At 42.6% G+C, this 288,358-nt stretch overlaps 4 protein-coding genes across 11 annotated transcripts; 2 read left to right on the forward strand and 2 right to left on the reverse strand.

Moving 5' to 3' along the window:
• Window positions 1–9,681: 9,681 nt before the first annotated feature.
• TNFAIP1 (TNF alpha induced protein 1) lies at window positions 9,682–28,448 on the reverse strand. Its single transcript, XM_033921624.1, has 7 exons — window positions 28,174–28,448; window positions 25,420–25,757; window positions 23,462–23,631; window positions 21,713–21,802; window positions 21,556–21,608; window positions 13,569–13,764; window positions 9,682–11,339 (listed from the first exon to the last, which is right to left on the reverse strand). Exons 2-7 carry the CDS (start codon window positions 25,631–25,633, stop codon window positions 11,103–11,105), a joined length of 960 nt encoding a protein of 319 aa, XP_033777515.1. The 5' UTR covers window positions 25,634–25,757; window positions 28,174–28,448; the 3' UTR covers window positions 9,682–11,102.
• A 117-nt stretch (window positions 28,449–28,565) lies between these two features.
• On the forward strand, window positions 28,566–58,004 carry IFT20 (intraflagellar transport 20). Of its 2 annotated transcripts, none has more exons than XM_033921629.1 (5): window positions 28,566–28,695; window positions 40,604–40,736; window positions 46,276–46,361; window positions 52,418–52,521; window positions 57,739–58,004. In XM_033921629.1, the coding sequence occupies exons 2-5, from the start codon at window positions 40,610–40,612 to the stop codon at window positions 57,818–57,820; spliced, it is 399 nt and encodes a 132-aa protein (XP_033777520.1). In that variant the 5' UTR covers window positions 28,566–28,695; window positions 40,604–40,609; the 3' UTR covers window positions 57,821–58,004. The 2 variants fall into 2 exon arrangements, with proteins under 2 accessions (XP_033777520.1, XP_033777519.1); XM_033921628.1 differs by lacking the exon at window positions 28,566–28,695 and adding an exon at window positions 34,883–35,021 and having other exon boundaries at window positions 57,739–58,001.
• Window positions 58,005–66,504: 8,500 nt separating this feature from the next.
• TMEM97 (transmembrane protein 97) lies at window positions 66,505–81,276 on the forward strand. 3 transcript variants are annotated; one of them, XM_033921625.1, is made up of 4 exons: window positions 66,505–66,726; window positions 68,015–68,159; window positions 72,435–72,780; window positions 79,894–81,276. In XM_033921625.1, the coding sequence occupies exons 1-4, from the start codon at window positions 66,607–66,609 to the stop codon at window positions 80,000–80,002; spliced, it is 720 nt and encodes a 239-aa protein (XP_033777516.1). In that variant the 5' UTR covers window positions 66,505–66,606; the 3' UTR covers window positions 80,003–81,276. The 3 variants fall into 3 exon arrangements, with proteins under 3 accessions (XP_033777516.1, XP_033777517.1, XP_033777518.1); XM_033921626.1 differs by having other exon boundaries at window positions 66,506–66,726; window positions 79,927–81,276; XM_033921627.1 differs by lacking the exon at window positions 66,505–66,726 and adding an exon at window positions 66,902–67,014.
• NLK (nemo like kinase) lies at window positions 75,865–233,372 on the reverse strand. 5 transcript variants are annotated; one of them, XM_033921619.1, is made up of 12 exons: window positions 231,692–233,365; window positions 197,717–197,846; window positions 190,886–190,973; window positions 183,252–183,344; window positions 161,410–161,495; window positions 133,768–133,977; window positions 129,119–129,220; window positions 103,448–103,534; window positions 90,685–90,883; window positions 81,933–82,026; window positions 79,305–79,424; window positions 75,865–78,164 (listed from the first exon to the last, which is right to left on the reverse strand). In XM_033921619.1, the coding sequence occupies exons 1-11, from the start codon at window positions 232,105–232,107 to the stop codon at window positions 79,370–79,372; spliced, it is 1,560 nt and encodes a 519-aa protein (XP_033777510.1). In that variant the 5' UTR covers window positions 232,108–233,365; the 3' UTR covers window positions 75,865–78,164; window positions 79,305–79,369. The 5 variants fall into 5 exon arrangements, with proteins under 5 accessions (XP_033777510.1, XP_033777513.1, XP_033777509.1 ...); XM_033921622.1 differs by having other exon boundaries at window positions 183,252–183,358; window positions 190,918–190,973; window positions 231,692–233,359; XM_033921618.1 differs by lacking the exons at window positions 75,865–78,164; window positions 79,305–79,424 and having other exon boundaries at window positions 81,762–82,026; window positions 231,692–233,369.
• Between the last annotated feature and the right edge of the window lie 54,986 nt (window positions 233,373–288,358).

A 288,358-nucleotide genomic window follows, 5' to 3' on the forward strand; every position in this document is an offset into this window, starting at 1 on the left:
GAAGGCAGTGCATGCAAATCCATCTCATACATATTCATTGTGGATATCCTGAAAACCTGACCTGGCTCTGGCTCTCGAGGACTGGAATTGCCTACCCCTGATCCACGCGGTTTACAATTTATAAAATAAGTTTAAAAGCAAATATTAAAAAAAAAAGGAAGAAAAGAAAAATCCATCACCAAATTTAGTGTGGGGGTGGATTACATAATTTAAGAAGACTAACATCACTGGGAAGCTAAGTATATAAGGTTTCAAGAAAATACATTGAGATTAAAAAAAATATAAGTGCAAGGAAGGGGGAGGGTAGAACAAGAAGGGTTGGTTCGCCTCTAAGGAGGCATTTGGATTTAAAAACCTGCAGAGAGAATTATTCCAGGGAAAGCATGAGGTGGGGGAGATATAATCTTATGATGGGGTGGAGAGAAGAGAAAAAGAGGAAGAGATGGACACAGGAAAGGGAGAGAAAGAAACATGACAAAGGCCAAATGGCCCATCCACTCTGCCCATCTACAGCATCCACTATCTCCTCCTCACCTACACCTTCTTGAATGCAGGCACAGTCTTTGTCTCTACCAGAAGCCTATTCCATGCATCTACCATCCTTTCTGTAAAAAAAAATATTTCCTTAGATTACTCCGACTTCTTGACTTCATCCTATGCCCTCTCATTCCGGAGCTTCCTTTCAAATGAAAGCGATTCGCCTCATGAAAATTTATGCCACATAGGTACTTAAACATCTCTATCATTTCGCCCCTCTCCTACCTTTCCTGCAAAAGATATATATTGAGATCTTTAAGTCTGTCCCCATAATATGCCTTATGATGAAGACCACTGACATTTTAGTAGCCTTCCTCTGAACCAACTTCATCCTGTTTATATCTTTTTGAAGGTGTGGTCGCCAGACCAGTCTTATATATAAGCATCAATACCTCCTTTTTCCTACTGACCATACCTCTCCTTATGCACTTTAGTATCGTAGCTTTCACTGTCACCTTTTCAATCTGTTTGGTCACCTTAAGATTATCACATAAGTTTCAAGTTTATTAAATATAAACACAATATCAAATATTTTCAATGCGTATAACAATAAAAAAAATTTGGGGGGAGGACAAAATAAAACAATTTAAACAGGTAAACATACAATCGATGTATAACAATAAAAAATTTTGGGGGAGGACATACTCTCACTCCCAAGTCCCTCTCCTCTTTTGTGCACAAAAGTTCTTCATCCCCTAAACTATACAGTTCCCTTGGGATTTTGTAGCTCATGTGCATGACCTTACATTTCTTAGCATTAAATTTTAGCTGCCAAATTTCAGACCATTCTTCAAGCTTTGCTATGTCCTTCCTCATGTTATTCACACCATCAGGGGTATCAGCACCTCTTCAGGACACATTTATACCATGTAGGTATTTAAATATCTCTATCATATCTCCCCTCACCCACCTTTCGTCTCTAAAGTATACATATTGAGATCTTTAAGACTATCTCCATACACATCATGACATAGACCTCTGACCATTTTAGTAACCTTCCTCTGGATCGACTCCAGTGTTCCCTCAAAGTTGAGCAGTTGCACACTGCTTTTGAAGACCCTACGCAGCAATTTAGAACTGCCGTACACCAGGAGCAACACTTTTCCACCTCCCACTGCCAACCTGACTGCTGCTGCTTCTCTAAATGAGCAACAGCAGTGGCAAAACGTCTTGCCTTACTCTCCTGTAGGGATGCACTCGCAGCCTCAGTATGATCAGCAATTGGCTTTGCCCCAGAACCAGAAGAGGACATCTGAGAGGCGTGACCACCAGCCATGTAGACTAATGTGCGAGTGCAGACCCAGGAGAATGAGGTGAATTGTTTTGCTGCTGAAGAGACAGGAGGTAGATGTGACAAAAGGGGTAGGAGATTAGAGAGGAAAAGGAGGGCCAGATGCTTTATAGAAGAAAGAGAAAGAGGACAGAGGTGGAAGTAAAAAGGAGACACTGTATGGAAGTAGGAGGGGGGAGAGAAAGAGGTGGCTGATGCTGGATGGAAGGGGAGACAGGAGGAAGATATGGATGGGAGAAAGAGGGGGGGCAGATGCTGTAGAGAAGTGGGGAAGACAGATTCTAGATAGAACAGGGGAAAGAGGGCAGTTGTCGGGGAGATAGGGAGGAGGGATATGATGGAAGGGAGAAGCAAAAGGGGAGATTTTAGATGGAAAGATGAGGAGGAGAGGGGAGGCGGATATATGGAAGGAAAGATATAGAGGAAGTGAATATTGATGGCAGGGGAGAGAGAGGGGGAAGAAACTGTATAGAAGGAGGAAAATAGTCCTGGATAGAAGATGGGAGATAAAAGGGGGAGGAGGTGAGAGAGAGGAAGACACTGAATGGAGAGGGGGCTGATGCTGTATGGAAGGGGGAGAAGTTCACTATACAGCCTGGTACTGTTGGTTTTTTTCCACAGATAACGAAAGAGCAGATGTAGTAGTAGTAGATCTGTTTTAATTTGCACAAGAGGATTGTATTTCATAATTATGAGTGACCATTACTTTTTGCATAAAAAAGGAGTGTTTTGGGTTTTTTTTTAAGATTGTTTAAAGTTTAATGATACTTTGTGTAAGTCATATATGTATGAGACAATCAAAGCTCATTAAATAAAGTACATTATATTCATTGCATGCAAAGTTGTGTTTATGTGAATTTTTCCATAGCTTTCATCAGATTCTTAAAGTTGTCCGTGACTCAAAAAAGGTTAAGAATCACTGCTCTAAAAGGTTTCCAATTATTCCTGTTGTATTCAGGATGATTTGTGGAAGCCCTGCTCATTTGATTCTGCAATGTGATTTAAAAGCATATGCCGATACTCCTTATTCCCCCTTTCCTCCAGGTGATCAGAGTTCAATACATACCCACCAACCTCAAAGTATCACACACACATGTAAAGATTACAAATTTTTATTATTACAACAGGAAAACAGTATTGTGTTTCCAAACAAAGCCTGGATAAAACATATGGAAATGTTTGCATTTAAAATTTAACTTAAAAACCAAAGATCACTTACTACAGTTTAAAATGTTCTTGATCTCTTAATTATTGTGTACAAACTCTAAAAAGCAAACACAGCTCATCAGAACTAAATGTGTTTCCTAGACCCCTCAACATCCTTCCTGCAGCAAAGGCTATGCAACTTTAATAATGTCTGTCTTCGGCTGCACAGATCAACTGCAGTGTGGCATGATCCAGGTTAAGCCTCTCGCTTTACATTACATCAGGAAGAACAGAGTACAAGCTCCACAATAAATTAGAGCAAAGGAGGTATATCTGAAATATGGAATGGAAGAGAACAGACTAGAACTAGGCTTGAAGGTCACTTTACATAATTAGTCAAAGGGGCATTAAATTGCAGAAATTTGAATTAAATATTGAAGAAGTTGGGGAGGGGCTGGCCCTATCCATAGCATTGGACCTATATGACCAACTTGTATTATGTTGCCTGAACCCATAATTAATTCCAATAGAAACACATTGTGGAAGGATATTGAACTAAACATGAGATACTGGGGAACAAGGCTTGATTGTGATGCTCCTGGAATCCAGTGGATTACAGACTTGCAACAACATGAATTCACTAGAGGCAGGTTTTGTCTGACAAATCTGATCAAGTTCTCTGACTGGGTGACCAGAGAATTGGATAGAGGGAGTGCACTAGATGTGGTGTATTTAGATTTCAGCAAAGCCTTTGATAGTGTTTCACACAGACATCTAATAAATAAACTGAGTGCCCTCTGGATGAGCCCCAAAGTGAGAGACTGGGTCGGGAACTAGTTGAGTTTTTAAACTAGCCAGTATGTGTTGGATAGGATGTTCTATGAAAGGGAACAGAAGGCTGATTATGCTGGAGGATCCTGATAGCTTCAGCATAATTTCTTGTCTCTAGTTAATTTTAATCACAGGAAAAATTCTCTTATTTGCCATTTCATCTTCCTTGAAGGCAGAAGGAATCAACAAGTACTGGAAAAAGCTTCTGGACAGAGAGATGTCCTTTTTTATATCTATGGGCCATAAAGGGCCCCTTAAATTGTCGCTATAGTTGGCATTTATTTTGGTTGTGGGATTTTTAAAAAAAGCAGTCCATCTCATGAGTGATTGGACATGATTTCAATAAGCACAATTCAAATATTGTTTGAATGTTGTCAGCTGTTTTTAATGTAGCAATAGCCCTGGCAGGTTAAGTAATGATATTTATTTTATATATATATTGTTTACTGTCTTGTTTTTTTAGGTCTCATCTCTCTGTGTATTTTTACATTTCATGAAGTAAAATCTATAGCCCCTTTTATTACCCCCCCCCTCATTTTAAATGTCATCTTCCTTGTTTCCATTGCTGCTGTTCCTGCTCCTTTTTCTATGTGTGTGTCACCAAAGTTTTTCAGACAGATAGATCATATTTTTAACCAGGGTCCGCATACCATGTCCCTACCTTGTATAGAGTAGTAAAAAGATGCTGAAATGCTGTCTTTGGACTCTTCATCACTCCCACAGATAATCTAAAGCATATTTTTTCTTCTGTAAAAAATATTTCAGGAGGAGGAGTGGAAGAAGTACTAGAGGTGAATCTAACTACTTTGCTAGAAACATCTATTCTAGAGGCTACATTAAGAGGCACCTTGATGGTTACTTTTTTTTTGTAGTGAAGATAAAGATTAGTTTTTTCAGGAAAAGGTTAGCTCACTTTCATGGTTTCCCTATAAATGTTTTCCTGATGTCTCTTGGAGAACTCAAGTGATCCGTAGAGAGTCTTTTTTTTGTTGAGACCTAAGGCATTGTCCTTGAGTATGACTCTTTTTCAAGACCCTAAATACTTAGAAAGCTTAGTTCAAACTCAAGAATCAGTTAAATCTGCATCTTCAGGTGAGATGAAAGAATGACTAACATTGGTGATTATATTAGTGTTGATCTATATATCTATATACAGTATATAAGTTAGATAAGACCAATTGTAGGGTCTTTTATGATTTCTTTAAGGATTTCTTACTGTGACTGACAGTACTCTCCTTCAATGGAGCTGTTTCTGTCTGAATCCTCAGACGCCTGGCATGGCTCCTCTGAAGCGTGCAACCCCTCCAGGTCCTGAACCCTGGCCTGCAATCTTGCGACCTCATACTTCAGGCCTTCCAGCTCCCGGCACCGACCGCATATGTACTCCCGCCTTCCCGAGGGGAGGTAGTCGTACATATGGCACCCCATGCAGTATACTGGAAAGCTCTGGTGTATTCCGGCTGCCTCCATTTCTATCTTATCCGCTCCGTTCTCCGGTCTCCCTCAGCTCTCCGCTCTGCTCCTTTGGTCCGTCTATTTGCTCTCCGCTCTCTCGTCTGCCTGTTCTGCTTTCTCCTCTCTCTCCTCTGGCTCTCACCACTCTGGTCTCCTCTGATCTGTTGGTGTCCTCACTCCCTCGCTCTCCCTCCGCCTGCTGCTGCTGTGTCCTCTCTCCCTCTGCCTGGTGCTGCTGTGTCCCTTCTCCCACTCTCACTCTCCGCCTGCTGCTGCTGTGTCCTCTCTCCCTCTGCCTGCTGCTGCTGTGACCTCTCACCCACACTCACTCTCTGCCTCCGGTTGTGTGCTGACCTTGGTGTAGTGCCCTGGCACTTCTCAAAGACGCTTTTGCTAAGACGAGCGCCTTTGCCGCTCGCCTTTGCAGCGCGCCGAACAGCCGCGCGCCGTTGGCTCTGCCCCTTTTAAAGCGGAGGTCCGACGTCGGAGGGGTGGGCGGAGCTACCTCTCGCCGCTACCCCTCGCTCTGCACTCTCCCTGTGCCCTCCTGGCTCTCCTCCTCTCCTGACCCCTGCTTTCCAAGTCTCTCTCTTGCCTCTCTCACTCTGTGGCTGCTTGCAGGCAAGCTGGACTCGTTCGGTGTTGGCTCCGCCCCTTTTAAGGTGGAGGTCCGACGTCGGAGGGGGTGGGCGGAGCTACCTCTCGCCACTACCCCTCGCTCTGCACTCTCCCTGTGCCCTCCTGGCTCTCCTCCTCTCCTGACCCCTGCTTTCCAAGTCTCATATTGTATACTTGTTAATTGAAGTGAAAATGAATAAAGAATTAAAAAAAAAAAAAACAAAAAAAAAAATAGGGTAAAACAATTACAGGATCTATTATGCAGTATTGCTGAACTGTTTGAAAGATGAGTTGAAGGAAAAACAGCCAAGATTAGCGCACAAAAAAGTGCTCTTTCACCAAGACAATGCGTTGTTTCACACATCAACCATCACAATGGCAAAACTGCATGAATTGGGCTTCAAATTGATCCCTCATCTTCCCTATATCCCAGACTTGGCCCTGTTTGACTTTTTCTTGTTCCTGAACTTAAAAGTTTAGCTCAATGGGAAGAAATTTTCTTCGAATGAGGATGTCATCAATACTGTCAATGAGTATTTTGAAGAGGCTTGTTTGTTTTTTTTTTTTGGGGGGGGAGGGTTTATAAATGTGCAGCTTTTTTGGCTGCTTCACCTCTTTCTTATTTTGTGTAATGTGGTCAATAAGAGAATTCATTGGGGTTGTTTCTTGCCTTGCATTGTCTTTCTTTACTCCTGTTTTAAGTAGGAGAGTGGAGTGGTGTGGCCCATCTTGGACACAAGTTCCAGCTCCTTTGGCAGTACTATCATTGACCATCTTTAGGTAGTTGATGGTAAGGAGAAAAAACATTTCTGGTGCCTTCAATGTTTATGATGGTTTTGTATTTTGAGAGCAAATGTTTTAAACTCTCTTCTGTGCCATTCAAGCAAGACATCAACTTTTTGGCCACTTTTCAACTTCCCATAAAGCTTTGAGGAAGGTGGCAGTGTCCCCGGTAATGTCTACTAGAGTTTACAATTAGATTTCAGAAAAAAAGAACCATTAAACTCATTGATACTGTTACCTAAAAAACGATGGCACAATGTAGTTTTCAGAATTTTGCAAAAAAAAACTGGAGAGATAAACAAGATCTTATCTGAATAGAAATAGAAAGGAATGGGAAATTTAGCTAGCAGACTATTCATTTTATAGAAGGAAAAGAGAACTTATTCATATGAATTGTTCTACTGCCTGAAGATCTCATGGGGTTTAGAGGTAAAGAAATCAAGGGAGCAAAGAGTCCGTGTCCCACACTTTCTTGACTTCAGACACAGTCTCTGTCTCCACCACCTCTATCAGGAGCCTACTCCATGCATCTACTACACTTTCTGTAAAACAAAAACAAATAAATATTTCCTTAGATTACTCCTGAGCCTATCACCTCTTAACTTCATCCTCTGCCCTCTCATTCCAGTGCTTCAAATAAGAGTCTCGACTCATGCGCATTTACATCACATAGGTATTTAAACGTCTCTGTTGTATCTCCCCCCTCTCCCGCCTTTCCTCCAAAGTATACAGATTGAGATCTTTAAGTCTGTCTACATACGCCTTATGATGAAGACCACATACCATTCTAGTAATCTTCCTCTGGACCGACTCCATCCTTTTTATATCTTTTTGAAGGTGTGGCCTCCAGAATTGTACACAATATTCTAAATGAGGTCTCACCAAAGTCTTATGCAGGACATCAATACCTCCTTTTTCCTACTGGCCATACCTCTCCCTATGCACCCTAGCATCCTTCTAGCTTTCGCCGTCACCTTCTCAACCTGTTTGGCCACCTTAAGATCATCACATACAATCACACCCAAGTCCTGCTCTTCTGTCGTGCACAGAACTTAAAGCACGACGAAAAGCAACGATTCTGAGTAAAATAACCCAAAATCGCGGACTTTAAGAAGGTGCAAGTTAACTAACTTCACGCAGAGAGTCGAAGACGGACTTCTCGGCTCCGCGGAAAAGTAAGAACTGAGGAGACGCGCCCTACGCTGGGCGGGAAGGCACTCGCGCATGCGCAGTATGGGTGACTCGAAACTTCGAGTTTCTTCAAGCAAGACTGCTTGTGAGGCGTCCGCATCGGGGCTCCGTTGGATCATGTCACCCATTAGTGAGAATACCTGCCTGCTTGTCCTAGGATAAGTTCTATAGCTATAGTGCTACTCATAAGTGAGCACTGAAGTCATAAAAGAATGGGGCTGCGCTATCTTTAAATCTAAGTGAGACTCAGTGATTACCACTAAGAGCACTGAGGGCTTAAAAAGCCTACACACTGTCATGTCCTCTCCGAGATCTAGGGCCACAACCTGGTCGAACTTTGGTATCTCTAAGCTTGAGACCTTATCGCCTGCTAATGAGGACCCTGACTAGGAGAGTAACAGCATAGAAACCAAATTCTCCTCTTCCTAGTCTTCATCAGGCTGGCCCCCCCTGTATCTTAAGCATGGCTTTGCTGTGAGGCACATGATCTCTGAGCGAGATAAATCCCTGGCACTATAGCTGCCAAGACACCTGGAGAGGTTAATGTGGCTGTTGTAATTCAAGTACACTTCATACATAATGTTAATCAATTCCGGAGCAAAGCCCTGACTAGGATATTCAGATGAACGCTGTAGGTGTTCCTGTGTCTTCCTGGTAATGATGCGGCTATGCTTCACTGGGGCTGCACTGTCGGCATTTCCCAGCTCTGAACAGAATTTCTGACCTGGTACCGAACTATCTAGGATCCCAAACCACCAGAGTGACTAGGGGAGGCTAAGCCCCCCTCCCCCAATGTGCTGTGCTACACATGGAACCAGGTCTGTGGAGTTGGTAGATAAATCCTTCAACTCAGACTCCTCAGTTTCTGGTACCCTCGACTCCCATCATGACTCCGACACAGAAATACAACTCTGCACTGGGCTTTATTCTTACATCAGAGAAGTACTTAACACATTGTTGGCGGGAAATGAGCAAACACGTTTTTCACATACTATCACTAGAGAGCGGGAGCTGACAAAACTCAGTTTCTACAAATTAGTGTTGGATTGAGGCAAAAGTGTAAAACGGCTTTTTGGCAAATTAAAAATTATGCATTATCTTCACGTTAGGTGGTGAAGAGATACCTCACAATACGTGGAATTAGGGTCGGAAGGGAGATCAAAATCGTAAATAAAATAGCAGTAAATTCAGTTGTCTTTCCTTAAATTTCTTCAGTATAGGAGAGTAGTTTTTTTTTAATTACAAAGACTAGGGGACATATATGTTATATTTTCATTAATATATGAAAGTTGATCAAGTGTATATTTGTAAGTTCGCATGATTTTTCTGACACACTTGTTGAAATATGTAAAAATGAATAAAGAATTTGAAAAAAAAAAATAAAAAAAAGACACGGGGACACTCGATGAAGTTACACAGAAATACTTTTAAAACCAATAGGAGGAAATTTTTTTTCACTCAGAATAGTTAAGCTCTGGAACATGTTGCCAGAGATTGTGGTAAGAGCAGATAGCATAGCTGGTTTTAAGAAAGGTTTGGACAAGTTCCTGGAGGAAAAGTCCATAGTCTGTTATTGAGAAAGACACAGAGGAAGACACTGCTTGCCCTGTATTGGTAGCATGGAATATTGCTAGACTTTGGGGTTTGGCCAGGTACTAGTGACCTGGATTGGCCACTGTGAGAACGGGCTACTGGGCTTGATGGACCATTAGTCTGACCCAGTAATGCTATTCTTATGTTTTTAAATTTTGAAATTAACCTTGAATGTTGTAATTGTTTAAAACAAAATAATTAAAAAATGTGTTCAAATTATAATAAAGAATTCAATATAAGAAAAGAAACTGAAAGTTTTATTCAAAAATAAGCAATGATTCAGAAGTTACAGCTATTTTATGCGAAATGTAATTTCCCTTGCAACATTTTAAAAATTTGCCTGCTTTTCAGTGTAAATCGGCAAAAAATGTCCACAAACAATGTGTTAATTTTGACTATTGTTTATGAAATGGGACATTTGAACTTGCTATATTTTTTTTATTATAATTTAAATTTATCAGGAGTCGGTACATTTTTATCGACTCCAGGTACCCAAAATTGTCTCAGACTCCATAGCCCTACATGGCATATGGACGATCCTTGACCAGCCATCCATCGCAAATCTGGCATGAATCCTGGCCTGAGGAGTCCATCTAACCTGATTTTGAGCAAGACAAAGGCTTTTATTAAAAAAAAAATCAGGAAATCCAAATGGCCGCCACAGCAGCAATTTTGGCACTAAAAATGGTCCATGGGAGCTACACTAGGGGGTAAAAACCCCCCCAGCAATTTTAGAGGTAGGGAACCCTGGTTCTTGCCCCAGACCTCCCCAAAGAAACACTTTTGGAGACCCCCCCAATTTTGTTTTATGGACTGAAAACATGGATGGTTTGGCATACTGTTGAGAAGCACTGGTATAAGCTTCTGTCTCCAGTCCTGCTGGAGGTAAAACCCATCTCGCCAGTTCCTCTGACACCCATGTCCCATGCTCTTTGGAAAACCACACTCAATGTGGCAGTAAAGCAAGACTGCACCGAGTCTTGGGAAGACTTTCAAGAGGTGACATCTAATACCCAACCAATGACTTAGGATGTCTACCACAGGAGAAGACTTCCCTGTCTGTATGACTTTTCATTTTAAGCACCGTTTTAACACCGACACTCAACGACTCAGCTCCTCTCTGACCAGCAAAAAAATCAAACAAACCCCACCACATTCTGTAAATCCATACCATAAATTGAAGGGGGGGGGGGAGACAGGTCTAGGGAACTTAGCTCTCAAGAACAAATCATTAGAGAGATGGATCTCATCAGATCACAATGATTAAGCCACCAAAACTCATCTCACATGTAGGAAATGTCACAAGTTCTACCTAAAAGTAGTCCACTTAGCAATCAATCACTTCCTACACAAAAAAATCACAACTAGGACCTGGAGGATCAAAGCTGAAGCAGACTAGCTTTTTCATGACTTCTTCTGAAACTGCTGAAGATTTCACATGCCATCAACTTCCCTATTCGGTGTCATTTTGCAATAGTATTAGATGGCCATCTGGCACTGTCTTTATACAAGATTTTGTACAACTGTTTTCAGTTTATCTAGAGAAACTGGTCAGTGTTAAGAGTATTCTTCTGTAGATGTGCTTTTATAAAATGCAGATATAGTAGTTAAAAAATATATAATATATATGGAAGGAGGAAATCCCCCATAACCTTTGTCAGTCCCTGAAAGCTGAATGGTGCCCAAGCTGGCGGTCATCATATGTGCTGTATCTTTTCACATGGATCCGACGCACACGATCACGCAGTTCAAAGCCCTCGTCATCCTCACTGTGGGATGCTTGGCTGCGGCTACGACTGGTGGCTTCCAGCAAAGAGTTATCGGGAATCCGGGGGGTTTCATAAAGCAATACGTTCAGCGTTTCTTCATAGATGCGAGCCTCTGGAAACTCAACCTAAGGATTATAGAAGAATTACCATTACTGGAGAGAATGGACAAGACTTCATCAATGTTACCGAGGAAACTAGCCAATGATCTGCTAGATAAGGTCATGGAAAACCCATCCTGCCCTGGTTACCATAGGTACTATGCTGTGGTAGTAACCCAAAATGGAGACAGGAGAAGAAAGTTCGTGGACAGCATGTCCCAGGTTCAGGTAAACAGGCTGCTCTCTTCTCTCACAGAAGAGGCAATAAAGGAGGGAGTGAGAGACAAACCCCCTGCCCAAAAAATAGGCGAGAAGGAAAATGACTTTACTCTGGAAGCCAAATATTGAGTTAGCACAGCAAGTACATTAAATGCCAGAATCACACCTAACAGCGCCTAACTTGACTTAGGTGTTGCTAGGCGCTGTTACATTAGGCCATTATTATCCTAGCCTAATTTACTGGTACCTACCATGGAGGCCTGATCTCGTCTACATCATATCATGCCTAATATCTGCCTAAACCAAATGTGTATCTTATTCAGACAGCAGCTGAACAGTGCTGCTATTCAGATAATTTCTCAGGCTAACCTCGTTCCAGTCCTCTCTTCTATGGATAGGGTTAGGCCCTGCACAGGCTGGCTACGGCTGCCTTGTGTCTGGAGCACAATGAGCACTTTCTCCCAGTGAAAGTGCTCATTGAGCAATATGCGACCTAGCTGAAATACAAATGCCGGTTAACAATTAAAAAAAGCAATAAGACAAGGGAAGGCTCCCTTCAGACCAGCACTGCCTCAAGATTTTTTTTTTTTCAGAACAGACTCCACTGGCACCTCTACAAAATTTTGGGGAGGTGGATGAAGGGGGTGGGGGGAGGGACTCAACATGTGACCTGTCGAGTGCGACACCCCCCGCGATCGGATGAACCCCCCAAAAAGACCCCTCCAAGCTCAGTCTGGCACCAGAACGGGGACAAGGATCCCTAAACAAATTTCAACAGCCCTACCAAGGAGAGACTGGCACAGCTCACCTACCACCTGCTGGAGACTGAGAGAAGACTGTTAGATAGTGGGAGGGACAGCTATTAAGTGCTATAGCCAAAAGTTTGGTCTCAGTCTCCATCTGCTGGCCATAGTGAGCTATTACCCATCAGTGAAGCCTGTACCAGTCTGGAGAGGTGACAAAGAATGACCCTACTCTGTTTTCTATCTTTTAACCAGCTCTTCATCCACAAAAGGACATTACCTCCTATCCCATGATTTTTAATTTCCTCAGGAGCTGTTCATCAGGTAGATTGTCAAATGCCTTCTGAAAATCCAGATATACAATATCAACTAGCTCACCTTTATCCACACGTTTATTCACCCTTTCAAAAGAAATGCAGTAGATTTATGAGACAAGATTTGACTAAATCCATGTTAGCTTTGTCTCATTAATCTATGCTTATGTATATGTTCTGTAATATTGTTCTTTGTAATGGTAGACTATTTTGCACAGCACCGAAATCAGATTCAACAGTCTATAATTTCCTGGATCACCTTTTAAAAAATTGGCATTATGTTGGCCACCCTCCAGTCTTCTTGTACCATGCTGAATTTTAAACATAGAAACTTGATGGCAGATAAAGGCCAAATGGCCCATCTAGTCTGCCCATCCGCAGTAACCATTCTCTCTCTCTCTCTGAGAGATCCCATGTGCCTATTCCAGGCCCTTTTGGTAGTCTGGGATGTATACCATTCAATCTAGGCAATTTGCTAGTCTTAAATTTGTCAATTACAGCTTCCAAGTTTAAAGATTTGTTTGTTTCTCTAACTCATCAGCACTGAATACTATTTCTGGCACTGGTATCTTCCTCAATGAAGACTGAAGCAAAGAATTCATTTAATCTCTATGCTATGGCCCTATCTTCTCCCGAGTATCCCTTTGTCATCTAGCATCCTGTAGAATTTTTAGTCTATTCGATTCAAGGCCCTCCTTAACATATAGTCTCCACCAATTCAATCCACCCTATCACTGCAATATAATTTATACCCTAGATTATCTTCCTTCCACCAGGCATTAGAGTAATACATTCTAACTCTCTCATCTTGTTTCTTAGGTAGGGAATAATTGCAAATGATGAGCTATCTAGTAACCCAGTTGGTTTTACAGAAAGGTTTCATGCTTAGCACAGACACAGACACAGACATACAGCATATCAAGATGTTCACACACATATGCAGAGAAACAAAAGGAGTGCCTCAGGTTTTCCCCTCCTACCTTGGTTTGCTTTTTTTCTGTGGCATACACTATGGAGGTGCAGCAGACTTCAGCCAGTTTACAGCCTTGCCCATAGAAAGACCAGCAACAGATCTCATCGCCAATCACATCCTTGATGAAGAGCACTCGGCCATTAAAACGCAGGGAGAGTTTATCAAACAGTTCAATGTTCTTCAGCAAATTATCATCCGAGTTGCTAGAAAACAGCCACAAACTACATCAGAAATAGATCCTTAAACTAAATAATTAAAGCGGTTTATGCTGCCTGGTGTTAAATTAAGAACAATTTGATAGCATCTTACAGAGAATGTGGCAAATCATGTCCTATGTTACCATATCACGCTGCCTCCCATCCCCCTGAGCAGCATGTTTCCATGGAAACCCCCCCCCCGATGCCATCCTGCCTGCCTGCCTTCCATTAACCCCCCCACCCCCCCTCCGATGCTAGTCTGCCTGCCTCCCATCCCCCTTCCACTGAAACCCCCCCAACCCCCAATGCCATCCTGCCTGCCATTGAACCCCCCCACCCCCCTCCGATGCCAGCCTGCCTGCCACCCATCCCCCTTCCACTGAAACCCCCCCACCTCACCCGATGCCAGTCTGGGCCGCCCTGTCCTGCCGGACCCATGTTTTGCCTCTCTACTCGCGGGGCTGGGCTTTGCCCAGCTGTTTCCGGACTGATGTCTTTCCCTCCCCGATCCTCCTCCCAGGGCGAGAAAAAGAAAGGGAGAAGCCGAGATGGCGCCCCGTTGCATCCGGAGCCGGTTCCGATCCCGAAGCGGAACCGGGGAGCGGCTAAAACCTGAACCGGAGGCAGGATCAGACTGGGGATCGGCGCGCCCCCACCTGGGGCTGAGACCGATTCCCCTCTGGAGCCGGGAAAGGGGTGGGGGGGGGGGGGGAGAGAGGAGCAGCAGGATCCGATCCGGAGCACTCCTGGCTAATTTTCATTGGCTCCCAGTGATTTCCAGAGTCCAATTCAAATGCTCTTGCCTGGCTTTTAAGATTATTCACGACATCCTTCCTTCCCTAATCCCACTTTCTTTCAACTCCTCGTGCCCTGACTCCACCAGGACCGCCCATAAATTAAAACTATCCTTCCCCTCCCTACATGGTATTCTCCACGCAGGTAAACTGGGAAAAATCACTTCTTTTCAAAATCACAGGTCTCTGGAATGACCTTACTATCCCGCTGCGGAACCTGAGCTCCCTCCATTTATTCCGCAAGCAACTAAAAACCTGGCTCTTCTCTAACATGTAATTTCTTTTCCCTTAATTTTCCACTCGATTTATAAACTTATGTAAACCTTTTTCTACCCTTTCTCATTTTTAAGTTCTTGTAAACCGTGCCGAGCTCTACTTCCATAGAGATGATGCGGTAAATAAACTTAAGGTTTAGTTTAGTATGTGTGCAATTCGGATTCCCCACCCCTGGCTGAATTTTGAGGAGTCGCTGGCACACGCGCCTCCAGCTAGCGCAGACGCCGTGAGGAGTGACACAGAAGCACACTTCACGCCACCAGGACTCACGCTATTTCAACAGCGCATGCGTGCTCTAGGGTTTTATTATTATAGATTGTATCCTTATCCTTTCTCCCCTCGTTTCAATTTTTGTCTCAATAGTTACTTTTAGTTTTGTTTGTCATTCCCCTGATTTTTAAGTCACACTCACAGCTCTCAGCATCTGCCACATAGCAGTGGAGTATAGTGCCCCCTTCAGTTTAGTCCTAATGCAATAGATCATCACTGGAACAAAGCACACACAGAAGTTCTGTTATGTAACTTATAAGAGAACAATTAGTAATAAACATGAAAAACATGCAAGGACAAAGCAATAATAATAACCAACCCGCTGTGTGCAACAAGCATGAACTTCAAGGAAGTCATAGGCTCAAGAGAGCTTTTACATATGCAGGAGAGTCTCATACTTGGTCATCATGCTGGCAGGAGAAGAGATCCAGGCCAGTAAGGAGAAACATCCGAGACAGAAAGACAGGCGATACAGAATAGACAGAGGGCGGGGCACACAGAATCCGTAGTGGATTAACAGAAAGAAGATTACCAAAGGTAAGAACATATCTTCCATTCTGTTACATCCACTCCAGATTCTGGAAGAATGGTGACATACCAGAACAATGGCATCGTCTAGGGTGGGACAGCAGAGTCCCAAAGGTGGAGTCCTTTCAATCCACCATAATCACCTCTGCAAAACCTTGTAAAGGAATGAAGAGAAGACATAGTAGGCTCCTTACAAATGTCAGTTGGAGGGACTGCCCAAGACTCAGCCCATGATGCTGCGACACTCCTAGTCAAGTGTGCTTTGATAAAAACAGGTGGCTGATTTCCACCAGCGATGTGTGTCGACGAAATGGCCATGTGAATCCATCTGGCAATAGATGCCTTGGAAGCTGGCATACCACGCCTGTACTGACTAGTCAGCAGAAGCAGATGTTCAGAAAGATGAAAATCATTGGTCCTCTCCAAGTAGTGGAGCAAGACCCTTTGAACATTTTATTTATCTATTTCATTCATTTTATATCCTGTCCTCCTCAAAGAGCTCAGAATGGGTTAGAAGATCCAGTTTCCATAATATTTTGTCTTGCTTATCCAATACCATGGGCTGAAAAGCAGGCATACAAACTACCTGGTTGACGTGAAAATCAGAAACAAAGTTCGGAAGGAACAGCATGGAGGGTCACGCCTGCTTCCGTGATCCTAAGAAAAGAGTTCTCTACAAGAGCTCCTGAAGCTCTGAAATGCGTCTTGCCGAGACGATCGTCACTAGAACACTGCATTGATGGAAGGTCCAAAAAGCAATGTTACTTACCGTAACAGTTGTTATCCAGGGACAGCAGGCAGCTATTCTCACTAATGGGTGATGTGATCCAACAGAGCCCCGATGCGGACGCTTCTTTGAAGAAAAACTCAAAGTTTTGAGTTGCCCGCACCGCGCATGCGCGAGTGCCTTCCCGCCCAGATCAGGGCGCGTCTCCTCAGTTCAGATAGCTAGCAGAGAAGCCAACCCAGGGGAGGTGGGAGGGATGTGAGAATAGCTGCCTGCTGTCCCTGGATAACAACTGTTACGGTAAGTAACATTGCTTTATCCCAGGACAAGCAGGCAGGTATTCTCACTAATGGGTGACCTCCAAGCTAACCATAGTGGGATGGTAGAAGAGTTGGCAACTTAGGAGAATAAATTTTGTAATACTGTTTGGCCAAACTGTTCATCCCGTCTGGAGAAAGTATCCAGGCAATAGTGAGAAGTGAAGGTATGAACAGAGGACCAAGTGGCAGCTTTACAAATCTCTTCAATCGGTGTCGATCTGAGGAAAGCTACAGAAGCTGCCATAGCTCTGACCTTATGGGCTGTGATTTTTTTGTCAAGGGGTAATCCAGCCTGGACATAGCAGAATGAGATGCAAGCCGCCATCTAGTAACAAAGAAAATTAAAAAAAAAAAAAAAACAATAAAGCACGACGAAAATCAGCGATTAAGATCAAATAAAATCAAAACCGCGGACTTAGAAGGCACAAGTGAAGAAAACTTTGCGCAGAGAGTCGGATTTCTCGGCTCTGCAGAAAAGTAAGAACTGAGGAGACGCGCCCTGGTGCATGCGCAGTGCGGGTGACTCGAAACTTCAAGTTTTTCTTCAAAGAAGCGTCTGCATCGGGGTTCCGTTGGATCACGTCACCCTTTAGTGAGAATACCTGCCTGCTTGTCCTGGGATAAGGGATGCGTCCTTGAATGGCTCAAAAGGGGTTGCCGTAAGGCCCTTCAAAATAAATGTTAAAGTTAAGGTTCGTCAAAAATAAATGGAAAAATAAGACAGACTAAACAGAGCAGATCGGAACACCTCTGCACAGTTCGCTTGCAGAAGGGAAACACTGAAGGGGGCATTGAAAGCTGCAAGTGTGACTTCTGCAAGACCCGGTTCACAGGTAGGGATGAACACCATTCGTACAGAATCCAGAGTAGTAAGAGAGTACGATAATCAAGCATTAGTACTAGAAAAAGAATCGTTACTGTTTTAATCATCTCCCTCTGGGTTTTTAATCATTTTGTTAAAATCTGTCAAGTTTCTGGAGAAAGTTATACCTTTGGTAACCATATCTTGTATTCAACACCCCCCTCCCTCAAGACATAACATGGAAATCTACTGAAGCCTACTTTGCAAAATGCACCTAAAAAAGGCAGGGAGAGGAAATACCCTGTCAGGCTTCCATTCCCTTTGATCCCCGGCATATCCTGAACACTTGGTGTGAATTGTACACAAGTTATTAGAGACACATGGACACACAGATATGCAAACTTACAAGCCTTCTCCCCTTTTCAAAGCAAGCAAACATTGAACTCAAGTTATTAGTAACTAGACCCCACCAAATATGCTAATTGTTTATTGGAAGCTTTTATACCGCTACTAATCACAATTCTGAGCGGTTTGCATGAGCTAAATATATGTGAATCATACCTATTTCTACTATCTATGTACATATACTATAATTATAGTTTCTGTATTATCATATACTCATTTTTCTTTGTAGTATTTGTGAGTTCACCCTTTTGTGTTCCTGCTGTTTCCTCCATGTTGTTATTCTCCTTAAATGTTTCTTTATTTGTTACAGTGGGATGTAAAGAGTATTATCTTTATTTCTTTCTTGAATTTTTGGTGTCCTTTTCTAGTTTTAATTCCTTTGGTAGGGAGTTCCACCACATTGGGGCCATCACTGAGAACATTCTGTTCCTGACGCTTTTGTATTTGATATCTCTGAAGGTATTCTTGGCTCGAGCGTAGGGCACGTGCTGGTGTATGGTTGTCTAGTCTAATTGCTAGATATTGCAATTGTGACAGATGAATGATTTTGTGTGTCAGCAACATGATCTTGAATTGCACCCTGCTTTTAAACAGGAGCCAGTGTAACTCTTTCAGTAGTAGGGTGGCCCTTATCTGCTTTGATTTTCCCATCAGAAATCTAGCTGCTGCATTTTGTACTATTTGGATCTGTCTGATCATCTACTTTGGAATGTCCAGCAGGATTGCATTGCAGTAGTCGAAGATTGAAAGTAGCCAGGGATATTACTGCGTTGGACTTTGCTTGATGGGCTAGGTAGGGTTTTAGTCCTGTGACCCAATAGAGTTTGCCATAAGCGTTTTTCACGATGTGTTGTATGTGTATTGTCATATCCAGGTTTGGGTCTAGCCATACTCCTAGGTTTCTCGCTCCCTCCATGGATGATTTTATGGTGCTACCGTTAGAGTTAGTTGGTAACTTGGGCTGTTTACCCCCCCCCATTTGTTAATTAGAAGTAGTTCAGTTTTTCCCTGTTGGCTACTAGTCCGTTTATTTGGAACCAACTGAAGATTTTCTCTAGGCCTGTCTTGACATGCATTATTGTAATTTGGTGGTGGGGAGGTTGTTACTAACTTGTGTTAAGGGAAATAGCAAATTTAAGTTTAGATTACATATTACTACAGCAGGAAAAAAAAACCTTGCAGAGAAATTTAGACAATATTTTTCTAGGCATTTAAACTAGAAGGTGGGGGTGGTGTATGTACGAAGGACAATTATAGAGACCACCCCCAGCAAACGAAAAGACGTGATAGTAGTAAAGGCTGCAACATAAGCAATATCAGCAACTCATTTCTTAGTATTGCAACGGAAAGTGAAATCCATACGAAAAAGATTATCGCTGAAAAATAGCTGGAAAGCAATGACCACAAATGCTCGCAGTCTAAGCAACAAAGTTCATGATCTGCAAGCCCTGATGTTAGAGGCAGATCTAGATATTGTTGCTATCACAGAGACATGGTTCAGTGAATCACATGGATGGGATGCAAACATACCGGGATATAATCTTTTTAGGAAGGACAGAGATGGTCATAAAGGTGGAGGAGTAGCTCTCTATGTAAAGATCAATATCCAAGCGACCGAAATGCAAGGGACCTGGGGAGAGGAAGAAGCGATATGGATTGCTCTGAAAAGAGAAGATGGAACTTCTATCTACGTGGGTGTAGTCTACAGACCTCCGACTCAATCGCAGCAAATTGATAAGGATCTGATTGTGGATATCCAAAAGTTTGGAAGGAAAGAGGAGGTTCTGCTGTTGAGAGATTTCAACCTGCCAGATGCAGACTGGAATGTTCCGTCTGCGGAATCGGAAAGAAGTAGGGAGATTGTGGATGCTTTCAAGAGGCTTTGCTCAGACAAATGGTGACGGAACCCACAAGGGAAAAAGCGATATTGGATCTGGTCCTCACAAATGGAGAGAGTATCTCTAATGTTCGAGTGGGTGCTCACCTGGGAAGTAGCGATCATCAAACGGTTTGGTTTGAAATAACGGCTAAAGTGGAGAGTGGCCGCACGATACTTAAAGTCCTAGATTTCAAACGTACGGACTTTAATGCAATGGGAAAGTACCTGAAGAAAGAGCTGTTAGGATGGGAGGACATAAGAGAAGTGGAAAGACAGTGGTCTAAGCTGAAAGGAGCGATAAAAATGGCTACGGACCTTTATGTGAAGAAAATCAATAAAAACAAGAGAAAAAGGAAGCCGATATGGTTCTCCAACCTAGTGGCTGAGAAAATAAAGGCGAAAGAGTTGGCGTTCATGAAATATAAAAAAACCCAAGAAGAGGAGAGCAGAAAGGACTACAGGGTGAAACTGAAAGAAGCCAAGAGAGAGATACGTTTGGCGAAGGCACAGGAGGAAGAACAAATGGCTAAAAATGTAAAAAAGGGAGATAAAAATGTTTTCAGATATATTAGTGAAAGGAGGAAGATAAAAAATGGAATTGCTAGGCTAAAAGATGCCCGGAACAAATATGTGGAGAGTGATGAGGAGAAAGCAAATATGCTAAACAAATACTTCTGTTCTGTGTTCACAGAAGAAAATCCTGGAGAAGGACCGAGATTGTCTGGCAAAGTTACACGAGAAAATGGAGTAGATTCTGCGCTGTTCACGGAGGAGGGTGTTTATGAGCAACTTGAAAAACTGAAGGTGGACAAAGCGATTGAATCAGGTTGGGCAGACTGGATGGACCATCTGGGTCTTTATCTGCCGTCATCTACTATGTTACTATGGGCTATATAATGAGTTGCAAAACATAGTAACACAGCAAAAGACGGCAGATAAAGACCTGAACAGTCTGCCCATGATTAAATTGTCTCTCTTTGATATTTCTGGGGCGTAGACTGTAGAAGTCTGCCCAGTACTGTCTTTAGGTTCCAAATACTGGAGATGCTGTCAAAGCCCACTCCAAACTATCCACACCATCTTTTCATTTGTGGGACATAGACCATAAAAGTCTGCTCGGCACTGTCCTCAAGTTACAAATTTCTGGAGTTTTCGTCAAAGCCCAGTCCAGCCTATCCTAAACTGAATTGCCATATACAGGACACAGACCATACAAATCTGTCCAATAATAGTCTTAGTTCTTCACAGCCAGAGTTGTCATCAAAGCACCATTTGTAACAAACACATATGCAATGTAAACCAATTAACAGTCTGAGGTGGACTTTGCAAGCTGCGTTTTATTTTTCCTGCCCAGATGCATCATGCTGCTAATACACAGCCCGATTTTCCCAGGGACCATCTTTAAAGGAGCCAATGAAGGAAAAATTGAAGCAGTTCTTCATCCCTCAGCAACAGTCTCATGGCCATTTTGAACCTGGTGCCTTCATGGACAGGAGTGACTGAGGATTGCTCCTGCCTGGCTTAGACTTCCAAGGATGACTTAAGGTAGCTTGTGGAATTTAATTGTAAGTTGTGTTATTCCTGTATCATGGGAGTCACTAACCTGCAGTACTGTGTTACTGCAGGTTAGCGCCTTGCATGGTAAAATTAAGCTATCATAGCTTAGTAACTTAGTCCTTAATCTTCTACAAATTCTAACCACAAGCATCATAGCTACTCCCATGACATCACGTAGAAAGCCCTCACACCACAAGGCTGGTTCCACAATACTGCTTATTTGTGATGTTCAGACATACCTGGTATAGGAATACTTGTTATTACTTCTGTTATACAGCAACTTAACCACGGGCTGTTAAGAAAGAGAAAACCAAAAATGAATGAGAGAGCAGCAAGGGGAGTTTTTTTCCTTTCAAATTTCATATTTATTCAGAAAACATGTGCTGATGATGTTACTTTGGCAGACGATTCAATGAGTTTCTCCTCTTCTTTCAGAGAGGTTACAATGGGGATGCTGCAGACTGGCTCAAAGGATTCCTTCTTGTCCTGAAGAAATGAAATCAAAATTAGACAATCTTTTGGAGGAATAAATTTAAGAGCCTCAGTCCAGTAATATTTTTACGAGCAGTAAATCCTTCCACCCCCCAACATCCAGTCTTCAGGCGCAGAAGAGCAAGATGTCATTATAGCAACCAGACCATCTTTATCAGAACTGCAGCATAAAAATACTACAGAAGTTTTACTTCAAGAGCACATTTAAATCAGACAGACAAAGGCATATAGTACTGCTTGCCGATTTAGCGCGTCCATAGAATATAAGGACGCGTTAACATTTAAAGCACGCTAAACCCCATCCCTATATTAATAGTACTAATTGTAATGCAATTTCTTCCAACCATTTTTCAATTGAGCGACTCATCAAATTAAATAAAATAAACTTGATATATACACAATATAATCTTAATACATAATGGCCACTACAAAATTTAAAAAACCACACAAATCACACTGTAAGCAGAGAAAATATCATTTATAGTCAGGTTTTTTTCCAAGAGGTCAAGGCAGATGACTTTAAAATATACAATGTCACCTCAGTAACAACTAAAGATAAAACAGAGGCCTCAGGACAACTTTATGCTGCACTTATTTCTTGTGTCTTTTTTTTTTTTTTTAAACTCACAGCTCACCAATTGTCTCAAGTTTCAGCAGACCCCACATGGCACTTTAAACTGTAGTCAGTGCCGGTATAGGTGGCAAGGCTTACAGTTGAGGCTCCCCTAAACACAGGAAACTTGGGAAGGTGGGGGGGGGAGGGGCTCGACCCTTTCGAGTGTGGTACCCTGAGGTTGGTAGGACCCCCTCAAGAGTCTCCAAGCTCTATCTGGACAGTAAAAGGGACCAGAAAAATTCTATAACCAGATCCAACAGGCCCTAAACAAACCACAACACAGACTGAACAATCTTACCACTCCACCTGCTGGAGACTGAGAAAAGACTTAGTTTAATAGGGACTGCACAGCCTACTTGTACTGTAGCCAAAAGTCAACATCTCAGTCGCCACCTGCTGGCAGAGAAGCGTAAACCCATCCGTTTCTGTGCTGGTCTGGAGGGACCTAAAGAATCACTTTTGGAGAGTGAGAAAGATTAAATTAGGAAGGGGGGAAGCTTGTAGGGACTTATGAGGGAAGGCTTAGAACCCAGATGGCAGCCCTAGTTCCGAAAAACATAAAGGAAGATTTGGATCTGCACCTATTAGCCATATAAACTAATTTTGAAAGAACACCAACACAGTTACTTGCATTAAGAGGGGGCAGGTTCATTTAACCAGAGACTAGCCAGCAACAAAAACCTGTATGTAAAAAGTAAACACACAAAATTTAGAACATAAAAATTGCCATCTCCGGATCAGACCCTGGGTCCATCAAGTCTGGTGATCCGCACACGCTGAGGCCCCACCAGGTGTACCCTGGCCTAGTTTTAGTCCCCATATCATTGTATGCTTCTCAAGGGAGATGTGCATCTAGTTTACCCTTAAAGCCTAGAACGGTGGATTCTGCAATTACTTCCTCTGGGAGAGCATTCCAGGTGTCCACCACTCGCTGCATGATAAGAAACCTTACAAATATAAGAATACCTTTTAGCCAGAGCTGATCATATCATTCAAACAGTGGTTTAAGTGCTCTGTGAATTTCTGCATCTTCTCACCTGTAAAGCTGCATGACACATATCAACTAGGCCCTGGATGAGGTAATACTTGGCTTCTGCCATCATTTCTTTAATCTCTTGTTGGCTTTTTGGCAGTGCAATAGTACCATCTCGGAGATAATTCAAAATGCTCCCAAAATGTTTTCCACAACGATCAATGAGGATCCAGCCTATAAATACAAGCCAGAAATCAACAAAAAGCTAAAACTGGACTAACTAAGGAAGGATATTCTACCTCAAAGAGGCCAGTCCCATATAAGTTTTCCTGGCTCCTGAGGAGAGAATGACACAAGGACAAAGTTTGTCCCTGCAAGCTCGGTTCCCATCCTCGCAGGCTCCATCTATCCCCACCCTGTCCTCGTTCTCATTTGCACTTCTGATTTTATATTTAAATCTTTATATTAAAAGTATTAAAAGGGACAATATTCTGTACAACTGTTTATAGAGTCTTCCATTTCTATCTGTTTTGGTACAACCTTCCCAAAGATTCAGTTGCCTCTGTTTTTACATCATCTGAGAAGGTAATTGGATTGTCTTTCAGACCTGGTGTAGAAGAGAACCTAAGCTGTGTAGTGGATGAACAGGAAAATAAGTGTTTATTAAATGTTAGACATGTTCCTTGATGCCAGCAACAATGAATCTGTTGCAGAAACAGTAAGATACTTAAGCAGCTGGGCACATGATGGAAGGACTTTCCAGATGCTGACAACACACAAAAGATATCATTTAACAGTAGTTCATTTAAATCCAAAAGCATCTTCTGCAGGTTTTGGTTGTTTTTTTTTAAATCATTGAATTCAGTTGCCAGTTGTCTAAGAATTGTTACATCTTTACATATTGATACTAGTCTCATGTTTTTAGAGTATGACACAGGAAGAAAGTTTGTCCCCCATCTCCACGGGCTCTGTCTCCATCCCCATTCCCGCCTCATGGGTACCCATCCCCGTGCCATTCTCTAATTCCTGAGCCAGATCCTTTATGTCAAACAGGTTTCCATAATGGACAATGTATCCCCTTTACTCCCAATCCAATGTACAGGGGCTTATCATCACTGCATAACTGAATACCACTGGGACCAAATGCAGCGGTCATAGCTTGACTTAAAGAGAGATGTTACATGTCAAGTCACAAAGAACTTTTTGAATTTGACCAATAGTTTGGGTTCATAAAAATTATCCACAACATGTCACCAAATCTAGTCAAGCTAAACCTCATTCATCCCTCTTCTGCATTAAAGAATGGGAGGCAGAGACAAAATGCTCTCTCTTCACATGCATTCTGAAGCAGATGACTTAAGAACATAAGGTAGTTTCAAGTTTCAAGTCACCATCAATCTAAAATCAGGAAATTAAAGATAAATCTTCAATCTACCCATGGTTTGTAATTTAAAGAAAATGGTCCTAACCACCTCTGTGATAGGAGGGTGCAAAGCAGACTGGCCAGCTCTCAATTACGACATTAGAAGTTGTGGTAGAATGTGCATCAGCAGAGGGCCACCAACTATAATGGAGCCGGTCAGAGAGGCTACATAGGCAATTTACAATTTGGGGGGAGAGGAAGTCATGACTACTCACTCTCTCAGATCAGGCTGCAGAGACTATCGCACCAACTCACTCGTAGCTCTCAAAGCAATCCACGCACCAAAAAAGGTTTTACCCACCCCTGCTCTACACCTCCCCTAAACCAGCCAGAAGACAGCTGTTGAGTAGAGGATATGTACAAAATAGATTAGCTTTTTTTTTAATCAAGTTCACTTCCAACTTATGCAGGAGCTCTTTATATCCCTTAATCGCTTGTAATTCTGCTTCTAACACATTGAACACTGTAGACATCTGGTAGAACTATAGAAATGATAACACTTTAGACATATTCCCAGCCTGTGATCTATTATAGGACAACATGCATCCAGTGCCCCATGGCATAGTAAAAAAAGATCAAGGCATCACAGCTCATCTCACCTTCTTTATCTGTGAGCACCTCCATTCTTCCACTGAACATGGCTTTCAGCATGGTATCAAGCCTTGTCAGCACCTGGACGGTGGTGTAGTACAAAGATCCACCCACATTTAGACGCACATACTTATTGCCTAAACTGCTCCCTTTGAAGGGACAGGTCTGGGGTTTGGCTCCCTGAGTAGGACACATGGCTGTGAGGCAAGTATCCCCAGACATCTCTCGCTGCAGATAAATCACAACTCTGCACACTGTGGGCCTGATGTCTGCCGCCGTGATGGAAAATGTCAAGAGTAGTCACCAGCTGATTGACGACCTCATAATTTCCAATGCAAAGAACAGCCTGAAAGAAAGCAAACAGAAGAAGTGACAGGGATCTATAAATTAATTCTGTCCATGTCACAATGAAATTGAGGATGAAAACATTAGACCTTGTGGCATAAAGTACTGCTGCACAAGCTCGTTGTCCTTCCATTGAATTTTATTGCTCAGGCTGGGATATCCATACCATGATTTAAACCTAGGGCAGGGGTGGGCAACCTCAGTCCTCAATCCCAGTCAGGTTTTCCCCAATGAATATGCATGAGATTATTTGCATAGAATGGAGGCAATGCATGCAAATAAATCTCATATATATCCATTGGAAAAAAAATCCTGATAACCTGACTTGGTTGTGGCCCTTAAGGACCAAGTCTGTCCACTCCTGTTTTGGGGAGGGCGGGGGCGAAAATATGAATGAGTTAAATAGAAAATGATAGCAGATGAAAGCTATGTTTCTAAGGCACTTTTTTTTCTTAAAATTACATTGTGAAAGGTTATATTCCCTTAAACATTCAACATAAGTTATATAGCATTTGTATCCCAACTAACCATCTATGCGGGCGATAATGAAGACATCCTCAAAGTATGGGAAGTAGCTAAAATACAGTTTCTGTTCTTTCACAAACTAACCAAGCCTTTTTTGTCCATGGTCGTCGATTTAATCACAACTTCCTAAGGCTGAACTGAAGGCAGTGCTGCACATTACCGTAAAACAACCCATTCCCCAGGACACACCCAGCCAGCTGGGTTTTCAGGATAACCACAATTAATATGCATGAAATAAATTTGAATACACTACCTTCTCTGTACACAACTCTCTCTCATGCACTCCTTATCTTTCTGCCTAAACTCGCCTCCCCCCCTCCCGCCGTTCTCTATTTTGGTGGATAACACTATCCTCATCCCTGTCTCGTCGGCTCGCAACCTTGGAGTGATCTTTGACTCCTTCTCTGCTCAGATCCAACAGACCGCCAAATCCTGTCGCTTCCTCCTCTATATTACTAAAATCCGTCCTCTTCTCGCTGAACACACGACTAAAACCCTTGTCACCTTGCGCTTAGACCACTGCAACATACTTCTCTTGGGCCTCCCAGGTAGCTCTCGCCTCTTCAATCCATTCAAAATGCTGCTGTGTGACTCATAGTCCGTGAGAGCTGCTATTCTCACATTATCCCTCTCCTCAAGTCGTGCTTCATTGGCTCCCCATCCACCTCCAAATATAGTTTAAATTCCTCTTGCTGACTTACAAGTGTGTTCGCTCTGAAGCCCCCCCCATATCTCTCTTCGCTTATCTCCCCCTATGTTCCTCCCCATGATCTCCGTTTGTCGGGCAAGCCCCTCTTATCTGTACCCTTCTCTTCCACTGCCAACTCCAGACTCCGTCTCTTCTTTCTTGCGGCGCCGTATGCCTGGAAGAGGCTACCTGAATCAATATGTCATGCTCCCTCCCTAGCAGTGTTCAAATCCAAGCTAAAAGCCCACTTTTTAAAATCTGTTTTAAGTTCCTAACTCCCACTCACTGCTGTCTGATACCTAGACCCACTGTATCATTTCCTCTACCATAATCTTCCCAACCTCGAAACGTCCTGTCTAAATTAGATTGTAAACTCTTCTGAGCAGGAACCGTCTATACAGCGCTGCGTACGGCTTTCAGCGCTTTAGAAATAATAGCAGTACATTTGAGAGACTGAACAGGATGGTCTTTGTGTGTTTTGGTTTTTTACTGCCATCATTACCTGCTACATTACCAAAACACTCAGATGATCTGAGGTCCCCCGAAAAGGGATCCATAGCACCAATCAGAAGACATTATGGGTTAGTTTCGAGTATATTTAACATCTTATACTGCCTAATTAAACCTTCTAGGCGGTGTACAAAAACATTAAAACCATTTATTGGTCTCAAACTCGCAGCCCGCCAGGTACTATTTTGAGGCCTTCGGTATGTTTTATCATAATCACAAAAGTAAAATAAAAGAGTTTCTTGATCATGTGTCTCTTTACCTATAAATTACAATAGTATTATTAAGACTTTGCCAAAAAGAAAGATTTATAAACTATAAAGAGTTTTACCTCATGCAAAACTGTCATTTCTTTAATAAGACCAGAACAAGCAACACTGTGGAGAGAGGCTTTATTAAAAATACAATCCAATAATCCACATGAATAAACATCTGGGACCCAAAACGCGCAGTTTCGCTTATCATTTGCTTCAGGGACCCTAGAGGAAAACAATTTCTGACGTGTTGGGTCCCAGATGTTTATTCGTCTGGATTATTGGGATTGTCCTTGTTCTGGTTGCATTTCTTTAATAATGAAAGGTCACTCAGACACAATAATCAGAGCCTTGAAGAAAGCAACTCCCGAGCCCAAGTTGGCAGCTTCAAGTTCCAGAGATATTGATTCATTTTTCTGAATTGGAGAAAGAACTTTTCTTACCAATCATTGGTCCTGAGCTAAGCTAAAACGCCTAATTCAGCATCTGATGAAAGATTAAACTTCGTCCCAGCCTCCTTTCCTCGGCGGCCTTCAAGTCCCTCCAAATCCCAAATGTCACGCGCTGTCGCTAAACAACCGCCCCAACCCGAGCACAGCTCGGCGGCCTCCTTCTCCTATTGGCGGGAGCCGACCGACCGGAAACGGTTCCCCTGTCCGCGAGCTACTTCGCTCCTGCTCCAGGCGCTCCAACTGCCGCCATTTCCCACTGACGTCGTAGAGCCGCAAAGCATTGTGGGACACGAACCCCTTAACCCTCCGCGCGCTGAGCCTTTGGTTGCCATGGCAGCGACATAGGCGGGCCAACGGGGGGCAGCGTAAGCCTAACGTGCAGGTACGAAAGAGCTCCTCAGCGCGCGCAAGACGGGGGTGGGCGGGAATCGGGGTAAACTTCAGGTGGACAAATACAAACTGTTGCCCGTTGCTGGGAAGAATAACTAAAACGGGACATCGACTAATTTTGAGGTAATAACGTTGTAGACATCTGTCTTTCTTTCTCTCTCTCCCTGTCCCCTTTCTTTCTTTCCTTCTCTCTCCTTGCCCCCACTTTCTCTCTTTCTTTCTTTCTATCTTCCTGTCCCCCCCCCCCCCGTCGATTTCTTTCTGCTTCCCTGACGTCGACGCAGCGACAGGCCAGATGTGTGCAGCGACTTTACAAGTGACAGGCCCACAAGCCCCCCCCCCCCCCACGTCAATTCTGATGTGGGAGAGAAAGGTCCAACCTCTCTGACGTCAGAATTGATGGGGGGGGGGGGAAGGCTTGTGAGCCCGCCACTTGTAAAGTCATTTCCCGTTGTCCCCAATTTCGGCATCCTGAAGCTGTGCTTGGGGACAGCGGGATAAGGTACCTAAAAACGAGATGGAACCGTTCAAAACAGGACATTCAGAATAACCCAAATCACAGTTACCGGATGCAAGGGTCCGTCTTCAGGGTCAGCACCCAAGAAAAAAATCTGGGTGTCATTTTAGACAATATGATGAAATCTTCTGCCGAATGTGCAGCAGCCAAAACTACACAGGAGGAAAATAACTTCAAAAATCAAACAGTGTGAAAAAATTCAAGAAAATAAACAAAAAACACACTAGTGTAATTGCTGTAACTTCTTAAAAGTCCTCAGCGGCAAAAAAAAAAAACCCCAAACAGGATGCTAGGAATTATTTAAAAAAAGGATAAACAACACTAAGAATGATATAATGCCTCCGTTTTGCTCCTTAGTGCGACCTCACCTTTCAGTATTGCATTCAATTCTGGTCACCTTATCTTAAAAAAGATAAAGTGGAACTAGAAAATGTTCAAAGAAGAGCGACCAAAATGATAAAGGGCATAGAATTCCCCTCGTAGGGCTCTTCAGCTTGGAAAAGAGATGACTGAGGGGCAGTGGTGTTCGCGGGACGGACAGACCACCCCGGGTGCACGCCCTAGAGGGGTGCACAGCCGGCCAGGTCTGTAACCTCCCACTCTACTCTTTAATGGGACCTGCACCTCAGCACAGCTGCTGTATTTATTCTGGAGCAGAGTCAGAAGCCACACTGAAGTGCAGGAAGGTCCCAGATGACTGCTTCTGCCAGCTCTGCTCTGTAAGAAGTACGTGATGTCAGAAGGGGCGGACCGGCAGCCGCAGTCATCGTGGGACCTTGCCGCAACTCCCTGCGTCTGCCGGTCCAACCTCTCTGACGTCACGTACTTCTTCTGAAGCAGAGCCAGCAGATGCAGTCATTGTGGGACCTTGCTGGTTTGGAGGAAGAAAGAAAGGAGCATAGAAGGATGGTGAAGGTTGAGAGAAGCATAGAAGGGTGGTGGAGGGAGAGAAAGGGGGTCAGGATGGTATGGAAGGGTAGTGGAGAGAAAGGGACAGGGTGTTATGGAAGGGTGGTAGAGGGAGAGAAAAGGGGCAGAGTGGTGGAGTGAAAGGGGGTCAGAGTGGTATGGAAGGGTGGTGAAGGGAGAGAAAGGGGGCAGATGCTGATGGAAGTGGGGGAAAGGGGAGAAAGACATAAGGGGGGATACTGGATGGAATTGGGTTGGAGGGAAAGAAAGGGGGCAGATGCTGATGGAAGTGGGGGGAAGGGAGAGGAGAGAGTGAAATGCCAAACCATGGAGGTGTGGGAGAGGAAAGGGAAGAAGAGGAGAGAAGGGAAGAGAAAAAGATGGACGCCATATAGAAGGGGCAGAGAGTGACAAGAAGATGGGGAAAGCAGGAACCAGAGAAGACAAGGTAGAAAAAAAATTTCTATTTATTAATTTTTTTGCTTTGGGGACATGCATCACTGTTTCTGTGGTGTTGCACTGCATGCAGAGTCCAGCTTCTTGGTGGTTCAATTTAACTTTTGTCTACGTATTTCTATTTTATCCCCCCTTTTACAAAACTGTAGAGCGTTTTTTAGCACTGGCCGTGGTGGTAACAGCTCTGATGCTCAGAATTCTATGAGAGTCTGAGCTGTTACCACCATGGCTAAAAAACACACTACAGGTTTGTAAAAAGGGGACGGATTAATTTGTGATTGCATATTCCATATTAGGCGAAGGTGTTTTCTGTGTTCTGTGTGTTCGAAAGACATGGTTTTGTGTTAGGATTGGCTGTACAGGATTGATCTGTACTAGTCCCTTAGTTTTACAATGGGTGTATTGATGTTGTATTACTCACTGCAATGTGTAAGATGCTGCCTTTTCCTAGGTACTCGTGTGACGTGTGGCTTGTTACTAAAAATAATGTTTTTCATACAGATGGGGGGGGTGTCACATATACTAGGTATTAGCAGTAACCAACTCAGATATATTGAAAACCAATGTATGTAAATTATACACTTTCAATTGGAGACTGTTGAGATAAAATGATGTTACAGTGATGCAGAGATAATGAGAAGCCAGTGAAGCTCAGTGTTAAGCTCAAAAAGAAGGAAAAAGCCTCAGAACGGGCCCTCCCACCACCACAAAGGTGGATATAATAGGTGGTTGAGCGGTAACCTCACAGGCAAAACCTTCGTTAAAAAAGAGCACTGCAACACTTGAGCATAAACCATTGGTGTGCCGATCAGCATTAAGATAAGTGGAATTAGTTCCTCTGTCTGGATACTTTTTATGTGAAGCACGGTTTATGCTCAAGTGTTGCAGTGCTCTTTTTTAACGAAGGTTTTGCCTGTGAGGTTACCGCTCAACCACCTATTATATCCACCTTTGTGGTGGTGGGAGGGCCCGTTCTGAGGCTTTTTCCTTCTTTTTGAACTTAACACTGAGCTTCACTGGCTTCTCATTATCTCTGCATCACTGTAACATCATTTTATCTCAACAGTCTCCAATTGAAAGTGTATAATTTACATATACTAGCTATGCCACTGCTGAGGGGAGATATGATTGAAGTCTACAAGATCCTGAGTGCTGTAGAACAGGTACAAGTGGATTAATTTAGGGTTACCATGTGGCTCCAGAAAAAGGAGGACATATTTAGGCATCAGAGTTTTGCTTCTATTGAAAGCAATGGAAGTAAGGAGGAAAGATTGAGACATCTACGTGTTACTTCCATTGAAAAAGTAATGGAAGTAAACCCGGATGTCTCAATCCATCCTCCTTTTTCTGAAGCCATATGGTAACTCTAGATTTTTTACTCCGTCAAAAATTGCAAAGACTAGAGGACACTCATAAGAAAGGTTCATAGTCTGTTGTTGAGACTGATATGGGGGTAAGCCACTGCTTGCCCTGGATAGGTAGCATGGAATGTTGCCACTGTTTGGTGTGGGTTTTTTTTTTTTACCAGATACTAGTGACCTGGATTCGCCATCATGAAGACAGGCTATCGGTCTAGATGGAGCATTGGTCTGACCCACCAAGACTATTTTTATGTTCCTCCAGGAAATTGTCTAAACCTTTCTGAAAACCAGCTACATTAACCACAACCTCTGGCAATTGCCAGAGGTTGTGGTTAATGTAGCTGGTTTTCAGAAAGGTTTAGACAATTTCCTGGAGGAACATAAAAATAGTCTTGGTGGGTCAGACCAATGCTCCATCTATTCTCTCTGAAAAAAAAATATTTCCTCCCATTGGTTTTAAAAGTAATTCCATTTAACTTCATTGAATGCCCCCTAATCTTAGTAATTTTTGATACAGTAAAAAAAAAAGATTCACTGCTACCCGTTCTACACCACTCAAGATTTTGTAGCCCTCAATCATTTCTCCCCTCACCCTCCTCCATTCTACCATCTCTTTTCTGTCCAATTCCAAACCTACAACAGAATATTGCCTCCTATATACTTGCCAAAGTACACTTGGCTTATACTGCAGAAATTTGAACTCAGCTTATGAAAAGTTGTACATAAAGAGGCCCCTTTATTCATATGCTAGACTAAAGGTATGCAAATTCAAAGCATGCGTGATAACACTAGGGTTATGGCAAATATCTGTCCTGCATTTACTGCACATGGCAGATATTAAGACATGTTAAATGCAAGTGTGTTGCCATTATTTGCTAATGCAAGAATTGCAGCCCCATAAATAAGAGATAAATCACATGCTCGCCCCCAGCAGTACTTCCCTTCCATGATGCACAAGATTACAACCTTTCCACCCATACTTGGGGAATTCCCTGCTGTCTAGGGTCGAAGGACAGACATGATCTCCTCTCTGGCACTGCTTTCAAAATGGTGACTGACCCTTACCAATTGCCAATCAGGAGTAAATTTGGCAGATTGATCTCTACTGGTATTTATTGAATTTTCTATACTGTGCTCCCAGGGGAGCTCAGAATTTATTCAGGTATTTAAGCATTTATTCCTGTCTGTCCTCACAATTTATTTAATGTACCTGGAGCAACGGGGGATTGATTGGCTTTACCCAGGGTCACAAGGAGTAGGAAGGGTTTGAACCTCAGGGTGCTGAGGCTGTAGCTTTTACCACTACGCCACAGGGGTTATAGCCACTATTTTGGACCTAGCACTAGAGAGGGTAGGTGCAAGTGGGAAGCATTTCAGTCTTTAGACCAGAGATTTGCATACCTGTCACTTCCATTATATGAAAATCTTTCTCATGCATATTCATTAGGGATATCTTGAAAACCTGACTGGCTAAGGGTCACCACTGCTTTAGACCCTAGACGAGAGATTTCCCACCACTAGGTTGACAATTCTATTCACACGTCACAAATCATTGCAACAAAGCAGATTACAATGATAAAATCAACATGGAAGTGAATAGAGAAAAAAAAGTAAAGATAAAAGAGGGCCTATGCTATAAATTAATAATAGAATAACATATAGGTAGGGTGTTAAAAAAGCATATGATCTTTAAAAATTTAATCCACAGGAAAAGGGGAGGAGGTGCTGATTGAACACATGAGCCTCATTATTTAGGTGATGGCATTAAGTATTTTGGCTGGCGTTAAATCTGGAAATTCAATGCGGGGCCACATCCAGACTTCAGCCTTGAATTTCTGGGTATAACAAGTTAAATGTGATATAGGGTTACCATAGGGCTTCAGGGAAAGGAGAATGGATTGAGACATCCGGGTTTTACTTCCATTGCTTTCAGTAGAAATATACCCTCGGTGTCTCTGTCCTCCTTTTCCTGGAGCCCTATGGTAACCCTAGAGCAGGGGTGTCAAAGTCCCTCCTCGAGGGCCGCAGTCCAGTCAGGATTTCCCCAATGAATAAGCATGAGATCTATGTGCATGCACTGCTTTCAATGCATATTCATTGGGGAAATCCTGAAAACCCAACTAGATTGCGGCCCTCAAGGAGGGACTTTGAGATATGAGGAGAACTGATAGATCGGGGTAGGGAACTCCGGTCCTCCAGAGTCATATTCTAGTTGGGTTTTCAGGATTTCCCCAATGAATATGTATGAGATCTATGTGCATGCAGTGCTTTCAATGCCTATTCATTGGGGAAATCCTGAAAACCCAACTGGAATATGGCTCTTGAAGACCGGAGTTCCCTACCCCTGCAATAGATGATGATCCCAAAAATAAAGGACAGAAGATGTCAGGCCAATTAAAGAGTGTTCAGTCAAATGATGTTGTCAAAAGCCTGTTTGATGTGGATCAGGTCTCAAAGTCCCTCCTTGAGGGCCACAATCCAGCTGGGTTTTCAGGATTTCCCCACTGAATATGCATGAGATCTATTTGCATGCACTGCTTTCAATGCATATTCATTGGGGGAAATCCTGAAAACCCGACTGGATTGCAGCCCTGGAGGAGGGACTTTGACACCCCTGCCTTAGAGAGTGGTAGAAAACTGGAACACACTTCGGAGTCTGTCATAGGGATTCAAGACAAAGTTAGCCAAGTTCCTGGTGACCAAGAGCTAGGCAGGTAGGGCTAGTCTTGGCAATTCTTCTGTTGCCAGCATGCACTGGGATCCGAAGGCTGGAAGTTGTGCTGTGGCTTTGCTCTCTCCTAGAAATCATTTGGATTAGAAGAATAAAGCGATGTCTGGCTCCTTTTCTGACGTCCAGGGCACTAGAGTGCATCTGTGTTTGCAAAGCCCTTAATGCATCGATGCTTTTGCTATGGCGCAATCTTTCCAGACTTTTTAACTACACAAACGCACCTCAAAGAAACGCGGTTGGTGCAAGATTCCAAAACTCGCCTCTACTGCAGCAGCTTTGAAGAAACCCGGAAAGCGGAACGTGCGTCAGACGGGGAGGCGGGGCGTAAGGCGTCACCGGGGAGGGGAGGGGGGGGGGGTGACCCAGCGGATGACAGCCGGCTGCATCGGTAGTGCGGGTGGGGAGGAGAGAGCCTGGACGGACACGTATTCCTTCTCCAAAGAGGCCAAAGGAAGATGATCAAGACAGAACTGTGGTGAGGCCATCATGTCCTTCTTGTCCAGCTTCCATCTGGTCTCATTAGTGGAGGGACCTGGGGATAGTTGAGTTACAAGCAGTGGAAGGGAGGGGGGCGACATGCTGTCAAATCAAGATGCTGGATCATGGGTGGGAGAAATAGCTTGCAGGGACAGAGATGCCACACCTCAAGGGTTGGGGGGGGGGATGAAGGAGAGTGCTAAAGAAGTGGAAACACACAGGTGAGATGCCAGGCCGCTGGTGGCATGCTGTAGGCAATGTGTGTGGCATGGGAAGCCTGTGAGGGCAGCACAATGCATGCATGTGACTTGATATCTCTGATCAACCGAAGACGATCACAGTGAAGTAAATGGCTCACTATCACAAAAATGTGGTACCAGATCTGACCCCATCATCTGATGGGCTCTTTGGATTACACAGAGCCTAACACTTTAATTTCTGTAAGGAATGTGCCCAGGCTGGCCTGCTGGTGCTTCGATTTGGGCCCCCTCTCCAGTGGCCATTTTTCAGTTGCTTCCAGCCAGTCACTCTGCTATTACTAAGAATCTGGATTGTCTGTCCTTAGTAACACACATATATGTGTCATAATTCAAGAAAAGGGGCCAAGTCTTAGAAACGGAGTTATTCAGCTGGCTAAGAAATCAAGAAGATGCCAATTCAAATGCAACAAACCACCTAAGTGCATTGGCATTTATTAGAACAAGATGAACGTGCTGTTGAGATTAATTTAAAAAATCTTTCTTAATGAAATTAAGCACACAGGCCAATTTAATTTAAATTGGGGGGGGGGGGTCGGCCAACCTTTTGGCCTGGGGAGGATCCTTATTCTCAGCTTGCATTGTAATATGTATTATTTTGTGTGCCCATTCGTGATGTATGCTCTAATGCTGTTAACTAGAGAGAACTTTTGGCATTCGTCTCACTGAGTGGTACAGATTGAAGATTGCCGATACAGAAAATATGAGGATCCATGGCAGGAACGAAGACTCTCAGAAGCTACCAAAATGTGCCACATACTCAAAACTTTGCATTTAACAGTGCCTGTGGCTGAGGGAAGAAGTGTTTGTTCTAGTGACAGCGTTCAGTTATACTTGGAAGCAGGAACATCTGGACTGTGTTAGCTCAATAAGCCACGTGGACAGCCTGTTGCATAAGATTCCTTTCATTTTTATGTTTTATGTTGATGCATGTTACCATTAGCAACCTTTGCTAATTACTATGTTTCTACATAGTACCATAGTAAATGACAGCAGATAAAGGCCTGAATGGTCCATCCAGTCTGCCCAATAGTCACGCTTATTATACAGTATATTCATGGTTAAATTGTCTTTTCTTTAATATTTCTGGGCAATAGACCTTAGAAGTCCACCTGGTACTGTCTTTAGGTTCCCACTACTAGAGTTGCCTTTGAAGCCCACTCCAGCGTTTCCTAACCATCCTGTCACTGGAGCTTCTAGCAGTACCGGCCGTAGTTTGTTTTAGACCATTCATTTTCTAATTAGAAATCCTCTGTGTTCATCCCATGCTTTTTTGAAGTCTGTCATTGTTTTCATCTCCACCACCTCCCTTGGGATCTACCTCCCTCTCTGTGAAAGAGAATTTCCTAACATTATTCCTAAGTCTGCCACCCCACAACCTGAATTCATGCCCTCTAGTTTTACCATTTTCCTTTCTCTGGAAAAGATTTGGTCCTATATTAATACCTTTCAAGTATTTAAATGTCTGTATCCCAAGGGAGGTGGTGGAGAGGAAAACGGTGACCCTCCGGTGGAGGAATTCTAGAGGTGCGGGGAAAGGAGGAGAGACACCAGCCAGGAGGACAGTCATCTGCGCTGGCTGACTTCCTACAGGATGTGCCTCTCGCTGTGAGCGGAACGTTCTGTAGGCAGGCAGTCGGTGTGGATGACTCTCCTCCTCACCAGTGTTTTGCGGCACACCAGAATTCTCAGAAGGCACACAGTTTGTGATACACTGCTCTAGATGGTGTGCCTTGGAACTAAAGCACCACAGGGGAGATCCGGGAAATTACAGACCGGTAAGCCTCACTTCAAGGCAGGGCAAAATGGTAGGCCACGTAGACAAATATGATTTAATGAGACAGTCAGCATGTGTTCAGCCGAGGGAGATCTTGCCTCACCAATTTGCTTGACTTCTTTGAAGGTGTGAATAAACATGTGGTTAAAGGTGAGCCGGCTGATATGGTTTTGGTCTAGATATGGTCTAGATATGGTCTAGATTTTCAGAAAGCTTTTGATAAAGTTCCTCACAAGAGGCTCCTGAGAAAATTAAAAAGTCGTGGGATAGGTGGCAAAGTTCAGTTGTGGATTAGGAATTGGTTATCGGATAGAAAACAGAGGGTAGGTTAAATGGTAATTTTTCTCAATGGAGGAGAGTAAACAGTAGAGTGCCACAGGGCTCTATACTGGGACCGGTGCTATTTAACTTATTTATAAATGATCTAGAAATTGGAACGACGAGCGAGGTGATTAAATTTGCAGATGACAAACTGTTCAAATTTGTTAAAATGCATGCGGATTGTGAAAACTTGCAGGCAGACCTTAGGAAATTGGAAGACTGGGCATCCAAGTGGCAGATGAAATTTAATGTGGACAAATGTAAAGTGATACACATTGGGAAGAATAACTCAAATCACAGTTACTGGATGCTAGGGTCCACCTTGGGGATTAGCGCCCAAGAAAATGATCTTGCTGAAACCTTTCGCTCACTGCTTGCCCTGTATCAGTAGCATGGAATATTACTACCCCTTGGGTTTTGACCAGGTACTACTGACCTGGATTGGCCACCGTGAGAACAGGCTACTGGGCTTGATGGACCGTTGGTCTGACCCAGTAAGACTATTCATATATTCTTAATGATTGCACTAAATAAAAGTCATCCTGATTGATTGGTAGGAGAATTGACTGAGAAGTATTCTTGGTTATTGGGTTGTCTATATAACAGTAGCAAAGCGAGGGGTATGTGAGACTAAAATCCTTCATTCAGATGAGAACAAACTTTCCCAAAAAGTAAAGGAAAAGGTTTTTTTTTTTTTTTTTACTAGCTGACAGTAGAGTAGAAGCTTGAAGGGAAAATATTAGATTCTATGCTTAAAGCAAAATCAGGGCTATACTGTACAATCAGTGGTGTAGTGGGGGTGGGAGGTGCTTCTGCTCCTTCCGCACCCCCACACCACACTCGCGCCATCCCTTCCCCCTCCCATCCCTCTAAATCTTCACCAGTGGGTGAACAGCTTCTCCACCTGCTGCTTGTGCTGGCTTCCCGTCTGATGTCATTTTCTGGCCCCGCAACCCGGAAGTGATTTCAGAGGGAACCAGGCCTGCGTGAGCAACAGGCTAGAGTAGCTTCTCACGCTGACGACAATTGGAGAAAGCTACAGGGGCGGGGAATGGAGGGCGCAAGCGTAGCGTGGGGTGGGGGAGTCGAGAGGTGCCGGCTCCCCTCTTTACAACACCACTTGGCTCTTAGAGTTGCTGTGTTACTAGTTAGTCTTAGTTTGTAACATTTTATTGAAGGAATTAAACAAATATACAGAAATATAATGCATAATATTCTCATAACAATTAAATTCACCAAAATAATTTCATACATATTTCTAATATTCCTCCAAAATATATTTCCATATTATCCATCTCAAACCTTAAAACGTTCCCAATCCTACATTCCCTTCTCCCCTCTTCCCTACCCTCATTATTATGTTCAAACATTTTATTAAAAGAAATAAAGTAACCCATAAACTAATCCCCCCAACCCAGATGAAAGTTGACAAAAATAAAGAATAATAAGAATAAAGAACTGGAATGTTATTTAATTAACCCTAGCTTCAATTTAAATCATTGAAAATTAAACTACTTGCTTTAGGTAAAAGATTTTGAATATATGGATCCCAAATTTCCATAAAAAATAAGTTTTCCTAGACGAACGCCTAACCTCCCAAGTCTCAAACAGTAAACGATAAAACTGGTTAGTATTGAGATATGTGCGCAAGTTCAGATTAAGACAAAGTTTGAAATGTTTGTTTTGGTTTTCTTTTTTGAGAAAGCACAAATTCAAAGCAATATAACAGATAATCTGAAATCTCAACGCCAGCTACAAAAATGAGAGAATGCAATATTTCACTTAGCTATAGGGTTTGCATATAGCATATTGCTTTCAATGGATGTAAAACCCGGTTGTCTCAATCCATCCTCTTTTTTTTCCTGGAGCCATATGGTAATCCTCCTTAGCTCAAACAGTGAGGTCACAGAACAAGTCCAAGCATATGTTTGAAAGAGCAATATTGTGTAAACAATCAAATTAATAATTTTTTTTGCAAAATATTTATTCATTTTTCATCTTACATCAAGTGCACAATATTATAACATTTAAATTTATACACATCACTTGAATGTCTTTCAGTTATTATCTTAAAAACATAAATTTATTCCCTCCCCACTCACCAATATTTTAATCATAAATTTCATATGATATTACATTCTTATCTAAAATAAAACTTAAATACCACTCCCCCCATATTAAAAATGTTCTTTCAATGAAAAATGGCATCTACCGGTAATCATTGCAATAAGTTGTTAATGACCCCCAGATCTTTTTAAAATTATTATAATTTCCTTGTTGTATGGCAATTGTTCTTTCCATTTTGTAAATATGGCACAATGAGTTCCACCAGAATGTATAATTAAGTCTACTATAATTTTTCAAATTTTTGGTGATATGTTGTATGGCGACTCCTGTCATAATCAATAAAAGTTTATTATTGCTTGCTGAAATTTGACTTTTTATTCTCATTGATGTACCAAATAGAATTGTATCATATGATAAATGCTATATGGTTCTCTAATAAACAATTAATGAATAATTTGAGTCTACCAGTCGGGTTATATCTAGACGGCATTTAGGAGTGGAACATAAGAATAGCCTTACTGGGTGAGACCAATGGAAGCCCGTCTTCACGGTGGTCAATCCAGGTCACAATTCCCAGTAAAACCCCAAAATAGTAGCAGCTTTCCATGCCACCAATCCAGGCAAGTAGTGGCTTCCCTCATGTCAGTCTCAATAGACTGAGCATTTTCCCCCCGAGATAAACAAGGGGAAACTTCAGTGCGTTGACACGGAGAGAGCATTGCTGGCTGTGTGATGAGCATAACATAAAGTTTTATTTACATATCGCAAAAGCCTTTTGGTTCTATGCAGTTTACAAAAGAGATGGGCTGAAGTTAACAATAGTTCATATCAATAAGTTACTTTGGAGGGATTGCAGGAATTTTGAGAACAGATGGGGGTTTTAATAGCTTTCTAAAATACATATAAGAGTTTGACATTCTAACCATTTGGCCCAGTTCAGCATCCCTGGAAACAGCTTGGTATAATTTAGAACTTTTCCATGGTGTTATATCTGACATGTAAAATGAATTTTAGGCGATTGGTTTCACTTCAGTCTAAAAACCTATAAAAATATTGATCGTTACTGCTTAGTTAGAAAATATGGGAATCAAACAGTAATAAAGGGTTTCATGGATTTGTATGTCACCTAATTTGCTTTCTCTTCTGCCCTGATGTCAGATAACTATGGCCAAAGACATTCTGGGAGATGCGGGTCTACACTTCGATGAGTTGAACAAATTGCGGATTTTGGATCCAGATGTTGCACAGCAAACAACAGAACTCAAAGAAGAATGCAGGGAGTTTGTGGACAGTAAGCTCTTAGATGTTCTCTATTGACCTTCTTTCAGATGTTTTTAAGGGATGATATAAACCCCACAGAGGGCAGCAGTGTGGGAATGAAGCTCAGGAAATGCCTAGAGATGTATCTGTGTTAATTTCTTGGAGCACTTTTTTGGCACAAGGATGGCGTGTCAGTGGCTTCACATCGAATCCTTTAAAACAAAAAAAACAATTATATTCTACAATTCTTTGCAGATTACAAATTATTCAGGTACTCAAGCATTTTTCCCATTAAGTGACTTGCCCAGGGTAACAAGGAGCAGTGCGGGATTTGAACTCACAACCTCAGGGTGCCGAGGCTGGAGCACTAACAACTGCACCACACACTCCCACAAATCTTCCTTTCTTGGTGTACTGAAGGGCTTTCCTTTCAAAATTCAGTGGCCAGCTCATGCTGTAGGTAGAGGGGGTTCAAGGCTTGCAGACCTTTCCCCGCCCCTGTCCCTTTGTGGCATGAATAAAAGCCTATATGCTAGTTCAGTGTGTATACCAGCAGAAGATGGGGCAATTTTAAATGGTTGATTTGATCCAACCCGAGTAAAATAATTTGAAACCTGTACTTCAGTTGCATTTTCCAATCTTATGGAAGGACAATTCTGAGCTGTGCCAGTTGGAAAAAAGTATTGTGAAATATAGGTAAAATTTGTCACTCCAGATCTAATTATCAGTAGTAGTTCTGGATGAAAAAAACCCATTAATTTCTGTATTTATTTATGCAAAATGTTTAACTCACCATCTCTAATGATTCTAGATAATCAGATCTACATAAAATCTACAAAACTACCATAGCAGCTCTAACAATTTGAAGTTTATCAAACTATGACCTTTTTTTACTCAGTAATTCGGGAAAATAAGGCCAGTGCCGAGTGGTTTATATGGGAGAAGGAAGGGAGAAAGTTCTGCAGACACAGCATGGAAAATTGGGAGCAATCTCTTCTCAAATTATACTTAAAACCACATTCTTTAAGGTTTATCACCACAAACTACGAGGGTTCTTCAAAATGTAGACGCTGGGAAAAATGTATTGCAAAACAGGGCGATTTTGTGGAAAAGTGATGTCATTTGCTTTTGAGATATTTAATAAATAGTGTTTAAAAACCCCCCACTAAAATTGCAGAAACATTTAGAAGATCCCTCATATTTGTAGGCCTCATAAAAGCTTCAAGGCATTTCTATAGCACTACTAGACATACGTGGCTGTACATCAAAACACAGACGATACAGTCCCTGCTCAAAAGAGCTTACAATCTAGTCAAGACAGACAAATGGGACAAGAAGGTGCATTAATACACAGTGTTCAGGTGGGGAAATTACAGAGGGAATGATAAAGACAGATTTTGGTGCTTAGCAGTTGGGTTAGAGTTTGGAATTGAAAGGGGGCTTTGAATCTGGATTTAAATACTGCCTTGTAACTATTATGCTACATATTGCAGTTATTAAACTATAAATGCAAAAGAAACCCCAAAATGTAGCTGGCCCCAGGAATTTTAATGGACAGGAGAAAATGTTATAGAAACACCCTACATGGGCCTGTTTTGGTTAATTGTCTGCATCTGAGGTCATTCACAGACTAAGTACCAATTTCTTTTTAAATTTTCACATGTTAACAAGTACAGTAACCAGGTTCAAGGATTACAGTATACAAAAAACATAGTAATTCTTTAGCATGTGGCTGTGTTTACAATGAAAGTACCCTTGACCCCCCTTCAGACCTCGATTCCCCCTGCTCTCAATACTAGTCTTGACTAATTACAGAACTGAACCTGCTCCAGATGTGATATTATATATTCTTCAGTACATGCAGTAGTCACACTGGCAATGTTAAAGGTGATTATAGTTTTGAGTATTGTAGCTATAGAGAAAAAGAGCCACTGGTGATCCCATAAACTTCTTCAAGTACTATGTCATGGCAACAGAAAAACACTCTTTTCATAGCATCAGCATTTGTCTTTCACTATTTAATCGTACTTCTCTTCTTTCCCCCCCTATCTCAGCTCTCCCTTACTAAGTTGCTCTTTCATCAATCTCCTACGTTATGGCTCATTTCCTCCCCAGCATTCCCCCTATTCCTAACACTCCCACTACTCCTGATGATCCTTATAACCTCACTCATTTCCACTTCCTGTCCTTTCCCCATCTCAGCCATATAATTTCATATGCCTTGTATATTGTCTGCTCTGAACTGACTTACCCCAATTAGCCTCTTTCATGCCCCCTCCCTTCACCCATTCTCATTCAGCTTGGTGGGCTAGACCACCACCAGATGGCAGCCCTGGACTCGATGGTGCACAAGCTGTTCAAGCCATCCATTCTGCAGGAAATCATTGCAGAATCCCTCGAATTAAAACTGGAGTCGCCCCAGACCTCTGCTAGGCAGTGATCTCTCATGAGCAGCACAGGTAACATGCTTTCCCTTGAATCCAGACATTACCAATATGACCCCTGAGGGCAGCCAAGTCTATGACTAAGCTATACCTGATGAATACCAAGATCCAGCAGCTGTTTAATACACCAAAGGTGAATTCCCTAATGATGCAAGTTATTAAATGTACCTCCCTCCCCAGTAAAGGTGGAGTGGTTTTGAAGGGCAGACTGAACTTTGTCATTAAGATACAATTGAGGCAGCAACAGCATCATTTGTCGCCCGAGGATGCCATTCAAAGCTCAGAGGGGTGGGAGACCCAGATGAGGGGATTGATCCCCAGTTCCTTCTGGTGGGGGACCGCTTCAAGTCTTTTTATGTCATTTGCCAGATACGGTCTCCAAAATTGAACACAATAGTCCAAGTGGGGCCTCGCCATCAACCTGTACAGGGGTATCAACACTTTTTCTTGTACTGGTCACGCCTCTCTCCTTTAGATCTTCAGACATTATCACCACAAGGTCCCTCTCTCCATCCGTGCATATCAGCCTCTCGCCTCCCAGCACATACAGCTCCTGCCAATTTCTAATCCCCAAATGCATTACTCTGCACTTCTTTGTATTGAATTTTAGTTGCCAGATATTAGACCATTCCTCTAACTTTTGCAGATTCTCTTTCATGTTTTCCACTCCCTCCTCGGTGTCTACTCTGTTACAAATCTTGGTATCATCTGCAAAAAGGCAAACTTTTCCTTCTAACCCTTTGGCAATGTCGCTCACAAACATATTGAACAGACTGAAGAAATCCAGCCCAGAGTGAAAGGAGGAAGAGCAGAAGAATGTATAAATTAGGCTTTCTACAGACTTTGCAGTAAAGGAGGGTAAATACTAATTGGTCAAGACTGATATTCCTCATTACAATAAAGAAAATTAGTAAAGGTGAGAACCTAATCTCCCATTTCAACTTTGCCTTCTTGTGTCACTGGGCAGTGCCTCAACACCTCAGTTTTTTTTCCTTCTGCAAAGGCAGCCCAAAGAGGCAAGCGGCTGAAGACTCCTATATGCTTGTCTGAGGCAGAAATCTTTTCCATTATCCAGCTGCAGTGTGAGCTGATATAGGTACAACACCAAACAGGTCTGTGAGTATAGTCTATGCGAGACTTTGGGGTGGTTGAAGAACTGGACTTTTGAGAGTCTCTGGGGCTTCTTATAGGGTCCCCTCTTCCAAATACCCCTTTGCTGAATTTTTGAAAGTTTTATATAGCTCTCCCAGGCCATTTTCTGGCACCAAAACGCTGCTGTGGTTGCCATTTTGGATTTTCCAATTTTATTTTAAGCCTCTAGCTATCAAAAACACCTCATTTTTTATAATAAACAATTTCTGTGGGCTCCTCAGGCCTTTCTACCCTTGTATCATGCCTGTTTTGTGTTGGATGGCCAGCTGAGGAGCGTCAAGTGCCACGGGGGCACGTGAGAAATGGCTGGGCTTAGCCCCTTCTGGTCCCACTACTACTAGTATTTATTATTTCTATAACACTACTAGAAGCATGCAGTGCTGTACGAACACACAAGAGACAGTCCCTGCTCAAAAGAGCTTACAGTCTAATTATGAAAGACACATTTGCTGGACAAAAATGGTGAATCAATATATGACTTTTCAGCACTAGTGTGCTGATCAGTAAGTGGCGCTGTACATGGCTCCCATATCGGTAATCTTGTTATTCCTTCAGGAGGTGGCGAACCTCCCTTGCTTTAGAGCTCGAGTGGTGAAAGGGTCCTTAGCTTTCCATCCTGATATAACTAGATTCCTATAGGGAGCATTGCAGCTGCATCCTCCCATGTGACAACCATTCTCTACATGGAATCTTAATATTGTTTTATGGGCCTCACTGATGGATCTTACAGTCAAGACAGTTTTCCTAGTGCTGAGCGCCTCAGTGAGAAGGGTTTAGGAGTTCCTAACTATCATATAGGGAGCCTTTCCTCGGATTTACAGAGGTGAGTATGTACCTACGCACTGTGCCTTTTCTACTAAATTTGGTCTTGGCTTTCCATGTAAATCAGGAAACCTGACTTCTGGTGTTCCATGAAAACAAGCATAAAGAAAAAAGACAAAGTCTTAGTGTTCCTGGATGTGAGAAGATTTCTTCTCTGTTATCTCAAGGTGATGAATGAATTTTGTCTCTCAAATCAGCTTTTTGGGTTAACCAACCTTTACAGATGGGGAAAGCCTGACTTGAAGGCGTCCATTTCCAGATGGATTCACATGGCTATTTTGTCTGCATACATTGGCTGTGATACACAGCCGCCAATTTCTTTGAAAGCGCATTTCAGCAGAGGTGTGGCCTCTTCAGGGGCACAATATCGGGTAGTTCCACCCAAGGAGATTTGTAAGACATCTACATGGTCCACTCTCAATAATTTTACAAAGTTTTACAGAGTGGACATGGCAGCACAAATGGATACCGCTTTTGGGTTCTCAGTGCTTACAACAGGCTCATCTGCCCCACCCTAGACTCAGGGGACTGCTTTCGTATGTCCCATTTGTCAAGACTACTATACCCTTTGCACTAGAAGGGAAGATTAAGTTCTTACCTCAATAATCTTCTTTCTAATAGAAAGCTATAGTAGTCTCGATGGCCAACTCTGTCAGATTTTAAGTTAGTCTGCTTTCTTTCTCAGACCTATATGGGTGTCTTCAGATGTTTGTCTGTGAACAACTAAGGGAGAATGAAAATGCTTAATGTTCTCTTAAACAAGTAAGAAGAATTATCTGATAGGTTATTAGTGAAATCTTTGGGAGAGGCTATAGGATCTGCATAAATGTTAGTGCTGGTGGCTTGTTTGGTTCCACCTTGTTTATGCTGCGTGTCCATTGCTGTGATTAATCTTGTGGCAGAGTAGAAAAGACTTGAATTGTGTGAGAGTTCCCTGTGCCCTCCTTGTTATTTCTCATTGCTTTGGTATGAACTGAGGAGCTGAGGCACTGCCCAGTGACACAAGGCGGTGGAGTTGAAAAGTGTAGATGATGCCTTCTGCAGTACTCACAGGTGAAGGGAAGAAATCCACTTGTCAAGACTCATGTCTCTTTATACTGGAAAGAAGATTAAGGCAAGAACCTAATCTTCCCTTTTCTTTTATATTTCCAGAAATAGGGCAGTTTCAAAAAATAGTCGGGGGCTTAATTGAACTTGTTGATCAACTAGCAAAACAAGCTGAAAATGAGAAAATGAAGGTAATATGTGAAATGTTTCTAGTTGAATAAATGTTCAGCTATAGAGCACTATTCCAAGTGGATGATATTTCTGTAGGTGGGCAATTTTTCTAAGGTTCAAAGTGTCAGATGATAGGATCTTGGCTCCCACGCCCTCCATTTTAACCAGGTTTTCACTTCTAGCAAATAAGGAGCCTGACTTGGAAATTTATACTTGTTGATTAGCCAGAAAACAAGTCAGCTCTTTTAAAAAAAAAAAAAAAAAAAATTTTAATTCATTTTTGAATTCTTACAACAAGTGAATTAAACATAATACAAACAATTTTCACATATCACTTGTATTTACAAACAAATAGTCTTGTAAGATAAAATAAATACCTCCCTTTTTATCAATATTCCTAATTCCATATGATATACAAGTCAGCTCTTGATGGTGGAAGGTGAAAGATATGCCATGAGAGGAAAAACAAGTACAGTATCAATTCTCTGGAAGTTTCTAGGCTTTCAAGCTCAACCACTTCAACACAGTTTTAAATGTTTTATAGTGCAAAGTTCTAGGAGCTGAATCGGTGCTAGAAAGAGTAATTTCTTCTTGGTTGTGGTACTTTTCACTGGATCAGTATAATTTATATTAAAGACTAGCGTTACTTGCCCATCAAAAGTGATGGGAAAGACAGGCATTAATATATCTTGATTTGTTCCTTGTGCTCTTATTTTGGTGGCACAGAGGCTGGGTAGTGCTCAGAAGATTATTCTTAGGTGTGTAAACACATTTTAGCAACAAGAAATGTAAGAATCTTGCCATCATTATGTTCATTTTTCTTGCATTTTGTGTTCAATTAAGATTCTTAAGAAATAATTTTGGTGGAATATGGTGAGTACCCCATAAAGCAGTGTGTCTCAAACTTTTTTTTTATCTCTGGCACTCTAAATAGAGCAAATGTTTTTCGTAGCACATTATAAAATTTCAAAACCAACAAAAAATTAAATTTGAGCGCTATTTATTTAAAGTTCTTTAAGTTATTTATAGGTAATTGTAACCGGTGAAACTAAAGTAGATTGAATACAATTGCTAATCAATGCGATAGATGTGCTTGTTTTTGAGTGCAAATTAACTCAAAACACAGCTCAATAAAAAAATCGACAAGCAAACATGCATTTCATCATCCACCATCTACAGTCATTCTCTTTTTTTAAAAAATTTAATTTGTCAGAGCTGAAAATCCAAGTTTGCAAAGATAGAAACAGAAACATAGAAACATAGAAAATGATGGCAGGAAAGGGCTATAGCCCACCAAGTCTGCCCGTTCCAATTAGCCTCCCCCCAGAGTTCACTCCATAGAAACATAGAAAGTTCACTCCATAGAAACATAGATAAGAAGATCCAAAGGGTTACAAAGCCTTGATTGCTTTGTTGCTCAAGTTAGGATAATTACTGCATAAAAAATAAAATTACTTGCCGTAATTTTAGTTTTCAAGGACCAATCATGTCAAAGAATGATGCTTGTCTGGACGGTTGCATCATTACACGCACAGATGCTCATAACATTGACAGACTCTTGCGTACGCAACATACATGTCATCTAGTGCAGTGTTTCCCAACCTTGTCCTGGAGGACCACCAGCCATTTGGTTTTCAGGATAGTCCTAATGAATAAGCAGGGGACAGATTTGCATGCCTGGTCACCTTCATTCTATGCAAAGACAGCTCACATACAGCAGCAAAGATATAAAAATAGAATATACAGATAAAGCAAACCTGAAATCAGATAAGAAGACTCCACCTACCTAAAACCATCGCCTCAACTGTCAGCCAAGCTTTCAATCACACCTCTAATTACACCAGCACCCAAGATGACCTTGGCTGTTCACCAGTCACCTACGATGATATGAAAAAGTCCCGTCCCCACCACCTGATTTCCCTTGTTGGATATACGTTACACTGATTGGTTTCTGATCTTTAAACAAAATTTAATATTAGATAAATGGAACTTGAGTAAATACATAATTTTTTTAAATTATGTCATTTATCTAAGGAACAAACTTTTTCACATGGGCGATAGATAACTAACAGCTCCCTAGACCAAATTTAATTAATTAAGATTCAACTGACTGAACACTGCCAGGCTTGACTGCAGCCAGCCATGTTGAATTTAAACCTTACTACATTTTATATTATACCTTAGCATGAAAGTGAAGTAGTCACCACAAAGTTTAAAAGGGAATTCCCGAAGAGATGAGAAACAAAGTTGTTGAAATTTATCTATTTGGAAAGGATTACAAAGCCACTTCTAAAGCTCTACGACTCCAACAAACCACATGGAGAAGACTTAGGGCTCGTTTTACGAAGCTGCGTTAAGGCATCAACGTGCAGAATAGCCACACGCGCTAGATGCTGGCATTAGTTCTAGCCACGTAGCGCATAGTAATATCCTGTGTGCACTAAAAAATGCTAGCGCACCGTTCCCACCAAAATGACTGCAAGGGTGTAGCAACAACTCATCCAGGAAGTCATAAAGCACCCAAACAATTGTAGACCTCTCTAACTTCCACCAAGGTCAAAGTTCATGCTGTTGGGCAAAAATAAGATTTACGGGAGAGTGGCAAGGCAGAAACCGCTGCTATCTAAGAGTAACATTGGTGCTCATCTCAGATTTGCAAAAATTGATGATCCCTAAGCCTTTTGGGATAATATTCAATGGACAGATGTAACGGTCAAACATGTGGTAGTGTGATGATGTAGGGACGTTTTGCTGACTCAGGACCTGGAGAACTTGCCATTATTGAAGGAACCATGAATTCCATACTATGCCAAGAAATTCTTAAGGAGAATGATTGGTCATCTCTCTATGCTCCCTCTAAGCGAAGTGCGGGCAATCACTCATACTTTTTACATGGTTGCTCACAAAAATACTAACCTGACCTGACTTTCAAATAAAATTTAAACAATAAAAAAATTAAATGAATTAGCATGTATGTGATGGGGTTTCTGCTATATACAGAAATGCATTGCTAATACTGGAATCAAAAATTGTTAGTTTGTAACAGATTTGTAACAGAGTAGGCACCGAAGAGGGAGTGGAAAATATGAAAAAGGATCTGCAAAAGTTAGAGGAATGGTCTAATGCCTGGCAACTAAAATTCAATGCAAAGAAATGCAGAGTAATGCATTTGGGGATTAATAATAGGAAGGAACCGTATATGCTGGGAGGAGAGAAGCTGATATGCACGGACGGGGAGAGGGACCTTGGGGTGATAGTGTCCGAAGATCTAAAGGCGAAAAAACAGTGTGACAAGGCAGTGGCTGCTGCCAGAAGGATTCTGGGCTGTATAAAGAGAGGCGTAGTCAGTAGAAGAAAGAAGGTGTTGATGCCCCTGTACAGGTCATTGGTGAGGCCCCACTTGGAGTATTGTGTTCAGTTTTGGAGACCGTATCTGGCGAAAGACGTAAGACTTGAGGCGGTCCAGAGGAGGGCGACGAAAATGATAGGAGGCTTGCACCAGAAGACATATGAGGAGAGACTGGAAGCCCTGAATATGTATACCCTAGAGGAAAGGAGAGACAGGGGAGATATGATTCAGACGTTCAAATACTTAAAGGGTATTAACGTAGAACAAAATCTTTTCCAGAGAAAGGAAAATGGTAAAACCAGAGGACATAATTTGAGGTTGAGGGGTGGTAGATTCAGGGGCAATGTTAGGAAATTCTACTTTACGGAGAGGGTGGTGGATGCCTGGAATGCGCTCCCGAGAGAGGTGGTGGAGAGTAAAACTGTGACTGAGTTCAAAGAAGCGTGGGATGAACACAGAAGATTTAGAATCAGAAAATAATATTAAAGATTGAACTAGGCCAGTTACTGGGCAGACTTGTACGGTCTGTGTCTGTGTATGGCCGTTTGGAGGAGGATGGGCAGGGGAGGGCTTCAATGGCTGGGAGGGTGTAGATGGGCTGGAGTAAGTCTTAACAGAGATTTCGGCAGTTGGAACCCAAGCACAGTACCGGGTAAAGCTTTGGATTCTCGCCCAGAAATAGCTAAGAAGAAAAAATTTAAAAAAAAAATAAAAAATTTAAATTGAATCAGGTTGGGCAGACTGGATGGACCATTCGGGTCTTTATCTGCCGTCATCTGCTATGTTACTATGTTAGAACTTGTTGCCCACACGAAAAAAAAAAAAGTGCATGTACCAGGTCATTCTCTAGAGGGAAAATTGGATCTCTCTGTGGACCGAAGCTGAAGAGTAATTGTCTTGCTACATAATCCAATGATCCAGAACACAAAAGCAAGTCTACATTTAAATGGTTGAGGAGAAACGAACCTGACTTGAACTCAAGAGATACTGTGGCAGAGCACAAAAACCTACGAATATGTCTGGATTAAAGCAGTTCTGCGAAGAAGTGTGGGCTACGATTCCTCCACAGCAACGTGAAAGTCATATCAAATCATAGGAAGCATGCGATTGCAACTATTGCTCCTAAAAGTGGTGCAACAAATTACCGGTATTAAGCTTAGGGGGAAGTTACTTTTTCATATGGGTGTTGGATAACTTTATTCATTAAATAAATGGCATAATAATGTAAAAACTGTGTTATGTGTTTGCTCAAGTTCACTTTGCCTAATACTGTGTTTCCCCGAAAATAAGACAGTGTCTTATATTAATTTTGGGTCCAAAAAACACACTAGAGCTTATTTTTGGGGATAGATTCCGTACAAATGTAAGGAAGTTCTTTTTCACCCAGAGAGTGGTGGAAAACTGGAACGTTCTTCCGGAGGCTGTTATAGGGAAAAACACCCTCCAGGGATTCATAAGAACATAAGCAGTGCCTCTGCTGGGTCAGACCAGAGGTCCATCATGCCCAGCAGTCCACTCATGCGGCGGCCCATCAGGTCCAGGACCTGTATAGTAATCCTCTATCTATACCTTTCTATCCCCTTTTCCTTCAGGAAATTATCTAGTCCCTTTTTGAACCCCAAAACCGTACTCTGTCCTATCACGCCCTCTGGAAGCGCATTCCAGGTGTCCACCACCCTTTGGGTGAAGAAGAACTTCCTAGCATTGGTTCTGAATCTGTCCCCTCTTAATTTTTCGGAATGCCCTCTTGTTCTTGTAGTTTTTGAACATACGCAGGTAGGGCTGGTCTCAGTTAGGGCACTGGTCTTTGACCTGGGGGCTTCCGCGGGAGCAGACTGCTGGGCACAATGGACCACTAGTCTGATCCAGCAGCGGCAATTCTTATGTCTTATGTACAGCAATCATCTCTCTCTCCCTTCCTCTCCTCTACCCCAATTCTTCCTCTTTCCTTCCCCCCTCCCATGTGCAGCATCATTCCTCCCCTCTCACCCATCCCCTTGTGCAGCAGAACCCCACCGACCCTCCCACCATGAGATTGACATACCTTTGCTCTAAGGCCTCCTAAGCAGCAGGAATGGGGGTTGCTGAATTGACGAATCAGATTTTTTCAGCGAATCAGGCAACACTATTGTCAGGGATGGAGTCGGGGAGTGTTGGGGACATTAGGAGGGGGGCTTCAGGGGTCAATCTTAACTAGGGCTTATTTTCGGGATAGGTCTTATTTTTGGGGAAACAGGGTATATTTTGTTTAAGGATCAGAAACCATTCAGTGTGACATATATGTAATAATGGGGGAAAGGGGGAACATTTTCACCTCACTGTAGCAAAAGCCTGTCTCTCAGTGTACTGCTTTCCAAGAAGAATATCAGGACCTGCCTTGAGACTAGTGTTTAAAGGGGGTCGTTCTTTCTTTGCATGCTCTCCATTTCCTTTCCTTCCCTAGTAATTTCCTTATTGTATACTGCCTAGATGAGTTCTTGATGGTTGGTATATCCAGCACTAATGAAAACTTGAATTTGGAGCAGGAGCAGCCAAACTGATTATTCAGGCTAAATCTCACATACCAAAGAAGTTTTAAGGATGTACAGAACAGATAGAAAGTGAAGCTAAAGTGCATTATAGAAAAACTAAAAAGGAACGTCATTGGTGAAGAGAGTTTAATTTGCCTCAATGAGTAACAACAACAAGAAGTTGTGTTTATCTGTGTTGGAAATTTTGTCTCCACAGGCGATTGGTGCCAGAAATTTGCTCAAATCAATAGCAAAGCAAAGAGAAGCACAACAGCAACAGCTGCACGCATTAATAGCAGAGAAAAAGATGCAACTGGAAAGGTAAGGGGACAAACATGAGTCATCGGAGACTGGAGAATGACATGGGGACAAGTTTTTCTCCATCTCTGCGGGAACTCATTTTCCCTTCCTGTCCCTGCCCCATTCCTGCAAGCTCCATCCTCATCTGCAAAAGCCTCAAACACTTTAAAATCATAAGTGTTCAAGGTTTGTGCGGCTAAGACAGAGCTTGCAGGGACGGAGAAATTGAGTTCCTGCGGGGACGGGGACAGGGACAAATTTGTCCTTGTGTCATTCTCTATCAGAGACCTAACTGCCTACTTCAGCATCCTAGATTTAAAGTTCAAATGAAGTCTCTAGACCAGCTGTAAGTAAGTAGTTATTACTGTGAACTAGAGAATGATGCTGGGAAAATATTTGTCCCCGTCCACGCAAACAGTCTGATCCCATCCACACAAGCCTTGAATAGTTATGATTTTACATTGAACTTATTTTATTAAAGTATAAAACAAAACATTATTCTGTACAATTGTCATTTTATAAATCAAAATAATACAGAGCAAGGATCAACAAAATCTCTCTCTCCCTTTCACAAATATACCCTTCAATATCAAGAAAACTGAAGCAGCAAAATTACTACAGAGTGCTATATAGAAAAATCAAGCTAACGGAATACCGCACTCACATGACAGGAATAGTGTTAGGGGAGTGCAACTGCCCCTTGGTCAGAGAGAGACCTAAGCCAACTGGAAGCTAAAGAAGCAAGGCCTAGACTTGGCAGTCCCCACTTATCTCTAATATCAGCTCTAGCAGGATACATATGTCAAATCTGATAAATTGTAATCACAAAATAGAAAATAAAATTATTTTTTTTTGTTGTCTCATCATTTTATTCTTTTTGTTGTCTCTTCATTTTATTGGTCTCGGGCTCTTGTTTCTGTTTCCTTCTCGAAAGGGGCTCCTGACCATTTGACATGTCTTCTTTCTCCATGCTCACCATTCATTTTCCATCTCTGTATTTTTATTCCCCATATTCAGCATTTTCCTTCTCTGTCTCCTATACTTCCCTTTCTAGTATTTCCCCTGTGCCCATTTCTCTGCCTTCCTCATCAACACTATTCTGTGTCCCTATCCCTGCCCATTATCAATCCTCTGTGTCCCTATGTCCTTATCCCAAGTCCATAGAAAAATCACAAAACCCAAAAATAGCTGGGAGGTGAAGAAATCACAAGAAAAGCAAAAACCTCCCAAACCCCAAGAACTGGAACCAGACAAGGGGGAGAAACAAGAGCGGGAGTGGTCAAGCTACACAACACAATCTGCAAATGGTTTTTATATATACACGGGAGAGCCCTCAGTCACACAGCCACCCACTGGAAACTCCCAGCGGTACAGGCTGTCACTTGGCTTACACCCAGAAGAGTGTTAACTGTGAAACATCCTCGGGCTCTACTCCGTGTTTTTTAGTGATAAAGTGCACCCAACAGTGCTAAGTGTGAAAAAAGATATAAATAAATAAAAAACACACTCTACCATTCACAGCAAATGTGAATGGTAGAGTGTGTCCAGGGGGCCAAAGTATCAAACGTCCATATCCAGCAAAGCAAAAAATACCAACTGGAAGTACTTAGCTTCTCTGTGGAAACAAACAGCCAGCAGATGTCTTAGTTCGTCCGACGGGACTCCGTTTCGGGGGTGCACACCCCCTTCCTCAGGAATGGCTGGACTGCGCTGTGACCCTCCAAATCATCCGGCACAGTTTAGATTGACAAAGCGGGAAATGGCCAAGTCCAACATCTCTCTTCTGCGGTCCTCTTTTCCCTCATGTCTAGCCATCTTCTCTCTGTGTCCATATGCCCTACTAACTGTGTCCACATATCCTTCTATGTTTGGCATTGCCCCACCAACTGTGTCCATAAACCACCCCATTCAGCTTTCCCCTTTGTGTCCCTGTTCTTATGCTCCCATCCATGCCCACCATCTCCCCTCTTTTCGTATATCTGCCTGTGTCCAGCTTCTCCCCTCCAATGTATTTCTCATCTTCTCTATCCTCCCTCCACCGTTAAATATTTCACGCCCTTCATCCCCTTGGTTCAGCATCTCTTTCCCTTCCCTTATACACACTCTTGTAACCTCACGCTTAGATTTCTGCAATCTACTTCTAACTGATCTCCAGCAGTGCCGCCTCTCCCCCTTCAATCTGTGCAAAACTCATCTTCTACCAACCTCGCTACACTCTTGTCACCCCTCTCCTTAAATGGCTTCACTGGCTCCCTATCTGCCTTCGCATACAGTTCAAGCTCCTATTGCTGTCACTCAATATCTCTCCTCTCTTCTTATACACCTCCCAGAGAACTCAGTTCCTCAGATAAGCCGCTCTGAACTGTACCCTTCTCCTCCACTACCAATTCCAGATGTCATTCCTTTCATCTACCGTGTTTCCCTGAAAATAAGACAGTGTCTTATATTAATTTTGTGTCCAAAAAAACACACCAGGTTTTGTTTTCGGGGATGTCTTATTTTTTTCATGTACAACAATCATCTCTCCCTTCCTCTCTTCCATCCTAATTTTTTCCACCACTTCTTTCCTTTTTGCCCCCCCCATGTGCAGCATCTTTCTATCCCCTGTGCAGCAAAACCCCACTAACCCTCCACTGTGACACGGCAGAGGAAGGCCCCAGCGGGGAAGGCCACAAAGCAGCCCGTTCAGAGCGCTGCTGCTACTGCTGTTTATGGAGGCCTCGGAACAGTTATATCAGGTCTCACCAGAGTGAGGGTTGCTGAATTGACGAGTCCGATTTTTTTGGCAAATCATGCAGCAGTAGTGTCAGGGATGCAGTTGGGGAGTATCAGGGATATTCGGGGGGGGGGGGGCTTCAGGGGGTCAATCTTAACTAGGGCTTATTTTTGGGGTAGGGCTTATATTAGGAGCATCTTTAAAAATCATGCTAGGGTTTATTTTTGGGCTAGGGCTTATTTTCGGGGAAACAGGGTAGCTGTCCCCTCCGCTTGGAATAAATTACCCAAGTTTGTCTGCCAAGCCCCTTCCTTTACTTTGCTTAAAAGCAGACTGAAACCCCACATTTTTTATATAGTCTTCAATCCATAACCCTACCCCCCACTGCCCTCCAACCCAGCCAGCAGATTAACCGTATCCATGTCATCCTGTCTGTCTTGGCTGTTTATATTGTAAGCTCTTCTTTCTGACTCTGTACAGCACTGCGTATGTCTGGTAGTGCTATAGATATAATTCATAGTAGTAGTGTGAAGAGCTAAGCTTATGATGTCATAAAGCCTCATTCCACCAATAAGATCTAACCTCATCATGATGTCACAATGGCTTGATTGTCCTGTACTCCCCTCTGCCTTCCAATCCAGCCAGCAGATTAACCGTTCCCCTTAACTGCATCCATGACATCCTGTTTGTCCGACTTGTCCATTTAAATTGTAAGCTCTTTTGAGCAGGGACTGTCTTCTCTGTGCCTCTACAGCGCTGCATACTGTCACCGTGCGTCACCAGGCCGGGCCGGGCCCAAGTGGGAATGGCCGAGAGAGCCCAGAGCACACGGTGCTGACCGAGCGGATTATCAGTTCTTATTTGGAGTTGGAGGATCAAGTAAAATAAAACACCCCAGTTTGCTTCCAACTCAAAATATTTTATTCCATTCGGAACTTCAGTTTCCAAAACCCCAAATTGCATTCATAGTTCAAAAGAAAAACTTCCAAGATACAGTCCAAAAATGACTCTAAAGTCAATGGGTTTCAAAATACTTTCATGCAATTTGATTCAGTCTCTTGCTCACAATGATTTCTGGCAGCTTTAGATTGGATCTTGCCTCTGAGCTCCTTGGATGCAGAGCTCAGGGCAGAAGGGACCTCCTCCCATAATGACCGCTGGCTGTGGTCCCTCCCAACATAGGACCCTCAATCCAGTCTTATGAGAAAACCCCAAAAAGGAAAAATCTCTCCAAAACTACTGCCACAGCCCAAGAAAACTCTAGTTCCTGCTCAAGAAGGATGCAAGGAACCTTCACAAGCTTAACAGTAAACTTTCTTTAACCTTAACTAGCAGAACAAATTAGCAAGTCCAGTTTTGCTCTTTGTCAAAGACCCAGCATAGCCTTTATTAAACCTCATCTGTTTCCATGTCCCACTGGTCAGCCTCACTATTTCCCTCAGGGTCTAAATAGTTTCCATTATCTGAAGTTTCACTCATGAAATCTTCTAACATTTCAGATTCCATATAACTAGGTCTGACCTGACCTGGGTGTTAGGCTGAGGTCTGCTGCTGTGTGTCCTTGGAACTGGTCTCCTTTCACCATTCTGTTTCCTCTCCAGTGCGGGTTAGTTCAGTGGCTGCCTCCCCTCTGAGCACTGCTGCTGGTCCTTATAAGCCTCAGGATAATGAGCTACAGGTGTGGCTTGTTCCTGGCTCAAGTGAGGGCTAGAATGTTCCTGGTGTTGCCTGGAATTGTGTCCCCCATGAATGCTATGAGATGTGTGGTGCACCTTCCCCTTAGGAACAATATCCTGAGTACTTTTAGTTTCCCCTGCCCATTGTTCTCCCTTCTCTAATTCAGGCGAAAACAAATAGGTATTTTCTTGCTCCACACTAAACCTTCCCTGTCTGGCTTTAGTTCTGGGTTGAGGTGTTGGTATAGGTAGTGTTCTTTCCTTTTGGGATAGTATTTTCCCCTGCCTAGCCCTAGGCATCGGCATCTTTTCACTACCCAGCTCAGTCAAAGGGCCTACCCTGATAGCGCTATAGAAATAATGGTAGTAATTTTATAACCAGTCATCTATCCAGAAATATCCCCCATTAACAAATTTATACCTACTTTGAAGCAGGACCAATGACATCTATTACTCTTGCATTTACATGGCTGTCTTTTAAAATACCTCACAATGCTCTGCTGAGCTTTGTCCCTGGGCATGGACTGTGCAAAAGGCTGCATGTATGTATTTGCCTGTGCAATTTCATAAAAACCACTTTTTCATATGTAACATATGCTTTATAAAGTTAACTGCCTCATCCCCCACTGTGAATATTCTTAAAAATATTCATGAAGGGACAAGCAGCACACACTAAGGACTGAACATGCAAATTCATGTCTGGAAAGTTATACTAACTAGACTGCACATGCAGTAAAATCAGTTGTGTCATGGTTGGATAACAGAATTACTTTGGTGGTTAGATTAGTGAGGTCTGCCGTACCCTTTTGAACCTGGAGCACACCTACCTGTATGTCTGTTTTTCAGGTATCGAATTGAGCACGAAGCCCTATCTAAAGTGGAAGTGGAACAAAATGAATTTATTGACCAGTTTATTCTTCAGAAGTAAAGCACTCAAAAGACTAAGGAGATAAAATATTTATTTTCAAGGCAGTGGTATGGAAAACTTGCATCATTTCAACAAACCAGTACATTTTTTTTATCTGATGAATAAATAGTTTTACATCGAGTGAAACAAAAGAGCAAAATGAAGGGAATAGAACATTTCAAATTGCTTGAAACCTCTGTAAACTCAGCTGCAGAAATAAATAAGATGATTTCAAACTGTGCTGTCCTTTTCTTCCATCCCTTTTGCATAGTCATTTATTTAAATTAATATAATATGTGTTAAAACAATTCCTATGGACTGCGTTGTATTTTCTGCTCTGGAACTCACTGGTGCTGCTTTGTAAAAAGAGGCCCTTTTGGGTATTATTTGCACCTTTTTGTCAACATCAAACTGTATCATATAATTCAAAACCTAATGACTAAAAATTATTTGACAATATAACAAGTGGTATTTTAAAATATCAATTTAAAACAAAATAACCACTTAAATGTTGAGATTTTGAGGTAGGTTTTACACCCATATCTTTAAGAAAAGGAGTATTTTCATAAAGTGCTTTCTCTGGGTAAATTAGCTTCAGGGTTGATCCGGTCCAGTTTTTACCCCACTGTGTAATCTTGCTTTTCTTACAGAATCCAGTTTGGAAATCAGAACCATAAGTCCATTCATGGAGTGGGATAAAACCTGGACTGAGCAATCCTATCAGGTGAATCTGGCAACCATAGTGTAAAGCAGGGGTCTCAAAGTCCCTCCTGGAGGGCTGCAATCCAGTCGGGTTTTCAGGATTTCCCCAATGAATATGCATGAGACCTGTAAAACTGTGACTGAGTTCAAAGAAGCGTGGGATGAACACAGAGGATTTAGAATCAGAAAATAATATTAAATATTGAACTAAGGCCAGTACTGGGCAGACTTGCATGATCTGTGTCTGTACATGGCCGTTTGGTGGAGGATGGGCTGGGGGGGCTTCAATGGCTGGGAGGGTGTAGAAGGGCTGGAGTAAGCCTTAACAGAGATTTCGGCAGTTGGAACCCAAGCACAGTACCGGGTAAAGCTTTGGATTCTTGCCCAGAAATAGCTAAGAAGAAAAAATTAAAAAATTAAAATTGAATCAGGTTGGGCAGACTGGATGGATCATTCGGGTCTTTATCTGACGTCATCTACTATGCTACTATGTGCATGCACTGCTTTTAATGCACATTCATTGGGGAAATCTTGAAAACCCGACTGGATTGCGGCCCTCAAGGAGGGACTTTGAGATCCCTGGTGTAAAGCATGTTTTGCATACAAAAAATAGCTCCTGTAAAATTGTGTGGCATGTGTACATGTGCTGACAAGATCGTACATATTTCTCCATGCACATTCTGTGGGCATTCAAGTTTATTAGGTTTGATATATCTCCCAGGGGGTATATCATTCTTAGGGAGTGTACTTTATGTGGAGCAGAGGCAAAGTTGTGACATACCTGTATATTTCTATAAAATATGCATGTACACACAGAGTATATAAGGAAACAGCAAAGCAAATGATCTACTATATCCAACGAACAGAGGACCACAAGCAGTTCATATGAAGAAAAAAACTTGTGTTTAATTGAATGCTCCCAGGAATAATCCCCAATGTAGCTGTGTTTCATCTATAAAGCTGCATCAATGGGGTTCAAAGTTACTAGCTGGTGTCAAAAACAGCTTCTACCTTTTCATATCCTACTGTTTTTATCTGATTATATGTTTTCTTTCTTCACAAATTGTAGTTCTCCTTTTTTCCTCTTGTTTTCTCGTCCTCTCCCTATTCAAGTTTGTCTGTCTTGTAAGGTTTATGTTTATTATTTATAGTCTGTTCCCTAATCAATTTTCAATGTACAACACTGAATTTTATGTTAAGCGTTTAATCAAATTTTAATAAACTATATGAAACTATGAAGAAATAGACTTGGGTCTTTATCAATTGACAATTTGATTAAACACAAGTTTTATTTTTCTTCATATGATCTGCTTGTTGTCGTCTATTCCACACCGAGTACATATACCCATTTTCACTTTCAGAGCAAGTGTAAATTTCTATGCTGAGAGGATCAGCTAACGGGAAGAAAAATTCCATTGCAATATCTTACCTGCAGGCATTCAAACTTGGGAAAAGGCAAAACTTAGGCTTAAAATACAGCTGGCAAAAAAGTAGCCCTAAAGAGCATATTTTTTGCAAAGGTTTTTCAGTTAGGCAGTTAGAAATTGCTCTTTTGTTTTGTTGCCTTTCAGTTAAAACAATGCAGGAGGTGTAGCTGGCATCATTTTCACTTTAAAAGCACAGCTAACAAAAAGGTAACCCAGACCTGAACTGCTCCTGGTGCTGAGTGAGGATCTAGTAAGGGGAAGAAAAATTCCATTGGAATATCTTATCTGCTGGCATTCAAATATGGGAAAAGGTAAAACTTGGGCTTCACTGTCCTCTTTTACTTTTTATTTCAGTACTCTGCTTTTTCCACAAAGTCAGTTTAGGCAATAGTGCTTCCAGTGCAGGTGATCGAGGCAGACAGCGTGCCAGACTTTAAGAATAAATGGGATACCCATGTGGGATCCCTACGAGGGTCAAGATAAGGAAATTGGGTCATTAGGGCATAGACAGGGGGTGGGTAAGCAGAGTGGGCAGACTTGATGGGCTGTAGCCCTTTTCTGCCGTCATCTTCTATGTTTCTAGTGTAACCTTTAGAATCTCTTGTTAGAGTTTTTATATAAAAAGTGTTTAGATTAGTATATTAGGTTGCATTTCAGAGCATAAGGTAAAATCAGATTACGGCATAGATAGCAGCTGAGGAAAGTCTTTGTTTAGTGTTTAATTCCCACCCACCCCTGGCCTGATCTCAGATTTGTAGGCCTTTGAACTAATTAAAGAAGTAATTAGCTAATCATTAGCTCTTAAGAAATAGTCCAAGAAATCCATCAACATTAATAATAATAATAAATATTAAACATTACCATACCCTGACATAAAACCAGAGGTGATCTGAGAAATTATAGACCAGGGAGTCTGACGTCAATGCCAGGCAAAATGGTACAGACTATTATAAAGAACAAAATGACAGAACATTTGTGTCATGGTTGGATAACGGAATTACTTTGTTGGTTGGATTAGTGAAGTCTGCCGTACCATTTTTATATTTATCAGTGATCTAGAGCTGGGAATAACTAGTGAGATAATTACATTTGCTGATGACACAAAGTTGTTAAATCACAAGAGGATTGTGGAAAATTGCAAGAGGACCTTGTGAGACTGGGTGTCAAAATGGCAGATGACATTTAATGTGAGCAAGTGCAAAATAATGCATGTGGGAAAGAGGAACCCAAACTATAGCTACGTAATATAGGGTTCCACGTTAGGAGTCACTGCCCATGAAAAGGATCTAGGTGTCATCGTTAAGGATACGTTGAAACCCTTGGCTCAATGTGCAGCGGGGCTAAGAAACCAAATAGAATGTTAGGAATTATCAGGAAAGGAATGGAAAACAAAGATGAAAATGTTATAATGCCCTTGTATTGTGCGCCTCGAACACTTGTGCAATTCTGGTCGTCGTATCTCAACAAAGATGTAGCAGAATTAGAATGGTACAGAGAAAGGTGATGAAAATTATAAAAAGGATGGGATGACATCCCTTTAGTGACTAGTGCTCTTCAGCTTGGAGAAGAGACAGCTCAAATTCTATAAAATACTGAGTGGAGTGGAAAGGGTAGATGTGAATCCCTTCTTTATTATTTCCAAAAACACTAGGACTGGGGGGGGGGGCAAGCAATGAAGCTACTAAATAGTATATTTAAAACAAACCAGAGAAAATATTTCTCCACACAACATGTAGTTAAACTCTGGAATTCATTGCCAGAGAATGTGGTGAAATCAGTTAGCTTAGCAGGGTTTAAAAAGGTTTGGATAATTTCCTAAAAGGGAAATCCATAGGCCATTATTGAGATGGCTTGGGGAAAGCCACTGCTTTTTCCTCAGATAATCAACACAAAATCTGTTTTATTACTTGAGATCTAGCTAGGTACTTGGGACCTGGGTTGGCCACTGTTGGAAACAGGTTGAGGGGCTTGATGGACCTTCAGTCTGTCTCAGTATAGATGTTACATAGGAGTTCTGTTAGGCTGCTATAGTCTTGGCCAAGTGTTCAAGGTGATGAACTAGAAATCTATTGGGCTCTCTCCCTAGTTCATCTTACGAGTAGCATGGTTTTTAAGGAGTGAAGGAGTAGACTAGTGGTTAGAGCAGGGGAGCTCAGTTCAAATCCCACTGTTGCTGTTGTGATCTTGGGCTAGTGACACTAGTATAAATACATCACGGGACGCATCGAGTCAGAAGATGATATCTTCTGGCCCATGGGTCCCTCGACCACCAGAGGACATCCGCTGAAAGTCAGGGGAGGGAAGTTTCACGGCGACTCCAGGAAATACTTCTTCACCGAAAGAGTGGTGGATCATTGGAACAGACTACCACTCCAGGTGGTAAAGGCCAGCAGCGTGACGGATTTTAAGAATAAATGGGATACTCTTGTGGGATCTTTAAGGAAGTAAATTCAGGGGGGGGATACTTGGAATGGGCAGACTTGGTGGGCTGTAGCCCTTTTCTGCCGCTTTTTCTATGTTTCTAGTCACTTAACCCTCCATTGCCACTTATCTGAAGAGATGTTCCTCGGCTTCTTTTACAGTCTGTGTTTCGCTATGGCTATATCAGGAAGCTGGGTTCAAGAACTTTTTAAAGTATTTTCTTGAAGCCAAGGAACATCTCTTCAGATAAGTGATCTACTATAATACTCTAACACAGGAATGCTCTGTGTAAATGTGATATGATTACAATCTGAGCATTGCCGTTGTGGCACCCTGAAGAACTTATGAGCACATTGAAATCATTAGAAAAGTTTATTACATGATTGATATATGCTTCTCACTAATAGCCCGATATGTTAACAGGAATTGGGGGTTTGTCAGTGTGTTCTATATTGAATTTTTGCCCTTCCTAGTATTCAGATTTCACTTAAAATCCCGTCTGCCTGGATATATAAAGATGGATGTATGGCAGAAAGTGTTGGAGAGAAAAACAGCAAATGGATAAGGTGGCCCTGGATACACAGTTAAGAGCAGACAGAAGGAAGTGCAGCCAGAGACTGGGAAAGATAGTTTGAAAGGTAGGGGAAAATGATTTAATTTTCAATTTAGTGATTGAATTGTGCCAATTTGGGGAATTTACATCTGCTGTCTATATTTTGCACTGTTAAGGAAGAAATGCAGTCTTGAATCTTTGGATTTCATTTATATATATTAGTACTTTTAGTTTGTAGTCCCATATTTGCATAGGGATTTTCTGTGTTTTGGTAGGAATGAATGTTGAGAAACACGTACAGTGTGCTTTGTGTAGTTTAATTTTGTGGTTAACCATTATGTATTGTTAATAAGATTATATTGTGTGTATATATGAAAAATGAATGGAAAAATGGTATTATGATTAGTACTATTATAGGGGTGAGGGTGGAGCTTGCCCCCAAACAAAAAAGTGTTCCGCTATCTATGAATACATATACTGTTTTTATATAATGCCAGATGTTTTTGGTGTTTTAGAAATTTTATTGTAAAACTGCTTAGAAATTTGATAAGCGGGATAACAAATTTTAATAAAACTTGGAAAATTTTGAAGTGATTTATCTAATAAATAAAAAGTTTTACGGATGCATTTTGTATATTTCTTTTTTGCTAATGAGGATATAGATTTTTCACGTCTCCATCATCTTTTGGCTGTTTGCAACTGTCTTTTGAGTAGTTTGAATTCTGCAGTGTACCAGGGATTACACTTTGCATTGTGTGTGAATATGATATGGTTGATTGGGGCAAGTTTGTCTAGTAAAGTCTGTGCTGTTAGTTCCCATTTGTTCATTTTGGGTTAGATTCACTAAGCCCACCTTACCTTACCTTTGCAGCCCAATTCTATCCAATCACTGGCTGGCCGACTGATTCACCATTAATCTCCATGCAAATGGGCCCGATCGGAGGCACACCAGAGCGATCAGCGACAGCGATTCTGATGCACACGCAGACCATCTTCTTTGCCTGTAGATGGTCTGTGCATGCGTTGGCCCGCTGTAGGACTGCTCGTTGGCTGATCTTCCCACACCTCCTGAGGCAGAATTTTCAGGCTAAAAAGTAGACTAAAATGAAGTCTGTGCTGCCCCGACTCTCCTGCTTTGTGCTGCCCTTCCCCCCCAGTGCAGCCCCGTTTTAAACCCGCAGGTTAAAACCAAGGGCTCGCATTGCGGGGAAGGGTGGCAGAGAGTAGGGTTTTTGCTGCAGGGCAGGGATTTTAGGGAGGCAGAGAGCAGGAAAAGACGTGAGCGACTGGTCCTCAGCAGTCGCTTCTTTTTTTTTATCGGCCAACCCAGTCGGTGATCCTTAAATTGTTTAGTGAATCGCTGCCTTCCTACATTTGCATGCCATTTCCCTCATTTGCATAATCGGATCGGGTGCGGCCAGGATTTGCCAGAAGGTTTGTGAATTGGGTTGGGGTTGGGACACGATCGGTGTCCTTAGTGAATCTAGTCCTTAGTGAGAGAGTATTGAAATGATCTGGATTTAAATTGAAGGTTGTTAGTATGTTAGCTGCCTTGATTTTGCTTAGATGGCTGTAGCTGTAAGTTTTGTCTTTTTGATGGTTAGTTGTTTGTGTAGAGAATGATCGGTATTGCAGGGTTGGGTCATGAATAAGGTGACCATACGTCCCGTTATTGGACCGACCGTCCCGTTGTCCCGAGCCACCACTTTGGGACGCCGAAATGTCCCATTTTCAGGGACAGCGTCCTGAAGTTGTGCACAGGGACAAGGGGACGGCCGGTCCAGCGCCAAACCCCTGCAGTGTTGTCCGCGCCGGCTAATCCTGCTGCTGCCGCCGATGCTCCTTCCTGGGCTGACTTCCACATGCAAACTGAACCCACGCTCTGGGCTCTAACGTGTGCGTGCAGGCTTCCCTTCTCTTCCCTCCGAAACCGGAAGTTACGTCCCGGGGGGGAGGAGAAGAGAAGGGAAGCCGTTACGCACACGTTAGAGCTTCGGAGCAGGAGTTCACTACGGGCAGCGACGGAGGGAAGCTAAGTGAGACACAGAGCAGAAGGAAGCTTACAACTTGCTTTGGCCCTTTCTCGCTGCCGGGTCTGACTCCTGCCTACTTTCTGTTTCCGCGAAGGCAGGACCCGGCAACGAGGAAGGCCCGAAGCAAGTTGTAAGCTTCCCTCCATCGCTGACCTATGGAAGATAGGTCAGCGATGGAGGGAAACTTGTGACTCTGCCGATGGGAGGGATGGGAAGAGAAATGATGTTGCTGCACCCAAGGGGGGGAGGGGGAAATAGAAAAGCTGCTACTGCACCCAAGGGGTGGGGGAGAGGGTTAGAGAAAAGCTGCTGCTGCTGTACCCAAGGGGGGAAGGGGGAAATAGAAAAGCTGCTGCTGTTGCACCCAAGGGGGAGGGGGGAAGAGAAAAGCTGCTGCACCCGAGGGGGGAAGAGAAAAGCTGCTGCACCCAAGGGGGTAGGGGAGAGGGGAAGAGAAAAGCTGCTACTGCACCCAATTGGGGAGGGGATAGGGGAAGAGAAGTGCTGCTGCTGCACCCAACTGGGAAGAGAGAGGGGAAAAGGAAGACCAGGGAAGGGAGAGGAAAGAGATGCCAAGACCATGGAAGGGAGGGAAAGGAAAGGAGCTACCAGACCATGGAGGGGGGAGAGATGTCAGGGTATATGGGAGGATTGGGGAGGAGACAGATGCCAGACTAGGAGGAAGGAAGGAGAGAAAGGAAGAAGAAATGCCAGATAATGGAGTGGGAGGGGGAGATGGAAGGAGAGGAGAGAGATCGGAAGGAGATAGAGATGCCAGACCATGGGGTGGAGTGGGAAGTAAAGAAGGAAAGGAGAAGAGAGAGATGCCAGAGCATAGGGGAGGAGGTAGAGACAAAGACTGGAAGGAAGTGATGGGGACATAGGAAGGAGGAACCGAGGACACTAAGGACATAGGAAGGAAGGAGGGAGGGAATAGAAAGGGACAATTGTTGGGTCTGAGTGCAGAAAGAAAGAAATGAAAGAAAGGATGCACAGTCAGAAGGAAATGCAACAAGAGACTCATGAAATCACCAGACAGCAAAGGTAGGAAAAATGATTTTATTTTCAATTTAGTTATCAAAATGTGTCCGTTTTGAGAATTGATATCTGCTGTCTATATTTTGCACTATATTTATCTATTTTTCTATAGTTACTGAGGTGACATTGCATATTTTAAAGTCATCTGCCTTGACATCTTTGAAACCCCCCAAATATAAATGATAATTAACATTTTCTCTGGGTATAGTGTGCTTTGTAGTTTTTTTTAAATTTTAAGGTTACCATTATGAATTAATATGAAAATATTATGTGTACATGAAAAATGAATGGAAGAAATTGGGGGCGGGGCTAGGGCGGGATGGGGGGCGGGGCTGATAATTAATAGCTATCACCTTAGTCATGAACAAGGGCTGTTAGGTTGAGATCTGCATTGTAACATTTCAAAGGAACGGTTGCTAGATTCCTGCTAAGCCTCCGCCTTGTCTCCCCTTACGATGAACGAAAGGGTTGAAACAAGGCCGCCTGCCCCGCCTTCCTCAAGCGCCCTAGAGTGGGTTCACTGAGAGCCTGTCGACCCGATTGGCTGCGGGAGGAACGTGGGCGGGACCGTCCGCTGAACGTACAAACGGGTTGGCTGCGGGAGTAGCTGGCGATCGGCTGACTGACAGCATCATGGCTTCTTTCACTCGGGTCCTGGAGTGGGTTTTTCTCCTCTTTTTTGCCTTTCACGTTCCCATCACGGTGCTCTTCGACCTGCAGATCGCCCTTCCCGCGAGCTTCTCCCCCCAGGCCGTGAGTATTGCGCCCAGCTGAGTTTGCAACTGGCACGTGGTCAGAGGGTGGAAAGACGATGAAGCGCGAGCCGGGCATCTCCCTCCTTCCCAGCGGGGCGTCAGCGCAACGGCCGTTTTTCGAAGTGGCGCGCGGCTGCACGAAACTTCCTATTTCCGCCTGGGCGGATTGCGTCAGAGGGAAAGCTCGAGCCGGGCAGCCGCTTCGGAAAACGGCTGTTGCGCTGATGCCCCACTGGAAACGGAAAGTGTGATTTGGAAAGGCTGGAGCTGTACTATGTTCCCTCAGGTGCGTGTGGGAAAGGGGGCAGGAGACTCGCTGGAGTTGGGGTGGAGGGAGAGAGAGAAGAAGAGACACTCAATGGAATTAGGGTGGAGGGAGAGAGAGGGGGAAGAGACACTCGATGGAATTAGGGTGGAGGGAGAGAGAGGGGGAAGAGACACTCAATGGAATTGGGATGGAGGGGGAAGAGACACTTGATGGAATTAGGGTGGAGGGAGAGAGAGGGGGAAGAAACACTCAATGGAATTGGGATGGAGGGGGAAGAGACACTCGATGGAATTAGGGTGGAGGAAGAGACACTCAATGGAATTGGGGTAGAGGGGGAAGAGACACTCGATGGAATTGGTGTGAAGGGAGAAAGAGGGGGCCCTTTTCATCTTCCAGTGTTATAGAGATGTGTTTTGAGTTTCTCTGACATCAGAATTGAAGACCATTTTGAGGACTGGTAACTCTCCCACCTCTTCCTCAGTGAAGACCGAAGCAAAGAATTAATTTAATCTCTCTGCTGTGGCCTTGTCTTCCCTGAGAGCCCCTTTTATCCCTTGGTTGTTTAGTGGTCCAACCAATTCTCTTCCCAGCTTCTTGCTTTTAATATACCATTTCTCCACCAGAGCAGGCAGGGACAGGAGCAATTGAGGTTTGCTTCTGCCCAACTCCCCGCTAGACCACCATGGATATAAAGGTGGGCTCAGCAGGCGGTTGGGGAAGTAGGATCAGAGTGTTTGGAAGTGTACAGATTGAGGCCTGCCCTGCAGAGAACTAGGAAAAAGACATATTCCCTTATGATATTCAGCACATGCTCAGTGAGACCTAGATATTCAATGCCAGTGTCTGGACATGGCCCAATTTTATTGAATATTGGGTATAATTTAGTTTGCAGTAGTTTTAACAAAACGTTGGCCACTGCCAGCTGAATATTGACTGGGCAATGTATAATTAAAATTACTGCTTAGTTATCTCCTGTGAATTTACTATTGAAGTTTTGTAAATGTGTTCTCTATTTCAGGTGAAAGATTTAAGTAAATGGTACATGAATACATTCAAAGATCCATTCATGATAGAGACACCTCTTTGGTTTCTGACATTTGTATACTGTGAAGCTTTTCTGCACCTGCCCTTCTTTCCTGTCGCTGTATATGCATTCTATCAAGGTGAGTCTAGAAAGAGAGAATGTGGGCTTAATCACTATAACATAACAAATTTTTATTTGTGTACCGTAAAATGCCTTACGGTTCGATGCGGTTACAAAATGAATATACAGCAGGAAGAATAACAGGTTAACAATAGAAATTAATAGAACAGTTTGGGTAAAATACTAAACTGGCTATTCACGTCTGCTATGGTTAAACCTAATTGTGGATTTGGTCAAATCGAGAGAGGTCAGCAGCTAACTGGTGAAATCTGTGTGACTGCTGCCCCAAGAGAATTTATCTTCACCGCCATACCGACCTGTTGCCTCGCTGGGGGGCCCGATCTCGGTAACCCAGGGCCCCTGCTGCCAAGACGGACGCAGAATAGGCAGCCAACAGCCATCTTGCAGACATTGGAGGCCCGGCCGTTGAGGTTTTGGAGGAGAGCTGTGCTGCAGACGGGTCACAGTCTATGCCCTGGAACCTGCCGTCTTGGAACGTACCCATCCATGGAGGAGCACCAACCTTACCAGGCCCAACACTACTGTTTCTACCGGTCCTCGCAGCCCAGGCCTCAGCAGCATGGAGCCCAGAGTGACAGAAGCACCACCAGAGCCCAGCCCAAGCCGCAGAAACATGAGCAGTCACACGGCCTCCAGCATCAAGAAGTGCACCCGAATAATGGGGGAAGTTAAGGAGAAAGGGAGCGCCATGACAAAAACAGAAAGGAGTGGGAATTTGAATTAACATTGGGGAGAAGGCAAAGGGTAAAAATCCAGGAAATCCGAAAGGCTGGGGTAGGAGAGAAAGAAGGAAGGAGAGGGTCAGGTTAGTTCCTCGGCCAGCAGGAGGGAAGTAGATAATAAGTGGAGTTGTATTGGGATTGGGAAGGGAAGGAGGAAGGCCTGTTTTGAAAATTGTGGAGGTGAAGGGAAAGGTGCTGCTGGACAGGGGGAGGTAAAAGAAAGTGAGACAGAAGGGCTACTGCTGGACAGGGGGATCAGGAAGGGGTGCTACTGGACAGGGGGGAGGTAAAAGGAAGGGAGGAGGGAAGACAGACAGGGGGGAAAGAGACAGAAATAAAAAAAGACAGACAGACATACAGGGGGGAAGAGAGAGACATAAAAAAGCAAGACAGACAGGAGGCCAGGGAGTGAGGCAGAAAGAGAGAAAGACATACATACATACAGAAAGACATGCCCAACTCTACATATATATTCTAGCACCCGTTAATGTAACGGGCTAAAAAACTAGTGATAACATAAGTTCTGTATTGGGAAGTATACTGCATGTTCCTAGATGGTTCATTTACTTCAATATGGAATAGCTTACCTGTTTAGTTACATATTCAAACTTTTATTCAGGTTTTGGTTTGGTGTTTTTTTTTACATTGATTGAAAAGTTTCCTATTTCAAAATTTGTTTTTAAAATGTTTCTATTTTATTATAATGTATTTCTAAGTGATATTTGTGATTTCCCGTTGTATTTAGTGGTTATATTATTGTAATCCTGGTTTAGGCTTTAACAAGAATCTGGTGCACTATGGAAACGTGTACATTGCATTAGAGGTTAGGTATTATGTATGTACTTGAACTGCTCAGAATCCAAGATGATTCAGGATATAAATTAAAAACATATATATATTCAGTGCTCGCCACTGTCTAGCTACTGGTGCTGAATGTACAAATTTAGGGCTGCTTCTACAAAGCTGCGTTAGGCTTTTTTATAACTGGCCGCGGCGGTATTAGCACCGATGCTTATAGAATTCCTATGAGTGTTGGAGCTTATATTGCCGATGATAAAAAGTAACAGCGTCATAAAAGAGGAGAGTTAATTCAGGCATGGTGCCTGGCATTAACGCCCTCTTCTACGACACCGCACTAGTGGTTTTTAGTGCAGAGAGCCACGCTGAATGGCCCACGCTATTCGATGCTGATTGAGTTCCTATGAGCGTCGGGAGCAGCGCGGGCCATTCAGCGTGGCTCTTTGGCTAAAAACCACTAGCAGTTTCAAAGAAGAGGGAGTAAAATGCTGACCACCCTGGCTGAATATTAACCCCAACCATTGTTTAATACCAAACTTTAACTGTAGCTATTTCAAAAAAAGTCCCGGCCTGGGTTTTATAGCAAGGGAAATCATAATGACATACAGAAGCCAAGAAGTTACAGCTCTGGAGCTTTTTCTAATTGTATATAAATTTTAAAAGACATTTAAAAGCACACTTCTTTCAACTGGCTTTTTTTTTTTTTTAACTTAAAGCATTGAGTTTGGGATTGCAGTTTGTATAATGCTGTTATCTATTTTTAATAACATTTTTAGTTGTATTAACTTAATTTAATATCGATAAATTGATTGTCATAAGATTAGGTTGTGTTTTTTTTTCTCTTTCTGTCCTTTTCAATGTGAATGGAGTTCTTTTTGAAATTGTTTGGATTTATAAATTGTAAACCGCTTTGATCCTTTTTTAGGCTGTGTAAGCGGTATATAGTTTTTAATAAACCTATTTTCAAAGTGCTACCAGTTGCACGCAGCACTGTACATTAAACACACAAGAGATCTAGGGGCCATTGACAAGTTATTGTAATGAATAGATACAATTTTTCCATTATAAATACAATAAAAAGTTAGGGGTGGGGGAGGAATTTTATTAAATATTTAGATCAATAATAAAGAATATTGTATATGAGGTTTGTGAATGCATAGGTTATGGTTGGTTTGGGAGGGATTGGATTAAAATTTTAATGTTTTAACTGATGTAATATTGTGTATTTGATGTAAGATGGAAAAATGAATAAAGAATTGGAAATTTTTTTTTTTAATGTTGAATATGATAGAGATTCAAGTGATGTATTCAATTTCAAATGTTATTTATTGTTACACTTGTAAGATGTAAAATGAATAAACCAAGTAGCCAGCAATAGAAATTACTCCAACTCATGGAAAAACCCATCAGGGGTACCCCAAGGCTCCCCACTATCTCCCACACTGTTCAACATCTACATCGCATCCTTAGGTCACCTACTACAAAAATTAGACTTAAAGCATTACATATACGCAGAAAATATATCAATCCTAATCCCCTTAAATGATATCTCAACTGAAATTATAGATAACCTCACTCAGACAATGATAGAAATCGAAAAATGGACTACCAACTTCAAACTGAAACTAAACACAGAAAAGACAAGTCTTTTTGGCAAGACCCAATGACAAAATAACCAGAACATCATGAAAAATAAACGACCACGAATACCCAATCTCCAAAACCATAAAAATACTGGGTATCACACTAGACACTCACTTAACCATGGCTGACCACACAAACTTACTGGTGAAGAAATGTTTTTACACGCTGTGGAAACTAAGGACTATTAAAAAATTCTTCGACACAACATCCTTTAGACTACTGGTGCAGTCGCTAATCCTATCTATCCTGGATTACTGCAACATCGTCTACAAAAATTAAGAATAGTGCAAAACACTGAGTTCGCTTAATCTTTGGTCTGAAGAAAAAAGACCTTATTAGCCCCTACTACAAAAAATTACACTGGTTGCCAGTGGAGGCGCGAATACTGTTCAAGTTTGCATGTATCTGTTTCAAACAGGTCTGGGGACTAGCACCGTCCTACCTACTACCACACTTCACGCTACACAACCCCACACGAACAACCAGAAACAGAAACATCTTTACATATCCAAAGATCACAGGCTGCAAATACAAATCCTTTCTGGACAGAACCTTCATGTTCCAAGCAAGCAGACAGCAATCCTGGCTGGGAAACTACCTAAATAGAGCCAGGCAGATCTATGGCACATTCTGAAAATCAATTAAAACCGTTCTATTTTACAACAAGGGATTATTTTATACTTTAATGTTTATAAGTAAGATTGTAAAGTGATTTGTTTAAAAATTTTTCTGATTGATTATTATACACTTGTAAGATATGAAAATGAATAAAGATTTACAAAAAACAACAACAACAAAAAACCGTTCTATTTGACAAATTAATCGCCAAACAATTTCTTATGCAACTCTTCTCTCCTTCGCTGATTGTCCAGTCTTCTTCCAATGTAAACCGCCTAGAAGTCATTTTGACTATGGCGGTATAGAAAAATAAAGTTATTATTATTATTAAAGATTTACAAAAAAACAACAACCCCAAAACACGCAAGAGATGGTCCTTTCTCAAAAGAGCTTACAATCTAAATTATGACAAGACACACAGGACACAGGGTGGCTCAATATATGGTGGTAATTCTGTTGTTTACAGTCTCCTACAAATTCTCTCTGTACAGGTGGCTGCAAGTGGATACGCATTCCTGCTATTATATATTCTACTCATGTATCAACTTGTGTTCTCCCCATCATTGTGGAGCTCCTCTTCGCCGACTTCTCCTCATTCAAACTAGGACCTCTGAACCTCCAAGAACGTCTCGCACTAGTAGCACTCTACGCACCTTATTTACTGATCCCACTGCTGCTGCTCAACACTATGTTATACAATCCGCATTACCAAAGCGAGGAGAAATGGGATGTAATGTCTTTGATCAACTGCTTGATTTCGAAGATAGACATAAGAGGTTACTTCAATTTCAATCTGGTTGAAGGTAGAACCACAGAAGAGAAACATTGCAAATCTCTGTAAGTGAAGATGAATTTGTCAATGGCTATCAGGGGTATGATGCTTTATAACAACTTCTTCAAGCTAAGTAACCTGAGATTGAAACATTTTCAACCGAGTATCCCTGAGCAGCAGAGATTTTGAAATGGACATCTTATTGTTAAATGGTAAATAACTAGGCAACATACATAACAAATACAGGTCACTGAAACTAGCACCCAAATCAAGGCATACTTGGCATGATGTGTTATGTTTCATTCTCATATAAACTCGCCCCTTGCCAGGTGGTGTCATTCTTACAAACTGAGTGAAAAAGAATGTCACTTAGGGCCTATTTATAAGAACAGGAGATCTCAACAAAAGTTGCCATTATTGACCAAGATAGCTTCATCTTTTTGCTGGGAAAATGAAACATGAAATCTGATTGGTCACTGTGGGCACCTTCTCATACACACACCCATGTGCCCTCTATCCTCTGAGACATGCAACCCCCCCCCCCCCCCCCCCGGTGTGCCTCTGCTCTTCTCTCTCTCTGAGACACACACCCATGTGCCCTCTGCTCTTCTCTCTGAGACACACACACCCAGGTGCCCTGTATCCTTCTCTCTCCAAGACAACCACATACACCCTTGTGCCCTCTGCACTTCTCTCTCCAAGACCCCCTCTGCCCTTCTCTTTGTCTCTGAGACACACACACACACCCTACTCAGGTGCCCTCTGCACTTCTCTGAGACCCCCCACCCAGGTGCCCTCTGCCCTTCTCTCTGTCTCAGACACACACACACCCTACTCAGGTGCTCTCTGCCCTTCTCTCTCTGAGACACACACATACACCCAGGTGCCCTCTGCCCTTCTCTCTAAGCCCTGATCTTAATTACATTACATTAGTGATTTTTATTCCGCCATTACCTTGTGGTTCCCATTGAGATGCTGTGGGGTGATTTGAAACAGGCTGTACATGCTTCCTAATGAGCATCCAATTGCCTAAGGTTTTTCTGCAATTTTTTTTTCCAATTCTTTATTTTTTCATCTTACATCAAGTGTATAATATTACATCAATTAAATCATGCACATCACTTGAAATTCTTTTCTATTATCATTATATTTTCTGCAATTTTTAAAGTCCGCATGTGTTTTAATGACTTTGAATAATTATTGTCAGCTGCAAATTTAATCACCTCACTTATTCTGATCTCTAGCTCATTTATAAATGTGTTAAATAGTACAGGTCACAGTACAGATCCCTGCGGCACTCCACCATTTACCCTCCTCCCTTAAGAAAAAATGGCCATTTAACCCTACCCTGTTTTCTGTCCAATAACCAATTCCTAATCTAGAACAGAATATTGCCTCCAATCCCATTACTCTAATTTTCTCAGAAGTCTGTCAGCTTTCTGAAAATCTATGTCAACCGGCTCACCTTTATCCACATTTAATCACAACTTCAAAGAAATGAAGCAGGTTGATGAGACAAGACTTCCCTTGGCTGAGTCCATCCTGACTCTGACCATGAAACCATGTTTGTCTGTGTTCCCTAACTTTATCCTTTATAATAGTTTTCACTGTCATGTCTGGAACTGAAGTCAGATTTAGCAGATTTCATTTTCTGGATCACCCTGGAACCTTTTAAAAAACTGTTGTTCATTGGCCACCCTCCAAACTTCAGATATATTTTAACCACAGGTTACAGATCACTAACTGCAAATCAGCAATTTCATGTTTGAGTTCTTTCAGTAACCTGGGATGTATACCATCTGGATCAGGTAATTTATCACTTTAATTTGTCAATTTATCAGTATCCGGGATAATTTGAAAACCTGACACATTTACCAATCCTAGTAGAATAGCCTTTCCAATATATATTCTCTCTTTAGAGCTGTTTAAGACCTATCGGCAACCTTTACTCCTTCCCTGAACTTTTCAGCATGTGTCATCTGCAGTCTCTTAAAGAGAAGGCACCAGAGTTCTCTAATTAGATACAAATGTGTATCTAGCAAATCTCTTTGCTTGCTGGTGTATGTATCATTTTAAGCTAGAGTGACAGTGGCTCTGTCACATTCAGTATGGATAAAAGTTTCCCATAACTTGATTTCTTTTATTCCCATATTTTGGTTTCATTTTCCATCCAGGCAAGAAAAGAAAGCAATTTTAATCCCTTATCAATTGTCAAGTGCCCCTTTTTATGCAGTCAAATAGCATATTTCTCAACCACAATAGTGTAATCACTTCAGTAAACATTTACATTACATTAGTGATTTCTGTTCCATCATTACCTAGCCGTTTAAGGTGGATATAAAGTAAAGTTGGATAATAGGAAAGTGTTACTAATGAGTATTCAGGTTCATTGGATAACAGGATATTGTTATTAATGAGTATTCAGGTTATGATCTAGTAAGATGCCAATTCAATGATTTGCTCTGGTCACCCTAAAGCAGGAATTTCCTTTTTGACAAAATTAATTATTGCAGGCTCTGCACACTACCCCCCCTCCGTCGTACCTCCTCTGCCGATCCCTGGTGGTCCAAAGGCGCAGTGGGCAGGAGTGAGCTTTCCGTGCTCCTGTCCCCCCTGCTAACCCGGTCGGTCGGTGGCTGCTGCAAGGAGTTGTTTCTTCAGCCACTGAGCGGCACCAAGCAGGAGCGCGCTTTGGCACTGCTGCTTGATGCTGAGCAGCTTCCTGACTGGCTCTCGCAAATTCGCAGAGCCAATCAGGAAGCTGCTCAGTGCTGAGCAGCAGTGCCAAAACGTGCTCCTGCTCAGTACCACTAAGGGGCTGAAGGAAACACAACTCATGGCAGACACCAACCAACCGGGTTAGCAGCGGGGCAGGAGCGTGCCCGCTGCACCTCTGGACCACCAGGGATCGGCAAAGAAGGTACGACGGGCAGGGAGGGAGGACATGGTGCAGAGCCTGACAGGACAGGGCACAGCTGCCTGACTTATATTCAAGTATATACGGTACATAATTTATGCTTATCTAGCATGTTGTCTACAAAAATCTTTGCAATCATTTTTCAAAATTATCACTATCCAGCTAAATTATTCTTCTCTATACCTAACATTTGTTTTCTGAAATAAAACCCCCAAAGATGAGGAAAAGTATGCCTTTTTTAAAAAATGTCACATTTAATGTTTTTTTCATCACTGTACTTCAAATCTACATTTTACAAAAGTGACCAGCCAGTGTGCTGCATGAATCTTCCAGCTTCTGAGACTTTTTACACTTTTAGGTGCTTTCTTTCCCCTTGAACAAAACAGAACACTTTTTTTTCTCATCCAAGAGAACTGAAATGCTTCAGTTGATTTTATTCTCAGGAGCCACATAAACAACAATAAAAATAAAAACAAACAAAAAGACACAAACCATCTTGTTTTGGCGATTCAAACATCCATCTCATTCACAGCAAATAATTACTTCATTGAAGTTAAAACTTCTAAAATGCAACTTATTTCTAGTCATTTCCACTTTGAGATCTGTTTCCTCAGGATGAAAATACTCTGCTAAATACAGATAAGTTACAGTAACTTCAACAGTTAATTGTCCATTACAAACATCAAAGCTTTATTCCTCCAGAACAATGCTTAAAACTTTGTTTTTAATGATGATCTATTAAGATTTCTTTGTACAGGTGAAAAACATCTTCAGGTTTTGTAAGGTCTTCTTTTTTCTTTTTTTTATATAAAAGTTGAAAAGGGACATTCAAGTTTCAAGTCTCCACACTGAACTTAAAAAAAAAAAAAAAAAGTCATGTGGAGGTAAACAAACCAAGTTGTATACTCCAGGAGGTAGAGGACTTCTTTGTGTTCATATATACATATGCACAGAATAACTCAGTGTTGCAACAGAAAAGAAAAATAGAATAGCCAGAAAATTACTTCGGTGACATTTGATGACTTCCATAGCTTTGCCTAGAAACAAACACAATTAACAGAACCTATGTGCTGAATTTTTTTCTTCTTTTGTTTTAAATTGTCCAGTGCAAGAAAAAGTATTCTCAAAATTGTTAAAGACTTTAACTGTGCAAGCTAGCTGGATCTCTACAGAGCTCTCATGGCGAGGCAGATACTTTTGAAATTTGCCCGCTGACAGAATTATTCACAAAGAGGGATAATGCATGCTTTAGGAATCATTACAAGAAAGCTGAAAAAGAAAACTTCTAATAAAAATAGATTATATATGTATATATATGTATATATTTATATTGGGCAAGGAACAGATGTTTTGTCTCTCCTACTCATAAATTAAGGGGCCCTTTTACTAAAGATTTGCACTTAATACATGGCAAGAACCCAAATTACTTTTCAGTTAGTGCAAAAGCAGTGCAGTAACTATTCTGGGATAACAATGAACGTGCCCTTGTGCTAATACACATGCTGCTTAGCACACAGTAGTAAAAGGGCACCCACATCTTTTTATATTGGTTTTGTGATTTTTAAAGTTACTCTTCAGAATTTTTAACAGCACACATCAGTAGCATGGCTCTTGTGAAAGTTCATTTAATTTAAAGCAAAAGTGCTACCTCGATTGCTGATATCAATTGTCATACATACATATTTGGAGACCATCTGAAGAAGGGACCAAACTCATTTATGATAGCATTCTTTTTGGTTGATTTGATAAAAGGAACTATGGCTTTAACTTTTGGCCTTGTCCCTATGCAGTCAACACAAATGTTTTGTACCCATTTTTGAGTCCGTTCTCCAGGTGGTGTTCTGTTCATATCTGACAAATTTTGCAGTACAATATCTGGTATTCTGGTGAACAGCAGCATCCTGATTTATGTGGACTCTTGAATGGTTCATATCCTTAGGAAATGAAATACAAATTCTAACCAACCAGGAGTACTTGAACAATTTTGTTTTAATTGCTAACTGAATTATCAGACAAATTGTATGTGATACCTTTTGAAAATATGCTGAATTACCTATAATACACATTGCTAGTACTGCTGCTTTAAGGGATAGTATCCAATTCACGGGCTGCATGATGCCTGCTGACATGACATCATGATTGATCAATGTCAGACTAATTTCTTTAGGTTTTTTTTTAGTTTTTTTTTTAATAAAAACTCTTTAGGAATGGCTCAGTATAAAAAATTCCATTTTTCCTTTTATACAATCTCACCTTTTGATTAAAAAATAAAGCAAAAACACAAATTCCCCAGTCTTTCCCTACATTTTCAGAAGTTTGGTTCAGTTTGCCATTTGTTCTGAGCCGAGCCATAAAACTGCGCTAGGATTCATAAAATGTGTGCAACTCTGGATAAAACATTTTTTTTCTAAAAGTAAAACCACTCTATAAGATTAGACCTCTAAAACATCTTTCTTCCTAAATATTATTCATATTATACAAGTAGTGGTTGTTAATTTAAAACTTCATTAGTAAAATTACAGTACAAGCATGATTAACAAGAGTTTGAGCTCCACCTCCCCCTGCAGTACACTAGGAAGATCAACTGTTTTTTACACCTAAGCAGCAACAGGACCAGCCACCACTACCGAGAGCCCTTTGCCCTGATCCAGCCAGACAAGTAAGCTCTTCCCCAGCATTCCGTTGGAAAAATCAATATGCTTGCTTTTAAATATCATCAGAAGTAGGAGATCAACTGCTTTTACACCTAAGCAGCACCAAGACCAGCTGCCACTATCGAGAGCCTTTGTCCCAATCCAGCCAGACGTGTGTGCTCTTCACCATACAATTTGTTGGAGAGATCAATCTACCTGCTTTTAAATATCAGCAGCATTGGGAAAACAACTGCTTTTACACCTAAGCAGCAGCGGGTACATCCGCAACCACCAAGAGCCCACAGACCCGATCCTGCCAGGAGCGTGAACTCCTCCCCCTGCAGTCCATTGGAGAGATCAATCTGCCTGCTTTTAAATATCAGCAGCAGTGGAGATCAACTGCTTTTACATCTAAGCAGCAATGAGACCAGCCACAACCACCGAGAGCACTCAGACCCGATCCTACCAAGAGTGTGAACTCTTCCCCCCCTGCAATCCGCTAAGAAGATCGACTGTCGGCTCCGGGCGGCTTTCCCGCAGAGGAGAGAATCCTGCATTCACCGTGGACCTCATCTGGGGCAGCCTCCTTGGAGCGGCTGGGGCACGGGCAGTGTGTCTGGGAGGGAATGCATGGATGGGAGAACATCGCAGGGGAGGAGACTTAGGCATCCTGGGACTGTCGGCCAGAAGAAGTCCTTTCTGGATACGTCAATCGCTCCTCCTAAACTTACTTGCTCCACTTCATCACTGACGCTGACCCATTCTGCTTCTATTCCTTTCTCTCCTCTCTTCTACCTTCCAAAGTATTTAGATCAATGCTGTCTTTTTAAAATGTTTATTTTATTTTTATTTTTCCTCTAACTCTACTTTTCACTTCACTATTACCCTCCAGGTACTTTAGTTAGATTGTGAGCCTTCGGGACAGTAAGGGAATTTTCCAAGTACCTTTCTTATTTCTAATCTTAATGTATATTTTCTGTAAACCGCTTAGAACCTAACGGATGTAGCGGTATATAAGAAATAAATTACATTACATTACATTAACTTCCAGAATTGCAAATCCCAGATCCAGTGAAGCGCTACATTGTTATCTTCAGTAGTATTTCACTCCCAAACCAGAGGAGATGGTGGCATCTCAGATGGTTGAGCAACAGTGGAACTAGAGAGTCATAAAAAAAACAGAAACAAACCTTTAGAGGAACAATAAAATGCATGTTTCAACAAACAAAATTGTCCCCTTAATAAAGACTAGTTCACTCATTTTGATGCTATGTCCTCAAGTCTTCCTATTGCCTTGAACTTCACTCTCAGTCTTCAAAAAGGGCCAATGGGTCAGATTTTCAGAATATCCCTAATGAATATGCATTAAGGAGATTTCCATTCTTTACTAGCTGCACTGCATGCAAATCTCTCTCTTGCATATTTATTAGGAGATATCCTGAAAACCTGACCCATTGGTGGTTCTCAAGGATTGGGCCAAGGTCCTGTTGGATTCATTGTGTAAGTAGGGCATAGACCAAGCCAGCAATATCGTTTTTGTGTTCTATTTCACAGATTCTGCTCTATTTTTACAGTACAAAGACTGTTTTTGCTATTAGTGGAAGGTGTGCATTTATTTCCTTTTACAGAGAAGAGAAACAAGATCTTTTGGATTTTTATAGCTGTTGTCTGAGGAGGACCCAACGTGTTGCACTGTGTGGGAAATGCATCTGGATGACATCATATGCCTGTATATAGGCGGTGTTGGACAGAAGGACACAGCACACTCAGCCCCCTTTCAAGCAACTTCACATATAACATTGGATGTTATTTTCTAGGACCATTTGGAAAGTTACCTCAAGCTGATAATTTGTTTAAAATGTAATGTACTCTGTAGCTAACCTGTACTATCTTAGTATGGATTGGTTGCTAAATTGGGTGGCATAAATGCAAATGATTTTAATTATATTCCTGTGGTCCATTTTAGCTTTAGACAACCTAAAGTGATATATAATGTGGTAAGACTGCAAATTTTAATAGACTGCTCAAGAGTATTCTCTAATCTCATTGATGTCCAGATATGACACTGTCCTTGTTGATCTAGCAAAAATGCCCCTTTCCCTCAGAAGAGATCTTTCAAAGGGTCCTCTGACTTAAAATATCTTATACGCATATGTTCCAGTTTCTTATGCCTACACCAATATCAGATTTGTTAATGATAAAGCTCGGATTGTCAGGGGCTGGATAGAAAATAATCAGCCAGGATGTTTCTTTTTAACTGAAACATGGCTGACCTTGGAGGATGATCCTATGGTTAAACAACTCTATCCATTGGGCTATAAAGTTCTATGTAGAGAGCGGGAAAGGAGTTTTAGAATGTTACTATTATTTTAAAAGCTTTTTTATAGAGAAATTAGAGATTCTCTCTTTACTCAGGGCCTGGAAATTATAATATGCAGAATCAGGAATACTACTTTGGTTGACCCGTTAACTGGTATGCTATTTTACATTTTGCCAGGTGCTTGGCCTAGAGTTATGGACACGTTTTATAATTTGTTTTTCAGAATTCCATTCATTTGAAATATAAAGAGAGATTATGTCCTTACCTTGACAATATCTTTTCCAGTAGATAGGTGAGACATTCTAGACTCTCACCCTGTCCTGTGCCTGCCTACTGTCTCATTTTGTTTATGCTTATCCAAGTATGTTTCTTAGATGCCAGCCAGCCCTTTTGGGCCTTGAAGAATTCTGTAAATATGTTCACAGCAGGGGTACTTCCTGAGCTCCTTTGATGTTGTGGTTGGCTGTTATTCTAATGTTCCTTTTTGAGCAGAAAGTTGATTCTTGGGAATGTTCCCATTGGTGACCCTACTTGATGTTCTGTGTTGGAGCTCTTGGTGCTTGGGTACTAACTACAGGTGGTGCTAGAGCTCCCAGAGAAAAAAATCCAGAGTAGAGTCCTTCTTCATATGGCACACAGCCATTGGGAGATAACCCACATATCTAGAATGTCTCACCTATCTACTGGAAAAGATATTATGAAGGTAAGGACATAATCTCTTTTTATATTTCAAATGAATGGAATTCTGAAAACCAAAATTATAAAATGTGTCCATAACTCTAGGCCAGTAACGCGGCAGAGTGAATTTACGGGTGGACAAGGTCAAGGCAGTCTGTTTAGAGTGCTGCTGGCCCGACAATGCTTAGGGAGGTATGTAGGGCTTGCGGTCGGTGGGGTTCGGATGGGAGCGAGGGAAGGATGGGGGTTTGGCTGTGTGGCAGGGGCAGATGCTTGGGGGGGTGCTCGCTCAAGGGTTCTGCTGCACAAGGGATGGGAGGGAGAGGAGGAAAGATGCTGCACATGTGAGGGAGAGACAGGAAAGAGGAAGAATTGTGGTAAAGGGGAGCAAGGGAGAGATGATCATGTACATACCCCGAAAATAAGACCTAGTGAGTTTTTTGGGCCTAAAATTAATTTTATTTTTGGGGAAACACGGTAGGAGCGATTCTTTGTGAAGGATATACAAACTAAAGCATTTATAATTATTACTCAGAAATCAAGTTATATAAAAAAAACACTTTAAATAACATTTAGTTGTAAATTTTATCACAGTTTATTCACATGGCTGAAATACTCCCTATACATATAACAATAATGTGTGACACAGGGTAAGATAAAATGACATACCTAATAAAGCTTTTAAAAGCAGCAGACTGAGGATTAATGCAGAGTGGTACTCTGTTTCCTTTCTGCTGTTCCAAAATAAACTGATGAATGATTTCTGCAGGGAAGAATCATGATCACAGAATCAGATTTACACACTGAGCTACTCCCTCCCCACAAAATGCTTCCCCTCAATTACCGTATTTTCACGTACATAACGCGCACCCGTGTAAAACGCGCACATCGTCAGAGAGAAAGGGCGGGACCGCCGGAAGACGAAGCAGCGCAGACGCAGGGCTCACAGAAGGGCCGGGACCGCCAAGAGGAAGCAGCAGGACACCGGTAGGAGCTTCTACATGATGAGCGGGGGGGGGGGGGTCGGGAGGCTGTGGGGGTGCGAGCAGTCCTTCAGGGTGGGGGTGCGGGTGCGTGCGAGCGGTCCTGCCGGGGGGGGGGGGGGGGGTGAATCGGATGTCGGGGAGGGAACTATGTAAAAAAAATTTTGTAAAACGCGCTCACGCGTATAACGCGCAAGGTTATGCACGGTTTGTAAAAACCGTGTATAATGCACACGTTATATGCGTGAAAATACAGTAGATTGGGAAAAAACTAAAGATAGGAAACCATTTACTCTAATGAAAACAGCTGCAATCATTTGTCAAACAATATAAAACTATGATTTGCCACTTTTTTCTTATGTTCTTCAAAGTCTTTGTGGGATAAAATGTTTCCCACTATATAACATGCTGTGCTTTGGATATGTCATGGTAGATTAAAGTTTCAACAGCAACACAGTTAATTTAAAATAAAGATATTAATTTTAATGATTTCATTCAGAGTATTTATTTTCGAGGCATCTATTACATCAGCAGAGAAGCTCTTTCATGAAACTGATTATACCAATTATGCTTCAGGGCACTCAGAGAAATTGAAAGGGGAAAGGTTTAGAACAAACGCCAGGAAGTTCTTTTTCACTCAGAGGGTGGTGGATACATGGAACGCGCTACCGGAGGATGTGATAAGCAGGAGCACGCTACAGGGCTTCAAAGAGGGTCTGGACAGGTACCTGGAGGACAAAGGGATTGAGGGGTACAGATAGGAGTAGAGGTAGGTATTAGGGATAGGATTAGAGCAGTTACAAAATTAGTCAGGGACACTGTTCAAGCAATTAGGCCTGATGGGCCGCCATGAGAGCGGACCGCTGGGCAGGATGGACCTCTGGTCTGCCCCAGCGGAGGCAACTTCTTATGTTGTCCTACTGTGATGACTCTCTCAAGAACAGTCTAGGGCATTGGTTCCTAAACCTGTCTTGGGGGACCCTCTGCCACTTGGGTTTTCAAGATATCCCTAATGCATATGTATGAGGCAGATTTGCATGCCTGTCACTTCTATTATATGCAGATCTGCCTCATGCATATTTATTAGGGATATCTTGAAAACCCGACCAGCTGGGGTCCTCAAGGACAGGTCTATAGGATAGAAACATAGAAAAAGACGGCAGAAAAGGGCTATAGCCCACCAAGTCTGCCCATTCCAGATACCCGCCCCCCCTGATTTCACTCCCTTAGGGATCCCATGTGAATATCCCATTTTCTCTTAAAATCTGACACGCTGCTGGCCTCAATCACCTGCAGTGGGAGTTTATTCCAATGAACTACCACTCTTTCGGTGAAGAAGAATTTTCTGGAGTCGCTATGGAACTTCCCTCCCCTGATTTTCAGCGGATGCCCTCTGGTGGTCGAGGGTCCCATGAGATAGAAGATATCTTCTTCCGACTCAATACGGCCCGTGATGTACTTAAACGTTTCAATCATGTCTCCCCTTTCTCTTCGTTCCTCAAGTGAGTACAGCCGCAGTTTATTAAGTCTTTCTTCATACGTGAGATCCTTGAGCCCCAAGACCATCCTAGTGGCCATTCGTTGAACCGACTCGATTCTCAGCACATCCTTCTGGTAGTGTGGTCTCCAGAATTGAACACAATATTCCAAATGAGGCCTCACCATGGACCTGTATAGCGGCATCATGACTTCAGGTCTCCTGCTGACAAAACCTCTACGGATACAACCCATCATTTGCCTTGCCCTGGAGGAAGCCTTCTCCACTTGATTTGCAGCCTTCATGTCATCACTAATGATCACCCCTAGATCACGTTCCGTCGTGATCCTGGCCAAGGTCTCACCATTTAGTATGTAAGTTCTGTGCGGGTTTCTCTTACCCAGGTGCATTACCTTACACTTTTTAGCACTGAAGTCTAGCTTCCATGTTGCTGACCACCGTTCCAGCAGCAGTAGATCCTGCGTCATATTATCAGGCAAAATGCTTTTACCTACTATGTTGCAAAGTTTGGCGTCGTTGGCAAACAGTGATACCCTTCCTCTAAGCCCTTGGGTCATATCTCTTATGAATAAGTTGAATAGAATCGGGCCCATGACCGAGCCCTGCAGCACTCCACTGATCACGCCTGACGTTTTGGATGGGGTACCGTTTACCACCACCCTCTGAAGTCTACCACTCAGCCAATCCTCAACCCATGTAGTTAGAGTGTCCCCTAATCCTATGGATATGGTAGCCTAATAACTTTTGCAACCTCCCATCTCTTAAACTGCATAGTATTGATATTAGGTGTGAAAAACAACTAGATACGTAAACACTGTAGCAAACAAAATAATCTAATTTGTAATTTTAATTTAATTTCACCTGTTGCAGTCTTGGACCATAAAACATGCGATACTGCAAAGTATCCACAATTACAATGGTCAGAACCAAAAATGGGAAATCCTATTAGTAAAATGGCATTTCTGGAAATCTAACTAATAATAACTTTATTTTTTTCTATACCGCCACAATCTTGCGACTTCTAAGTGGTTTACAGTGAAGAGAGCTGTACAATCAGTGAATTACAGTGATTACAGAGTACAATTAGTGAGAAACATAATATTAGCTTGTTACAGTGAATAGGGCTGGACAGCCAGCGAATTTAGAATACAATAGGCAAAAAATGTCACTGAAGAGTCAGTGAAAAAAACAGAATTCAATTTGTGAGAATACGCAATTATCAATATGTTGGATAATAATTTTTTTTAAAAAAAAAGGAGGGGAGGGGGTATCTGTCTAGGAGATAAATCTGTCGAACAGAGCTGTCTTAATTTCTTTCCGAAAAGCAACATAGGTCAACCGGGCTCCGTTGATGAAACCGTTCAACCAGGTTTGCTGTTTGCTAGCTTGAAACTTAAAGGTTCTGTCCATAAAGGATCTGTATTTGCAATCAGTGATCTTTGGATAGGCAAAGAGATTGCGATTTCTGGTTGTCCTTGTGGGGATGTATTGTTCGAAGTGAGGTAAGAGATAGATGGGGGCCATTCTCCACATCAGTTTATAGCAAAAGATTTGCAGCAGACTGAGATGCACAAGACGTGGCCTTCAAGGATCTAATGGATGATTAAGATCTTACCTTTGGTAATCTGTTAGTAACCAACGGATTCTATACACAAGGTGTTTCATCTCAACCTGCTAAGCAGGTCTTGCAGAAAACCACACATTTTTTTCTTCTGCTCCTCCACTTGGCTAAGGAATACAGAGCCCCCTGCAGTTACTTCCAAAAGCAACCTAATAACACTGGAGCACTAGGGGAGACAAGATGGCGGCAGCGGGAACTGTTAGAGACTGAGCTCTGTCTACTCTCGCTTTACCTCTTGGAAAATTACTTCTTGGTATGGTTTCACAGCCATGCCTCATACAAAACGTAAGAGCGTTGTCCGGGGAGACCCCTCCATACCCGGTCAATCGTTGATGGAGCGCTTTTTAACGAATAACACTGGAACGCAACATGGAAATAAAGGGGGCACGGGGAATTTCCCTGTTACACAACAGCATTCTGGTCTGCTCTGCAAAAAAACAGTACAATTTATTAAGAGGCAACATGAAAAACTGGCAAGAACATGGTAGCAACATGGAACCAACCTACCACATGCAATGAGCACAAAATGGAAACATGTCTTGGAAGAGAAATGTACCTGCATATACAGAACAATTCCCCACAGGAACTGTCTGTTGGCTGTAATGTACTGAGGCCTGAAAGGAGGAAGGCAGACACAGAATAGACAAGAGGGTGGGCCATACAGAATCTGTCGGGGACTAATAGAAAGAAGATTACCAAAGGTAAGAACATAATCTTCCATTCTGTTATGTCCCCTCTGGATTCTGTATGCAAGGTGACATACCAAAGCAATGGCAACGTTTAGGGTGGAACAGAAGAGCCTGCCCCCCCCAACACTGATGCCCTAAAAGCGTCATCATAGTGATGCACCACATTAACTCTGTAAAACCAGGTAAAGGTATGAAGAAATGACCAAGTGGCTGCTCTACAAATTTTGGACATACTACTCTCTCGAGACTCCGTCCTTGAAGCGACAGCACCTCTTGTCAAGTGAGAACATAAGAATAGCCTTACTGGGTCAGACCAATGGTCCATAAAGCCCAGTAGCCCGTTCTCATAGTGGCCAATCAGGTCACTAGTACCTGGCCAAAACTCAAAGAGTAGATGCTTGCCACTTACGATGTACGTTGATGAAATGGCATGTAGACCCATTTTTCAATAGAAGCTTTGGACGCTGTCCTACTTCATCTGGACTGGCTGGTCAGAAAGATGACAATCATTAATCCTTTCTAAGTAGTGGAGCAAAACCGTGCACATCCAGTTTCTTCAAAATATTATTCTTTTGCTCCGACCCTGTGGTAGCCGAACTTCCTGGTTGACATGAAAATCCGAAACCACCTTTGGAAGAAATGAGGCAGGTGTGCAGAGGGAAACCCCACCTCTGTGAACCTGCAGCTCTGAAATCCACCTTGCTGAAACAATCACCAAGAGGAAAACTGTCTTGACCGTAAGGTCCAGAAGGGATGCATCCTTGAGCACGTCAAAAGAGGCTTCCACAAGCCCTTTCAGCACAACATTAAACTTCCACATAGGAAAAGGCTGTGGCAAGGGTTGCAACAAGCAAATAGCTGCCACCCCAAAAAATAAAAAAAATTCTGGTCATATCTAGATTAGATGTAAGTGAAGTGGAACCGCTGTGTGCTCTAAAACAGGAAAGATAGAGACATGAAGATAAGCCTCAGTCATTGCAGCAGTGACTCTGGGGAAATTCCTTACGTCTCTGGATTTGACAAACTGCACCATCTCTATTTGAATGTGAGGAATCCGCAGAAAAGCATTGACCAACTTGAGATCCAGGATGGGCCTCTAGACCTCTGAGCTTTTCTTTGGCATGATGAAGTATAAAGAGTATCTGCTGGAGCCCAATTCGTTTATGGGACCCGGCTCCATGGCTCAAATGACTAAGAGATGCTATAGTGTTGCCTGGACTCTCAGTGCCTTTTCTGGTCTTCCTGCCGGAGAATCCAGAGGGAGATGAAAGAAATCTTCTCTTGTGTCTGTACCATATGATGTCCAGCACTCACTGGTCCAAGGAAATCTGTTCCCATTCCTGGAGGAACTCCAACAACTGGCCTCCAATATGAGGAGGCATGGTTAAGGATCTGGCATTATTGGGACTTCTTCAAAGTGGGGCTAGTGTGAGAACCTGAAGCCTACTGGCGTCTGGGGTTGCTATAGCATTGTTTGTAGCTTTTGGAATTACTAAAGTACCAGGGGCAAATTACTGCGACCCCCCCCCGTGAGTACACCGAGGCCTAGAATTTGGGAGGGGCTTAGGGCAGCGGTCCACCACACTAGCCATAAGGTCATCCAACCCCTTTCCAAAAAGCATTTGACCCTTAAAAGGAAGACTGCTTAGGGTTGCCTTGGAGGCTGAATCATCAACCCAGTGGCTAATCTGAAGCATTCTGTGAGCTGAGATAGCATATGCCGAAACTTTATCCAGAACCCTGATAAGGTCATATAAGGCACCTGCTACATAATCTACCCCCTCAAGTACGAGCTGGAGGCAGGCATCCTCTTCCATCAAAGGATCCTGGCTTAGTCTTGTTGACAGGCTTGTGCCGCAAACGAGGCAGCTGTTGCAGCCTTAATGCCAGAAGAAGCCACTTCCCCTGCGGTCTTGAGAATCTTTCAGCATCACCCCTCCTTCACTAATGTGATTGGTGATCTAAGCCACCGCTGAATCCACCTTCAGCTACTCATATAGCTGCTGAAATTCCAGTGCCATAGGATAAAGTTTAGCCATAGTCTTAGAGAACCTGAAGAAGCCCTCTAGAATCTCCCAATGCTCAGTAACCAGAGCCATGAGATCTGGATGTGCCGACAAAAAAGCCATCATAGCATTAGAACGGCTCATGGACATGGAGGGCTGAGCCTCTAACTTCAGTTACTTCATGGCGTCTGCTATGAAATGGGGAACAGAGGCTGATTTAAACAGCCGGCAGATAGAGGGGTCATCACCCATATCAGGTCTCGCAGCATCCAGCATAGTGTCTGTGTGCCAACTAAGTCAATCTTGGTCTTTAGTGACAGTGGTGCTGGGGACCTGAGCAGAGACCCCCATAAAGGAAGATGCTGGCACAGAAGTCTGCAATACATACATCGGCTGCTCTGCATGAGCCGGGGCCATAAGGAATGACGCCCACATGAGCTGAACAAATTCTGGGGAAAAACCATACTTCAGGGCTATTATCAGCTCCCTCTGGGCTCAAAAGGAGGCCTGTGAGGCATCTTCAGACTCGGTATTTCTGCGTTGCTGCCAAAAACCCGCACAGGGCAGGATTTCTTGCCCATTTCATGGACCCATACAGGCTCTCCCCTTGCATGCTGTGGTACATGGACGCTCCTCCACCAGTAAGCCGACGCAATACACATATGAATTCAACTGATTAGATGTGGAGGAGTCCATCCCCGACGATTGTTTTCAAAATCAAGGGTTATGAAAGCAGGAAAAAAAGTAAAATAAATAAATAATAATTTGATAAAATTAAATATAGCCACTGCCATAAAATTTGCACCAAAATGGCTTGTAGAGACAATATAAAAACACAAAAAAATGGCAATTTAGGGAGTTTCGAGGTAGGAGACCTGAACCCTACCCCTAGAAAGACATCCCCCCTCCCTGTCGATTCTCCCATAGGAAGCAATGGGGCTATACTCACTGTCTCCAAAGTGCCTTGTCTGTCTATGCAGCTGAAATAAAGGGAAAGGAATTTCTGCCTCATATTTTCATTGAACAGTCCAATCTTCAGGATCTTCGGGTTGCCAGTTGGACGGACTCTGACTAAAACCTCTGCCCCCTTGGAACCTCCTCATGCAATTGGGGGTGGGAAAACATAGCTTGTGTCCTGATACCCTGAGTACTCTTACACAGGGTGCTTAAACCTCTGACAGGGTCAGAAGGTAATCTAATCTTTGATTTTTTTGTACCGATTCATCCCAATAGGAGGGCTCGACTCGGTTAACAAAACATTAATAAAATTATACATGAGATTAGAACAGAAACTATATCTTTTAGGCCAGAATTTTATCTTTTATGATTGATTATTTGAAAAAGAAGGATCATTGGTAAATTTCTGAAATAAATATGTCTTCAGTACTTTACGAAAAGTGGGTAGATGAGAGAACCCGAGCTCTAAAGGCAGCACTCAGCAGGCTAGTCCATAAGCCCACCCAAAGCTTGCCCTGTGAAATGCAGTCCGGCTCCGCGTATACTGCTGCCTTTCCCAGGCAGAGAACCCATCTACAGAGGTCTCAAGGCACCAAAGCCAACGAGAAAAAGACAAAACTTAAATGCAAAAATAAGAAAAAGAAGTAGAGCAGATCAGAAGCACTTCTGCATGTTTGCCAGCAGAAATGTAAACTGAAGGGGGCTCTGCATTCCTCAGCCAAGTGGGAGGAGCAGAAAAAAAAAGTGTGTGGTTTTCTGCAAGACCCAGTTTGCAGGTTGAGATGAAACACACTGTGTACAGAATCCAGAGGGGACATAACAGAATAGAGATTTAAAGTATATTACGTTAGACAAGTTCCTGCTGAACCAGAATGTACGCAGGTAAGGCTAGACTCAAATAGGGCACTGCTGCGTGAGCGTACTTGCTGGGCACGATGCACCACTGTGCACGACCCAGCTGTGGCAATTCTTATGTTCTTATATATACTGCCTTCTATCTAAAACAGCAAAGTGGGGTTAAATGCAAACCGGCCTAGTGGGTGTGGTTTCTTAAATGGGGCAGCCTATCTTAAAATCATCATCCCCCCATCAGATAGGTTCCTGATGAGGACTGCTTGACACAGCATCACCCTGCTCCCAGCACACAAACCCACTTGGACTGCTGCAGTCAGATGGGACATTACCTACTAGACGGCTGCCTCCTCTAATCTCATGGCCAGCAGGGCAGGAACGATCTTTTCGACCTCCAGCCTAGCCCTGCGCCGCTTCCTTAATAGCTACCATCAGTTCTCGTGGAAATTGCGAGAACTGACAGCAGCCATTCAGGAAGTGGCCGCGAGATTGGAGGAGGCAGCCGTCCAGCAGGTAATGCCCCATCTGACTGCAGCAGATGGGGCATTACCTCTGTGTGCTGGGAGATCGAGGCGATCGCTCCTGCCCTGCACAGCTGGCTGCGAGATTGGAGGAGGCAGCCATCCAGCGAGGGAGGTATTTAAGGGGGAGATGACTTAAAAAGGTACCGGTAAGATAAGCCGCGGCTAATACCATGGGGCGGATTATCTACCAGTTTTAAAACATTAATCAGCATTTGCTGCGGCACATGGGGAAATATGGTAAAGAGAATTGTAGCATAGATTATGCAACTAGGATAATTCAGTGAAACTTACCTTTAACCTGACGAACAGAACTAAGGTTTTTTTCAAAGGTGTCATCAAACTTAGGATTCGTGATGGGCTCAAAGTCACTGGTGTACACTCTTCCAGTAGAGGTGGAAAAGCAACATTTGCACATACATGTGTGATACCTCAGTCGTCCTTCATCCAGATATGGGTGCGCTAAGGCATCTTTTGCCGTTATTCTTTTCAACTAAAATATTAAATGAGAACAGAACATTCTATGTATATTAAAGATGTAACTGTATATTAAACTGAAAGATGTATATGTAAAAAAAATATCAAATAGTGAATTTAACCCTCGTACAAGGCAGTAATAGGCAGATTGTTACACCGGAACGAGAGACATTTGTGAAATGCAAACTACACCATCTTACTTTAAGGTGATGCAAAATTTGTGACAAAAATGGACCATTGAAGCTACAAGGATACGATGTACAAGGAGTAAAAGTCTTATCTTTATTGTTGAAAATTCAATGTAGCATTCCAGGGAAAAAAAAAATGGTTCTCTTGTGTGAGTACATAGGATCCAACAGGACACCGTGATGTGTGTCATCTAAAAAAGGAAGCCGTGACACACGTATCACCAGCGATGACACTTAGATCCTTTTCCTGGACAGTGCAACTCCTAATGTGGAACCTTGCATCGAGTAGCTATAGTTTGGGTTTCTCTTTTCCACATGCATCCCTTTGCACTTGTTCACATTAAATGTCATCTACCATTTTAATGCCTAGTCTCCCAAGGTCCTCTTGCAATCAGCCACCATCAAACGAGAAACAAAGGTCATTCACAGGAAACTGGAAGGTAGTCCCCCATTTTGCAGCAAGTGGATATACGGGCAAAAAGCGGGCGCATCAAACCCACATATCCAAAGTCAAGTCCAGAAAATCAAGGTTTTAGCAGAGTGCAGAAAAGAACTTGCCATCACCACATTCTCAAAGAAGTGAAAAGCTCCTCCATGCATGATTTTCAGGCGAGCAGGGTACATGAGATTGAAGCGGACTTTATCCTGGAACATTTGGGAACACAATGATAAAACAACTCCAGACCATACAAAACACCGCCCTCAGATTGATCTACTCACTCAAAAAATATGATCACATAACAACTGCCTTCTTAGACTCTCACTGGCTACCCATACAAGCACGAATCCAATTCAAATTCTACTGCCTGATATTCAAAGCATTACACGGCTCTTCCCCCTCCTATCTAAATAACCGCTTAAACCAAATCTCCACCTCAAGACACAGAAGAACCTCGAACCCTTTCGCCTTCCCCCCACTCAAAGGCACACAACGCAAGAAAATGTTTGACAACCTTCTAGCAACACAAGCAGCAAAAATCAACCATTCCATCTCCAATCTTATGACAATATCAGACAACTTCAAAACATTCAGAAAAGAAATCAAAACCCTGCTTTTCAAAAAATTCATCCAAATATCTTAACCCCTCCTCTTTTACCTCCAGAAGATTCACCTACCTTCAGATAACCTTCCCCCAAATTACCCACCTTAACACCTTCCAATTAAACAAATACCATAAATAGATTGTAACCTACCCTCTCTAACTGAATTCCATATGTATTTTTCATACAGTTCTTCACTGTCAGTTTAATTTCCATCCTATAAATTCACATAGAATTTTTCTTTTTTCAACCATCTTTATTTTCTCTTCTTTATTAATTTCCAGGTACTTTAGTTAGATTGTGAGCCTTCGGGACAGCAAGGGAATTTTTTAAGTACCTTCTTACTTCTCATTTATAATCTTAATGTATATTTTCTTCAAACCGCTTAGAACCTAACGGATGTAGCGGTATATAAGAAATAAATTACATTACATTACATTACAATGGCGAGAAGGCTCTCCAAGCTTTTTACACTTTCATCGAGTAATCCAGAAAATATAACACAGGCCTATTCTTGTATTGTAGAGAGTTTCCCACTCTAAAGGCTCCTTTTACTAAAGTGTGCTAGCGTTTTTAGCACGCGCTGAAGATTAGCGCGCGCAAAACCATGCGATAAATGAAAATATTAATCCAAGCTCTATGGAGGCATTAGCATCTAGCGCGCGTGGAATTGTAGCACGCGCTAAGCATGCGCTAAAACCGCTAGCGCACCTTAGTAAAAGGAGCCCTAAGTGTCCGCAAGATCGCCATTTTATGCGCATAGTTTAGTACTTTAAAGATCACAATCCTGGGCCGCCCTGATACATTGTGCTGCTGACCCAGTCTGCACTGTTTCTATGCGGAGTGGAACCAGCAAAGAGGTAAGTTGTAAAGCATCCACTATCCAAGTCTCCAGGAAAGTAGACAGTGTTTGAGCAGGTATGGATTCCGGGAGACCCACCAGCCTCAAATTATTTCAGTGTGACCGGTTTTCCAGGTTTTCTACTTTGGCTTCCAGCTCAACGAGACGTAAGGCCGTAGTCTGGGAATCTGTTGTGAGCATGTGGACTGTGTCTTCCACTGAGCCAACTCGTTGCTGCACTTCCTGCAGATCTTTAGTAGTAAACCGCTGGTCCATGGCATCCAGTTTATCTAGGATTTGTTGAAGTTGTTTGCCCACCGTGTGTTCCAGCGTCGCCTGAACCTTTGTAGTGACCTCCACTACCCATGCGGAACTAGGCAAACTTGGAGAGAGAGAGAGAGAGAGAGACTGGTGCTGCTACATCCGCCATCTTAGGATCCAAGGCCTTCCCCTTCTCCTGATCTTTGTGCGTTAATTTGGTCACCATTCAGCCACAGGTATTGAATGTAAGAAAGCATACTTCCCGGAGCCTCAGCAAACTCGCATGGCCAAAATAATAGGGATGATGCTATACATGCAGGTTATTCACTGCGGGGTCTTCTGGAGCCGATGCGACTCACATCTTCACAGCTTCATAGCTCAACCGGAAGTCCCCCAAGGTCCTCTTGCAATTTCTCACAATCTTCTTGTGATTAAACAACTCTGAACAACTTTGAGTCATCAGCAAATTTAATTAACTCACTAGTTATTCTCATCTCTAGATCATTTATAAATGTTAAAAAGCAGCAGTTCCAGCACAGACCCTTGGGGAGCCCCACTATCTACTCTTCTGAAGAAAGTAAACTGCTCCAACCCCCAAACTGACTCCTAAATTTAGGTTCTCTTTTTATTTCTTGTAATTTACCCCCTTCCTTGACAAAGCCACGCTAGCATTTTTAGCGCCGACCGCTTTAGAAACAGCTCCAATGCTCATAGAATTCCAACGAGCATCTGAGCTGTTACAACTGCGGCCAGTGCTAAAAATGCTAGTGTGGCTTTGTAAAGGACGGGGTTAATTAGGTACTTAAAATGAGGTCTAGTTTGGGGCAACAAATTAAAACACTGCACTTAGGTGCTAATGGAAGATTAGGTTTATATCTTCTTTCTGTTAGTACCTGTAGGATTCCATACTCTAGGTGTTTAATCCCAACCCGCAATCTGGAGTTGCAGAAATCCACAAACTTTTCTGAGCACATGCTTCACTGAGAGCTAGTAAACATATCCAGTTAAATCCCAAAGTCAAGCAACATACGTGGACAAATCCGTGATGAGGGGGTACGGGGGAGGATCCCCAGTAACATAAGTAATTCTTGAACTGGTTTGCTCTGCAAAATATTAACAAGCGATGAATAGGCACAAAGGCAACTCAGAAACATTGAGGAACAATGTAGAACTAACCTGCTATTTGCAATAAGTATTCCAAGAAAGGCCTTCGGTAATGCATACTCACAGAAAACTCCCCAAAGGATCTCTCAACTGGTTGGAAAGCCTGTAAGGAGAATCATCAAGGTAGAAAGAAGCAAACTATTCCAAACAGCTGAGTGTACACATAGAGGGTAAGTCGTAGGGAATCCTACAGGGACTAACAGAAAGAAGATTATCGAAGATATAAACTTAATCTTCCATTCTGTTACGACCCTTCCGGATTCCATAAGTTAGGTGACGTACCGAAGCAATGGTAAAATCTAAGGAGGGACAGAAGAGCCTGCCCTCATAATCAAGGTCCAAAAAGCAGCATCAGAACTAGCAGCCACATCCACTCGGTAAAAATCAGGTAAAAGTATGAAGAGAAGATCAAATAGCCATCCTAAAAAGTTCATCAGGTTGAATCGAGTGAGACACCACCCACAACACTGCCAAACTTCCAGTCAAGTGGGCGTCAAGCAAAATTGGCGGCTGCTTATCATGGACGATGGAAGTCATGAAAATGGCCATTCGAATCCATCAAACGGTCGAAGCCTTGGCCGCAGGATGACCACAGCGAGGCACAGCAGTCAGGAAAGGCGATTAGACAGCCAGAAAATATTAGTCCTCTCTAAACAGTGGAGCAAGACTCCCCTGACAGCCAACTTGTGCAAGATCTGATCCTTTTGCTCCGAGCCTACGGAAGAAAAGGCAGACAAACGAACTTCTTGTTTAACAAGGAAGGTAGAAACTGTATGACAAGGAAGGTAGAAACCACTTTCGGTTGGAAGGAAGGTACAGTACAAAGACATGATCAACTACTAAATGCTGAAAAGCTCTGAAAGCATAGTAAATCGTTCTGAGTTCCAGAAGATTTATGTGAAAGCATTGTTGTCTGAGGGACCAGTGACCTTGAATGCAAAGGCCATCCCAATGAGCTCCCCTAGTATAGGTTGACAAATCCGTGGTCAGAACTTTTTGATGAGGCGTGTGAAACAAAAGACCTCTGGAAAGATTGGAAGAGTTCATCCGCCACTGAAGCGACAGTCGAAAAGATGAGGTGACAGAAATGTGTTGTGAGAGTGGGTCTGAGACCACTGTGAAACCAGGGACTATTGAGGCATCTGGAAATGAAGCCTCACATTGGACTGGAAGCAATGTGGCCCAGAAGAACCATCATGTGCCTGGCTGAAATTGACTGAAGCTGGGCAATCTGATGACAAAGTTGGACTAAAGTATCCTGACATTGTTGAGGAAGAAACACCCTGAGTGGTGTTGAGCAGAATGCCGATGAACAGGAGCTTCTAAGATAGTTGAAGTTATGACTTGGGGAAGCTGATCTCGAACCCCAAGTTCTAAAGAAATAGTATGGTCTGATTTGTTGCTAAGAGTACACCTTGAGACGAAGGATCCTTGATGAGCCAATCGTCTAGGTAGGGGAAGACTTGAAGGCCCTGAGACCTCAAGGCCACTGCCACCACTACCAGGCACTTGGTGAAGACTCTGGGAATCACTTAATCCCCCATTGCCCCAGGTACATTAGATAGACTATGAGCCCACCAGGACAAACAGGGAAAAATGCTTGAATACCTGAATAAATTCATGTAAACTGTTCTGAGCTCCCCTGGGAAAACGATATAGAAAATTGAATAAGTAAATAAATAAAAGGATGCCAGGTCGAAAGGTAGTACCTTGTATTGATAGTGGCGGTGGACCACTTGAAATCTGAGGTACTTCCTTTTTTTTTTAAAATTCTTTATTCATTTTAAAATTGACAAACAAGTGATTAATATTATAACAATACATTAATAATAAAATATACATCACTTGACATTCTTATACATATAATCCATTCCTGTAAGCTGGATGAATGGGGATATGAGTATAGGCTTCCTTGAGATCTAGAGAGCATAACCAATCGTTATGAGCCAAGAGGGGATACAGAGTGGCTAGGAACATCATCCGATACTTTTCCTTAAGAAACATAGAATATGACGGCAGAATAGGGCTATAGCCCATCAAGTCTGCCCGCTCTAATGACCCACCTCCCTGACTTTACTCCCTTAGAGATCCCACGTGAATGTCCCATTTTCTCTTAAAATCTGACACGCTGTTGGCCTCAATCACCTGCAGAGATAGACTGTTCCAATGATCGACCACCCTTTCTGTGAAGAAGTATTTCCTGGAATCACCTCGAAATTTCCCTCCCCTGATTTTCAGCGGATGCCCTCTGGTGGTCGAAGGACCTATAGGACAGAAGATATCATCTTCCACCTCGATATGGCCCGTGACATATTTGAACGTCTCAATCATGTCCCCCCTTTCTCTTCGTTCCTCTAGTGAGTACAGCTGCAATTTATTTAGCCTTTCTTCATACGTGAGATCCCTGAGCCCCGAGACCATCCTGGTGGCCATTCGCTGAACCGACTCAATTCGCCGCACATCTTTCCGGTAGTGTGGCCTCCAGAATTGAACACAATACTCCAAATGAGGTCTCACCATGGATCTGTACAGTGGCATTATCACTTCAGGTCTTCTGCTGACAAAACCCCTACGGATACAACCCATCATTTGCCTTGCCTTGGAGGAAGCCTTTTCCACTTGATTGGCAGCCTTCATGTCATCACTAATGATCACCCCTAAATCACGTTCCGCCGTGGTCCTAGCCAAGGTCTCACCATTTAGTGTGTAAGTTCTGCATGGATTTCCCTTACCCAGGTGCATTACTTTACACTTTTTAGCATTAAAGCATAGCTGCCAAGTCGATGACCACTGTTCCAGTAGTAGTAGGTCCTGCATCATACTGTCAGGCAAAATGCTTTTGCCTACTATGTTGCATAGTTTGGCGTCGTCGGCAAACAAAGATACTTTTCCTCTAAGCCCTTGGGTCATATCACCTATGAATAAGTTGAATAGAATCGGGCCCAAGACCGAGCCCTGTGGTACTCCACTGGTCACGTTTGACGTTTTGGAGGGGGTACCGTTAACCACTACCTTTTGAAGTCTACCATGTAGCCAGTCCCTAACCCATGCAGTTAGTGTGTCCCCTAATCCCAGCGATTTCAGCTTGTTCAATAACCTGCGGTGTGGGACGCTATCAAAAGCTTTGCTGAAGTCCAAATATATCACGTCCAGAGACTCCCCGGCATCCAGTTGTCTAGTTACCCAGTCAAAGAAGCCAAGAAACTTGTTGAGGGCTCTGAGATTTAAACTAGGTCAGAGACCTCTGGTCTTCTTTGGGACTAGAAAATAGTGGGAGTAAAACCCCTGGTTCAGCTGATCCACAGGAACTTTCTCGATGGCATTGAGGAGAAGAGAATCAATTTCCTGAAGAAGGGAGGACTGGTGAGGATTTAAAGAAGACTCTCTTGGAGGATGATCTGGAGGGATGGTGACAAAATGAAGAGAGTAACCCCCTCGAATGATGTGTAGAACCCAGAGGTCTGAGGTGATCAACTCCCAAAGATGAAAATAAAGTTGGAGATGACCTCCGATTGGCTGAGGGAGAGACTGGAATTGCAACTATGCTCTCGAGTTTTTTTTTTAGGATTCATAACAACACATATTGGGCAGACTGGATGGACCATTCAGGTCTTTATCTGCTGTCATCTACTATCCTATATAATAAAACCCTAGCTGAGCATGCGCACTCCTACTTGTGTGTTCCATTTTCTCTGATCTGTGAGATGTAGGTCCGTGGCCGCAGGAGTGCGCATGCGCGAGTCCCCAGCCCCTACCTACACTCGCAGGACTGGCCGTCAGCACTGGACTCCCTGCTCTCCACACGATTGGTAAGGCTCACTTACTCCCTTGCCGCCCCCCCTTCCCTTCCCGCGATCCGACCGGCTCACTTAGTCCCTTCCCACGGTCCCGACTCCAAACCTGCGACTCCAGCAGCATCTGCAGCACTCTACACACGCTGCTTCGGGGCCTTCTACTGCCCTGATTTACTCTGGCACGTCCCTGATGACATCATCAGAGACTCGGCAGAGCAAATCAGGGCAGTAGAAGGCCCTGAAGCAGCATGTGTAGAGAGCTGCTGACGCTGCTGGAGTCGCAGGTTTGTAGGGACCGCGGGAAGGGGGGGGGGGCGGAAAGGGACTAAGGGAGCCGGCCAGACCGCGGGAAGGGAAAAGGGGGGTAGGGGAAATGCTGCTGCTGCACAGGGAAATAGTGGGGGGGGAGGGAAATGGAGGGGGTGGGAATGCTGCTGTGGCTGCTGCACAGGGAAGTGGGGGGAGAGAAATGCTGCTGCTTAGGAGGCAGGGAGAGAGACAGATAGATAGAAAGAGAGACAGTGGGAGGAAGGGAGACAGAAAGTAAAGAAGACAGACACAGGGGCAGGGAGAGATAAAGAAAGACAGACAGACAAAGTGGGCCAGGGAGAGAGACAGACAGAAAGAAAGACAGCGGGAGGGAGAGAGAGACAGAAATAAGGAACGATAGACAGACATATATTCTATCACCCGTTAAGGTAATGGGCTAAAATACTAGTGTTACTATATTCTGCTATTAGTTGTGCAATCTGATGCCCGTATACTACCGTCTGTCTGAATGCTAGCCCACTTTGTTAAGGTCTGTTGAAGGCTATTCATTGCCAAAACACGGACCGTGTCTGTTTACCTCAAACACAGTACAATTTTTATGTTTTTATCCTGTTGGCATCTATCGGAATTTATAGCTTTGTGATATTGATTTGTTTTGAACACCAATAAACTTTAACATTTTAACTCCTGTGGTCCAGGGTCTGGTTCCACCGTTTTGTTCCATATCCAACTCCCAACGATGAAAATAAAGTTGGAGATGTCCTTCGATTGGCTGAGGGAGAGACTGATGTAAAGGAATTGCAACTATGCTCTTGAGTAGCCTGTCAAAAAGACTGGATCGATTTAGTAGGAGCAGCCGCTTAAGGTTTCTGAGGGCATTGTTGCTTCAGTTTCTTCTATTGTGGCCTGGAAGGAGCAGAAGATCCGGCTGAAAAACGCCTCTGATATGAAGAGGAGAGTTTGAATAGTCTTGTTGTGGAAGGCTTGGGTTTAGGTTTAACTAAAGCATCCCACTGTTTTTCATGATCATTGAGCTTTTGAGTGGCATTTTACATCGAGTACCCAAAAAGCTTATCCCCCAAACAGGGGATATTTGACAATCTGTCTTAGAGGTTAACATCCATATCAGCAACCCTGAGCCAGGCGAATCTTCTCATAGCCACAAACATAAAAGCCCTGGATGTCAGCTTAAAGACATCATAAGCCGATCGAACCAAGTACTTCCTCAACTGGGTGAGAGTGCTGACAATGTGCTGAAAATCTTTTATTCAATGAGATGGAAGATATTTCTGAAAAGCAGGCAATTGCTTGACGAGATGTTTCATATAACAAGAAAAATAGAAGTTGTAATTGATGACTTGATTTGCCAACATGGAGATTTGGTAAAGCTATCAGCCAAATCTGTCCACAGTACGTCCCTCTCAACCTGGTGGGACCGAGGCGTAGACTTTGGATGAAGTAGGCTACTTCAAAGGGGTCGCCACCACTAAAGATTGATGGGACAGTTGAGGTTTGTCAAAGATTGGACAGGAAATAATCTTATAGAGAGAGTCCAATTTCCTAGGCGCAACAGGAACAGAAAGAGGAGATTCCCAATTTTTTGGAAGGGTAAAGTAAGTTTGAGAAGCTCCTTAGGAGGCTCGTCAAAGTCCAAAGTTTCCAAAAATTCAGCACTATATTTGGAATCTGCCTCCAGTTTGATGGACAGATCCTTTCCCAACTGTCTAATAAAGTGAGTGAAAGAAAGTCTCTCAGTGGGAAAAGTTGCTCTAGGAGGAGTCTGTCATGGAGATTGTGCCTCAGGAGAGTCATACACCTCCATAGTCGAATGAAAAATGTCTGCACTGGTGTCATACTGTAGGACAGAATCAATAAGGGCAGAAGGAAAGCGATGCTTAGAATGGTGTGGATCCGATGAAGAGAACGAAGGTTCTTCAGGATGTTTACGCTTCTCAGGACGTGGATGAGAAACATGCTTAGATTTGCAGGAACACTCACTAGACTGCCTCAAAGAAGAATGATGCTTCGAGGAACTGGAACGGTGTCTGGAGGAATGATGCTTTGATGCATGACTGGATGGACGAGATGAATGGTGTTGAGATCTATGATGTTGAATCAATGGTACCGGAAGGCCTCGTGGTGTCATGCTCAGGCTGGGCTGGTACCAGAGGAGTCATGGTCAAGAGATGGAACATATCCCTGTACTCCTCACGAAACAGAGCATCAAGCCTCTGTTGAAAAGTAAGCACCGGATATAGTAGGCCAAATCTCGCTCCGATTTCCTTTAGATCTTGTCATTGTTATGCATACTATATACGGTAATACATACATTTTCAGATATCATTGTATATGAATTTAGAATGATATATTGTATTTACAATGATACATGTAAGAAAATCAAGTGTATATTTTATGAGATCGTATAATTTTTTATGATACACTTGCTGTAGTATGAAAAAAGGAATAAAAAATTAAAAAAAAGATCTTGTCATTGTTGCAGAAATATTTTCCTTCGGGCTGCTGTCGACTTCGCCAGGTCCGGTACAAAGATAATTTTCTGATCTTAGTATAAGAGGTGGTTTTTAGTTTTCATTGTAGTCAGGATCACCAGCGTGTATTGGTATCGCATTATTTTTGCGACAATGGACCTTGGTAATTTCTGGTTAGGTGAGAGACCTAGATGGAACTCGGTACGCCATTTCAATCTCGAGCGGTGTGGTAAATGATAGACTGAGCAGAGACGGGATGAGGTCAGTTAAGAAGGCAATAACATCGGGCCCTTCTGAATTTTCCGGTATGCTGATACAGACGTTGTTACTGTGGTTTCTATTGGCAAGGTCTTCGAAATCCGTTTGCTGCTGGTGTATGGTCTGCTCTTGACTAAGAGCATGTGAAATATTATGAGATTGATTTTTAATTAAATCTTCAAGTGCATCTATACGATGTTTGGCGTCTGTGAACTGTGAGCTTAGTGTTTCAATCTTGGTTCGTATCAAATGGATTTCTTGTCCTATTAATCCTCTTTCTTCCTCCCCTCTTAAAGTCAATCAATTTGTACCTTTGCTTAATCTTTGTAAACTGCATAGAACTTCACGGTATTGCGGTATATAAGCTGTTGTTATTATTATTATTAATTGTGTCTCTTCGACCTGCTTGTTCATTATCCCTTTAAATTCTCTTATTTCTAAGATTAGCAGTTCGATTTGAGAGTCAAGAGTTTTTGGCGCCTTTTTGTCGGGTGATCCTGGGTCATGTTTGGTAAAGGAGAGGAGAACGGCTCAGGTTTGCCAGGTTTGGATAATGACATCTGTGCAATCCGCAGCTATCACTAGATGATAGAAGTCCGTAAATCAGAGAAAAAATGGCAATATGATTATCTGTAGAGAAGCCGTTGGAGAGAGCTCACAAAATGCATCTGTTCACCATGCTCGTCAAGCTACACCCTATAGACTTAATTACTCCTTCTGGTGGAATTCTGTCTGTTTATACAAACGATTTGAAAAATACACTGTTGAGAAACGTTTCCCGTTACTTCAACATTCCCAGACCCAATTATGGACTCCCATTGATAATTTTGTGAACGATCAAAAATTATAATTTATCAACACATATGCATATTTGATTTGTATGAAACATCCGACTGTGATTTTTCTCTAGTTCACATTTCCTGATTGCTCTTTTGCTTGTTTATTTACATGTTCATAAACCTCAATAAAAAGATTGAACTTAAAAAAAAAAAAAAAAAAAAGTAAGCACCGGTAACTTTGTCTTAGTTACCAGTACCAATGGTGTTGCAAGTCGTTCTGAAGAGGATGACTTGGATGATGATGTACCCCTCGATTTGGAAACGAGTTGCATAAGGAGTCTTCGCTTGGTCGGCATGACTGGACTCAATGCCTTAGTGACCTACGACACTGTCTGGGAAGCTGTTGGCTTTTTAGCTGGCTTACCAGATGGAGCGATGACCTGTGACACCTGAGTTTATGTTGGTGCATCAGACAGCGTCGGTGCCTTCGACATCGATGGTTGCGATGCCAAATCCCCCTCCATGCTGACACCAAACAACTTTTCTTGTTGAAGAATGCGATTTTTAATGGTGCGCTTTTGGAGTGGAACACACACAGGACTGAACTCGATGCTTTGGACCAAAGCACTATAAACGCCAGTTGTGGGGATCTGTGATGGAAATGGTTCTTTGGCACTGGCCTCACTTTTTAAAATCTGTTAACGGGCGGGACATTGATGGAAACACCGTCTCAGCCAATTTAACTCAATGGCTGAGGCGAGAAAAGAGGCTCTGTCGGTCAAGCCACCGAAAGGCAACGAATGGGGAAAAAAACTACTCCAGAGTTGTTGGGTTTTTTAAAAGAAAAAGAATTAAAAGAACATGCAAGTGGGAAGGCAAGGACAAAAAACGAAGGAATGTTTGAAAACACAACTTTTTAGCTCTGCGGAAAACTAAGAACTAAGTAGCTGTGTGCCTATGTTGGGTGAGAAAGCACTCGCGCATGCTTGGTTCGGGTCAGTTACAAACTTTCTAAAGTTCTTAAAGTGCTGATGCACTTTTCCAGCTGTCCGTACCATGGCTCCGTGGATGATGTCACCCACATGTGAGAATATGCTGCCTGCTTGTCCTGGGATAATAAAAGTTAGAAAAAAAAGATCGATTTTAAAATCCAAGATGGCCACCATCACAAATTCTGCTCATACTTTCCTTTATATTTAGGTGCAAGCATAGCTCCAGAAGGAAACTCTTTAGCATTTCCTCAGAAAATGCAGGAGCTAGCTATATTAGACTTTTCACCTATTTTGTTTACAACATTTTCATCCCTTTTTAGAATGTAGCCATATGTCAAATGGCATGAGGGAGGACAAATTTTGCACCCTATTTTATCTGGGTCAAATCATTTGAAAATTGTCCTCTTAGACTAAGCTCTTCAGTAAAACTATACCTGTGAAACTGTACTATGTATTCTTTGTTTCAAGAAAAATACTACCCTAAGAAATAAACTGGAACTTACTGGATCAAAGACCAACATCCTGCAAAGCAGATGAACAGCTTCATGTGTAGCTTGGCTGGACAACGTATAAAGAACAGGAAGAGATGGCTAGAAGAGAAAACAGCATAAAAGGATTAAGATCACTACAAGACCTTAGACCCTCAGCTCCGACTGCGTATAATTAATTACTAATTTCATTAAGTTTATATTAAAAGACATACTTCAGACTGTGCCACATTTTTTTTACATTTGTTTTATGTCCCAAAATTTAAACTCATAGCTGATCTCTCCAAATATTGTTTTTGTTGCTCAAAATGTAAGTACTTAAAAGTTCACAGTAACTAATGAAACCCAACTCTTTAGCACTACTTGAATCTGTTATATGATGGTTTACAAATAGCAGTATGAACAATTTGAGGGGGGGGACACTTCTGCACTACTGAACACCTTGGTCAAGAAGTTCACATCAAGTTATTGGTACCTCTAACTCAGTGTTTCTGAACTTCTTCAAGCCAAGTACCCCCCTAAGCCTAGAAAATACCAACCGAGTACCCCTGCCCAAGTTCTGCCTAAGACCCACCCAAACTCCACCCCCATAATAATAGTACTAAATGAAAAGCACAGTTACTTACTGTAACAGGTGTTATCTAGGGACAGCAGGCAGATATTCTCACATGTGGGGTGACATCATCCACGGAGTCCTGGTACAGAAGGTCCCAAGTGTATCGCCACTTTAAGAACTTTAGAAAGTTCATGACCGACTACACCGCGCATGCTCGAGTGCCTTTCCGCCTGATGTAGGCACGTGGCTCCTTAGTTCAGGTAGCCAGCTAAGAAGCCAACCAAGGGAGGTGGGTGGGTTCAGACAATACCTGCCTGCTGTCAATGGATAACACCTGTCACATTAGAAACATAGAAATTGACGGCAGAAAAGGGCCATAGCCCATCGAGTCTGCCCATACCAATGACCCACTCCCTGACTTTTACTCCCCTATAGATCCCACTGAATATCCCATTTTCTCTTAAAATCTGACACGCTGTTGGCCTCAATCACCTGCTGAGGCAGTTCGTTCCAATGATCTACCACCCTTTCGGTGAAGAAGTACTTCCTAGCATCACCTTGAAATTTCCCTCCCCTGATTTTCAGCGAGTGTCCTCTGGTTACCGAGGGCCCTGTAAGACTAAAGATATCCTCTTTCACCTCTATACGTCCCGTGATATACTTAAAGGTCTCAATCATGTCCCCCCTCTCTCTTCGCTCCTCCAGTGAGTACATCCACAGTTTTTTTAGCCTTTCTTCATACGTGAGATCCCTGAGCCCCAAGACCATCCTAGTAGCCATTCGCTGAACTGACTCATTATGTTAAGTAACTATCCCAGGACAAGCAGACAGCATATTCTCATATGTGGTGACCTCCAAGCTAACCAGAATGGGATGGTGGGAGTGTTAGCCATTTAGGAAAATAAAGTTTGTAATACTGTTTGGCTGAAGTGACCATCCCATCTGGAAAAAGATTCCAGACAGTAATGCGAGGTGAGGGTATAGAACCGATGGACCATGCAGCAGCTTTGCAAATTTCATCAATAGGAGTAGAGCGGAGAAAAAGCTACTGCAGCTGCCATAGCTCGAACTTTGTGGGCTGTGACCCAAGTCTCCAGTTGCACAACCTTGTCATGTAGAACACTGTAAAAGGTGGATCCGCTACTAATGCTTGAAGTTCACTTGCTCTTCTGGCAGAAGTGAGAGAGATGAGGAAGACAACTTCCAAGTAAGGTATTTGAGATGAGCCATAGACATTGGTTCAAATGGAAGCGTCATCAACTTAGCAAGAACCACATTGAGATCCCATACCACTGGAGGTGGCTCGAGAGGTGGTTTTTTACATTGAAAGGTCCTTTTATAAATCTGGAAATGAGAGGATGAGCAGTAAGAGGTTTACCATCCACTGGCTCTAGAAGTGGATTTGAAACCAGAGTCAAACAAATGGAGGAGATAATCCAAAATCAAAGATGGATTTAGGGTCCTCATGATGAAGAAGACACCAAGCAGAAAAACGTGTCCACTTTTGCTGATAATACTGCTGAGTGGCTGGTTTTCTAGAAGTTTCTAATATTAGCCTAATAGGCTGAGAGAGATGAAGATCAGTTGAACTCAGCTCGAGAGGTACCAAGCTGTCAGGTGTAAAAACTGAATGTTGGGATGTAGAAGAGAACCTTGACTCTATGTGAGAAGAGATGGGAAAATTTGCAAAGGTATTGATTCCTTGAAACTAAGTTGAAGTAGAAAGGAGAACCATGGTTGTCTGGGCCACCAAGATCAGAATCCTGGTAGCAGACTCCTGCTTGAGTTTGACAAGTGTCTTGAGAAGAGGAAAGGGTGGAAACGCATAAAGAAACTTGTTTGTCTAATCCAGGAGAAAAGCGTCCGCTTCCAGGCGATGAGGCGAGTACAGTCTGGAGCAAAATTAGAGTAGCTTTTGATTGTGAGGAGATGCAAACAAATCTACTTGAGGAGAAAATAGATCTAAATTATGAGAAAACAGAATGGAGAACTTCTGAGTTCAGAGTCCATTCGTGTGGTTGAAGAATGCGGCTGAGCTTGTCCGCCAGAGAATTCTGTTCCCCTTGAATATAAACAGCTTTGAGAAAGATGTTACGAGGAATTGCCCAATTCCAAATCTTTTGAGCCTCCTAACAAAGGAGAGACCTTGTGCCACTTTGCTTGTTTACATAGTACATTGCCACTTGATTGTCTGTCTGGAAAAGGAGAACTTGATCTTGCTGAAAAGCTATGAGAGCGTTGTAGCTCCGAGTTCCAACAGATTTATATGATGGTAGTGATCCCTAATGATCCAAAAACCTTGAGTGCGCAGGCCATCCAGATGAGCCCCCAAGCATAGGTTGATGAATCTGTAGTCAGGACTTTCTGATGAGGAAAAACAACCCTCTGGAGAGATTGGAAGACTGCATCCACCATTGTAGTGATTGTTAAAGAGACAAGGTCACTGCAATATGCTGCAAAAGTGGGTCGAGAGCCTGTAACCACTGTGAGGCTAGGGTCCATTGAGGAATCTCTAGGTGCAGTCTCCCAAAGAGAGTAACATGAACAGTGGATGCCATGTGTCCTAGAAGAACATGTGCCTTGCTGAGAGAAATTTGATCTAGGCAACCTGATAGCAAAGTTGAATAAGTGTGTTCTGACGCAGCTGAGGAAGAAATGCTCTGAATTGAGTCGTATCTAGCAGGGCTCCGATGAACTGGAGCTTCTGACATTAAACATAAGAATATAAGAGTTGCCTCCGCCGGGTCAGACCAGAGGTCCATCGTGCCCAGCAGCCCGCACCTGCGGTGGCCCATCAGGTCCATGACCTGTTAAGTGTCCCTGCCTTTCCTATCTCTATGTCTATCTGTACCCCTCAATCCCCTTATCCTGTAGGTATATATCGAAACCTTCTTTGAACCCCTTTAGCGTGCCCTGCCCTACCACAGCCTCCGGGAGCGCGTTCCATGTGTCCACCACCCTCTGAGTAAAGAAGAACTTCCTAGCATTTGTTCTAAACTTGTCCCCTTTCAATTTCTCTGAGTGCCCCCTTGTACTCGTGGCTTCCCACAGTCTGAAGAATCTGTCCCTGTCTACCTTCTCTATGCCTTTCAGGATTTTGAAGGTTTCTATCATGTCTCCTCTAAGTCTCCGCTTTTCCAGGGAGAAGAGCCCCAGCTTTTCTAACCTGTCAGCATATGAAAGGTTTTCCATACCTCTTACCAATTTAGTTGCTCTTCTCTGGACTCCCTCAAGTATTGCCATGTCTTTCTTGAGGTACGGTGACCAGTACTGGACACAGTACTCTAGATGCGGGCGCACCATTGCACGATACAGCGGCATGATGACTTCCTTCGTCCTGGTCGTGATACCCTTTTTGATGATACCCAACATCCTGTTTGCTTTCTTTGAGGCTGTCGCACATGTGCCGATGCTTTCAATGTTGTATCCACCAACACACCTAGGTCTCTTTCAAGGTTACTTACCCCTAGCAATGATCCCCCCATTTTGTAGCTGAACATCGGGTTCTTTTTCCCTACGTGCATGACCTTGCATTTCTCCACATTAAAGCTCATTTGCCACTTTTTTGCCCATTCTTCCAGTTTCATTAGGTCTCTTTGCAGGTCCTCACAGTCTTCCGTGGTTCTAACCCTGCTGCAGTTTGGTGTCATCTGCAAATTTAATAACCTGAAGTTGAGATTTGGGAAAGTTGATTACAAATCCCAAATTCTGGAGAAATAACACAGTTTGCTGTGTCGCTGAGAGCACATTGTGATATTAAAGATCCTTGATGAGCCAGTCGTCCAGATAGGGAAAAACTTAACATAGTAACATAGTAGATGACAGCAGATAAAGACCTGAATGGTCCATCCAGTCTGCCCAACCCTACCCATTCTTTAAATTACTGACTTAATTTAAATTTTCCCACTGCCACTACTACCAGGCACTTGGTAAACACTCTGGGAGAGGATGCCAGTCCGAAGGTAGAACTTTGTATTGGTAATGGTGTTGCGCCACTCAAAATCTGAGATATTTCCTAGAATATGAGTGTAGGCTTCTTTGAGGTCCAGAGAGCATACCCAATCGTTGCAATTGAGAAGGGGATACAAAGTTGCTAGAGATAACAATCTGAATTTCTCCTTGACAAGAAATTTGTTGAGGGCTCTGAGATCCAATATCGGTCGAAGACCTCCGGTCTTCTTTGTTACAAGAAAATAATGAGAGTAAAACCCCATGTTCTCTTGTTCTGGAGGAACCTTCTCTATGACATTGAGAAGAAGTAGGTTCTCGATATCCTGAAGGAAGGAGGGCTGAAGGAGATTGGAAACACTCTCTTGGAGGATGGCCTGGAGGTATGGTGAGAAAATGAAGAGAGTAACCTTCTCGTATGATGTTGAGAACCCAGAGGTTGGATGTAATCAACTCCCAACGATGAACATAAAGTGGAAAACAACCTCCAATTGGTTGAGGGAGAGGCAGAGGTAATTGGATGGAAACCATGCTCTCGAGTAACTAGTCAAAAAGACTGAGTAGACTTAGCAGGAGCAGACTGAAGGTTTCTGAGAATGCTGTTTCTGCTGAGGACATTAAGCAGTAGATGATTTAGCTGAATAACGTCTCTGATAGGATGTAGAAGGTTTTGGTCATGAAGTGGATGGCCTGGGTTTAGGTTTTACTAAGGAGTCCCAAGACTTTTCATGAGCACAAAGCTTTTGAGTGGCATGTTCACTGAAAAGTTCACTCCCAAACAGGGAATATTAGCCAATCGATCTTGAAGATTGACATCCATGTCAGCAATCCTAAGCCATGCCAGTCTTCACATGGCCACTGACATAGAAGAAGCTCTTGAAGATTGGACTAAGTGCTGATGTAATTAGAGAAGGGTGGAGACCAATTGTTGAAAACCCTTAGCACGATGAGAAGGCAGATACTTCTGATACACGGGCAATTGCTTCAGTAAATGTTTGAGAACATGTAAAGTGAAAAGTGTAATTATTTACACGACTGGACAACATGGAATTCTGATACAAACATCTTAACAAATTTGTCCATGGTGTGACCCTCCCGCCTAGGTGGAACAGGAGGAGGTAGATTTTTTGAGAGTAGACTCCACCACTAAGGATCGGTGAGATAGTCGAGGCTTGTCAAATCCTGGGGTGGGAGCAATCTTATAAAGAGAGTCCAGTTTCCTGGGAGCAACTGGTACTGATAAAGGAGATTCTCAATTTTTATGAAGAGCATCCTTCAAAATTGCATAGAGAGGAAGTTTAATCCTCTCCTTAGGAGGATGCTTGATATCCATAGTCTCCATAAATTCAGGAGTATATTTGGAGCTTAAGAGGCATGTCCTTCCCAAGTTGTCTTATAAAATAGGTAAAGGAAAGGGTCTCTGGTGGAGATGATTCTTTGGTAGGAGTCTGTGGAGAGTGCTGTTCCGGAGAATCATAAGCTTCTGTTGCAGATGGAAAAGCATCAATAGAAGACTCGATGTGAAAGTCAGACTCTATGACCAGAAACTGAGATCTATGTCTTCTCTTGCGTCGGTACCAGTCTGGCAGTGGGGAAGGTGTATGTCGTTTACGCTTCTCTGAATGCTTAGAAGAAATATGTTTGGACTTACGAGAAGACTTACTGGATTGAGAGTGTCAAGGTGAAGAGGAATGATGCCTTGATGAGCTAGATCAGTGCTGGAAGCTGGAGTCTGATGCATGCCTGGATGATGGGCGGTGTCGGGAACCAGGAGATGGCATCGAAGGCTGAGGACTCCACATGAAAGAACGTTTCAAACAGTTATTTCAGAGAAGGCTTGTGGCTTTCAGAGAAGTACCTGTGGCTTTGTCGCCGGTTCCATTGGTATTGCGACCTGCTCTGAAGAGGTCAGAAGGAGAAATCCCTGGATTTTGGAGCAAGTTGCATGAGGGGTCATTGCTTGGCTGGCATGACTGGACTCAATGCCATAGTGGCCTGCAACCCTACCTGGGAAGCTGTTGACTTCTTCGCTGGCTTACTGGAAGGAGCAAGAGGCTGCGATGCCGGGGTTGAAAGTGGTGCCAATGAAGACCTCGGTGCTTTTGAGGATGGTGTTTTTGCTGAAAAAGGTGGCTTATTAAGGTGTGTTTTTTCAAAGTGGATCACTGCATACAGGAATCAATGCGGTGGTCCAGCCCGAGACACTTTACACAAGTGTGGATCTGTCATGGAAATTTCTGCTGGCACCTGCTGCACTTCTTGAACCCTGTTAACAGCTGGGACATTAAGTTTGGAAAAACTGCCTCAGCCAAATCAAACGAGAGGCTAAGGCGAAAATGTAGGCCCCACCGTTAAAGCCCGAAGGCGAACGAGGAAAAAAGAAAAAAATGTTTTACCTTTTTTTTTTTTTTTACAAGAAAAAAGACGAAAAAAAGAATAACTGAATAAAAAAAGACAGAAAATATATGCGCAAATGGGAAGGCAAGGCAGAAAAAAGAACGAACATTCAATGATGCGACTCGCTCCAAAATTTCTGCTCCGCGGAAAACATTGAACTGAGGAGCTACTTGGGCGAGAAAGCACCCGCGCATGTGCGGTGCAGTGGGTTACGAACTTTCTAAAGTTCTTAAAGTGGCGATGCACTTGGGACCTTCCTTACCAGGGCTCCGTGTATGACATCACCCACATGTGAGAATACGCTTGTCCTGGGATAATCCCTGCTATTAGAACTCACCCCTAAGGTAAAACAATCTAAGTAAAGATATCCAGACTATTCTACTCCAATTCGACATATCTGCAGCATTTGATGTAGTAGACCACTCACTACTATTAATGAGGCTAAATAAACTGGGAGTTCAAGGAAAAGTATTGCAATGGTTCTCCCAACTCCTGAAAAATAGATTTTACAAAGTATGAAAGGATGAAAAAGAAAATCACAAAGTTGGAGGGCTACCTATGGGATCCATATCACCTCCACTCTCACCCTCTCTTTTCAATCTAAACATATGCATTCTAGGCAAAAGTTTCACCATTCCACATCTTCTCATATACATACGACATCTTTCTCCTTTGGGACTCCAGAAATACATTGGATAATAAGCTACAACATATAAAAAATACAATAGAATACCTACCTCAAACTAAAATCCAAGACTAAGATTCTCTGGTTCAAATATTTCAACTCATTACCTTGCACAGATATGGAACTAAGTTTAGGAGAGAAGCTAAAAAATAGAGAGAACGTCCAAAGTACTAGGAGTCATTCTTGTTTGAATGACATTCTGGTAACAGAGTATATATCCTTAGTTCACCCAAGTCAAACTAATCAGTGTTAGTGATATAGGGTGAGGGAGCCTCCAACGGATGTAGATGGAGGTTGTATGGCATTGATTAGGCATTGTAGAGTGTGCCAAGAAGTGGAGTGAACTTTTACTAAGTAGGAGTTTGAAAGCATTGGTTATCTAGGGCACTTTGGAGCCAGAGTTGTGAAAGACGTTAATGGTATAGTACAGTGCCTTTTCAACGATATATTGACTGTTTTGGATCATGCAACTTGGGAGGTTGAGGAAGAGGTTATACAGCGATCTTGCTTAGTGATCTGCATAGTTTTTTTCCAATGTGATCACTAAAAAGTTTGTCTCCCATGCAAGGGGAATTAGCAAGGTGGTCCTGAAGAGCGAGTTCCAAGCCTGATTCATAACAGCCACAGTTGTTGTCTCATTGCAATGGACAAGGCTGATTCCCTGCAAGTTACATCAAAAGCATCAAAGATTGATCATGACATGAATGTCCTGGTTTCAAGGAGATCATGTGAAGTTTGCTGAAAGTCAGGAAGCTGATCTACAGAAATGGAATGGTTCAAAATGAGACAGGAGTTGAACTAAGTGCTTAAAATAGAATGTCATATAGAAAGCATAGTTGAAGATGTGGCTAATAAGCATTGTATTTTAAAATAGTTTATGATCAACTTCTCCAAAGTATGACTTCCCATACTTGGAGGTGCAATAGCATATGATCTAGAGCTGGACGACCTCTTCAGAACAGATTCAACCAGAAGAGACTGAAGTTGCAATTATGGCCTACTAAGTCCAGGACTTGACTGTACCCTGTAAAAGGAATCCAATTTGGATGGAGTCACTAGTATATGCAGGGGAGTCTCCCAGTTTTTCAACATTAAGTCCCTTATGAAGTCATGGATTGGGAGTTTTAAACATTCCCTTGGGTTCAAAGGCAAAATTAATGAATTAATTGAATGTGCATATTTTCATGCTCTATTTACAATATTTGAAAAGCATGTCTAATAACATATTGCATAAAATCCGATGTGGGCACGTTTTGCCCTCAGGCTACCTCAGGGGTAAAAAGGTAAAGTTAAATTAAAAACAATCATGAGCTTTAAAAAATATACAAACAATAAAATCCAATTTCAAACAAATAATATAGCATCCAAAATGGATAAAACAATAAAAATACTTAAAATGAAAAAAACATGCAAATGTATAACAGAACGTAAAAGAAAGCGTCTGGTGCACATATGATAAAACCAATTCAAAAATACAGTGATGAAAAAATGAATCCATATTTATCAGTAGTGTGATGCCAACATACCAAATGTATCCTGTGTAATAATAAGCATAAGTTCAAGTTTCAAGTTTATTAAGTCTTGATGAATCGCCTATATAATTTGCTAGGCGATGTACAATAAAAATAACATGTATTAATAAATGAAACTAGTACAATGTTAAAAATGACATAAAAACAAATATGTTGTATAGAAAAGAAACATACTTATACAAACTAATAATAATAATATTATTGGCGTTACAAATTGTGTCCAACATGCCCAATAAGTGTCTGTATAGGTAAGTCATAAAACAGATAAGAACACACTCCCCCTTAACAGCAAAAATCTCTCACATAACCTATATTTTAGAAAAGTAGAGTGAAACAGAACATTTAGTACAATTAGAATTCTAATTGCTCTACTGAATAATTTAGAAATTTGTGGGAGGGGGAAGTAAAACTACTTAGAAAATCTTGATAGGCGATATATAAAAACCTAATAAACTTAAACTTAAGACGGAAAGAACTTGCTATTTGGGACTCAAAAGGATTCTCTCACCTATAAATTTGTTATGCTGGAGTAGATGTAGGGTCTGTATAATCTGTTTAAGAGGGCTGACAAAACTAAAACTGAAATCGACCCGTCCTGTCCCAGCCCCAGCAGAGCTTCCCTCCCCCCTTCATGACCAGACAGAGCCCCCACTTCCAGATCTCTCCTCCCTGCCTATGCTGACTCTGGGGAGACCTCATTTAGAATACTGTGCACAATTCTGGAGACTGAACCTTCAAAAAGATATAAACAGGAGGGAGAGTCGGTCCAGAAGGAGGCTACTATAATGGTCGGTGGGTCTACATCATAAGACATATGGAGAGAGACTCAAATATCTCAATATGTATACTTTAGAAGAAAGGCGGGAGAGGGGAGATATGATAGGTTTAAATGACTACAAGGCATAAATATGCATAAGGCCAGTCTCTTTCAATTGAAAGGAAACTCTGGAATGAGAGGGCATAGGATGAAGTTAAGAGGTTATAGGCTCAGGAGCAATCTAAGGAAATACTTTTTTACAGAGAGGGTGATAGATGCATGGAATAGTCTCCTGGTAGAGGTGGTAGAGAAAAAGACTGTCTGAATTCAGAAAAGCGTGGGACAGGCACTTGGGATCTTTTAGGGTTCTTACCTTGATAATAATCTTTCTTGTAGATGTGTCTAGTGGTCCTGAATACTAATTATGCATCTGAACCCGCAGGTTGCTTGCAGAATGCTGTCAATCATCTGGTCAGATCATCACCTCCTAAACTACTCCCTCAAAATACCGAAAACATGCCTGCAAAAAAAAAAAAAAAAGTAACATTCTCAACTACAAAACGAAGCAAAATCCCTGTAGAACGATTTTGATTAAAGATCACAAAACAACTCCAAACAGTAAATGATGATGTTGACAAAACCATCAATAGCTAGCAGGACCTTGCAAAAACTCTACTAGACAAGATTGCACCAATTAGAACCCGAAAACAGAGAAACAACCCCTAGTTCTCAGAATCACTAGGAACCTTGTAAACAAAAATTACAGAGACACTGGAGAAAAAAAAATCAGAATCAGGACGTTTACATCCCGTGGAGAAGAGAAGACAAACAATACAAAGGGACAGTTGACCTAGCCAAACAACAATACTATGAAAACCAATCGCCAAATCTAATAACTCATCTAAATGTTTTTTCAAAAGCATCAACATGCTAATAAGCATAACGGCCATATCAGGAGACCAAGCACATTACTTCTTCCAAAAAATTTAAAGATTGACAAACATTCAAGCGTTCTCTAGAGGAAAGTATAACCTTTCCTAAAGCTCCAGTCATGGTACATGGGCTTGACATGCCACTGAGGCTTGTGCACATTTGAAGAAGATGAAAGCTATGCCATTGGTAGTATCACTACCAGCAGGGCCTCCCAAGTTGGGGTTTCAGCGGAGAAGACAGACTAATGATGTACCACCTATCTGGGCATATGTTGGAGGCAGAGGATCACATTTGATGTGACAATGGTGACATCAAATTTATACTGTGCAGAAGAAAGGCCCGGCAATCTACTTCTGTATGCTGTCACATAAAACCTGATGAGACAAAGAATCGACATATAGTGCTGGAAGATGGTCCCTTCGGTCAGAAGGAACTCACCATACTACTAGGGAAGAGCATGACCGTCTCCCAGATTATGCCCAGTGTTTAAGAAGCTGCAGATCCAACAGCCATCAGGCTGTCCTGATGCTGATGTTGCTGGACAGAAAAGGGAGATTAGAAGCTGTAAAGATATTCTCACCATTGGAACATGGAATGTATGAAGTATGAATCAAGGAAAACTGGAAATTGTTAAAGATCAAATGGAAAAAAAAACAAAATTGATTTCATAGGGATCAGTGAGCTCAAATGGACAGGACAGGGCCATTTTTAAGCAGACGAGCATTGGATCTGCTACTCTGGTCATGAAACACAGGAAACATGGCGTGGCATTCATCCTCAATAATAAGCTTTCAAAGACGGTACTAAAGTACAATGTTATCAGTGATAGAGTTATGTCAATCCGTCTGCATGAAAAGTCATATGCACCAACAACAGACATAGAAGATGAGGATGTAGAATTATTCTATGAACAACTTCAAAATGTAATAGATCAAACACCAAAACAAGATCTATTGATCATTATGGGGGGACTTCAATACAAAAGTAGAAGTATCTGAAGATGCAGTGGTTGGAAAGCATGGCATAGGAGAAGGAAATGAAGCTGGTGATAACTTAGTACAGTTTTGCAAAACAAACCAACTATCAATCATGAATATGCATGTCCAACACCACAAATGTCACCAGTACACATGAACCTCTCCAAATGATATGTATCAAAATCAAATTGACTACATCTGCATAGGACAGAGATGGAAATCTGCAGTTTTGACTGCAAGGACTAAACCAGGAGCTGATTGTGGAAGTGACCATGAGCTTTTGATGTGTAAGATCAAGGTGATGATCATTAGAGACCTCCCAAAATATGACATTGAAAACATTCCATCAGACTATTGGATAAACTAAACAGGTTTGTCTTGCTTGATATAGGAGATAGAGAGCCTATAGAGTTATGGAATGACATAAAAACTGTAATTAGTGATGAAGCTAAAAAAACCAAAAACAAAAAAAACCCACATTCCAGAAGAAAAAGAAAGCCAAGAAATCACTTTGGATCTCAGAAGAAATCAGAAAAATAGCAGAAGAAAGAAAAAAAGCAAAATTATCCGGTGATTAAAAAAAAAAGTATCACAAATGACTGAGTGTTTCAATATCAAGTTTCGGCAAGACAAAGAGCAATTATCTCAAGGATATTGTCAGAAAATTGAAATCAGAACATGTAAATGGAAAAATCAGATTTCGCTTTTCAGCAGATTAAGAGATTGAGGCAGAAATTCCAACCTTGACTGAGGATGCTTAAAGATGCCAATGGAATGATATTGAATGATCCATTAAAGAGATGGAAAAAAATATATGGAAAATGTATACAAACAAGGCAATGAGGATAACATTGGGAAGAAAATTGAACTAGAATCTGAAGCCGAGGAAGAATCAGATATATTAAAAGAAGTCATAGCAGTGATTAAAAAGTTTTATCGAAAAACAAGTCACTGGTATTGATGGTATTCCAAATGCTCAGAAGGTGCTATCATGGCCCTCGCGCAACTAGTGTCAACAGATTTGGAAGTAAAAAAACATGGCCAACCAATTGGAGATCACTGTTCATACCTGTACCAAAGAAAAGTGACGCCAAGGACTGTAACAACTACAGAATTGCATTAATTCCACACGTCAGCAAAATATTGCTGAAAGTAATACAACAAAGGCTCCAATCATACTTTGAGCAAAAACTACCAGAAGTTCAGGCTGGTTTCAGAAAAGGTCAAAGAACAAGAGACATTATTGCCAATATTAGAGAAGATGGTCACACCATCAGAAGAGAGAGATCACTGGAGTAGGATATCATGTTTGGGAAGATTGAAAGAACCAGGCAAAGCGGGCAACTTGCAATCAGATGGCTGGACACGCTGAAAACAACCATGGGGAAGACGCTGAGGACCTTTCCAGACTAGCACAAAACTGATTTCTTTTTAGATCTGCAATTCATCAAGTCGCTAGGACTTGAGTACGAGTCGATGGCACCTAACAACAACAGTGCTCACAATTAGACTCTACCCCTTCATCCCTCCTTATATGTACTTTCCAAACGTATCTGTCATGTCTGTGAACTTATTTTGTGACTGTCTTCTTGTTACCCATTCTGAGCTTTCTGGGAGGATAGGATAAAAATCAAAATAAATAAATAAATAAATGTTTCAAATGATGGAACCTGCTGATAGAAGCTGGAAAGAATTCAAAACTGTCACACAAAAAGAAGCCCAAACCTGGATAAAAATTTGGCTATTCAAAAAACACTGTCATCTAGATGTCTGCCCAGCAAAATTTCTAAACACACCCCCCTTCTGACTTTATTACAATGGATAACAAAATTTATAAACACTTGCTTAGAACAAGGCATATATCCCAGATCACTTTCAAAAATTGCTCTAACCCCATATCCAAAGCCTCAAATCTCAACCTAACTAAAGTAGAAAATTTTAGACTGGTTGCAGGAATACCATGGTCTGCAAAACTATTGGAATTCTGCATCGGCACACAACTAATTCAATACATAGAAGTAGTGGATGCATAACACGACTCACAATATGGATTTAAGACCGATGCACAGCACAGAATCCCTGCTACTGGAACTAGCATCAAAGGTGGAACACTATCACAGTAAAGGAATACAATCAATTCTCTTTCAATTTGACATTTCAGCAGCGTTCAGTGCAGTAGACCATTCCCTTCTACTAAATTTGCAGGTTTGAAGCAGCAGGGAGTTTTAGAAAATAAATTGCTAAAAATCCAAGATGGGCACTGTCACAAAATTTGTGCAAAAATCGTGATATTTTTCACATTTCTCAAACATTAAAAATGGTGAAATTTTAGGATTTTTCAGGAGGGGAACACTCAGAAACTCAAAAACCCAGTTTTCAAACCTCCCCTGAGGTCTTTCACAGGCTGTCAGCCTGATTGTACTCACTGTGGCCTGAGAGGATCAGTTAGAAGTGCTGCAAACCTGCATTCAGCTCTCTCACAATAACTGGATGAGAATAATCATTGCCACAATGCTGAGAAAGCTGCTAAAAAGCTGATCTTTGGGCTGCCAGTCGGACCATACTTCCACCCTTGTGGATCATTGGATGTACACCAGAACGGGCGGAGGTGCAACTACGCAGCTGGCACCCTGTGAGATACCGCTGAGTCTTCTAAGGGTGCCTAACAGCCTGCGCTCGACCCCTGATTAACAGAAAATGAGACTACCTCAGGGACAGCCCTGAGCTTCGGAGAAAACTATGCAGGCTGGTCAACAGGTACCCAGAGGGATTGGCCTGTCAGCCACAGACCGAAGTCTGTGAATTCTCAAGCAGGCAGAGCTTTAAAATCACTCCAAGCACTAAATTCCCTGAAAAGGGGACAAAATAACATTGAATTAAAACAATAAAATGGGGAGAGCAGAACACACACAACTGCATCCATGCGTGCAGAAGAAAAAAACTGTAGAGGGCGCTAAATTGAATAGTGAAGTACTATAGAAGCAGAGTGAAAAATCCAGAATGGATTCCTTCTGCAGCTATGCAACTAAAGGGAAATAACACTACTGTCTAGAACAGGGCTGCCCAAGTCTGGTCCTCGAGATCTACTGGCAGGCCAGGTTTTCAGGATATCCACAATGAATATGCATGAGAGATTTGCCTGCACTACCTTCTTGGTATGCAAATCTCTCTCATGCATGTTCATTGTGGATATCCTGAAAACATGGCCTGCCAGTAGATACTCGAGGACCGGACTTGGGCAGCCCTGGTCTAGAATGTCTCATCTATTGCAATGGAAAAGAGTTTTAGACAGCAGAAACCTTCAACTCCCCCCACCTGATTTTACCCATAGGCTATATTAGCCTTACCCACTTCACTGTGCCATGCTTACCTGCTTGCTTCAGCTTAGGAATGCAGCTGGAACAAATAGAGAACTTTGCCTCATAGGTTCACTGGATGAACTTGGTCTTTGGGCTGCCAGTCAGACTAAGGTCGGACTGAGTTTCAACTCCAAGAAAGCCTTGTGCTGCAATGTGGGAAAGAAGCAAGCTGGGATGGAGCCAAATTGCCTGTGCTTAAGCTCCTGATAAATCAGAGTTGCGAGCAGCTATGCAGGGGATGGACCCTGAGTTCAAAAAATCCAAAAGCAGGCTGGCTAGCTAGGTGTTTCTGAGGGCTGATCCTGCTAGTAGCAGACTTCCACAGAGCAAGTCTGCATCTTATTCCATGCAACTACAGATCAGAGTAGAAACACTTCTTAGCAATTTGCTTGCAGAAAAAAACTGAGGGGGCAGAAACAGCTCCCTGGGAAGAAGAGATGGAGTTCAAAAGATAATTGACAGCAGTCTACAAGCAACTTGAAGATTCAGATGCATAACCCTAGCGTTCAAGACCACTAGACACGTTGCACTAGAATGGATGCTGTGGATGGACAGACTGGATGAGCCATTTGTCTTTCATCTGCCGTCATGTTTCTATGCTACTAGACATACGCAGTGCTGTACACTAAACATGTAAGAAACTGTTTCTGCTCGTCAAAACTTACAATCTAATCAAAACAAACATGGGATTATGGATCTGCTTATGGTGAGAATAAATAAAACAGACAGGGATTCTCTACAAGTGAATGAAAGATTAGGTTTTTACCTGAATAATCTTTTTAATGATAATCTTCTCAGGAGTCATTCCCACAAACCGGGTTTTGCAGAAGTGTGTTACTACAAATTTCAGCACCTCCCATATTGCCAGTGGAGTGGAGTGCCTCCTTCAGTTTGTTCCAAAGCAAACAATCTCCACTGGAATAAAATACAAAAATAGAGGGTTATGGGGCACTTCACCGCAGACATCACAAAATTCTGTTCTGCTTTGTAACTTAGAAAAAAAGAACAATTATCAACAGGAATTTATAACATAGTAGCAACAGTAAACCAACCTGCTGTGTGCTACAAGCACTAACATCAAAGGAGCCATGTTTGTCATATGGCTGACAGAAGAACTCCAAGCCTGGAATCTAGAAATGTCAGAGGCAGAAAGCAGACAAAACAGGATATACTGAGGGCAGGCTGTATGGACTCCTGAGATGAACAGAAAAAAAGATTGTCCAGGTAAGAAGCTAATCTTTCATTCAGGAGTTCATACGTTAAGTGACATACCAAAGCAATGGCTGATGTCTAGGGTGGGACAGAACAGCCTGTTCGCAAGACTGAGGACCCATAGGTGGTGTCTCAAGCTCCCATGTCCACTCTGTAAAACTTTGTAAAGTATGAAGATTAGACCAAGTATCTGTGCTACAAATCTCTGCAGAAGGAACAACCCGAGACCCCACCCACAAAGATGCAACACTCTTTGTTGAGTGCGCCTTGAGAGAAACCTGCGGCTGCTTACCAAAGGTGATGAATGCCAACAAAATGGCCATGTGAATCCATCTTGCTATAGGGGCCTTGAATACTGGTCTGCCACACCTGGACTGGCTGGTTAGCATAAACAGATGGTCGGAAAGACAAAAGTCATTGGTCTTTTCCAAGTAGTTAAGTAAAACTCTTCACACATTCAGTTTCTTCAATATCCTATCCTGCTTGTCCAAACCTGTTGAAAAGCAGGCAGATAAACCTCCTGGTTGATATGAAAATCAAATACAACTTTTAGAAGGAAGGAAGGAACAGCCCAGAGAGCTACACTCGCCTCCATGATCTAGAGAAAGGGCTTTTTACAAGAGAAAACTTGCAATTCCGAGATGTCTTGCCGAGACGACCACCACCAGAAACACTGTCTTGACCAAGAGATCTATGAGGGATGAGTCTTTGTGTGGCTCAAATGGGGCTTTAGTGAATCCCTTTAGAATGGTGCTAAGATTCCATGATGGTAAAGGGTGCCTTAGCAAAGGCCTTAACTGGAGTGCACCTCTTGGGAATCTTGGTCACATCTAGGTGAGCTGTCAGCAAAACTTTACCGCAATTTGCCTGGAAGCATGAAAGGCCTGCTACTTGCACCTTGAGGGAAACTATTGCAAGACCTTTTTAAGACCAGCGTACAGAAAAGTAAGGAAAAGCTCAGAGTGGTTCCACCCAGTTTCTTTCACATCACTGTTGAAAAACCTTCAAAGCTTTGGCTTCCATAGTAGAAGGCTGCCATAGTAGAAGGCTTCTTAGCCTGGAGTAGAATGGCAATAACCACATCTGAATATCCCTTGAAGTTAGGGCTGTGCCATGCTGTATGACCAAAGCACTCTGGATTCTCCATGGGGACTAGCCCCTGACTGAGAAGCCCATGATTAAGAAGGAGCTTGAGGCTCCTGTCCTGCTAAAGACATACAAGATCTGCATACCATGGTGGGCAAGGCCAGTCATGAGTCTTGAATGAGTCACAATCATGCAAATGATCTATCCCACCATGGGCCAAGGTGGGAAGACATAAAGGAGTACTTGGCTGGGCCAGGTCTGAACAAACATGTCCAACCCTAAGCTGCCCTGGTTCTTCACTTCAACTGAAGAAATGCTTCACTTTTGAGGTTTTGGCAAAAGCTATCAAATCCATTACTGGGCTGCCTCAGTGACACATAATGAGATCAAACATCCTTTGGGATAGAGACTATTCCCCTGGGTCCAGGAACTGCTGACTGAGAAAGTCAGCCTGAATATTTTCCACTCCAGCCACGTGGGCAGCGGAGCCTGCAGATGGACTTCCACCCACCGGAAGAGTATATGAGCTTCCAGATGTAAGAGAGCGCTTCTAATGCCTCCTTGTCTGTTCACATATGCTACTGCTGTGGCATTGTTGGAGAACACTCTTAGTGTCTTTCTCTCTAGGACCTTTTATTATAATAATAATCAGTTTATATACCACAAGGCCGTAAAGTTCTATGCGGTTTACAATAGTTAAAAAAAAACCCCCAATGAAAGAAGTTGAATAGAACTAAAAAAGTTAAAAGCCAATAATTAGAGACACTAAAATGATCAAAATAGCGCATAATAAAATTTTTACGAATTAGCTGCCTATATACTTCGAAAACAGATATGTTTTTAGTCTCCTAAATTCCCCATAAGTGTCAGTAAGCAAAAGCAATTGTTCTAAATCCTTACCCCAGAACGCTGCTTGATATGAAAAAAGATTTTGATGATGTTTAAGTTTACATCCTCTAACAGGCGGAAAAACAAAATTCAGATGCGAGTTTCTCTTATGTCTGTTGGTTGCAAAAGAGAAAAGCTCAATTATATATTTGGGAGTTAAACCAAACAAAGCCTTAAAACAGAAGCAACCAAAGTTAAATTTCACCTGCGCCTCCATTGGCAGCCAATGCAGTACTCGATAGGAGGGTGTTAAGTGATCAGATTTCTTCAATCTAAAAATCAGCCTGACCTCCACATTTTGTACTATTCGCAATTGTTGCATATTCTTCTGGGAAATTGCCAAATAGGCAATATTGCAGTAATCAAGCTGGCTTAGTATAAGAGACTGCACCAAAACTCTAAATGATGAAATATCAAAATTCGCCCTAATGGACTGAAGCTTCCAAAGAGTAAAGAAACCCTTTCTCTGAGCTGTCAACGCAAGTTGAATGGCTTGGAGATCCAGACAGTTTATGGACCACCCCTTCTGATGGTGAGTCCACTGGCCTGAATCAAGCAGTCCCTGCAATAGGCTCCCCAGTTGAATAGGCTGGAATCAGTCATGAGAGTTGCTCACTCCATGATTCGAACAGGCATGCCCTTCAACAAGGAGTCAGTCTCCTTGAAGCCACCAGTGTAAGCAGTTCCTTGCTGTCCCTGTCCATGGGAGCTGCATCTGAAAAGGAAGATACTAAAGGGACCATCGATACAGAAGAGCATCCTGGAGAGGCCACATTTGTGCCCTGGTCCGGGCAGGCTGCCATGGAACGTAACACCAAGCAGTAGGGATTGGCATCGCTAAGAGATCCAAGATTTGTCGCTTAAGTTTCTGTTTTGTGTGGCTCGGGAAGAAAAACACAGCCCTGAGCTTTGTCAAAATGAATACCCAGATACTCTAAATGTTGGGTCGGTTCTAGATGGCTCTTCTTGAAGTTGACTATGACATTCATATATATATTCTTAATGGAAAACCAAGAACCCCCCCCCCCCCCACCCCAAATCCACATGTGTATTAAAATTGGGAAAAGTGTAACTTATTCATTACTATAATTTAATAATGGTCCCCACACATCCTTAAAATTTATTATAACCTTTTTGAACTGCCAACGCACTTTCCATTTTATACACATGACAAACTGAATTCCACCAAAAACAATAATTCAGTCTTCTACAGTCCTTCCAATTATATGTTATTTGTTGGATGGCAACTCCTGTCAATATCATCAAAAGCTTGTTTTTATTAGCAGGTATTTGACATTTAGTTCTCATAGACATGCCAAATAAAATTGTGTCATATGACAATGCTAAATGATTCTCTAACAGGCAATTTATTTGATTCCAAATAGACTCCCAAAAAGCCTTAATGAATGGACAATAAAACAATAAATGATCTAAAGTTCCAGATTATTTTTAGGTGGTATATATTAGTTATATATGAATTTGGGAGGGGTGGGGGTTAAATCTTATTGGTGTATGATATTGAAGATTTTTCAAGTGATGTTGTATTATAATTGTTTGATATTTACTGTACATAAGAACATAAGAAATGCCTCTGCTGGGTCAGACCCGAGGTCCATCATGCCCAGCAGTCCACTCACGCGGTGGCCCAACAGGTCCAGGGCCTGTGTACACTTGATGTAAGTTATAAAATGAAAAAAAGAAAAAAAAAAAAAAAAAAAAAGTTGACTAGCTAGCCTAACTGCTGAGGTAGATCCAATACCTGTCACACTGCTTGCTTGCACTCCAATTTGGGACTGAGCTCTGATGAGCCAGTCATCCTGATGGGGTGTATTTATGCGATTCTTTGCCCCTGCTTGAAAATTTATGTTGGGCATACTTTCCGTCAGTTTAAGACAAGGACTTATTGAACACAGATCATGTTTGAATACCCGGCGTTTGGAGGAACCGCTGGTGATGCATTGTTTAGAAGCACATCATGATTTTGGAGCCCTGCGATGTATTGTGATTGAACATATTGCGCTCCCGGTTCGACGGGGAGATTGGAGACGGCTCCTGTGGCAAAAGGAGCAAAGATGGATTTATCAGCTACAATCAGTCCATCCTGAGGATTTAAATGCCCGAATAGAATGGTCCGTCTTCTTTTGATTTTGAGTGTTTTTTGATTGGTGGCTGCATGTGGAGGGGCAGAGCTTTTGGCCTTTTTAAGAGCCGGGGTGAAGAGTCTCTCTGCGCCAGTTTTGATCGATGAAGTGGTAAGGATGTTTGAGGAGTATGGTGGGTCTGGAATATCTGGATGTGAAGCAAAGATATGAACACCCCTGACGCAGCGATTTGATGCGAAACGGAGGATTCCCTGATGGGTGTAAGGACTGCCTGGCCTGGATTTGGAGGCCATTAGCAGCTAAGTTATTTTTCTTGCTTTTGCTGAGGATGTTATGAGCTGGACTATACTGCCTTTTGTTACATTCACCCACTGACTTTCATCTGTATTAGGCGTGCTGTTTGATACCACCTGGCAGGCTACTTTAGTTGCCTTGTTTTCTTGGACTAATTTTTCAGCATTTACACATAAACAGCTTTTGTAGGAGTGGAGTTTTTTTGGCCAGATGAAGCTGAACTGAGGCCTTTTTCTCCAATTCTTTTCTTTTTCCCTTTCTCTTTGGGGAGTGTGAATGTTGTTGGTTGTAAGGCCTTGTAGTGTTGCTGGGTGTGTGTATCGTTTGTCCATGTGGGACTTGTTTTTGAGTGAATAAGGGGTGTATTTGGATCCCCATCTTTCAGAGTTAAGCCGCAACTACCACCATTACCTTGGTGAATGTGCATGGGGCTATTGCCAATCCAAATGGGAGAGCCACAAACTGGGAATATTCCTGAAGTACATGAAAACTCAGATATTTCCTGTGGCCCGGAAAGATGGGAATATGCAGATATGCTTCTGTCAGATCCAGAGAGGTGAGAAACTCCCCTGGGATCACTGCCACAATGACTGAACGGACTGTTTCCATGTAGAAATGTGGGATTCTTAGAAATGCACTGATGGCCTTGAGATCCAAGATGGGCCTCCAGTTTTCTGTGCCTTTCTTGGGCACAATGAAGTATCTGGAGCATCTGTCTGAGTCCGATTCGCTGTCAGGGACAGGTTCTATGGCCCAAATATCTAAGTCTTTGAAGTGTGGCTCAGACCTTGGCCTCTTTTGCTGGCTGGAGAATTGAGGAACAAATCTGCAGGATGATGATAAAACTCAAAATTGTGAACCACTCAGATGATGTCCAGCAACCCATTGGTCTGAGGGAAATTTTCTTCCACTCCCTCTGAAATGCTAAAGTGCGGAGATGTGCCTGCCAACTTGGTGTCACTGGGACTTTCTGGAGGGTGGATTGACATGAGACCCTGAAGACTGCTGGCATCTGGGGTTGCTAAATTGCTGTCTATAACCCTAGAAGGTTCTCTGGGCAGAGGAACTTGGGTTGTACTGGTGAGAATGGTGGAATGAAAATTATCTCTACTCCATCCTGGGGGTCAGTGCAGCTTGTTATCTGGCACAAACCTAGGGTGGCGATCCATCACACTGGCAACGAGATCATCTAGGCCCTTACTGAAAAGCATTTGCCCCTTAAAAGGCAGTCTGCTTATGTTTGCCTTGAATGCTGAGTCGCCCACTGTCTGCCCAGCCCACTGTCTGATCCACAGCATTCTGCAAGGAGAGACTGCATACGCCGATACCTTGTTCATGACCTTGATAAGGTCATATAGGGCGTCTGCCATATAATCCATCCCTGTTAGTACCAGCTGGGGGCAGACGTCCTCCTCTGCAGAGGGCTCCCATCCCAATCTGGTGTGACAGGCCCATGCAGCAAATGAAGTTGCCACTGCTGCTTTGATTCTCAGAGCTAGAGTTTCAAACTGTCTCTTCAAAACCATGTCCACCTTGCAATCTTGTGCATCTTTCAGCATCACACATCCCTCACTTGAGAGAGCCCTGTGCTTGGTGACCTGATCCACTGCAGAGTGCAGAAAGAAAAACTGAGGGGACATTACAACATTCCACTCCACTGGCAATGTGAGAGGTGTTGTGAGTAACAACACTTTTGCGAAACCTGGTTCGTGGGAATGAATTGATCACTCTAACATACAGGACTCCCAAATATATGAGCTTCCAGATGAAAGGGATGTGCTTCTAATGCATCCTTGTCTGTTCACATATGCTACTGCTGTGGCAGTGTCAGAGAACAACTCTTAGTGTATTCCGACAATGAGGATTCTTTAGTAGATGTAACTGAATAAGAGTTAGAGTTAGAGTGAAGATGTGGCCTAGTGGTTAGAACTGCTGCTTCAGCACCTGAGGTTGTGATTTTAATCCCATCCTGTTCCCTATAACTATGGGCAAGCCATTTAATCCCTCCTTTGTCCCAAGTACTACAGTTAGATTGAGAGTCTGCTAGGACAGCAAGGGAAAAATATTTAAGAGTATCCTATTACTATTCTGTATAGCATACATCTAGCAGCCATATAGAAATGATAAGTAGTAGTAGCAGTAGTAGGTTTAAAGGATCCTAAAAAAAGTGGGCTTTTTTAGCCTAAAGAACGAAGTCTATTCCAGGCATATAGGGCAGCAAATAGAAGGAATGGAGTCTGGAGTTGGCAGTAGAAGAGAAGGGTACAGATAAAGACTTACCCAATGAACAGAGTTCCTGCATTTTAGTGTGTATGTAGCAATATATAAAAGTAAAATGGCTTTAACAAAATTAGATTATGGGTAAAAGTACATGAGCATGTGTATTTTTGTTATATGCATTATTTTAGTTATTCAATTTTCTATATTGTTCTCCCAGGGGAGCTCATAACGATTTACATGGATTTATTCAGGTACTCAAGCATTTTTCCCCGTCTGTCCCAGTGGGTTCACAATCTGTCTAATGTACTTGAGGCAATGAGGGGATTAAGTGACTTGCCCAGAGTCACAAGGAGCAGTGTGAGTTTGAAGCCACATCCTCAGGGTGCTGAGGCTGGAGCTTTAACCACAGCGCCAAGGATATGATCAGTGCAGAATTTGCAAAGTTATGTACATGTGTTGATAAATGAAATATGTTAATTTATGTGTGGACATTTACATCTACTCAAGAGTAGGAGTACTGTCTGCATGCTAGTATTATATAATTACAAATCGGCATCCATGGGGCTCTTTTACTAAGCTGTGCTAGCAAATGGGCTTAGCACACCCTCATGTGGGACTCAATGTCGATGCGCTAACGGGCTACCATAGTAATGCCCACTTTCCACCCTCATCAGGGGGTTAGCTTGTGCAGATAGCAAACCTAATACAGGATGCTTTAGTGCATCAGGTTAGGCTATTAAAGCTGTGCCTAGTGTAGGTTAGTAAAAGGGTCCCTTTGTGTCCTTATAAAATAGGGTTAAATAGGTGTCTTACAGTCTAAAAAGCCCAGATGCACAAAGCTCCATCATCTCGGTAAAAAATACCAAGTTGGGAACAATTTACTTTTGCCGGGCTATGTTCAAACAAATAGAATGCAAATCATATGCAATGTTCAAAAAAGCATGGGATGAACACAGAGGATCTCTAATTCAGAAAATAATGATATATATTGAAGAACTAAGACCAAAAAACTGGGCAGACTTGCACAGTCTGTGTCCTGTATATGGCCATTCAGTTGAAAATGGCTAAGGAGGACTTTGACGACTCCAGTAGATGGAACCTAAGCTCAGTACTGGGCAGAGCCAGAAATATCTGGTTTCTGGCCCAGAAATATCTAAGCAAAGGGCAACTTAAATTAAATCATTAATTTATAGAGAGTGTATGGTTGGGCAGGCTGGATGGACCATTTGGGTATTTATCTGCTGTCCTTTACTATGTTATTTGTGAGGCGAAGTCCTGTAAAAGAGGGGAGGAAATATGCCTGGCACCTGCTCAAAAAAGCAAAGCACTAGGCACAGCTCATCTTCCTGCCTGCAGCTGCTGTTCTCCCCTTCTGCCCAAACTGGTTCAGCTGATTTGCAGCTTCCCCTGCCGGCTCCTGCTCCAGAACCACAATAAGCTAGACAGAGAGGGAGAACGGAAGCGGCAGGCTCTTTTTTTTTGGAGGGGAGGGCATAACTGTTGTGCAACTGTTACATGCTTGCAAAACACACGCACAACAGCTTTCAGAGCTCTAGAGCTGCCGGAAAATTTCCCCTGTAAAGAGGAAGGTAGGCATTCCATTTTGTGCATCACAAGAGATCATTAAAATACTAATGAGCTCTTTGTAATGTATTTGTATAGGGTTCTTGGCGGCTGCTGTGAGGATTGGTAACAATCCCCGAGAACCCTTCTGAACATAGGAAGGAGAGATTTTATGTCAGTGACTGCTTTAGTGAGTCTTACCAGAACGGAAAGCTTTTGAGCACTGGGGCCTAACTGGCTTAGGTACCCTGTTATTAAATTATCCTCCAAATGCGTCACAAAATATTTTAAATTATCTACACAAGAAAAGCTCTAAAAGTGAAAGAAATTCTGTGACCTGGACCACATACAACCTGGACCTGGACTATATACAACAAATACTCACATCTCTACAAGAAAAGGACGCCTTTCTCATTTGTCTTTTGAGCTCCTTCACTATACCTTAATGTTTTCCATTTAAAAAATGAAGATGCTCATTTTTACATCTATTTCTGTATACAAGGTTAGCCGTTTCCACTGTCCACACAATTAAAGGTTCTAACGATACCTCTGCTTAAAAGGTTCATGATATTTCTCAACAATGTCAAAATGCTGTAAATGCAAATTTATTTTTTTTTTAAATCTTTATTTGTTTTCATATCTTACAAGTGTGTAATATTCAATCAAAAATAAATTTTACAAATCACTTGACATTCTTACTTATAATCATCAAAGCATAAAAGAATCCCTCCCCACCCATTAATAATAAACCAGTTAAAACAAATATCATATATCCCAATCCCACCCTACTTATAACCATATGTAATAAAAAAAGGGGTGGTTAAGGTGTCTGATCATTAGAATATGTAATCAATGGCCCCCAAATCTATAAATGCAAATTAATGAAATGAATTTTTGACAACCTTAATGACCATAGATGTTTCTGTCTCAATTACAATCTACATGTACTGGGAATTTTTTGTGTTTTACAATTCATATTAGATAGCACTGATGGCACCCCAAGTAAGTAAAAGCATACTTTTTACAAAGAACTATCTGCTCTGTGAATGTCATAAAGATAAAAGCGTCCCAAAATACCATGTTTTCATATTCTGCTCCAATGGAGAAAATTTTGGCAAAATTTAAAAGGAAGGAATAACAATAGAGGACAACTAGATATCTGAATATAAAGAGTTACCTGTTTATGAGGACCCCTGAGTATGTGTGCCTTGGCCCCTTCACAAGCTGTCCTCATCGCTTCCAGCGAAGGTGTTCCCAACAGGTCTGTGATTAAATCCAGCTGCAGAAGGAAACAGAATGTACATACTGAAAAGACTATGTCAGCCTCACAATATAAGAAAACCCCCAAAACAAAACCATTTCTGAATATATGAATGAGGGTGCAATATGGAGGCTAGGAATGGAAATGAGGGAGGGATACAGGAAAGGAGGCAATGTTTCCCATCAAAAATTTGGAAGGAAAAAAATCAATCAAGAATTACAAACACAAATCAGGAAAACAATCAAGAGGAGCAAGATTAAGAGTAAACCCAAGCTCTGTGGCTAGAAGCAGAGCTAGGCTCTGAGTTTATGTTAGGTTGACTCCAGGCAAACAAAAAGAAACCTGGAGAAGGGAAAGTGGAATTAGGGGACAAACCGCAGCCTGAGAGAGGTTGGAACCGAAGTAGGGTAGAGAAGAAGTTGTAATCCCTTCATGGCACAGTTCTGACTCCAGGAGAGCCAGATGAATTGTTAATAGAACTGCAGAGTATTTAAAGGTCTAAAGCCCCATGAACCTAGGAGATGCCACTAAGGCAGGGTCACTCCTGCCCTATGGACTATCATGGAATGGCTGGTGGGCTCCTGGGGCAAGGGGATCCCCCTCAATTAGAATCTCCAGAACACTGGATGAGTTGGACATGATTGTTGGCAGTTCATCAGGAGCTTTGTAGCACATGTCAGTCTCTGCAGGGTGGATCTGATTTAGATCAAATTGATTAAATCACTAATCAGAAATACTTGATTTAAATCGTGGTTTTCCAACGAAAGACTCATTCTTGCTGGCATAATCTTAATATTTACAATCAGATGAAGGTTTCATTTTTTGAAAAATAACTTTTTAGATTAGTTTTACAGTTATATCAAAAATTTACTGATTTGGCTATACTATTTGAAATAGATAAATAATGATAAAATTATTGCAAGGTGATCTATCTCCAGTTTAATAGGTTAATGATTCATATTTAGACTAGAGGTGTCCAATTCGAATCAATTCACCAATTCACTTCAGGTGAATCATTCATAAGAATATAAGAATTGCCGCTGCTGGGTCAGACCAGTGGTCCATCGTGCCCAGCAGTCCGCTCAAGCGGCATCCCTCTGGTCAAAGACCAGCGCCCTAACTGAGATTAGCCCTACCAGCGCATGTTCTAGTTCAGGAGGAACTTGTTAACTTTGTCTTGAATTCAAATTGATTTGTTTCCAGAAAAAAATGGACTCACCAATTCCTGAGCGATGGCACCAGCCCCCTTGCTGCTGATCTATTTTGCAGATGCCTGTTAGGGATTTCCTTCTGCCGGAGTCATTCAATCTAATGTAACTTCCTGTTTTGCAAAACAGGAAGTTACATCAGAAGAAAGGACTTTGGTAAAGAGAATGCCTGAGTGAGTCCACATCTTCCTGGCTTCTTCTCTTTTGCCTTTTATTTTTTTTACTGGTTAGCTCTTTCAGCGCACTCCTTCACAGAATCGATCCTGTCACCCTTCTTCCCCCAACAGTGTTTATCTAATCCCCCCTCCCCAATCTACCTTTAATTTGATGCAAAAGTTGTTGCCGAGTGGCAGTAGTGAATGTGATTCACAGAGCTACCCTGCCATTAGTGCGTGCGTCTTCTCTCCATTGCAGCCGCCCCAATGGAAACAGGAAGTTGTCACTAAGGGTGGGCCACAGTGGAGAGAAGACACCAGGAGTGGTGGCAGGAGAGCTCTAGGGATTGATAGATTCACAACCGCCACCGGCAACAAATTTTACAACAAAATAAAGGTAGATGTAAAGGGGGAGAGGGAGAGATGGACTTGGGGGAAATGATAGAGAGGGGCGATGGGCCTTAGTGGAGAGGGAGAGATGGACCTGGGGGAGAAGGGCAAATGGGGAGAGGGAGATATGAACAACGTAGAGATAGGAGAGGGACCCAACAGCTGAAGGCAGTCTGCTGACACCTGAATTCATATCAAGCTACAACATTTAGCAATTAAAGGGATTAGGATAGTGTATCGCAAACTGTGTGCCTCCTGAGATTTCAGGTGTGCCAAAGCACACTGGGGAGGAGGGGAGAAGACAGCACAGGCACATCCTGTAAGCAATCAGCCGACACCAGTGCCTCTCCTCTCCAGCCCTCTTCCCTGCTGGCATTACCCCATGTTTCTAACTAATTTTAAAGCTATGTTATAGATTGGATGTTCCTATTTTTGACATGATATTGCCTTGGCTAAATAAAATGTTTAAATTTAAAAAGCTGTCATTGAATTGAATCAAAATATTTTTCCTTGAATTGGGCAGCATTAATTTAGACAACTTTTCTGCTGTACTTTATTGAAAGGAGAAAAATAATCATCACCTTTAACATTTAAATAGTTTTATTTAACCAAAACAATAACATTATAGCATATGTATTCTTGTATTTGCTTAAATACCCATAACAACTGATGTGGTTAAACAAAATATCTTTTTAAAAAACGTAGACTATCAGCCAAGTCCACACATGAAAAACTAAAACACTATCTTCTGTAGCTCACTCATCTTCACCTTCTTGTTCATAATCTGGAAAAGAAAAACAAGTTTTCTTGCTTTATCGGGTCCCAAACAATTTCTCAGTTTGGAATGAGTGTGCCAGCCAAAGAAGCTACTGATGTTAAAAGTGAAATCATTACTTCCAGTCTCTAAATCCAAGTGCTTACTAAGTGACCTTCACCAGTTCACTGATGTGATTTTCTTTAAAACATCATTGGCGAACATATATTTCTTGAATGGTTCCCCCTTAGCTCTGAAGTTTATTATAGATGGCGTTACAGATGCCTTTTCTGCACTGATGACTGCTAAGCGATACAGATGTATATATTTGATTCCACCAGAAAAGGTATCTACTATTACCTGTAGCATGAATACACTTATTTTTTTATACCCCTAAAAATTCCCTAATTAACAAGAAAATGAACACCTTAAAGACTCAGGTCATGGGAAGCAGAAACAAGGTGATCTAACAGCAGATACATGTTTTTTGCCAGTGGGTATTACAAGGTCAAGAGCATTTTTGACTGGGGGATAGCAGTGGGAGACAAAACCTTTCAATTTGTGTCACTTGCTCAAATCTACTTCTGGTCGGCAGTGAGCTACTCATATTACTAGTTGAAAACGGCTTAGCAGTAAAAAAAATAAGTTTATATTACTTTTTTTTTTTTAATTCTTTATTCATTTTTAAACTTTCATCAAGTGTACAGAATTCATAATAAACACTATATTAATTAGAGCACTTATCATTGTATCTTATAAATATAAATGCAACCCTCCCTCCACCCTCCCTCTAAGCCCATTATTCATTATAAGATCATAAACCCTCCCATTAAACCCTTCCCCTCTTTCAACACTAAGTGGTGTATAATTAATAGAAAAATGGCATTTAATCATGACAAAAAGTTTATATTACTGTTGTTTGTAGATACACAGAAGAGCTCAGTTTCCAATCCTGTTAATCTGATACCTTACCTTCATATTAAAATATTTACCTTTAAATCATCTGCAATAATGGTAGCTAACATATTTTATATAAGGCAAGAAAAAAGCCTCTCAGAGGAGGCAGTAAAGGCAAGGACAATATCTGGATTCAAGGAAGTAGAGAATAAGACCAGAGGATCTGCTCCCTCTACACTAAGCAGGAGTCCTCAAACTGCATTGCTGCCAGTGGGGAGTGGTGCTTCAATACTGTGTTTGCAATCTCTAGGGACATTAAGATTCCCTGGAGTCCTGCACAGCTTGCCTGTCCCTCGCTACTGAAAATGTGATAGTGAAGCAGCATTCCTGACTCAGCTTAGAGGGAACAGTGCTATAAAGGGATGGAGGAGAAGATCAGTTGTTAGATCGGCAGATCATACAATCTTTTTAACATTTTTATAGCACTGATAGATATACACAGCGCTGTGCTGTCATATTTTGTTTCTACTATGAGGATAATTTTCTAGTTTTATCCAGGTAACTTAAGTTACTCAAGTAAAATCCTTGCTTAAAAATTCCATTCCTTCACAGGAAAACTTTTCCCTTTGAAAATCTACTTGTTTCAAGTTCAAGTTTATTAAAAATTTGATATACCACCTTATCTATTTCAAGGTGGTTATACATTTTAAAATAGGGTAAAAAACAAATAATACAATTATACATAACTTTAACAAAATAAACATACACGATTAGACAAACGTGTACGAGTAGAAAAAAGGGGAGAACTACAATGATTAAAGAAAAGTAAGCTATAAAGGTATAATCATAGTAACATACTAGATGAAGGCAGATAAAAACCTGTATGGTCCATCCAGCCTAATACGATAAACTGATAGCATAAGATGCAATATAAAATATATATTCTTGATCTGTCCTCACCATTTTCAGGACAGACTGTAGAAAATCTACCCAGCATTGCACATATTTCCCAATTACTGGAGTTGCCATCGAAGCCCACTCCAGCCCATCCAGATCTGTAAGCAGATGCAAGCCCTATGCAGATTCTAAACATTACCCCCTTTATGGCCTTATCATCTGATGTCTCCTTCATTCATTTAAACACTGAAATGATATTTATACCTGTTGGATGGGACTTTGTGCCTGAAACAGTATTCTTCGCCCAAGTAATTCTGCAAAGATACAGCCTACAGACCAGATGTCAATGGCATTGCTGTAGTGACGGCTGCCCATCAAGATTTCTGGAGCTCGATAATACTGAGTGACAACTTCCTGAGTCATGTGACGGGATTCATCAGGTTCCTCTACCCTGGCCAATCCAAAATCACAAATCTAAACAAAGGAAAATAAAAATATTAAATTAAAACATGCAATCCATACAAAGAATACTGCACAAAGTAATTTAGAGGTGTAGTTATCAATGAGGGCTAGAGTTAAGATGTGTTATTTTAGAGTTATCATTTATTAATAACTAAGTCTCATTGCATAAAATTGCATAAAGTTTGTGGTTTAAAAAACATGTCTTAATGGTAGACCAGGTTGATAACCCCTTATTCTGTAACAAAACTAAAATACTCAGGTTTAAGCATATGCTAATGCATAAAAGCCTAACCAGAACAGACTGAGTTTTAGAATTTTATGTAGAAAGAGGATTGGTTTTGTGGCAGGATCAATAATTATGGAATATTATGTTCTTACCTTTGGTAATCTTCTTTCTGTTAGTCCCTAACGGAGTCAATATGACAGGTGTTTTATCCCAACCCGGGAACCGGATCTTGCAGAAAACCACACATTTTTCCTCTGCCCCTCTCACATGGCTGAGGAAAACAGAGCCCCGAACAGTTCCATCCAAAAGCTAACGAATACCACTGGAACAAATCACAAACACAAAAGGAGGGGGCACGGGGAACTTCCCTACCACACGACATTCTGTTCTGCAATATATAAGAAAACAATTATTGAACAGGCAACAACATGGAACCAGCCTACTACATGCAACGAGCACCAACTGGAACAAAGCCAGTGATAAAGATATGTACTCACAGGCACAGAACGATTCCCCACAGGACCTGTCTGCTGGCTGGAAGATACTTAGGCCTGAAAAGAGAAACATCCAAAGCAGAAAAAGGCAGGCGATACAGAGAAACAGAGTAGAAAGATGTTGGGCTGGATAGCACAGTTACTTACCTTAACAGGTGTTACCTGGAGACAGCAAACAGCATATTCTCACATATGGATGATGTCATCCATGGAGCCTGGTATAGACAGTATGAAGAGTGAACTGTCACTTTAAGTTTTAAGAAACTTTGCGACTTCCTGCTTGCCCGCTGAGGCTCACGGCACCTCAGTTCCGTTAGCAAGCTAAGAAGCCAACCAGGGGAGGTGGGAGGGTTGTGAGAATATCTGCCTCCTGTCTCCAGATAACACCCGTTACGGTAAGTAACTGTGCTTTATCCTAGGACAAGCAGGCAGCATATTCTCACATATGGGACTCCTTAGCTTACTACAGATGGATAGTTGGCCTTTAAGAAAATAAACTTTGTAAAACTGCTTGACCAAAGCACCCGTCACATCTGGAATACGAGTCCAGACAGTAGGGAGACATGACCGTGTGAACTAAGGACCAAGTTGCTGCTCTGCAGATTTCATCAGCGGGAGTGGAACGCAAGAATACAACTGAAGCTGCCATAGCTCGGACTTTATGTGCTGTTACATGCCCCCCGAGCTGCAGCCCAGGCTGGAAAGTGGTATGCTCAGGCTGAGCATAGCAGAAGGAAATACAGGCCACAAGCCATGTGGAAATAGTTCTTTTGGTTACTGGGCGGCCCAATCTGTTGGGATCAAATGAGATGAACATTTGAGGAGATGTCCTGAAAGACTGAGTCCTTTGTAAGTAATAAGCTAATGCTTGTTTGAGTCCAAGGTATGAAGAGCTGCTTCTCCAGGGTCCTAGGATAATGACTCTGACAGGTATTAACAAAATGAAAATTACCAGAAGTAAAAACCTAATCTTCCATTCTGTTATGTCCCCTCCAGAGTCAATAAGGCAGTTGATGTACCAAAGCAAAGGTAATATCTAGGGTGGGACAGAAGAGCCTGCCCGCAAAGGCCCTAAAAGCATTTCAAACCATGCCGCTACATCCACTCTGTAAAACCATGTAAAGGTATGAAGAGACGGCCAAGTGGCCGCTCTACAAATCTCAGCAGGATGAATCGCTCGAGACTCCACCTACTAAACGGTGACACTTCTTGTCGAGTGAGCTTTGAAAGAAACCAGCGGCTGCTTGCCACAGGCGATGTATTGTAAATCAACAAAATGGCCATGTGGATCCATCGGACAATAGAGGTCTTGGACGTTAGCCTACCTTGTCTGGAATGGCTAGTTAGGACAAACAAATGATCAGAAAGACAAAAATCATTGGTCCTCTCTAAGTAGTGGAGTAAGACTTTTTGCATGTCCAGTTTTTGCAGAATCTGATCCTTCAAGTTAATAAATGGCAAACAAACATTAAGATTTACAGGATGTCAAACAGACAGAACAATGCTTGAGTCATATAAATTTGATTACAATGGGTTAGAGGGGAGAACCACATTTCTGAATAGGAGAGGAAGACATTTAAGGTTATAACACTATGGAAGGGAAGATTCCGTTTGTGATGAAAAGATGGAGATAGTATGATGTTTATAAATCGAACACATCCTTGAATAGAAATGACTTCTGCTCATACCCTGTAGAATGAAAAACAGGCAGATGAACTTCCTGGTTTTTGACATGAAAAACCACCTTCAGAAGAAAGGAGGGAACTGTGCAGAGGGAAACCCTTATTTCCGTGAACTGGAGAAAGGGCTCTCTGCAAGAAAGAGCCTGTAGTTCTGAAATATGCCTTGCTGAAATAATCAAAATGAGGAAAACTGTTTTGTTCGTAATGTCAGGAAGGGACGCATTCTTGAGAGGCTCCAAAGGTGTTTATGTAAGCCCTCTCAACACAACAATAAGATTACACAAAGGGACAGGCTGTCGTAGGGGTGGTCACAAGCAAAGCAACCCCCTAAAAAATCTAGTCAAATCTGGATGAGACATAGGTGAACTAATACCACTGTGAGCCCTAAAACAGGAAAGGCCTGCCACCTGCACCTTGAAGGAGGCCATGCCAGGCCTTTCTCTTCACACCGGCCTGAAAGTGAGGACCACTGAAATAGGAACATGCAATGGCTCCATCTGGTCTCTTGCACATCAGTGCTGGAAAGTCTTCCAAGTCTTGGCATAAGCCGGCATTGTAGAAAATATTTTGTACCTCAAAAGAGTGCCAATGAGTACGTCGGAATAGCCCCTCTGAATCAAGGCCCTGTGCTCAAGAGCTATTCCCTAAGACCAAGGCACTGGGGGTTCTCTATGAGAACTGGCCCCTGAGTGAGCAGGTCATGATGAAGAGGGTGCTTGAGCTTCCTATCCCGCTGAAGATGAGATAAGATCCACATACCACGGACGGTAAGACCAGTCTGGAGCTACGAGGATCACTAGGCCCAGAAGAGTTGTATCCTGCAGATGACTCGACCCACCAAGGGCCAAGGCAGAAAAATGTAAAGGAGTATCTGAGTTGGCCAGGCCTGAACCAATGCATCTAGCTCAGACATGGGCAACTCCGGTCCTCGAGGGCCGGAATCCAATCGGGTTTTCAGGATTTCCCCAATGAATATTCATTGAAAGCAATGCATGCAAATAGATCTCATGCATATTCATTGGGGAAATCCTGAAAACCCGATTGGATTCCGGCCCTCGAGGACCGGAATCCAATCGGGTTTTCAGGATTTTCCCAATGAATATTCATTGAAAGCAGTGCATGCTAATAGATCTCATGCATATTCATTGGGAAATCCTGAAAACCCGATTGGATTCTGGCCCTCGAGAACCGGAGTTGCCCATGTCTGGTCTAGCTCTAAGCTTCCGAGCTCTGTTCTTTGACTGAGGAAGTGCCTGACTTTTGAGTTCCTGGCTGCAGCCATCAAATCTATCGTTGATCTGCCTCAACACCGTACAATGAGATGAAATGCTCTCTGCAAGAGAGACCACTCTCCTGAGTCCAGGAATTGGCAACTGAGAAAGTCGGCTTGCACATTTTCCAACCAGCCACATGCACTGCCAAGAGAGCCTGGTGCAACTCTGCCCACTGAGACAACATCTGAGCATCCTAACTCAATAGAGCACTCCTTGTGCCTCCCTGTCGATTCATGTAGCCACCAACGTGGCATTGCCGGATAACTCCATCACGGTTCTTCCTTCTAGAGTGTTTTGAAGAACCCATAACCCCAAGCATATGGCACAAAGCTCCAGAAGGATGACTGACTAACCCTTTTGATGGGGAGTCCACTGGCCCTGGAATGGTCCCTGCAATGAGCACCCAAGCTGGAAAGACCGGTGTTGGTCATGAGTAATCCAATCCATGACCTGAAGAGTCATGCCTCGTGCTAGAACTTCTCCCTGAATTAAGAAGAGCAGACAGGGGATTGGCATCTGAGGGTATGACGCTGAGGGGACCACCGAAATAGGAGGGACTCAGGCCACACGCATACCCTGACTCAGGGCACAACCTTAAGACTGGCCTCCATGGACCCCAATAACTTAAGGTAATGTCAAGCAGTTGGGTTCAGTAGCACCAAGATATCCATGATCTGTTTCTGGATCTTCTGTTTGTGTGGCTCGGGAAGAAAAACACATCCATGGATTGTGTCAAACTGGACTCTCATGATATTCCAGCATCTGAGAAGGCATAAGCTGACTCTTCTTGAAATTGACAATCCAGCTCAGGCACTGCAGAAGAGACCACTGCATTCTTGCTCTCCAGGTTGGATGGAGCTCCGACCAACCAGTTGTCCAGATAGGGATGAACTTGGATCCACATCCTGCAGAGACGAGCCACCACTTTCACCTTGGTGAAGGGAGCCGTCGCTAGCCCAAAGGAAAAGGCTGCAAACTGGAAAAGTTACTGAAGAACATGAAATCTCAAATACTTCCATTGCCCTGGGAGTATAAGGATATAAAGATAAATCTTTTGTCAGACCCTCAGGTGTAAGGAATTCTCCTGGTGCCACTGCTGCAATGACCGATGGCACAGTCTCCATTTGAAAGTGCGAAAACTGTAGAAAAACACTGACTGACTTGAGATCCAGGATGGGTCTCTAGTCCTCTGAGCCTTTCTTTGGCACGATGAAGTATAAAGAGTATCTGCCAGAGCCCGATTTGCTGCTACTGCTTGAATGTCCAAGAGACGCTGCAGCGTCGCCCAGACCTTTAATGCGTTCAGCCTTTGACCTGGTAGACCACAGGAAAATGCTACAATGCCTAGACGCCATTGGTATCAAAGATGAGGTGCTGAATTGGTTTCGTGGCTTCCTTACATCCCACACCTATCAGGCACGCTTCAATTATGAGCTTTCCAATACCTGGAGCAATCCATCCAGTGTGCCATAAGGGTCACCATTGTCTCCATTGCTATTTAATGTCTACATGTCCTCACTGAGCTTGCAATTAACTTAGCTGGGGATAAAACTATTCAGTTATGCAGATGACTTCACGATTATAATCCCATTTGCTGACTATCTCGGAAACTATTCCCAAGGCTTCAGAAGCCATAAACATGATGGAGCAATGGATGACAAACTTCAAGCTCAACCTTAATTCAGAAAAAAACAAAATTCTTCATTGCTTCATCACATCCGTTTGACACCACAACACCTCTATGCATCAATGAACTTAATCACCCCATCCAGCCCACCATAAAGATACTAGGCGTAACTCTAGATCAATGCCTAACCATGAAAGACCAGGTGGACTCCTTAATCAGAAAGAGTTTCTTCACTCTCTGGAAACTCAGATCCATTAAAGCTTATTTCGATACATTGGCATTCAGAACCCTGGACCAATCCCTTGTACTAAGTCAACTTGACTACTGTAACATCACCTACTTAGCTATTTCCCCAAAAAATATGCAACGTGTACAACTATTGCAAAATGCAACGGTCAGATTAATCTTCGGACTAAAGAAATCCGATCATGTATCACCCTACTACCGGCAGTTACATTGGCTACCGATGGAAGCACGCATAAAGTTTAAATTTGCCTGCTTCTGCTTTAAAGCGCTAAACGGACTTGCCCCTAAATACATAATTGACCTTTTCTCCTTCTCTGCCAACAGACACAAGAGAAGCTCTCATTCCTACTTCGTTTCCCCCCCAGTTAGAGGTTGTAAACTGAAAAAACACCATGAACACCTTCTTTCACATCAAGCAGTATTGTGGGGTAAAGACCTAGATCAACTGCTTTCACCCACTACTTATGAAGAATTCAGAAAACATCTAAAAACTCAACTGTTCCTAAAGTATCTAGACAATTGATCCACTCATCTTCTTTCTCTTCCATAGTGATTCCTCTGTCCTATTAATCTCTTTCTCCTCAACAAAGCATTTCCAGTCCTATTAACTCTCCTCTACCCCCTCTTAAATTCAATCAATTTGTACCTCACTTAATCTATTGTAAACTGCATAGAACTTAACGGTATTGCGGTATATAAACTGTTGTTATTATTAATGCCTTCTCCAGCTTTCCTGCCAGAGAATCCAGATATAACTCCGGGGGAGATGAAAGAAGTCTATCTTGTGTCTCTACTGTATAATGTCCAGCACCCATTGGTCTGAGATCAGTTCCCATTCCTGGAGGAACTCAGATAACCAGAACTCAATACGAGGAGGCATGGGTAAGGGACCTGGCATCATTGGGACATCTTGGAGGTGGGGCTGGTGTGAGAACCCAAAGCCTGCAGGTATCTAGGGTTGCTATAGTGTTGTCTATAGCTGTGGGAATATCTCTGGGCGGATGAGCCTACGGAATTCTCGCAAAACCTACATGAGGGATGAAAATTACTACAATCACCTCCAGGAGTAAGTCAAAGCTTGTTATCCGGGAGGGACTTAGAGTGGCAGTTGCCTTAAAGCTATCTAGCTCCTTTCCAAAAAGCATTGACCCTTAAAAGGGAGTCTGCTTGGAGTCACCTTAAGCCGAATCTTCAGCCCAGTGGTAAATCCAGGTTGTTCTGTGATCTGAAACTGCACAAGCCGAGACTTTGCCCAGTCATGCAGGCATCTGCCACATAATCCACCCACCCCTCTCGAGCACTAGCTGGGGACAGGTGTCCTCTTCTGTCGATGGATCCCAGCACAGCTACTTGTGACAGGCACAGGGCATAAAAGAGGCAGCTGTTGTCGCTTTAATGCCCGAAGAAGCCACCTTTAATAACTTCTTGAAGACCATATCCATCCTGCGATCCTGAGAATCTTTAAGCCTGCAGGCTTCTTCACTAAAGAGGTCAGTATGCTTGTTAACCTGAACAACCAACAAATCCACCTTTGGCTGCTCAAATAGCTGTTGAAATTCTGGAAGCTTGCCCTGTGAAGCTGCAGTCCAGCTCAGCGGAAACTACTTCCTTTCGCAGGCATAGGACCCTTCCAAAAGGGGTCTCGAGGCACCAAGGCCACTGATAAAAAACAAACTTAAGACGAAAAAATAAGAAAAAGCAGACCAAATCAGAAAGGCTTCGGCACAGTTTGCTTGCAGAAATAAAAACTATAGGGGGCTTTCTGTTCCTCAGCCATGTGGGAGGAGCAGAGGAAAAAAAAAGTGTATGGTTTTCTGCAAGATCCGGTCCACAGGTTGGGATACACCTGTTGTATTGACTCCAGAGTGGACATAACAAAATGTCCAATTCTTCCTTTGCTGTGTTTTTGATATTTTTTCTTATATAATTTTCTGAACTACTTTAAAATGTGTGTTTCCTTAAACCTCCTTCCCTAGACTACCAACAACTCTGAACTCTCCTTCTCTGATGCTATTTAGATTTCCTAGGCCAGTCCTTAAAAACCAAGTGGCACCACCTGCCCAAGTGCGAGGTGAGTAATAAAACATGTGTATCCATTTTTTCTGAAAGATATGCAAAGGGGGAGTTCAGGACGCATTCCAAACTATGAGATAACATCGCTTCTCCAACTGCAGCATTTTCTTCCTTCCTTTCATGAGAACCGCTTCTATGATGCGACTTCCCACTCCTTGATGTTCCCTCCCATTCCCCCATACCTCCCCTTATTTTTAGTTTATGTAATTACTATTCTTCCCATCCCCTATCTCCTTTTGTATCACTTATGTCAATGTAATCGTCTTATCCCTGTTCCCACCCCCTTTTTATTTTTAAAATTTTATACTTTTTTTTATTTTTTAGCATTGTAAACAGACCAGATACATGGTCGATAAATCAAAATATTAATAAACTTGATGACAAGACTGTTTTCAAATTTGAAATGTTTGCAAATTCAATCTTTTTTTTGCTAGGAAAAATAATTGTTGCCTCATTAAAAAAAAGTGTTGATTTGTATTATTGTATAAATAATTTGCTAGGGGAGTGGATGCAAATAAAGTTTTTATACCAATAATTATAGTGATCTATTGTGGTTTACAGTTTCTGTAATAATTTTCTCTGGGAGTCTGTTTTCTCCTGCTTCTTTGGGCTTCCAGTTTTATTGGACTCAGGGCTGGGATATGACCATAAGCCTTCATGTACAATTACTGCCTATTACATTTTCCTTATTTTAAATCCCTTTCCATGGCACTTAGACCTCAGGCATGGATCTCTTTACACCACCAGCTATGAATGCTGCATTCTCATCTCATTAGAAAACCTGACCAAAGATTTGAACCTAGGTCCTCAGCATGTACAGATACAGGATCTTTTATCTGAAATTCTGAAAACTGAAATTTGGTATGAACCGGAAGTAGTCAATTTCTCCGACATGACACACACTGAAACCAACACAGGTGCATTCGTTTCTTCTATTTTCTGTGCAATTCAGGTAGGAGAGATGGAAAATGGCAAAGAGAACTGCAGATTCTCAGTGAGAAACAGAAAAGGAAGTATTTATCTCTGTGAATAGCACAGAAAGTTGAGGTACTGAAGAAGTTTGATCATGTGTCTGTACAACAGCTAACTGAAGAATATGATTTGGGAACAACCACCATGTATGACAAAGAAACAAAGATAAGTTGTGTGGTTTTACAGTGAGAATGATGAACAGAAATTAATGAAAAACAAAAAAAAAACCACTATAGAGAGCAAAATATGAAGATTTAGATTGTGTGCTGATCGAGTGGGTTTGGCAAAGAAAGCATGAACACATGCCATTAACTGGTTTGATGGTAACAAAGCAAGCCCAAAAATACCATCAAGAATTCAACATTGGGCTTCTAATAGACGCGGCCCGCAGCTGTGTCAAAGAGAACTCCCAGGTATTCCAGCGACTGCATGGGTGTCAGATGGCTCTTTCTGAAGTTAGCCCAGGTCCTCCATTACCTGGAGCACCCACTCCATCATGTACCATTCCTGGGCCAACAAGGGAGCACTGATCAGACAGTCGTCTAAGTAAGGGTGAATCTGGAGACCCATCTTTCGCATGTAAGTCACCATGACAACCATCACCTTGGTGAAGATCCAGGGTGCTGTCACCAGCCCAAAAGGTAGAGCCGAGAATTAGTAATGCTGTTCCAGAACATGAAACTGCAAAAAATTGCAGTGGACCGGAAAAATAGAAATGTGCAAGTACACCTCCATGAGATCCAGAGAGGCAAGAAACTCTCCTAGGGCCACTGCTGCAATGACCGAATGCATGGTCTCCATGCAAAAGCATGGAACCTTGAGAGCTGTAATCATGTGCTGAAGATCCAGAATAGGCCTCCAATCTTCAGAGCCTTTCTTTGGCATGATAAAGTATATAGAGTATCTGCCAGAGCCCAAGTGGTTGGGTGGCACCGACTCTATAGCTTAAATATCCAGCAAGTGCTGAACGGTGGCTTGAACCTTGAGCGCTTTGTCAAGGTGACCTGTAGGAGAGCCCACGAACCAATCTGTGGAGAGGCAGGGTAAATTCCAGCTTGTAGCCTGACCAAATAATGTCCAAGACACACTGGTTGGATGTAATGAGCATCCAAGCGGGAAGAAATGCGGAGAGCCAGCTCCCTATCTGAAGAGGGGCATTCCTTGGCCTGGCATCACTGTGCCTTTTTGGCAAAGGGCACAGAACGGGAGGTGGAAGGCTGAGAAAGTCTGTAGCCAGTATACCATCATTGGGAGCCCTGTGAAAATTTCTGCGGTGTGGCACATACATACAGTCGAGATCGCTGTGAGCCACGAAAATTATTACATCCAGAACCCCTGGAGGGTCTGGGTCTGCTATCAGGCAGAGTCTTAAGGCGACGGTCCATCACAGAATCCAAGAGGTCGTCCAGATTTGCCAAACAATAACTGCCCCTGAAAAGGCAATCTAGTCAAAGTAGCCTTGGAAGTGGAAATCACCAGCCTACTGTCTGATCCAGAGCATTCTGCGGGCAGAGATGGAGTACACCAACACCTTTGGAAAACTTGCAGAAGGTCATACAATGCAGCCAGCCATATAATCTGTCCCAGCCAAAAGAAGTTGGATAACTGCTCGAGTCCTGATTCTACCAGACCCACCCAAAGGTATAAATTATACTTCCCCTCTCTACACGGTATTCGCTATGCAGGCAAACTGGGAAAATCCCTTCTCTTCAGAATCACAGGTCTTTGGAACGACCTTACTACCCCGCTGCGGAACCTGGGCTCCCTCCAATTATTCCACAAGCAACTGAAAACCTGGTTTTTCACTAAAATGTAATTCTATCCCCCCTTACTCTTCTCTTCTATATATAAGTTCATGTAAACCTTTTTTTTCCTTCTCTTCCTCTTGTAAACCGTGCCGAGCTCCACAACATCCGTGGAGATGATGCAGTATATAAACTTAAGGTTTAGTTTAGTTTAGAGACAGGCATGTGTGACAAAAGATTTCGCCGAAGAAGCTCCGATACCTAACACAGCTACATCAAAGAGATTCCCGAGGACCACATCCACACTGCAATCCTGCATATCCTTTAGCATTACACCACCCTCACTGGGGAGAGAGGAGTGCTTAGTCACCTGCGCCACCATAGAAACCACCCTGGGCTGACGCAAAAGCTGCTGATACTCCTGTGCCAGGGGATAGAAGTGTGACATAGCTCTAGCAATTTTAAGAGCATCCTCTGGACAGCCAAATTCTCCGAGACCAGAACGCTCATATCAGGATGCCAGGGAAAGCAGCAGCAGACTGTGAGCGCACACCACAAAGCCAGGAGGAAGAAGTGGACAGAGCTGGCTGAATGACAAAGTTTAATTCCTGCAAAGACTCAGAATTAAGGTCCGGCAGACTTGCAAACCTTTTGTTAATTAGACAGATGACACTGAAAAAAAACTCTTTTAAAGCCTGTCACTGTTCCTGCACCATTGTCAGATAGCCAAATACAGCTAGAAGATGATGCATGTTAGATGTTTTTGACTAAGAAAGACCATATGTGACTAAAGATTATGCACGTTAAAGCTTCATTTATATTTGAAGGTATTGCTCCAGTACCATAGTTTATAAAAGTTTGTATATGGAGTACTTGAAGTGTTTAATAGTTGACTTATTTTGAAATAAGTTTGGTGGCAATTTTATGGTCTTATGGTCTTGTCTTTTTCTGATTTAACATTATTTAATCTAATCCAGGATTTATGAGTCACACTATGCCTGAAGAGGTTCAAGGTGACTTACAGAACAAAATTGGCAATACAGTTTAGTGCAAAGTAACAAAATGGAAGAGATGCATTACAGAACCATGTGATTCTATGAAGTGAAGATTATTATATTATGTAGTCAACGAGATAAATTAGGTTTCGAGATGCTACAGGAAGTACTTTGTATAAGATTGCATTACATAAGGTTACATTACATATAACACAATAAGAAGAGCTATTACAGTTGATGCAAGATGGCTTGAGGTAGGTAATGTCTGCTAAAGTTACAAGCTGATGGTTAATAGTATACTTGGTACCAATGTGGCGATGGAATGAAGAGTGGTTACGTGAGTCAGTTTCCTTGAGTGTGTTATGACCAAGTCTGGTTCGCCCTGATGATTGTGGGATTTAGTTCTTGCTAGCCTATCCAGAGTCAAAGAGGTAGGTCTTTAGTTTTTTCTGAAACCTAAGGTATTTAGGTTCTGATCTGATGATTGTTGGGTGATCATTTCATAGTTTCGTTCTAGAAAATGTAAGCATTGTATTTAAAATTCATTTATATTTGCGATTTTTTTATGGGAAATTCAGCTGTATTCTGCCAAGATTTCTGGGTAGAGAGTGCAAAGCTAAGAAGAATAAGTGAATAAGTGGTGCGGCAGAGTTTCCACGAAGTATGTGGTACATGATGCAGGATGAAATTTATTTGAGATGAGATGGGTAACCAGTGTAATTGCTTGAGAAAATTAGAGATCGAGTTGTATTTTTTCAGCCTGAATCAGTCTTATTGCCGTGTTTTGTATGAGTTGTAGTTTGCAGATAAAGGTGGTACTGATGCCTGTGTAGATGAAGTTGCAGTAATCCAGCTGTAATAGGATTAGCATTTGCACAAGTAAAGCAAAGTGTTGTTTATCTCCTGCCCTTATCCAGGGTGAGTAACACTTTTACATACAAAATAATACATTAAATTTAACATACAAATCACATCAACACAACCATCACTTTAACCATAATACATACAAATTGCTTCAACATAAAGCATCGGCATACATCAGAAAATAAAAATGCCTATGATATACAAGTCACTGGCATGACGAGTATCATTAAAACCAGTAAAACAAAACAGACCATGGAACACATCAGTGACCCGCACTCTGCAGTCAACAGTCACCACTATTCCTCTCTCGAGCACTCTCATACCCCATATTTCATCGTATAGAACAAATGTCTTCAATATTTTCTTAAAGTTCTGTAAATTCTGCTGATGGCGGATATATTCTGGAAGGTTGTTCCATTCCCTAGGGCCAATGCAGTAAAAAACACTATTCCTGGATGTTGAAAGCCGCAAGTCCTGCACAGATGGAAGTATGGTCTGATGAGTTTCAATTGTCTCATCATGAAGGCCTTCTTCTAGAGGTTGGAGACTTGTGGTTGAAGGGATAGCGTGGAGTCTAAGATGACACCTAGCACTTTGGAGGATTTTTCTATCGCAAGGGTGTTCCCTGAAGAGAGGATTATATTTGTTGGAGCTGTTTGTAGTGGGGTGTGAAACCAAATAATTTTGGTCTTTGATGTATTCGGTTTGAGTTTGTTGATTGTAGCCCATGTTTGTATCTTGTCTATGCTATCTGAGATTTTTTGGGTTGCATCGGATCTGTTGTTGGTTATTGGGATGAGGAAAAAGATGTCATTTGCGTAGGATAGCAATGTGCAATCATTATTGTTGAATTTGATATTGCCTAATTAACTCATAAATAAATTGAACTAGTGAGAAATCTTTAAACCAATTTAGTGCAGTCCCTGTCATTCTTATTTCCGAGAGTTTCATTAGAAGGAGGTGGTGATCTACCGAGTTGAATGCAGTGGAGATGTCGAACTGGAGAAGATCAGCCTGCTGGCCTATGCTTAGTGTCTGCTTGATTTTTGTGATTAGAGTCAGTATGAGTAGTTCTGTGCTGCGATCAGAACCCAAACTGAGTGGGATGCAAGTATGAGTGTTGTTCCATATATGTTGTGAGTTGCTTGCTTACATGGGTTTCCAGGAGTTTGGTAATTATGGGTATGCCAGCAATGGGTCTGTAATTTGAGGGGAAGGAGAGATCTGCATTTTGTGATTTAGGTATTAGAGTATGAGCTATTTTTCCCATTTCTTCTGGAAGTTGACCCTTGTCTAGAATGTTATTTAGGAGTTTGGTGATCCAGGTGATGATTTATTCAGGTGTGGAGGTGAGAAGGTAAGAAGGACAGTTGTTTAGGGAGCTTCAGCGGGTGGATAACTTGTTTAGTAGTTGGGGTTTTTTTGTCTTGAAGGTCAATAGTGTTATCAGGGAGTTCCATGTTTGGTCTGCATGGCAGGGCTCCTCTGGGCTCTCGTGCGTGAGATATGTTGGTCTCTGAATGATGGTCATTTTGGCAACTTCTGTTTGAACTGTTTTTATCTTGTAGAGGAAGAAGTCAGTGAGGTCCTGGGCTGTTGGCTGATTGTGGTGACATATGGTTCCCTGTCCGGGAGGTACCATTAATCTTTGTACAAATTGAAATAGTTTCTTGTTGTCTAATGTTTTATTTCCTATTTCACAGGCATAGCAAGCCTCAGAGATGTTGTATTTGTACTTGTTTATTGCCGTCCTTCATAGTATTTTGTGGTCAGATGATTTATTCTTCTGCCATTTTCTTTCTAGTCTCCGGCACATTTGTTTTTCCTTTTTCAGTGTCTCAGTATACCAGGGGGAGGTTTTAGTTTGTTTTATTTTGCAAGGATGTTGTGGGGCAAGAGAGTCTAGGGTGTTTTTGATGGAGGTGTTCCAGCTGATTAGTGTGGTATTTATGTAGTCTGTAGGGGTGGTCAGAGATTAAGTAGTTTCATAGTTTATTTAAAATTTGATTACATGCCAATCATAAATTCTAGGTGAGAATACAATGCTAAAAAAACGGGGAAATAAAGACATTTGAGACAAACATATACAACTGACTACAAAAATGAAAAACAGACAAGACAGATTACAAGAGGGGAGAAGGAGGAACTACAATATAGTTAGGAAAAGATAACATTGAAGGAATAAATGAAGGGAAAGGGTAACGTATATTGTGCTGCATTAGCTCATTTGTGAAGAAAAAAAAAGATAAAGGAGAGAAAGAGATTATTGATCAAAAGCATCTTTATACAGGAAACATTTCAATGCACCTTTGAATTTCTCTAAGTTGGATTCAGATCTTATGTGTAATGGCAAAGAGTTCCAGATTGTGGGGGCAGTCACTGAAAATGATGTTGTAACACGAGTACCAATAATTTTCAGGGAAGGAACAAAGAATAGATATTGATTTGTTGATCTTAATACTCTTGGTGGATAATGTTCCAGAATAAGGTAGGGTTTAGTTTTCCTCTTACCAGTTTTTCTCAGTTGGGGGGGGGGGTGGGATAGTGGTCAGATCAAGGGACCATTTGATGTTGTATGTGAGGCAGGGGTGTGTAGATGCGAGTAGGTCGAGGGTATGACCTCTTTCATGTGTTGGGTCTGATGGCAAGAGTATGATCCAACTGTCTTCTAGTAGATTTTTGACATTTAGGGCTGTATTGTTACTGGTGGGCTCAAGAAGTATGTTGACATCTCCAAGTATAAACAATCTGGTGTATTGGCAGGTGAGGCTTGATATTTTTTCTAACAATTTTGATGTTGCAATCAATTGGGAGTTCAGTGGTTTATAAACCAGTAGTATACCGATGCTGCTTGAGGTGGAGTTGGGTCTGTCTTCAAGTCTGCATGCTTTGTATTCCAAATCGGGATGGGTGGTGGAGTCATTCTGAGAAATATTGTAGGTATTCTTGTATATTATTGCTCTGCTGCCTCCTCTTCTATCTTTTCTGGGAATTTGGATGATGTATTCTGGTGGGCACAGATGGGGTAGTTCTGGGCTGTTTGGTTCTTTTAGCCATATTTCAATGAGGAAGGCCAGTCCTAGGTCATTTGTTGTGATCAGCTCATTTAGGAGGAATAATTTGTTTGCCACAGATCTTGTGTTGATATACATGAAGGGGACCGATGTGAAAGATTTGTCTTAAGAACATAAGAACATAAGAAGTTGCCTCCGCTGAGGCAGACCCTAGGTCCATCCTGCTCAGCGGCGGCCCATCAGGCCCATTTCCTGAGCAATGGTCTATACCTATCTATACCCCTCAATCCCTTTTTCTTCTAGGAATCTAGTTGGTGTGTGCTATTTAACTTATTTATAAATGATTTGGAAATTGGAACTACGAGTGAGGTGATTGAATTTGCAGATGACACTAAACTCTTCAAAATTGTTAAAATGCATGTGGACTGTGGAAAAACTACAGAAAGACCCTAGGAAGACTGGATGTCCAAATGGCAGATGAAATTTAATGTGGGCAAATGCAAAGTGTAATCCAAATTATAGTTACCGGATACTAGGGTCCATCTTGGGGTTCAGCGCTCAAGAAAAAGATCTGGATGTCATCATGAACAATACGCTATAACTTTCTGCCCAATGTGCAGTGGCCAAGAAAGCAAACAAGATACTAGGAATTATTAGAAAAGGGATGGTAAACAAGACTAAGAATATTATAATACCTCTGTTTTATTCAATGGTGCGACCTCACCTTGAGTACTGCATTCACTTCTGGTCTCCTTATCTCAAAAAAGTTATAGTGGCACTAGAAAAGGTTCAAAGAAAGCAACCAAGATGATAAAAGGGATGAAACTCCTCTTGTATTACGAATGACTAAAGAAGTTAGGGCTCTTCAGCTTGGAAAAGAGACAGCTGAGGGGATATATGATTGAAGTCTACAAAATCCTGAGTGGTATAGAATGGATACAAGTGGATCAATGTTTTACTGCATCAAGATTTGCAAAGACTAGGGGACACTCAAAGTTCGAAAGAGTAATACTTTTAAAACCAATAAGATGAAATATTTTTTCACTCTGAGAATAGTTAAGTTCTGAAATGCATTGCCAGGGGATATGGTAAGAGTGGTTAATGTAGCTGGTTTAAAAAAAAAAAAAAAAAAAAGGTTTGGACAAGTTCCTGGAGGAAAAGTCCATAGTCTGCTGTTAAGACAGATATGGGAAAAGCCACTGCTTGCCTTGGATCAGTGGTATGAAATGCTGATACTATTTGGGCTTTTGCCAGGTACTTGTGACTTGGATTGGCCTCCATGAAGATGGGACATTGGGCTAAATGAACCATTGGTCTGACCCATTAAGGCTGTTCTTTTGAGCATATGAGGGGCTAAGTTGGGGAAAGGATGAGAAGTGAGGGGGTAAAGCCTAGGAAGGAAGAAAGGATTAGCTGGGGGGAGTGAAGAGCAAGCCTATGGTGATGGATGAGACAGAAAGGTAGTTTATAGAGGAGGGTTGAGAGAGAAGGGATGAAATAATAGAAAGCTTGGGAATGTGATGAGCCTGAGATTGGTGCTTCTAGGAGATGTAAGAAATAGGAAGAGCATATGACTGATTGAGGTTGAAGGGCATATGAATCTGTAGTGGGAAGATGAGAGAGAAAGGGGGTGAGAGCCTGAGCATTGACAAAGTAGGAGTCTGAAGAGAAACAGACATGAAAGAGAAGAGGTAAGGAAGGGGATGATACTCACGCACAAATTTGCACAGTCTCCAAATACATTCTTTTAGACCTCACCCACCCCAGTCACTCTCAGCCAAATTCACTCAATTTACACCCTGATCTCAACTATGCACTTGATCCCTCCCAACCCCCTATCCATAGCCCCAACCTATGGGGCCTTCCCCTCACTAAAATTATGTCATTTCAAAAGGTTCCTTGACAAAATCTTCTCCTTCCAGGCGGCTAAACTGAACCCATGGCTAGCCCAAATTGTGCTTGATGCCCCCGCCTACCTTGACTTCAGAAAACAACTCAAAACACACTTATTCCAGACTGAACTCTTAATACACTTTACTTCTACTATCTTTCACCACCATTCACTAATGGCCAGGAATCTCTTCCTACTCCTTTTTTATTGTACATTCCTAACCTGTTAACTTCAATGACTTCATTGTACCTCTGATTAACTGATGTGAACCGCCTAGAACTCACTGGGTATGGCAGTATACAAAATAAATTATTATTATTATTAACCTGATGGCTCAGTGGCTGTGCTATAGAAGAAGTCTGAGAAGCTGTGTTTTAACTTGCAAGCCTATGCGTCTCAGATATGGTGACTACATCTGAAACAATTACTACTTTAAAAAGTACACTTTACTGAAACTAAAACACATTTATACGTGTATAGGGAAAGAATTTTATACTGCCTTTTTGTAGGTTTACAACCACACTTAAAGCAGTTTACATACAGGTACTTCAAGCATTTTCTCTGTCTGTCTCGGGGGGGGCTCACAATCTATTTAATGTACCCGGGGCAGTGGAGGATTAAGTGACTTGCTCAAGGTCACAAGGAGCAGCGTGGGAGTTTAAGCCCACAACCTCAGGGTGCTCTAACCACTGCGCCACACTGCTGTTTCACTAGAGAAAAGTTTGGAAACTGCTAAAGTACTTACACACACACACACACACCAAGTAAATGAATGTATATATACATATGCATGGTACACTCAAGCAGCATACATACTGCTCCAGTTTCTCCAGCAACACACATACACTGCACCCATCATCTCATAGAGCACAAACATACTCGGTGCCCCTTGATTTGGCAGTGACACACACTGGACCCAGATTGCTACAGTAGTTTTATAATATTTTGTGTTACATAGAGGGGAAGTTATTAAGGTGTGGTATAAGAGGAGATTTTACCACACCTTGATTTATCACAGAATTCAGCAACCTGTGGTATACCACAGGCTGCTACTATGATAAATGAATAACGCTGTGAACCACTTCATGAGCAACATTATTCAAGTGGCCTGGGAGCACCGTGCTTCAAAGCTGTGGTCTGATGGTCCGAGTTGCAGCCATCCCTCACCAATCCCACAAAACAGCTTCCTGCCGTTACTGTGGGCCTTTACCTTGTGGTCCAGTAGTCTTGGGGCATCAGGTAAAGGGCTGATAGATCCATGATGATGTTGGGGAGGGGTGTGATTGAAAGAGGGGACAGCAATGCCCTCTTCAGACTCCAGTCCAGGAACATTGGGTCACAGCTTTGAGGCCTGATACTCCTAGAATGGTAAAATAACCTCAGATTTTGACTAGGGTTGTTTTACCATCATCTGCTGCCCATAATACATCTTGCAGTGTGCACCTAGAACATCCTACAAGTCACATTCTGGTTATTATATACCAATGGCCTGCTTTATATGTAACCTGTAGTGATCTAAATATCACTGTAGCAGGGCAAGACAAGCTACATTAGAGGGGCTAAAGTCATGTTAAGGGGCAAATAATGCAACTTAAGACCCTAAGGCAGCTTGAAAATTTCTCTACATAGTGTGTAAAAAAGCATAGGAATCAGTTTTGAACAATTTTTAATAATTTGCTTAATTCACCAGGCTGGCCCAAATAAAATAATTTTAATAATACTTGCTTCTTATATATCATTTGCAGATCAATGAATTAGCCAGATTTGAGAAACAGAATAAAGTAACCTATGGGAAAATTTTTAAACAGTTGCTCAGTGATAAAGATAGTTGGTTAATTTTAGATGATTTTTCAACTGAAAACTGGTTACCAGTGCAACTGATAATGCAGCTAAATATAGCCAGTCAAAGTTTGGTGCAATTCCACTTCTGTGTTTCTACCCCGCCCCCGCCCCCCACTCCAAAATAAAACCTCTATGTATCCTTTCCTATCTCCCTGATTCCAAAACTCCCAAAAGGGCTACCATTCAAAGCTGGGAAGATATGTATAAGCTTACTATATTCATGGCTTGAAGCCAGAATTGGGCAGTATACTGGTAATATATTACTTTTAAAAGTAACAAAAATTTGTTAACAATTGCTATTGTGCAAATGTAAATAATATATTACTTTTTCAGTAATGAGTAATCTAATGTCTATTTACTTTTTAGTGACACTCATCCAATTTTCTTTGTATTACTAGGCTCCTTCCAGTTTCTGGCAAACTTCCTTTTGAGTGAAATTGTTCAAGTGTGCAGCACAAGGTGATAAAGATGGCTAGGTTGTCAACAAGCCACAACCCTGAGAGTGATGAAGTGGTGTCAATGCCAGCAAAGAAATAAAATCTTGTTCAAACAACTGGTGATTTTAACCAAATAGCATGAAGTAATTTTTCTGGACAATACTGCCGTGTTATAAGTCCACTAGCAGCTGCTCAGAACATCCTATAAACTGGAACTAAATGTAACTTGGGCTTTTGCTGCCCACTTTGTTCATGTTAAAAATGAAGCTGACTACAGTTACACTGGTCCTCACTTCATCAATGTCCCAACACTAAAGATTATTATGTTAAAAAAAAACCCTCTCATGCTGCTTATGGGTTTTGTGCACTGTTCCTATATAATACACCTTATATTTATGTCCTCAGTGCACATAGAAACATGATGGCAGATAAAGGCCAAATGGCCCATCTAGGCTGCCCATCCGCAGTAACCATTACACTCCTCCCTCAATATTCGCGGGGTTTAGGGGCAGAGCCAGTCCGTGAATATTGAAAATTTGCAAATAATTTTTAGGCCGGCTATGACCCACCCCCACCTCCCTCCCGGCATCCCGGACTTTACGTGAGTTCCCGTAGTCTCTCTTGGCAGCCATTTTGTATGAGTGATCTGCTCGCTTCTGCCCTGAAAGATCGCTAGACCACCAGGTAAGGTCTGGGGAGGTCCAGGAGGCAGGAGAGAGGTGGGGGTGATTCCGGTTTTAAGAAATCACGAATAATCGAAATTATGAGTCCTAAAACCGTGACTCGGGAGGGGGAAGTGTATCTCTTTCTCTTTCTGAGAGATCCCACATAACTATCCCAAGCCCTCTTGAATTCAGACACAGTCTCTGTTTCCACCACCTCTTCTGGGAGGCTGTTCCACGCATCTACCACCCCCTCCGTAAAAAAGTATTTCCTCAGATTACTCCGGAGCCTATCACCTCTTACCTTCATCCTTTGCCCTCTCATTGCAGAGTTTCCTTTCAAATGAAAGAGACTCGACTCATGCGCATTTATATTACGTAGGTATTTAAACGTCTCTAGCATATCTCCCCTCTCCCGCCTTTCCTCCAAAGTATACAGATTGAGATCTTTAAGCCTTATCACGAAGGCCATACACCATTTTAGTATCCTTCCTTTGGACCAACTCCATCCTTTATATATATCTTTTTAAAGGTGCGGCCTCCAGAATTGTACACAATATTCTAAATGAGGTCTCACCAGAGTCTTATACAGAGTCATCAATACCTCTCCCTATGCAACAGTCACCTTTTCATCCTGTTTGGCCACCTTAAAATCATCACATACAATCACACCCAAGTCCCGCTCTTCCGTTGTGCACATAAGTTCTTCACCCCCTAAACTGTACTGTTCCCTCTGGTTTTTGCAGCCCAAATGCTTGCCTCACATTTGTTATGCTGTCAGTTTAATCTTCGTTAGGTTCATGGCGATGAAATGAAAATGAATCCTCAAGTGTCTGCCTCATGCTGGAGGAATGTGGAGTTAGAGTCACAATGGGCCATATTTGATGGACCTGTCTGAAGATACCTTGAGACCCTTGCATCTTTCTTTTGAATAGGGACATACCTAGTTTCCCTAAATGGTAGACCCATTTGGTTTATCATCTGCAGCATGCTGCTAAGCATACTTTGGCTTGGAAGAATCCAGGTGCTTAAATGGAAACTTAGATAGTATTACGTGTATAAAATGGAAAAACTCATTGCCTTTAGGCATAATACTCCTGTTGGCTGGCAGGTGATTAGGGTACAACTTGAGCTTCTTGGGTAAATGAGGCATCACCTCTCTCCTTTCTTTAGCAATAAATGATTTCTCAGTTTCCTGAGGGTGGAAAACTTGAAAAGTTTCATATGCCATTAATTTCTCTCCGTTTTCTAATCTGTAACAATTTTGATTTGTATTACAGTGATAGGTGTTTTTTTATTAAATGACTTGCTCTGTTTATAACTTTCAATAAAGACAGACAGATTAGGTTCTTACCTCGGTAATCTGGGTTCTGTTAGGATACATAGGAGTCCATACTTGAGCTGTTGATTCCCATTTCCCACGATCCCTTTAAGAACTTGAAAACTCCTCCCCTTCTGCAGTGGAGCACAGCACCCTCCTCAGCTGATACCAAAGCAATCAAAGTCCACTGAAACAAGAAAAGAGAAAAAGCGGCACAGGGAACTTCCCCGGCAAGAAACACATTCTGCTCTGAAACTTAGGGCTCCTTTTACAAAGGTGCGCTAGGACCTTAATATGCGCAATAGCGCGCTTTAAATTCCCGAGTGCACCTTCATAAAAGGAGCCCTTAGAAAATAGAACAATGATCAATAAACATTTAGCAAGTAAGCAGAGCTCAAATACTTGAATGAGTAACTCAGATCCAATCTGCTGCTAAGGGTAACAAGCAGGAGCCATAAGACCCTCTCAGAAGGAAAGAAAAGTCTTACTGGGTCAGACCAATGGTCCATCAAACCCAGTAGTAGGTTCTCACGGTAGCCAATTCAGGTCATTAGTACCTGCCCAAAACCCATAGAGTAGCAACATTCCATGCTACTGATCCAGGACAAGCAGTGGCTTCCCCCATGTCTTTCTCAATAACAATGAACTTTTCCTCCAGGAAATTGTCCAAATCTTTCTTAAAACCAGCTACACTATCCGCTCTTACCATAACCTCTGGCAGTGTTTAAGTTTTTTAAAAGTTTTAACCGCACTTCAATTTATCAACAGCACAGTGTACAACATATATAAAAACAAGAACCAAAAAGAATGCCTTTTAAAATAGGAAAGCAAAAAAAAATTTAAATCCAAGTAATAAATCTAAAAACTAAATTTCTTTTGTTTAAATCTTGTTTTAAAAAAGTTGCTAAAAAGAAACGGATCCTAAGTCACTAATCCTCTCATAAAAATGCTAAACCAAAAAGATTTGTCTTAACCACTGATCTGAATTTTACATAAGATAACTCAGAATGAATTGCGATTGGGAGGGAGTTCCACAGGTGAGGAACTGCTGCAAAAAAGGCAGACTTCTGCGTAGATGTTAGACGTACCACATGAACAGCAGGTAAAGCAAGTTGGCTTTACGTTTTACAAGTGCTGCCTATTCGCCTCTTGCAGAAAGACATCTGTAGGCTGTATCAACTCTTATCTCATTTTCTGTGGGGCAGCAAAAAAACCTCGGATGGCTTTTCGGTATTTGTTAGGGTCTTGGTCATGGGGAGGCAAGGGTGCCCCTGACATATGGCAGTATAATCAGGCTTGTTTGCTTCGCTATCTAGGCAATTGGATTCTGGAGCAGAGTGTGTACGCCTGCTTTGATTACGAATTGATCTTTTACTACTCCTGGCATTTACATTCTTTGCTTCATGCCCCAAGAACTTCCCTTCCTTCTCATTTATGCTCTAGTTTGCTACTGGGCTCCCTCTGCGATGTATGGAAGATCCTGGTGTTGTGACTGGGAGGGCACCCGGGGTGTCTGACGAACTGCCTCTTCAGGGGAATCTTCAGTTTTTGCCTGGCTGGACCTCTTCCCCTTTTCACCATTGGGCACGGCTTGGGTTGACTATAATGAAGCATGTCCTGCGTCCAAACGGTACCCTTCAGCGCAATTTTTTTCTGCATGAGGGGATTCTGGTTACCAACTCCTTTACTTATCTGCAATTGGGACATTATATAAGCTTATTGAAGGTTGAGGCCCTGCGGTTGGGTTTAGGGACTAAACTTCACACCTTTTTTGACCAATTTGAGGATACGGGACTCTATGTTTCGGCGCTCCATAAACGTTTGGGTCTCCTTGCTCCACCTAAGTCTTGGGAAGCCTTAAGTACCTGCTGGACGCCTGAGCTTGGTTTGTTGCCGACTAACTTGGATATGGGCTATCTTATTAGTCGGATCCCCACTCTTTCCATGTCAGCTGATATTTGGCAGTGTCAGTTTCGGGTTTTGCATCATGCGTACTTCACGCGGGTTCAATTATTCCATTCTGGCTTAACGGAGTCAGCCCTGTGTGAAAAATGCAAGAGTCCACCCATGCTTCTTTCATGCTTTTTGGAGTTGTCCCGTGGTTAAGTTTTTGGAGGTGGGTGGTCCATTATTTGGAATCCTTGTTGGGCCGGCACATCCCTCTTACCCTGGTGGGGTTTCTCTTGGATAAGTACGAAGCTTTTTTTCCCCCCCAGGGGTCAGTCGGACCTTTGTGCAGAAGACTGGTTTGATGGCTAAGAGAGTGATTCTGGGGGAATGGATCTCCGCTCAGGCTTCCTCTTATTGGGCTTGGCGTAATCATTTGCATGCTTTGATGGTGCTTGATAAGGGTCGGGTGCGTGCTTCTTTCACCAATCTAAATTCTTTTTGAGGGTCTGGGGTCCTTATGTATATTCTTTGTCTCCTAGAGTCTGATCCTAAATACTTTAACCATCTGAGTTCCTTTCGGCAGTGAGAGGGTCAGCGCCCTGGGAGCATCCTTTTCTTGTACTGTTCCTCCTAGCTATTCCTTCTCCTTTTTTTTTTCCTCTCTCTCTCTCTCTTTGAATGTGTGCATGTTTTTCTATATTGGTTTGTTATTGTGTTGATTCTTGTTTCATTGGGTATGTTGGAACATGGCTGGCTGGGGATGGGGGGGGTTGAAGGGAGAGGTCCCTCTTTGCAATATTTCAGGTCTCATCAGAGCCTGATGCGTTAGATCTCGTTTGGTACAGTTGGGACCTCGCCTGTTTGTGGGGTTTGGGATACTTGCCCCTCTCTTATGTTCCCTATTGTTGTTTTCTCCTTTAACATGACTGTATACCAGCTGCCTGTTCTCGCTGTGTCTACCTTTATACTTTACTGTGCTGGGAAGCGGGCTTCGGGGGATTGACTATTGTTTTGCGTTTCCATATGTGACTTTTTATTTGCTCTTCTTGGGAGGGGTGGGAAGGTTATTGCATTGGGATTTATGGCTGTATACTGCAAAACTCTTGAACATTTACTGTTACTTTATTGTATTCTTTGATGATTTCTCCGATTGTTCAATAAAAAAATTGTTTTCTTCTAGAATGAGAGGAGTGGGTGGAAATGCATACAAAAATTTGCGTGTTCAATCCAGTAGAAATGCATCCACCTCTGGACAGAGAGGTGAGTAAAATCTGAAACAAAATTGGGGCAACTTGTTGTCGTGGGGAGATGCAAATAAATCCACTTGAGGAGTGCTCCATTGAGAAAAGATGGGTTGGAGAGCTGCAGAATTGATCATCCATTCGCGAGGTTGAGGAATTCTGTTGAGCTTGTCCGGTAAGTAATTCTGTTGCCCCTGAATATAGACTGCTTTGAGATAAATATTTCGAGCAGTCACCCAAAGCCAGATTTTCTGAACTTCCTGAGAAAGGAGGAGATCCTGTGCCTCCTTGCTTGTTTATATAGTACATGGCTACCTGATTGTCCGTGCGAAGCAAGAGGACTTGGTTGGATAGATGTTGGAAAGCTTTGAGGGCATAATAAGTCGCTCTGAGTTCTAGAAGATTTATATGAAACTTCTGACCTTGAGTCTGAAGACCATATAGATGTGCCCCCCAGGCATAAATGGACACATCCATGGTCAAAACTCTTTGATGAGGAGGTGTGTGAAACAGAAGATCTCTGAAGCAGCAGTCCTCCCACGCGGGAGTAACTTCTCCACTGCAGAAGAGGAGACGTTTTCGAGTTCTTAAAGGGATATCCTTCTGCAGTTCGCAGGTAATGGAAATCAAGAGCTCAAGTATGGACTCTTGTGTATCAGCAACAGAATTCTTATTCAAATATAAAAAGAAATGAAGATGAAATACAAATAACTTTTTTTTGAAGCAATGAAAACAGTAAAGCTGTCATCAAAACAAACTGCACAAGCTTCATCCAGTAGTAATTGTGGTGATGAATACAACTTCTGTTTTCAGAATGTTGATGGCAGTGGCAAAAGCGATGATGCTACTGAATTAGACCCATTTCCAAATGACAATTCTCATGAAGTAATGTGTATCACAGTTTCCTCATATCAAGGCACTGTTTGTGAAGTATAACTCAGTTTTGGCTTCAAGTGCTCCTGTTGAAATGCTTTTCAGCATGGGCAGACAAATTATGACTCCAAGAAGATGCAGAATGACAGACAAACATTTTGAAATGCAACTGCTCCTTTGATGTAATAGGAACTGTTATACTTCAAAAACAGTGCTTTGATACAAAGAACACTGTCATTGGACCTATTTCTAAATGCCACGTCAAAAACTGTCATTCTGATTGAACACATTTTTGTTTCTTTGCTGGTACTGATGCTGGAAGAAGGCTCTGATGGGTGCTGCCATACTAAGGTCTACTGAATATAGATAATGTTTGATTGATTTTTGCACTGCTCATATGCTAGCTATTTTCATGTTTTTTTCCTTATTTAAATCTATCTCTAATTGTACTGGAACCCTATATTTGAGGACTTAAGCATTTTCTGTTTAGACATTTTCTATGATAATGGATGAACTTCCAATTGTTTGAATTAATTTTACGTAATGTTGAAACAACTGTTTATATCCAAGAATTAAAAAGTAACTACAAGTAACATATTACGTTCACAGTAACTTAACATTACTTTTATTAAACTAGTAACTAATAACAAAATATATTTCTTTTTCCTTGAAGTACCAGTAACTAGTAACTTTAATATATTACTTTTACAAAGTAACTTGCCCAGCATTGTTCTGACAACACTAGTAGCATTATAATCAGTAGCATCAGATGCAAAGCCAGGAGGACAATAAGCCTCACAATCTTCCTGATTTAATTAGGTGATCTTTTGGAGTGTAGCCTGAGAAAAAAAAATTAGTGGTGTATTTGGAGTTTTTCAATCTTTTTTTTTATGGTGGTGAGGTATAGTATCAGGCAGTGGATAGCCACCAGATGGTTCTGTGTTTAATATAGTAAAGGGGATGGGACTTGATATTGCTTTTTTTCTTTGTGGTTTGTACCTGGGGCAATGAAGTGTTAAGTGACTTGCCCAGAGTCACAAGAAATTGAAGTGGAAATTGCACTCACAACCTCAGTGTGCTGAGGCAGCTGCTCTAACCACTAGGCCATTCCTCCACTATTGGACAAATGGGAGTGGAAACTGGGATACCAGTAGATTCTTTTATTAGGAGTGAGGATGCTGAATTATTCTATTTTTTTTCACTTGGGAGAAAACAAAAAATTGGAGGGAAGGCACCTAACATTACAGTTGGAGAGAATGGCTAGACAGATTTAAGCCTACTTTTTGCAGTACTTAAGATATGTTTGGCCAAATTTAGCTGATTAGTGTTTAATATTGTGTTAAACAGTTAATGTTATTGCCTTTTCCTAGCACCCTCTGTCTTAGCCCTGTTTCTGAATGGCTAATTCTGTATGCATTGCAATTGATGGTGGCAGTAGTGATGAGAAAGGGTAGGAATTTCTCTCTCTCTAGATTTATATGGATTAAAGACAAATTTGAAAGTACATGCATTGGCTGAAATTTGGCATCTACACAGCTTTTATCATCTATTGCAGTGATTCTTAACCCTGTCTTGGGAGACCCCCAGACAGTCAGGTTTTCAGGATATCCCTAATGAATATGTATGAGAGAGAGGTTTGCATATAATGGAGGAGACAGGCATGCAAATGTCTTATGCGTATTCATTAGGGATATTCTGAAAATCCGAAAAGTTGAGGGTCCCCAAGGACAGGGCTGAGAACCACTGATCTATATGAAGGATGAAAGAAGATCCTATAATTCAATGATACAGGAGTTCAGGAGCCTATAAACTCAAAGCCACAAAGCTACAAATAGAAAGGATTGGTCAGCTATTATTTCGCTATTCTATTCCACACCAGTCTTTATATCCTCAAATTGAGATGGCTAGATGTACAATGAATCTAGCAATATAAAGAAAGCATGGTAACAATTATAAAGGATTTTTAAGTGGATAGGCAGTAGTAAAAAGCATGGATTTTGTTCTTTAGAAATTGACATATGAGGACCTGAATTGGTATACAGTATACTTATTTGTTTTCAAACACAAATGACAACCTTAAGAACACAGTTGCTGTTCACAAGTAGGTTCCCTGGTTTAATGTCTCGATGTAAAATGCCAGCTGAATGGAGATATTTCAGACCTGAAATATTAATGTGAAAAACAAAACAAATGTTAATAGCAAACGCCTAATACTTTGTAATTTAGAGATGCAGTCACCTTGAAATCAGTTGATAAATATCTTCTTGATAAGTAATCAATTAAGAAATAACAACATTTTTGGTAAAGAAAGAGGAACCGTATTAAAGAAGGTAGGTACATTGGCTATAGAAAGTCTACCCCTCCCCTTCAGTAGCATAAATTCTGTTAAAATGGCCCAGTATAGGGAAGAAAGGGAACTGCATGAAATTGCTCCAAAATCTTCTGAAGTAGATGACTCTCACTCTAGAGGCCTTTCCAGAATTGTTGCTAGAGGCCCATATTTTGAACTTCTGATATAATGGCCAATCAGGGACTTCCTTAGACTCCTCCCTAAGGGAGGAGCCCGAGGCGCCTGAACCAATCAGGGCCTTAGGCCCCTCCCTGTGCATCAGATTATGCATCAGGGCGTGGGCTAAGGCCGTCCCTGCCACGCAGGAGGCTGAAGGCGGGACTGAGCACCCCTTCTGCTTTCAATTTTTCAAGGTACCGTGAGCAGGAGGGGGCATCCTCTGGCAGGAGGGAGTAGGCATCCCTCCTGCCATTTGTTTTCGGGGGTGGGAGGAAGGGTCACCAATGGCAGGAGGGAGTTGGCGTGTTCGGTGGGCTGGCCGGCGAGCAGGCGGGGGGGGGGGGGGGTGTTTGGCGGACGGGGGTGTTCGGCTGGCTGGGGAAGAGGGGACCGAGGGCGGGACCGGGCATCTCTCCTGCCATTTGTAGGTCACAGGGGTGGTGGGGGGGTGTTTGACAGGTCTATGCTTGTCTTTTATTCATTTTTTTACGGGGCAGATATTTTGCGTGTATAACACATGCAAAATATCTGTGCCATGGAAAAAAATGAATTAAAAAAAGACAGGCAGACCTGTCAAAAAACTGAGTTTTAGGATAGTAAAATCCGATTCAAAATAGCCAAGCAATTGTTAGTGAATCAGTTGCTTGGCTATGTTGCATGGGGTTTTACTAATTTGCATGGTTTGGGTTGGATCGGATAGGAGATTGATCGGGCAGCAGTTTAGTGAATCTGGGCGGAGTATGATCGCAAAACCAGTTTAGTGAATCTAAGTCATAATCTCTTTTTCCAGCGCAATAGGTGTGTCATTCTGCACAAGCAGGACGTACAAACGCAGTCCCAGAAATCTAGGGCGGGCTGACTGTGCCGTCCCATAACACTGAAGACCCAAAGGCAGAGTGCTGTCTTGCTGCAACGTCCACCCAGTAAAACTTTGCAAATGTGCGTAGAATGAACCAAGTCGCAGCTCTACAAATCTCCTCTGGAGAGACTACTCTAGCCTCTGCCCATGCCAAAGCTACACTTCTAGTTGAATACGCCTTAGACGACTAGGAGTCTGTTTCCTACAGAGAATGAGGGCTTACGGATCCAGCACAAACAGATGGTCAGAAAGTTTAAAGCCATTGGTGACCTCTAGATATCGAAAAAGCACTCTTATGATATACAACTCCTTCAAAATGCAGCCCTGCTTTTTTAGAACTTGTAGGCTAGAAGACAGGTAAACACACCTCTTGATTAAAATGAAATTGATGCAGTATACAAACCTAATGATTAGATTAGATTAGAAATGCCAAAACCACCTTCGGAAGAAAAGAAGGAACAATGCGTAAGTCTCTGAAACCTTAAGGAAAGGCTTTCTACAAGAAAAGAGCCTAGAGCTCCAAGACTCATCACGCTGAGGTTGCCAATACCAGAAAAACGTCTTTAACGTTAAGTCCAAGAGGGATGCTTCTTCCAGTGGCTCGGAGCTTTGGTGAAGACTTACAGACCACGTTAAGGTCCCATGAAGGGAACAGTGTCTTGATCTGTGGTGTGTTGTGGAGGACACCCTTCAGAAATCTGGTAATGTTTGGATGAGATGCCAGTGTAGGTCTATGGCCCCGAGCTCTGAAACAAGAGAACCCAGTGACTTGGATCTGAAATGAAACCATAGTGAGGCCCTTGTCAAGGCTTGCTTGGAGAAAGGCTAGCACTACCAAAACTGGAGCTGAAAATGGCTCCATATGTTCTTGGGTACACCAATGCTGGAAAGTTTTCTAAGCTTTAGGATAGGCAGAGACTACAGTAGACATCTTAGACTTGAGGAGGGTGGCAATGGAACCTCTGAAAACCATTTGTGCTCTAATGCTTTGTGCTCAAAAGCCATGCTGTAAGAGCAATCCAGATCCTCCATGCATACTAGACCCTTTGCCTATACCCCCCCCTGCCGATGTCATCCACCGAAGCTCCTCCTTAAAAGGGAGGGGCCAACAGAACTCGGTTAAGCAGGCTTGGGCAGGCAAGCAGGAGTCAGGAAACGAGAAGGAGAGAAAATCAGAGAAGAGAACAGGAGAGGGGAAGAGCAAAAAAAGGCAGAAGAGAGCAAGGGGCATCGGTGAGAGGTAGCTCCGCCCACCCCGGCATCATCCACTGGAGCTCCTCCTTAAAAGGGGGAGGACCAACAGAGCTCAGCCGTTCGGCACGTGTTGAAGCTGAGCGTTAAAGGCGCTCGCCTTAGCGGAGCGCCTTTGCACAGGGCCATAAGAAGGGACGAGCAAAGAAGAAACACTAAGGAAGGACACCTACACAGGCAAGTACCACAAGGGCAACAGGACAAACAGTAGATAAACAAACACAGTAGTAGCAGAGGATAATCACAGCAGACACAGAGGACACACACAAGCAACAGGGGTAGCAGGTTTAAAATCAAGAAAAGGACTTCACAGTAACACAGAGGACGCTACACAGATTCCTACACAAGGAGAAGCCACTTCAGATGACAGACCGGCAAGCGGACAGCAATGGATGCAGCAGACAGAAGCAGGATGTTGAACTACCCAGTTTTCTGCATTGTTTGCCATATGTATGACTACTTCCCCTCTGGGAGGCGGTTTTATTTATGCACTCGATGCCAGGAACTGGAGGGCCTGAAGAAGCAAGTCAGACTCCTGGAGAGCAGAATACTGGAACTATAAGCACTTCGAGCAGTGGAAGAGGAGGACAGAGACGCAGAAAATGTAATGACAGAGGAAACAGTTGAGGAAGAAGTCAGGGAGTTAGAGAAGTTCATCGAACAGGCATACAGGGAGGCAGTGGAAAATCACCAACAACAGTGGAGCTGCCAAGATACACCTACAGTGAGCGAGGACCAAGATACACCTATAGTGAGTGAGGACCACCTGGAGAACAACTACAAGGAAGACGAGTCTGGTGCAAGCCAACACCAGGATGAGGGAAGATGGAAGTGCACAGAGGACACGGACCTGTGGCTAGAGAGGCAAGAGAAGACAGCAATCGTTGTGGGGTACTCCATCATCAGACAAGTCGACAGCCACATAGCGGGAGGAAGACAGGATCGGCTGGTGACCTGTCTACCGGGAGCAAAGGTAGAAGATATAGTGAGCTGCATTGACAGAATCATCAACAGTGTGGAACAGGAAGATACGGCGGTGGTGATCCACATGACGACAAACAACGTGAGCAACAGAACTACAGCAGGGAAGGACTAGTTCCGGATGCCAGGAGGGAAGCTGAGGACCAGAACACCGAGGGTAGCGTTCTCGGAGATCCTGCCGGTAACCAGAGCCAACGAGAAGAGGCAGACGGAGCTGCAAGCAGTCAACGCATGGATGCGGCGCTGGTGTGAGGAAGAAGGATTCCACTTTGTGCGCAACTGGACAACGTTCTAGGGGAAGAGCAAGCTACTCAGAAAGAATGGATTCCACCTCAGCGGAGACGAAACGAGGCTACTTGCAAGCAACATTAAGAGAGAAATTGACAAGTTTTTAAACTTGGAAGAAAGGAAAAGCTGACATTCGACCAAGAGTCGATGGTTCAGAAACCGGTATGCTCAGAGGATAACGTGCAGGAAGATAGCGGGAAAGATTCACAGGATCATAGGCAAGACAAAAATCCTGACGGATCGAAAGGGACACAAAAGGGAAGGAAATGCAAGAAAGTAACAGGCTGCATACTCAAGTGTATGTACACGAACGCAAGGAGCCTAAGGAATAAGATCAGGGAATTGGAAGCTATGGCACAAAAAGATAACCTTGACATCATCGGTATCACGGAAACATGGTGGAATGAGGAAAACATCTGGGACACTGTGCTACCAGGATACCGCAGAGACAGAGTGGGTCAAAAAGGTGGGGGTATTGCCCTATATGTCAAATAGGGAATTGAGTCTACCGGAGAGAACACGCCAGAAATGAAAAATAAGGTAGAGTCTTTATGGGTCAAAATTCCAGGAATAAATGAAACAGAAATCAAGATCGGCATCTACTACCGACCCCCAGGGCAGTCCAAAGAAATTGTTGGCGAAATGACAGAAAAGATTAAACGCAACTGCAAGGGAGGCAACACAGTTATCATGGGTGACTTCAATTATCCGGGGGATAGACTGGAACCTAGGCACCTCCAGCTGCAGTGGGGAGACCAAGTTCCTGGATGCTGTAGGCGATTGCTTTCTGGAACAACTTGGCAAAGAAAATACGAGAGGAAATACAATTCTTTACTTAATTCTAAATGTGCAAGGTGTAGAAGTAGAAGGGACGCTGAAAAGCAGTGATCACAATATGATCCGCTTCAACCTGGACATACGGGCAAAACTTCGATCCAGAACGAATGCCATGGCACTGAACTTCCGAAAAGGGAATTACGAAGGGATAAGACTCATTGGTGGGGAAGAAGATTAAGATTAAGAAGAGGAAAAGTTTATGGCCGTTAAGAAGGGATATTATATAAAATTTATGGAAGTTTGGGAACCATTAACTAAATATTGTAAAGATTGATTTATTTGTATAACTGAGAAAAACATGCACATCCAGGGAGGGAGTATGTTTTGGCATTTGTTAAGAAGTATAAAAAATTAATCACCTCGCTCATCGTACCAATTTCCAGGTCGTTTATAAACATGTTGAAGAGCACGTGTCCAAGCACCGAACCCTGCGGCACTCTACTCGTGACGCTTTTCTAGTTCGAATATTGTCTATTTACCCCCATTTTCTGTTTCCTATCCACCAACCAGTTTTTTATCCAAATGAGTATGTCACCCTCGATTCCATGGCTCGCAATTTTTCGTAGTAGTCATTCATGCGGGACCTTGTCGAACGCCTTCTGAAAATCCAGATATACAATGTCGACTGACTCACCCTTGTCTATCTGCCTGTTTACTCCCTCAAAGAAGTGCAATCGTTGGAGTCTTTCTTTTGCCTGATAAAGTATATGGAGTGTCTCCCTGAGCCCAATTCTTTGGGCAGCACAGGTTCTATGGCCTGAATATCTAGTAACCTTCTCACAGTGACCTGCACCTTGATTGCCTTTTCTGGGTGCTCTGTGGGAGAGTCCACAAGCCTATCCATTAGAGGCCGGGTAAATTCGTTTGTAACCAGACTGAATGATGTCCAGCACCCAACAGTCACACAAAATGTGAATATGCAGAAATGCAGCGAGTTTGCCCCCTATATGAAGAGGTGCCTCCCTTGGCCTGGCTTCATTGCAATTTCTTGATAGGTGGAGCAGCATGGAAAGCAGAGGCCTAGTTATGCCTGGATGCAGAAAACCTTTGCCTGTAGCCCTGGAAGAATCTCTGTGACGTGGAACTGGAATACTGGCGAAAGCTCCTGGAGCCACGAAAATTACAGTGTCCTGAGCCTTTAGAGGTTCTGGGTCTCCTAATAGGTAGGGTCTTGGGGTGACAGTACACCACACAATTCATAAGATCATCCAGGCTTTTACCAAATAACAGTTGTCTCTTAAAAGGGAGTCTGGCAAGAGTAGCTGTAGAGGTGGAATCACTGGCCCATTGTCTGATCCAGAGCATTCTATGAGCAGAAATTGAATAAGCCGACGTTGTACCCAAGACACGTATAATGTCATATAGGGCATCAGCTACATAGTAACATATAGTAACTTAGTAAATGACGCTGCCAAGATTTTCGTGCCTGAACTCGCTAAAAAAAAAAAAAAAAGCCTACTAAGGTTAAAAAAAAAATTGGCAAATTTAGGATTTTTCAGGTGATGGAACACATGGAAACATGCAGAAACCAACAAAAAACTGTTTTTCAGATCCCCCACCCCGATTCACCTCATAAGTTGTAACAGCCTTACTCACTGTGATCTGTGCTGCAGCCTGCTTCGGCTCTTTACAGTAGCTGGAAAGAAGAATCATCACTATCTTGTGCTGGAAATGCCTCTTCAATGCTGATCTTCTGTGTGCCAGTCAGACATGGTGCCTGACTGTACCCTCACCCCCAAGTCCCAATGAATGCACTATCAGAAGGCGGAGGCAAAAAAAATGCAGCTAGCACCCTGCGAGACACTGTTGAGCCTCCTACTGATGCACTAGAACCCCTGCTAAGCAGTAGGTGAGGGATTAAAAGTGGGTACGGCCCCAAGCTCCCAAAATACTTGTGCAGGCTGGCTAACAGGCTGCAGCTGTCAGCAGCAGACCTCAGTCTGCTTTTTCTCTATGCAGGCTGAGCTGATACCAAGTTGAAAGCTCTGAGCACTGAAAACACTGAATAAAATAAAAAAAAGGGAGAGCAGAACAGAAACATTTCTTCTGGCTCATGTGCAGAAGGGAAAAACCACAGGTGGCAGTAGAGCTCCCAGTGAAGTAGTAGGATCATAGAAAAAAATCCAAAGTAGATTCCTTCTGCATATGGCTCACGGCCATGGGGAGATAACACATTTGTCCAGAATGACACACCAATTGCACTGAAAAGATTAGTCTAATATTAACAAATTTAGGTGTGCAAAGTTGGTGGAATCCTATCCTAAAATCACAGTTGCTACCAACATGCTCCCACCAAGTACTGACTTAGAGGTGGGGAGTCTTACTCAAATATTGTATTTCAATTTTGTTTTGGGGGGTATTTGCTGTTCCCAGTAAAACACTCTCTACTCTGAAATGTCTGGAATATAGTAGTGCTGTTGAGTGGAAGAAACATTATAATTTGAATGTATGTAAGTTCAACACACTGACAAAATAAAGTGTCAAAAATGTTCAAGATTTAAATTTTTATAGCCATTATACTGTACTGAAATTATTTGATACAAATTATGTTCATATTAAGTTTATTTGTTTATTGTAACTGCCCCTCCCCCCCAAGTTTTCTAGTGACAGTAAGATAATAAGAAAGAATAGTCTTCTGATATATTTATTTCCAATTATATATCCCATACTCCTGTGGATGACTGTAAGAATATTTTTGACTACGATAAAGTTTGCTGTTTATTCATATTACCGTTCCCCTTAACTGTATCCATTACATCCTGTTTGTCTGTCTTGCATGTTTAGATTGTAAGCTCTTTCGAGCAGGGACTGTTTTCTTACTCTTTGTGACTCTGTGCAGCGCTGTGTGTGTCTGGTAGCGCTATAGAAATAATTCATAGTAGTAGTAGAGGAGATCTGCTCCAGAGATACTGATGAATATCTCAGGAAAGCAGAGCTTAGTTTTGGTGCTTTTAGAGTGGCAAAGCAGCTGTAAACCAGTTCTGCAGAAACTCTTTTTAGGATTTTGTATAGAATATTTTCACAAACCAAGGCCCCCTTTAACAAAGGTGATAATCTCTCTGACACCCATAGTGGGCGTTGGAGCGTTTGCCACACGGCAGTCGCTACTGTGCCTTCGTAAAAAAAAGGGGGGGAGGGGACACAAGTGTATGTGACAGAAAGCACTTTTAAATTACGTCCCAACACAAAAAACACTAAACCCTGAAAGACTTGGAGATTAACAGCTTCTCAAAAATATTTTAGTCTTATGATATTTGTGCCCTGATCCGCAAAACCATCTGTAAATTCAATTTATTCATAACAGTTTTTAGTTGATGGTTTAAATGTAACCTGTACGACATTAGTTGTTCTTCATTCTAATGATTACTTGTATGGCAGGAATATTGTTTTCTTTGGTCAAGAATGCAAGAAATTTCTTGCCTTCCCCTTAAGCTTTCATTAATTTTAAACTCAATCATATCTAAACTTGTGACATCTGTTTTCTTTTGCCAACAAGACAAACCAAACACACATATGGTGACATCGCACGCTGATAGGACAGAATTCCTCTCCCAGCAGTTGAGCACAGAACGCTCAAGGGACTGAAGCGTGAGTATTAAGATGGGAGCTAAATATCGCCGCTTATTGTACTGAAATGGATGCAGATGAGGTCAGTTAGTATTCCTTCCAATGTTCAGATGGTTTTCAGGAGATCTCTTGTCGATTTGTCAAATTAAACTGTGGGGTTTGCCCTCTTTTGCAAATGAAAGGAAGCATGTGCAGGTATTAAGTGCACCTGTTGTTAAACGCTTAAATATGAGCTTTTCAAAATTTTAACTGCAAGCAATTTTTGAAAGTGAAATCTAGGTTATTGTTTAGATACCACTACAAAATCTCTTGCACTGTGTACCTTTGCTTGTTTATTGTCATTTTCCTTCAATAAAGAGATTTAACAAAAAATATATAAAAGGTGTAGAAGAACAGAGCCGATGTATGCTTACACTTCTGGGCACACATGGCTGTGCTTATTGCTAAACCTTTGTACATAGAAACATAACAGAAGATAAAGGCCAAATGGCCCATCCACAGCATCCACTAATCTCCTCCTCTCCCTATAGGCTAAGACTCTTTACACCTGCATTGTGAGGTCATAGAGCATTATGGTTATAAAAACATACTGGCAGATAAAGGCCAAATGACCCATCCAGTCTGCCCATCCGCTGTAACCATTATCTCTTCCTCTAAGACAGGGGTCTTCAAAGTCCCTCCTTGAGGGCCGCAATCCAGTCGGGTTTTTAGGATTTCCCTAATGAATATGCATTGAAAGCAGTGCATGCACATAGATCCCATGCATATTCATTGGGGAAATCCTGAAAACCCGACTGGATTGCGGCCCTCGAGGAGGAAATTTGAAGACCCCTGCTCTAAGAGATCCTATGTGCCAATCCCAGGCTTTCTTGAAATCAGACAGTCTCTGTTCTCCACCACCTCTACCGGGAGACTGTTCCATGCATCTTCCACCCTTTCTGTTAAAAATGTATTTCCTTAGATTACTCCTGAGCCTATCACCTAACTTCCTATGCCCTCTCATTTAGGAGCTTCCTTTCAATTGAGAGAGACTTGTCTCATGAATATTTATGCCACGTAGCTATTTAAATATCAATATCATATCTCCCCTTTCCTCCTAAGAATACATATTGAGATATTTAAGTCTATCTGCCTTATGATGTAGGCCAGGGGGTCTCCAAAGTACGGCCCGTGATATGATTTTATCCGGCCTGCGGAAGAATTGTGCAGAAATGCCAGCACCCAATGTCTACCCGCCCATATCCCAGAATTATTGTAGGTATCCCCTCACTGCCCAATCATTTGCGCAGTGAATCCGAAAAGCACAGTTACTTACCGTAACAGGTGTTATCCAGGGACAGCAGGCATATATTCTCACATGTGGGTGACGTCATCTACGGAGCCCCAGCGCGGACAGCTTTTCAAGCAAACTTGATTGAAGTTTCAAGTTTGCTACACTGCACCACGCATGTGCATGCCTTCTTGCCCACTAGAGGGCGCATCCCCACCTCGTGGTCTTCAGTTCCATAACCAGCAAAGAAGCCATCCCCGGGGAGGAGGGCGGGTTGTGAGAATATATGCCTGCTGTCCCTGGATAACACCTGTTACGGTAAGTAACTGTGCTTTATCCCAGGACAAGCAGGCATGATATTCTCACATGTGGGTGACCTCCAAGCCAACCAAAAAAGGGCAGGTGGGAGGATGGCAATTTAGGAAAACAGGTTACGTAACACCGACTGGCCAAACCGGCCGTCACTTCTGGACAAAGTGTCCAGACAGTAGTGGGAGGTGAACGTATGAACCGAAGACCAAGTGGCAGCCTTGCATATGTCCTCAACAGGAGTAGACCGGATGAAAGCAACAGAAGCTGCCATAACCCGGACCTTATGCCCCGTGACTCGACCATGGAGCGGAAGACCAGCCTGAGCGTAGCAAAAAGAAATACAAGCAGCCAACCAGTTGGACAAGGTGCGCTTGGAAACAGGATGTCCCAATCGATTAGGATCAAAGGACAAAAACAATTGAGGAACCTTCCGATGAGACTTGGTACGTTGGAGATAAAATGCCAACGCCCTCTTACAGTCAAGCGTGTGAAGTGCCGCCTCACAAGGATGGGAGTGGGGCTTCGGGAAGAACACCGGAAGAACAATGGACTGATTGAGGTGGAAATCAGACACAACCTTAGGCAAAAATTTAGGATGGGTGCGAAGAACCACCTTGTCATGATGAAACACCGTAAAAGGTGGATCCGCAACCAAAGCCTGCAGCTCACTAATCCGACGAGTGGACGTGAGCGCAATCAAAAAGACCACCTTCCAAGTGAGAAACTTAAGAAGAGATTTGTCGATAGGCTCAAAAGGAGGCTTCATCAGTTGAGCTAGGACTACATTAAGATCCCAAACAACAGGAGGAGGTTTCAGAGGAGGATGAACATTCACGAGACCCTTCGTGAAACGCGCAACCAGAGGATGAAGAGAAAGAGATCGACCCTCTAGAGGGCGATGAAAGGCCGCAATGGCACTGAGATGCACCCGAATGGAAGTCGTCTTCAGTCCAGACTTAGACAGATGCAACAAATATTCCAGCACCGAAGACACTGGGACCGAACTCGGGTCCAAACAGTTCGAGGAACACCAAGAAGAAAATCTGGTCCACTTCTGGGAATAGCAAAGCCTAGTTGAGACCTTACGCGAGGCTTCCAGAACCTCCCTCACAGACTGAGAAATAGGAATCGAAGTCAAAGGGAAAGGAACCAAGCGGTCAGATGTAAAGACTGAAGATTGGGATGCAACAGCGAACCCCGACTCTGAGACAGCAGAGAGGGAAAAACAGGCAGAAGCAGAGGCTCCCTGACACTGAGTTGAAGGAGTAGGGAGAACCAATGTTGACGAGGCCAACGAGGCGCAATGAGAATCATAGTGGCTCTGGTCGATTTGAGATGCACCAGCGTCCTCATGATCAGAGGAAAAGGAGGAAACGCATAAAGGAACCTCCCTCCCCAGTCGAGAAGAAAGGCATCGGCCTCGAGACGGTCCGGGGAGTACATCCGGTCGAAGACCTCGTGCAGAACTCAGGAGTTCAACGACCACTCGTGCGGCTGGAGAAGACGACTGAGTTTGTCCGCTAGGCAATTCTTCTCTCTCTGGATGTAAACCGCACGTAGGAAGATGTTCTGGGAAACCGCCCATTCCCAAAGGCGCAGGGCTTCCTGGCACAGGGGCCAAGAACCCGTTCCCCCTTGTTTGTTCACATAATACATTGCCACCTGGTTGTCCGTTCGCACGAGGACTACCTGATCGTGGAGCAGGTGGCAGAACGCTCGCGCCGCCAGAAAAATGGCACGAAGCTCCAACACATTGATGTGACAAAGGCGGTCCTCTGCCGACCATAGACCCTGGGTCCGCAGACCGTCGAGATGAGCCCCCCATGCGTACTCCGAGGAGTCCGTGGTCAGGACCTTGCGGTGCGGAGGAACGAGAAAGAGCAAACCCCCTGAAAGATTGGAAGAGTTTGTCCACCAACGGAGCGAGCGTCTCAAAGAAGGAGTCACCGTTATCGGACAAGAGACTGGATCGCAATCCTGCCGCCACTGAGAGGCCAAGGTCCACTGAGGAAGCCTCAGATGCAACCGGGCGAACGGAGTGACGTGGACCGTCGATGCCATGTGGCCCAGAAGCATCATCATGCGCTGAGCCGATACTGCGGGCAGCAGAGAAACCTGGTGACTCAACCGAAGCAGAGCCTCCAACCGAGGAGGAGGGAGGAACGAACGGAGGCGAACCGTGTCCAGCACGGCTCCGATAAACTGAAGGGATTGAGCCGGGCACAACTGAGATTTGGGGAAGTTCACTTCGAACCCCAGACGTTGAAGGAAGATGATAGTCTGTCGGGTCGCTGAGATAACCCCCTCCCTGGTCGGGGCCTTGATCAGCCAATCGTCCAGGTAGGGAAAGACCTGTAGCCCCCGAGATCACAGGGCTGCAGCGACTACCACCATACACTTCGTGAAGACTCGAGGGGACGAAGCCAGTCCGAAGGGGAGGACCCGATATTGGAGGTGCAACTCCCCCACCTGAAACCGTAGGAATTTGCGGAAGGCGGGATGCACCGGAACATGAGTATATGCTTCCTTCAAGTCTAGGGAGCACATCCAGTCCCCTTCCTCCAACAGAGGGTACAAAACCGGAAGCGATAACATACGGAACTTCTCCCGGACCAGGAATTTGTTGAGCTTTCTGAGGTCTAAAATGGGGCGTAAGTCCCCGGTCTTCTTCGGGACCAAAAAGTAACGGGAGTAAAACCCCCGCCCCCGCTGGTTGGGGGGTACAGGTTCCACCGCCCGAAGGCTCAACAAGGCCCTGGCTTCCGCGAGGAGAAGAGGAAGCTGGGTCCGGTCGCATGGGCAAGCTCCCGGCGGATGATCCGGCGGCGTAGCTGAGAAATTTAGAGAGTAGCCCTCGGAGATAATCCGGAGCACCCAAGCATCTGATGTGATCCCGGTCCAGGCCGGATAAAAGGCCCGGAGCCGACCCCCGATAGGAAGGGGGTCCGGCGAGAGTGCGGAGGTGGCCCGCCCCAATCCGCACATCACGTCAAAAAGACGGCGCCAGCTTGGACGCCCCCGGCGCCTGAGGTTTTTGTTGGGCTCCTCTCCCCTGTTGTGGCGGGTGCCTCGGCGGGGGCCTAGAGAAGGCCGGTGTGGACTTCTGCGGGTATCTTCTCGGGGGAGGCCTGAATGGTTTCTGCGGCGGAGCCCGAGGTTTAGGACAGACCAAGGAGGCAAGGGAGCGCTCCTGTTCCGACAAACGTTTGGTCGCCGCCTCCAGGGACTCATCAAATAATTCTGAGCCAACACAGGGTAGATTGGCCAGACGTTCCTGCAAGTTAGGGTCCATATCAAGTGTACAGAGCCATGCCAGCCGGCGCATTGCCACTGCAAAGGCGGATACCCTCGAGGCCAATTCAAATGCGTCATAAACTGCGTGGAACAGGTACAGACGCAACTGAGAAAGGTTGGACATGAACGTGGCAAAACCCTCCTTATGGGAATCCGGCATGACCCCTTGATAGCGAGGCAAGTCTTTGACCATGCTTCGAAGATAGGAGGAAAACGTAAAGGCATAATTGAGGACCCTGGTAGCCATCAACGAATTGGAATAGAGGCGACGACCAAACTTGTCCAGGGTCCGCCCTTCCCGTCCGGGCGGGACCGCCGCCGAGACCTTGGAGGGCTGCGATTTTTTGAGCGCCGACTCCACGAGCAACGACTGGTGAGACAGTTGTGCTTTCTCGAAGCCCTTACATGGGATGGTCCGGTACTTGGACTCCATCTTAGATGGCACCGCTGTGACTGTAAGAGGGGAATCCAGATTTCTCAGGAAGGTCTGGTGAAGGACCTTTTTGAGAGGCAGACGAGGAGTTTCTCTCGGGGGATTGGGCAAGTCTTGCTCCTCCAAAAACTCCTTCGTATACTGAGACCCAACAAGTAAGTCCAGGTCCAAAGCACGTGCCATATCCTGCACGAAGTTCGAGAAGGAAGAGGGCCTGGAAGGTGGGGAAGGAGTACGGGAAGTCCTTCCCGCCGAGCAGAAGGGGGAAGCCTTGCGGGAATACCGAGGCTCCCTACCAGACCCCGATCCCCAAGAGGCCACACCCTGCGACCTCGAAGGGGGTGGGGACCGCCTATGCCCCGAGGAGCCCTTGGGGGAAGTCCCCGGGGTACGAGGCACCGAGGCACGCCCCCTCCGTCTCGGCGAGGAGTCTCTCGAACCCCGTCCAACGGAGGACCGGAAAAGCCTCGGATTGTCAAGGCGGAGCTCCGAGACACGCAACGTCTCAACTCCACTCGGCGAGGAGCGACCGCGTCTCCGAGGAGAACCCCGAGAACGCTTGGGCTTCCTCGGCCGACGCCTCGCCCGAGGCCGACCCGAGGGCGAGGAGCCCCGGGAGGATCTCGAGGAAGAGGACGTGGAAGAGATCCTCCTAACCCGACGCACCTTGTCCCGAGGCCGTACACTTCTCTCAGGTTGGTCAACCGAGGTTGAGGTCGAGGGCAAGGTCGGGGTCGAGGTTGGAAGCACCCCGGGGGCCGAATCCGAGGGCACCGAGACCGAGGCCGCCGACGCCGGGGCAGTCGAGGCCAGAGCAGTCGAGGCAGAGGCCTGCTGCAGGTGTTCAAGGGCCCCGGACAGCTCCGAGGTAATGAGGGCTCGGAGCAAGTCCTGGAAGGCCGGAATCCCCATCATGGCCGGTAGGTCTGGGGCCGGGGGGTGCTCCCTGGAGGGCGACCTCGGTCTCGAGTATTCCCTCGGGGCACCAGGCGTCGACACTCGGGGCGGGGCCGAAGACGACCCCCCCATTGTTGAGAAGCCCGAGGATGGCTTCTTCGCTGACCCTGGAGTCGAGGACGGAAGCGAGGACTTACCCGAGGCAGGCTTGGTCGAGGTGGCAGGCTTCGAGGAAGTCGAGGGTCGCTGCGAGGTCGAGGGTCCCGAGGCCGAGGCCGAAGTCGAGGCCTTCCCCGCCGCGGGGTCCACAGAGAAGAGCTCCGCCATCCGGGCACGGCGTCAGCGGAGCGCTCTGGATTGAAAAGTGAAGCACCTCTCACAGGAGTCAGTAGGGTGCTCCGGACCTAAGCAAATCAAGCACCACCGGTGCGGATCGGTAATTGACAGCAACCGATCACACCAGGTGCATTTTTTAAAGCCCGTCAAGGGACGGGACATGAAAATGAAAAGGGGCCGAGAACGAACGACGTCCCGCGGCCGCGGCTCCCGGGAGCCCCCGGAGCCGAACGGAAGAAATAAAACTTCTTTTTTTCTTTTTTTTTGACGATAAACGACGGACTAAGAAGGAAAAACAACAAATAAAGCACAGCAACCGAGCTAAATAACCCAGACGCGGTGTCAGAAGGCAGAAAAATAGGAGCTCAATTTCCACAGGGCTTCTGGCTCCGCGGAAAAAAATGAACTGAGGACCACGAGGTGGGGATGCGCCCTCTAGTGGGCAAGAAGGCATGCACATGCGTGGTGCAGTGTAGCAAACTTGAAACTTCAATCAAGTTTGCTTGAAAAGCTGTCCGCGCTGGGGCTCCGTAGATGACGTCACCCACATGTGAGAATATCATGCCTGCTTGTCCTGGGATAATAAAACAATTCAAATCAAAATTAAAAACATTTTTGTTCCAGGATGCCTTTGGACAATAACTGTCCTCTTAAGGACAAAAATAAATTTTATCACCTTTTACCCTGGCCTAACCTATTGTATTTTACTTCTTTGTTTTGCTTTTTTTTCACGATTGTAGTTCTTCCCTTTCTTTCTTAATGTTTGAAGTAAGTCCATATGTCTTATGTGTTTTATTAAGCCACTTTGGTTTTGTCTAGTATCCCTGATTTTTAAACTATTTTTATGTAAATTTTATATTGTACACCGCTTAGAAACCTGATTAAGCGGTCTAAAATTTTTTTTAATAAACTTGATCATGTTTCTAAAAACAATGAGTGAAAAAGATTTGAATTTAAAGAAAATAAACTGGAGCAGAAAAGACAAGTTTCTACTGTCTTGCTCGTAGGAAGACAACTGGGGAGTTGAAGGACAGCCCAGAGGTAAGAGAGGAAGTATGCAAATGAAGCTCCCTACAAGAGTTCTCATGAGAAGGGACTGACTACCTGAAAGGTCAGGAATGGACATACAGTGTTCCCCCAGTCGTTTGCGGTCCCGGTCATTCGCGGTATTTTCCAACCACGAGATGCCGACAAGGAGAGGACAGCTGGAGAGAGCAGCCGGATCGCCGGCGAGTGCAGGAAATCACTTGCTGTATGCTCCAACCGCCTCTTCTTGCACTAAGTTGAGCCTTATCCAATCAGGAGCTGCTCTCTCCTGCCTCTCACGCTGCCCTCTCCAGTCTCCCACATGAAAAACTGTATTCGCGGTTTTTCAAGATTCGCGGGGGTTCCTGGAACAGAACCCCCGTGAATATCGGAGGAGTACTGTACTAGAATGGCTCTTTAACATAGATAGGCTACATCATCAGTACTTTTAAAATTAGTCTGAAACCCTACTAAATATCCTAGTATTCTTTAAAATAATATTAAAAGATCTCTAATGATAAAATAAAGAAGGTTGTTTAGAAGTTTTATCAGATAAATTAAGAATTCAGTTCAAGTTTCTTAAGTCATTTTTATTATGTAACCACTGCTTGGGTTAAGAAAATTTTTATTAAAAAATAATCATCTACAACCTGGAGTTCAAAAAGCAGGCAAATATGCAACCAGGAGTCTCATTTTCACAAGTGGCTTTGCATAGTTAAAGAAAATTATACTCACCTTGCAATATTTCAAAAGTATGCATAACAAGTGGCAATTTCTATCATACTCAACAATGAGACATTGCCTTTCTTTTTAAAATTCTCCCAGCTCATTTGCAATTAATCAGCTTTAGTGAAAGTAACCTGCTAATAACAGTGTCATAGATTCTCTCACAAACAGTTGCAACATATCTGATCTGTGTTGGCACAAATTTCACACATGGCATCATAAACATATTTGCATACAATAGATATACAGTATAGAAAGATAAGAAATGTATAATTTATGCATAAGAGGTATCACTACCCAACACGTCTCCTCCAGTCATTCTATCTATTGCTCCAATGGTACTTCTTATAACAAAAACGTTAGTTTTATTAAAGGGGATGGAGTTTACTTTTTAAAATTACCATTAGACCTTCCTGACCTACTGTTCTCTCCCATAGTAAGGTCTAGCTGATTGTTATTAAGAGTTATTTATTTTTAATATAACTACATAAAACTAAGATCACACAACAGACACTACTGGCAGCTTAATTCCTCTAAAATAGGCCTCTGGTTATAAAGTCTGTCAAAATGAGATCTTTCAATTGTTTCAGGTAATTTACAGTCTAATAATTCTTTTCTCTCTTTTTTGGTCACTGGAAAATAAAAATGAATTAGGATGATTCTTGCAGAAGCAATAATCATTAGCTATTGAGCTTTGCTGTGAATTGCAGTTGTTTTTCTTAGTCAGACAGCTACTTTAACGTTCCAGCATTTCTGGTGGTCACATTGTGATTAAGGGTGAAATATGCTACAGAGCTTCTGAATAATGAAAGGTTAGGTTCTTACCTGGATAATCTTGTTTGCATTAATATACACAGGAGTCCGTACATTAGGTGATCAATCTATGCTCACAAGCCACTTACAGAAGGGTAACAGTCACATCTTTCAGCTCCTCCTCCTTCACCAGTGGAGTATAGTTCCCTCTTCAGTTTGTAACAAAGTAATCAAGCTCCACTGTAACAGAAGAGAAGGAGGGGCACGAGGAACTTCCTGGGAAATAACATACATTTCTGTTCTGCTCAGTAACTCATGAAAAAGAACAATTACTAGCATGAACTTGCAACATAGGTATATAAATGAACCAACCTGCTGTGTGCATCTAGTAAGTTAATCATAATGTTCATCCAATTAACAGGAGATCTCCAGTTCCAACCATAGAGTTGTCCGAGGCAGAAAGCAGGTGAATTGCAAAATGCATGGGGCAGCTTGTTTGGACTCCTGTGTATATTAACAGAAACAAGATTATCCAGGTAAGAACCTAAACTTTCATTCTGTTACATATACACAGGAGTCTGAACTACTACTACAGTACTATTAATTATCTCTGTAGCACTACCAGATGCACACAGCACTGTACAGAGTCACAAAGAATAAGAAAAGAGTTCCTGCTCGAAAGACAAACAGGATGTCATGAATACAGTTAAGGGGAATGGTTAATCAGCTGGCTGGGTTGGAGGGAAGAGGAGTAGGGTTAAGGATTGAAAGCTATATCAAAGAGGTTGGTTTTCAGTCTGCCTTTAAACAAGGGAAGGAGCTTGATGGACAAACTTGGGTAATTTATTCCAGGCATAGGGGGCAGTTAGATGAAAGGAACAAAGTCTGGAATTGGCAGTGGAGGAGAAGGGTAACGCATCACATTAGGTGATGTACTAAAGCAATGCCAATCGTCTAGGGAGGGACAGATGAGCCTGACCGCAAGACTGAGGACCCAAAGTGGTGTCCTCTCGAGCTACCATGTTTACTTTGTAGAACTTTGTAAATGTATGGCCAGTAGATCAAGTAGCTGCTTTACAGATCTCTTCGGGAGGAACTGTCTGGGACTCCACCCATGAAGATGTCACACTTCTGATCAAATGAGCTTGACCGAAAAAGGCGGTTGTTTGCAACAGCCAATGTATGCCAATGAAATTACCATGCAAATCCATCTGGTGTTAGAAAGGTGACTCATTTGTCCTTTCCAGGTAGTGTAGTAGAACCCTTCGCACATCTAGCCTCTGCAATATCTCATCTTGCTTGCTCTAATATATAGGATAAAAAGTGGGTACACGAATCTCTTGGTTGACAACCTTCGGAAGGAAAGAAGGTACTGTGTGCAGAGAAAGCCCAGCCTCTGAGATCCTTGGGAAGGGCTCTCTGCAAAAAAAGCCTGCAATTATGATATCTGTCTCATGGAGACTAACATTACCAGGAATGCTGTTCACCGTGAGGTTCTGAAGAGAATCCTCATGGAGAGGTTCATATGGAGGCTTAGACAGACCCTTCAGAAGGATATTAAGATTTCAGGATGAAAAAGGCCGGCGTACAGAAGATCACAACCTGAGCATTCCCTTCAAGAACCACGTCACATCAGGGTAAGATTGTTTTCCCCCACAAGCCCAAAAGCCTCCCCCCCCCCACTGCTAGGCCCTTTTCTAATCCAGCTTGAAGAAATGCCAGGATTACAGGAATTGGCTCTGTGAAAGGCTCAACCTGATCTTTGTCGCACCAGAGCTGAAAAGTCTTCCAGACCTTAGCGTAGGCCGCAAATGTTGATTGCTTCTTTCCTCAAAGGAGAGTAGCAATGATAACCTCAGAATACCCTTCTTTGGTCAAGGCCGTGTGCTCAATAGCCACACCATAAGACCAAATTGATCTGGGTTCTCCATGGGAATTGGAACTTGACTAAGAAGACCCCCTTGCACCGATAGCTTGAGGCATCTGTCTCATCTTGGTCACAAAGACTGGGAGCAGGCCTCCTGTGCAGTGGAGAGACCTCATGAAGAGGCTTCTCTCCCTGGTCCGATACTGGTGCGCCTCTAGGCAGCGCAATGCATCCCATTCTGGGCCCTTCAAATAAGCTTTCTACAGAAGATTCACAAATTTTGGAGTAAAGCCTTGGACAGGAGGGCCCCAAAGACCTCTGCAAAACTTCACATTGACTTCTCTTGGACTCTGCAGTGTCCATGCACTTGCATTTCATGCCTTCACTATTTGAGGACTCTTGGAGGGAATTTTTCTCTACAACTCAGACCCCCCTGCAGTTCCCCAGACCTAGAGACCTCAGAGGATGCTAAACCCAAAGCATCTGCCCTTCCCTCGCATGCACCGTAGCACGTGGTACACTGACGCTCCTTGGCTGACCATCCTGTGCAAAACTGGCATGATATAAGGGTAAATAAGCCTGAAGAGTTCATCCCAGTTGATTTTGAGCCAAATTGAGGGGTTTGAAGCAGAAAGAGGCTTAAAAAAAAAACCCACAAAAACACCTGTTTAAAATCCAAGATGGACACTGCCAGAAAAATCGCAACAAAAACAGGCCACAAAGCTTCCCTGAAAGTTAAAAAAAAGTCATGAAAAGGGGTTTTGAAGGTGGGGGGACCCAATCTCTGGCCCCACAAAGCCTTAAATTTAACTTTTTCAGATACCTCGCCTCCAATTTTCCCCATAGGGAATAATGGGCTGTAATAGTGCTGCTGCCTGCCTGTGTCAGCTTTTCTTCAGCCTAAGTGAAGTGGAGCGAGCTCTCTGCTTCAAATCCTTATGGAACAGTTCATACCTGGAAATCTTTGGGTTGCCAGTCGGACTGGAACCAACTGAAGGCTCAACCCACACAAATCCTTGCAGCGTGAAGGAGAGAGAATATAATGCAGCTGGCTCCCTGAAACACAAAGGGAAGGGGCTTCACAGCCTGCGCTCAAGCCTCTAATAAACCAGAAGGCGAGCAGGCTCCCAGGGGAACAGACCCCCAAGCCTCTAAGTAGCACAAGCAGGCTGGCTTATCAGGTACACCCGGGAGTTGTACTGAGAGCTTCAGTCCACCCTTGCAGTATGTGTTATCTCCTAGGCAGAGTTCCCCCAAATGTGGGGTCTTCTGACACCAAAGCCTCTCAAAAACGAAGTAAAAAGTCTCCAAAATAATAAAAACTGAGCAGAACAGAACATCTCTTCTTGGATCACTTGCACAAGGAAAACCTGAAGAGTGAGCTATACTCTACTCTGGAATTCGTTGCCAGAGAATGTGGTGAAATCAGTTAGCTTAGCGCTGTTTAAAAAAGGTTTGGATAATTTCCTAAAAGAGAGAAGTCCATAGGCCATTATTGAGATGGCTTGGTGAAATCCACTGCTTATTCTTAGGATAAGCAGAATAGAATCTGCTTTGCTACTTGTGATCTAGCTAGGTGCTTGGGACCTGAGTTGGCACTATTGGAAACAGGATACTGGACTTCATGGACCTTTGGTCTGTCCCAGTATGGCAATTCTTATGTTATCAACACCTTTCTGCAAATAGTTTGCAAGCATGGATTATCACCTAATATATGGACTCCTGTAACAGAACACAACAGTGCACATGAAATTAAAAGCCAGTAAGAGATAACGGAAATTTTGAATTCAGGAAAAAAGAATACTTGAAAATCACACCTCTCAGATGTTTATTCTACATCCTATCTCAAACAGTCAAAAGTGCACATGTTATTAAATGAGATTCAGAGGCATGCTGGAATTCTGATAATATGCATTGGGAGGCATCTCAAGTTCCCAAATTAAGCATTTTTCAGAAGATAAGCACATAAAGATTTAAAGATAGAGATTTAAAGGGCTTCGGGGCTGTTGCTGTGCGGCTTTGTAGAAGAGGTGTATGTCTTGCTAAAGCTTGTCCTACCCATACTATGAATGTACTCCTGTAACCCGTTCTGGGTTCCTTTGGGAGGACAGGCTAAATAAATAAAAATTAATGGCCTGATAATCAGTGGCACTTATATAGGTAGTAGGTGCTAGATGCATAAATGCCACTAACTGGGTCATAGCAAGATTTTCAGTAGTATTATCCAAATTATGCTACTGATAATTTCTATAGACCACCTCAGCACTATCCATACATCAGCAATATTCAGTGCTGATATCCAAATAATTAAGGGCAGCAAAAATGCTAACCTAAGTTACCTGAATATCACTATTGCATGGATAACTCCCAGCTCTGCCCTTTATACCAGAATATTCTGTGCTGGCAAATAACCATACACTGGCACTGAATATGATGGCCAGCATTTACAATCAAACTCTGACTGCTGTGGCATAGAATCAGATCATAAATGTCTAAAACTGCTCCCACCACTATTTTAGTAGCTTGCATATCCTATCAGTAAGTAAAAAAGTAAGATTCTAAATATGGTAAAGGAAATTTTCTATGGTCTAAGACTATATGAGGGGAGAAAAAGCATATTTAATAATTTTTATATTAATACAAGTTATTAAAATTAGCATTTTAATCTATAATGATTAAGTTACAAAATGTAGCTTTCATAACCAACATACCTCTTAGAATCTGGTAAAGAAATACTTTGACATGATCCGAACTGAGTGGTTGAGGAGAGACAATGATCTTGTGGAGGTCACTCTGCATTAATTCTGTAACCACATATCTTCAGGTTATTAGTTAAGGACAACAGAGAACATGAAAATACAAAAAATACCTTTCAAACAGAGAAACACTGAGCAATTTGAAGAGTAAAGGTTAAGAGTATAGTAGACCAGATGCATATTTAAAAATGAAAGTATGCACATACTTCCAAAGGAATTTATATACACTTACATTTACACCTGCTTTTTGGCATGTATAAAGAATATTATTTTACGTGCATGTGAAAAAATTAGGACACCCCATAAAATATTCAGTTCTTTTTTATAAAAATGTTCACATATCGATGTCAAATCTTTTTTTTAATTTATCTCTGGAAAAGAAAGTGATGTAATAGCAGGTAAATAAATATTTTCCTTGATTTACTCATGAAACAAAAGATATCCACAAAAATGTGTATTCTAACTGAGAAATAAATTACGACACCCCCACACATCCTCTCACTTAAAGTGGCTCAAATCACACACAGGTGTATCACATCAGGTGCACATGATTAGAACACAGTTATTCAGCATTTTGAAGGCATTTTTTCCTATTTAAACCTCAGACATTTAGTTTGGTGTGCTCATGACTGCTGCAGTGAGAATGAACACCATGGTGAGATCAAAAGAGCTGTCTGAGGCCTTCAGAAAGAAGATTGTAGCAGCTTATAAGTCTGGTAAGGGATTTAAAAAGATCTCGAAAGAATTTGACATTAGCCATTCCACGGTCTGGAAAATAGTGTACAAGTGGAGGACTTTCCAAACAACTGCCTACATGCCCACGTCTGGCTGTCCAAGCAAGTTGATCTCCAGAAGAGACTGCACAATGCTAAAAGAAGTCTCCAAAACCCCTAAAATGTCATCATGGGACCTACAGCAGGTTCTTGCTACTGTTGATGTGAAAGTGCATGCCTCTACAATCAGAAAGAGACTGCACAAATTTAACTTGCATGGGAGGTGTGCAAGGAGGAAACTTTTGCTAAGAGAAACATCAAGGCCAGACTAAAGTTTGCCAGAGAGAACGTAGACAAACACTAGGACTTCTGGAATAGTGTTCTATGGACAGATGAGTCTAAAATTGAATTATTTGGACACCAGAAAAGGAGACATGTTTGGCATACACCAAATACAGCATTCCAGGAAAAGAACCTCATACCAACTGTGAAGCATGGAGATGGAAATGTCATGGTTTGGGGATGCTTTGCTGCAGCAGGACCTGGCCAGCTCACCATCATAGAATCCACCATGAATTTTACCGTGTATCAGAGGGTGCTTGAGGAACATGTGAGGCCATCTGTATGAAAATTAAAGCTTAAGTGGAAATGGACCTTGCAAAACGACAATGACCCCAAACATACCAGAATATCCACCAAGAACTGGCTGAAAACTAAGATATGGAGAGTCCTGGAGTGGCCGAGTCAAAGCTCTGATCTTAATCACATTGAGATGCTGTGGGGTGATTTGAAACAAGCTGTACATGCGAGAAACCCTCAAAGAATTCTGCATTGAGGAGTGGGCCAAACTTTCCTCAGACTGATGTCAGAGACTGGTAGATGGCTATAAGAAGCATCTCACTGCAGTTATTTCAGCCAAAGGGGGTAACACTAGCTATTAAGGGTATAGGGTGTCCTAATTTGTTTCTCAGTTAGAATACACTTTTTTTGTGGATATCTTTTGTTTCATGAGTAAATCAAGGAAAATTTTGTTGTTTACCTGCAAGTACATCACTTGCTTTTCTAGGGATAAATAAATAAAAAAGATTTGACATTGATATGTGAACATTTCTTAAGAAAGAACTGAATATTTCATGGAGTGTCCTAATTTTTTCACATGACTGTATATAAATTCCAAACACCTCTCTGAAATCTCATCTCCAGCATGTATCTAGTCAGTCTGAGAAAAACTAAATGTTGGCAATTCTATAACAGGGTACCTCCATTTAATTCAAATTACCAAGTGAAAAATACCAATTTCACAAACCCAGGGGTGCAAAAATAATCACAAACCACACAAACTCCCCCCCTCCAAAAAAAAAAAATCCAATTCTATCTACAGGTAGATTGCTCACACATAATGTGACCCGAAATCAGCCATTTTGCAATACCGGTGAATATGGAGCATTTGTGCCGATTGAAGCCTTACATGCCCTGACGCAGCTTCAGCGAAACACTGGCTGGCCATCGTCGGCTTTGGCTGATCTGGCTTTGACTAAATTACACAAGATCCTGGCAAAATTTGAAAAATTTGTGCAGTTTTTTGAGCGCTGTCAGAAGAAGGCCTGGCAGTGGCCTCCTTCAAGGTGCAGGTGGCAAGCCTTTCTTGTTTTAGGGCGCACAGTGGTACCAGTTTGCTTACATCTCATCCAGATGTGACCAGACTTTTTAAAGGGGTACTTCACTTGCGACCACCCTTATCTTGTACATTTCATGGAATCTTATTGTTGCTCTGAGAGAGCTTGTGGAAGCCCCTTTTGAGTCGCTCAAGGATGCATCCCTTCTGGACCTGTCAAAACAGTTTTCCTCATTTCAATTTTTTCAGTAAGGCATATTTCAGAACTGCAGGCTCTCTCTTGCAGAGAGCCCTTTCTCCGGTTCATGGAGGCAGAGGTTTCCCTCCACACAGTTCCCTCCTTTCTTTGGAAAGTGGATTCGGATTTTCATGTCAACCAGGAAGTTTGTCTGTCGGCTTTTTGTTCCATGGGTTTGGAGCAGCAAGATCAGATTCTGAGAAAACTGGACGTGCAGAGAGTCTTACTTTACTACTTAGAGAGGACCAATGATTTTGTCCTGACTAGTAAGTTCAGATGAGGTAGGTAGGCAGGCGTACAAGGCCTCTACTGCCCGATGGATCCGCATAGCCATTTCATCAACTTACATCACCTGTGGCAAGTAACTGCTGGTTTCTCTCAAAGTTCACTCGACAAGAGGTGTCGCTGCTTCATGGGCAGAGTCTTGAGCATTTCATCCAGCTGAAATTTGTAGATCAGCCACTTGGTTTCTCTTCATAACTTTGCACAGTTTTACAGAGTGGATGTGGCAACTCGATCACATGCCATTTTTGGGGCCTTGGTATTGCAGCAGGCTCTTCTGTCCCACCCTAGACGTTGCCACTGCTTTGGTACGTCAACTATTGTATTGACTCGAGGGAACATAACAGAAGATTAGATTCTTATCTTTGGTAATCTTCTTTCTGTTAGTCCCTGAAGGAATCAATACGGCCCACTATCTCTGTATTGTTTGCATTTTTTCTGCCTCCTATGTTTCTCCTTTCAGGCCTGAGTATCTTCCAACCAGCAGACAGGTCATGTGGGGAATCGTTCTTTATATGGAAGTACCTGTCTTTACTGCTGGCTTTGTTCCAGCTAATGCTTATTGAACACAACAGGTTGATTTCATGCTACTACCATGTTCTTGCCTGTTTATTGTTTTCTTATATATTGTAGAGCAGAACAGAATACTCTTATGTAGCAGGGAAGTTCCACATGACCCCTTTGCTCCAGTGTTATTCATTTGGTTTTGGACTAAACTGTAGGGGGTAATGTGTTCTTTAGCTAAGTAGAAGGAGCAGAGGAAAAATGTGTGTTGTTTTTTTGCAAGACCCGGTTTCCAGGTTGAGATAAAATACGCATCATATTGACTCTGTCAGGGACTAACAGAAAGAAGATTACAAAAGGTAAGAATCTAATCTTCTATTAAGTATAATAAAGTTGTAAACCTTTTGTTAACATATAATAGGATCTATATTCTCCAGTTCTACTTTTGGGGAGTACATGTAAATATTAGGGAACTAACACAAGCACTACAGTTAAAATAATAGCAAAATAAAAACACCATAATGGTCCAATTTATTCATGGAGATGGATCCTAGAAAACAACCAAGAAACTCTTTTTTTTTAATTTTTTATAATTCTTTATTCATTTTATATTTTACATCAAGTGCACAGAAAATAACAACATTTTAACTTAATACATCACTTGATATTCCACAAATTTTCTCATTAAGATTTATCCCCTTCCCACCCATCATTCTAATATCAAATAATACATATAATATAATAAATTCTTTCCTTCCCTTCATAACAAATAATGAAAATCAACCCCCCCCCCCATTCTTTCATTTATGTTAATCAGGGAAAAATGATATCTATTCATTACAATAATTTATTAATGGCCCCCACACATCCTGAAATTTATTAAAATATCCTTTTTGAACAGCTAATGTTCTTTCCATTTTATATATATGACACACTGACCTCCACCAAAAACTATAATTCAATCTACTCCAAGTTTTCCAATTATGCGTTATTTGTTGAATGGCAACTCCTGTCAGAATCATTAAAAGTTTATTATTATTGGAAGATATTTGGCTCTTGGCTCTCATAGACATGCCAAATAAAACTGTGTCATACGATAATGCCACATGATTCTCTAGCAATTTATTTGGCCCCAAATCGACTTCCAAAAAGCCATAATAAACGGACAATAAAACAATAGATGATCTAAAGTCACCGCATCGAGATGACAATGCCAACATCTATTAGACTTAGAGCAATCCAATTTTTGTAAACGAACAGGGGTCCATAATGCTCTATGCAACAGGAAGAACCACGTTTGTCTCATAGATGCAGACATTGTACATTTCATCCTCCAAGACCAAATTTGTGGCCATTGAGACACAGCAATTTGATGCTTAATCTCAATGCTCCAGTTTTTGTTTTTTTATTCATATATATCCAGATATTAATTTGTACCACTGTGCAGCCTGGTATCCCAGGAAGTCTGCCTGAAAGCATAAGAACTCTAAACTAAATTGATTATTAAGATTTTTCCATTCAGGGAACCCCGCCTGAATAGCCTGCTTCAGTTGCAACCACCTATAACTTTGTGATTTATCAATACCAAATTTATATTGCAACTATGAAAAATCAAGCAGTTTACCATTAGATATAACATCATCTAATGTGCGTATACCTGCTTTTATCCAATACTTCCAGACAATCTTAAACCCGCCAATTTGAATCTTGAAGTTCAGCCATATAGATTGATTTGTAGATTTTTGTATTGGAATAGGTGTTAAATTATTGACAAATCGTAAAGTTTTCAATGTATCTATTAATATTCTGTTTCCTTAATACACTCTAGGCATTTTGATACTAAGAACATGGCCGAGCCTGAGAGGAAACAAGAGCTGCCATTCCAACCACAACCAGTCTGGAAGCTTTTCCATGAGCTCTGGGAGGACCCAATACATACCCTGGCGCATAATATAGGCTTGATGATACCTATAGAAATTGGGAAAATTTACCCCTTTCTCTGCAATTGGCTTTTGTAAAGACACTAAGGCAATTCTAGCAATTTTAGCAATTTTACCCAGCCAAACAAATTTTGAAAGAACACTATTTAATTTTTTATAAAAAGACCCCTGAAAAAAAACTGGTATCATACCCATTTGGTAACAAACCACAGGCAAAATCACCATCTTAATAGTTTGGACTCTCCCCCACCAAGACAGATGTAAAGGATTCCATTTCTCACATAATTCTGTTACCCTATGTAATAAAGATTTTTCATTCAATTTCATTGTTTCTTCTAGCGTATTTTTTATCCAAATACCTAAATATTTTATTCCTTCCTCTTTCCAGACAAAGGGAAATGAATCAAATAAACCTTTTGTACAATATACATTGAGTGGAAGAACTTCTTATTTGCTCCAGTTTATTTTATATCCTGAAAATTTCCCAAATTTCTCTATTAATTCAAGCAAGCATGGAATGGTTGTTTCAGGATTCCTCAAATGAAGCAATATATCATCTGTATAAGTAGAGACCTTGTATTCCCGATTAGAACGAGAAATACCCTATATCTCCTTCATTTGCTGAACAGCTAATAATAAGGATTCTAATACAATATCGAAAAGTAAAGGAGACAAGGGCCAACCTTGTCTAACCCCCCTTTGCAAATTGAAACAATCCGAAAAATTATTATTAATATATAATCTAGCAACAGGGGAGCTATACAATGTTTGGATCATTTGTATAAATCCTTAACCTATACCAAACCAATCCATTGCTTGATACATGAAGGCCCATTCTATCCGATCAAAGGCCTTCTCTGCATCCAGGGATACAGAAAAGGCCCGATCCTTCATGGCTTTTGTTAAATATAACATATGAAAAGCCAACCTGGTGATATTGGAAGAATGCCTCTGAGCAACAATCCCTGTTTGGTGCATACCAATTATATAAGGGAGAGCCATAGTCAAACGTAGAGCCAAAAGCTTAGCCAAAATTTTTCCATCTACATTAATTAAAAAAATAGGCCTATAATTTAAAACCAATGTAGGATCTTTATTTGGCTTTGGCAAAACTATCGTTAACAATTCTGCCTTAGTACCTGTAATGCAACCTTTATTTAGTTGAACCTGACATAAATTTAATAGATGAGGTAATAGGGCAATTTGAAATGATTTATAAAACTCTACCGTAAAACCATCACCACCTGGAGCGGACCTAACTCTAATGGATTTCAACGCTGTTTGCAATTCTTTTAATGATATAGGCTTTTCAAGACTTCCTTTTATATGTTCAGGAATTTTAGGTCCCTCTAATAATTTAAAAAATTCTGAACCAAGCCTTTCTTTTTGTAAATAAGGCTCAGAAGAATAAAGAGCTTTATAAAATTTTAGAAATTGTTTTAAATTATGATCAACTTGATTATTAGTATCACCTTTCTCATCTTTAATGGCAATTATTTTTATCTTTCTTTTTTTAGCAACCAAGAATCCTGGTCGCTCTGAAATACATTCTGCTCAAATGGTTGGAGGTGGACGTTCCTGATTATTCCCTTTGGCGCTGTTGCCTGATTACGCTCCTGATGTGGGAAAGAAAAGATGTGTTGGATTTTTCTTCCTTAGCGGGGCGCTCTTTCTAGTGCACCTGGGAGCCATTCTGGAATACCATGACTCCCTTGGCTCATACTCGCTAATTGAACTGTTGACCTTTTCTTTGAATTTTTATGAATTTCTGTGCATACTTTTCTCTGCTGGTTCACATTCCAGTTTGTAGCTTGAAGGAGATCTGGGGGTGGGGGGTGGACTGGGAGGAGGGATTGGGGGGTTGGGTGTGGTGGGGTTATCCTGGTTTGTTGACAAAGCGAGCTTGGGGTTTTTTTTAAATATATAAAGCTGTGATTTCTATTTCTCTTCCTGTTGAGCTCAATAAAAATATATTTGACAATAAATGTGTAAATATACTTTCTGTGGATTAAGATTACAAGGGAAAGTATATAAATTCCCTTAGAAAACAGGTTCAACCTGCCACTCCCTTATAATCATTATGCAGTTACATAAAAACTTTTATGCATTTTGTTCAGGATTCTTAGTATTTAGATTTTTTCCAAATCCATTTCATTTTTAAATCAGTACAAATAAAAGTTAAAATAGATAGCCAAGGTAAATTAATTTCTAAGGTATTTTTTTCTTGCCTAATGATTGAACAGAGATGCCTTCCCTGACAAAATTGATACAGATAGATTTTAGCAGCTGATACTTACCTTGCTCAACACTTATTTTTTGTTTAGGATACATTTCTTCAAAATAATCAATGTGAGGAGGTTGGAGTATATCAAGAGCAGAGAGTACCTAAGGAAAGATTAAAAACACCCGTCCCAATTAGGGGCAATTTTTCTTACAAGATCAATAAAACAGTAATAAATCAGACAATCAAATTTTCTAGATTCCTACTTCTCATTTTTAATTATCCATTATTGTGATGGCCTCTGGATCCTTTTGGAGCACAGTCAACAGCACTGCCTCTTGTTGACCAAACAGTGATGGCTAGGATTCCATTTCAGGGGCTATGACATCCCAGCCAGGGCCAGCCCAGGAAGGAAGAATTAAGTCCAGCATTACCGTATATGCCTCCACTGAACCATCAGGCCAGCTTTTCAGCTTTTTAATCCTCCTAATCATTTTTTTCTGACTCTCACTATATTTCTCTCTTCATTTCAAACCATATTCTGCTGCAATGAAGTATTTCTTTTTCCTTTTTGAAATTAGGAGCAGTAGAACACCAATTATCCAGACAAACATCAGCAGAAGGCAGTCCAGATAAAGGAAAATCCAGATGATTGGACATACCTTCTTGAACAGCACACACATTCTGAGCATTGCATGTTGGAACATTATTTTTTATTTTCAACAATAAATGGGAAAAATACCAAACTACTGTACAGTACTATATTTGTATTACATACATATACAGTAAACACTCAGTTATCCGGCACCCATGGAGACTGGTAGATGCTGAATAACTGTAGTTTCTAGTTGCTTGACAGTTACTATAAAAATAGTTTTGTCTCCTTTCTCACCTCACTCTCTTCCTCTATCATATCCCACCCCCACTTGTAGTCCAGCATCTGTTTTACCCTTTGGTGTAGGTCACTTCTCTCGCCCCTTCTCTCCCACTTTCTATCCCCCCCCTTATGGGTCCAGTATCCATTCATCTCCCCTCCCTTGCACCCTAATGGACCTGCTGAAACCTTCCCCTAATACACTTCTGGTCTACTCCTCCCCAATCTGCCTGTCCTCCATCCCTCCGTGTGGGTCTGGCCTCCTGGACCCTCCTCACTTACCAAAATAGCAGCTCATAGTCAGCCCCGGCAGGGTCTTTCTTCTGCCATGTTGGAAGTGATGTGTCAGGGATTTGGCCCTGCTGGGGCCGGCCATGAGCAGCCTGCTTTCAGCACTGCCTCTGCTGACTGGCTGCCACTGCTGCTTCACTAAGTGAGGAAGGGCAAGCGGCTTTTGCAGCTCAGGATCGCTGCTTCGGGGGCTGGAGGGAAGACAATTTTTTTTTTTTTTTTTGCTGGTTGGGTGAGAGTGCCTGTTGCTTGAGTACCAGTTAATCGGGATTCTACTCTAGTACAGCATTTCTATTTTTTAAAAAAAGGAAGCAGTTCTTAATTGCTTCAGTGCTGATTTTCGCTTCTGTGCTGCAAGGTCAAGTAGGCTTTTCAGACAAATGAACTGGATCACACTGCTCTCTTCCTGCTTTTCTAGCCAAGTCACTGCTATATTTAAAAATTCAAAGGCTTCTGCAGTTTCTGATTCCTCCTGTTCCTTGTCTTATACCGATTCCACAATTTCGTCATCTGTTATGATTTGATGTACTGGATCATTAGAATCACTGCACATCCATTCACTGACATTCCCTATATCAAAATCAGAGTAGCCAGGACATCCTTAGCAATGTTTCTAAGGACATCATCTTCTTTTCCTTCTCCATGTCTTTCTGATTTGTTTAGAATAAAATTCCACACATTTTTTTGGTTTGTTTTTTTAACTAATTTCCAAGAACCAGCAACAATATATGAACAATCTTTATATTCAATTCTTTTATGAAATGGATTATACCATAAACATAAAATTTTATTTGTATACTGCAATACACCATGAAGTTCAATGTGGTCAACAGGAGTTAAGGAGAAGACCCTACATGAGAGGTGAGGATACAAGTACAAATAACATAGGATCATGACAAGGTTAGAGTCATAAACAATTATGGTAAGGGATTATGAGAAGAACTCGAGTAGATGAACAATTTTTGAATGTCATTACAGTTATACTGTAGATACGGAGACCCAAACGGAGGCGGCGAGATAAGTTAGTGGGGGCTGGTAGTAGGAGTTGAATGAGTCTGTGAATAGAGATTTTTCCATTGACCTGAGGGGTTTGTGAGACAAGCAAAGGGCACAGGGTTTAGTGCTCTACTAGGAATTTGTTGAACAAGTATGTTTTTAATTTTTGCCTGAAATGACGAAGATTACCCTATAATGGGGAGAAGTTCCCAACTGAAGTGAGCTGCTTGATAGGATAGTAATTTTGTCACATAAGCTTCTTTAGGTTTTCCTTGCAGGGAGGGGTAGGTGAAGATGGAGTTAGTGCGCAAAAGGTGAGTGTGGGGGATAAACTCAAATACATCAGTCATGTAGTTTGGTAGGAGGCCATAAAGAACCTAGTACATGAAGCAACCCAGTTGAATAATATCAGACCTTGATCAAGAGCCAGTGCAGTTGCTTGCTAGTAAGGCATGACATGGCCAGTTTTCCTTAGGCCAAAGATTAGGCGCACAACTGTGTGCTGAATCGTCCAAAGTCTGTTGAAGTGTTTCTTGGGGCATGAGATGTAAATGAGGTTGCAGTAGTCTATCATGCTGAGGATCAGGGTTTAGCATAGAATTTGGAAGGAAAGGGTATCAAAATAAGAATGGTTTGATCGTAGTTTCCAGAGTGCTGCAAAGCCTTTGTGAACCACAGCAGCAATTTTGCTTTCCATGGTCATCTTTTGGTCTAGAGTCACTCCTAGGATTTTTGATAGTGGACTGTAGCGGTAGGGTTATATTCCTGGTCGTGATGTTTTCCTCATTGAGGTTCGAGGGGCTTGTGATGAAGAACTTGGGTTTTTTTCAAGATTAGTTTCAGTTTGTGTTTCATCATCCAGTCTGGTTCATATTTTTTTTAAGATCAATAAAATCAGTCCATTTGTCAAATATTGTCTCTGTGTGTGGTGTGTCCAATTCTGTTTCAATTTCAGAATACCCGGGACCTTTTTCGGCTTTGAGCATTGTTGCCGAAGTTTTTACAACGTAGCACTGTCTTGAAAGCTATTCACTTAATCAAAACACTATCTGTTATTACCCAGTAGTTTCTTAAGACTCCTGAAGCAGGCTTGTTCGTCCGAAATATGTATATGTCAAGTCATTGAGTTATTGGATGAATAAAGTGAATTGAACATTGGATGAGTAGGACATTTTTATAATAGATTGTAGTCATCAGTCTGATTTGGACAATTCCACTCTTTGTTTTATGTCATCATCCAGTCTTCCATTGTTTGGATAATCCCCTCTATTCGATTTGATTCCTTTGAAGGCAGAGTGGGTATTAGGAGGAGGACTGTGATGGTATCGGCGTAACTATAGCTCTTAATTCCTGATGAGGCTAGGTGGTTCCCCAGTGAACATAAATAAATGTTGAACAGGATCAGGGACTGAGGGAAACCTTGTGGAACTCCGCAGGGAGTGGTCCAGACAGGGAAGAGTTTGTCATCACAGTAAACTTGGTATGAGAAACTTGTTAGGAAGCTTTCTGAACCAATTTAAGACAGTTCCTGTTATGCCAATAGCATCCGGGCATGAAAGAAGTATGTGGTGGTCTACTAAGTCAAAGGTGCTGCTTACGTTAAATTGTAGTATAAGAGCACTCTGTCCTCTGCTGAAGAGTTGGTAGATGTCATTCGTAAGTGATGCTAGAACTGTCTCTGTGCTGAATACTAACCGAAAGCCAGACTGGGAGTCGTGAAGAATATCATGTTCTTCTAGGTAGTTGAGCAGTTGGTAGTATATTAGTCCTTCCAGTAGTTTTACAAAGAAAGGGATGGAGGCGATGGGTCAGTAGTAGACAGAAGAGATTGGTTCCTTGTTGTTCTTGGTAATGGGTGTTTATCATGATATGCCGTTGTTAAGCATTGTCTGAGTCCAGTTGAAAAGTAAGCAAGGACTTGAGTAACTGGTCCTCAGCAGAAGCTTCTTTTTGGATCGGCCAGCCCAATCAGTGTTCCTTCGTTGGTTTAGTGTTCCTACTTATGCATGCATTTCCCCTTATTTGCGTGCGCGGATCGGATCAGGTGCGGACAGGTTCGGGCAGAAGGTTAGTGAATCGGGTCGGGGTCGGAAAAGGCTTGTAAACTGGTCAGGACACCATCGGTGAGCTTAGTGAATCTAGGCCTTAGTGGACTTACAAGCTCTCCTGAGAGAATCTGCTTAGGAGTTTCTGGGTGAAATTCCTTTTGCCTTCTGAAAGCTTTATTTTTCCTGCTCTTTTGTGGTATAAAAGTAATGAAATTGCAACCACAGAAGTACTGTGCTGGTGAAGTGAAGACTAAAAGTCCAGACACTGTTTTGTTGTTTTGTTTTTTTGAACTAGAGCCAGACAGTGTAGTTTGTGAAGCCAGTGTGGCCAGGCTGGCTCAGAGCTTTGATTTCCTTTTTTTTGTGACTGTGTTGAAAAGCTACTGAAACCTACTCGTAATACCAACGCAGGCTGACCAACGCAGTCAGAAATAAAAGCACAATTTTTGTTCATTTCTGGGTGTATGTTTTCCTTGCGTGTAAGGTATTGGTGACTTACCTGGTATTATACACCCTAGGCTGGTGCCTAGGGAAGAGCTTGAAGGGTTCCTTGGTAGGAAGGAACACGCCAAGCCCGCTTCCGTCACCGATAGCCCAGTTCACTGCGCTTATTAGTAACCTCGGTTGTGACAGCCCAGAGCCGGTATGGTAGCTGAGGCCTGAGTCCGTGCATCCCCAAGACTGCAGACAGGCTGAGAAGGCTGACCACCCCAGAGAACCAACTCTACGTGTAACCCGGGCACGAAGTCAGGAGAAAAAGGCAAAGACAAATATTATACTGCAGGTATGCGATGCTTCCTGCACCTTTGCTGACTTCCAACAAGCCAAAAGTTCAACCTCTGCCTCAACGAGCCAACCCATCGAGCGAATGGAAAAAAAGCGAGCTGCCATGAGGGAAGAATAACATGCATGCGCTGCAGCCGTGCGGAAACACAACACCCTCTCTAGCGCCAAAACGGAAACCGCAACCAGCAGAGACCTTTGAAAATAAAAGGAGACGCTGTAAGGAAATGATTACGTGAACGTGCTTCACCTGCGCAGGAAAACGGCACATTCTCTGGTGCCCAACTGAAACCTCAATGGTCCCAACAGTACAGCCTGCCGAACAATTCCCTAACAGAGTTCGCCGTGGTCCAAAGTGCAAATATTGCGCAACTGACTCTGCCGCCTAGGTAAAAACAACACCCCCAAAGCACGAAAGCGCAGCTAAAATAACCCCCGACAGCAATAAAGTTTAAAATGAAAACACACACACACACACACTCACCCATCCAACGAATGCAGGAATGTGAACGGTGGTAGCTGTAGCTATTCAGGGAATGACAGTACAGCACTGCCAAGATCGGTCTCTCTCTCTCTCTTTTTTTTTTTTTTTAAGGGAAAAAAAGAAATCATACAGAGACCCAACAAATCCATGGGCCAACAGGGGGAGAGTGGGGAAGGGTCCTGGGGACACCAAGGTATGGCCCCTAAAGCCAGCACCACTCAGCCAGACACCACAAACTCAATTGATATAAGAAACAACAGGAGTTAATAGAATTTTTCCATCGATGAACCCAGGAGCTAGAGGAACAGCATCCATCTGCCTGCTGGAGATAGAGCATACTGATTGGCCAGGAGAAGTTCCACCCAAGAGGACCACCTGCAAATCAGTTCTCTATCTCCACCTCCTGGTAGATGTGTGCTATCCCACTAGTCTCTGGATTCATCTGCTGCTGTTGCTAAGGAAAATGGGATTATACAAGAACATAAAAATAGCCAATGGTCCATCTAGCCCAGTATCCTGTTTCCACAGTCATCAATTCAGGTCATAAATACTTGGCAGAAACCCAAATAGTAGCAAAATTCCATGCTAAGAATCTCAGGGCAAGCACTGGCTTCCTCATGTGTCTCAATAGCATACTATGGACTTTTCCTCCAGGAACTTGTTCAAATCTTTTTTAAACCCAGTTATGCTAACCACATCTTCTGGCAACAAATTCCAGAGCTTAACTATTTCTTTAAGTGAAAAAATATTTTCTTCTATTTGTTTTAAAGGCATTTCCATATAACATCATCAAGTGTCCCCTAGTCTTCGTAATTTTTGAAAGAATAAAATAATTGATTTACTTTTAACCATTCTACACCACTCAGGATTTGGTAGACCTCAATCAAATCTCCCTTCAGTCGTCTCTTTTCCAAACTGAAGAGCCCTAACTTCTTTAACCTTTCCTCATATAAGAGGAGTTCCATTCCCTTTATCATTCTGAACACTCTTCGAACCTTTTCTGATTCTGCTATATATATTTTTTAGATACAGTGACCAGAACTGAACACAATACTCAAGTTGAAATCACACTATGGAGAGATACAGTGGCATAATAATACTTTTGGTCTTATTTACCATACCTTTCCTAATAATTCCCAACCTCTTGCTTTTTTTGGCTGCTACCACACATTGAGCAGATGGTTTCAGTGTATTGTCTATGATGACACCTAGATCTTTCTCTTTCATTTCCAGTATAATTTTTTTTTCTTAATTCATTAAACAGACATCCAACCAATATTCCCCATAACCAGCTATACATACAGAACAATCCTATACGTAACTGGAACAGCCAAATTTGTTTGAAGTTTAACAACTTCAAATTATATATCAATCTTCTGGCAATTTTGAATAAAACATTATAAAACGGTTATACATAAAATCTTTACTTACATTGTCATGCTTAAAAAAACATAGCATCTTCAATTCCCGGAAGACCCTTTTGCAAGAGACCAGATTTTGGAAGACGTTGGGCATCTTTTTGAGTGCAACTCTTTTTCCATCTCTTGGATCAGTCACTGACCTGAAAACAAAATATCATACTGTAAACAAGAAAATCTAATTCTATCCAAGTATACTTTGTCTCATTATATAAAAGATGTTTGATATAGTAACATAGTAAATGATGGCAGATAAAGACTCAAAAGGTCCATCCAGTCTGCCCAACAGTCAATTCATGATTAAATTGTCTCTCTGACATTTCTGGAACATAGTCCATAGAAGTACGCCCGGTACTGTTCTTAGGTTTCAAATGCTTTCATTTTATTTTTTTTAAAAGCTCTGCAATTAAATAACGATGAAAATTTTTAGACAATGTACGAAAATGAAATAAGATGTTTAAAACCAAAAGATGACGACCCCCCCTTTATCAAACTACAGTAGAGCGTTTTCGGAATTGAATAAGTGCCAGGACATTTACCTTGCCAGCCAGTGCTAAAACTCTCTACCGCAGCTTGATAAAAGGAGGCCAGTATTTGTAACTAACAAATATGTCTGCTCAATGATGACTAAACGGGAAGTGAGCTGCTTCTTACCCTACAAGGAGTATAACTTGGGAGCAAACTGCTAAGAAGGTAAAAGATGGAAGGGAGAAAAAGATTAAAGAGTTTAAGGTCACACTGCATCGAGCAGGTGGATTCACTTACTAAAGGGTTTTTTTTATCTGATTGTGAGGTTTTTCAGTGCTGTAGAGGCTCCCAATTTAGAAACACAGATTCTGAGGGCAGTAGTCTGTAGCCAAGGGACGGCCTGCTTGGCCAGCCTGTATTAACAGTCCAGGAGCTCAGGGACCATTCCCTTGGGAGCAAGACATGCTCCAGGTTTTGTCCGCAGAGAGCTCGAGTGTAGACTGAGTGCTCCCATGGCACTTTTTTTTAATTACCAGGATCAGATGCTGACTGCATTTCCTCATTCAACTTTGCACATGAGTTACAGTGGGGGTTGAGGTCTCAGTCCAGCTAGTTGGACTAAGGGCAGTCTGAAGAAGCAAGCTATTCAAATGTCAAGGCATAACTGATGCAGAACTTCTCTGGCTGCAGTTTCAACCCTTTTGCAGCTCCCAGCACCAGCATTGCAGTGAGTAAGGCTGTGACAGCCTATGAGAGAAATCGGGGGGGGGGGGGGTCCTTAAGTCATTTTTAAAGGTTTCTAGGGATAGGGACAGGGTCCCCCACCTCTAAAGCCCTATTCCCTGAATTTTTTTGACCCCTTATTTAGCTCCTATGGGTTGTTTTTGTCACTAAAATCATTGCCACAGCAACCATTTAAAATTTCCCAATTTCAAAATACAGAAAAAGGTTTTATCTGCCTCAAAGCACCTCAATTTGTTCCAAAATCAGTCTAGATTAACTCCTCGGGCCAGGATACTAAGGAATCATGCCAGATTTGTGATGGCTGGCTGAGGACTGTCCATGTTCCATGTGCTGCGCAACACACGGGGGGGAGAGAAAACCATTGGCTTAGCCTCCTCTAGTCCCTCTGGAGTTATGAGGTCCTTCTACGATCAAATCCAGGTCAGAAATCCCAGCTAGAGTTTGGAACTAGCAAAAGGGCATCCCAGGCAAAGTGCAGCCTCACAAATACTATGAAACCCCAGAGTGGACCACAGGATCAGTGATTGAGGAAAGCAGAAACCAGAGAAGACAAGGTAGAAAAAAAAATTATATTTATTTTTTTGCTTTAGGGAAGATGCATCGCAGTTTCTGTGGTGTTGCATTGTATGCAGAGTCCAGCTTCTTGGTGGTTCAGTTTAACCTTTATCTACGTATTTCTATTTTATCCCCCCTTTTACAAAACTGTTGAGTGTTTTTTAGCACTGGCCGTGGTGGTAACAGCTCTGATGCTCAGAATTCTATAGAGTCTGAGCTGTTATCACCATGGCTAAAAAACACACTACAGTTTTGTAAAAGGGGGAGGGGTTAGTTTGTGATTACATATTTCATACTAGGCGAAGGTGTTTTCTGTGTTCTGTGTGTTTGAAAGACATGGTATTCTGTTAGGATTGACTGTGCAGGATTGATCTGTACTAGTCTGGCTTGTTTAGTTTTACAATGGGTGTATTGATGTTGTACTACTCATTGCAGTATGTAAGATGCTGCCTTTTCCTAGGTACACTCTTGTGTGACGTGTGGATTGTTACTAAAAATCATGTTTTTCATACAGATTGGGGGGGTATCAAAAATTATGGGCCCCGGGTGTCATATATGCTAGGTATGCCACTGGTATATGGTGAGATGTATATCTTGCACCCTTTATCTGAAGTTCACAGTAGTACACTCTAAGGCAGGGGTGTCAAAGTCGGTCCTCGGCCATAATCCAGTCGGGTTCTCAGGATTTCCCCAATGAATATCCATGTTCCATGTGCTGCGCAACACACGGGGGGGGGGGGGGGGAGAGAAAACCATTGGCTTAGCCTCCTCTAGTCCCTCTGGAGTTATGAGGTCCTTCTACGATCAAGTCCAGGTCAGAAATCCCAGCTAGAGTTTGGAACTAGCAAAAGGGCATCCCAGGCGAAGTGCAGCCTCACAAATATTCTGCTCTTTTCACTGGTTTTCAGCATTATATCTGCTTAATTTCTCTTCTCATCCCTGTTTCTTACTTTAAAAAAAAAGCACAAAAAAATAAACCCTTCTCTTTCCTTTGTTAAATCTTATTTCCTCTTTCCCTTTCCCTTCATAGGAATAAGGGTAAGACTTATAGTCCCACCAACCCCAGGGCCCACTATTCATATATAGAGACCCATATAATCAGGACTTCACAACCAATCAAGATGACCTTTATTCTATGCAATCACTGTGGTGCTTTAATTCCAAGGCATACTATTTGGAGGCTTAAGGCTTGCCCCATCTGTCTTCAACTTGCCAGTATTAAGGAGGAGCTCTGCAAACTTAAACAGGAATTGAATACAATTAAAGCAGCTTCCATCACTCCACAAAATCATACCAACTTACCACCTCTACCTCAAAGAATAAAACAGCCCAGGAATAAATGGGTCACAGTAGGCTCAGGAAGACTGCGACATGTAACACAGAAACATCCACCTTCACTAATATTACCTCTACAGAATTCCTTTGCTCCATTAGTGCACTGCGATACTCAAGAAAACAGAAGGGAGGTGGGACTGGAACCAATGAAGGAAACTCAAGAGAACAAGAGCACCCTAAGTACAAATAAAAAAGCCAAAAACAGAAACTATTACTGTTGGGGGATTCCATCATCAGAGGCATTAACCTTGGAACGCAGGGCGAGGAGACCAAAATAGTGAAATGTCTTCCAGGATCCTCAGCTACCAGGAGTTCCAGGCAAATACTGACTATAATTAAGGAAGAAACTAAGGATTTTAACACTGATGTTGTTATCCATCTGGAAACAAATGACCTGGCCAACAACTCCACACTTGTAGCACAGAAAGCTTTTCGGGAGCTTGGTGAGGGTGTGAAACCTTTTGTAAAGACTTTAGCTTTTTCTGAAATACTGCCTGCATATGGAAAAGGAGAGCAAAGAATGAAAAACACAGAGGACTTTAATAGATGGCTCAGAGCCTGGTGTCATCAAGAAGGCTTCAGGTACTTAGGAGGATGGGGAAATACATGGAAGGACAAGAAGCTATATTGCACTGATGGGCTACATATTACTACAGCAGGAAAAAGAAACCTTGCAGAAAAATTTAGACAATATATTTCTAGGCATTTAAACTAGAAGGTGGGGGTGGTGTATGTACGAAGGACAATTATAGAGACCACCCCCGGCAAAAGAAAAGATGTGATAGTAGTAAAGGCTGCAACATAAGCAATATCAGCAACTCATTTCTTAGTATTGCAACGGAAAGTGAAACGACACAAAAATCCATACGAAAAAGGAGATTATCGCTGAAAAATAGTTGGAAAGCAATGACCACAAATGCTCGCAGTCTAAGCAACAAAGTTCATGATCTGCAAGCCCTGATGTTAGAGGCAGATCTAGATATTGTTGCTATCACAGAGACATGGTTCAGTGAATCACATGGATGGGATGCAAACATACCGGGATATAATCTTTTAGGAAGGACAGAGATGGTCATAAAGGTGGAGGAGTAGCTCTCTATGTAAAGATCAATATCCAAGCGACCAAAATGCAAGGGACCTGGGGAGAGGAAGAAGCGATATGGATTGCTCTGAAAAGAGAAGATGGAACTTCTATCTACGTGGGTGTAGTCTACAGACCTCCGACTCAATCGCAGCAAATTGATAAGGATCTGATTGTGGATATCCAAAAGTTTGGAAGGCAAGAGGAGGTTCTGCTGTTGGGAGATTTCAACCTGCCGGATGTGGACTGGAATGTTCCGTCTGCGGAATCGGAAAGAAGTAGGGAGATTGTGGATGCCTTTCAAGAGGCTCTGCTCAGACAAATGGTGACGGAACCCACAAGGGAAAAAGCGATATTGGATCTGGTCCTCACAAATGGAGAGAGTATCTCTAATGTTCGAGTGGGTGCTCACCTGGGAAGTAGCGATCATCAAACGGTTTGGTTTGATATAACGGCTAAAGTGGAGAGTGGCCGCACGATACTTAAAGTCCTAGATTTCAAACGTACGGACTTTAATGCAATGGGAAAGTACCTGAAGAAAGAGCTGTTAGGATGGGAGGACATAAGAGAAGTGGAAAGACAGTGGTCTAAGCTGAAAGGAGCGATAAAAATGGCTACGGACCTTTATGTGAAGAAAATCAATAAAAACAAGAGAAAAAGGAAGCCGATATGGTTCTCCAACCTAGTGGCTGAGAAAATAAAGGCGAAAGAGTTGGCGTTCATGAAATATAAAAAAACCCAAGAAGAGGAGAGCAGAAAGGACTACAGGGTGAAACTGAAAGAAGCCAAGAGAGAGATACGTTTGGCGAAGGCACAGGCGGAAGAACAAATGGCTAAAAATGTAAAAAAGGGAGATAAAATTTTTTTCAGATATATTAGTGAAAGGAGGAAGATAAAAAATGGAATTACTAGGCTAAAAGATGCTGGGAACAAATATGTGGAGAGTGAAGAGGAGAAAGCAAATGTGCTAAACAAATACTTCTGTTCTGTGTTCACAGAAGAAAATCCTGGAGACGGACCGAGATTGTCTGGAAGTTACACGAGAAAATGGAGTAGATTCTGCGCCGTTCACAGAGGAGGGTGTTTATGAGCAACTTGAAAAACTGAAGGTGGACAAAGCGATGGGACCAGACGGGATCCATCCCAGGATACTAAGGGAGCTCAGAGAGGTTCTGGCGAGTCCTATTAAAGACTTGTTCAACAAATCTCTGGAGACGGGAGTGATTCCTGGGAATTGGAGGAGAGCGGATGTGGTCCCTATTCATAAAAGTGGTCACAGGGATGAAGCAGGAAACTACAGGCCAGTGAGCCTCACTTCAGTTGTTGGAAAAATAATGGAAGTGTTGCTGAAAGAAAGGATAGTGTACTTCCTTGAATCTAATGGGTTACAGGATCCGAGGCAACATGGCTTTACAAAAGGTAAATCGTGCCAAACGAACCTGATTGAATTTTTTGATTGGGTGACCAGAGAGCTGGATCGAGGACATATGCTAGATGTAATTTACTTGGATTTCAGCAAAGCCTTTGATACAGTTCCTCATAGGAGGCTGTTGAACAAACTTGAAGGGCTGAAGTTAGGACCCAAAGTGGTGAACTGGGTCAGAAACTGGCTGTCGGACAGACGCCAGAGGGTCGTGGTTAATGGAAGTCGCTCGAAGGAAGGAAAGGTGACTAGTGGAGTTCCTCAGGGTTTGGTGCTGGGGCCAACCAATCCTGTTCAATATGTTTGTGAGTGACATTGCTGAAGGGTTAGAAGGAAAAGTGTGCCTTTTTGCAGATGATACCAAGATTTGTAACAGAGTAGACACCGAAGAGGGAGTGGAAAATATGAAAAAGGATCTGCAAAAGTTAGAGGAATGGTCTAATGCCTGGCAACTAAAATTCAATGCAAAGAAATGCAGAGTAATGCATTTGGGGATTAATAATAGGAAGGAACCGTATATGCTGGGAGGAGAGAAGATGATATGCACGGACGGGGAGAGGAACCTTGGGGTTATAGTGTCCGTAGATCTAAAGGCGAAAAAACAGTGTGACAAGGCAGTGGCTGCTGCCAGAAGGATGCTGGGCTGTATAAAGAGAGGCGTAGTCAGTAGAAGGAAGAAGGTGGTGAGGCCCCACTTGGAGTACTGTGTTCAGTTTTGGAGACCGTATCTGGAGAAAGATGTAAGAAGACTTGAGGCGGTCCAGAGGAGGGCGACGAAAATGATAGGAGGCTTGCGCCAGAAGACGTATGAGGAGAGACTGGAAGCCCTGAATATGTATACCCTAGAGGAAAGGAGAGACAGGGGAGATATGATTCAGACGTTCAAATACTTGAAGGGTATTAACATAGAACAAAATCTTTTCCAGAGAAAGGAAAATGGTAAAACCAGAGGACATAATTTGAGGTTGAGGGGTGGTAGATTCAGGGGCAATGTTAGGAAATTCTACTTTACGGAGAGGGTAGTGGATGCCTGGAATGCGCTCCCGAGAGAGGTGGTGGAAAGTAAAACTGTGGGATGAACACAGAAGATTTAGAATCAGAAAATAATATTAAATATTGAACTAGGCCAGTTACTGGGCAGACTTGCACGGTCTGTGTCTGTGTATGGCCGTTTGGTGGAGGATGGGCAGTGGAGGGCTTAAATGGCTGGGAGGGTGTAGATGGGCTGGCGTAAGTCTTAACAGAGATTTTGGCAGTTGGAACCCAAGCACAGTACCGGGTAAAGCTTTGGATTCTTGCCCAGAAATAGCTAAGAAGAAAAAAAAAAAAAAATTGAAATTGAATCAGGTTGGGCAGACTGGATGGACCATTCGGGTCTTTATCTGCCGTCATCTACTATGTTACTATGAATATGAATGAGATCTATTAGCATACAATGACAGCAGTGCATACAAATAGATCTCATGCATATTCATTTCGGAAATCCTGAAAAGCCGACTGAATTGTGGCCCCTCAACGACACCCCTGCTCTAAGGTGTCCCACTGCTCTGTTGGCGTTAGAATGGTAGCCCCTCCCATGTCTAAATAGTGCTGATTTGAACATTTCTAACTTAAAAATGGCAAATATACTTAGACATCCTGGCGGTTTAGACGTTTTGGCAGCCAAGACATTTAAGTAGGTGATTTTTGAAAAAAATAAACCCAAACTCCACAAAACTATTTGTTTGTTCCATTCAAAAATGGGTGTTTTTGTACTTCTGACTTTGGGCAGTTAGCGGGAAACATCTAAGTTGGACTAAGACATCCTTTTCGAAAATGGCACTCTTATGCTACTAATCACCAAACTGAACAGCAAATGAAAAAAAATTACGAAATTATATGCTAAAATGACAGTGACAAACTGCTATCATCATATGAACACAGTAGTAACTAAAGAGTTACTGAAATAGTAGTCATCCCAGTTAAACAACATTGTCTTTATAGTCAACATCTTCCTCCTGCAACATTCATCCACTGGTGCATTAGAAAATAACTGAGGAACTAGATGGTTGAAGAGAAACTCGTCTCATCTCTCAATTCAGAACTGAGAACCTTAGCTGATAAGCGTTAGTCCATTTATTCTAATGCAGGGGTGCCCACACTTTTTGGGCTTGCGAGCTACTTTTAAAATGACCAAGTCAAAATGATCTACCAACAATAAAATTTAAAAAAAAACAAAGCACACTGTACGCATACAAAATGTTAATTATCATTCCTATTCCAGGGTTTTTCAAAGAGGTCAAAGCAGTTGACTCTATGCACTATCACCTCAGTAACAATCATATAAAAATAGACAAATATACCCCCTCCCTTTTTACTAAACCACGATAGCAGTTTTTAGCGCAGGGAGCTGCGCTGAATGCCCAGCGCTGCTCTCGACACTCATAGGCTCCCTGCGCTAAAAACCTCTATTGCGGTTTAGTAAAAGGGGACCTTAGTGTAAAATATAGATAGCAGATATAAATTCAGACACATTTTGATCACTAAATTTAAAATAGAATCATTTTTCCTACCTTGTCTGGTGATTTCATGAGTCTCTGGTTGCACTTTCTTCTTCTGACTGTGCATACAATCTTTCTTCCCTTCTTTTAGCCTGTATGCTTCCTCTCCTCCAGACCTCATTCCTTTCCCCAACTTTTCCTTCCTCTTCCCTTTCTTTCTCTCTACCTCCCTTTCATTTTTTTCTGTTTCTCTTCTTTCCTTCTGTCTCCCTGCCTGCCCTTTTTCTTTCTTTCTCCCTGCCCTCCCCCAAGCCATTACCATCGGGGACCAGGACCCAAACGCCACCAATAACAGGCTCCAAGCTCTCCCTGCTTTGGCCGACCAGCACTCCTCTCCCCGACGTCAATTCTGCCGTTGGAAAGAGGAAGGTTGATCAGCCCAAGATTGGGGGAAATGCTGCCGGGTCCTGCCTTCGCGGAAACAGAAAGTAGGCAGGACCCGGCAGGAAGAAGAACAAATGCTTCACTAACCTGTCTCCCGCATTAGCCCATAGCGATTCAGGGCTCTCAACATGTGCGTGCCGGCTTCCCTTCTCCCCTCCCCCCCCCGGACATAACTTCCGGTTTCAGAGGGAAGAGAAGAGAAGCCGGCACGCACACGTTAGAGCCCGGAGCATAAGTTCGCTACGGGCTGAAATCTCCAAGCCGGTTTTTTGAGTTTTTTTTTAATGTTCAGCAGCGGCAGATGACAGCTGGGCGGACCGCCCAGCTAAAAGGCCCTAGGGAGAACACTCAGAGGAAGGCTGATCGCCCGTAGATCAGGACGGCAATACGAATCTATCACGGAGCCCGGGATGGCTCCGCGATCGACTCACGTTGCCTTCCTGAGCTACTGGTCGATCGCGATTGACGTGTTGGGCACCCCTGTTCTAATGGATTTATTAGCTGCTTTCAACGTGGTGGATCATAGACATTTATTGTTTATTTCATTGTTTACTGTACTTTTTCTTTTCATATCAGATAGGCCTCTCAGGAAGGGTGTTAAACTGATTTGCTTCTTTTCTGAAAAACAGGAGTTATAAGATGGTTATGAATGGCGATTGTTCTCCTTATTTTAGTCCTCCAGGTAAGCTCCTCAAATCTTTGAAGTTATAATATCTAACTGAAATTTACAGATTATTTTTTCCATTTACTTCATTGATTACTGATTTATTTCAACATATCAATTTTGATTTTTCTCAAATCTCCAAGTGGATGTATGATAACCAACTTCAACAATGAAAAAAACACTACGTTATAGGTTAATGGTAAATCTCTGCCTTTCCCGACTATAAACTATGCTAGAGGATAAAATGATCCAACTTCAGAAAGCTGTAAAAGTCTGGGTGTATGGATCAACTCTGATTTAACAGGTGACATGCAAATTAAGAAGCTAATAATCGCTACTTTTCTCAGGGTCCATTTTTTTTATGGATAACATGCAAAAAAAAAAAAAAAAAAAGACTCAAACTCTGATTACTGTGCTTCTAAAATAGATTATTGTAATTCTCTTTTCATAAGTCTCTCATCTAAATCGCTGACTAGAATTCAATTAATCCAGAATGCTGCTGCACGATTGCTTTTTCATAAAGTATAAAAGTGTGATCACTTGCATGTTTTATGCATGTCGGGAACAAAAATCTCATACACAAATACTGGATGTCCGGGGCGGTACTAGAAGAGACCTCCCAGGAAAGAGACTTGGGAGTTCTGATCAACAAGTCCATGAAGCCACCTGCACAAAGTGCTGCAGCGGCGAAAAGGGCGAACAGAATGTTAGGAATGATCAAGAAGGGGATCATGAACAATCAGAGAAGGTTATCATGCCACTGTACCAGGCCATGGTGCGCCCTCACCTGGAGTACTGCGTCCAGCACTGGTCGCCGTACATAAAGAAGGTCATGGTACTACTCGAGAGGGTCCAGAGAAGAGCGACTAAGATGGTTAAGGGACTGGAGGAGTTGCCATACAGTGAGAGATTGGAGAAGCTGAGCCTCTTCTCTCTTGAAAAGAGGAGACTGCGAGGGGACATGATCTAAACATTAAAAATACTGAAGGGAATAGACTTAGTAGAGAAAGGTAAGGTAGGGAGAACGAGAGGACACTCTCTAAAGATGAAGGGGGATAGATTCCGTACAAACGTAAGGAAATTCTTCTTCACCCAGAGAGTGGTAGAAAACTGGACCACTCTTCCGGAGTCTGTTATAGGGAAAACACCCTCCAGGGTTTCAAGACAAAGTTGGACAAGTTCATGCTAAACTGGTGAGACTGGACTCATTTGGAGCACTGGTCTTGACCTTGGGGCCGCCGCGTGAGCGGACTGCTGGGCAGGATGGACCATTGGTCTGACCCAGCAGCGGCAATTCTTATTCTTGCTTAAAGTTCTATATTGGCTGCCAGTACAGGATAGATTTCAATTCACGGTACTATGTTTTGCTTTTAGATCAGAAATAGCCTATACCCTGAATATCTTTTATCATTTGTTGCTCTACAATCAGATAAAGATACAACTAGGTCCATTCATACTAATAAACTTCAGTTTCTTTCTTTTTCTAAAACCAAGATTAATATCTACTACGAGGTTTTCACTTTTGTGGTGGTCCCTTTGTGGAATTCTCTACCTCTTGAAATTAGAGCCAAACTTGATTATTTGAAGTTTCATAAACGATTCAAATCATGGTTGTTTAATAAAAACTTTTCTTTTTATTTGAATTTTACATTAGTTTTGTATGCATTCATTTACATTCATCTTATTATAGTTGTTTTTTGCCTGAATTGTTCAAAATGTAATTCTGAATATTGCTTGTTTACTGTCGTTTTTATTTTAATATGTTGTAAACCATTCTCAGCCTTTGGTTAGACAAAGTATATAAAATCTGATATTTTATGTTATATTATGTAAATTATACAATCTTATTTCCGATTCAAATTTAGTTCAGATCAGTAATGGCCAAAAATCATTCAACAGCAGTTTGGTAGACTACAAAAAATCAGTTACTGACTTCAGTTTAGTTACCTCTGGACAATTATCTACGGTATATAAAAATATAAAAGCTATCAGAATCTGGAAAGTACTTTCCAAGTTTGTTATCTGGTACTTCATTTATATTCATGTGTGGAACTCTCCAACAATAACTATTTTCCTTTATCTCATTTACTTAAAGGTTGTTATATTCCAGTTCCTGAGCCACTAAAGCAATTACCTATTAACAAAGAAAAAGAAAATTAAAGGAAATGACCATATGATAATACTTAAAACTAAATATGTCCTTTCTGGCCCAGAACAAATACTACAAAGGCACAAGATTCCTTGTGCTCTCTCCATCCTTAAAGGGACAGCTTCTGAGAGTAAGAGTTCAATCAGCATGTGTATTCAGAAATAAAAAGTAGCCAGGCAGACTTGGGGAAACCATCACTTATCCATCAAAATGAGCTATAAGAAACAGACCTACGCCCATATGCTCAAAACTTAACATGACCTTAACAATCAAAGCGAAACCAGTTTAACCTGTTTAGTGGCGCAGTATTTCAACTATCAATGCCCAAAATAGCTAATTGCGATCTTTTCCATTGTTTCTAGCAGCATCCGACAATCGTATGTAAATGGATTACGACGAGCAAATCTGATTGATGCTCAAAATGATGCCCAAAATGAAACGCCAGGTTTTAACACTCCAAAATTGCCGACAGGTCTGGAATGTGTTAAAAAAACAAACCAAAAACAGCACCTTTTAAATTTTTTATGGGTACAGAAATTGTGCGTGTGTTACACACGCACAATATCTGTTCCCATTAAAAATAAAAATTTTAAAAAGTTGTGCCTGGGCCCCACCCCCAATGGCCCAACCCTCCCCCAACTTTAAAAAAATAAAATAGGCAGGAGGGAAGGCCACTCCCCAACTGCCTTGGCCACCCAAACCCCCAAAATTGAAGATCGGCAGTTGGAATGCCCATTTCCTCATGCCGCTGGAGCCCCGTTGCAAACCTCCAAATCCCCCCATGTACCTCTAAACTGAAGATCGGCAGGAAGGATGCACACTTTCTCCTACCGGCAGACCCCACCTCTTCAAATGGCAGGCCTTCCCCTTCCAGGTGCATCCTGGGATGCACTGGGATGAGCCAAAGACTAATTGGCCCAGGTGCCTAAGGTCCCAGTATAAGAACCAGAGTCTTAGGCCACTCCCACTGCATCCCAGGATGTACTGGGAAGGGGCCTAAGGCCCTGATTGGCTGAGGGGCCTTAGGCACATGAAGCAGAAACTTAGGTCCCTTCCAGTGCATCCCAGAATGCACCAAAAAGGGGAAGGCCCACCATTTTGAAGAGGTGGACCTGCCAGCAGGAGAATGTGGGCATCTTCAACTGTGAGGTATGTTGGGGGTGGGTCACGGGGGGGCCCCAGCGACAGGAGAGTGGGCATCCCTCCTGCTAATTTTCAATTTAGAGGTATGCAGGGGGAGGTTAGAAATATGCAGGGGAGAGGTCGGGGTTTGTGACAGGGCCCTGGAGCAGGAGGGAGAAGGCATTCCTCCTGCCAATCTTCAATTTAAAAGTAGGGGGGGTCCAAGTGGCTGAAGCAAGATGGAGTGGGCTTTCCTTCCGCCAATTTTTTTTAAAGTTTGGAGAGTGTTGGGGAGGGAAGTTGTTGTCTGGAGAGGTGGGGGGTCTTGGCATAACTTTTTTTTTTTTAAATGGGCACAGATGATGTGCATGTATAACACAAGCACAACATCTCTGGCCATTAAAAAATAACAAACCAAAAACCCCACTACTCTTCTTGCCCCAAACAGCTGAGTGGCAGGAGGCTGCTTCAGGACTTCCCCTCACACCCAGCTGTTCGGGGCTTCCCAGCCGGCTCTGGGCATGTCAGTCTCTTTCTCCAATGACCGACCAAATGGGATTACAACACACCTCCGTGAAACTCATTTGCATGCAAAATTGTTCCAATATTGATCGCCATTTTCAAATCGGACCATTTACCGGCACCTCAGCAACCCACAGGATTTTAGAGCATCCATCCCCTAGTGATTAAATCTGACAGGTACTCGTTACCTGGACTAGCAACTTGTGGAGGCAGGGAGCCAAGCTCAACAGAGCATGGTCTGATGTAGCACAGCCTATTTGATTAGTTAAGCATGTGACACTTTGGTACTACTTTTTCTATGTAGTAGAGCTCAAGATTACATCACATGAAAATCTGAAATCATATGCTTTCAGCTGTACAGCAATGATTCTGACATGACCTCTTCAAATACACCATTAAGGAAAGAAAACAAAAAGGATAGGATCTATGGATTTTGCCACTTTCAGCACTGTGCTCAATATGAAGATGGGAATGGGGAATGGACCTGAAATACTACCTTTCTGTGGTTACAAAGTGGTTTACATATTATATACAGGCACTTATTTTATACCTGGGGCAATGGAGGGCACAGTGACTTGCCCAGTCACAAGGAGCTGAAGTAAGAATCAAACCCAGTTCCCCCAGGTTCTCAGGCCACTGTACTAACTACGAGGCTAAACCACTACCCCAATTGCCTTCTCAATGGTATATTTTATGGCAGAAAGAAATCCTATTTCAGCTGGGCTGAATGACTGATGGAGCATATATGTATAAAACTTAGAGGCTAAAATATCTTTGATAAGGGGGACACATTTTTTTTTTTAACAAGATGAATCAGTGTATTGAATTCTAAACATACATAATCATTACTATGTGGGAAACAATGGTTCATTTACAAGTGACGTTACAAAGGAATTATTTAGTATTCAAAATTACAGTAACAAGTACTGGATGATACAGTCTCACCAGCTCAAATGGCTCGCTAGCAGCTACATACAACAATGACAAATTATTCTTAATGTGCATACTGTTTTTGGTATGATGGAAATTTCATAGTCAATAAATCATAGCATATTCTGCGGACATTTTGTGCTCCCTTCATTAAGCAGTACAATTATTAATTCAAACATGTCTCTGACTAAAATTAAAATGATAAATAAAATGGACTCTCTTACCTGAATTTGGGGTAACATGGCTAGCACATTAAAAGCTGCTTTTAATGTCTGTACGTATGCCAGCTCCATATAAAAGCAAACCGATTATAATAATCCATGTCATAAAAATATTACAGCTGGACTTCTGTAATGCACTGTACAGTGACCCAACAATGAAATGTCTATACCAGCTTCAAACAACTTTGGAATGCTAGAGCACACTTGTGGTCATGTTGCTTGCAGTCTTGCAAAAACTCCTCCGACTACCAGTGTACACTATGGAGACAAATTTAAAACCCTTTCTCTAACCATCAACGCCTTCATTCTCGATCCTTCCATTCCACACTCTTTAAGAAATACCAAACCCCAGGCTTGGCTGACCTCCAGAATCCACTACCTACATTCCTACACCCACTCTACTGATCGCATTTAGCTAAAATCCCATGCCCCTTGCTGACTTCATAAATTTCAAAATTCTTACTGATCTCCTTGCTAAACAAGATGGAAAAATTCAGTTGTGCATTAGAAATTGGTTATCAGATAGAAAACAGAGGGTAGGGTTAAATGGTCATTTTTCTCAATGGAGGAGAGTAAACAGTGGAGTGCCGCAGGGACCTCTGCTATTTAACTTCATTTATAAATGATCTGGAAATTGGGACAACGAGTGAGGTGATTAAATTTGCAGATGACACTAAACTGTTCAAAATTATTAAAACTCATGTGGATTGTGAAAAATTGCAGACAAACCCTAGGAAATTGGAAGACTGGGCATCCAAGTGGCAGATGAAATTTAATGTGGACAAAGGCAAAGTGATGCACATTTGGAAGAATAACCCAAATCACAGTTACCAGATACTTGGGTCCACTTTGGGGGTTAGTGCCCAAGAAAAGGATCTGGATGTCATTGTAGACAATAAGATGAAACCTTCCGCCCAATGTACAGTGGCAGCCAAAAAAGCAAACAAGAGGCTAGGGATTATTAAAAAAGGGATGGTTAACAAGACTAAGAATGTTATAATGCCCCTGTATCACTCCATAGTGTGACCTCATCTGGAGTATTGCGTTCAATTCTGGTCTCTTTATCTCAAGAAAGATATAGCGGCACTAGAAAAGGTTCAAAGAAGAACAACCAAGATGATAAAGGAGATGGAACTCCTCTTGTATGAGGAAAGAACATAAGAACATAAGAAACGCCTTCACCGGATCAGACCCTAGGTCCATCTAGTCCGGCGACCCGCACATGCGGAGGCCAAGCTAGGTGCTCCCTGATGGAGACCTTGATTACCCGTATCCCTCAATATGATTTACAAGAAGGTGTGAATCCAACTTGCGCTTGAATCCTAGAATGGTAGTCTCCGTCACAACCTCCTCCGGGAGAGCATTCCAAGCGTCCACCACTCGCTGTGCGAAACAGAACTTCCTGACATTTGTTCTGAGCCTGCTGCCCCTCAGTTTCATTCCATGACCTCTTGTCCGTGTCACATTTGAGAAAGTGAATAACGATGTTTCTTGGTCTATTTTGTCGAATCCTTTTAATATTTTAAAAGTCTCTATCATATCCCCTCGCAGCCTCCTCTTTTCGAGGGTGAACAGTCCCAGTTTTCCTAGGCGTTCCTTGTAGCTCAAATTTTCCATACCTTTTACTAGTTTCGTGGCTCGCAGCACTAGCATTTCTTCCTTTGCCTTCCAGGAGCATGTAAGTACTTGGCTTAGGCCTCAGTAAAGAAAAATGTTCCTGTGACTTAGGCCTCAGTTGAGAAATGTTCCTGTGCATGTTCCTGGGGCTTTAGGTATCAGTTGAGAAATGTCTCTGTGCATTTTCCTGGGGTTTTAGGCCTCAGTTTAGAAATGTTCCTGTGGCTTAGGCCTCAGTTGAAACATGATCATTACGTTTCCTGTTTTACAACCATGGTTGATTTCCTCTATCATTTCTTTGTCTGTTTCCTCCATTTGTCCTGGGGGTGAATAATAGAGGCCAATTTTTATGTCTGCTTCGTTTTGTCTAGGAATCTTTATCCAGAGGGACTCTAGAAAGGTTAGGGCTCTTCAGCTTGGAAGAGATGGCTGAGGGGGTGATATGACTGAAGTCTACAAAATCCTGAGTGGAGTAGAACTGGTACAAGTGGGTCGATTTTTCATTCTTGTCAAAAATTACAAAGACTAGGGGACACTCGAAGTTACAGAGAAATACTTTTAAAACCAATAGGAGGAAATATTTTTTCATTCAAGAGAATAGTTAAACTCTAGAATGCATGTCTCAACCAAGGCCTAAGCCGCAGGAACATGTTTCAACTGAGGCCTAAGCCGCAGGAACATGCACAGGCCCAAGCCCCAGGACCATGCCCAGACCCATTTCTCAACTGAGGCCTCAAGCCCCAAGACCATGCCGAGGCCCATTTCTCAACTGAAGCCTCAAGCCCCAGGACCATACTCAGGAACATTTCTCTCTACTGAGGCCTAAGTCACAGGAACATTTTTCTTTACTGAGGCCTAAGCCAAGTACTCACATGCTCCCGGAAGGCAAAGGAAGAAAAGCTAGTGCTGCAGCACACAGGGAACTGTGCCGGTACCCGTGGTCAGGCTTTTCTTCTTGTGGGAAAGGACCCTCCTATCACATCAGCCTCTTCTGTCTACCAGCTAGGAGGATGGGGAAGAGACCTGAGTGGGCTCAGGTGTTGCCCCTAAATTTGGTTCAGTATGGCCAACACCCCTAGGCTCTACTGAAGCCGTAGCAACAGGCGCAAATAGCCTTCTGTTCTCAGAAGCCGAAACCAGGAACCAGAACGATAGCAGCCATTTTCCAGATCCAGGAAACTGGTGCTGATAGCTGCAGCCAATCTGGCTGAAATCCAGATTTTAACAAGGAAGGCAGCCTGGATGTTGGTGTTTGAAAGGATAGATTGATGATAATGGGGCCTGAATTCTCATGCTAACAAGAATGGTGAAGGCCATCATTGTCACAGGTTTCATGCATGCTGTGGGTGGATGCAGGAGGTAGTGAAGGAAATTGATAGTAAATTCTACACAGTCTCCCAACAAACTGTATGTTGGGGCATCTACCCAAAGTGACTGAATCTCCACTGGGCAACACAATTGATTTCAAGTATTTATTTAATTTGTTTTCTATCACATCCTCCCCAAAGAGCTCAGGACAGGTTATAGGTTAACATATATAATATACAGTTTACAGGTTAAATGGCAGTTACAGTGCAACATTTTTCAATACAAGTTTTTATCCTAACACGACACATACTGAGAATCATGTATCAATGTACATTTCTTTATAATTTATCGATCATGGGTGGGGGAGTTAGTTAAACAGGTATGTTTTTATTGTTTCTCTAAAGTTGAGTCCTTCAAGGGATCTAATCTGTGGGGGCAGTTGATTCCAGTGGTTTGGTATGAAGTGGGAATAGGAACATTGTTTGGAGTTGAAGGGCAAGACCAGGGGGTGTTTTGAGGCGTATTTCCTGGTGTGTTAGTCCACGGCAGCCTTATCAACAAATTCAGAATTGGGTTTTAATGTTTCCACTATGTTGGAAAGGCCTATGGAGTGATCATGTAAGCTGATAGCGTCGTCGTTGTATATTTTCTTATGTTGGGTTTGCTTCCTGGTTGATGGTTGAGTAGTTGTGTAGGTGTGGTTGAATGTAATCAAATAGTGATCAGACTAGGGTACTGTTTTGGTGGTGCAGCCAGGAGTTCCAGTGGTGAATGGAGTATCTTTTTGAATAAAGATTAGGTCTAGGATGTGGCCTGCGGAGTGAGTCGGCGAGAGGACCATTTGCTGGAAGCCTAGATCCAATAGTGAACTGATGGAAGTCTGCCGGGGATTCGGTCTCATTTGGGTAGCTTGTAAAGTTAAAGTCTCCAAGTATGATTCCTTGGTGGGATTCTCATCTGCTGTACTCTACAGCAGTGGTTCCCAACCCTGTCCTGGAGGACCATCAGGCCAATCGGGTTTTCAGGATAGCCCTAATGAATATGTATGGAGCAGATTTGCATGCCTGTCACTTCCATTATATGCAAATCTCTCTCATGCATATTTATTAGGGCTAGCTTGAAAACCCGACTGGCCTGGTGGTCCTCCAGGACAGGGTTGGGAACCACTGTTCTATAGCAAATGCTTACCTATTAGCACATGTAAGGAAAAGCCAGGAAAATGCACCTTCTCTGAGCAACCCAAATTCAGAATAGGATTGCCAGCTCTGGCCCCCTCTTTGTGCACAGGACCTGAGTGCTTCTACTCATTTGACCAAGTGTTTAAAAATTCATTGCTGCCTCAAGGTGCGAGCAGAAAAAAAATTCATCCTTCTTTAGCCCTGCTGTCCTGTGGCAGTTGCATGGCCATGCCCTTTGCACATGGACTCTACTAATTTACTCTCCTTTTCATCTTATGAGCCACCCCTTGCCTCACATCACACACAACTAACCTCAAGCTGTCCCTGTCAAAAGAAAATCTCCACTTACTAAATCTCCTACTTCCAAGCCTCTCGCTGACCATCATGACTACTGTAGATTAACTCTTACCATGTTCCACTCTGTCCCTTTCCCTCTTCCTGCTGCATAATGAAGCTTGTTCCTTGAGCACAGTATCTTAACTTATTCACAGGACAATTGATTTAAAGGAAAAGAACTAGAGGATACTGTTTAGAGATACTTTTATTGTATACGACCAACCACTACATTATCCTATGTCAATATAAATACTACTAACTCTGCTCTCCTACCTCTCCAACTCTCCTCTCAGATAGCATGTCTTCCCCCATCCCAATCATTACAGGCCAGGGCAGATATGGTGACTTGTCATCTCCCCCGACACAAATCCCTAGAGCAGGGGTAGGCATTTCTGGTCCTAAAGAACCATAGGCAGGTCAGTTTTTCAGGATATTCACAATAAATATGCATGAGATAGATTTGCATACATACAAATCCATCTCATATATATTCATTGTGGATATCCTGAAAAACTGACCTGCTTGTGGGTCTTGAGGACCGGAATTGCCTACTCCTGCCCTAGAGGACCGGAATTGCCTACCCCTGCCCTAGAGCATAAACTCCACTGCCTTAGACACATCCCCCTCACCTCACCCTCATCAATGCCAAAAAGCTTCAAGATTGCTCTTGCAAACATGAGATCCGTAAACAACAAATACATTATCTTAAGAGATTTTCTTGCGGACAAAAATTGGGACATTTTCTTAATCACCGAAACCTGGCTCAAAGAGAATGAAGGAACCACCCTGGGTCTGCTCTGACCCCTGGCTAACAGGCTCTAGCCTGTTCACATACCGATACCAGAGGAGGAGGGGTAGCCACCGTTGTTAAATCTGACCTCAAACCGAAACTGATAAGACACTATATGCATTGAAATGCCTCATCTTCTCAATGGGCCACAACAGCAATATCACCTTTGCGCTGATTTACAGAGTCCCCACTCCTCTATGAACACCCTAGGTTACAGGTGTCAAAGTCAGTCCTTGAGGGCTGCAATCCACCCAGGTTTTCAGGATTTCCCCAATGAATATGCATGAGATCTATTTGCATGCACTGCTTTCATTGTATGCTAATAAATCTCATGCATATTCATTGGGGAAATCCTGCCCCAGATGGTAAAGTGGTAATCACCTACAACTAGATTGTTATCTTAGGAGACTTCAATTTTACCCAAATGCTACTAGAAAACCAGCAGATTTCATCCTATCACTAACAGACCAGGGCTTTCACCAAATAGTCCTCTCACTAACTCATTCAGCAGGCCACATCTTAGACCTAATCTTCACTCAAAACGCGACATCTACTGACACACTTGCGCCAAGCTGCTCCAACAAACCAGTGCCCTGGTCCAATCACCACCTGATCACTTTTAACCACATTTGCACAGCGAAACAACCATCACCCATGAGAAGGAGAGTGCGGCACAGTGGTTAGAGCTACAGCCTCAGCACCCTGAGGTTGTGAGTTCAAACCCCATGCTGCTCCCTGTGACCCTGGGCAAGTCACTTAATTCTCCACTGCCCCAGGTACATTAGATAGATTGTAAGCCCACTGGGACAGATAGGGAAAATAATCAGTTTTTATACCGCAAGTACCCATGTGTAAACCGCTTTGAGTATAGTTGTAAAACTACAAAAAAGGCGGTATATAGGTCCCAAGTCAGACACGGACTTAAAAAAAACAAAAAAAAAACCACAAAAATCTTCAACAACAATTCAATTGATATTAGTGACCTCTCATTCAGGCCTGTCCAACCTAGCAAAATCACTAAAACCAAATTCCAAATCTGCTGACAAGGCCGCCATGATCTGGCACAATGAAGTTAAAGCTGTTTATGGAGACTTAGCCTCAGTCAAAGAAGTCAAACACCTATCCTCATAAACAGTTCTCCCCCTGGTTTACTGAAACCCTAAGAGCCAAAAAGTTATTTACAGCATCATAAGGAGACATCAAACTCTAAACTCAGACCTCGACAGCGATAAGCTCTCTGTCTTCTTTGATGACAAAATACGTTCCCACTTGGATGCTACCACACAACAAACATCAACTTCCCACAACCCAAATCTGTATCTGAAACCTTAAATCGTCTCATACGAAAACCTATACAAAATACATAAAAGAATCAAGTATCTCATTAGTTAGTGTCAGGTGATAAATCCAGCACAACTTATGTGCTGGATTTAACACCTGACACCAACTAATGAGATACTTGATTCTTTGATGTATTTTGTATAGTATAGGTGTCTCAAATGCTTCAAAAATTTTTTTTTTATATTGTCATATGAAGACCTAACCAAGATACTAAAGTCAATCAACCCTTCCAGCTCCATCCTGGATCCCTGCCCATCACACCTCCTCGTTGCTGCCAATGATGCCTTTGTAAGCTCAATCCTTCCTCTTATCAACTCCTCCTTAGAGTCAGGCTCAGTCCCTTTAAACTGGAAATCAGCTATCGTCAGACCATTTAAAAAAACAACAAAAACTCCACACTCAACCCAGGTGTACCCAGCAACTTTAGGCCTGTCTCCAGCCTACCCTTTATATCCGAGATCCTAGAAAAAACTGTACTTAACCAACTCCTCTCCTACATCAACATACAGGAACCACCTATCAGTCAGGATTCAGGAAATTGCACAGCACAGAAACTGTCCTACTTGACATTATCGACGACTGCTGGAAACTTATGGACAAGGGAAATAATGTCCTTCTGGTGCTACTTCAGCTTGTCTGCGGTGTTCTTTGCTCACATGTTTAAAGACAATAGACTGTTTTCAGTCCAATTCTTTATATGTGAGTTTGCAAACTATTGGACCCCTGATGAAGGCGTGTTCGCCGTAACACGGACCGTGCAGGGTCCGGTTGGATTTTTATCACAGTATTATTTATCATTGTACTTTTTTAATTGAATTTTCATGGTTTTATATGCCAGTGTTTAATAAATTATCTCCAGAACATCTGTATCCACAATTTTTGTTTTCATCGGCTACTTGATCTCAGTACAGTCTTTGACACGATTGACCATCACCTCATTATTCGATTCACTGAGATTGGCATCCAAGATGTTACATTGCGCTGGTTCACTTCCTTCATAAGTAACAGAACCCAAAGTATACTAATGGGCTCAAACTTATTAAAATCACAACCAATCAAATACAAGATTCCACAGGGAGCCCTACTGTTCCTTCTTTTATTCAAACTCTACCTTAAACCCATCCTAGATATAGCGCACAAACACCAAATTCAGATCCACTCCTTCACCACTGATTTTTTTGTATTTATAGAAACATGGTAATCCCACTTGGCTCCCTATGTATCATGTAAAGTTTCCCCTTTTGTCTGTATCATACTTTAATTACATTTGTCAGATCCCCCCTGTTTTTAAATTATTACGTAAACCGCTTAGGATGGTTAAGCAGTATATCAAGCTTAAATAAACTTGAAACTCAGCTGTGTAATGGAAATCAAAACCTGGATGTCTATAAATAAATTGCAACTAAATGCCTCAAAAATAAAACTCCTTTGGATCCACAAAGAGCAGTGTACCTACACCCGTCCCTCTCTTTATCTAGGAAACCACTACCCTACTTCTCGACGCAACCCTTTCAATCTCTTGCCACATCTCTCATGTAGTTTCCTCCTCATTCTACTATCCCCTTATTCAACTATTCTCAACAGCCTGGTCTACCATAGGAGAATCCTTAACAGGATTCAACTAAACATGCCAGCCACAAAAAATCTCTATTACAGGCAAATTTTCCACTCCATGCTAACCTTCTTGGGTGTAAAATTTTAGAATGACCTCCCAGAAACAATCAGAATGGAAATTAGCTACACCTTATTCCGGAAGAAACTGAAAATTCTTCTCTTTGACAATTAACCTATATGCTTCTCCCAATCTCTCCTCTCAAAATTTAGGCCTTTCCTTCAAGTTCTTTCTCTGCCCCTCTCTCTTTCCTTCTCTCTGTAAGTTGCCTAGAGCCTGCACAGGTATGAGCGACACATAATTGAAGATTAGATTATATCTCCGACAACTCCAGAAAATAAGAAACTATTTCTCCAAAACTGACTTCACCAAGCTTCATCCTGTTCCAATTGGACTTCTGTAACGTACTATTCAACAGAATGACAGCAAAAAAACTTCAGTGTCCATAACGCATATAAAAAGCAGCAATTAGACTCCTGAAAAACATTCACACTCGCAACTCCATCTCAGAAGCATTATCATCAGTCCACTGACTACCCATTACCAAACGTTGTATCTTCAAAGGCCTAGTAATAACATACAAGTCTCTATACAACATGGCACCCAGCTACATATCAACCAAGCTTCCTCCATAAATCCCAAAGAGACCACTCCACTCCCATGAGGAAACATCTGCAAATACTTCCTGGTCGCGCCCTCCAACTACAAAGCACCAGATGTTGTTCCTATGCCCACTTCCTATCAAGTTATTAGAATCAACTGCTTCCTCACATCAGTTCCTATGCCCACTTCCTATCAAGTTATTAGAATCAACTGCTTCCTCACATCAGATCCCTCAAAGGGCTTCTTAACTTCAGGAAAGCAATAAAAAAGCAAAAAACAAAACTTACCTCTTCCCATAAATCCAGTCACTCCCTTCAAACCATATTAATTCTAATGTACACTGAACTAGATCCACTCTGGATGTTAACTGAAGATGGAAATAACCATAAGTTAACTTAAAGACCAAATGTATGCTAAACTTGACTGTATTCGCTATAATAATACCCTTAGCGCGTATGCACACTTCAATTCTCATGTTCCCATGCCTCCGTGCCGTGTCCCCACATGCGCAGTAGGAGGCTGCACATGTTTCCCCAGCAATGTTCCTGCCTGAGAGGAAAGAATGCTGCAGGAACAAAACCTCGGCAGCCAGTCTGGCTCTCCACCTCCAGCTTCAACTTTAAACAAAGGCAGCAAACAAACTGCAATAACCCAATGCCGCCATAACGACCTACTGCCTCACTGAGGGGCCTGACCTCGGTAACCTGCTGCCGAGACGGCCGAGGAATAGAGAGCATAGTGTCGGCCTCCTCCTCCGTTGCTGATGCCTACATCCACTGTCACTCTCACAGAGCTGTGCGGCTGCGGGCCATTTGCTATGCCGGCCCACTTCGATAATGCGAGTCCTAGCAAAAGCCCCGAGGATGCAAGGCCTAGTGGATGCTGGACAGGGAGAAGGGAAGGGAAAAGGGGAACTACTGAACAGGGGAAAGCAGTGAAGGAGTGCTGATGGCAGGAGTGAGGTAAAAGAAAGGGAGAAGGCCTACTGCTGGACATGGGGAGCAGGGAAGGGGTGCTGCTGGACAAGGGGGAGGTAAAAGAAAGGGAGAAGTAAAGACAGACAGGGGGAGAAAGACAGAAAAAAAAAAAAAAAAAGACAGACAGACAGATACGGGGCCAAAGAGTGAGACAGAAAGAGGGAAGGAAGAGAGAAATAAAGACAAACATACAGAAAGAATAAAAAGAAGAGAAAAAAAGAAATAAATGCCCAAATCTACACGTATATTCTAGCACCCGTTAATGTAACGGGCTAAACAACTAGTATCTAATATTACTGTAAAAATGTAAATTCATAATTTGTCTATGCTTTATATATGTCAATCGTGTTATCCGTTCTGAACTCTTTGGGAAGGATGGGATATAAAACTAACCAAATAAATTTAAAAAAAAAATGATGATCCAGTTTTATGTGATGACCAAGTTTCTAAGTTTTATTAAAATTTGATTAAATGCCTATCAAGAATTCTAAGCGTTTTACAATGATAAGAGGGAACACAATCAAAAGACTAATTTAAACAGGACATAATATTAACATACAATTAAACGAGAGGTAAGTGGGCAGAATTACAATATTTAAAAGTAAAGCAGACAATGAAGAAGAAAACAAAAGGGGTGTTTACTGTTGGAACCAAAAAGCGTTGAGGGAAAAGATCAATATTCAAAGGTGTCTTTAAAGAGGAAGCATTTTACTCCTTCTTTGAATTTGTCCAGATTATGCTCTGCCCTTATATTAATTGGCAGTGAATTTCAGATCATGGGAGCCTTAACTGAAAAAGTAGTAGCCTGACGAGTGCTAAATCTTTAATGAGGGCACGTGGATTAGATGTTGGGTGGTGGATCTTAGGGTTCTAGGGGGATTGTGTGGGATGAGAATCCTATTGATAAAGGCAGGTTTCTTGGTTTTTGAATATTCGGACAGTGATTTTATAAGTTATTTTGTGAGGTACTGGAAGCCAGTGAACTTTTTTTTTTTAAGAGAGGGGTGACATGATCGTATTTCTTAATGTTTGTGATTTTAATGGCAGTATTTTGAATTAATTAAAGGCGTCTAATAGCTTTCTGCACATACCTTTGTATAATGAGTTGCAGTAGTCAATTTTAGAAATGATGAGAGAGTGAATCAATATGTTTAGAGATTGAGGATCCCGGATGCTAGCTAAAGACCTAATCATTCTAAATTTATAGAAGCAATTTGCTAAGGATAAATAGCAGGTCATCTAAGATGGCCATTGGAGAGTGCTTTGCTCTGTACATCAAGGCAAAGGTTAGGTCTCTGTTATGACCCACTGAGAAGGTGAGGCACTCTAGCCCGTCTAGTGTGATGGTGTCTATCAGTCTTGGGTTGAGGATGGACTTAATGATGGTGGCTACACCTCCAACTCTAGAGCTTGGTACCCTGGTGGACAAAGCATACCCAAGGTAGCTCCGCCATTGCCTTTAAGCCAGGTTTCGGTAATTAGGAAGATGTCTCAGTCATTGTCAGCGAGGAGATCATTTAGTTGTTTATGGACCTTGCATTTGCCAGTGCAATTTTGAGGTTATTGGGTGTGGGTGATGAGAATAGGCCTAACAGAGCAGGGTTTGTGTGCTGAGGATTTGCTGCAGGGAAGATGTCTCAGGTCACCATATCTGCCCTGGCCTATGATGACTGGGTTGGAGGAATACATGATGGCATGGAAAGTAACTGGCATGAAACAGGGTAGCAGAGATTGTGATATTAGAATTATGAAGGCAGTGTAATTATGAATGACTGTGGTGGCTAGGCTTGGATTATAGAGCCTTAGTTTGTATCTCTGTAGTAATACTCTTAAGGCTATCCCAGCTGTCTGTTATGGTATTTATTTTTATTTATTTATTTATTCAATTTTCTATACCGTTCTCCCAGGGGAGCTCAGAACGGTTTACATGCATTTATTCAGGTACTCAAGCATTTTTCTGTCTGTCCTGGTGGGCTCACAATCTATCTAACGTACCTGGGGCAATAGAGAGATTAAATGACTTGCCCAGGGTCATAAGGAGCAGCGTGGGTTTGAACCCACAACCTCAGGGTGCTGAGGCTGTAGCTTTAACCACTGTGCCACATTCTCCCCAAGATGACTAGTGATAACTGTAAATTAATTCTCAACCCCATCTCACTTTTAAATAGTCTAGTGGTCTCTATGACTACAGGGATATTGCTGATTATGTATCAGTTGAGATTAATAAAGCCAAAGAAGTGGGTGAACGGCAGTAGAAATGCAAGTCCATCATGAAAATGCTGAAAAGTCATGGAGGAGTGTGTGGCACAGTGTTTGGAGCTATAGCCTCAGCACCCTGGGGTTGTGGGTTCAAACCCTGTGCTGCTCCTTGTGACCCTGGGCAAGTCACTCAGTTCTCCATACCCTGGTACGTTAGATAGATTGTGAGCCCACCAGGAAAATAGGGAAAATGCTTGAGTACCTGATTGTAAAATCCGCTTAGATAACCTTGACAGGCAGTATGTAAAATCCTAATAATAAACTTGAAAAACTTTTGGAAACATTTAGATCTGTGAGAAACCATACTAGACATCACCAAGGAATAAGCTATACTACAAATTATACTGGTTAAATACCACTAAAAACTGTTCATCATAAAAATTTCTGCGATATATGGATTTAAACTTTCATTGAACTGTCAAAATTTTCTTGCTGCACGCAATTTAATACCTTTGTAAATCACTCTAACATTAATAAGTTAATTAATCAGTTAAATTCATCAGCTCAGGGTAAAAAGTAATGTCTGATGACCTAAATTACTGTGTGATAGATCAGAAAAAAATAATCACAGCTGCAACTGTTTCCATTAAAAAAAAAACCAACCACTTACAAGATTAGTTATTCTCAGTTCTTTTATTTGGCAAAACTTACTATACCATACATGCAGTGTAAAACAGAGTTAAGTAGATTATCTGAAATAAAGTTATATAAAGTTAAAATGAATGCCTAAGAGAAATCAGTGCTTAGGCTTCCAGCTAAAGCACATGATGAGGATCAATGTTCCCTTTCATTTACAAAAGTCCCTTTCTAAACAAAGAGAAATCTCAGACTATTTATCATTTCTAAAGCACTAAAAGGTCTGTACATAAGCATTAAAAATGTAATAGACAGTCCCGGCTCAGAAGAGCTTGCAATCTAATTTAGACAGACAAATAAGTTTCTCAGAGAGAGAATGGTAAGATGGGCACAGGTATCTTATGTTGAGTGGGAGTTAGGAGTTAAAAGCAGGCTTGACGTCGCAACCGTGCCCGACACTATGGGGCAGGACCTATGTTTACTGGAACAATGGTCTAATACTTGGCAACTGAGTTTTAATGCCAAAAAGTGTAAGGTTATGCACCTTGGTAGCGGTAGCCCCAGCAGAACATACACCCTGAATGGTGAAAACTTAACAAGAACTGTGGCAGAACGGGACCTGGGTTTAATCATTAGTGAAGATATGAAAACTGCCAATCAGGTGGAGAAAGCTTCAGCCAAGGCTAGACAAATGCTGAGTTGCATCCGAAGAAGTTTTATCAGCCGAAAGCCTGAAGTTATAATGCCGTTGTACAGGTTCATGGTGAGACCTCATCTGGAGTACTGTGTTCAGTTTTGGAGGCCACATTATCAAAAGGATGTTAAGAGAATGGAGTCGGTTCAGCGAATGGCCACCAAAATGGTCTCAGGACTTAAGGATCTCCCATATGAAAAACGTCTAAGCAGGCTGCAGTTATATTCTCTCGAAGAACGCAGAGAAAGGGGTGACATGATAGACATTCAAATATCTTACGGGCCGTATTGAGGTGGAGGAAGATATATTTTTCCTTACGGGTCCCACGGCAACAAGAGGGCATCCGCTCAAACTCAAGGGTGGGAGATTTCATGTGACATCAGGAAATATTTCTTCACCGAAAGGATGGTTGATCGATGGAATGGTCTTCCACGTCAGGTAGTTGAGGCCAGTAATGCGCTCGACTTCAAGGGATGATGGGATAAACATGTGGGAACGCTCCGAGGAAATGCTTAGAAGGAGGGTTCTTGTTGAGGGAGGCTTCTTTGAGTGGGCAGACTTGTTGGGCCGACGGCCCTTTTCTGCCGTCATACTCTATGTTTCTATGAAAAAGTGAACTTTTAGCTTGGATTTGAATACTGCTAGAGATGGAACTTGATTAATGACTCAGGCAGTTTGTTTCAGGCATACAACACAGCAGGATAGAAGGGACAGAGTCTGGAGTTGGCAGTGGAGGAGAAGGGTAGAGATAAGATGGATTTACCCTATGAAATTCACAAGAGGGCGCATAGGAGATAAGTGAGGAGAGATATTGAGGGGCTGCCAAGTGAATGTACCCATAAGAGGAATCAACTGTATTTGGAAATGAATGGGGAGTCAATGAAGTGATTTGAGGAGAGGAGTAATGCGAGTATGGCAGCTTTCGTGGAATATAAGTTGTGTAGCAGAATTTTGGACACATTGAAGAGGAGAGAGATGGTTGAGCGGTAATCTAAGCAAGAGGTGATGAAAGTGTGGATAAACATTTTGGTAGTGTTCCTGGAGAGGAGAGGTTGGATTTTGTTATTATTATAGAGAAAGAAGCAACAGGCTTTAGTGGTTTTTTGAATCTGAGCAGAGAAGGAAAAAGGGGAGTCAAAGATGACCCCAAGGTTGCGAGCAGTTAAAACAAAAATAGAGAACGGGGGGGGGGGGGGGGGGGGGAGGGAGGGGAGGAGAGGGAGGGGAGTAGTGGGTTTAGGCAGAAAGAAGCTTGGTCTTCATCATATTCAGTTTTAGGAGGCGGTGAGACATCCAGGCAGCAATGTCATACAGGCCGGAATTCCTGTAGAGAAATCTGGTTTGGAGTGGTAGATCTGAAAAACATCAGCATAGAGGTGATACCAAAATCCACGGGAGGAGATCAGTGCACTGAGGGAGCCAAAGAAGTAGGTGAATGGCACCAGAAGGTAAGATAAAAATTAACATTTATATTCACTACTAGTTTTTTAGCCCGTTACATTAACGGGTGCTAGAATAAATGTGTAGACTTAGGCATTTCTTTCTCTCTTTCTGTATGTGTGTCTTTTTTTTCTTTCTCCCAGCCCCCCTTTCTGTCTCTCCCCCCTGTCCAGCAGTAGCCCTTCTCCCTTCCTTTTACCTTCCCTCTGTCCAGCAGAACCCCTTTCCTGCTCCCCCTGTCCAGAGGAAGCCCTTTTCTCTTCCTTTTACCTCCCCCTGTCCATCAGTAGCCCTTCTCCCTTCTTTTTACCTACCAATATTCCCATTTCCCCTTTTACCTTTCCTATTTCCACCCCATCCAGCATCATTAGAGTACCTGTTGCATTGTTGGTGTTCCAGTGTCTCCTCTGCCTTGGGTCTGGGCCGACTATTGTGGGCCAGGATTGCCAGGGGTGCCCTGTGGGATAGGCAGGGGCAAGGGTCAGCAGAGGTGGGGGAGTTCTGGGTGGCAGCGTGAGTTCACTCTGGTGCAGGGCCTCTGCTGTGTCGCGGGGAGCTGGTATCTGCACTTCTAGCCACTTCCTCTAGAGTCCCTACTGCATCGCGCGGTGGTGACGTCCAGGCCTTACACTGCCATGTCTCTCTTGAGCCGTGACGAAGAGGGCAGGGGGTGCTAGAGGCTGGCAGCCGCCGCTCCGCACCGCCTTTCGCCTCAAGCCGCCGCGGCCTCCTCCCGGCAGCCGCCGCGGCCTCCTCCCGGCAGCCGCCGCTCCGCATTGCCTTGCCGTGGCAGCGTCTAAAGACACTTCGGCCGGTAGGGCCGTATTGTGAGGTGGAGAGCAAGGAAGCTTGTCTGGCGCGCATGCGCACTCGTGCCGCCACGACAGATCAGGGAACACGCGGCGCGAGTGCGCATGCGCGCTTAGCGTTTTATTATATATGATACAGCCCAGTACTGTTGATTTTTCTCGCAGATAACGAGAGAACAGATGTAGTAATGGTAGTAGAAAATGTAGTAGTGTTTTAATTTGCACAAGAGGATTGCATTTCATAGTTATAATGACTGGCCATTACTTTTTGCATAAAAAAGGAGTGGGGTTTGTTTGTTTTTTACATTGTTTACTTTAGGCCCTGTTTCACTAAGGTGTGCTAACTGATTAGCACATGCTAAACGCTAATGCTTGCATGTTAGTCTATGGACGCATTAGTGTTTAGCACACGCTAATTCGATTAGTACACCTTAGTAAAACAGGAGGGTTAAAGTTTAATAATACTTTATATATGTCATATGTATGAGAATCAAATCTCAATAAATAGAGTAGATTATATTCATTGAATGCAAAGTTGTGTTTATGTGAATATTTCTGGGGAAGGGGGTCCATAGCTTTCATCAGATCCTTAAAGGGTCTGTGATTCAAAAAAGGTTAAAAATCACTGGTATAGAGGGAGAAAAGGAGAGTCCCAACACAGAGCCTTGGGTACACTGATTGATAGTGGGATAGCAGAGGAGGAGGATCCACCATAGCATATACTGAAAATGCAGTGGGAGAGAGGAAGAAAACCAGGTGAGAACAGAACCCTGGAATCCCAGCGAGGATAGCAAATCAAGGAGTAGGTGGTGATCAACAGTATCAAAAGCAGCAGATAGATTGAGAAGGATGAGGATAGAGTAGAGACCTTTGGATCTGGCCATGAACAGGTTGTTTGAGACTTTAGCAAGCGCAGTTTCCAAGGAATTGAAGTGGGTCAAGAATAGCTTGAGATGAAAGGAAGTCCAGGCAGCGGCAATGAACAGCATGTTCAAGTAGCCTTGGATAAGAAGGGGAGGAGGGAGACGGGACGATAATTGGAGGGGCATGTGGAGTCTAGTGAGGGTTTTTTGAGGAGAGGTGTAAATATAGCATGTTTGAAGATAGCGGGAACAGTTGCAGTGAAGAGTAGTGCTGCCCAATTCAGGCAAAAAAATATTTCGATTTTTTTTTCCCAAACATCCTGGTGGGTTTATTTTATAGCCTCTTCACCCTCTCCTTCCCACACTAGCGCTGGGGTGTAAACAAAATAAACAAAAAATACTTTTCCTCTCTCTGTTAAATCCTAGCTCATGTTCACAGTCTAACACCAGCTCTGGCAGGATACACTTTTCAAATCTGACATATTGTAATCACAAAATAGAAAATAAAATTATTTTTTCTACCTTTTGTTATCTGGTCATTATTTAAATCATGTAGGTCCCAGGTTCTGGTAGTCTTCTTATAACTCGCTTGCCAGGGTCTCCTGCCCATTTGTCATTTTCTTCTTTCTCCGTGCTAATCATCTCTGTCCTCCCCTTCCGTTTCCCTTCTCTCCCCTGGAGATCTGGCATATCTCCTTTTTTTCGTCTCCACCAACTCTCCTTTTCTCAACTACCCTTTCATCCAGCATCTCTCCCTCCTTTCCCACCACCAGCTCTCCCAACTACTCTCCTATCCAATATCTCTATCTCCTTACCCCCCACACCATTCCTTGACTCCAACTTCTCTCCCTTTCTGTTCCTTCCCTCCCTCCAACCCATTGTCCACCATCTCTCTACCTCTCCTCTGTTTTTAGACCCATTATTTCTTCCCCCTACTCCCTCCCCCCCAGTCCAGCATATGCATGTCTCTTTGAACCCCCCCTACCTCCATGTACTTCTACACCAGGGCCCCCCCCACAAAGGCCCTGAATTGGGCAGCACTAGTTATCAGCAGTTAAAAGTGAACCTGCCTTCCAACTCCTACCCTGTTCTACTCCCCTCCTACTCCATTTCCAGCTTATCCAGGTTTGCTCCCACCAGCTTCTCCCCTAGCCTCCAGCTCTTACCTTCAAATACCGGTAATTACGGCAGCCTGCACAGAGGATCACTGGTACTGTAGTGATCCTTGCAGGCTGCCATCGGCCTCCCCAGCACGTTCCCTCTTGCCGCAGTCCCACCCCTCCTCTGACATCAGGGGCAGGATTGTGGCAGAGAGAACGTGCTGCTGAGGACAACAGCAGCCTGCAAGGATCGCTACAGCACCAGTGATCCTCTCTGCAGGCTCCCTTAATTACTGGTATCTGAAGGTAAGAGCAGGAGGCCAGGGGGGAAGCCGGAGGACACTGCAGCACTTCCTGACTGACCCTCGCCCCTAAAGCAGGAGCGGCAGTGGACAGCCAGGAAGAAGCAGCGCTGCTGCTCCTGCTTTAGGAGACCTGAAGGAATGGGGAGGAAGGAGAGTTGGGCCCCAAATAGGCAAGGCCGATTTTTTAAAAATACGAATCAAATCGATTCACCCAAAGTAAATTGGTGAATCGATTCAAATTGGAAATCGGGCAGCACTAGTGGAGAGTGATAGGTTAAGGATGTGACCGATAGGAGGGACAGACAGCACCAAGTTGATGGGGATTGGATCAGAGGAGCAGGTAGTGGGTTTTGAGGAAGAGAGAAGTGTAGTTTCCTCTTCAAATATATATGTAGGTATTTCACTCTCTTAAAACTAGGATTCCTGAGAGCTCCAAATACATCTATTTGTCTCAAACAAATTCCAAGTATTACTCCACATAATCAAAGACCAGAGGAGTAATCAATATGATTTCTCAGTTCAGCCCTCACTGAACCAAGGTCATAAAGATTAGACATCAAACAGAATATTCTAAATTTCATGATTTCCTATATATTATCTAGGCTTATTTAAAACATGTTTAACAATTTCCCTTTGCCTCATATAAAAGAAACATTTAATTTATTGTGTCTAAAGAAAATAGATGCCATCACCCATATGAGGTTTCCCTCATCTTTTAACATCTTATTGCTCTTTTTCACTCGTATCCTATCTTTGGTATCATTAGAAAGGACACCATTTTAAAATATTACTAATAGCGATGATAAAATACAGCCATCTTCAAGTTACAGAGCATTGATTATGTTTTGTTGTTCTGAAGTACCACCAATGACAAAAAAAAACAAACATTCATTTAAACCAACATCAACCAAAAAAAGCATCAGAAAATATGGCCTGCAGATGTTAAGTGCAGCTTCAATTTTCCAGAGTTTCAAGCCAACCTGAGCAGTTGTTGATCAGAGGAATGAAAATGTGTTTAACCTAGGCCTGAAAATTATATTTTAAAAAATCTGAAGTTAAAACAATCTTTAGATAACACAATATTTTGCCTTCTAAGTCTTTACAGTAGTTTATTAGGATATTGCTGTCTTAAAAAACCTAGTCGAGAAAAGTCATATTGGAAAAACGTGTGCTATCTGAATGTAAAAATAAATGTCAAACAAGTCATGACATACTTCTGCTAGACCAGTGGTCTCAAACTCAAACCCTTTGCAGGGCCACATTTTGGATTTGTAGGTATTTGGCGGGCCTCAGAAAAAATAATTAATTTCTTATTAAATAAATTACAATTTTGCATGAGGTAAAGCTCTTTATAGTTTATAAATCTTTCCTTTTGGCTAAGTCTTAATAATAATATTGTCATTTATAGCTAGAGAGACATATGATCAAGAAACTGTTTTATTTTACTTTTTGTGATTATGATAAAAATAGTACCTGGCGGGACGCATGTGGCCCCTAGGCCGCGGGTTTAAGACCACTGTGCTAGACTAATATGAAACCTTTAGAGAGCTATGGGGGCTCATTTTCAAATCACTTAAATACTGTACAGTAAACCTATGGCAGTTTTTGTGTCTACAGTAAGTTCTTTGAAAATGAGCCCCCCAGTGATTAAGTTAGTGAAAAATTAATAACACATTAATAAAATGTGTGCTTCTTATCTTTTTACTAAAATAGCTTATTTCAAAACATTAGTCAGCAATGCCTTTTCTGAAGTAGTTTTCATACCAAGCAATACTTTTCGACAGCTATCATCCAGAGAAATCCTCTTAAGAAACAAACATGTTTTCATACAGTCCTATAACGCGTTCAGTTCCACATAAACTGTTGTTGTGGTGTCAAAACAGTGATGTCACCTGAAATTCAATTTTGTTCACAGTCTCTCGCATGGTGCAGAAAAAAAAAGCAACTGTTGGCAAAGCAAGTGGCTACAATTCTCAAGCCATATGACCTGAAAAACAATAGTTATTTACTGTCACCAAAAAGTGTGATCTTCTAGTACTCACCAGACTACCCCAAAAGCTCCATATCCAATCGGTCTATCCGGTTCAATATCCAATTGCTGCGGATGATGTGCATGCTGATGATGGTGTGCTTTAACTGCAGCAGCGGCCGCAGCCTGTACCTGAGCAGGAGCTGCTGCAGCTGGTCCAGGGGCTTGACCTGGAGCTGGTGATGGGAAATATGGCTGTTGCTGTCCAGGGTTCAACATTGCGGCAGCCGCAGCGGCAGCCGCTGCAGCTGCTGAAGAAGCATGTTGCTGTACCGGATGCACTGCAGCAGCTGAACCAGGATGTAAATGATGCTGAGGATGATGATGATGGTGCAGGTGAGGGGGAGGGAGATGAGGAAGGTGGTGGTGGTGGTGGTGGTGATGACCCGTTGCTGCTGCAGACGTACCCCCATTGTAAGCTGCCATCATTTTTGCATTTGCAGTCGTGCCACCAATGGATATTCAAAAAAATACCCTTGACTTGATAGCAACTAGGCTCAAGCTGTCATTTGGCCATGAATTAGCTTACATTGTACATTGCCCACTTTAAAATAACATACTGAGATCAATAAATCTAAATTTATATGGGGTTCAAGTTGCTTTTACTTATTTGGTACTGAACACCCCCTTTCCCCCCCAAGATCGCTATGCAATAAATTACTAATACTCCATTTTTGTGTGTGTGTGCGGGGGGGGGGGGGGTTGCTTTATAGCCACCAAACCTCACCTCCCAATGACCAAAAAGCACAAATTGCAATCTCTTAAAAGTATTGAGCAACCTACCCCTTCCATCCCCACATCTACCTTCTAGAGATGCTGGACACTTCGAGCCCTGGAGATATTAGTAAACAGTAGTGAGCAAAAAAGCAGCAGCAGGCCCTACACACCAGCCACCACTTCCCTCCTCAACTGAGAAATAAGAAAAGCAACAAGGAGATCAAATGTACAGCAGAAAAGAAGCAGCTTTTTTCCTTTGGACGAATTAAAAGCAAAACAAAGCAGGCTTTGACAGCAGCAGCCCTGGTAGTGGTTAGATGGGAAAATGGTCAAAGGGGACACGGATCAGAGAAAGAAAAGAAAAGAGAGACTATTCTCGCAAAATATGGACATTTTGAAAGAAGAAAAACGAGCCGAAGGACCGGCAGAGGCTTCAGTTCTTCCGCAGCTGAGAAGACCGGGGTGGGGGGGATATAATACCTCTCTCGCTATAACGTGAATATGTATTTGGTTGCTGACAGCACTGACACGACAGTCAAATGAAACTGAAGAGATTAATTGAAAAGAAACCTCCCCCCCCACAAAGCGGCTCAACGTCTGACGGCCCCCGCCAAACCGAAGCGGCCGCAGCTCCGTACGCCTCAGAGGCTCCCGCGCGAGACTACCCCTAGCGCGCAGAGCGCGAGGGCGGCAGAGAAGCCGCACGACGGGCGCGCGCAGCCAACCACCGGCCGAGCCACCCGCCCACTTCGGAGTGGACGCAACCAACCGCGTTCCGCCGCGGTCGGCCCGTCTCGCCAGCCAGCCAATTAGCTGCGCTCGAGAACTCGGAGGCGAGAGAAGGAGCCGGACACCAATGAGGATTTGGCTTTACATCGAAAGGGCTGACTGGCGGAAGCAGAGGTTGTAACTGACGGAGAGCAGGGCCAATCCGAACGAAAGGCGTCTATCGCGTCCTTTAGCTGACAGAAACAGGAAGTCGAATAGGGCTCTGGTGAGAAATTAGTCGGAGACAGGAAGTAAAATTGTAAGCTCTTCAGAGCGGGCACCGTTTCTTGCGTATTTAATGTACAGCGCTGCATGCATCTGGTAGCGCTATAGAAATAACGAGTAATAGAAGAGACCAGGCCGCCTATAAGGAAGATTCTGCGTTGGAAATGATTATTTCTGGGCTAATTAAAGTACTGTAGAGGGCCTAGATGCCAGGCTGTTTCAGAAGCTTGGCCTGTACACCCTGAGGGAATGCAGATTTGGGAGGGTTTGAATGTGCTCTGAAGCTGCTTATATATAGTCTTGTCTTTGTTAATTTTTAGTTTTCTCTTTTAGTATGCACAGTGGAGTTCAGGTCCGATAGTCTTTGTCGGTAAGACAAGGCCTTACCAAATATTTCTTTCTTTTTGTAGCAAAACTAGCAGATTATCCGGCGTTGCCCAGATATTTATTTATCCCAAAATGTCCCACACCCATGTCCCTCCCCCCATATGTCTCACCCCCCCCCCACATGACCCCCAGGATGACCTCTCTATGGGGATGAACTTGGACTTAAATGGCATTGGGAGTGTCAGTATTCATCTTAGTGAGCCTAAAAACTATGGGTCAGACACTAATATTTGTCATTTTTGATAATTTGTACATGTCACCCCCTTCTCACCGCCACAGTATTTTTCCCCAGATAGTAAGTCATATGTGTACCAAGTTCCGTTGAAATCGCTCACTGCATTTCAGAGTTATGATGAGTATTCATCTCAGTGAACCTATATATCTATCTATCTATATAAATATCTATATCACCCTGACCACGGGAAATCTGCTGTTTCTTCATTTCACTACCATCTTGCTGACCGGGACGACTGAAGACTACAGGTGTGGGAGAGCACTCCGCCCAAGCACATTGCCCGACCACAGGAAATTTACTGCTGTTTCTTCGTTTCACTACCATCTTGCTGACCGGGACGACTGAAGACTACAGGTGTGGGAGAGCACTCCGCCCAAGCACATTGCCTGACCACAGGAAATTTACTGCTGTTTCTTCGTTTCACTACCATCTTGCTGACTGGGGCGACCGAGAACTACAGGCATGGGAGAGCACTCTGCCCAAGCACATTGCCCAACCACAGGAAATTTACTGCTGTTTCTTCATTTCACTACCATCTTACTGACCGGGACGACTGAAGACTACAGGTGTGGGAGAGCACTCCGCCCAAGCACATTGCCTGACCACAGGAAATTTACTGCTGTTTCTTCGTTTCACTACCATCTTGCTGACTGGGGCGACCGAGAACTACAGGCATGGGAGAGCACTCTGCCCAAGCACATTGCCCGACCACAGGAAATTTACTGCTGTTTCTTCATTTCACTACCATCTTGCTGACCGGGACGACTGAAGACTACAGGTGTGGGAGAGCACTCCGCCCAAGCACATTGCCTGACCACAGGAAATTTACTGCTGTTTCTTCGTTTCACTACCATCTTGCTGACTGGGGCGACCGAGAACTACAGGCATGGGAGAGCACTCTGCCCAAGCACATTGCCCGACCACAGGAAATTTACTGCTGTTTCTTCATTTCACTACCATCTTGCTGACTGGGGCGACCAAGGACTACAGGCGTGGGAGAGCACTCCACTCAAACACTACGCTCCGATCACTTTAAAAAGCTCAGCGAGAAAACTATTTCCAAAAAAAAAACAAAAAATCCAACCAATTCCCAAGATGAATCAACTACTAAAGAAAAGAATGCTAATTGTCATAATCTTACTCCTGCTCCTAACCAACAGGAAGACAAATGCAAACTACATCTACTCAATACCAATCATCACAACTACAAACAGAAACCACCACCCAGTCTGGTCTGTCATAGGGAACACAAGCACCAATCGCCAGACCTATATACAACACACCATCACTCCAACATGGAAAGGAAGACCTTCTCACCTGCCCAAGTCCAAACCATACACCTACCCAAGAACACTCATATACCCTTAACAAGAACTGGTCCACAAACAGAATTCACCACTCTTACTTGTGCCTACCTCAACATAAGAGCCGTAGGCCTAAAAACGGAACACGTAAAAGACTGGATAAAAATGAGAACATAGACTGCCTATTCCTCACAGAAACCTGGCTAACATCAGACGAATACCCCAGGATTACTGAAATCTGCCCAAAAGACTACAAAACAGCAGTGGTCTGCAGAGAAGACAAAAGAGGAGGAGGTCTAGCCATTATAATCAGAAAATCACTTAACCTTAACACACTAGACAAAATATCCACTCCTTACATGGACCTTCTAGCATGCCAGCTCTCATGCTCCACACTAAAAGAATCCATGACATGCATACCATGCTATATAACACCAGGAAACTGGAACACTGCAAAATCGGAATTCGAAGATTTCATATACTGAAATTCACTATTGACCCCATACAACCTTATTCTAGGCGATCAAAACCTACATCTCGAAGATCACTCCTCCAAACAAGTAGAAAACCTACTATCCTTTCTCGAAGCCTTAACATACAAGATCCTAGACCCACAAACCACCCATGAAAAAGGTCACCAAATCGACATTGCAGCCTTCATGACGCAACAGCCCCTTCTCCCAGATATTCAGACATCAAATGGCAAGTGGTCTCGTTCACTATGGTCAGATCACTATACATACTCCTTCAATATCAACTGGGCTAAAAACAAATCTAAACCAAAAACTAACCTACAACTCATGTAAACATATCGACCCCCTCCAAATTCTGATCAAAAACAGATTAATTAATCCAAGAATCTAACTCCAAAGACTTCATTTCACAATGGAGCAGCTTAAGTAAAGCTACCTTAAATGAGCTAGCCCCAATGCAAACAAAAAAAAAGAATCAGCAGACGATCTGACAAATGGTTTGACAACGAACTACTCCTATTCAAAAGACAATGCAGACGACTCGAAAGAAAATTGAGGAAAACCAACCAAGAGCCCACAAAAATCATATGAAAAATACTCATCCTACAATACAAGCTACAATTAAAAGACAAAAGAAAGACATACTACACCAACCTAATAGGCAGAGAAACCCAAGACACTAAAAAACTATTCCAAATACTGAAAGAACTCACAGACACCAAACCTTACCTGGCCACTGATAACACCCCTCCCCCCTCAGCCTCCACACTAGCAGAACACTTCAAAAATAAAATCACAAATACCAGGACCAACCTCGCTGGAAACCCAACTCTCCTAGATGAGATCACTATAATCCCCTCAGACAAAGAATCTACAGCAGCAGATAGAACCTGGTCCCTCTTCCCCACTATACAATGGTCAGACTTCAACAAACTCTACAAAAAATACAGTCATGCAGCCTGTGACCTAAACCATTGCCCTCCATATCATTGTCACCCCTATCTTAAAAGACCCTAAAGTAGTAACGGATCAACCTTCCAACTACAGACCCATAGCATCAATACCACTTTACGTCAAAATAATGGAAGGCCTAGTAGCCAAATTCCTCATTGACTATCTAGAAGACCACAACATACTCCACCATATACAGTCTGGCTTCAGAACCAATTATAGCACTGAAACACTATTATGATCCCTCCTGGACACAAGCTAGACAACATCTCAGTACAGGAAAAAAAAAAATTTCTCGTACAACTAGATCTATCCGCGGAGTTTGATCTGGTTGACCATAACATTCTTCTACAAATTCTGGATGCAATTGGTATCACAGATAAAGTGCACACATGGTTCCAAGGATTCTTAAAGACCAGTTCCTTCAGAGTAAAATCAAGCAACGAAAAGTCAGAACCCTGGTCCAACCCATGTGGTGTACCTCGGGGATCCCCTTTATCCCCCACACTCTTCAACCTCTACATCGCGTCCCTCGGCACCTGTCTAGATAAATCAAACATAATCTCCTACAGCTACGCAGACGACATCACCATTTTCTCCCTTTTGACCAACTAAAACCCTCCATGATAGACACTATACATAAAACATTAGAAACAATAACATCTTGGATGAAAGACCACAAACTGAAACTAAACTGGGAAAACACAAAATTCATTCTCCTAGAAAATGATAGGACACCATCCATTACAAACCTAGTTATCAACTCAACCACATTCCCCATGCAAACCACTCTAAAACTACTGGGAGTGACGATTGACAGGTGCTGTACCCTGCAACCACAACTCAACAAAATAATACAGAAATCCTTTGCAATCATGAGAACCCTAAGACAAGTGCGAAAATTCTTCGACAACACTCAATTCCGGATCCTAGTTCAAGCCCTAATGCTGGGTCTACTAGACTATTGTAATATTTTCTATCTACCCTGCCCTGCGGCCATGATTAAACAACTGCAAACAATCCAGAACACAGCCCTGAGACTCATCTACTCTCTGAGAAAACATGACCACATCACCGAGGCATACCTCCACTCACACTGGCTACCAATTCAAGCAAGAATACAATTCAAGTTATACTGTCTTCTATTTAAAACCATGAACAGAAACAGCCCAATATACCTAAACAACCGTCTAATCTGAACCACCTCAACCAGACAAAGGAGAACCCACGCTCCATTCACATACCCCCCCAATCAGAGAAGTCAAACGGAAAAAACTGTATAATGGCCTCCTGGCCACACAAACAGCGAGATTAGACCGCCAACTCTCCACTTTGCTGATAATGACCCCTGACTACAGAACATTTAGAAAAGAAATAAAAACCATACTATTTAAAAAATCCCTGATACCCAACAATCAAAACCAACCTAACACCTCCCCATTCTCTAAAACAACCTAATGCCACAAGAACCGCTTCATCTCTATGAACCAAGTTGATTACTCCCTAACTATTCTATAATTCCTCTGGAAACGGCCAGATAGATCCTTTTTATAATCCGCCTTGAACTGCAAGGTAACAGCGGAATAGAAATCACTAATGTAATGTAATGTAAATAAATATATATATAAAAATAAATAAATGCTACTTTTTAAAAATATATATTTTTTAATAAAGTAGTTATTCCATACATGGTCTGTATAATATCACTTCAATTGTAACTGAACCCTGTAGAATAAAATACGTTTTGTTTTAAATGTAACAAGAATTTGAAAAACACTAATAAAACAACTTACCGTAGGTGTAGTCTAATGGTTACAACAGTAGGCTGAGAATCATTGTCTCCCCCTCCTAATAACTGTTGAAAATGGTATTGGTAGATCAAGCCAGGCACCATTGTTAATTTTTGTGTACTGTCGAAAACATGAAGTGTCAGCTAGAAATCATAGGATACTCTGCTATCTGTGGCACAAATTTGAATGTAACTAGAGGCAGTCCCCAAGTTACAGATGCCTGCCTTAAGTACGACTCGTACTTATGAATACAGTCGTAGCATCATTTATTTTATTTATTATTTATTTATTTAGTTGATTTTCTAGCCCATCCTTCCAGAAGAGTCCAGAACGAGATACAATATAGTAAAAGAATAACAACAAAGTTGCATATATATATAGAACAACCGATAAGGCAATATGAGTATAGCAGCTAGAGATACAGTACATTCATTGCATAGAACAAATACTTTCAGTAAATACATGGTGGAAGGATAGTAATAAAGTTACAAATTGACATATAGCAGAGTAGTAGATATACAGAAGGAGAGAAAAGCAGAGCAGAGAACAGGAGAGGGGAAGAAGGAGCAACAGAAGGCAGAAGAAAACAAGGGGCATTGGCGAGAGGTAGCTCCACCCACCCCTGACATCATCCACCGAAGCTCCTCCTTAAAAGGGGAAGGGCGTTCGGCGCGCGTCAAACACGAGCATTAAAAGCTCTTGCCATAGTGAGAGAGCCTTAAGAAGGGCCTTAAGAAGGGACGAGCAAAACAAACACTAAGGAAGGACACCTACAGAGGCAAGTACTAGATAAACAATATACTTCTCCCTCCGTATTCGCTGTGATAGGGGATTAACAGAACCGCAAATATAGAAAAAACGCAAATAACTTTTTCATATATTTGCTGTTTTCTATTAAAAACCATCTTGAATACGGTGAAACCGTGAATAACATGATGGGAGACCTGGCCTGTTCCTGAAGGAGAGGCAAAACACGGTGAAGAAAGTGCCGGGAATCGGTGATTTTCTCTGTAAACGCTTGGAATCTGCTACTTCTCTATGCAAGCTGATGTAATTTGGGGGGGAGGGGCCAGCAAGCTAAAAAACCCGTGAATAATCGAAACCGTGAATACAGAGGGAGAAATGTAGTAGCAGAGGGCAATCACAGCAGACACAGAGGACACAAACAAGCAACAGGAGTAGAAGCTTTAAAATCAAGAAAAGGACTTCACAGTAACACCAAGGATGCTACACGGATTCCTACATAAGGAGAAGCCACTTCAGATGACAGACCGGCAAGTGGACAGCAATGGATGCAGCAGACAGAAGCAGGATGTTGAGCTACCCAGTTTTCTGCATCGTTTGGCATATGTAAGACTACCTCCCCTCTGGGAGGCGGTCTTATTTATGCACTCGATGCGAGGAACTGGAGGGCAGAATAATTGAATTAGAAGCACTTCAAAGAGGAGGACATAGAAGCAGAAAACTTCATGACAGGAAACCGTTGAGAAAGAAGTCAGGGAGTTAAAGAAATTCATGAACAGGCATGCAGGGAGGCCGTGGAAAATTACCAACAACAGTGGAGCTACCAAGATACACCCACAGTGAGTGATGATCAGGATACACCTATAGTGAGTAAAGACCATCTGAAGGACAACCACGAGGAAAATCAGTCTGGTGCAAGCCAACGCCAGGATGAGGGAAGATGGAAGTGCATAGAGGACACGGACCTGTGGCTAGAGAGGCAAGAGAAGATAGAGAGGACAGCAATCGTCATGGGGGACTCCATCATCAGACAAGTCAACAGCCACATAATGGGAAGAAGACAGGATCAGCTGGTAACCTGCCTACTGAGAGCCAAAGTAGAAAATATAGTGAGCCGCATCGACAGGATCATTGACAGCATGGAAGAGGAAGATACGGTGGTGGTGATCCACGTGGGGACAAACAACATGAGCAACAGGAACAACAGCAGGGAAGGACCAGTTCCGGATGCTACGAGGGAAGCTGAAGACCAGAATGCTGAGGGTAGCATTCTCGTAGATCCTGCTGGTACCCAGGGCCAACGAGATGAGGTAGACAGAGCTGCAAGCGGTCAACACATGGATGAGGCACTGGTGTGAGGAAGAAGGATTCCACTTTGTGTGCAACTGGATGACATTCTAGGGAAACAGCAAGCTATTCAGGAAGGATGGACTCCACCGCAGCAGTGACAGAACGAGGCTGTTTGCAAGCAACATCAAGAGAGAAATTGAGAAGTTTTTAAACTAGGAAGAAGAGGAAAGTTGACCAAGAGTTGATGTTTTGGGAACCGGTATACCCAGAGGATACCGTGCAGGAAGATAGCAGGAAAGACTCACCGGATTATAGGCAAGACAGAAATCCTGACAGATCGAAAGGGACACAAGAGGGAAGGAAATGCAAGAAAGTAATAGGCCGCAAACTCAAGTGTATGTACACGAATGCAAAGAGCCTAAGGAGTAAGATGGAGAAATTGGAAGCTATGGCACAAAAAGATAACTTCGACATCATTGACTTCACAGAAACATGTTGGAATGAGGAAAACGTCTGAGACACTGTGCTACCAGGATACAAGTTATACTGCAGAGACAGAATGGGTCAAAAAGGTGTGGGTATTGCCCTATATGTCAAAGAGGGAATTGAATATACCGGAGAAAACACGCCGGAAACAAAAAATAAGGTAGAGTCTCTATGGGTCAAAATTCTAGGAACAAATGGAATGGAAACAAAGATTGGCATCTACTAGCGACTCCCAGGGCAGTCCAAAGAAATTGATGGAGAAATGACGGACAAGATTAAACGTAACTGCAAGGGAGGCAATGCAGTTATCATGGGTGACGATAGATTGTAACCTAGGCACCTCCGGCTGCGGTAGGGAGACTAAGTTCCTGGATGCTGTAGGCGATTGCTCCCTGGAACAACTTGGCAAAGAAAATACGAGGAGAAATGCAATTCTAGACGTAATTCTAAATGGACTATGAGGACCGATGCAAGGTGTAGAAGTAGAAGGGTTGCTGGGAAGCAGTGATCACAATATGATCCGCTTCAGCTGGATGCAGGGGCGAAACATTGGTCCAGAATGACGGCCACAGCACTGAACTTCTGAAAAGGGAATTACGAAGGGATGAGACTCATGGTAAGGATGAAGATTAAGAAGAGGATAAGCACTGTAAAACGCTAGAGTAAGCATGGCTCCCTTTTTAAGGACACAGTCACTGAGGCGCAAAATCTATATATACCGCATATCAACAAGGGATCCAAGAGGAAAAAGAACAGTGGTGAAGGAAGCGATCAGAGACAAGAAGACTTTGTTTAAGGAATGGAAAAGGTCAAAAACGGAGAAAAACTGGAAAAAGCACAAACAGCATCAAAGCAGGTGCCATAAGGCGGTAAGAGGGGCCAAAAGAGACTACGAGGAAAAAATAGCCAAGCAGGCAAAAAACTTGAAGCCGTTCTTTCGATATATTAATGGGGAAGGAAGCGGTGGGGCCATTGGATGACCATGGAATAAAGGGAGTGCTAAAGGAAGACAAAGCCATCGCCGACAAACTGAACACATTTTTTGCATCTGTATTTACTGAAGAGGACATACACAGCCGACAGGATATACGCAGGAAATGAAGATGGGAAACTGACAGGGTTGATGATCAGTCTAGAAGAGGTATGCAGGCAGATTGATAGGCTTAAAAACGATAAATTCCTGGGACCAGATGGCATCCATCCGAGGGTAATCAAGGAAATGAAAGAGGCTATAGTTGAACTGCTTCAACTAATAGCCAATCTGTCGATCAAATTGGGAAGGATTCTGAAAGACTGGAAAGTGGCAAATGTTACACCGATCTTCAAGAAAGGTTTGAGGGGAGATCCGGGAAACTACAGACCGGTGAGTCTAACCTCGGTACCGGAAAAGATGGTAGAGGCGCTGATAAAGGACCGCATCATTGATCACCCTGATGGACACGATCTGAGGACCAGCAAGCACGGCTTCAGCAAAGGAAGATCTTGCTTGATGAACTTGCTGCACTTCTTCAAGGGAGTAAATAGGCAGATAGACAAGGGTGACCCGGTTGACATTGTATATCTGGATTTTCAGAAGGCATTCGATAAGATTCCGCATGAATGACTACTTCGAAAAATTGTGAGCCATGGAATTGAGGGTGAAATACTCACGTGGATTAAAAACTGTCTGGCAGATAGGAAACAGAGAGTGGGGGTAAAAGGACAATGCTCGGACTGGAAAAGCATCACGAGTGTTGTGCTGCAGGGTTCGGTGCCAATCCATTTCTGAGGCTGGGGTAAGTACACACTATATTTCTGAGTCAGAGGTTAAGTACACACATTGCAAACAGTACTATAGGAGTCCAATTAGCTCAAGCAGGAATATCTACACAGAGACATAGCAAACATAAGGTATGGAGGGCTATGTATGTTAATGCCCACAGATTGGGCAATAAGATTCTGGAATTAGAGACGGAAATGAGGAACGCCGACCTAGATGTGGCGATATCCGAGACTTGGTTCACAGACTCCCATGGATGTGATATGGCTATACGGGGATACAACTTACTTCGTCGAGACAGAAAGGGCAAAATGGGATGTGGGGTAGCACTATACACTAAAGAGGACATCAAAGTTACCAAAATCACAGATGTCAAGTACACCGGGGAATCCCTCTGGGTGAATTTGGCTAGGGGGAAGGACAAATGCCTGTATCTTGGCGTAATATACAGACCTCCTAGACAACAGGAGGACATGGATATAGAATTAGTCGAACACACAGAGAATATCACTTTGTGTGGAGACACAGTATTGTTAGGAGACTTCATTATGCCTGATGTGGATTGGAACAAACTTTCCACTACAACCAGCAGCAGCAGGAAGCTATTAACCTCTATAAAGGGAGCAAGACTCAGACAAATGGTATTAGAGCCCACTAGGGATCGGACGATACTGGACCTACTACTCACCAACGGAGAAAGTGTCACAGAGGTCTCGGTAGGCAATAAGTTGGCCTCCAGTGACCACAACATGTTATGGTTCAACCTCAGGAAAGGTTTCACTAAGTCAAGCACATCAACCAAGGTCCTCAACTTTAAGGGCACAAACTTCGAAAGCATGGGAGATTTCGTCCATCAGGCACTGCAAAACCAAGCCAAAACAGATAATGTAGAGGTAATGTGGTCAACTCTGAAATCAACTATACACGAAGCAACCAACTGCTACATAAAAATCGGTAAGTAAACGGTGAAGAAACAATAGACCACAGTGGTTCTCTGCGGAGATCTCAGACCTCATAAAAAAGAAGAAAAGAGCATTCATCTTCTACAAACAATCAGGGAAGCAAGAATCTAAGGAAGACTATCTGGCCAAGTCAAAAGCAGTCAAAACAGCAGTCAGAAAGGCCAAACTCCGAATGGAGGAGAATCTAGCAAAGAACATCAAGAAGGGCGATAAATCCTTCTTCAGGTATATTAGTGACAGAAAAAGAAACACAGATGGGATAGAACGCCTTAGGAAACCCGACGGGAACTATTTAGAATCGGACTCCGATAAGGCCAAACTTCTAAATAAATACTTCTTCTCAGTCTTCACTTGCGAGGTGCCGGGATCTGGCCCTCAGCTGCAGACAAGGGAAAGCTCGGAAGACCCGTTTCGAAATTTCGAGTTTACGCCCAGCAGTGTCTACGATGAGCTAACAAGATTCAAGGTGAACAAAGCTATGGGACCAGACAAACTACACCCCAGAGTGCTCAGGGAGTTGAGTGACATCCTGGTGGAACCGTTATCCGCGCTCGTCAATCTTTCCCTAAGTAAAAGAAGAGTCCCGTTGGACTGGAAAACGGCTAACATCATTCCACTCCACAAAAAGGGATGCAGGTCAGAGGCTGCAAATTATAGACCGGTGAGTCTCACATCGATAGTGTGTAAACTTATGGAAACACTAATCAAACGCCAATTAGATACGATCCTAGACGAGGAGAATCTTCGAGATCCCCATCAACATGGTTTTACGAAGGGAAGGTCCTGCCAATCAAATCTGATCAGCTTCTTTGACTGGGTAACAAGAAAGCTGAATATAGGGGAGTCCCTGGACGTTGTGTACTTGGACTTCAGCAAAGCATTTGATAGCGTCCCACACCGCAGGTTATTGAGCAAGATAATTTGATGGGACTGGGTGAAACATTATCCGCATGGGTTAGGGACTGGCTTAGAGGTATTCTTCAGAGGGTAGTGGTAAACGGTACCTTCTCCGATACGATGGAAGTGATCAGCGGAGTGCCGCAGGGCTCAGTCTTGGGCCCGATCCTATTTAACATCTTCTGAGGGGCTTCGAGGTAAAATTACATTATTCGCCGATGACGCTAAACTATGCAACATAGCAGGCAAAGGCACAATAGACAAAAGCACAATGCTCGACAAAAGCTCAGTGCCAGACAGTATGACGCAGGACCTACTCCTGCTGGAGCATTGGTCAAAGACTTGGCAACTAAGTTTCAATGCCAAAAAATGCAAGGTCATGCACCTTGGGGGGAAAAAAATCCATGCAGGACTTACACCCTAAATAGTGAGATCCTAGCAAAGACTGTAGCAGAACGTGACTTGGGAGAAATCATTAGCGAAGACATGAAGACTGCCAATCAAGTTGACAAAGCTTTATCCAGGGCTAGACAAATCATGGGTTGCATCCGTAGAAGTTTCGTCAGCCGTAAGCCCGTGGTCATAATGCCGTTGTACAGATCCATGGTGAGACCCCATCTGGAATACTGTGTACAATTCTGGAGGCCACATTATCAAAAAGATGTGCTGAGAATTGAGTCGGTTCAGCGAATGGCCACTAGGATGGTCTCAGGACTCAAGGATTTCCTGTATGAGGAACGGCTGGGTAAGTTGCAGCTCACTCGAGGTACGCAGAGAGAGGGGAGACATGATTGAGACGTTCAAATATGTCACGGGCCGTATCGAGGTGGAAGAAGATCTCTTTTTTCTTAAAGGACCCATGGCAACAAGAGGGCATCCGTTGAAAATCAGGGGTGGGAAATTTCATGGCGACACCAGAAAATATTTCTTCACCGAAAGGGTGGTTGATCGCTGGAATAATCTTCCACTACAGGTAATTGAGGCCAGCAGCGTGACAGATTTTAAGAAAAAAATGGGATTGGCACGTGGGATCTCTTCACAGTGGAAGTTAGGGGGTGGATCATTAGTGTGGGCAAACTAGATGGGCCGTGGCCCTTTTCTGCCGTCAGTTTCTATGTTTCTATGACCTGGAAATTGGTACAAGTGAGGTGATTAAATTTGCAGACGATACGAAGTTATTCAGAGTAGTGAAGACGCAGGAGGATTGTGAAGACCTGTAACGTGACATAAACACGCTCGAGAAATGGGCTGCGACATGGCAAATGAGGTTTATCGTGGATAAGTGTAAGGTGATGCATGTCGGTAAGAAAAATCTTATACATGAATACAGGATGTCCGGTGCAGTAATTGGAGGGAACCCTCCAGGAAAGAGACTTACTGGTCGACAAGTCAATGAAGCCGTCTTCGCAATGCACAGTGGCACTGAAAAGGGCGAACAGAATGCTGGGAATGATTAAGAAGGGGATCACGAATAGATCGGAGAAGGTTATCATGCTACTGTACCGGGCCATGGTATGCCCTCACCTGGAATACTGTGTCCAGCACTGGTCGCCATACATGAAGAAGGACACAGTACTACTCGAAAGTTCCAGAGAAGAGCGACTAAAATGGTTAAGAGGCTGGAGGAGTTGCCGTACAGTGAGAGATTAGAGAAACTGGGCTTCTTCTCCCTTGAAAAGAGGAGACTGAGAGGGGATATGATTGAAACATTCAAGATAATGAAGGGAATAGACTTAGTAGAGAAAGAGAGATTGTTCACCCTCTTCAAGGTGGAGAGAACGAGAGGGCACTCTCTAAAGTTAAAAGGGGATAGATTCTGTACAAACGTAAGGAAGTTCTTCTTCACCCAAAGAGTGGTAGAAAACTGGAACGCTCTTCTGGAGGCTGTTATAGGGGAAACACCCTCCAGGGATTCAAGACAAAGTTAGACAAGTTCCTGCTGAACCAGAATGTACGCAGGTAAGGCTAGTTTCAGGGCACTAGTCTTTGACCTAAGGGCCGCCGCATGAGCAGACTGCTGGGCACGATGGACCACTGGTCTTACCCAGCAGCAGCAATCCCTATGTTCTTATGTTAACAGTGAGATAATTCCTATGTATTGCGTGTAGGACTGAATACATGTTAAGGGGGATGAGCACAGTAGCAAGGCGAATGACAAAGCAATATAAAAATAGTAGCTAGAGATACAATACAATAGTGCAAAGGAAAATTTTAAGGCACTCTTGGAGAAGATACACGTAGTGGGAAGACAAGATCTTGTGTAGTTTGGAAATCGGATGCGTGCAAGTCAAGTGCAAGAGCACATACCGTGAGGTAGTATGATTTTGCTGGGGTAGAATTAGAAGTTAGGAGGTCTTTGAGAGAATCAGGTAAAGAAGTGAGTCTTTACTACCTTCCTGAAGTTTAGTAGACCTGTCAGTGATCTGATGGTTGGTGGGATTGTGTTCCATAATTTGGGTAGGAAGTGCGAGTAGGAGTGTTTGCATGCTTTTTCCAGAAAGAGGGTACGTGCTTGTGGGGCAGACAATCTTCTCTCGGCTTGTGATCGGAGGGGTTGGTTGGGGATATAGATTGGTAGTTTTTTGCCATGTAGGATGGGGCCATTCTGTTAAAGAGTTTGAAAGCTAGTGTGAGAGCTTTAAAGGTACAACGTTTCTGAATGAGTAGCCAGTGCACAGCAGAAAGAGCTGGAGCAATAGGATCATGAATGGTTAGGTTCTTCACTAGTTGAGCTTCTGCATTTTGCACGCATTGCAATCTCTGTAAGTTAGTTGCAGATAGTCCTACTAGTAGTGTGTTGCAATAGTCCATGTGTGCTAAAACATAGGTGTAGAACAATTGGGTGAATTCTCCTTTAGAGAAGTACGGATGAATTTTTCAAAGCTGGCGCAGGTAGGAGGTCGATACTACCTGTGAGACATGGCTTGTTAGCGATAAGTTAGCATCTAGGGCAGTGGTCTCAAATTTGCAGCCTGCCAGGTACTTTTTTGAGGCCCTCGGTATGTTTATCATATGTCTCTTTAACTATAAATGACAATATTATTATTAAGACTTAGCCAAAAAGAAAGATTTATAAACTATAAAGAGAGTTTTACCTCATGCAAAATTGTCATTTCTTTGATAATACATTAACTATTTTTTTCTTAGGCCCTCCAAGTACCTACAAATTCAAAATGTGGCTCTGCGAAGGGTTTGAGACCATTGATCTAGGAGGATTCCAAGGCTGCATACTTGATCCTTAGCGCTGAGGGCTGAGTTATCCCAGGAGAAGACTGGGCGAGGGTGGGTTTAGCAGATTCAGGAATGATGCATGGCCACATTAAGAACAGTGTGTGGTTGTGCATGCTGTACCTTAGAGGGAACACTGGACTAGGGTCTGTTGACCTTTTTGTCAGCTGGGAGCAGAGGTAAGCAGCAAAAATCTTAAAATCTACAATCTGAATTAAGAACAGCTTTAAAAACATAACTCGTTCTTAACCCGGGGACTGCCTGTATGGTGTAGAGTAGACAGATGTGTCAAGAGTTATTGGGAAGAGACTAGAGAGCTGCACGGGAACGGGGATGACGGGAATCCCGCGGGACCCGCGGGTTCCCCCTTTGGGTCACGGGGATCCCGTGGGGACGCCCCCTAGGGTCGCGGGGATCCCGTGGGGACGCCTCCGAGGGTCGCGGGGTTCCTGCGGGGTTGGATCGCAGCGGGGTTGGTCGAGCCGCGAGGGTAGTCTCCTTCTCCTTACCTGCCCTGTCGCAGCACACATCCGAACGGAAATCTTCCCGATGTCAGCGCTGACGTCGGAGGGAGGGCTTAAGCAAAGCCCTCCCTTCCTCCGACGTCAGCGCTGACATCAGGAAGACTTCCGGTCGGCTGTGTGCGGCAGGGCAGGTAAGAAGAAGGCAATGGCGTACGAAAGAGGGGGGAGGGGGCGGTCCGCCCCGGAGAATGTGCACAGCCGGTCAGGTCCCCCGATCGACCGACAACAGGCCCGGCCGACAAATCTCCCTGCCCTGTAGCCGCGAATCTAAATTACCTCTTACAGCAGCTTCACTACTTCAGCTGCTGTAAGAAGGTAATTTAGATTCGCGGCTACAGGACAGGGAGATTTGTCCGACCGGGCCTGTTCTGTTGTCGGTCGGGTGCAAAAGCGCCACAAAGGTGGAGGCAGGGAGGGAGGAAAGGTGGAGTGGAGAAGAAAAGACGCTTAAGGGGGGAGAAGGCCGCTGAAAGTACTGGGGAAGACAAAGGGGTGGAAAAGAATGCTGAAAGGACATGGGGTAAACGGGAGGAAGGGGGGGAAGGACCCTGAAAGCACTGGGGAAGACAAAGGGGTGGAGAATGCCACTGAAAGGACATGGGGAAGACAGAGAGGGGAGAAGGATGCTGCCTGACAGGACATGGGAAAGATGGTGGGGGAGAAGGACACTGAAAGGAAATGGGGAAGAGGGAATGGGAAGAAGACGCTGGCAGGGAAGAAGACAGAGGTGCCAGACTATGGGGGCAGCGGAGGGAAAAAGATGGGTGCCAGACCAATTTGGGAGGGGGGAGAAAGGGAGAGGCACAGTAACAGAGCAAATGGAAGACACAGAGAGAAGAGAGGCAGTGGATGGAAGGAATTGAATGAGAACATGAAAAAAGCAGAAACCAGGCAATAAAGGTAGGAAAAAAATTATTATTATTATTTTTTTTTGCTTAAGGATAAAGTAGTATATTAGTTGTGTTGATAAAAATTTATAAACATTAGAGGCTCTGGTAGAAACCCGTTTACAAAGTATGTATTCTTCCCAATTAATATTTCCAAATTAATAAAGTCTTTTTGCTTATTTTTAAATGGGTTTCTACCAGAGCCTTTAATTCAGTAGCATAATTAAATGAAATAACTATTTCTGTAGTTTATAGGGACAGGCGGGGACGTAGGGGATTCCTCACGGGGACGGGTGGGGACGGAGGGGATTCCTCGCGGGGACGGAGGGATTCCTCGCGGGGACGGGTGGGGACGGGTGGGAGTCCTCACGGGGACGGGTGGGGACGGGTGGGACTTTGGCGGGGACGGGTGGGGACGGGTGGGATTTCTGTCCCCGCGCAACTCTCTAGAAGAGACAGACACACAGCCACATAATCTTTTAAGGCCAGCTTCCCAGTTGTAAATTTAGCTTATCCATTTACCTCTGTGACTGTCAATGCCCAATTAAGGGTGTCTAGTTAGACTGGAACTACTAAATACATTCAGATACAGATAAAGGTAAACAGTAATGCATTTGGTTAACTGGATGCTGCTGAATATTCAGTTAAATCCTAACTGCACCTGCTCCATATCTCTCGATCATCGACTGCACATCAAGCAGACCTAAAACTTTAAAGCAAATGATTTACTTAGATAACTAAATGAATTCTTCTGAATATCATCCCCATATTTCTTGCACTATTTTGGTGCCTGAAAGAAGGCTTACTCCTTGATCAGCAAGATTGGGAAGAGGGACACAATCATGTGGGTAGCATCAGGGTGGTGAATGAATCAGAGCCAGGCATAAAAAATAAATCTTCAGCTTTCCTATGGATAACAGTCTTCTGGTAGCTTTCTCCTCACTTGTGGCCACTTATCCAAAAGGGGGATAGGGGAGACAGAGCAGGTGGGATATAGACAACCCAAAAAAGCATACGTGAAGCATGCCGCACACATCTCAGAACCAAAATGAAGATTGTTTTTACTGGCTGCATAATTTGAGCCTGGAGAAGAATATCAGTCTCTTACAGACAAATGTGATCATGTAAACTGTTATTGAAGCTGCTTGTTCTCACAATGCAGTGCAAACTGTTTAGCTGAAGGAGTTTCATATTACAGAGAATAATTATGGACCAGGAGGAGTTCTTCTCAGGGAGATGTCATTTTTACCAGACGCTATCCATCTGTTTCATAGTTATATTATAATTAAAGAGAGCATCTTTCTTAAATCAGAGGTCAGGAAACCAAGACAGAAGGGCTATAGAAACTAATATGCTTGCTTTTTTCTCCATGTCATTTGCATCTGGAATTTTTTTCTGTTACAGGCTTGTAGGTTAAACACTGTCTTTGGATAGAGCACTCAATTCACCAACGATTAATTTAGTCCTAATTTTCCTAGGGAAATCAGAATTACTAATGCATGCAAGCCTTGGATAAAGCCTGGTTTAGGCTAATCTGTTCATTATTACCTGGAACAAGTTTAGAACCCTATTCTGGAGGATAGATGAAACCAAAACCCAAACAGGTGATTGTTGAAAGAGATGATTTTCAGGGAATATGCAGCCAGTTTTAAAAAGAGAAGAAAAGAAAGAGATTCCAAAATTAAAAACTAAACTAAAAACTTAGTTTTATAGACGGAGTCATCAACCAAGAGGAGCTTGACTTGGTTTACAATAATGTAAAACATAATACATAAATTTGACAAGAAAAAGTAGACTGAAATAGTTAATTTCCAAAATGTTTAGCAAACAAAAAAGTTTTCAGAACTTTCTGGAATAAAGCAAAAGAACCTAAACTTCTTAATATAAGCAGTAAAGCATTCCAGAATTCGATTAATTTAAAAGCAAAAGAATAACTAAATCTCTTAAAGGTTCTGTTTTTACCACTGAGAGAGGGAAATGTAAGTTTTAATTTTTGAGAACTTCGGGCAAGATGAGATCTATGAACATTCCAGTCTAAAGGAATCAAAGTGGCAAAAATGGCAAATAGGATCTTAAATGCAATACAAATGCACTTAAACTGAATTCAGCTCTTAGAAAAAGAAGGAGCTGCCACTGACAAATGCACTAATTTCCCCCACACTAGGGTTGCCAGATTTTATAATTTTGAAAAGCCGTCTGGGAAAATCTGGATGTCTGGTAACCCTACGCCACACTATCCAAAACAATGCACAGAGGGAGCATAGAAGCTATATACTTCAGGGTAGGACTGATGAGCCTGCTGCCAAACAGAGGCACCAAAGCAGAATCCTCTGCTACACCTTCCATGTCCTCTGAAAGTAGTTTCTGCTTTCCATGTGAATCAGGAAGTCCAGTTTCCTAAGTTTGCTTCATCTGACTCGAGGGAGTAGGACCAGGGGTTATGGTCCTTGGACATGCACAAACTCCTGTTGTGGTACCTGGAGGTTATGAATGATTTTGCCTGGAGGTTATGAATGATTATTGCCTGGAGGTTATGATTATTGCCTGGAGGTTATGAATGATTATTTCTAGTGGGTCCTGCCCTCAAGGGCAGGCCGGCTTCCAAGGCCACCATTTTCCAGATGGATCTGTATGACCATTTCAGTAACTTACGTTGTGGCCAGAAAGAAGCCCCCACCTTGTGGTGAGGGCTCATTCTACAAGAGGTATCTCGTCCTCGTGGGCAGTCATAAGAACATAAGAATAGGCTTACTGGGTCAGACCCATGGTCCATCACAGTGGCCAATCCAGGTCACTAGTACCTGGCCAAAACCCAAGGTGTAGCAATGTTCCATGCTACCAATACAGAGCAAGCAGTGGCTTCCCCCATGTTTTTATCAATAACAGACTATAATAATAATAACTTTATTTTTCTATACTGCCATAGTCAAAATGACTTCTAGGCGGTTCACATAGAAAGAAGGCTGGACAATCAGCGAATTACAGAATGCATGAAGAAAGATGTTACATAATAAATTGGAGAAATATGGGGAAAGAATTCATGAGAGAAGAAAGATGTTACATAATACATTGGGGCTATAAGGGGAAAGAATACTTGAGAGAGGTCATCTATTAGGCAAGGAATTTGTCAAATAGAGCGGTTCCTCCAGGAACTTGTCCAAACCTTTCTTAAAACCAGCTACGCTATTCACTCTTACCACATCCTCTGGCAACGCATTCCAGAGCTGAACTATTCGCTGAGTGAAAAAAAGTTTCCTCCCATTGGTTTTAAAAGTATTTCCCTGTAACTTCATTGAGTGTCCCCTAGTCTTTGTAATTTTTGACAGAGTGAAAAATCGATCCACTTGTACCCATTCTACTCCTCTCAGGATTTTATAGACTTCAATTATATATCCCCTCAGCCATCTCTTTTCCAAGCTGAAGAGCCCTAACCATTTTAGTCTTTCCTCATACGGGAGAACTCGGAGGGACTAACTTTTGACATTGAAGTCCCACAGTCCTTCTTTAATTCACGCACTACTACAAACTACCCTTCCCATCTCCTCAACAAGTACAACGAAAGAAGATATTTGAAGCTACCTTCAAATACCAGGGACCTCTCATTTGGAACAAACTGCCAATACACTTGACAATCCATCAACTACCTTGAATTCTGGAAGAAACTAAAGACACTTCCTTCCCCTTCCCCCCCTCCTAAGTCAATGCTTCTCTTAACAATGTAACTCAAGAACCAGATCCAAATCTTAATGTAATCTGCATAGATTCCTTGCAGAAAATTGCACTATATAAGACACTATTTGTATTATATGTCTGGAAAGCAGTATATGCTAATGCTCGAAGTATGGGAAACAAGGTTCTGGATATAGAGGCTGTGATGGAAGAGGCTGAGTTGGCAGTACTGGCAATCATAAAGACATGGTTCATGGAGAACCATGAATGGGATATACTGTAGTTATACCAGGCTATAATTTGTTCAGGAAAAACAGGGCAAGAAGAAAAGGAAGGGGAATTGCGTTACATGTTAAAGATCATATTAAAGTCACACAATTGCAGGATCTGAAAGGTAAGGAAGAAGTACTGTGGGTAAATCTAGAAAAAGGGAATGGAAAATGTATTTACATTGGTGTAATATACAAGCCTCCTTCATAGACAGAAGTAGTAGACAGAGATTTAATAGTGTGTGACCAGAGAATTGGATAGAGGATGTGCGCTAGATGTGTATTTAGATTTTAGCAAAGACTTTGACAGTGTTCCATACAGACGTCTAATAAATAAACTGAGTGCCCTTGGGATGGGTCCCAAAGTACAGGCTGGGTCAAGAACTGGTTGAGTGGAAGGCGACAGAGGGTAGTGATCAATGGAGATCACTATGAGGAAAGAGATACCAGTGAGGTGCCTCAAGGTTCTGTTCTTGCGTCTGTACTTTTTTTTAAACATTTTTTTATAAACGATATTGCTGAAGGGTTGTTGGGTAAGATTTGCCTCTTTGCAGATGATACCAAAATCTGCAATAGAGTAGACATGCCGGACGGTGTGAATAACATGAAGAAAGACCTGACGAAGCTTGAAGAATGGTCTGAAATTTGGCAGCTAAAATTTAATTCTAAGTAATGCAAGGTCATGCATTTGGGCTGCAAAAAACAGAGGAAACGGTACAGTTTAGGAGGTGAAGAACTTATGTGCATGACAGAAGAGTTGGATTTGGGTGTGACTGTATGTGATGATCTTAAGGTGGCCAAACAGGTTAAAAAGGTGATGGCAAAAGCTAGAAGGATGCTAGTTTGCATAGGGAGAGGTATGGCCAGTAGGAAAAAGGAGGTATTGATGCCCTGTATAAGACTTTGGTGAGACCTCATTTAGAATATTGTGTTAAATTCTGGAGGCCGCACTTTAGAAAAGATATAAAAAGGATGGAGTCAGTCCAGAGGAAGGCTACTAAAATGGAATGTGGTCTTCTTGATAAGGCGTATGGGGACAGACTTAAAGATCTCAATCTGTATACTTTGGAGGAAAGGCGGGAAAGGGGAGATATGATAGAGACGTTTAAATACCTACATAATGTAAATACGCATGAGTCGAGTCTCTTTCATTTGAAAGGAAACTCTGCAATAAGAGGGCATAGGATGAAGTTAAGAGGTGATAGGATCCAGAGTAATCTAAGGAAATACTTTGATACAGAGTGGTAGATGCATGGAACAGTCTCCCAGAAGAGGTGGTGGAGACAGAGACTGTGTCTGAATTCAAGAGGGCCTGGGATAGGCACGTGGGATCTCTCGGGGAGAGAGAGAGAGAGATAATGGTTACTGTGGATGGGCAGACTAGATGGGCTGTTTGGCCTTTATCTGCCATCATGTTTCTATGTTAAAGGCAATATTAAAAACACTTCAATACAAACCACCTGCTTACATGAATATAGAAAAATAGGCCTCCTTTTACAAAACTGCGAAAGCAATTTCTAGCGCGGGGAGCCAGGGCTGAATGAGTTCCTATGAGAGTCAGAGCAGCGTGGGCCATTTAGCACAGCTCTCCGCACTAGAAACTGCTATCGCAGTCTCGTAAAAGAGGGGGTAGAAACACGATGGCAGATAAAGGCCAAGTGGTAAAGGGGTTGTGGCCTTGGGAGGAGCATGGGTAATCCAGGGGCATTCCCTTAAAATCATGCAGTGTTATAGAATTCAGAAGGTCTGTGCCCAACTTGAACAGTAGGATTAACACTTGCTTTCAGTTGATGCAAAGTTGAGTGCCAATCCCAGCACTATAAGATATTCTAGAAAGGGTGCTGATCCAAGAACGTCCGCTATAGAATACCATTTGCTGAATTCTGAGTACCATTTATAGAATTTTTCCCTTAATCATCGTGGATTTTCTTGGCTATTCCTTTGTTTTTAGAACTCGCTGTGGAATAATGAGAGCTGTGACCTACGCATGGATGCCTTCTCTCGGGCTTCCAGTTTGTACTGTACTGGTTCATTTTACACATAAATCAAGATGATTTATAAAGACCCATAGCAGGTGAAACTGAAATGACTACAGGTAACAGCAGCAGTAATGTGAGGACTAGCTTCTAACTGGGGATAATGGAGTTGATATTCTTATGCTATTTCCAGTGGCGTAGTAAGAGTAGGAGGCACCCCCCTCCTGCATCCACTATACCCCCACTCCTTCCACACACCCCTGCTCCTTCCCCCAATCCACACTTGTGCTCTCCCTCCCCATCCTCAAGTACCTCTAAATCTTCACTAGTGCGAGTGGCTTCAGTAGCATGCTCCTTGTGCCAGCATTGGATTTCTCTCTGACATCACTTCCTGGCCCCGTGATCCAGAAGTGATTCAGAAGTTGCTTGCACTAGTGAAGATAATACAAAGGTGGTTGGGGGAGGGATCGTGCAAGCGTGATGGGGCGCTGTGGAGCCAGCACCCCCACCAACTCGGCGCCCGGGGTGGTCTGCACCCCTTCATATTCCCTTACTACGCGCCACTGGCTATTCCATCACGATTCAAAGGGTTTTTCAAGGTTCTTTATTAAGGCATTCGAAGATAAATATAATTTAGTCTAACAATGCACTAAAGAGGAACACGGAGGAAGCTATTCAGTTTTGTATGGATAACATGTTTTACTATTTGAAATGATGCAAAACCCAGCATTTCCATTGAAGCTGCCACATATTTTAAAAATAAACTTTTACATTAATCAATTACAGTAATTATCATTTCTGAGATCAGGCTGATGTGTATGGCAAAGAACATGCAGCACAGAGACTGATTGGACTAAAATAGGACTAATTTGCATGTGCTTCATTTTCAGGAGTCAGCTTAAAACAAGGACAAATGTCTCGGGAAACTCAGGTCTGAAAACACTCCCATTTAGGTGATTCCATAACTCTATTACTAACTACTAAACATTTATATAGTGTTGTAAGGTGGATGTAGCACTGAACAAACATATGAGTTTTTCAAGGGCCTCCCTAATCCCCTGCTCCTTCAGTGATCTCAATCGCTTGTTTTGTACTGATAATGCAATAACCTTGCCCCGCACTACCGCTTTCATAGCGGCTTAATATCTGCTTTATCATTAAATTCCAGCTATTGATAGCTCTTCCACATTTTCCAGATCCAAGAGTAAGGCATCATTGAACCTCCAAGGAAGCTTCGGACGCACCTCCCCCAGGCCCCGCAAAACACGGGCGAATAGTCTGATAGAATACTATGCACTATTTGACAAGATCGAGGTTTGGAGATCAATGACTGTTCTTCCAACCACAGGTTAATTCGCGAAGAGGAAGCATGAACCTGAAAGAAATAAGTATAAACCCTCTCGGCAGAATGGACTTTCCTTCACAAGTCACAAAGATGCCAATGGCGCAAAAGGAACCAAAATCTGGTCCTATCCGATTGCCTGTAAGGGGCTTTAGGAGTCGAGTTATGTAATTTGGGTTCAAGTGTTAGATTATAGTCCCTACCCATTAATAAAGTTCCTTCCAAATTCTTCTGGATGCAGAGTTCAGGTTTTTGAAGGAACACCCCCCTGGTTTTTGTTGGACACACATTAACCAAAGTAAACCAATGGCCCCCAATTTTGGACACCAGAATTATAAATCTATCCCGAATCACCTTTTTGCAGTTGACCTATATCCCCTTTTGCGATAACAATACCAACTCCCCTAGATTTTTTATTCCCTTTATTGGAGGCCAGATAGATCTCCAGGAATCCAGGCGTTTACAAACATTACAGAATACAGCTTTAAAGTTATTCAGATACAAGGGTAAATACGATCATGTTACCCCTTTATATAAACAATATCACTGGCTCCCAATTATATACCGAATAAAATTTAAAATATTGTTACTCATAAGTCATTCTACGTGTTAGTTCCTGACTATCTGTTCCCTGACGATCCCCTATTCTCCAACACATGTATTAAGATCAATACAAGATAACAGACTGTTCAATGTATTTATTAATGATCTGGAAACAGGGACAAAGTGTGAAGTAATAAAATTTGCTGATGACACTAAACTCTGTAGCAGGGATAGAACTGCGGAAGAATGTGAGGACCTACAAAGGGACCTGAACAAACTGGAGGAGTGGGCGAATAAATGGCAGATGAACTTCAATGTAGGGAAATGCAAGGTCATGCATGTAGGGGAAAAATAGTTGTTCAGCTACCAAATGGGGGGATTAGTACTAGAGGGAAGTAACCTTGAAAGAGACTTGGGTGTACTGGTGGACACAACAATGAAGTCAACGGCACAATGCGCAGCAGCCTCGAAGAGGGCAAACAGAATGTTGGGTATCATTAAGAAGGGTATTACTACCGGAACGAAGGAAGTCATCATGCCGCTGTACCGCGCGATGGTGCGACCACATCTGGAGTACTGTGTCCAATATTGGTCGCCGTACCTAAAGAAGGACATGGAGATACTTGAGAGAGTTCAGAGAAGAGCGACAAAAATGATAAAAGGTATGGAAAACCTCTCATACGCAGAGAGGCTAGAAAGGCTAGGGCTCTTCACCCTGGAGAAGCGAAGACTCAGAGGAGACATGATAGAGACTTACAAGATCATGAAGGGCATAGAGAAGGTGGAAAGGGACAGATTCTTCAGCCTACTGGGAACTACAAGAATAAGGGGGAACTCGGAGAAATTGAAAGCATTGTTTAGAACCAATGCTAGGAAATTTTTCTTCACTCAGAGGATGGTGGACACCTGGAATGCGCTTCCAGAGGGTGTGATAGGACAGAGTACATTAAGGGGATTCAAAGAAGGATTAGACAAGTTCCTGAAGGATACGGGGCTGGAGGGATAAAGATAGAGGTAGAGATAGGATCATGGAAGAGTATAGATAGAAGAAAAATAGGGACTAAAGGGTTTTAGACAAAGGATCACTTACAGGTCATGGACCTGATGGGCCACCGCGGGAGCGGACTGCAGGGCGCGATGAACCCCTGGTCTGACCCAGCAGAGGCAACTTCTTATGTTCTTATGTTCTCCCAACAGTAAATAGAACAAAATGGGAATCTGCTCATTAAAAAGCCTTCTTTTAGCTAGCACCCCAGTCTTTGGAACAGCCTCCCAAAAAATATTTGGTCAGAGATGAATATTAAAGTCTTTAAAACTCTTCATAAAACACATTTCTTCCAGAAAGCATTTGGGGCAGATTCCCTAGTGGTAGATCATATCTATTGAAGATTCCAGCGGATTATCCTGAAAAAACACAAGGTATTTTAAATTTGGAATTTGTATTATTTGTTGTTTCTTGTCTGCTTTCCTTTTTTATTTTAATTCACATATTTAGTGTATATTTAACCTGCTAAGAACTCTGAGAACGATTCAGCAGTATATCAAATTTGAATAAACATAAACATATTTGTGACAGGGTAAAAATATGTTTCTTGAGCAAAAGCAATATGGGCTTTGAAACGTAATAGTTCCCAAAATAACAGATGTCTCTTAGGCCCAACATTAAGTCCTCTAGCATTTATCAATAAAAGCCTCAGCTCTGACACTGTACCCATTAATTACAGTTTCCATATAGCTGCAATAATAAAGCTATCATACCCCCAACGCTCCCAGGATAGAAGACCCCCTGCACCACTGGTGCTGATCACTGTGGTTACCTCGCAGTTATCCCCCCATCTGCTTCCTACCTCCCACTATCTCCCCATCCCATCTACCCCCATTCCCCCCTCCTATCTCTCAATCCCGGGTAAACCTTCCTCCCCCCGGCCTGGTCAGATTTCAGGAGGAAGGGCTCCCCACATGCTCAGGCCATACATAACACAATCATCCAAACAGTAATACCAACACTTATCCAATCTAAGCAATCAATCAGAGTATTAGCCCCCGGACCCAAAACAAAAAAAGTCCAACACTCCCAGACCACCCTTATAATATCTGAACGATGCCTAGACATTGGCTGGAAAACTCTTCTCAAACTCATATCCACACCCCATTTTGAAGGCTCCACCTCATGTCGAAGGTCCAGGATGCATGGCGGCCCACGGGGACTACCTAGTTAGTCTGCCCCCGGCAGACTACGAGGCTGGGGCAACTGTGAAGCTGAAGATGGGGGCAGGCCCTTTTGCTGGAACTACCCCCTGAAGAAACTATTCCGCAGGAAAAGTTGGGCTGCTTCTTCTGGGAACTGCACCATCTGCAGTTTTCCCTCCAGATAGAGTATTAGTGCAAATGGATGTCGCCACCGATGCTTCACATTTCTGTCCTGTAGGTAAAGTAACACTAGTTTCATCTCCACTCTCCTCTGAAGCGTCACAGATGCTAGGTCTTGATACAGTTCAATCTCAAAGGTATCCCACTTGAGATTAGGTTGGGCTCTAGCCGCTTTCATGACTGCTTCCTTGGTTTTGAAATCAGAAAAATAGGCAATTATAGCTTGCAGCTGATTGCTGCAGAGTGCTGTGAGGGCTCGATGCACCCGTTCAATGCTAATGGTATCATGAGAAACTGAAAAGGTATCAGTGGAGAGTAGCATAGTAGCCACCTGCTGGACCACTTGCTCACAGTTGACATATTCGACAAGTCTGGGGACACCACGCTCTCAAAGATTCGAGCAATGTCCCCGATTCTCCAAGTCCTCTAGTTATCTAACACGTATGTTTGCTGCACATGGTCTTTTGTAAGCATATCAAATTCTTGAAGTTGGTCCTGTTGTTCATCCAGGCACTCTTCCATCTCCTCAATGCGGAGCCCAAGTTCTGCAATCTCACCCCAGAGATCAGCAGCTAACGCGGAGAGCTCAGCCTGCTCCGATTTTATATCAGCTCTGATTTCATGCTTCATGCAGGAGATCTTTCACTTCTATCATCGGCTCTGGTTGGGCCAGACATCGCTACCTCCGGGATAGTTGTCAAAGCTGGGGAGGGTGCGCGCTGCCTGCCTTGTGCCGCCATCTTGGAGGCTCCCGTGCTGCTAGGCAAGAAGGCATAAGAACAAAAGAATTGCTGCTGCTGGGTCAGACCAGCGGTCCATTGTGCCCAGCAGTACGCTCACGCGGTGACTCTTAGGTCAAAGACCAGTGTCCTATTTGAGTATAGCCTTACCTGCGTACGTTCTGGTTCAGCAGGAACTTATCTAACCCTTTCTTAAATCCCTGGAGGGTGCTTTCCTCTATAACAGCCAGATTTCTACTACTCTCTAGGTGAAGAAGAACTTCCTTACATTTGTATGGAATCTATCCCCTTTTAACTTTAGAGAGTGCCCTCTTGTTCTCTTCACCTTGGTGAACAATCTCTCTTTCAGAGCTTTACGGGTGGTTGAGGCCATCCAAACTTTACAAACGTGATCCACAAAGGCGCCTTACATCTACACTTCCTTTTTGTACAAATTATAGGCGTTTTGGACAGTGAAGGAACTAAATTAAGGCCCGAGCACACAGAGCTCCAAGTTCAGCCAATCATCTAGGACGGTGACATCATTTCCTCTCCCAAGAAAAGCAATTTAATGAGACTTTTGACACTGCATTTCCACACAGAGTTATTTCATGTGAGAAGTAAGATATTCTCACCAGGACACTCAGGAAACAGAATTTAATTTTATTATACTTCTTGCAAGAAAGAGTGTCAACTTAAAGAGTAGGCACACAGAGCTGACTGTGGTTCCACATTATATAGTTTATCCTTAAATTTCTGGTCCCTCCTGCCTACACACGCATTGGTAAGGGCAGTGGCAAGTTATAACCTATTTCCATTTTCCATGCCTCTGTTTCTCCCAACCCCTGCCCCATTTACCAATACCCATATATGAGTATTCACATGCACAATCCTTACCCTACGTTCAGAATCCTTCAATAAGTTAATTGTCCATTATACTGTAAACGCTGAGTCAGCATGTTCTGGAGGTGCTGTGTTCCCAAATAGTTCCAAAAAGGCTCTCTCAAAAATGTCCCATCTCCTTCCCCCTTCCTTAGCAGTTTACTAGTTCTGTACTTTTTCTGTATACCTCTGCAGTTTGCATTAATTAACATTGGATTATTCAATTAGTATTACCATACATTATTAATGTATCAATGAGTTTGTGTATGTGTTATGTTATCTATTCCCTAAATTATGTGTTAATACCTTTCTCTTACTGTCTCTGTATATTATTACATACTGCAATAATTAACATCATACTGAATGTTATCAAAAGTATATTAATGTATATACTTCAAAAGTTATTTCATTTCTCACATTTCAAATCTAACATTTTTCCCTCTCTCATCCCCAGGACCCTGTGCAGCATTTTTCGACCCTGCCCAATAGCTCCATGTCTAGGGTTGCCATGCCTAGGGTTCCATTTGGAAAATCCAGGCCCCCGCTGCTTGTTCTTGTTGGGCAGGTAGTTAAACAAGTTTATCCTACGTGTATTCTTGTTAGAATGACTCAGAGAGAAGCGAGGAGCAAGGTAGCATACCGAAAACTGCTTTATAACAAATGCAAGAGAACTTAAACAGGACTCTGGACTCTACCGGCAACCAGTGAAGTTTTTGATAGAAAGGAGTAATATGCTCACATTTTTTTAGTCTGCAAATAAGGCGAACAGCCATGCTCTGAACCACTCTCAGTTTTAAGTATTTTCTTGTAAGCCCCTAGATATACAATATTACAGTAATCCAGAATACTCAAAAATGGAAGTCTGTACCAGCAGATGGAAAGAAGCTTCGTCAAAAAACTTCTTAATGGTGTGAAGCTTCCAGAGTACCGAAATACATTTTTTTAAACAGTAAGTCAGTATGTTTTTCCAAAGTAAGATGTTTATCCAAAGTTATCCCCAAAATTTTTATGGATTGTTCAATATTGTATTTTATCCACTCACATGAATCATAGTTTCTTTAATCTTATCGTTGGGCATTGCTAAAAAAAAATTTAGTTTTCTCCATATTTAGTTTCAGTTTAAAAGCAGTCATCCAGAGCTCAATCTGATTTAAAATGCTTACCAAAGAATTTATGAATTCAGATGACAAACAAGTAAGCAGGATAACTACAGTAATATCATCAGCGTAAATATAAAAGCTAAGCTTTAAACTTTACAACAAATTTCCCAACGGGACAAGATAAATGTTGAACAAAGTTGTCTACTCTTAACTCACTTGCAAGGGTCTTCTGACCATTTGACATGCCTTCTTTCTACATGCTCACCATTCATCTTCCATCTCTTCCCTTTCTAGTATTTCCCCTGTGCCCATCTCCCTGCCTTCATCATCAACACTATTCTGTGTCCCTATCACCTCAATGCCCAGTGTCAATCCTCTGTGTCCATATGCCCCCTCCCAAGTCCAACATTTCTCTTCTGTGTTTCAAGTCTTCTAAGCGGTTTGTACATAACAAAAATAGTAAAATAGGGTAACATACATTAAAACATACAGGACCTACTGGAACAATAGAATTAAGGTAAAGAATTACATTATAAAATAGGAATGAGGGCCATATAGGGGGAAATACAAAAGGAAGGGAGATCCCATCTGATAACCAAAGCAGTTTCCCTTCTCCCTCATGTCTAGCCATCTTCTGTGTCCATATACCTTCCTATGTCTAGCATTGCCCCATTGGCTGTATCCATATACCACCCCATAAAGCATTCCCCTTTGTGTTCCTGTTCTTATGCTCCCATCTATGTCCACCATTTCCCCTGTTTTTGTATATCTCCCTGTGTCCAGTTTCTCCCCTCATTCCTTTACACCACAGTGTCTCTCACCCTTCTTTCCTCCTGTGTTAAATATTTCACTCCCTACATCCCCTTGGTTCAGCATCTCTTTCCTTTCCTTCTCCTTCTTCCTGCAGGTCTAGTACCTCTCTTCCTTCTCTCAACACTCCCCAAGGATTCAGCACCTCTCTCCCTTCCCTCTAGCCCCCCCAATGGGTCCAACATCTCTCTCCCTTCCCTCTAGCTCCAGCAATGAGTCACAAATCCTGTACCTCTCCCTTCCAACTCCCAGCTTTAGGTCTAGCACCGCTCTTTTCTCTTCAGCTCCACTACCCCCTGTCTCCCTTCCCTCCAGCCCCCAACACTCTCTTCCCCCAAACCAAATCCAGCACTGTCCTTCAGCTCCAGCTCTGAAGACAGCCAGCAACCCCCCCCCCCTTGCGAGTACATCGATAGCACATTGAAATAATCTAAATGCGAGGTGATAAAATAATGGATTAGAATATTGAGAGATGATTTTTCATGTAAAGATGATATAGATCTAATCATTCTTAATTTATAGTGACATTTTTGCACAACGGAACCTATTTGATGATGAAAGGTTAACTTACTGTCAAGAATGACACCAAGAACTTTAATGGCTTTAACCATTGGAATTGGATTGCCTCTCAAAAGTACTGGGGTTATCAGTTCCTCATTTTCATTGCAACTAAAAAGAAGAGTTTAACAAAAGATTGTTATCTTGTAACCAGATGTTAATAGAGTCTAATTTTTGTATTGATTTGTAGGATTTCTTGAAGATTCTGGGGATCTAGGGTGTGTAGTAGTTGAATGTCATCTACGTAGGCAGAAACTGGGAATCCAATGTATTGTGCTAAAGTAAGAAAAGGAGCTAGGATAAGATTACAAAGGATCGTCACGATAAACTTAAGAATAAAAGTCTAAACTAAACCTTAAGTTTGTATACCGCATCATCTCCACAATCATAGAGCTCGGCACGGTTTACAGGAAATGGTGTAGAGAAGGAACTCCAATGAGGGTTACAGGGCAGTATAGAGAAAGTTTAGAGGGACTTAGTATAACCAAGAGGAGGACATATTACATTTTTGAGAATAGCCAAGTTTTCAGATGTTTTCGGAAAAGTTGGAGGGCGCCCAGATTCTGAAGTGGGGTAGAAAGGTTGTTCCAGAGCTCTGTGATTCTGAAGGAGAGGGATATCCCTAGTTTTCCTGGATGGGATATGCCTTTTAATGAGGGGAAGGATAGTTTGAATTTTTGGGTGGATCTGGTGATGTTAGGATTTGAGGAATTCCAAGATAGTGGGATAAGGGGAGGAAGGATCTTGAAAGTTAGGCAAGCGCATTTAAAGTGGACCCTAGAGACTACTGGAAGCCAGTGAAGTTTGGAAAGGAGTGGGGAGACATGGTCAAATTTACTTTTTGCGAAGATTAGTTTAGCCGCGGTATTCTGAACCCGCTGAAGTCTCTTGGAATACAGGGCCCCAAAGTCTCAGTGTGCACAAGTCTGTTGTCTTCAAGTAGGGTTGGCCTCAGCAGTGGAGGGGGCCCCCTGTGCAGACAACTTTGGTGGCCCTCCCAACTTAAGATCTCAAATAAACCACTACCACCACTATGGTCCGTCATCTGACTTTCTCCCCTCCTTTGCATTCTGGCATTTCCCCTTCTCTAGGGGTTCGGATTTTCCAAATGGAAAATCACTACAATGAACTTATTAATATTAAAATGAGCACTCCAGGCAAAGCCTATACATTGCCGGGTGATGCACATAATGAAGCGCTGGACCTCATTTGCATGTAAAGTTTTTTGAGCATCTCTCATTGTTTAGAAATCGGAAAATTTACGGGTACTTCAACGGCTCACAGGATTTTAATGGAGACTTTGGAACCGGGCCTTCAGTGCATGCACCACATCCAGGCCCCATACGGCATTGCTTAGCATGAAATGGGAGCTTTTTATGTCTTTCTTAACCCAAAAAGTTGTTCAGCCAAACAAAATTGCTTAACAGGTTATGGCAAATTACACATTTAGCTGGAAAATTAGACTTTTCTCTTGTGCATTCTGACAGTGATCAGCTTCTAGCTGTAGCTGTTTTTCAGCTCTGCTTATCTTGACAGGCATTTGTATAACTGATTAAATATTCTGACTGGAGGGGATATCTTGTGGCAAAGCAGAACTCAAGCAATACAATCCTTTGATTCTTGATATTTAGATGATTAAAAACAGGCTTCAAACAGTATGGTTAAAAGCAGGACAGCACTAGGGATTGCGGTGGGGCAGTGTATGTATTGGTTTGATTAGCTTATATTACTGCTATACATAAATCTTCTGAAATTAAAAAAAAAAAAGATTATGCCAATCTTTTCCTGGTCTGTAAATACAGAAAACACAGAGCAGCCGAGTGACCAGTTTCTGCAGGAGCTGCCAAGTGATCCAATCTCCACCCCTCCCCATCTAGGACCAAGATCAGTGAAAACAGGAATAGCTGGGTGGAAATCCTGGCTTTGATTTCCAGGCCAAAGTCATGTTGTTTGGGTCAGCTGGGGCTGGGGATGTTCTTAGGCAGTATTTATTTATTTAATAAAATTTGTTATACACTTCTCCCTCCGGATTCGCGGGGGATAGGGGCAGAGCCGGACCGCGAATGGTGAAAAACTGCAAATAACTGGCTCTGACCTGGCCTTACCTGGTGGTCTAGCGGGCTTTTGGGGCAGGAGCGATCTTCCTACGTTCCTGCCCCATGCAAATCGCCATTAGGAAATGGCTGCTGTGAGTTCCCATAGTCTCTCGAGACTACGACGGGAACTCCTTACAGCTATTTCCTAATGGCGATCTGCATGGGGCAGGAGCGTAGGAAGATCGCTCCTGCCCCGAAAGCCCGCTAGACCACCAGGTAAGGCCGGGATGCCGGGGGGAAGACTTAACGATGTTTTTTCTTTTTCTTTTTTCCCCCTCCCCAAAAAATCGCGAATATGTGAAACCGCAATTACCGAAACCATGAATGGGGAGGGGGAAGTGTATTTCCTTTCAGCAGGTAGCAAGGCAGGGTAAGGGAAAGAGGATGAGATTTAAAATGCAGATCTTCTTCCATATTTACGGGTTTGGGAGCCTCCCACCTCCCTGACCCATCCACACCTTACCTTAAAGCCCTGGTGGTCCAGCGGTAAAGCAGGGCAGGAGCAATCTTCCTATTCTCCTGCCCCGTGAAAGCCGCAATCAAAAATGGCTGGTTCCTGCGGCAGTCACAAGATTTTTCCCGGGCAGTAAGTGTAGTTTCCTAATTGTTCATGCCTAAAAGGAATAGAAATTGTCTGTTATTTCAAAAAACTTTGCTTTAGTGAGCAGGAGAGTTACATTTTGCGATGGACCCATTTAAAATGTGAAAATGCCAAATTTTCATCTTTTCATTATTATAAAGTCACGAAAAGCAACATAGGAATCACGATTAACATGTATTTATATTAAAATTATAGAAAGAGGACCATAGAAGATTTAGAAGTGAATAGGTTTTTGAGATTGGCAAATATATTGTAAAGTACAAAAGAAGATTGGTAGAGTCCTATATGAAACTCTCAGAGGAATTCACTAATGTAAAAATAAGACAACAATAATAATAAAAGTGAATAATAAACAATAAATGAAACACCTCAGTATGGGCTCCGATTAACGTGGATAACTGTTATAGCCCCAGAAACTCATAGATGACAAGCACCAGGTTTGAGTAAAACCTAAATAAGTTCTGCCCCGTACATCATATGGTCTCAATGATAATCATAAAATTTAACAAAACATTAGTGAAAAACTTTGAGAGTAGCATAGAGGGACAAAAAAACAGCTAAAAAAGCCCGTCCTTACTAACACATATCAAAGTGCAAGTGCCAAGTGCAAAAATGTGAGTAAAAATGATAAAATATGATAAATGGCTAAAGTGCAAAAAATGAACAAAAAATTATGTATATGTTTTCATTCAAAATCCATAAATAAGTCAATATATTGTAAGTCACTTTCACAAATCAGCCCCCTAGATATAGTTCCCCATCATGTTCTTAGTAGTAGGGCGTTCGAAGCCCAGTATATCCTGATGGAAGTCCAGTCAAACCTTGGTTTGCGAGCATAATTCGTTCCAGAAGCATGCTTGCAATCCAAAGAACTCGTATATCAAAGCGAATTTCCCCATAGGAAATAATGGAAACTCAGACAATTCGTTCCACAACCCCAAAATTTTAATACAAAATACTGTACTGTATAAAATAAAAATATATGCAGTTAAACAAATAACCTGCACTTTACTTTTGAATAAAATCGTGGCTGGGGTGAGGGATATGTGCGCACTTGTACTGCGGGTAGATTGTGCACGTTTGTATTGCGTACATGTTGTGGAATGTTATTCACTCCTTTCACGCGAAGGATGTAGAGCAACCTCCGCTTTGGAGAGGAGGTAGCTGCGACTGCATGAATGAGCCGGGGGGGAGGGCTAAATTTAATGGGGAGGGAAGGCGCCAAACTCGGTGCCGTTCTCGTCACATGCTGCTGAATGCCGACTGCGAGGGGGGACAGGGGGTGGGGGCGTTTTGTGGGCCGAGGGTGCATGTGAGGAGCAGGACAACCTAAGAAACCCGCCTCATGCTGCTTTGGCTTCCGCACGGCCACTTATAGCGAAACGCCAACGGGGCGCTGACCAATCACGAGGCGCGTCACGTGACGTACGGACTTCTTCTTGAATTAGCCAGGTTAACACAAAGGACACTCATTCACAGGCAGAAATTAGCAAGGAAAGAAAAAAATAAAAAAGAAAGAAAGAGAAGCTGGGAACTCCCAGGGACCAAGGCAGGGCCGGAGTTTTAAAAACAAGGAAACTTCCTGCGTCTCCCACGCATGCGGGTTGCGCTGCCACCTCCTCGTCCCTTCGCATGGGCACACACATGTACTTGCCACCCATGCTTGAAGTTATGATGCTTGTGCTGCGCTCAGCGATGCACATACGTTGTGCATACTTGTATTGTGCTCAGCTATGATGATGACATGCATATACGTACACGTATTGCAAGACAACGCTCATTGATCAATTTTGCTCGTCTTGGAAAACACTCGCAATCCAAGGTTTTATTGTACTCATCTTGCTCCTCCGAGTACGCTCTCGTTCTCCTTGAATGTCTCAAGATGAGCATCAGGGACATGGACCATGGACATTGAGAGACAGTGGGGTAAGCGAGGATGAGAGGTGCCAGGAAGGTTGCGCCCCACCCCCTCCTGACGTAAGTGCGCCGCTTCCCTTCCCCCATACCGCTGTAACATTCCTGGCGCAAGCAGCAACCCCCAAGCTGCTGATGCACAGGCGTTGGCTCTTACTCCGATGTCACTTCCTAGATGTGGGCCCAGGAAGTGACATCAGAAGAAGAGCTATAAAGATCAAATGAAACATGAAAAAAAGAAGATACTAAACTAAACTAAACCTTAAGTTTAAACCGCATCCTCTCCATAATTCTAGAGCTCGGCACGGTTTACAACCCTCGTACAACTGTGAGCTAAGTGAAAAATGAAAGAAAAGTTTCCCCCATTCCTATCCCTAATGAAAATCATGATGTGTCTTCATTCTTGTCTACAGTTCTGATAGCAAATATTTTCATGCAGTCTAAGAATAGAAGATGGAACCAGTTTCTTCATCTTCTTTTTGAAAAGAATGTATTTATGAATGGCATTCAATAATTTATCTACCTGAGTATGAACAAAAGTAGCAAGCGTGTTGAAACAAGTCTATGCATGTTCTGACATGTCTCAAGGTTGCTCATGCACAGTTACAGCTTAATTCGAGTCTAACAATCCAAGTCACAGGACGTCCTGCATGCTTGTACGTGGTGTGCGTGTTGTCGGGGCGGCGGCCAGTTTGACTCGGGAGTTGAGAGGTCCTGCGCATGCTTCTGCAGGATGGCAGCCAGCTTAAATTGGAAGCTGGGAGGCGCTGGTGGAGGGCAACTACACGGGGACCCCGAGGGAAGGAAGCCACCACGCTGAAAGGGCTGCAGGACCCACAGGCAGATACCCACCCCTGGGCCACCATAGCAAACTTTGGTTGTAGAATGAATCTTCATTATGGCCTATGGAGAACTTTGCTTTGATATACGAGTGCTTTGGCTTACGAGCATGCTTCTGGAATGAATTATGCTCGTAAACTAAGGTACCACTGTATATAAATGTATTTTTAAAAAAATCAAATCATGTCTTCAGCAAAATGGATTTGTGTTGATCAGTACAGCTGCATCCTGTTAAGCTTCACAGCCATAATGATTACAGTGAACAAACATCAGGTAATCTCAATGAGTCTGATGTGCTTCCAAGTTTCTTTAAAATTTACTACCCCATTCCTAGGGGAAACCTTCAGGGCGGCTTACAATCTAAAAGAAATTATAATAAAATCAACATCAAACACAAATAAAGGAATAAAATACAAGCGCACATTCAGCACATCACCCACCTTGGCGCAAAAACCTGGAACCACCTCCCTACAGCAATCAAAACCAAACCCAGCTATCTCAAATTTAGGAAAAAACTGAAAACCCTTCTCTTCGGGGCATCACATTCCACTGACAATCAGTAACCTGCACAGACTGAGATTGCGATTGTTCAATGAAAAATCTTCCGCTAATTTCTCCTCTCTACCTCATTTCTAGAAGACCTTCCACCTCTCCTCTCTGCATTTTTCAAATTGTACTATACGTCGCCTTGAACCTATTTAGGCATAGAGCGACTCACAAATATTAGATTAGAAATTAAGGTTTGGGAAAAGAACTACAAAATGTGATAGAGAAATTACTGATTTAAGCGTTAACAGTAGGGAGTTCCAGGGCCAATAACAGAGAAAATTGCATCTCTGACATGATCATAAACGAATTCCTTGTGAGATGGAATTACAAGAAATTGTTTGTTTGCAGATCTTAAGAACATAATAGCCTTACTAGGTCAGACCATTAAGCCCAGTAGCCCATTCTCATGGTGGCCAATCCAGGTCACTAGTACCTGGCCAAAACCCAAAGAGTAGCAACATTCCATGCTACCGATCCAGAGTAAGCATTGGCTTCCCCCATGTCTTTCTCAATAACAGACTATGGACTTTTCCTCCAGGAAATTTTAGCTTTCTTACAGATATGTACGGACTCAGCAAACGTGCTAATGAGTTATTCCAGTTTTATCTTTATAGGGAATAAGCAGGTCCTTTAAACAAAGGTGCATTACTTGGCAGTGCACCTTTGTAAAAGTCCACCAATATTTAGTACACAGACTTCAGGTTTTTAGTCAAGTACGGTATATATTTCTTAAAAATCTATTATTAGACATAAGGATTTCAGTAGAATTCCAAAACCTTTTGTGGCTACTACAACTGCTGCAAATAGACAAATGCAAATAGTGATAGAGGTGTGGTAGATTGATTTTCAGAAGATTGTGTTTGTGAGGAGCGAGCTAAACTGAAAGAGGACAAATCAATGGGGCCGGATGGTGTACATTCAAGGATGGCTTCGCTGGCTGACCTTTTCAATGCTTCTCTAGAATTGGAAGAGATACCGGAGGACTGGAGAAGGATGGATGTGGCTCCTCTCCACTAAAGTGGAAGTAAGGAATTACAGGACGTTAAGCCTGACTTCTGTAGTAAGCAAATTAATAGAAATGCTTTTAAAATAGAGAATGGTCAAGTTTCTGGGATCCTGTGGATTACAAGACCGAAGGAAACATGGATTCACTAGAGGTAGGTCTTGTCAGACAAATCTCATCAATTTCTTTGACTGGGTGACCAAAGAATTGGACAGAGGGAGTGAGCTAGATGTGGTGTATTTAGATTTTAGCAAAGTCTTTTGACAGTGTTCCACACAGACATCTAATAAATAAACTGAGTGCCCTTGGGATAAGTCCCAAAGTGACAGGTTGGGTCAGGAATTGGTTGAGCAGAAAGCGACAGAGGGTAGTGATCAATGGAGATCGCTCTGAGGAAAGGGATGTTACCAGTGGTGTGCCTCATGGTTCTCTTCTTTTTAACATTTTTATAAACGATATAAGAACATAAGAACATAAGAAATGCCATCTCCGGATCAGACCTTCGGTCCATCAAGTCCGGCGATCCGCACACGCGGAGGCCCTGGCAGGTGTACACCTGTCGTAATTTATAGTCCACCATATCCTTACATGCCTCTCTTAAGGAGATATGCATCTAGTTTGCTCTTGAAGCCTAGGACGGTCGATTCCGCAATAATCTCATCTGGGAGGGCATTCCAGGTGTCAACCACTCTCTGAGTGAAGCAGAACTTCCTGACATTAGTCCTGAACCTGTCCCCCCTTAGCTTCATTTCATGTCCTCTAGTCCGTGTCAAATTGGACAATGTAAATAATCTTCTCTGCTCTATTTTGTCGATTCCTTTCAGTATTTTGAAGGTCTCGATCATATCCCCACGCAGTCTCCTTTTCTCAAGGGAGAACAATCCTAGTGTTATAAGTCTGTCCTCGTATTCCAGTTTCTCCATACCCTTCACCAGTTTTGTTGCTCGTCTCTGCACCCTCTCCAGCAGTTTTATATCCTTCTTTAGGTAGGGAGACCAATGTTGGACGCAGTATTCCAAGTGCGGTCTGACCATTGCCCTATAAAGCGGCATTATAACTTTCTCCGATCTACTCGAGATTCCTTTCTTTATCATGCCCAACATTCTATTTGCCTTCTTTGCCGCTGCCGCGCATTGTACCGACGGCTTCAGGGTCCTATCTATCAGTACACCCAGGTCCTTTTCTTGTTCACTCTTCCCCAGAGTTGCACCTGACATTGTATACTCGTATTCCTTATTCTTATTGCCTAAATGCATTACCTTGCATTTCTCCACATTGAACTTCATCTGCCATTTCTCCGCCCATGTTTCTAACCGACACAAGTCGCTCTGGAGTTTCTCTCTATCCTCCTGCGATCTGATCGCCCGGCATAGTTTTGTATCGTCTGCAAACTTGATGATCTCACTGGATGTTCCTTCCTCCAGGTCATTGATATAAATATTAAAAAGGATCGGCCCAAGTACCGAGCCCTGGGGTACACCACTAGTCACTTTCTCCCAGTCGGAGAACTTCCCATTTATGCCCACTCTCTGCTTTCGGTTTTCCAGCCATTTGCCTATCCATCTTTGTATATCCCCCTCTATGCCATGGCTTTGTAGTTTCCTGAGAAGTCTTTCGTGTGGAACTTTGTCGAACGCTTTCTGGAAGTCCAAGTATATTATGTCCACCGGCTTCCCACTATCAATTTGCTCGTTCACGGTCTCAAAAAATTGGAGTAAATTCGTCAAACATGATTTCCCTTTCCTGAATCCATGTTGACTGGGTTTCATCAAGTCGTGTGCGTCCAAGTGCCGGACCATGCTATCCTTGATCAGTGCTTCAACCATCTTGCCGGGGACAGACGTAAGACTCACAGGTCTATAGTTGCCCGGTTCCCCTCTCGATCCTTTTTTGAAAATTGGGGTGACGTTCGCTATCCTCCAGTCGTCCGGTATCTGTCCAGTTCTGATTGTCAGGTTTGCAAGTTTTTGCAATAACTCTCCGATTTCAACCTTCAATTCCTTTAAGACTCTCGGGTGAATTCCATCCGGTCCAGGGGATTTGTCACTTTTAAGTTTGTCGATCTGATAGTATATCTGGTCTAAGTCCACTTCAACTGTGGTGAGGCTGTCTTCTATTTCTCCTGCAAACACTTTCTCCGCTTCAGGTATTGTTGAGGTGTCCTCCTTCGTAAAGACGGACGCAAAGAAGGAATTTAGTTTGTCTGCGATTTGTTTATCTTCCTTGATGTACCCTTTTCTTCCCTGGTCGTCCAAGGGTCCGACTGCCTCTTTTGCAGGTTTTTTCCCTTTCACGTATCTAAAGAAGGGCTTGAAGTTTTTGGCCTCCTGGGCTATTTTTTCCTCATATTCCTGTTTTGCATCCCTCACCGCCTTGTGACATTTCTTCTGATCATCTTTATGTTTGTTCCAGGCTTCGGTTGTCTTTATGTATTTCCATTTTTTGAAAGAGTCCTTCTTTTCTTTTATGGCTTCCTTCACCTGTTTGGTAAGCCATGCCGGTTCTCTTTTGCTCTTTGATCTCCGATCTTTGGAAATCCTCGGAATGTAGAGATCTTGTGCTTCTGTGATAGTATTTTTCAGTAGGGACCATGCCTGATCTACCGTTTTAAGTTTGTCCACCTTCTTTTCGAGTCGTTTTTCTACCATGGCTCTCATGTGATCGTATTTACCCTTTTTAAAGTTCAAGGTGGTGGTTAAGGTTTTGGCATGTTTCCCTTTCCCGATGTCAAGTTTAAAGTTAATTACATTGTGATCACTCGTTCCCAGTGGAACCACGACTTCCACTTCTGTTATCGGTCCCGTGAGGCCATTTAGGACCAAGTCCAAGGTGGCGTTGCCTCTTGTCGGCTCTTTTACCATTTGTTCCAGGAAGCAATCCCCTAGCACCTCCAGGAACTTGGCCTCCTTGCCGCAGTTGGAGGTTGCTAGTTTCCAGTCTATCCCTGGGAAATTGAAGTCTCCCAATATAATTATATTGCCTGTCTTGCATTCTTGTTTGATTTCCTCCATCATTTCTGAGTCAGTTTCCTCCGCCTGTCCTGGGGGACGATAGTAAAGGCCAATTTTCGTATCTGCGCCATATTGACCAGGAATCTTGATCCAGAGTGACTCAAGCTTCTCTTTCATTTCTGTTGTAACCATTTCAACAGACTCTAGTCCCTCCTTAACATATAGAGCAATACCTCCACCTTTCTGCCCTACTCGATCTCTTCTATACAGCTTGTATCCCTGTAGTACTGTGTCCCATTTGTTTTCTTCATTCCACCATGTTTCTGTTATGCCAATGATATCCAATATGTCATGTCTTGCTATTGTCTCTAGTTCCCCCATTTTGTTTCCTAGACTTGATATTGATAAAGGGTTGTCGGGTAAGATTTACCTCTTTGCGGATGATACCAAAATCTGCAATAGAGTATACATGCCGGATGGTGTGAATAACATGAAGAAAGACCTGGTGAAGCTTGAAGAATGGTCTAAAATTTGGCAGCTAAAATTTAATGCTAAGAAATGCAAGGTCATGCATTTGGGCTGCAAAAACCAGAGGGAACGGTACAGTTTAGGGGGTGAAGAACTTATGTGTATGACAGAAGAGTGGGACTTGGGTGTGACTGTATGTGATGATCTTAAGGTGGCCAAACAGGTTAAAAAGGTGATGGTAAAAGCTAGAAAGTTGCATAGGGAGAGGTATGGCTAGTAGGAAAAAGAAGGTATTGATGCCCCTGTCTTTTAGAATAATGTATACAATTCTGGAGGCCGCACCTTCGAAAAGATATTAAAAAGGATGGAGTCAGTCCAGAGAAAGGCTATTAAAATGGAATGTGGTCTTCTTGATAAGGCGTATGGGGACAGACTTAAAGACCTCAATCTGTATACATTGGAGGAAAGGCGGGAGAGGGGAGATATGATAGAGACGTTTAAATACCTATGTAATATAAATGTGAATGAGTCAAGTCTCTTTCATTTGAAAGGAAACTCTGTAATGAGAGGGCATAGGATGAAGTTAAGAGGTGATAGGCTCCGGAGTAATCTGAGGAAATACTTTTTTACGGAAAGGGTGGAAGATGCGTGGAACAGTCTCCCGGTAGAGGTGGTGGAGAACAGAGACTGTCTGATTTCAAGAAAGCCTGGGTTTAGAGGAAGAGATAATGGTTACTGCAGAGGTGCAGACTAGAAGGCCATTTGACCTTTATCTGCCACCATGTTTCTATGTTTCACATAACCTAAAAATATTTCCTTTGCTACTGCCAGGCAAAAGGGCCCCTCTCCTGTTCAGCCCTTTTTATAAGTTGCTTTGTAATGTCTGCTTGGAGTAAAATCACTTGAAAAATGTGGAAATTACAGTAGAGAATGTACTAAAGTGTATTACTGTAGGTTTACAAATGGGAATACTGTAAAGACATAATCCTCCAGGCACAGAAACAACACCCGAGGCATGGAACAGATGGCGACAAAGGAAATCCTTGAGCACTAGGATTTAAAAGCAGTTTTCAGCATCTTTAAAATGGCTCTTTACATTTGGGTCATGGAGGTTAACTCTTTCTTTGCAAGGGAAAAGAAAGAACCTAGGCACAGGCCAGAACTATGTGTTAAGGCAAAGAAATTTCTGGCTGGTCCCTGGCAATGAAGTGTTCCTGTTTGTTAGGTGCAGGGGGGTTATAGTTGGCATGGCAGGGGTATGGAAATTTAAGCTTCATCTGTCAAATCTGACAACTGCATTCTAGGTGATATGTGGTCCATAAATGGAAAATCCTGATATTTATTTTACAGCTTGGTATGCTGTTTGATCTGAAGTTATATGACTGGATTCCGCATGTGCCACTTTTTCAGACAGTGGGATGCCTGCAAGCCAATGATCACTTCCATTTTGCACATTTGGCTGTCTCATTGAAGGCACTAACAAGCGAAGTGCTTTGGGGCTTTTCTTTCCTGGAACATAAACAAAAGACGCAATGTCCTACTACAGTACCAGTTACAAATAAAAGAAGGGTAGTGGGGAAGCCGGTCGGCTCAACTAATTATTATTTGAATAGAGGTATAAAAAGGTGGGTTTTGCAAATATGTACACACCTAGACTTCTCTTGTCTGTTCAACCTGACATGTTGCTATGAGTTTGGAAATCTGTATTAAAGGTAAGTGCATATATGTGGTGTCCAGCTAAATGACACAAATGGAACTGTCCCTGGTACAGGTGTCTTTATGCTGAAAAATGTTGGGTTGAACAGACAAGTGTTAAAAGTTCTAATAATGATCTGGCAAAACGTTTTTTTTACATTATGTCAACTCCAAGCTATAAGCTCTTCTTTAAGGGCCCTTTTTGCAAAGCCTTGGTAGTGAGTCCCACACAGCAAATGACACAGCCCATTCAGTTCCTCTAGGCTGTGTTACATTTGCTGCATTGATTCTCACTACCATGATTGAATAAGGGGCCCTAAATCCAGAAGTTTCAGAATTATGGCTCTATTAATTCTTCTACCCCCATGAGATTATTGTAACTTTTTGTACTGTTTAATGAATTATCTTATTCTATGTAACATGTTTACTTTTGTAACTTTTTGTATACCGCATTGAACTTCTGGTTATGTGGTTAATAAGCACAATGTTATGTATCTCAACTAAATTACAGCCTAAGAATTGCCATACTGAGAAAGACCGAATGGAGGTCCCAACTTGCCCCTCTCCCTCCCTCCCGAGTTCCAACGAGCCCCTCTCTCTCCCTCCCTCCATTCTGTGCCTCAAGTATGCGCCTTCCTCCAGCAGGTGTTTACCTTCTGGCCGGCTCCCTCCTCCTTCCTGCCGCAGTTGTTTCTCTGCACAAAGCCATGGGCAGCAGCTCCTATGTGTCCCGCGGCTGAGCCGGAAACCTTTCCTAGCTCCTCCCACATCAAAGTGAAGGCTTCCAGCTCAGCCAAGGGCTGTGCATAGGAGCCGCTGTCCTCAGTTTTGTGTAGAGAAATGACTGCGGCAGGAAGAAGGAGGAACTTGAGGCACAGAATGAAGGGAGGGAGGGAGAGGACTCGGGAGGGAGAGGGGTGCACTGGGAGGGGGCATGAACTTGGGACACACAATGGAGGGAAGGGGGAGCATGAGCCATAAGATGGAAGAATAGAGGTAGTGAGAGAAAGAGATGCTGAGGTGAGAAGGGGAATAGAAAGGGAGAATTGGGTGTCAGAGAGGGAAAGAGAGATGGTGCACATGGGGAGAAGAAGAAAGAGGCGAATTGTTGGACATAGGGAGGGAGAGAGAATTATTGGGCATGGTGGTGGGAGAGGATTGAGGTAGAGATACATGGGAAAGAGAGAGTTGAGAGGGAGTAATGTTGAATGTGGTGGTGGAGAGGGAACAGTGGGATGGATGGATGGAAGGGGATGCAAGAGGGGGCCTCAAGGAGGTAGAGACGGTGGAAACAACACTAGGATCCAAGTTACATGCAAATTCAACTTAAGAACGGTTTAAAAAATGGAACCAGTTCTTAACCTGGGGACTGCCTGTACTGCAGTTGTCTCAATTTGGATTCCATTTTCAGCATAATATGGACACATTATTAACATTGTTATTAGAGCTCATACTGATTTAATGATCAATAAATGTTTTATTATCCTTTGGAAGTTGCGCTCCATAAGGAAATACTTCGACTTTACGTCTTTTAAAATCTTGGTACAATCATCTATTCTCTCAGTATTAGATTATTGTAATATCATTTATTTGGGTTCCTATAAAAAACAATCAGTCGATTGAGAATTATACAAAACACAGCAGTCCACCTGATTTTTAATCTTAAAAAACATGATCATATTAGCTTATATTATCAAACGCTTCAAATTCAGCTGTATCTGAAGATTTTATTTGGTCTAGCACCTTCATATCTCCCTTCCCATTTTAGATATTTTAAAAAACATTTGAAGACCAGGTTGGTTCTCTTTTCCATTATAACATTTTTTTAGATAGAACCTTGGCATTCCAGGCTGGAGTCATGAATTCATGTTTGAACGTTCGTATTTCCCCATCCCTTTCCTATTATCAATTTCGGAAAGATCTTAAAACTTATCTATTTAAAAAACATGAAACATAGAATTGATTTTAATTTATAACCTTTAGTAATGCATTTAAGTTTCTAATTGATTATTTGATGAATTTGTATTATCAGCCGAATTCCATTTTTTAATACTTTTTCGGATGCTGCTATTTCTTTGCTTAGTGTTGTATTACTTAGATTTGTGTCATTTCCATTTTTAATATTGCTGTATAACCTTGTACTTTTAATGCCCAGTGTATTATTATTGTGAACCGCCATGAACTGATGGTTTGGTGGTATATAAAAATAAACTATTATTATTAAAATCATATTTGGACAAGGGAAAATGGACTCTTATTGTGCAACTGGATCTTTCAAGTACATTTGATTTAGTAGATCATAATGTCCTTCTTAATATTTTAAATAACATAGGATTAGTTGGAAATGTACTGACTTGGTTTCAAGTGTTTCTGTCATTCAGATCCTATAGAATCAAGATGCAAGAAGTCCTATCAGAAAAGTGGTTGTCACCATCGGGGGGGGGGGGGGGCGCAGGGTTCTCCTTTATCTCCTATTTTATCCTATATAATAAAACCCTAAGGGTTTCGTGTTCCCTGCCGCCGTGGTGTGTGATCCGTGGCCGTGTTCCATTTTAGAACCCGGTGGCAGGGAACACTCTAGCCACTCCCTTCCTCCTGCCCTCACTCACCAACCGCTGCTGCTGGAGGAAGCTGCAGGCAAGCTCTCTCCCAGCGGCGCCAGAGCCGCATCATCGCCACCCAGTACCGCTGCCGACGCCGCTCTTCAAAGGAGCCTGGTGAGAATAGCGGCCGCCTGTAACAAACTTCGCAGGCCGCTCAGCATCTCAGTAGCAAGTTTCCTCTGATGTACGCGATCGCGTCAGAAGGAACTTGCTACTGAGGTGCATAGTGGCCTGCGAGGTTCGCTACAGCTGGCCACTATCCTCATCAGGCTGCAAATGAACATGCTGGACAGGGGGAGCAGGTAAGGGGCACTGATGGGCTGGGGAGCAGGGAAGAGGGACAGGGAGAGCACGGAAGAGGTGCTGATGGACGAGGGAACAGGAAAGAGGCTGCAAACGAACATGCTGGACAGGGGGAGCAGGTAAGGGGCGCTGATGGGCCGGGGAGCAGGGAAGAGGTACAGGGGGAGCACGGAAGAGGTGCTGATGGACGGGGGAACAGGAAAGAGGCTGCAAACAAACATGCTGGACAGGGGGAGCAGGTAAGGGGCGCTGATGGACTGGGGAGCAGGGAAGAGGGACAGGGGGAGCACGGAAGAGGTGCTGATGGACTGGGGGGAAGGGAAGAGGGACAGGGGGAGCACAAAAGAGGTGCTGATGGGCCGGGGAGCAGGGAAGAGGGACAGGGGGAGCACGGAAGAGGTGCTGATGGACGGGGGAACAGGAAAGAGGCTGCAAACGAACATGCTGGACAGGGGGAGCAGGTAAGGGGCGCTGATGGGCCGGGGAGCAGGGAAGAGGGACAGAGGGAGCACAGAAGAGGTGCTGATGGACCGGGGGGGAATGGAAGAGGGACAGAGGGAGCACAGAAGAGGTGCTGATGGACCGGGGGGGAATGGAAGAGGGACAGGGGGAGCACGGAAGAGGTGCTGATGGACTGGGGAGCAGTGAAGAGGGACAGGGGGAGCACAGAAGAGGTGCTGATGGACTGGGGAGCAGTGAAGAGGGACAGGGGGAGCACAGAAGAGGTGCTGCTGGACACGGGGGACATAAAAGGGAGAAGGGCTACTGCTGGACAGGGGGAGCTGGCAAGGGGTGGTAGTGGACAGTGGAGAAAAAAGAGACAGAAAGAAAGAAAGACAGACAGAAAGCAGCCAAGGAGAGAGAGAGAGAGAGAAAGACATCTATTCTAGCACCCGTTAATGTAACGGGCTTAAAGACTAGTTTAATATATTACTCTCATCACTAAGGAAAAAATTAGAGGTGGCAGGCTAAGCTGATGATATTACTGTCCTGTTTCAACTGGATGACATATTAGAAGATATTAATCAGAAAATTTCAGTGTTTTCACTTGAATACAGATTGGATGAGTGTTTCATACTTGAAATTGAACAAAGATAAAACTAAATTTTTATTCATTGGTTCTAAAGACATACAAAGGGAAGATTTAATTCTTAAAGTAGATATAATTCCTTACAAGTTAGAATCATCTTTAAAGCTGTTAGGAATTATTCTAGATAGCAAACTGACTATGGAAACTCAGATTAATTGTATCTTATTAGAATCTTAGAAGTATTGGGAAATGTTTGCAACAAGATAAATTTAGATTGGTTGTAGAATCCCTAATATTAAATAAACTAGATTTCTGTAACAGTTCATCTAGGAATTCCTAAGTATTTGATTAAACGTTTGCAGACAGTACAGAATTCAGTTGTTTGGTTAATTTATAAACTAAGAAAATCAGATAGAATTACACCATCATACTGGTTGCCAATCAAAGCCAGAGTCATGTTTAAGTTTTGCTGTTTAAAATATAAATATATGAACAATTTAATTTGCAGGTCATTGGATGGACAATATTATAATGTTTGTTTAAAGGGAATTGTATCTCTAAAATTGTGTGGTCTATCTTGCCAATTCAAATATAATCTACAGTAATGCTTACAATCTTTAAAAAGTGCTCAGAACTTTCTTAATTTGGAAATTGAATCTTAGTAGTGAATGATTGGGATAATATCTTGTTCTATATGTACATCAAGTTTCAAGTTTCAAGTTTATTTGGTTTTACTATACCGACCATCAAATAAATATCTGGCCGGTGTACATTACAATAAAAATATAAATTAAATAGGGAAGGGGAGTTAAAATAATCTACATTTAGAGGTACAGATAGTGTATATTAAGACATAGACTAGACAAACTTGATTGTGAGGGAAGAGGTTTAGGGAAGGGTAAAGTTACAATGTAGAGAGAAAAGGGAGAAAGAGGGGATGGGAAAATAACATTTGGGAAGGGAAAAGTCATTAGAATAAAATTTGTGATGATGAACGAGTGAAGATGACTGAGAGTTAGCTACTAAGCAGAAATAAAAGCATCACGGAATAGGAAAGTCTTTAAGCCTGTTTTAAATTTATCTAATTGTTGTTCATCACGAAGAAGTTGAGGTAAAGAATTCCATAGCATTGGGGCAGTAACAGAGAAATTTACATCCTAGTTAATTAATCCGGTTCTTTGTATGTAATCTGTTATGAACAATTAGTTGGCAATAGTGGAATACAAATGGATGTCTCAGTCTAGAAACATAGAAACTTGACGGCAGATAAAGGCCAAATGGCCCATCTAGTCTGCCCATCTGCAGTAACCATTAATTCTATCTCTCTCCGAGAGATCCCACATGCCTATCCCAGGCCTTCTTGAATTCAGACACAGTCTCTGTCTCCACAACTTCTCCAGGAGACTGTTCCACGCATCTACCACCCTTTCCGTAACAAAGTATTTCCTTAGATTACTCCGTTGCCTATCACCTCTTAACTTCATCCTATGCCCTCGCATTGCAGAGTTTCCTTTCCTCATGCGCATTTAAATTACACAGGTATTTAAACGACTATCATATCTCTATCTGTCCTCCTTATTTCCATTGCTTTCAGTGGAAATAAAACTCTGTTCTTCTTTTTCTGGAGCTATTTGGTAACCCTATGCATACTGATGTTACAATTAGCATGTGCAGTGCGGTTTGTGTGTGCAGATTACACGAGATGCCTGAGTAACCCCCTTAGGTAAGCCCTTTTATGCTGTGGTAAGCACGCACTACTGCTTACCGTAGCTTAGCAAAAGGAGTCCTTAGTGTTTAAAACCTTCATGGTTTAAATTCCACTGAACTCACACAGTTTCTCAATATTTCTAGTAATTGCTCATCGATGTTTAGATTAGGCTGCTATTCTGTACAAGTATTTGTCTGAAATGACGGTTAGAACACTAGTGTGGAAAAGACTCCCAAATAAGATAAGGCAGATCATGTCAAAAGCTGCACTTGTTCTCAATGACCTTTAAATTAAGAATTTGAGATTTAACTCCCCAAGAACAGCAAGACTATAAGAACCAGATGCACTAAACGGGGTCAGTCCGCTCCAATTCCAAAAGAGTTATTGGATGCACAAAAAAGTTTGAATATAAATGATTTGAGTGGAGGTTCATCGTAATCCCCGTCTGATCTTGCCAATGTGCAAAGCTGGCAGGGGATGACCAGACAGATGAAGCACCAAAGCAGCCTCCTGTCACTCAGCTGTTCAGGGCAGGAAACCTTTTTTTTTTTTTTTTTTAATGGACACAGATGTTGTCCATGTGTTACAAATGCACAAACGCCTCCCCCTGCCAAAGATGGCCCTCCCTCACCTCCCCCCAATTAACAGGCACTGGGGACTGACCCCCCTACCCCACACCTGCCAAGCCAACCCCCCCTCCTGCCACCATATGCTCCACCAAACTCCCCCCTAGTACTTTTGTTAGAAGTCAGGAGCAGGAAGGAAGCTTGGTTCCTTCTGCTCTGAGGCCCGCCACTCCAAAATGGTGAGCATTCCCCTCCCTGGTGCATCTTGTGATATATGGGGAGGGGCCTAAGGCCCTGATTGGCTCAGACACCTAAGGCCTCTCCCAGGATACAGAGGGAGGAGCCTAAGGCGTCTGAGGGCTGGGGAAGATCTGCCATTTTGGACTGGTGAGCCTCAGAGCAGGAGGGACTGAGCTTCTCTCCTGCTCCTGACTTCTGACAAAGGTACGGGGGTGTTTGAGGGCGTACCTGGTGGCAATAGGGAGTGGGCATCTGTCTTGCCAATTTTTTCTTGCGTAGGGACAGGAGTTCTGCATAGCAGGAGGGAGTGGGCATCATTTCACTGGCATGGAGGGGGGGGGTTAGTCCCTGGTGCCTCTCGTCAGGAGACATTGAGGAAGGCTGTCTTCAATGGGGGGGGGGGGGCTTTTTTAATGAGACAGCTGTTGAGTGTGTAACACACATACAGCATCTGTGTTCATAAAAAAAGGGCTGATCTATTGGTAAGTCAAGTAAGCAACTTTTAATATTAATTTATAACATTTTATTGAAGGAAATAATTAAATATAATATAATACAAATAGATTTCATTTCAAATAGATTCACAATTATAATATTTACATACATATTTCTATCATTCCTTCAAAATATATTTCCGTATGACCCAAATCAACCCCCTCCTACCCCCACCTCCCTTCCCCCTTCCTTTTCCCCTCCTATTCACATTGTATTGAAGTAATTAATAAAACTATAATATAAAATGAAATTTATCATTCTTTCAATATACATTTCAATATGACCTATTTCATCCTACCCCTACATCCCCCAATTCCCCCCCCTTTTGAATGGAAGATGACACATATTACAAGGTATTACAAAGTTATAAATGTTTCCAAAGCTTCAATGTAAAATATTAACATATTAATATAATCATACTTCATGCTCTAGAGGAAAGATTTTGAATATATGGGTCCCAAAATTTAAAAAACAAAACAAAACCCGTGTACGTCTTGGAAACCTACAAACATCCCTAACTTCAAACAAAATTAAACAATGAAGTTGATTCCTCCAATGCCAAAAACTAGGAGGATCTTTCTGTAACCAATATTGCAAACTACATTTGTGACCAATCATGCATGCCTTTTGAAATAAAATACATCTTCCTTGTCCATATACCCCACAAGCAGCAGCTTTACCAAATAACACCCCCCTTGGAGACTCCATTAATTGACAATCCCATAATGAATCTAAATATAATAGGATGGCAGACCAGAATGACTTAATAAAAGGACACTGCCACAATGCATGAGATGGAAAAATTATGTTCTTACCTGTTAATTTTCTTTCCTTTAGATGCAGCAGATGAATCCAGAGACCAATGGGATAGTACACATCTATCAGCAGGTGGAGATACAGACACTGATTAACAGGTGGTCCTATTGGCTGGCATGCCTCCTGCATCTTCAGCATTGCTCCTTGCCCAAGCATCCGTAACCATCAATATGCTTAGCATGTAAAAAACTTCTTTCCCATAACAAATTTCAAAAGGTAATAATACAGAATACAACTATCAATAATAACAGACTTTGAAAGTTGGAAAAGAAAAAACCGACAGTCAATATCCAGGAAGGGTGGGGCTCTGGATTCATCTACTGCATCTAAAGGAAAGAAAATTAACAGGTAAGAACATAATTTTTCCTTCCTTAGCAACAGCAGCAGATGAATCCAGAGACCAATGGGATGTAGCAAAGCAATCCTCAATCTGGGTGGGAAGCAAATGCCGCCTCCGCAACAACTGAAGCACTAAACGCAGCCTCCGCATGCACCCCCACATCCAACCGATAATGCTGAGATAAAGTATTCTTGGAAGACCAAGTAAGACGCATGACAAAATTTCTCCAAGGAAAAAAACCTCTGGACTGAGTCCAAGTAGCCTGGCTCTGGCTGAATGGTCATGATCTGGCTGAATGGTCATGAAGTTCTTCCGCTAACCGCTTCCCTGCCATCAAGTAAGCATAAAGAATGTCTTCCTGGACCCTTCGAGCGATGGAGACTTTGGACACTGCCATACGTTTGTCACGTTTCTTGAAAAATACAAAGAGGTGATATAAACGACTAAAAGTCGTTAGAAACCTACAGATTGCGGAGAATGCTACGCACTTTTAAAAAACAAAGTGAAGAAAAGCTCGCCTCCCCATTCCTCCTCCCAGAAAGAAGGAAAAGTGAGAGCAGTATAAAAGAAAGGATGACACCACCTTAGAAAGAAATTGTGGTACTGTCCAAACTGACACCCCTGAATTTGTAAATCAGAAATAAGAATCTCCGCTGTACAAGGCCTGCAACTCAGAAAACCGCTGAGCTGAAGCCATGGCCACAAGAAACATCGTGTTCAACGTCACAGCCTTTTAGAGTCTCAAAAGATAAGGTTGAAACGAAGCCTTCTGTAAACTGCGAAGAAGTACCTTAAGACTGTACTCTGGACAGGGCTTCTTAAGAGGTGTACGAATATACTGTACTCCTTTTAGGAACTGAACTACATGAAGCTGAAAAGTAAGCGAAGAGCGAGATACCTAGCCCTTGTAACAAGCTAAGATTGCCACTTGAAGCTGAAGGGAATTGAACACTAAGCCCTTGGCAATACGCTTGTGCCAAAGAAAGAAAGAATATAAAACATAGAACTCTGGAAGGGTGCCAACGTTGAGAAGTACCCAAGAAAGGAAAAGCCTCCAAAAGGAAGCATAAGCCACAGGTAAAGACGTCTGTATCGCCTGGAGAAAAGAAGAAATAACCTGCTTCGCATAACTTACACTTCAGCCATGACTTTTCAAACACTACGTCGTCATATCAAAGTAGGACGAATATCCATGTTGATTGGACCCTAGGTGAGTAAATCTGGAGATACCAGGAATCTCAACAGTTCGGCTGTCGAAAGACTCATCAGATCCGCATAGCAAGGATGGTGCAGCCAATCCGGAGATTCTCTAATTACTGTGCCCTTGAGCTTGTGAAGGTAAATCCATCCAATCATCAGCCAGGGGAAAACACTTAAAAAGAGAAATCAGAGGCGAGAAAGAAGCAACGCTACTACCCCCTCTGACTGCCACTCCCTGCGTCTGCTGAAGAAGCTAGGAAGCTTTGAATTTCGAGATGAGGTCATGAGGTCTAGTTCTAGGACATCTCACCTTTATACAAAGAGCTGGAACGCCTGAGCAAATAGTTGCCAATTTCCATGATGTAAAAGATTTTACTACTACTATTACTATTTATTATTTCTAAAGCGCTGAAAGGCGTACACAGCGCTGTACCTTTTAACATACAATAGACAGTCCATGCTCAGATTCTGTGGTGAGAAAGTCTATCTAAACCCTTTTCCTGTCCTGTAAAACGATACACTGACAGAAGAGGAAGATGAGATTCCACCCATTGAAGTAGAACCATTACTTTACTCACCAACTAAGTACATCACATACTTTCCTAGCTGTAGAGAAATACTACCATCATAACACTGTCCTAAAAGACCTTTATCGTCATTCCGGAAGAATGGTCTGAAACTCCTGAAATGGTAGCCTGACCATGCTTCAGTCCATAAGAATGAACGAGTACTGACTCCTTGCACTGAGCCCCCCCAACCCAACAGCCTGGGATGTTTGGCGACTTTGAGCCAGTCCAGCAAAGACCGAGGCATGCCTTTGAAAAGATTAATCTCGCTGAGCCACCAAATTATATTGAGCAATGCTTGAGGAGCCTACTAGATACTACAATTGGAGCCTTGAGACACCAGGAACCACTGGAACAAAAGCAACTGCTGTAGCGTTCTCAAGTGAAAGTGAGCCGAAGTTCCCAGTGGAGTCACCACCATAGATCCTAGAACCTGTACAGAATCCCATACTCTTGTTCTTGGTGACTGAAGGAGGCAAACCTGAGACTGTAACCTGTCACCCCAGTCTCTGGGAAGAAACACATTCCTCTCCTACGTGAACAACATCCCCTGATAGTCCAATAATTAGTATAGGAGAAAAGAGCTCTTTGGAAGTTTGAAGGTTCACATCCAAAGAATTGAAGAAAAGAAGTTCAAATAAAACATATATTCACAACTTTGTTGATAGTGCTGGGAAATGCCGGTTGCTCAGCACTATGAGGGCAGAATTGTTTAACAGTCACTGTGGGGGTTTTGGGGTTTTTTTTACACTGAAGGGAAAGAAGAAAAATTGAGACCCAGTCAGACCCTCTATCATTGGAGGGAGCGTGAGACAGGGACCTGGGGGGGGGCCCAGGTGTAACCTCTAAAGCCAGCACCGTTCAGCCGGACACCCCTGTCTCACTGAAGAGAAACCTCAACAGGAGAAATAAAATTGCCATCTCACTGAAGAGAAACCTCAACAGGAGAAATGAATCTTTCAGTCTTAGCCGGAATCCAGGAGCTAGTTGAATAGCGACCTTCACCTGCTGGGAGATAGAGCATACTGAAGATGCAGGAGGCGTGCCAGCCAATAGGACCACCTGTTAATCAGTTTCTCTATCTCCACCTGCTGGTAGATGTGTGCTATCCCATTGGTCTCTGGATTCATCTGCTGCTGTTGCTAAGGAAAACGTATTCAGAGCTTTCTCACATTTAATACAAATGGGAGAATTAACTAATCCTGCATGAAATTCTTGCACTTGTGAGAAATATGCCCTTTGTAAAACTCTATATGTACATTCCCTCCAGACATAGCCCTTAATAATTTTAGGCAATCGATGAATAGCTTGACTAAAATCTTGAAGTGATATTTGAGTCCCCAACTCATCACACCATTTTTGTATGATGCTATCATATGTTCTATTTGGAATTAAACATCACCACCACTTATGCAACAAAGATACAGAGATTGGAACCTCATTACATTGGTTAAAAAAATTGAGAAGCTTTTCACGAACACCCAAAGAAAGACCCCTTCTTCGTATTTGACCAACATAATGTTCTAATTGCATATATCCTGGTCCACTTCCGACCATTAAGGAAAGGTGTGGAAATCTCCTTATCTTCCCAGACTCATCCAAAATCTGAGCAATAAACCGAACCTCTTTATTTGCCCAAGATCGAAAAATTGCATTAGTCATACCCAGGGTAAAATCTCCATTTCCCTGAATTGGCAAAAAAATCCATAATGTTCGGATAATACTCCCATAATTTCAACATTTTACTCCAAACTGATTTCAAAGGAATCAAAATAGAATTACCCTTGAGAAAATCTGGTAATCTTGAACTCGGCACTTGAATAAAAAACAGTAAATGATATGGATGAAAAAATGCCTTTTCATAAGATAAAGGAGTAAACAAATCATCCTCAAAAACCCAATCCCTTATATGTCTTAACAAGCAAGCCCAACTATAAATACGAAGCTAGACCACCTCTCATCCTCGAACCCAATAAAAAAATCAAAAGATAATTTTGTTTTTTTACCTGCCCAATAAAATTTTGTAATTAATGTTCGTAACTTTCACCAATCACCATTATTTAATTCCAAAGGGATCAACTGAAAAACATATAACCATTTTGGAAATATAATCATTTTAAATAAAGCTAGCCTACCCCCCAAAGATAATGGTAAATTCTGCCATTTTTGTTTAGTATAACTGAGCAAAATAGGGACATTTACTTTATATAATCTTCTAGGATCCCCCGATAGATAAATACCTAGGTATTTTAAATGACTCTCCGTCCACTTTAATGGAAAATCTGGACCCCATTCTCTACTTAACTTTTCAATAGTTGCTAAAGCCTCAGATTTGTCCATATTTAATTTGAAACCAGAAAAGTCTCCAAATTCTGTGAAACTTTCTAATAATGTTTGCAAAGATAAATGAGGATTTGTTAAGTCACCTAAAATATTGTCTACAGATGCAGCTATTTTAAAGGTAAAAGCCCCTATATTTACCCCCATAATGTCATTATTTGAAATAATATCCATAATTAATGGATCCAAAGTTAAAATAAACAACAAAGGGGATAAAGGGCACCCCTGCCTTGTTCCCTGACTCATTGAAAAAAAAACCTTTTTAATATTAAATAAATAATTTGCATGGCCGAATTGGAAAATGGGCAATCGAGGAGAAAAACGCACGGTGATCAGATTGGCAAATGCAATCGTCGCTAAAGCAGTCAAAACTGGTTTAGCAACGATCGCTGACTTTAGCATCTAGCTCTAAGTCCCTGCATTCAATGGGGTAAACCCTGGCCTGGATCAATCTGGAGCCTGTTGGCAACCATAGTGGCAATATTCTGCAC

Source organism: Geotrypetes seraphini, chromosome 15 (genome assembly GCF_902459505.1).
Source record: "Geotrypetes seraphini chromosome 15, aGeoSer1.1, whole genome shotgun sequence".
Lineage (NCBI taxonomy): Eukaryota > Metazoa > Chordata > Amphibia > Gymnophiona > Dermophiidae > Geotrypetes > Geotrypetes seraphini.

Coding starts and splice junctions, on each gene's coding strand:
- NLK (XM_033921618.1), bottom strand. CDS start 232,107: ATGATGGCAGCTTACAATGGGGGTACGTCTGCAGCAGCAACGGGTCAT. Junction 183,345..190,885: donor AAAAATAAGTGTTGAGCAAG/GTAAGTATCAGC, acceptor ATGTGGTTACAG/AATTAATGCAGAGTGACCTC. Junction 82,027..90,684: donor TTCTGTTCGTCAGGTTAAAG/GTAAGTTTCACT, acceptor TCTTCCCTGCAG/AAATCATTCATCAGTTTATT.
- IFT20 (XM_033921629.1), top strand. CDS start 40,610: ATGGCCAAAGACATTCTGGGAGATGCGGGTCTACACTTCGATGAGTTG. Junction 40,737..46,275: donor ATGCAGGGAGTTTGTGGACA/GTAAGCTCTTAG, acceptor TTATATTTCCAG/AAATAGGGCAGTTTCAAAAA. Junction 52,522..57,738: donor AAAAAGATGCAACTGGAAAG/GTAAGGGGACAA, acceptor TCTGTTTTTCAG/GTATCGAATTGAGCACGAAG.
- TNFAIP1 (XM_033921624.1), bottom strand. CDS start 25,633: ATGTCTGGGGATACTTGCCTCACAGCCATGTGTCCTACTCAGGGAGCC. Junction 21,609..21,712: donor TCATTGAATCGTCTGCCAAA/GTAACATCATCA, acceptor CTTTCTTAACAG/CCCGTGGTTAAGTTGCTGTA. Junction 11,340..13,568: donor CAGAAAAAAAGCAAACCAAG/GTAGGAGGGGAA, acceptor TATAATCCTTAG/GTTGAGTTTCCAGAGGCTCG.
- TMEM97 (XM_033921625.1), top strand. CDS start 66,607: ATGGCTTCTTTCACTCGGGTCCTGGAGTGGGTTTTTCTCCTCTTTTTT. Junction 66,727..68,014: donor CGAGCTTCTCCCCCCAGGCC/GTGAGTATTGCG, acceptor TCTCTATTTCAG/GTGAAAGATTTAAGTAAATG. Junction 72,781..79,893: donor GAGAAACATTGCAAATCTCT/GTAAGTGAAGAT, acceptor TTCCTTTTACAG/AGAAGAGAAACAAGATCTTT.